Genomic DNA, 273,904 nt, shown 5'->3' with positions numbered 1-273,904 from the left:
TGAATGTTTGAATCTTTTTTTCTACAGTATAAAGCTCATAATATGCCATTAAACATTCATTAAAAATTTTTTTTGAGGGCTGGCTGGGGATATAGTTCAGTTGGTGGAGTGCTCACCTCAAATGCACAAGGCCCTGGGTTCAATCCCCAGCACCACAAAAAATAAATAAATATATATATATACACACACATACATTATATATATATATATATATATATACATACACACATTTTTTTAAAGAAATGACTGCATAATATTCTACCAACTAGGTGGAATAATTGATCTCTTCAATCAATCCCCTGTTGGGGTGTGGTTGTAATATGCATAGTGTTGGAGATTGAACCCAGGGCCAGACACTCTGCTACTGAGCTACACTTCCTGTCCTTTTAAAATATTTTTACTGGTCATGGTGATATATGCCTATAATCCCAGTGACTAGAGAGGCTGAGGCAGGAGGATTGCAAGTTCGAGGGCAGCCTCAGCAACTTAGACCCTGTATCAGAATAAAACATAAAAAGGGCTGGGGAATGTAGCTTAGTGGCAAAAATTCCTGCATTCAATCCCCAGTACCAAAAGGAAAAAAAGTTTGGTTCTGTCTTTTCCCACCTGCATTGAGGCTTGCTGCCTTCCAGAGATGTTTCCTGTTGTGTGCAAACTCTGCCCATCAGTGTGCCTTCCAAGGCCTTTTCTTAGGGAACTCAAGTTTGTGAAATTACCATAAAAGATTCAGCACCAGCCGGTTCAGTGGTGCACTCCTGTAATCCCAGCTACTCCCAGCTACTCAGGAGGCTGAGGCAGGAGAATTGCAAGTTCAAGGCCAGCCTCAGCAACTTAGACTCAAAATATAAAAAGAGCTTTGGGGTGTAGCTTAGTGGTTAAAAAAAAAAAAAAGATTCAGTATTGGTTGATGTCCCTCAGAAGAAAAGCATGTTTCGAGATAGCATATTACTAATTCTTTACATGAGTACTTATTTAGTGTTAGTTTCTTAAAATGAGCAAACACTAATGTTGTATGACAAAACAACTTTATCCCAGGAATTTTAGATCTTGATAGCTTTCTTTCCATTTATAGAGATACTGACCTGAAAAGAGTAAATTTATTCATTTTTCCTTCACAGCATAATCCGTTGTATTCGTTGCTTAATTGGAAGAAAGACTATTTCCAAAGCTTCCTTAATAGTGTTCATAGAGAAGAACTTAGGAAACAGCAGTGTTAAGTCCTTGCAGGTAATTTCAAGCACATACTCAGTGAGTCTTCATCCACTTGGAGAACTGCTGATGCTAGTACGTTGACCATTTCTGGTGTGATGTGCTTCACTAATTAAGGTGCAAGTTCCTAAAAATCCTTGCTTTAGCCCTGAGACTGTACAACCTGATGAGGTGGGCACTGCCCGATCAGTGTGTCCAGCTAGCAGTATGGGTGACATCACCTGACATCATGGCATGTCAGTAACCATGAGCACAGAGTAAGAGCAGAAAGAGGCAAGTCATTCTGATGCTGGATATCACACCCAGCAAGTTAAAGCGCAAGGTACATACAAAAAATACTCTGGACAGCTGGGTGCAGTAACACATGCCTGTAAGCCTGGTAGCTCAGGAGACTGAGGCAGGAGGATCACAAGTTCAAAGGCAGCCTCAGCAATTTATTGAGGCCCTGAGCAACTCGGTGAGACCCTGTCTCTAAATAAAATACAAAAAGGGCTGGGGATGTGGCTCAGTAGTTAAGTGCCCCTGGGTTCAATCCCTAATACCAAAAAAAAAAATTTTTTTTTTTTTTTGGACAAAAGGAGGGACTGGGATGGAATGTTTGTCTAGAATTGCCCTTCAGGGTAGGAGTTGCTTATTTCATATTTCAGTGGAATATGATTACTCCTCTACTGATAACTCCTCTGAATTTTATCAGCTCTCTGGCTAGTGACCTTCACTCCTAGTTACCCATGCGTACTCAAACCATGAAATCCAAGGTGATTCCAGGTCTCCCAGTGTCCCTGAACCCACCTCACGTATATCCTAAGCTTCATGTGGAGACTTGAACTCCCAAAGTGTTACCATTATCTAAAAGTCTACACAGAATATTTGGTGTAAAAATATTTTCAAGCTAGGAGAAGAAAGAATGTGGACCTTTTTGTGGGGATGGAGGAGAGTTTGGGAGAGCCAGTGTTTAAAGCAATGCAAACTCATAAAAGAAATATGAAGTATTCTAGATATTTCTACTGTATTTCTTAGCATGTTTCTTGTATTTCCAATGTACCTTGTGCTTTTTGGCTCATTTATTGAGTTTTTAAATTTTTTTCCTTTATTTTATTTATTTATTTATTTTATGTGGTGCTAAGGATTGAACCCAGTGCCTCACACATGCGAGGCGAGCCCTCTACCACTGAGCCACATCCCAGCCTGAGTTTTTAAAATTTTAATAGCCAAATTTTACTTCTAATATTTTTTTTTTTTTTTTTTTTTTTACTATCAGCAGTTCTAGGGATTGAACCCAGGATCTCACATGTGGGTAGGCAAACATTCTTCTACCCCTGAGCTACATCCCCATCCCCAATCCCTTTTTTTTTTTTTTTTTAATTATCTTTTTAGTTGTTGATGAACCTTTTATTCATTTATTTATATGCAGTGCCGAGAATCGAACCCAGGGCCTCACACATGCTAGGCAAGTGCTCTACCACTGAGCCACAACCCCAGCCCTCCAATCCCTTTTGATTAATTTTGAGACAGTGTCTCGTTGAGTTGCCCAGGTTGGCCTCAAGCTTGTGATCCTCCTGCTTATACCCTCCCTGGTAGCTGGGAGTTGTTTGCCACCACACCAGGCTCTCATTTTATTGTGAAACAATTTCAAGTTTCAGAAGAGTTGCAGAGATTGTATGAGGAAAGCCATTTGTTCTTCACCCAGATTCACAAAGTAACATTTTGCCCCAATTGCCTCATCATTCTGCATGATGTGCAGAAATTACAAAAGCACATCTCCTAATGATTGTATATACACATATGTGTGTATACATGTTTTTTTGTTTTGTTTTTTGTGGTGCTGAGGATTGAACCCAGGGCCTTGTGCTTTCAAGGCAAGCACTGTACCAGCTGAGCTATATCCCCAGCCCTGTATACACGTTTTTTCCTGAACTATTAGGAGTAATGAAGGGACTCATGCCCCTTTATTACCGAAATACCTCATGGATATGCTGTTACTTAATTATATACAATTGGCAAAACCAGGAAATTTAGCACTGATTCCATAACACTAATCAACAATATCATAAAATGTAGACCTTATTCAAGTTTTGCTGGTCGTTCTGATAGTCTTTGAGAGCACATTTTCCTGATGCAGAATCTGCTCCAAGATCATGCACTGCATTTAGCTTTCGAGCCTCCAATTCTTCAGTATGAAACAAGTACTGATAATTTTGAGAGTGAAAATCAGGAGGCCATAGCGTCAGGGGGTCCCATTACTGATGATGCTGGTGCCAAACACTTGTTTAAGGTGCTACTTCACTTCTGTAAAGTTGAAACTTTCCCTTTGTAATGAAGTTATGAGAGAGATTTTGACACTATGTGTTAGCATTCATTCATGGTTCTTGTGTGAATCTGGTTGGTGGTGATTTTCTCATGCCATTATTACATTACATATTTCATTGACATTCTAATGGGTCTACTAGGTCATCATTGGTTTTGATGTTTAAATTGACCCACCTGGCTACAAGCATTTCATCTAAGTGGCTCCTGAGTCCTTTTGACATATGCCCATCATTTTTTGAGCACATCTTTCTTTTGTCACATTGAGAGCTTCCAGGCTCCTCTAATACCTTCCTTGTACCAGTCTTCTGGTTCTGTCTACGCAGAATGGTGTTTGGAACCAGGCTCTGAGTAACAGCAATCCAGGTTTAAATTCCCAATTTCCTGGGACTGGGGTGTGATTCAGTGGTAGAGCACTTGCCTAGCATGCATGAGACCTTTGCCATACCAGCACTTAAAAAAAAAAAAATTCCCTCTATTCTTTCTACAAATACATACGTCCCTGCATCTTCAGTTTGTTGAATCTGGAAGCTTCTTGTTCATGACACTAGTTTTACACAAATGTTTGCCATTTGAGGATAGTTGCTCATCTTTGTATTAGTGAATCTGTTTGCCTCCCTTCTGTGTGCCTTGGCTTCCTAGTGTTTCTCTCTCTCTCTCTCTCTCTCTCTCTCTCTCTCTCTCTCTCTCTCTCTCTCTCTCTGTTTTGAGGTAATGGTCTCTCTGATGAGGCAAAAATAAAAGGCAATTCTTTCCCCTCTCCCCTGCTCAAGAAGAATCGGCTTTCCCCCCTATTTATTTACCGCCAACCCCAGAGGGTTGTCACTGTTAGGCCAAGTTTTGATCTTTCTCAAAGGAGAAGGATGGAAACCAGGCTCAGGCTAGAACTGAGGGCAGAGTTTTTATGTTTGGTTTGGTGTGGTTTGATACTGGGGATGGAACCCAGGGATGATTTGCCATTGAGCTACGCCTCTACTCCTTTTTATTTTTTGAGACAGCTAAGTTGCTAAAGCTGGTGTCAAACTTGTGCTTCTCCTGCCTCAGCCTCCCAAGTCTCTGGAATTATAGGTATGTGTCACCACTACCAGCAAAATTTTATGTTTTGACAAAGAGTAGAGAAGGAACTTCAAAGTGTGAGGAAAGGAGACCCTATAAAACCTGTTAGTCAAGGCTGGGGAGATAGCTCAGTTGGTAGAGTGCTTGCCTTTTAAGCGTAAGGCCCTGGGTTCGAGCCCCACCACCGCCAAAAAAAAAAAAAAAAAAAAAAAAAAACCTGTTAGTCAACTTTTCTTCTCTGTAAAACAAAATACCTCACAAGAACAACTTAAAGGAAGAAAAGTTTATTTGGGGCTTACGGTTTTGAAACTAGAGTTTGAGATGAAACTCAATTCTCTGCTTCTGCTGGTAGGTGGGATCTGTGTAAGTTGAGCTTACACGTTTTAGTGTTAGCAGCTAATCACAGCAGGGATGCTTGGATGTCAGTTCCAAGAGTCGCAGCTGGCAAAGCCAGATTCTTTTCCACTATCAAGTGGCACGTTGCAGCTCCTAATGGTAGGCTGTTCTTTCCAGTGTTGCAGCAGACTACAGCAGCCCACTGCCAATTTCTTCCTGGGTACTTGTCTCACAAATTCAAAGAATGAAATCCACAGACAATAATGGAGGGTAAAAGTGAAAGGAGTAGAATTTATTCAAGTGTGAAAAAAGGAAAGGACTCTCTCAGGGTGAGAAGGGACCTGATAGCAGGTTGCCATTTAAACTACTCTAGGGGCTTCTATAGCTACCGGGTGGGGGCACTGATTAATATCTGCATAGATAATCAGGTCTTGGAAAAGTACCAGTGATATTGGTCTGGCCCATGACCTTCTAATTGGCTGTGCCCTTTCAGCCCTTGGGTTTGAACTTTCCTATAACCTCCATTCAGGTCTCCCTAACTTCTGTTTTTCCACTGCTCTGGGACAAAGGCTTGACTGGAATGTTTCTACAGATTATTTTCATGGAGCAGTCTTTATATTTGGGGAAAAAGAAAAAAAAAATTGGGGCCCATTACCTATCTTATTCAGTTTCAGAGGTTCAGTCTGTGGTCAATGGGCTTCTTTGCTCTGGGTCTAAGATGAGGCAGAGCATCATGGCAAAAGGGCCTCGTAGAGGAAGCTACTTAGTTCTTAGCAACTTGGAAGCAGAAAGAGCAGGAAGGAGTCAGGGACAAGTACAGTCCCCAAGGACATGCCCCAGTGACCTACTTCTGCAGCCATGCCCGACCTGCCTACATTTATCACACTGTAGTCCATTCAAATTGTTAATCCAGCAAATGGATTAATCCACTGATGAGGTTATAGCTCTCATTATATAATCATTTCCTAAAACCTTGCTGCATTAGGAGCCATGTTTTCAAATAATTTCCTTTTGGGGGACATTCCAGATATAAATCATAACAAAATCTTTGTGTGTGTGTGTGCATGTGTGTGGTACTCGGGATGGAACCCAGGGAGGGCCTTGTGCATGTTAGGCAAGTACTGCAGCACTAAGCTATACACCCAGCCTAAAAAACACTTCTCATAGACTATATCCTCCTTGCAGTGTTCCTGAAATAAAAGTAAAGGACAGAAGTTATTTTAACATGAAATGGTGGGGAGACAATATCTGCATTGGCCCCTGTAGGTCCTGATTCCAGTGTGGTCACACTTGTCTGGGGCAGCAGCTCCCTGCCTCCAGAGGGTCTGAAGTCCTGTTCTGGGTTTAGGACTGGCTATGTGGTCTTGTTCTGCCCCATGATCCCAAGAGTATAGAGACTCTGAGTTTGAGACTCCTGAAATCATTCCCATCTTTCTATCAATCTCAAGTGTTTGGGATTTTGTATCTGATCCTTTCTGTCCCCCCTCCCCCAGAAATTACTAAAATGTCCTTATGTGCTTATGAATATTTTTTGAATATTTTTATGATTTCCCCCTGCTCTAGGTTTGGGGAAGTGCCACTTTGTGCTTGACCCTTGTGTTGTTCTGGGGCCTCAAGTAAGGAGTTTTTAACACTAGCCTGGATCACAGGGGTCTCTCTGGAAGGTCACTGAGAAAGTCTCCACCCAGAGTTAGGTACCTCAGCAGAAGTAAGAAATCTCAGAGGAAGTATAGAATTCTTGCTGACCTAGGGTTCTAATCATAGAACTGTGTAAATCACAATGTGTACTTGGGCTGGGGATGTATCTCAGTTGGTAGAGTGCCTGCCTTGCCTGGGTTCAACCCCAGGACTCCCCTGCCTGACACACACACACACACCATGTGTACTTAAGGTTTTGTGAGGTGCAGTCACATATGTTTTATTGTATAGAAGGCAGCCTGGCTAAAAGAGCCGTGACTCCTGTAATCATCATCCTAGAAATGTTAGGAGTGCCTGATACAGTGCTGCTGGCAGAGTTTTATTTACAACCTTCCTGTCGAAGAGCACCGATCCTCTGAAGGTTGGAGGACAAGTACCCTTTATGGTGGGGACTAATTCACTCTGCTTACAATGTGCAATGGATTCCAAATGGAAGTCTTAAAGAATAAGAGCACACTGCCCTACTGTTTCAGCTTTAGTCATCAGCGAGGCCTGCTCAATAGCAGCAAGAAGATCCAAGACAGGTTGGTTTGGCTGGCAGCAGGAGTGACATCCTTCAGGGTCTTGGACCTGCCATGACCCAAATACATATACCTAGGTTTGGGAATGGCCGTGGCAACTGAGGCCTGCACTGGGGATAAGCGAGATTCAAACCTGTGGTCAAGGTCAAGAATACTTAATGAGAGAGCCATTAAATTACCCACCTCACACTATGGATGAACAAAGTTTTGGAGATTTGTGATTTACCCCAAAGTCAAACCATCAGTGGCAGAGTGGCCTGGAAAATTGTCCATTTTAACATTGACATTTTAGCAATTAAATGCACAAAGTTTTCTGGCAAATAAAATTCAGAGTGAAATTTGAATGAATGACTCCAAGAAAATAACAAGATGTAATAGAAACCTTGCTAACACAACCACCAACTCATTACCCAGTCCAATCTGATTTTCTTGTAAAGAGTATATTCCACAAATAATGAATATTATCCCCCCAAATCCCACTTTATTTTCTGACAACTGATGACTACCTTCTCAAGGCCGTTTCTTCTAGGATCTTAAAAATTTTGAAAACCACACGTTCATAATTGCTATTCCTTGCTGTTCTGTCTGGTATCAATGGCATGGCCCAGTGTGGAAGCAACTGTCTATTTCACGTAAAATTAACCAAAATTGTTGAAGTCAAACATGGCCTAGAATAATGAGAATCACATTTATCCCAAACAGTTTCATTTTATCTCATATTTCCACGTATTTTACCAAATGTTGTTGTTCTCCAAAAGTAAATAAGGCAGAGATTTGAAGGGCATCACTTTATTCCAAAGTTGATCACCAAGGAGGGAGATTTCATTCCTTTGCTTCCTCCCTCAGCACCCTTCCTGGTTAGAGATGCTAAGAAGAAGGACAGTCATAAGATACTGCATGAAGGAAAAAACAGTGAAGGCTACACACATTTTAGTTCCTATTTGGCCTGTCTTGGCCTTTACCCTGAATAAGTCTAGGAGAAAAGGATGTGAAAATAAAATTATAGGTACAGATAAAGGCAAGGAATGGCTGAAGCTGAAGATGCTGATTTTGTTGCCCTTGGTTAACTCAACAGGATTTTGCTCCATTTCTAACTGATAGAGATCAAAAGGACTGGTTTTATCTTGTCCTGTAGTGGCTGGAGACTGGTTTCCAATTTTGGCTAAAATTTCACCTCTGCTTTTTTGTTTGTGTTTGTTTTGTTTTGCAATTCTGAGGACTGAACCCAGGTCCTCCTGCATGCTAGGCAAGCAGTCTGCCACTGAGATATATCCTTCCTATCACCTCCATTTTCAATATTCCTTCTGGGGGAAAAACTTTCTAGCATATAATTAGGGAGAAGAGGAAGCAGAGAGAGGTTTAAAGTATATAAAAGTTCCAAGCAACAGGAAGAACAAAACACCAAAGAAGTCTGTAGAATTCAGGGTGTGGCCAAGAGCCAGAGTCCTAGCCATGCTATCTGAGAAGGCAACTGGAGCTGAGGTTCACACTTTCAGGACCAGGTCCTGCCCAGGGAGAAGCGTTCCAGCTCTCCTCTTCATTGAGGAATACCACAATCCAGTGCACCTGGAGGGAACCACAGAACTAGGTAGCATGTGGTCTTCTGTAGAGAGTTTCCAGAAAAGAGCTAGGCCAACTGGATAGTTTCCAGACCGTTGCCAGGTAGAGCCCCAGGTCAAGAAGATCAGGCAGGTCCCTGATGTCTGATGAGAGCCATCTCAGGGTTCAGGTCTTGAACATCAGGAAGCCCCCAAATGCAGTGCCTGGTGGGCTTCTCTTTGTTATGGACCCCTGAGTTAACTCAAACCACACTCTCTCACCCTTTTGCAGCTCAACCATGGCAAAGGTTGTGGCTGTGCTTCCACCCCTCTGCTCCATAGTACAAACTGGGGTCCGATGGTGACCTCCAAATACTAGCTGCCCAGTGCCTGGGCCTGGGCCAAATTCAACGCTCACTGCAAATAAGTAGACACCACGTTCCGGAGCTCGGAAGTGGCCGTGTTCAGGGAAGTAGCTGTTGCCAACATTGATGAACATGGTGTCGAACTTCACCGTCTGCACGGCAGCTGTGCCTTGTGAAAAGCTGGCATAGAAGGCCACAGGGGAACCTGAAATGAAGGAGAGGAAAAGTGCTCTGAATTGGTCTTTTTCTCCCTTGGGTGAAAAATTAAAAACTGAGACCTGCCTTCCTCACCTTATTAGCGTTAAAAATAGGTCACTATTTCTAGACAACCTAAATATTCCCAATAGCAATATGATCTCAGAGAATGAGGGAGAAGGGGGAAATACAAATCCATTGTCTGACTAATGTACATTTCAAAAAAGCACTTTTGTTGTTGTACTGGGGATTGAACACAAGGGTGGTCTACCACTGAACTACATCCCCAACCTTTTAAATTTTCTTTTTTTAATTGAGGATCTCACTAAGTTGTCAAGATGGACTCGAAAGTTTGTGATCCTCTTGCCTCAACCTCCAAGTTCCTGGGATTACAGACCTGAGCCACCATGCCCAGCTTAACAAAGCACTTTCTGGTTTGAGCCCTTTTCTTACAACTCTTGAGAGAAAAGGGTCCCTGATTAAGGAAACCGGGTCTTAATGTTTAGCTGGCTGCCCAAGGAGATATGATTAGGAAATGGCAGCCTGAGACAGGAATGACTCCCAGATGACAGCTACCTCTGAGGAATCTTGAGACTCCCAGGGAAAAGAGAATAATTTAGTTTCCTCAAGAAAATAATGCTAACACTGGGAGATAACTGAGGAGCAGGGAAGGTGGTTCCTATTAGACGTGGGCACAGGACCTTAAAGCAAGAAGGAAACAGAAGCCCCCTCCAACTGGCCTCCTCAATGTGGTTTCCAAAGTGTTGCACAGAGATCTGGGATTAGAGATGGGGAAACGGAGGCCCAGAAAGGGACAGCTTGTTGCTCCAGATTGCACAACTAATAAATTACCAAGCTGTGAGCAGACTTGGATCTCTTAGTTTTGTGTCTGCCTTCCCCATTTGCAGAAACAATGTATCCGGGCTTAGGAGGATAGTCCTGCTGGAACAGAAGTCAGACACCAGGCCCACACATAAACCTGGAGACAGAGGAAGTCGTGTGCAGGGAGGAAGGAGCCTGCTGGCTGCCTGACCAGGGAGGTGGAGCAATGGGAGGACAGGGTCACAAGATGGGACTGGAGGGCTGAGGTTGTAGCTCAGTAGTAGAGCGCTTGCCATGTGAGGCACTGGGTTCCATCCTCAGCACCACATAAAAATAAATAAATAAAAGTATTGTGTTCATCCACAACTTAAAAAAAAAAGAGAGAGATGGGATTGGGTGGTAAGTTCCACTTGAGACCCAGCTGTGAGTGATACTGACCTTGGCACCAACAGGGACATGTTTCTTGTGTGTGTGTGTTTTTGTTTTGTTTTGTTTTGTTTTTTGTTTTTATTTATTTATTTTTTTATTTTCTTGTGGTTTTTCTCAACTTGATTTCTCCGGGAAGAAATAGGATTTGAGACTTAAGTTCCCCGTTTCTCAGGCAAGAAACCAAGTCCTCACATAGCGGTTAGTGACTTAGGCCCAAGAACTAGAGTTCAGATATTTGGCTTCCAGTTTTGCAATAATAAAATTATGCTTTTATCTAGGTCTGGAAGATTTTTCTAATAATTAGCTTAGAATAGTTTTCCTGTTTGTGCCAAGGAAAGGCAGGTGGCTTGCACTGCAGTTCTGCAAGTACCCAGAAGGTGGGGCTCTTGCCCAGTTGATGAAAAGCTGGTTTATAGCGCCCTCTGCCGGTAATGAGTCCTCTCTCACCCTGCTGTGTGTGCCTGGCAGTTGCCTTAAAAGGAAAACACCACCCCGCCAGTACGTCCAACAGAAGGTGGAAGTGTGTCAACTGAGAATGCATTTCCCTGCAGGGCGAAAATCCAAGCCATAAGGCCTTTCTGTAAGATAAATAAGGGGGATTTTTAAAGGAAAAATATGTTTTGAAATAACAAAATACTGCAATGGTAAACACAGATCCCTAAATCATTAAGCAAAATCAGAATGTCATTGGTATATTTAAAGACCTTGAGCCACTCACAAGAGGAAAACAATATGGAAGAAGTAGTGTAAGTGGACACAGCCTCAGCTGTGAAAATACTGTGGAAAAAGACACTGGTCCTTCCATGTGTTAGGTCTTGTGCTAGGTATTTCGAAGATGTAACTGTCAGTCTTCATAACAACCCTTTGATGCAGATAGTGATTGTCCCATTGTACAGAGGAGGAAACTGAGACAAGTAACGTGAGAACCCAAGCTCTTCCCACTACTCCACACTGCCTTCTGGCCTATAACGGAGGGGAGCAGGGTTTATTAGCATGGCTGAGATGCGCCTTCAGCAAGGTTCACACTTCCCACTCGCCAGTCTATGCCAGGGTATAGCAGCCAAGATAGTGGCTTTATACTTAGCCCTGTCACTGGATGAGGAAGGGGCCCCAATGCCAAGGCTAGCCTTTCTGGCAGAGATAATCACTTGAAGCATAGATTCACCCTCAGGGAAAGGTTGGAAGGTTGGCTACAGATTGTTTCAAACCCCAAACAAAATTGTAGAGCTAGGGCCTGGGATTCTACAGAAACCAACCTTCAATGGTCCTAGAAGGGGAAAGCCAGGACCCTAGAGACAGCTTCTCTGTGCTGTTCACCAGCTGTGTGAGCTGGTCACTTCCTGGGTTTAAGCCTCAGTTTCAGGTAGATGGTAATGACAATGAATGAATTGTTCAACGGCTGTGACGATTCATCATGATAAAGCCCAAGAAGGAGCTGGGCATGGTGATATACATCTGTAATCCCAGATACCCAGGAGACTGGAGCAGGAGGATTGCAGGTTCCAAGCCAGCCTGAGCAGCTTAGCAAGACATTGTCTCAAAATATAAAAAGGACTTAAAAAAAAAACAAGAAAGAAAGAAAAAACAAAACAAAACAAAACAGAAAAGGACTGAGAATATACCCCTGGGCAGAGTACCCCCAGGTTCAATCCCCAGTACTGGGGGGAGAGGGAGTCCAAGAAGGACATTGCAGGGGGCCTGGTGCAGAGTGATGAAACAGCCCAAGTGTATTTGCTGAATATGTGCTGCTTTCAGGGCCCAGGGCTTCTTCCTCCATTCACCTCTTGTGGGGTGCTGCCATTAGCAGGCCCCATCCACAATTCCTATGCTGGGGTAAGCTGGTTGGTGGGGGATGGCAGGGTTGTAAAGAGCTGAAATAAGGGAATGCCATGGAAGAAAGGGAGGCACTCCTCCTCTACTCTGTAGTCAGGTAGCCAACCATGTGTAGAGCCTCAGGTGGTTTAACTGTCGCCAGATCATGGGCTCTGGCACCAACAGCTGATTCTCATGTCTTTTACCTCCTGTACTCCAAGTAGCTTAAGAGGAAAGAAGACCAGACAAGGAGAAGATGAACCAGCAGAAGATGAACCCCGAGAAGGGGTGACGTGCCCATGCCGGTTTCTTTCACCCTGCCCCTCTCCAGGACGGATCTGCGGCTGGGCTGGCAGACAGCACGGTCCTGTAGACCTACTCAGACTCCCCGCCCCAGGCACTCACCTGCCTCCCAGAGCTCTGTGCCCAGGGCACCTTGCTCCAGTCCTCTGGCATGTGCATCCAGCAAAAATGCCACTTGCTTCTTGTCCCTCTTCCTGGGAGTTTCCCCACCTTTCTGCTCCTTCTTCCCTTTTCTGCTCAGTATGGCCTGCAGCTTTCCCAGGTCTAGGCTGGTGTTGGTTGCCATCAGCCCTTGGAAGTTCCCAAAGAGGCTGTGGAAGAGCCTCCGGTGCTGCTCCAAGCCGTGCTCAGTGGCGGAGAGGGCGTCGTGGAGGCCCTCGAGGGAGCCGTTGAGGGAGGCAGCCCCGGAGGCCTCGCAGCACTGCCCCATGCGCTTGACCTCGGCGCTCAGCTGCTGGAGCTCTTGCTCCAGCCCAGCCAGGGCGGTGGTTCCCGCCTCCTCCCGCCCGGCGTCGTGGCTGGGCTCCAGGTGCTCTGTTCGCCTTGGAGGCTCTGAGCGGTGACTTGTGTCCTGCTCCAGCGCAGCCACCCGGGCAGCCAGCGCGTCCCAGCCGAGCGCCTGCTCCTGCAGCCCACTGGCAGCCTCCTGCAGGGCGACACGGATCTGGTCGTAACGCAGGGGCAGCGGGCCAGGCGCTTCTTCTGACATGTCCTCCATCACCTCCTCCCCAAAGAGCGCGGCCAGCACAGCCTCGTGCCTCAGTGCGTCTTCCAGCAGGGCCGCGAAGGAGCTGTGGAGCTGGCCTATCTCTCGGTGCGTCTCCTCCGCACCTGTCTTCAGCGCGCCCACCTCACCGTCCAACGCCTGCAGGTGGCTCCGGAGCCGGGCCCTGTCAGCCCGCGCCCGCTCGCCCTCCTCTTTGTGCGCACCCACCGCCAGCGTCACAGCATCCACTGCGCTTCTCAGGGCCTGCAGCGAGGAGCCGTCCAGCTGGCGCCGCTCATCCAGGCTCACCTGGGTTTCCTCCAGGGCCCGCGTGGCATCCTTCTGACCCTCCCGGATGACATCCAGGTCAAAGTAGAGCTTCTGGCAGTTGCAGTCCTTGATGTACTTGATGAGGTCAGCGTGGGCGCCCTGCAGGTGCTGGAGGGTAAGATTGAGCTCCAGGAGCTGTCGCTCCATGTCTTCCTTGTTCTCCTCCATGATCAGAGACTTCTCCATCAGGATCACTCTCAGTTCTCGCAGAGACGTGTGGTTCACCTGTAGCTCCTCCACCTGCCGCTCCACCTTGCTGATCTGATCGAAGGTTTCATCGGATTCAGAGTACAGCTCCTTGATTTCTTCCACATGCTGGGCCAGGGTGGCCCTCATGTCCCTGAGGGTGCTCTGCAATTCTTCTTCCCTGCGGCTGGTGTCCACATGCAGGGCTGAGAGGTTTCTCTGCAGCTGACCCAGTCTGGCCTGCAGGCTCTCTGGCTCTGGCCTTGCTGCCGCCCCTGCCGCTGCCATCACCAGGCTGCCATTGGCCCCTGGGAGCTCCTGGACCTTGAGCAGGCGCTTTAGCTTGGTGTCCACATCAGCCTGGACCTGGGACAGGGAGTGGTGCAGGGAGAGGCGCTGGGTGTGCAGGCGGTCCTCCACATCCTGGCGTAGTTGGCCCACTCTTTGGGCATTCTCCTGAACTTTGGCTTCAAATTTGGCACCAAGCTCCTGAAAGTCAGCTCTGCCCACAGCACTCTCCTGGACCCTCTTGATGGCCTGGCGGTTGGCCTCTACGTCAAGAGACAGGTTTCTTACGGCCTGGGAGAGGTCATGCAGACTCTGGTTGAAGCTCTTCCAGATAGGGCTGAAATGTGCTTGCAGGAAGGTGTCCATGTGAGGCAGCAGCACTTGCTCCAAGGACCTGCCAGGAAATTCTGCAACAGACACACATGTTTACATAAGGCCGCAGCAACAGACATCCCTCCCCATGTGGGGACTAGCAGGGCCTCTGAAATCTGGCCCTTCTCTAAAACCTGCTACTCACCCAACTCTGTTTGATTTGTCTCTGTTGTTGCAGATGTGAGGTTCCTGGCCAGGGCCTTCCACAGCGCTGGGAGGCTGTCTGCTGCCTGGTCAACATCATTCTGGAGATCTCCCGGCAGGTGATCCTGCTGCTCCTCCACCTCATTGAGCTCTGCAGTGGGGTGGCCTGAACACACAGCAGACACAGGTGTCGAAGGCTAACTCGCCAGGCTTGGGCAGATCATGAGGTCCAGAGAAGATTTGGGAGCCGAGAGCAGGGGGAGATGCATGCTAACAAACACTCTCTGAGCTGGAACTTAGAAGACTTCAGCCCCAGAAAGGCAAATGCACAGCAACTGAGCTCTCACCTTCCCTCCCACACCCACAACAGACATGACTAATCGATCACAGCATATTTCCCTCTCTAGCTACAATGACATTCTCTGCACCTTTGTCCATAGACAGGAGTTCATCACATGATGAAACTCATTGCCCATCCCACTCTTGGGCCCAGCCTTGAAAGACACCAGAAATGATATCTCTTGGTGGCTCTCCTGTGTTGACTGCACAGACCAGGGATGGCGTAACTTCTGGCCCTGGCTGAGAGTAGGGGAGAGGGTGAGGAGGTGTCTTCCAGGCCTGGGAGCTTATGCAGGTCAGAGGTCAAGGAAGATGCCAGATAAAACTGTCTCCTAGAGAAGGGGGTCAAGGAAAAGGAGATGTGTGCTCAGGTCCAGTCTCCTGGAGAAGAGTGTGCAAGGCCACAAGGAGCCTTTCTGATTCCAGGCGCAAAGTTTTCCTGAAATGGCACTGTCTAGCAGAGGAGAAAGGACCAGGCACATCAACTCTGCCCATCCTGCACCTTCCAGGAAAGCAACACACCAAGTTCAAGGTTGACCAACTGGTCCCAGGGCTCCTGAGGGCCATTCCTTGGTTCTGCAGGCTCCGGGGTTGCTGTGGGATCTGCAGAAGGAAAAGAGGAATGTTGACCCTGAAGGTCAGAGGAGCTGCGTGACCTCTGGAGTCAAGGACGTCTGGGAGCCCTACCATGATGCCGACAGTCGGGGCCCTCAAAGCCCGGACAGCACCTCCAGGCCACGGACATCAGAACCTTCTGCTTCACCTGGTACACCGGCTTGTGGGCCATGCGGTACCTGGGGGAGGAGGGTGGCTCAGCAACTCCAAAGTGAGCCCACAGGGACCATGCAAATGGCCCGCCTGCCCCCACTCACATGACTTTGACTCTCTGGCAGTCCGGAGCCCCCAGTGGACATGGCTGCTGTGAGTGGACCAGGAATTTCTCCGTTTTGCAAGCAGCAACATAAGTGACCAGTCTGGACTGCTGGTAAGGGCACCAGTTACTGGAAAATAAACCAGAGAAGAGGGCTGCTGAGTCATGCCCGGGTCCCCCAGCATTCCTCCCTAAGGGTCCGCAGAGACTGCTAGTGCAGGGCACCCAATACTGCCTCCTGACCCACCTGTACTGGGACTCTGGGATCCATTAGCCTAAGAAGGGAAAGTGTCTGCATTATGTATCCCTGGGGCTCTAAAGCAACATCACTCCACAAACCCCACCTGCAAGGGCACCTGCTCTACTGCCTTCTCAAAACCTCCTCCAGACCAGCACAGAGAGGTTAAGGAGCTCCTCCAGTATCACACAGCAAATTTACCTGCAGAGCCAGAGGACTCTTGCTGTTTCCCTGGTGCCAGGGAGGCAGCATGGAGAGTCCTCCATTCGAATGCTTTACACTTTCTGCTGTGTACCTCAAGCAAGGTAAAGAGGGAGTTTCTTTCTCCATGTTAACCATGGAGAGGGCAATGTCTTCCTGGAGTGGGTAGATAAGTACCAAATGCCTGACTGCAAACCAGTGCTCAGTGAATGCTGTCCTTGCAGCGTCTGAGAGCCCAACTCCACTTACCAGAGACCCCACCACAGTGAGGGCTCCTGCTCCCTGACCATGCCCATTGGAGTCTTGATGGAAATGGACTTTGCAGTGGTCATTATAGGAGAAGGCGGCAGCCGGGCAGAGCAGCCTCCTGCCTAGGAAAGGCCTCTGCATTGTGTTCCCACAGGATGGTTGGGAGGGTCAGACTCAGCATCCCAAACGCTTGGGGGTAGCACCTCCTTTGCTCTTCACAGAATGGGCTTTGGTGGTTCTGGAAGCAGCTGGATGTTCACACTGGTGGAGACCCAGCTCACGGACCCAATGGCTGGCACCATGGGGTCAGTGGGAAGGTCAAGCCCCACCCCTACCCTGCAGTTAGCAAAGCTCTCCAGAGATGCAAGAGGCAATGACCTCCGCAGCCCAGATCAGCTCAGCACCTCTCGGGTGCCAGGTGCCAGGCACTCCCAATGGCATTATGGAGGCAAAGACCTTCCCTTTGGTATCCCCAGGGAGAGCCAGCAATCAGACTGAGCCACAAGAGGCTCTCAAGAGGAGGTAATAAAGGGCTGTGTCTTAAAGGGAGAGGCGCTGGGATGGGTGTGGGGAAAGGAAGGACTGAGGGGGAGGGGGAGGAGTTAGGAAGCCAGACTGCAGAGGTGTGGGTGCTAGCGGAGGAGCTGGGCTGTCCCGAGGGCACGGGAAGTCACGGGGAGGGTGGAAGCAAGTAACATGAAAGAGCCATCCTGGTTCCTGGGTGCAGAAAAGACAGAAGTAAGAGGTAGGTGGTTGAATCGGGTCTAGTGGGAGGGGAAGGCAGCTTGGACTGGGTGAAGCTGGATATGGAAAAAGTGGCCACATGGGTGAGATGTTAGAAGGCAACGTTCAGGGGCCTCGGTGCTGCAGTTGCGGTTTGTGTTGGGATTTTATTTTCTGTGGCGGTCTTAGACTTGGAACCATTAGACATCATCAAGGATACTGTTGGGGAGGGAAGGGAAGTGGAAGGGACTGAGTGACCACATCCATTGTGGGCATAAGACTCCTAGCCTGCTTTCCCACTTGGCTCCCAGAAGCCTGGCAGCCAGCCTTTACCCTCTGTGAAGCAGGCTGGAAAAGCTTCTTAGGAAAATGACCCAACCCCAGGGGGAAAACCCCAAAATGTCATCAGGGTTGCCCCCAGTGAAGTAGCCCAGCCAGAGCATCCTGTAAAATAACAGATGACAAAGCCACATCTATATACCTCAGTTTTTCAGTCTGCTTACTCTTAAGTAGGCAGATATCCAAGGATTATCCCTGAGGGAAAAAAATTGTTAAAAAGAGAGGAGCGAACCGAGGGGCAATGTAGTTTAGTAATAGAGCATGTATGTAGCATGCAGGAGGCCCCAAGTTCAATCTCCAGCATTGAAAGCAAACAAATAAAAGCAGAAGGAGGTCAAAACGAGCTAATAGAAAAAAGTCAACTTGGAGTAAACCAAGAGTGTGTAGGGAGAAGAGAACTTCCCAAAATTTTGTATTAATATTTCCAGGTTAATGAGATAGAGACTGCATCCAAGAAACAAGAACAGTAAATTATGAAAAAGTCACTGGACAGGGTAAAGGGATTCCAAGAAGAAAAGGAACTCTTAAAAATTAAAAACTGAACATTAGAAATGAAAAAGAAATTTAATCATAATGACAAGGTTAGGGGGTAAAAATTAAAGAAATTTTCATAAGACAAGAGCAAACAGATAAAAAAGAGGAGAGAAAAGTTAAGAAAACTAGAGCACATTCCTGGAAATCCAACATCCAAATAATAAAAGTTCCAGAAAGAGAGGACAAAGGGAAGAAGTCATTGATGAAAAACAAAACAAACAAACAAACAAACAAAAAAAAATATATATATATATTCCAGAAATGAAGGACTTGCGTTTCCAGATTCAAAGGCCACCAGTTACCTGCAATAGGATGGAAACAGTCACATCAAAGCATATCCTCACCAAATCTTAGAATTCTGGAGACAAAGATGGTTCTATGTGCTTCCAGAGAAAAATAAGGAGACACACACACACACACACACTAGCAATTGGAATGACCTTGTCCCACCCCAGGCCAGTTAAAGGAGACCCTGAGGTTGGGGCCTGAACGTCAGCAATCTGGAGCTCCACTAAATGGTCATGCAAGGTGCAGCCCAGGGCCGAGTTCCACTGTGCCACTGGAAACGCTCCACCAACAAGAGAGAGAACCAAGACAGAGGAAAGCATGGGCTCGGGAAGCAGGTTCCCACACAGAACCAGGACGGCGGGAGCCCCCAGGAAGACAGTCTGTGGGGACACAGCAACGGTCTAGACTGGAACGCACCAAGTGGCTCTGGGGGAGACATCACCCAAAGGGCAGAGTTGGTCAAACACCTAGCATGAACAAGTGCTGAGAGCAGATGTGAACAAGTAGCTGAGGGATTGGGCTTGAGTTAATGCCAAAGACGCAGAAAAACAAGGAAAAAACAAGATAATTTTCTACTCCAGAGAAAGCTAAAAGTGTTCAAGGGGAAAAAAAGATGCATAGTTTATTTTAAGCCCCAACTCTCCAAATATATCCCTTTATAGTCATGTGGTTATGAATACTCAAACTGATAATATGAGAGACTAGCGGGTTGCGTGCATGTGTGATCATGCACAATTCACTCCTGGGTTGTGGTATGGGGTAGGAATGGGAGCTGAGTCACAGGTAATGCCACCTCCTGAGCATGGTATTTGAAGACACAGAGATAAATGCTAAAAGAATCACCTAAAGAACAGAAAGTCATTGCCTTTGGAAAGCAGAGGGGGTGGGGCTTCTATGAGGCTTAACAAACCTTGTAGAACAGGTTGACTCTAACCCAGGGGTCAACAAACTTCTCTAAAGGGACAGATATGTATTTACATAAGACCAGCTACAAGCCAGCTATATGCTGATAATCCCAGCAACTGGAGGCAACCGGAGGCTGAGGCAGGAGGATCACAAATTCAAAGTCAGCCTCAGCAATTTAGTAAGACCCTGTCTTGAAATAAAAATAAAAAGGAGTTGGGGATATAGCTCAGTAGTGAAATGCCCTGGGTTCAATCCCCAGTACCACAAAAAAAAAAAAAAAAAAAAAAAAAAAAAAAAGAAAAGAAAAAGAAAAGGGAGAAGGAAAAAAACAAGATGATGTACTCTAAACCACAGACATGTGACACACACCTATAATCTCAGTGACTCAGGAGGCTGAGGCAGGAGGATCACCAGTTGAAGGCCAGCCTCCACAATTTAGCAAGACCCTGTCACAAAATAAAATAAAAAAGGACTGGGAGGTGTAGCATCCCTGGGTTCATGCCAGTACCACTGAAAAAAAACAAAAAACCACCCGGCTCTAAAGCCAAGTAATGAAAACAGTGGAACATTGTCACATGTTCAACCAGTCAGTAGTACAGAGACCAGAAAGGGACGTGTGCATCCCTGAGGGATGAGCAAATGGTAAAATGCAAGCACATCAAAATCAGGATGAGAGGAGGGAATGTTCCCTCAATGCTGCAGGTCTGTGGGAGTGCTGGACCTGGAGCCCAGGAGATGAGTAAGGTACTGCCTGCCACAGACACATCACCCTGGGCCCCCTGGAAATTTCTAGAACATGGGCTCTGTATCTCTCTAAACCAGTGGTTTTCAGTAGGGTACAGGGGACATTCTTCAGTTGCATTTGGCAAGGGTCTGGGGACATTCGTGTTGTAACTGGGTGGTGGGTGCTGCTGGTATCTAGTGGCCAGAGGTCAAGAATGCTGTTGACATCCCACGATGCACAGGGCAGCCCCCGACAGCCAGGAAGTATCCAGTGTGAAATGCCAAGAGCGCCGAGGCTGAGAAATACGCTGCCCAAACAAGTCACATTCTTCACACACCCTCCGACCTACTGCAGAGGGCCCGGGCCTGTGCCCCGGGCGCGCCTGGCCTGATCCCGCCTGCCGGGAGTGAGCGGTGGTTTCCACCTCTAACTAACTCCTAAAGCAGTGCTGCCCACCCTTCCTGCCCGGGAACTTTCTCTTCTGACCTGTTCAAACCCTGGGCTCTGGCGGCCACTATTCCCCTACTCACGCTCCCCCGCCCTTGGCACTCCCTCCCTTGGCACAGTGCAGGCTGCTGGCCCAGAAGCCCTGGGAACATTCCTAACCTTTGCTTTGGTTTCCTCTGGCTCTTGGCAGCTCCTGGCTGGCTTTGGCACGCAGGCCCCAGGCCCCACATGTTCAAGTGCCCCATTGTTTCCACGGCCCTCTGTCTCAGGCCTGCTGCCTCTTTGCAACCTCCCCCGGGAAGCCCTGCACCAGCCTTCATCTTCCACCTGAGAAGCAGGTGCCAGCACACAGAGTGAGCGTGGGGTCCTCTGGCCTGGTTTGGACCTGCCTATGACCCCAACCCGATGATGCCCTTCCCAGACAGCAGGGGCTGCCAACCCCTGACGGGAGCTGGGAGGTGTGCAGCTCTCCTCCCCTTCCTTCCCCGGACTGGGTGACCTTGAGCAAGGCCTTCCCCTCCTCCTGGAAATGTGCAGAAGCTGCATCCCTGGGGACACACAGAGTGTGCGAAAGGCAGAGAGCCTGTAGCAGGGAGCCAGAGCTTCCTGCATAATGGATCTGCTAATGGATGTGCCGCCCAGCAAGCAGAGCACTTAAGTGCCTCTTAACCAGCCAGGAACCCCACCTGACCAAGCCTCAAGTCTTCCTGGGGAAGGAGGGCGTGTTCTTTCTTTCTGAGGATCTGAGTCCACCATTAGCATGAACATCCCAGGGCAGACACTCACAGGGCTTTGTCCCTGAGCCAGAGAGGGGCCTTGGTAGAGAAGTGTGAGGCCAACTGGGCTGCTAGCCTGGATCTGGGGTTCCCTAAGTGTGGGCCTGGGAACCTCAGCTCTGACCAGTGGGGGCGCTCTCCAGGTCCCACCCAGGGCCTTGTGCCCAGGAACAGGAACAGACCACTGCCCCGGCTCTCACCTTACTTCTGTGACCTCCAGCAACAGGTTGGACTTTTCTGGGTCTCCAGCTCCCACTGTAAAATTCCCAAACACTCTTTCCATCGGCAGAAGCCTGAGGCTGGTGACAGGCCAGCCGGGCTGCATCCCCTGCACTCCCACTCTTGTGAGGGACAGAATAGAGGACACCTGGGGTCTGCAGCCCAGCTGATGTGGAGCCTGATTCTGACCCACCACTTAGGAGCCCTGAGGCCCTGAGTGGTGTCCCTATGCCTCTGAGCTGTGATGATTAATGTGGGAGATGGGAGACTTTGTCCAGGCTCAGCAGTCCCTACTGCGGACTAGGGCACACCCACTAGGGCGGCGAGATGGGGGTCCAAGGAGTCCCCATTCTTGAACACCCCACCCAAGCCAAAGAGCTGGAAGGAGCCTTCTTATCATGGAGTCCAAATATCCACATTGCTGGGTCCCCTATCCTGGACCTGTGGAGTCCCCAGAGACCTAAGAACCAGCTAAGCACGTCCCTCCTCTACCCCGGGACCTGGCAATCTGGGGAGACGGGGTGTCAGGCATAGAGTGGTTCTGGTCAAGCTTGTCCTTCCAAAGCATTTTATCCAGGTCTGTGTCTGGGACCTGCCCTGTTTCTGGGGTTCTGGAAACGGGCATGAGAGGTGAAATCAGCAGGAGGCCTGGCTCTGGCACCCAGGGGCTTATGGCTGATGGTGTCTCCCCCTTGCTGCAGGACTGATGGAGTGCAGTGCCACCTCCCCTTCCCTGCTGCAGGAGCGGGCTGGAGTGACGTGACGTTTCCGCCTCCCCAGTCACAGGAGCATGGGACGCAATCAGCCCAGGAAGATGCACATTTCCTTCCCTTCCCAGCTCCCCTCCGGATGCTTCAACACTCGAGTTGGGCCTGTGGGGTCTGCAGCTTCTGGAGGTGTGGGAAGGTGACTCTGGCATACACGGGTCCCAGGGTTGGGAAGCCTGGGCTTGGCTGAACCAGGTACACAGGTCCTAGGCAGATTGCACACCCTCCCCCAACTGCTGAGACCACCAAGGGAAAGGTTGAAGGCCCCTTGCTACCTGGGTCTTAGGGAATGCACTGTCCCTCTCCACAACCAAGGGGGTGGAGGAAAGAAGAATGGCTTCCTTCTCTCTCCTCTCCCCTCCTGCTCCCCTCGCCCTCCTTTTCATCAAAGGGAGAGGGAGGCAGCCCAGACACTGGGGCCTGAAGCCTTAGGAGAGAACGCTTGGTCCTTGGTCCTGAAACGGGAATTGGGAGGCTGGACTCCCCACACCAAGAATCACCTTTGTCTCCCAGCCTCAGTGGAACTGGGGGTGGGGCAGGAATGGGGCCTCTGCTCCCTACTCCCCACAGCCTTTTCTTCACGAAGGGTCAGTCTGTACTGCTTCCTCTTGCCCTCCTGTTTCTCCCTGGTCAAACCAGCTGTCGGAAAAGTGCCCAACAAACATTTACCCAGAAATGTGAGAAGCTGAATGAGACCCGTCCCAGGCAGACTGTCCATGAGGACGCGTGGCGGTTCCTTCCACACATGCAGACCAAAGGCTGCGGGTGGGTGTGAGTTGGGTCCTCACCTGCAGACCTCAGTGCCCCTCAGGAGGCTGGCTGGGAGGTAGAGTCAACTCAGAATCTGCTCCAGCTCTCCTGAGCTGTTTTATCTGGGACTCCTCCTCTGTAAATGGGGCTGTCAGGTTAATGGAGATGACACTTGGCAATGTGCCTGGCCCAGAGGCTGGCCCAGCACTGGTACCTGTTGCTCTGGAGGCATTGGAGATGAGGCTCCAAGGCCACCTCAGACCCGAAAGGGGAACCCGCAGGCCCAGAACCTATCTACAGGAGGGTCTCCGGTCCTGTACAAATAGAATGAGAGAAGATGGTGTCTGGGGTGCCATTGTAACCCCATCCACTCATTTCCAGAGGGATCCTGCTGCAGAGTTCTCAGGATGGCCCTGCCTCCTGGTGCTCTGGCATCAGGAGCCTTCTCCGTTCACTGCTTGGCAAACAGGGCCAGGCTTCTTAGGCACTCAGATCAAAACCCTATCCCCAGGTGTGGCCACACCCTAGGGCTTAGGCTGGATCAGCCTTGCTGGGCTCAGTTGTCTAAACTGATTTCCTTCCACAAACAGGAACCGTGGCCTCACTGGATGGAAACATGGAGAACCACAATCCCTCAGTGCCCCATGCTGGATGATTGATGTTAGGGGCTGCTCCTCCCACCCCCAAAATCCCAGCTCAGATCCCCTGCTATGGCACAGGCAGGTCTCCATCATTCTTAGATGAGAGCCTGGAATGCCCAATGCAGGCTTTCTGGGGACAGATCCTTGAAGGAGGCCTAGCCACACGGCTAGTCCAGCAGATAAACAGTATTAGCCCATTTCACAGATGGCTTCAGAGAAGCCCTGCTCTGACTGAACTGGGACTCAGATGCTGTCCAATGACCTCTGCCAAGGTCCAGGCCCTCCTTACCGTCTGACAGGGTCCCTGCTGGTGTCCTCAGCCTCTGCACCCCAGACCCCAGGCAGCCTGGGGTAGTGTGGATCAGAGAACCTGGTACCAGGGGCCTGGGCCCAGGCCCCCAGCAGCCCCCAGCCCAGGGGCCCTCCAAGACCGATCAGCAGAGTCAGGATCATCTTGCTGCTGGGACAGGCTTGGGCTAGTTTGGCAAATTACTGCAGAAACTGCCAGTGACGTGGTCTTCAAGTTAAATCTCAGAAGGAAAAGAAAACACAGGACAACAAAGAGAGGAAGTGGCCTGGGCCGGCCCACCCCATTGGTCTCATCCGCCCCCACAGCTCCCTGCCTGGCCCCCACAGAGGCAGCCAACCACGCAGGCCAGTTCCTGTGCTCCAGGAGGACTTGACTCAGGGACAGTAGAGGTGTGGGAGACTCAGAGGGTGGCCCTACAAACCCATCCCACTCCCTGGGAGTCAGGAGAAGTGCACAGGCTTCCAGGTGGGGCTGTAGGAAGCGGTTCATCAGTCTCAGGGGACCTGCTGCCCACCCATGCTGCCGGTCAGGAAGTGGGGGCACTCCATGCCTCCTCAGCACCTTTGGCCACTGGGCTGTGGAAGAAGGCTCAGAGAAGGAAAGGAGCTATCCTGGGGTCACACAGCACAGCCAAAGCCCAGGGCATGGGAAAACCTTGGTGTGCCCCACCCAGCTCCTCCAACTGGTTTGGCAGGAGCTCCAGGCTTTGGGGCATCCAGGGTGCTGTGGGTAGCTGGGCAGTTCAGACTGACCTTAGAGGTGGGTCATTCTCACCTGACAGGCCAGTGGCTCTGACCCCTGCCCTATCTAGGACACTGTGGCACTGACTAAGGTGCCCACCCTCTTTGTGCACAAAAAATAGCCTCAGGCCTGAGAGCACCCAGCCAGGGCAGCCTGCAGGTGGGCAGGGCAGTCAATGAATGAGGGTCAGTGATGAATTAGGACATGTCCAGCCCCCACGGCCCCTCCTGGAGGACAAGGGTCAGCAGGGCAGGGTTGAGCCAGCAGGGGCCCAGGAACCTGCTCCCTGCTGTCCTCCCTGGGGAAGGCCTCCCTCCCTTCCCCCTCCCCACCCCCACGGCCGCCTGGGCTGGCTGGGCTCCCGCCAGCCAACACGGCATCAATATTTCATCCACGTCAATAAGAGGCAGCGGCGGGGACAGCGGCTGCGGCAGCTCTCGCGCCAGCTCCAGCCCGAAGCTCGCAGGGAGTCAGGTTCTGTTCTTGCTCAATCATGGATGTCTTCAAGAAGGGCTTCTCCATCGCCAAGGAGGGCGTGGTGGGCGCAGTGGAGAAAACCAAGCAGGGGGTGACGGAGGCTGCAGAGAAGACCAAGGAGGGGGTCATGTATGTGGGTGAGTGACGCAGGGCGGGGCAGGGCGGGGCACAGGAGGGCAGTGTGGGGCTGGGGTGGGATGTCTGGTACCTTTGGCCTGACCTTCCTCCCTGGCTCCAGGGGAGAGGGCAAGGACCTGGCTGTTGAGGCGGGGTCTCCAGGTCCTGCAGAGTGTACCGCCCCTTGCAACACCAGTGTTTGTCTGCCCCTGCTTCCTTGGAGCCCCTGGGTCTCCAGGACAGGATCAGAGTGCACTCAGACCTCTGACACAGCTGACCACCTCTCTCTATGTATTCACAAAGGCACGCACACACACATCCTAGGGCCCCCTGAACTTGGAGACCCTGAAGCTGTGAGCAGTCGATGACTAGGCGGGCACTCTGCCCTCTTCACATGGGAGCTGCAGCCTGGCCAGGCCACAGGTTCCTCCCTGCCCAGGGGGGAAGAGGTGCACCGGGGAGAGGGGACTCTGGTTCAGTGCCTAACCCACTCCAATCCCCCTCTGCTCCCTCTGAAGAGGAGGCAGGGGAGGCTGAGACAATGACTCAGCTCTCATCTACCCTGTCCAGAGTGCTGCTCTGAAGCCCAGGCCACACCCAGGCAGAGTCTGGATCCACCAGTGTCCCTACCTCAGGCCTGATCTCTTTTGTCACTCCATCCTGTCCTGTCTCCTTCCCATCCGTCCCCTTGCTCCAGACACAGCAGGAAGCAGTCCTTTGAAGGGGCAGCTGGCCCCCAGACACCAGGTTCACCCCCCTACTGACCCCCAGCTTGTCCAGCTGTTCTGTGGCGTGTTTGTCCTAACTGCCTCCAACACCAAGAGGTGGGCCTGGGCTGACGCCTCCATTTCCTCCTCAGGAGCCAAGACCAAGGAAAATGTGGTGCAGAGCGTGACCTCAGGTGAGCAGCCCCAGGACCAGGGACACGAGGGCTGGGGCTTCAGCACACCTACACTCTAGTACTAAAGGCCCAAGTCCAGAATCCTCCTTCCATCAACTGGGGTCCCATCCCTACACGAATCAGATCCCTGCAGACCTGAGCTAGACCAGGGTGGGCCTGCCATTCCCACCCATCAGTGCCAAAGCTGTCCTAAAGTCAAAAGCAGGGGAACGAACGGAGGGTCCCAAAGAGCCGGAGTCCCAGTGCCCTGGGAAAGGGCTACTCTGCCTGACTTGGTGGGGAGGGTCAGGGTCCAGGCCAGCCTGATTCTTCCCACAGTGGCTGAGAAAACCAAGGAGCAGGCCAATGCCGTGAGTGATGCTGTGGTCACCAGCGTCAACACTGTGGCCACCAAGACTGTGGAGGAGGCGGAGAACATCGTGGTCACCACCGGGGTGGTGCGCAAGGTGAGCCCAGCGGAGGCGGGGGTGAGGGACAGTACTCTGCCTCTTGACATAGAGGCCAACACAGACCTGGGCAATGAATCCCTTTCCGGTCCATTTCCCTCTGTGTGTCCGTGCGGGAGCTGGGCTCGGTGTCCTCACATTCATTCGTATCCAGAATCCTCACAAATCCCCCTGAATTGGGGAGTTTGGGAAGGTGAGGCTCCGAACCATGCCAGCCCCATGGCTTTCAGCATATAGGAGACACCACATTTTGTAAGTGAAAACAGGGCTCCCTATGGTGACAAGCAGCCTCCCAGGCAGTGGATATCAGGCTGGTGCTGCAGAGTCACCACCCATTGTCCAGCTGACCTCCCAGACCTGGCTGCTGCCTCCTCCCAGGAGCAGCAGGGAATCAGCGCCCCCTGGTGGTGGAAAAGTACTGACAGTTCTGACCCCACCCTGCGCTGGGGCCTTTGTGTGTTGTGAGCAGGTGTGGGGATGTGTTGAGTGTGTGTGCCAGGATGCGGGTGCATGCATGTGTGTGTGCATGTGTGTGCACGATGTGTGAGCGTGTACGGGAAGGACGGCTGCCACAGAGGGCACTGCAGAAGGTAGATGCCGGCTGCATGGGCTGTCCTAGCAGCTGCCACGGAGCAAGTTCTGTTGAGTTTTTTATACTTATTAACTCATTTAATGGGTACAAATATCCTAAAACTAAAAAGAACAAATAATGCCAAATTTAAAAGTTAAAAAACGGGTACAAATATCCCATGAGACAGGGCGTGGAAACCAAGGCCCAAAGAGATGAGGTAAAATGCCCGCGGTGTCATGACTAGTCCATCTGAGTTCCTATGGGTGGCCTGGCTCCTGAGCCCTGCTCTGAGAGACCATGTGAGTGTGTTATGACAGGAACCAGGATCCCACCCTGAAAGTTGATTCCTTAGACGTGCTGTCTTCATCTCCCATTCCTGACACAGGCCAGCCCAGCCAGTGGTCACAGTCCACACTGGGGATCCCTGCTCTGGGAGGGGTAGAAAGGTACAGGCCATTCTTCCCCTGGCTTTGGGAGCAGCATCCAGGTGTGCGCTTCTAGGGCTCGTTCAGGATCTCATTATCCTTGGAGTAGGCATCTGCTCCCGCTCCTAGTCAACAGCTCTTCCCCTTCCTAGCTGTGTGACTTTGGGAAGCTGTGTAACCCCTCTGGATCTCCATTTCCTCATCTGTGAAATGGCAGTGAGTGCCTTTCTCACTGAGCCGTGGGGTATGACGGAGAAATGATCTTCAGAAAGCAGGACTGCCTGGTTCGTGGTTAACACCCACTGAATGAACATCACTGTCATATCATCACCAGTGCCTTGGGCTGAACCCACTTGTGCCCAGGGTGGCCCCCCTCCACACTCTGCAGCACAAAAGGCCCCAGGGGAGGTGTCAGGCTGGGTTTGGCCTCTGGGAGTTTACCCAGGCACTCCTCACTGATCCTAGAGGAGCTGCCCCAAGGGAGACTCATTTTCTGGTGACACCCCAAAACCAGAATCCACTTGCCTCCCCAGTGAACCATAGAGGCATGCAGTGCTGTGTGACTTCTCATGCCACAGGCTTCGTGTACCCACTTGGGGTAGTAGGACTAGGCAGGTGGCTACCTGCCTTTCACCTAGAGAGCCTGGCCCACCCTGGCCAACAGAGTTCTGAGCTCTTTTATGCTCCACTCTGCCAAGGCGCAGGATGCAGTAGCACAGAAGTGGCTAGACCCTCCAGAGGCAGGAGCTGAGAGCAGGGTTCCAGCCAGTCACCAGTCTGTCCTGACCACTCAGCTGTCATGACCACTTAGGCAAGAGTCTGACTGGCTTGGTGTTTAGGGGACGGAAGAAGACAGACCTAATTCCAGAGCCTATTCAGGAGGCAGAGAGACCAATGCTCCTGTGGACAGAAAGAGGCCTGACGGACAGCAAGTTGAACCTGCTGCTGACAAGCCCCGCGGCTTTGGGCTTTGAGGCCTTGACCTGGATACCTAGTCTTCCTAGTCTCAGGGTCCCTGTGAACAGTGATGGCACAACCCTCCTCCTAGGGCTCCGTGGGGACTCAGGAGTGCAAAGGTGTGTGCCAATGTGATTCAGGAGCCTCTGTCCACCCTTGCCCCGTCTTCATGCCCCCAGGCTTCTTCATCATGGAACCACTCCAGAGGGTACCCAGGACTTGGGATCAGCTTGGGTGGGGGGTGAAGCTGGGTTCCAGAAGGCCTTGGCATCATCAGACAGATCTCCAGCTGTGGAAGCCCACTCCTCCCACCCCTCCAGGCCCTCCAGTAGGGACCTCTGCTCATCTTTGAAGCTGGAGTAGATGAGACTCTAGTGCAGGTAGATGGGGATCCCTGTGTGTTCCTCATGGCCTCATAGCCTCTTTGCTTCCATGCAGGAGGACTTGAAGCAACCCGTCTCCAAACAGGAGGACCAGGCACCTGAAGAGGAAGAAGTGGCTGAGGAGGTAGGAACTGGGCTCCAGGGGCACACCAGGGGGGTTCCTGGGTAGGGACTCCAGCTCCCACAGACTCCTCCTTCCCTCCTGGGGTCCCAGAACCTGTCAGGGAGTGTTGGAGACCTAGAGCAGGTGTGAGAGTCACTCTCTCTTCCAGGCCAAGAGTGGAGGAAACTAGAAGGTTGCCAGTTGGCTGCAGATGCCCCAAGGGACACCCCTCTGCCTTGGAACCCATTCCCTCCTGGCACAAGGAGTGCCCCACCCTGGAGCGTGCCCAGCGGGCTGCCCACGCTCCCTGCACCCAAGCCCAGCTGCCATAGGCTTGTCCTCCATGCTGCTGCCACCGACTTCACCTCCCACCCTCACCCTCTCTGGCCCTCTGAGCCTTCTGACCCCACAGAACTGATGCTGCTGTGAATTTTTTTTCTTTTTTTAAATGATTTCGAATAAAACTTGAGCCTCACCCCACCATGCTTCTGTTCTGTTATTGTTCATGAAACCCCTGAGACTTCCCAGGGACAGGAACTCTGTTGATGGGACCAGGTACACTATGGTGACACACAGAGTGCTTTTGGAACCGGTGCCTTTTGGAACCACCCCCAAAACACATACACAGCCATGCCCTAGACAATGGCAGCAGCCCTGACTTCGGCTCCTCCACCATGTGCACCTCACACTGCCCAAGAATGCAGGCTTGGATGTCCCCAGGCTCTAGCTGCAGCTCCTCCTTCGAGTAGACACTGCCCACCTGCCTGGCCAGTGTCTCTGAAGAACCTGAGGTCAGCTGGAGTTGAGGATGCCATGTACCATGTATGTCTTTAGCACCAACTGTCCTGAAGGAATAGGGACACCTGACACCCTCCCTGGAGCAGACGGTAACTTTCAAAGTTTAACCCCTAGTGAAGATGGACAGTTCCTACCCCAGCAGAGCCAGGAGGTGACCCCAAAGCACCTTCCACCTGAACCCAGCCAGTCTCAAGCTCCACACCAGAACTGGGAATGGGCTTCCTTTTTCTACACCCAGAAACTTGTCAGGTGTCATTAAACAACACGGCAGCGGAGGTGCACCAGACTGAGCCACACCTCAAGAGGAAAGTAGTGAAAGCTACATTGAAACTGGGCACAAACCAGGGGCCTTTCCCAGGGTCACCCAGTTGATTCCATGCTCTGCTATGAACAGTAAGACTGCCTGGGCTCTGGGGTACTCTTGGCACAGTCCCCACCCACTAAGTTTTCAAAGCAACTCAGGCACCAGACTGGTCAGTGTCCCACTCTCCCCTTATGCCCAGCGTCTTGTTCCTTGGGGACCTGGCTCTCTCCTTTGATAGCCAATTTGAGCCGTGAGCTTTGAAGTGACTTGCCCTAAGCCTCTGGTCCTGGGTTTCAGAGTCAGAGCTGGAGGCCACACATCATTGCAGATACTACCCTGTCCACACTGCCTCTTCAACAGGGATCAGGGTCAAGGGCAGCCCAGAGGGATGGCAGTCAGTCAAATACAGCTGAGCTAAGCTGAATCCTGGTCAGCTGGTCATGGGTGTCCACTGCTGAAGAGGCAGAAAGGAGCAGGACTGCTGGTCCCATGGGCAGTAGTGAAGGTCTGGGGGAGGCTCGGGGCAATCGGTGGTGTTCCTGCTGTCTGGTCCAGACACAGGCACATCGGCAGGCCTGGGCATGCCCCAGGAGGAGGCTACGGGGCCAGGGTGTGCTTGAGAGTTCTCTGGACTGTAAGAGAAAGCAAGGAGGAGCAAGTTGAGCTCAGGTGACTGGGTGTGAGGAGAGAGGGTACCTAGACCTGATCCCTGGGCACAGCCTCCACGGGGCTCCCCGTGCCGCCCTCTATATCTGCTGAAGTAGCCTGGAAGGGTCCTTGCTGATGCTACACACACACACACACACACACACACACACACACACACACACACGGAGGTTCTGTCCTGGACTCAAGGGCTAAACATCAAGCCCCTTCCCCACCCCAGGGACACCTGCAGTATTCTTTACCTTTAAACCTCCTGTCATGTGCTCTGGGCCCTTGGAGGCTGCTTCTGACCTTCTCCAGGAAAGCACTACTCTTGCATTATGCCTCTCTTAGTCTGAGAAGCCCTCCTACGCTGCCCTCTCTTGCAAGGCCCTCCACTGGGAGTTGGGCACGTAACTGAAGGAAAATCTAAATAAACCCCCGAGATTCATTTGTCTTCAGTTGAATTTAAAAATCATTAACTTTGGGAAAAAAAATCAAAATTTGTTGGCTCACCCAGCTGAGCAGCCTATTAGTTCCCCAGTAGCTTTGCTGTAGATGACATCTCTGACATGAGGCTTATGATAATGACAGTTGCCTAGGCTACTTTTCATGGACTTGAAGAGCTTCTGCTGAAACCTTGCCAGTGTCGGATGGGTGACGAAAGCAGGGTGAAAAGGCTTGACATCTCTGCCTCTATATTGTGTGTCTCCTTTCCACCTTCAGCTTTGGGTCAGACTTTAACTCTGCATACACATATTAGTCACTTAAGGAATGTCTGGGATTCATAATGAAGATTGATTTTGCCCTAAATTTACCTAATCTCTCTTCCCCCCTTTCAGGTCTGAAAACACCAAGATAAGAGTAATATTCTCGAGATTAACGGGCACCATGACCTTGTGATTATGTGCAACAAGCTGGTGTGTGGGAACAACCACAGGTTTCACAATAACCCCTTTCAGATCACTGGAGAGGTATTTAGAAGTCTTCAGTCATCAATCTTAACCTAAGATCCCATTCTGTACCCCTGTCTAAGGAAAAGGGGAGTTTGAAACCTATGCTAAGATGTTTTTTTCTAGGGCACTAGACTACCACCTTCTCATTTTGCTGGCAATTCAAATAAGTCTTAGCCAAAAATTTGCCCTCCATTCATTGGGCCCCTCTGTTGACAAGTAGATGGACTTGGGCTTGGTAACAGGTACATTTCAACCCATTTAATCCTCACAAAAATACTTTGGGAAGATTGTATTAGTGTTCTCTCATCAAGGTTGGGGACACTGAGGCTCAAAGATGTACAGACTTGTCCTGGGGGTTTCTGAACCTAAGAGGACTGACTCTCTAGTGCCTGATATTACACGGCCACACTGAGCTGTCTCTATCACTCCTGGAGGCTGGCTGTCCCTCCCCATGGCAGCTGCTGCCTTCCTGTTTTGCTTGCTACTCACTGGGGCTGGGGCTGGGTATCAAATAACATCCACCCCCATGTGATGACCAGCCCAGTGGCAACAGCCTTCCGGTTAAAGACGTGGTGCTGTGGGAGGGGTTCAGGAGGGCTGGAAGGGCCGAAGCAGAGGCTGGGCTGGGCTCCCAGGAGTCCCCTCAGTTGTCTAAGCTGCCTCCCTGCAGCACCTATGTGTGTGTATATGGGGGCGGGTATGCACGGGACATTATGGCTTTTCTCCTGTGCTCCTCCCTTCTCCCACCTTATCTCTTCACCTGACTCTTTTGCCTAAGATTGACCTCATGTCATTAATACACACTCAGTGTATATGTGTGTGTGCACACATGTGCCCATGAACAAGCCCAGCCCACATGCATGGGTGTATGTGCACATGCATATGCACATTTGGGTTTCCAGACACTCCAGTCCAGGGGTTGACTCTCTGCTACTTCGAGCTGGACATGAGACATCAGAGTGGGCCTGGGTAGGCAGGGGATCCCCAGAACTCTAGAAACTCCAATAGAGTGCAGAGAAGTTGGAGAGGGTCACAACACTAGACATGAAGAGGGGGCAGTGGAGTATATGTGACCAGGTGAGCGCTGGGCAGGATGGGGGCTTCACCATGCATCCAGAGTGGGAGGTAGGTATGTGTTACTGTTCCTGGAATCCTGTCGTGACCTATGGCAATCTCCTTTCCAGCTGACACAAGGAGGGAGCTTCCTCCCTCTCCACTTGGGGCTTCATCATTTGCAAGTGTTCATGCCAGTGGCTCCTCTTCCTGGTGATCTTTATCCAACCCTCCCCAGTCTGTACCCACTGGGTCCCAGAAGCCCCAGAGAAGACAGCCAGTCTGCAGCAACAAGCTGGTGTGTGGGAACAAAAGATTCCATGATTGTCAGGGTCCTGGGGTTCATAGCATACCAACTCAGTCTGAGTCCTGCCATAGGGTTTTGGATAAAACCTATTTGCTCTCTATCTGCCTCAGTTTTCCCCATAAACTGATGCTATTAATAACACTTATTTTACCAGGTGATTGTAAAAATTATACAAGAGACTGTAAAACATTAAGGGAGCGCCTGGCACAAGATAAACGCTCAATAAAAGCTAGCTGCTATTATTAATGTCAGCTTCAGCCTTGAGCTCCCATTTTGACACTGACTTCAGGTTCACCAGGTGGAGGATCCCCAGGGTTGAAGAGGGAAGGGTCAGATGGACTGGGTGAGGGGAGATGCGTGTACCCCTCTCCTGCCTACAGTCACCGGATCTCTAACCTAGTCCCTCTTCTTACTCTGGTTCTAGTGGTAACCTTCCTACTGCAGGTACCCCAAGGGCCAGCGTGTCCTCTGTTCCCTCTCCCAACACCCCCTCCCCCCCCCCCCAACACACACCGCCCGGGGAAGCTTGGCACAGGGCCTGGTCACTCCCCCGATTCTGCCTGCCGGGAACCGCCCGGCTCTGGGTCCCTCCCGCGCACCCCGCGCGAGGTGGGCCGGCCCTGGGACGCTTTAAAAACCCAAGCTTGCGCTCCAGTCTTCACAGTGGTGAGCAAGCTGCAGCGGTCTGTCTCTGACGGTCTTGACTATCCCGCATACCACTGGAAGCTATGGCCAGCAAGGGTTTTAAGGACCTGAAGCAGCAGGCGGAAGGGACCGCCCAGGACGCAGGTGAGGACAGTGCTCTACCGGGGAACCAGCGGGGACACCCGCCTGGATGCACACGTCAGAAGCCGCGGGTCTGCGCAGCCCTCTTGTCTGCGGACTCCCTCTCCCTGAGATGCAAGGGCCTCGGCCACCCACCTGCACCCGCAAAGGAACGATGCCCTGAGGGATGTTGGGACAGTGGTGCTCCAGGGGTCCCAGGCTGCGCTTTGGGCATTGTCGTCCCTCCGAGGAGGAGCAGGCAGGCAACGCGGTCCTACCCGCGTCCTAAGCGGCCCCACCCAAGCCCTCAGGAGTGGGTAAAGTTCCACAGAGAAAGGGCGTGGCTCACCTCCCCATCTGCCAGGTTCTCAGAGCACAGGGATGGGGGAGGCTGCAACAACCCCTACTGGGCTTGATATTAAACCTCTCGGGAAAAAAAAATCCTTACTTTCCTTACTTTGAAGTTCTCTCCTTGTTCTAGAGGCTTCACAGCTGGAGACCCCTGGCTCACTGGGGCTTCCTCTTTCCAGCACCTAGTTCAGGTTTCGTGGGAGGCAGAAACTCTGGTCCAGAGGCCAAAGCTCTACCTTGGAAGTTCCACGTCCTTTCTGCATTTCCTCTCCTAATGCCTTAAGCTGCCTGCCAACCTAGGCACTGGCATCCGTGTCTGTGTGCTCTTTGAGGGAAGTCACAGGGGAAGGAGGTAGTAATGGGTCTTGATGAAAGTAATGTCCCAGGGTCCAGTGCACTAAAGGTGGGGAGTCAGGCATTTTCTAGAGGAGACATTGTTATAGGGAGCGAGGTCATCCTGGACCATGCCCAGCAGCAGCTACAGCTCAGGTGCCATCTCCAGCCTGGTTCTGTGCTGCCTTCCTTCCTGAAACATTTTCTCAGCAACTCTGGAGATTGGATGGGAAGTGGGCTAGAGGGGAGGGCCAAGAGTTATAAATAAAAAAACAAGAACACCCCAGTGTCCAACCCCAGCACTGAAGAAAAAAAAAAAAAAAAAAGAAAAGAAAAGAAAAAGAAAAAGAACACCCCAGTGACATGGTTGGGTGACCTTGGGCAAGGGACTTCATTTCAACAGGCATCAGTCCCTTGGGCCTGTAGGGCAGAATAGAGAACACAGGGAGGTGGTGGTGGGGTGACTCCCTGTGGTCAGTGGTGACTCAACAGGGGGATAAAGTTCCTGTCTCTCTGTTCCAGTGACAGCCGCCGGTGCAGCAGGGCAGCATGTGCTGAATCAGGCCACAGAGGCTGGACAGAAAGGTTTGGCAGGGCTGGAGGGGAGGGAGGATGGGCAGCCCCAGCCACTTCTCACCTGCCCCAAGCCTAGAGCAGCCTCTCTCCTCTGCAGAATTCTCTGCCCAAAATGACCAAAGGCGGACTTCCTGGGGAGGGAGACTCTAACCAGGTTAACTCTGCTTGGAGTGGTTCCTCGGGGGCTTCCCTTACTCACAGGCTTCTTTCTTTCCCCAGCCATGGACAATCTCGGCAAGTCTACCCAGGAAGCCATCGACAAAGCTGCTAACCAGGCCTCTGACAGCGTCTCTGGTCTAGGGAAGAAATTTGGCCTTCAGAAATGACTGAAGACATGGGCACTTCCCTCCAGGACCTGTTCAGCAGAAGTTGTCCCTAAGCTCTGTTCAGCAGCTACCTCCTTGGTCTGCCCTTCATTAAAGCTCGTATGATTCTACACTGTGTCTACTTCGTGCTTACCGCCAAGTGGGACCCAGATTTCCCCAGCCAGGGCAACCTCAAAACTAAGAACCGGACCCCGAAATCCAGTGTTGGCCTTCCCAGACCGAAGGTTCAGAGCACTGTTTTCCATCCTCTCATCTGTGTATTCACTGGCTCTCTTTCCCGCCCACCTCCCCGCCCCCCCCGCCCCAATTCAAAGCCGCTGACCCTGTTCTGGGAACCCGGCCCTCCTAGGACAGGAGGTAATCGGTTCCCATATCTAGAGGGACTCAGTTCTGGAGGTGGACAAGGGGCTGCAAGAGCTGGGGCGGGGGTACTCGGGAGTTTCTCCCCTCCGGTTGCACCAGGAGGCCGGGAGCAAGGGGGCGACCCAGGACAGGCGCACTAGAGGACCTCAGGCAGCAGGAGGCTGTGGAGGCGACACGGAGATGCAGGAGCCGAGCTTCCGGCCCCACCTCGCGAGCCAAGTGTCTGAACCCGGGCCACACCCCGGGTGAGTCACCGGGTGGGGCCGCGGGGTTGTTTTGAAGCTCTGGACGCAGCCTCCGGGCGGAGCCCGCCCCACCACGCCCCCTAGGGCGGGGCCTCCGGGGCACGTGGCTGAGCGCGTGGGCTTGGAGCTCCCGGACCCGCGGTGCCGGTGCTCCAGCGGTACGCACCAGATCTCCCTTAAGTCCCCATCATCTTGAACAAACCAGTAATTTCTGGCGCTGGACGAAACCAGACATTTTCGTCCAGCGCGTACCTCATGGGACTCGGTTTCCAGCAGACCCAGTGCCTTCTCATCCTCCTGCACGTGTCCATGCACGCGACCTCGGCCCTGGGTGCGCCCTGCTAATGGGTGACTCACAGTTGCCACAGGATAAGGCCCGGCCCTGGCCCAGAGCTCGGGCTATGGCTACCCACTTCATCCGACCCCCGTCACACCTCGGCATGCCACTCCGAGTTACCCTTTCCCCATCTCCACTACTTTGCACCGTATTTCCCTACACCCACCATTTATTCTCTCTTGACGCGCGCACATCACGACTTTCCGGTTTAATTAAACAAAACAAGTGACTATCCGACACTTCCCAGTTTGGGGAAGATGTGGAGGAAAACGGAGTCCTTGTTTTGCCGGGGAACCCGAGGCGGCCCCACCCACATCTTCCCCTTGGCCTTCCCTGGCCTGCCAGCAGATGGCAGTGTCCCCACAGCGAGACCAAGATGAGAGTCAGTAAGTGGACACTGATCTCTCCCAGCCTCACTCCAGGGTCGCGCCCAATTCCACGCTTAGGTTCCTGTGGCTGACTGTTTCCAGAAGACCTCTCCAAGTCTGCAAAATGTGCCAAGGCTGGTTTCCTCCAGCTCAAAGGAAAGGTCCTTTTTTCTTTTTTTGCGGTACTGGGGATCGAACTCAGGGCTTGCGAGGCAAGCACTCTACCAACTGAGCTATCTCCCCAGCCCAGGAAAGGTCCTTGAAGAGACATCTGGGGGAGTCTGAAGACAACTCCAGCAGCACAAAAAGACCCCCGCGTGCAGGAAGCAGTGCCTGATCAGGAGAGATGGCAGAGAGATAAACCCAGAGGCTGGGGCGGGGGGCGGACCCAGGGAACCCCGGAATCTTTCTGGTGCGCATCCTTGCCCTGTGTGACTCAAGGATAAATCCCAGCAGGCTTCACATTGGCTGATCACCTGTTCTTGCCAGTGGCTTGGGCTTGATGCTCTGGCCTAGGAGAGGAGAGATCGGATCAGAGGGAGCTAGGAGGTTTCTATCAAGATTTTTGGTGATTGTAAGTAAATAAATAAGAAATACAAGGAAAGAAGCAGCTCCTCTTCTTCACCCGGAGAGAATATGTATGTGTGTTCCACTTGTTACCTGCACTCCAATCTGCTTTTTTTTGGAGGGCGGGGGGCAGGGAAGTGGTCAGGGGGTTGAACCCAGTGGCACTCTACCACTGAGCTACAGCCCCAGCCCTTTTTACTTTTTATTTTGATACAAGGTCTTGCCAAGTTCTCCAGACTCACATTGAACTTTTGATCCTCCTGCCTCAGTTTCCCGAGTTGCTGGGGTTCCAGCTGCTTTTTGTTCTTTTTGCTGCTTCCTTCGAGGTCTGTTCTGTCTGTAAAAACCAAACTCCTTTGCTTCAATCATTGGAACACTTACTCTATTTTATCGAATAAAGCATTGCCTCATTCTAGTATAAAAAATCAAGCCACGGCTGGGGATGTGGCTCCGTGGTAGAGCGCTTGCCTAGCATGCACAAAACCCTGGGTTCAATCCCCAGCACTGCAAAATAAATAAATAAATAAATAAGGCCAATTAAGATCTTCAAACTAAGTTGTAATTCTACCATTTGGCATTATTAATGGTAGGGTAGCTGGCCCAAATATCCATGAGAGACACATCTCTGAGTTCAAGCAAAGGTTTATTGATAGAGAAAGTCTGCCAGACTGCCCCTCTGCAAGGTGCAGCAGCCTGCTGGAAAAAAATTTCTGAACTCTATTGTCATGTACAGTGGAGTAGTTAAAAAATAACCCATCTGGTCCTGTGATTGTTACTTGGTGTCTTTGTTGTGGTTTGGGTAGTTAGGGACTCTTCCCGGTTGGGCCTAGCTGGAAGGTCATGCCTGGGTGGGCAGGTACTGATTTTCAAAATGGAGTTACTTTGGCCTAATGACCCAACAATTAAGTGCTGCATTTGAGGGTAAAAACAGTTCCCTTAAATCTTTGGCCTGCATTTCTTCCTCCTTCTTCTTCACAGCAATTAAATAAAAAGAAGACTGAGCCTTCTTTTTATTTATCTCTGCACTCCTACCTAAGCCAAAACCTCGACCACTTGGCTTTTCAGTTTAATTCTCATTAGATTATGGATGGGCAAGGAACAGAGTTTTCTACTTTCACCTTCTCTTCCTTTCTCCCTCTCCCTCCCCCTTTCTTTCTTTTAATTGTCTTCTACTTTGTGAAAACATGTAGTATTTACATTTCATTCCCCAGCCCTCAGCCACACCTTTGTCTTCACTTTAGATTTGCAAATGAAGATACTAAAAGCTCTGGGCCATTCCTGTGGTTGAAATATTTTCTAATATTCATTGATTGGTTTGAGTTGATTTTTCTCAACTTTCTCTTGAGAAGTTTTCTCAAGAATTAAATGTTGGGCGCGAGGTGACGCCGCGTAGGGGCCGGAAGGAGCGCAGCGGCGGCCTCGGCTGCGGCGACGGAACTGTCGGCGGCCGCTCGAGGTGACTGAACGCCGCGGTGCGGAGGCCACCTAGCCCGCCTCGCGAGCCGGCTGGTTGAGTGGCGAACACTTCGGAACAGGTGGTTGGCATGTTTAGATACTAGCAATCACATATGTTTAAGTCTGCATTTGAAAATGGCAGAGGGAAACAACAACGAAGAAGTAATTCACTTGAACAACTTTCATTGCCACCCGGGACAAGACTGGATCAGTCTCAGAGATGGGCCCATCACCATATCTGATTCCTCTGATGAGGAAGGGATTCCAATGCTGGTCACCCCAGCTCCTCAGCAACATGAGGAAGAAGACCTAGATGATGATGTCATCCTGACAGAAATAAACCTCAAACATCACGACCCAATCTCATCAAACCAGCTGCCCAGTGGCAAGATCTGAAAAGATTGGGAGAAGAAAGACCTAAAAACTCTAGAGCAGCATTTGAATCAGATAAGCACAGCTATTTTTCAATGTGTAACAACTCGTTGTTTGATTCTGGGGCACAGGATGATTCTGAGGATGACTACGGTGAATTTCTGGATCTTGGGCCTCCTTGTATCTCTGAATTCACTAAGCAAAGTGGCCAAACAGTAAGAGAACCCAAACCTGGACCAAGTCATAACCAAGGAGCAAATGACCTTGTCAACCCTAGATCTGAACCAAAAATCATTATCTTGGGAAAAAGTGGCCTTCTTTTCCCAGAAAGTGATCCTTTGGAAGCTCAGAACCAATCATCTGAAGACTCAGAGACAGAGCTTTTATCAAATCTTGGAGAATCAGCTGCTTTAGTAGATGATCAGGCCATTGAAGAAGACTGCTGGCTAGACCATCCTTACTTCCAGTCTCTAAACCAACAGCCCCGTGAGAAGGAACGGCAGCCTGAAGCAGAACTGGGGCCCTTGTTGTTTCAACATGAACTCCCCGGGCCAGCTTTTCCAAGACCAGAAGGCCAACAGGATGGGATTCCAGGCTCTGCTTCTCCTCAGCCTGCCCATCCTCTAGGGGAGCTTGAAGACCAACAATTAGCAACCAATGATGAAGAGCCAGGGCCAGCCTTTCCCCTGCCAGGATCTCAGGAGGCCAATTTGGAAAACCTCTGGGGGCAAGAAGCTGCTGAGGTAGATCAAGAACTTGTTGCACTATTAGTGAAAGAAACAGAAGCAAGATTTCCAGATGTAGCAAATGGATATATTGAGGAAATAATTCACTTGAAGAATTATTATGATTTGAATGTACTTTGTAATTTTCTTCTGGAAAATCCAGATTATCCAAAGAGGGAAGATAGAATCATTATCAACCCCAGCAGCAGCCTGCTTGCCAGCCAAGATGATACAAAGTTGCCTAAGATAGACTTTTTTGACTATTCCAAATTGACTCCTCTTGACCAGCGCTGCTTCATCCAAGCTGCGGACCTCCTGATGGCCGACTTCAAAATGCTCAGCAGTCAGGACATCAAATGGGCCCTGCATGAGCTCAAAGGACACTATGCAATCACCCGAAAGGCCTTGTCTGATGCCATTAAAAAGTGGCAGGAACTATCACCAGAAACCAGTGGAAAAAGGAAAAAAAAGAAAAGAAATGAATCAGTATTCTTACATAGATTTCAAATTTGAACAAGGTGACATAAAAATAGAAAAGAGAATGTTCTTTCTGGAAAATAAGCGGCGACATTGTAGGTCTTATGATCGGCGTGCCCTCCTTCCAGCTGTGCAGCAAGAGCAAGAGTTCTAACCCTAACACTAACCCTTCCCTCCCCCCCATTATGTGTCATCCGTTTACAATAAAAAAAAAAAAAGAAAAAAAAAAAACTTAAAAAAAAAAAAAAAAGAGTTCTATGAGCAGAAAATCAAAGAGATGGCAGAGCATGAAGACTTTTTGCTTGCCCTACAGATGAATGAAGAACAATATCAGAAGGACGGCCAACTAATTGAGTGCCGCTGCTGCTATGGGGAGTTTCCATTTGAGGAGCTGACACAGTGTGCTGATGCTCACTTGTTCTGCAAAGAATGTCTCATCAGATACGCCCAAGAAGCTGTCTTTGGATCTGGAAAGTCAGAGCTCAGCTGCATGGAAGGCAGCTGCACATGTTCATTCCCAACCAGTGAACTAGAGAAGGTGCTTCCCCAGACCATCCTGTATAAATACTATGAGCGAAAAGCGGAAGAGGAAGTTGCTGCAGCCTATGCTGATGAGCTTGTCAGGTGCCCCTCCTGCAGCTTTCCTGCTTTGTTGGACAGTGATGTGAAGAGGTTCAGCTGTCCTAATCCTCACTGCCGAAAGGAGACCTGTAGGAAGTGTCAGGGACTCTGGAAAGAACACAATGGCCTCACCTGTGAAGAGCTGGCTGAAAAGGATGACATCAAGTACCGAACATCTATTGAAGAAAAAATGACTGCCGCCCGCATTAGAAAATGCCACAAGTGTGGAACTGGCCTTATAAAATCAGAAGGCTGCAATCGCATGTCTTGCCGCTGTGGCGCCCAAATGTGCTACCTCTGTCGAGTGTCTATCAATGGATATGACCATTTCTGCCAGCATCCTCGTTCACCAGGAGCCCCTTGCCAGGAATGTTCAAGATGCTCCCTCTGGACCGACCCCACTGTGAGTAGATGCACAGCTGCCTATTTCCACATGAGGGAATAGAACCACACATCCTATAATGAAAACTATTTTGTATATACATGACAAATTCTTACTCATGAGAAGATACAGGAAGTTACATAGACCAGTAACCACAGGAAAAAACAAATGAGAAAGTAATCAAGAGCTGCTCATCAGAAAGTAAGCCAAGAGTGGTCACACAGGCCTGTGGTCACAACTACTCAGGAGATGAGATAGCAGGATCACTTGAACTCACAAGTTCAAGATCAGTGTGGGCAACACAGCAATAACCCCATCTCAAAAAAAATGAATAAATAAAAGAGTAAGTAGCATGTCCAAACAGTAAAAAAAAAAAAAAAAAGAATTAAATGTTTACAGGTGAACAATAATTCACTATGGGATCTGGCTTGATGATTTTGATAGCTGGATAATGGGCTATGGAGGGTGTATAATATTCTATTTTTATGCATGACAGTATTGGGGTTCAATATCAACCGATCCCCAGAAAGTGAAAGTGCACACACGGTAATGCAAATCACACAACGAGGTTTTATTGCAAGTTCGAGCCTGGACAGTAACCACCCTCTCAGACCACTACCATGGCTGAGTGGGGAGCGGCCCTGAGGGATGAGAAAGCACTCTACTTAAGAAATTTCCAATCATTCACATACAAAGAGCTGTACATTATTGATTAACATTGGAACAGCTAAACATTTGTTCTCTTTTGGTTGGATCCTGCCAATTTATTTGAATCTCATTGGGTCCCGCCAAAACGGAATGGTCCTGGAGAAAGAAGGGAGGAGGGAGGGGGTGAACTATGCAGAAGATGAGTCAGGGCTAGACCCCCTCCCCTGTCCTTGATAGATATCTCTTAGCAGCCTTGATAAACCCTGGGGACCCAGTACATCCTGTTTGTCCTATATTGGCTCTTGAGGGTAGTACCTGTGTGCCCTTTCCTGGGGGAAGTTTTATGGGCCAGTTCCCAAAATTCATACAACATGGCTGCACAGATCACCTTGTTCTCAACAACAGTTCCTATTTTTAAAAAGGTGAAAAAGTTAAAATTCAAAATTAAAAAAAAGATTATGTGAACAATATTCTGAGCTCTTAGATATTTGCATGATGCTATTGGTCTTGTTAAATAAAAATTAGAAGAGCCCATTGTTTTGAATTGAGCTCCTATATAGACCATGTTGAAGATCAAAATGGAGTTGTTGGTGAAGGGTTATGGAAAATAATATTCCTATAAGACAGATTCCCAAGAAAAATGGAGAATGGTGTGGCTTAGAAGGCGAGAGGAGAAAATTGGGCAAAACATTAAACCTCTCCCAGTGCATTCTTTCCTGATAACAATGGGCCCTGGGGAAAGGGATGGATACTAAATGCTGGGTCGTAAAGCTTGACCTGCCTGCATGGCAAATTAGCCCTAGATGACAGTGTGCAAGATTTGAGCACTCGTACCTCGGGGTCTAATTTTTTTTTTTTTTTTTTCTTTTCTTTGGTAGTGCTAGGAATTGAACCTGTGGTCTTATGTTTGCAAGACAAGCACTTTACCAACCGAGCTATCTCCCCAGCCCTCAGCACAGCTAGCCCTGATGGTCAAAACTGCACCTTCCAATGATTACATCATCCTCATTGTACTCTGTAAAACCAAAATCCCTTCTGTAACTGAGGGCCATTTTCTAATCCGGAAAATAAGTCCCAACGGCTTGAGTCCGCAACGGAATAAAGGCTTCTCTGAATTGGATGAGATCTGCTTCCCGTCCTTTTAAAGCCAGAATTGGGGACAGGCAGTTAGTGTAGAAATAGGGGATCAGGTCAATCGAGGAAATGAAGGCCATGAAAGCCATCTGCCTCTGGAAGTTAGAAACTGCCCCTGGGAGAATGGAATGTCAAGGATCTGCGGAGCCCATTGATTACCAAATTTACCTGCCCTTCTCAGGAACTACAGCAGGGAACTGCTAATTAATGCCCCCTGGGCCTTTACCTGGCTGAACTACTTCGGCCCTCCCCTCTGCCCCATCTGCTTCTCACTTCTTGCATCTCACCTGCAAAACTGGGCCTAGTCACATAGGCAGGAAGGAGAGATAGGCAGGGAGAAAACTTGAGAACAAAAGAGACCTTAACCTATGAAAGAAGTAAGGTGCACTCACTTCTGGGGATTTTAGAACATCAGCCATGGCCCCCTTCTCCCTCCCAGGAGAAGTCTGTATTATTACCTTTAAATAAAACCTGCTTAATATGCTTGCCTTGGCGTGCTTCTCTGATGTTATACTTCAACACCTGCGGAAGCAGAACTCATCACCGGTAAATGGCAGTATCACTTTTGTGCTTACAATTAGTTGCTAACATGAGCAGTGAAATGCATGGTAAGGTCATAAAGTGTTTTTTAAATTACTTTAGGGTCCTTCTTTAAACTATCTTAAGAAGTAAAACGGTGGCAGTTAATCTGTAGAACAAGGGAGCTGTTTGTCAAACGCATCAAAAGAAAAGGATTAGTGGGACTAACTCTTGACAGGGCCCACTGAGGTTGATGAAGAATTACAGCTATTGGTGTCTCCACTTGTCTGGGAAGTAAGATTCCTTCAGTTACGCAGGAGCACTGAGGTAACTTCTAACTAGTTACTGACCCCAGTGCCCAAATTAACATAGGATTGGCTTGGAGATGAAGCCCCTCTAAGTAGGATGGCCACTGTGTCAGTTCTGGCAAGGACCAACTAATGTCAAAAACTCCACCACCTGATGTGAAGGAGAAGTTGAACACCTGATTGGCAAAGAGTACAGCAAGTAGTCCCCAGTTCTCCTGGTAAACACCAAACTAATAAATTTGGAGACAGCGTTGTCTCTGTCGTTCTCTGAGACAGCCCACTCTCTCTCTTGAGAGTACTCTCTAGGATTGGGGATATAGCTCAGTTGGTACAGTACTTGCCTTGTAAGCACAAGGCTCTGGGTTCAATCCTCAGCATTGCCAAAAAGAAAAAAAAGAGAAAGAGAATGCTCTCTGCTTGAGCTTTACTTTGCTTTTACTTTCACCTCACTTTCTCTTTATTTTCACTTAATCAAGTTCTCTTGTGTGACTTTTGGTGTCTGACTTTATATTTTCTTTCATCAGAACACAAGAACTGAGGTTTGGAGTTTCAGCTCCCTGCTTTCCTCTGACAGTCATTCATGCTGAAGTTCCAAGTCACCAAACTGACACTCGGTTGATTATCTGACCTGACCAGAAATCAGGATTAGAGACAGCCAAATTACCACACAGGCCAGTTTCAATTGGCATGGTAATTAAAGTTCCTCTGCCTTAATCCCTTCACAGAAAGGCAATCTGAAGTAACCTGATGTTAACCAATTATTTTTGTATCGTTCTATATCCCTGTTCAATGCTAGCAAGGAAAGTGAACTTTGAAATGGTCACTCTGTTTTTTGCTTTGTTTCTTCCTTCAAGTCCTCTGTAAGATAAACCTCCTGTGCTCAGCTCATCAGAACATTCATATTTTATGAAATAGTGTTACTCTATTCTAGAATAGAAAATAAAGTCAATTAAGATCATTAAATTGAGTTGTAATTTTGTTCTTGACCATTTATAGCTTTTATATTTTATCCCTGAGTAGGTTTGAAATCTGTGGCTCAGTTTTGTTCTCCAGTCTTCCAAGTGTTGGAACTCTGCCTTCTGGCACAGAAGTGTTAGAGTAGGTAGCTAAATAGAGCAAAGAAGGTAGGGGAAGGAAGTTCAGGCTGTGTCCCTGGGTAGCACCCAACTGGCCATTACATTGCCCACGGGCTGCTTTCCTGTGGTCAGACAGCTTTCTGTCAATCTGGTGAAAATAGATAACAGTCTATGCTGGAGAAACTGCCAAACTGTGAAATTGGCAGAGGTACACTTAACTTAGGCGGGAAATGGCTGTAACCACCCCAAATGAATAATCCATGGGTTGGGAAGATGCCAAGCAGGTCATAAAAGCCCACAAGGAAGAAACAAGAGCCTGCCTCCTCTCTTGGGACAGTGGGTTACACATTCTCTGAAGCATGCTTTCATTTCACTAAATAAGTCCTTCATGCCTATTCTCTCTGCGTCTCAACTGAAACCTTTCTTTTGGGAAGGCAAGAACTGAGTAACATCATCTGGTAACATACAGTCCAGCAGTTCCAAGATGCCTGACACCCCTTGGAATTTTTAAGTGACATGATCTTCCTGTCTGGACATCTTTTTTCATCTTTGAAATCTGATAACTTTTTTAGAGTTGATTTTAGTGACACTTGTTCTGGTTCAGTGTTCCCCGGTGTACAGTTTGCCCTTTCACTATTGATTCTAGATTTATTTCAGGACGTTATTTTTAATTGTAATTTTCTTTCTCTATTTAGTATAACCACTGCTTATATTCATTTCTACATCTGTTCTTTCTTTCTTTCTTTCTTTCTTTCTTTCTTTCTTTCTTTTTTTTTTTTTTGCATATTAACCTAAAATTTTCTTCAAAAGTTGAAATTGTATATAGGTATATATTGTGATGTTGTTTCAGTACTGAGGAGTGAAGCCTGGGGTGCTCTACCACTGAGCTATATCCCCATCCCTTTTTATGTTTTAATAGACTCTTGCTAAATTGCCAGGGCTGGCCTCCAACTTGCAATCCTACCGCCTCAGCCTCCTGAGTGCCTGGGATTATAGGTGTGAACCAGCATGCCTGGTTTGTTGTTGTTTTGCAGTGCTGGGGATCAAATCCAGGGCCTCATGCATGCTAAGCAAGTGCTATACCACAGAGCTACAACCCCCAGCCTACTGTGATGTTTTGATGTATAAATACATAGTGGATTGTCTATGACAGTTGAGCTAATTAACATATCCATCTCTTGACATAAAATTTTCTCTGTGTTATAAAATTTAAAATGTATGCTTTTTAGCTGGGCATGGTGGACCATTCCTGTAATCCCAGTTATTTGGCCAGACTGGGCAACTTAGTGTAGATCCTATCTCAAAATAAAAAGTAAAAAGTGGTGAGGATGCAACTCAGAGGTAGAAAGACCCTGGGTTTAATCCTTAGCACCACAAAAATAAATAAATAGCAGGGCACGGTGTCATATGCCTGTCATCCCAGACTCCGGAGGCTGAGACAGGAGGACTACAAGTTCAAGACCAGCCTCAGCAACTTAGTAAGACCCTCAGCAAGTTAGTGAGACCCTATCTTAAAATAAAAATTATAAAGGGCTGGGAAATGTAGCTTACTTATAAAGCACCTCTGGGTTAGATAAATAAATAATAAATAAATATATAGTGAATATTTTTCATTGTGTGTGCTACCACACTATGGTTACCTGCTCCTTTGTTGATGGATATTTGTTTTCAAATCCTGGCAATTGGGACTAACGCTGCAATGAACACAGGAGTACAGATATTCCTTTCAGGAGCTGATTTCCTTTCCTTTAGGTATATGCCCAGAAGAAGGATTGCTGGCCATGTAATAGTCCTAGTCTTAATTTTTCAAGGATTCTCCATAGTGTTTTCATAATGGCAGCGTGTTCCTCCCCACAGTGCACAAGTTCTCCCTTTTCTTCATATTCTTTTTATTTTATTTTATTTTATTTATTTATTTTTTTTTTACTGTAAACAAATGGGATACATGTTGTTTCTCTGCTTGTACATGGCGTAAAGGCATACCATTTGTGTAATCATAAATTTACATAGAGTAACGTTGTTTGATTCATTCTGTTATTTTTTCCCTTCCTTTTCTTCATATTCTCACCAAGACTTGTTCTCTTTTGATTTTTAAAACATAATGCCCATTATTTTTTTTAATGCCCATTATTTTTAATGGGTGATGTGTGACGTGATCTCATCGGGGTGTTGTTTTGCATTTCTCTGATGCTTAGTGATTTTTAGCCTCTTTTCATATATATATTTAACTCTATTTTAAAATATTCACTCTCTTCCATTGCCTGGCTTTCCACTTTAGGAATTCCAACTTTGGGTATGAGGTTCTTTCCTACTTTGTTTCCACGTGTACCATTGTCTCCCAAGTACTCTATATTTCCTTAATATGATTCCTTTTTTCCTTTGATTTTTTAAACTTTTGCTCCATAAGTACCTACTGTGGAATCTATTTTCTTGTGCTTCTTATCTGACAAGGTTTTTCTTTCTTTCTTTTTTTTTTTTCCTGCCTTGCTTGCATGCTTTATTTTATTTTATTTTATTTTATTTTATTTATTTATTTATCTATTTATTTATTTATTTATTTATTTATTTATTGTGGTACTGGGGATTGAACCTGGGGTGCCCTACTACTGAACCACATTCCCAGCCCTTCTATTTTTATTTATTTATTTTTTAAAGTTTAAATGTTGGTTGGATTTTTCTTTTTTGTTTTTATTAAAATATTTTTTATTTTTACAGACACATTTTGATTCATTGTACACAAATGGAATACAGATTTTCATATCTCTGATTGTACATAATGTATATTCACACTATTCATGTAATCATACATATACGTAGGGTAATACTCTCTGTTTCATTCCACTGTTTTTCCATTCCCACCCCCTCCCACCCCTTTTTCCTCTACACCATCCAAAGTTCCTTTGTAAGACCCCCAAAATGGAGACCCCAACTCTGTCCCACGGATCGACGGCAACTCCAGTCGACCGCAGGAGGCGTCACTTGATGCAAACCGCAAGAGGCTTTTATTCCAGCGCGCTGGGACCCAACTTGTGACTCATGCAGGAGTCGAGGAGTGGAGTCCCTAGCAGAAAATCTTACAAGTTTATAAAGGCAGAAGCCACACATCGGGAGGGGTCGCACATGGAAGGGAAAAGGGGAACAAAGCCGCCGGGAAATTTCAAAGGGAGTCTGGGTTTGCTGATAACATACAACATGTTTCACAATGTTTTACAACAGGGCGTAGATTCTGGTCAACAGTTTCTGGTAATCTTATATCCTATATATCTTAACTGTCTGAGCACTATCTTGCTCAATTTACCCTTTTACTCTCTGTTTGGGGCTGTTTCCTGGAACAGCTTTAAGGGCTTTGTTCCCATCACTGGGAGGGAGACCTTATGGAGTTGAGATAAAACAGACAGCTTAAAAAAAATGTCCATTCTTTCACCTTCATTCTTCTCTTCCCCCCGCAACCCCCCATCGTTATATATTGTCATGCGCTTATCAGAGAAAACATTTGGCCTTTGGTTTTTTGGGCTTGGCCTATTTCACTTAGCATGATATTTTCCAACTTCATCCATTTACCAGTAAATGCCATAATTTTACTATTCTTTATGGCTGAGTAATATTCCATTATGTATATATACCACAGTTTCTTTATCCATTCATCAGTTGAAGGACATCTAGGTTGGTTCCACAATATAACTATTGTGAATTGAGCTGCTATGAACATTGATGTGGCTGCATCACCGTAGTATGCTGATTTTAAGTCCTTTGGCTATAAACAGAGGAGTGAGATAGCTGGGTCAAATGGTGGGTCTATTCTACTCACCATTTCTGAGGAATCTCCACATTGCTTTCCAGAGTAGTTCTACCAGTTTGCAATTCCACCAGCAATGTATGAGTGTGTCTTTTTCCCCACAACCACGCCAACACTTATTATTGCTTGTATTCTTTTTTTTTTTTAATTTATTTTTATTGTAAACAAATGGGATACATCTTGTTTCTCTGTTTGTACATGAAGTAGAGGCGTACCATTTGGGTAATCATACATTTACATAGGGTAATGGTGTTTGATTCATTCTGTTATTTTTTCCATCCCCCCACTCCTCCCAACTGCTTATGTTCTTGATAACAGCCATTCTAATTGGAGTGAGATGAAATCTTAGGGTAGTTTTGATTTACATTTCTCTTATTACTAGAGATGTTGAACACTTTTTCATATATTTGTTGATTGCTTGTATATCATCTGTGAAGTGTCTGCTCATTTCCTTAGCCGATTTATTGATTGGGTTCTTTGTATTTTGGTGTAAAATTTTTAAAGTTCTTCATAATTTTTGGAGATTAGTGCTTTATCTGAAGTGCATGTGGAAAAGATTTTCTCCCACTCTGTAGGCTCTCTTTTCACATTATTAATTGTTTCCTTTGCTGAGAAAAATCTTTTTATTTGAATTAATCCCATTTATTGATTCTTGCTTTCATTTCTTGTCCTTTAGGAGTCATGTTAAGGAAATCTGGCCCTAAGCTGACATGATGAAGATTTGGGCCTACTTTTTCTTCTATTTGGTGCAGGGTCTTTGGTCTAATGTCTAATTCCTTGATCCACTTTGAGTTGAGTTTTGTGCAGGGTGAGAGGTAGAGGTTTAATTTCATTTCACACGGGTTTCCAATTTTCCTAGCACCATTTGTTGAAGAGACTATCTTTTCTCCATTGTAAGTTTTTGGCACCCTTGTCTAGTATGAGGTCACTGTACTTATGTGGATATGTCTCTGTGTCTTCTATCCTGTACCATTGGTCTACCATGCCATTTTTGTTACTATTACTCTATAGTAGAGTTTAAGGTCTGGTATAGTGATATCTTCTGCATCACTCTTCCTGCCCAGGATTGCTTTGGCTATTCTGGGTCTTTTGTTCTTCCAGATGAATTTCATGATTGCTTTTTCTGTTTCTATGAGAAATGTCACAGGGATTTTAGTTGGAATTGCATTAAATCTGAATAGTGCCTTTGGAAGTATGACCATTTTGATAATATTAATTTGGCCTATCCAAGAACATGGGAGATCTTTCCATCTTCTAAAGTCTTCCTCAATTTCTTTCTTCAATGTTTTGTAGTTTTCATTGTAGAGATCTTTTACCTCTTCGGTTAGATTGATTCCCAAGTATTTTATTTTTTTGAGGCTATTGCGAATGGAGTTGTTTTCCTCATTTCCCTTTCAGATGTTTCATCGCTTATGTATAAAAATGCTTTAGATTTATGTGTGCTGATTTTATAACCTGCTTTTTTGCTGAATTCATTGATGAGGTCTAGAAGTTTTCTGGAGAAGTTTTTTGGATCCTCTGAATAGAGAATCATGTCAGCAGCAAATAGTGACAGCTTAAGTTCCTCTTTTCCTATTCATATCCTTTTAATTTCTTTAGTCTGCCTAATTGCTCTGGCTAGAGTTTCGAGGACAATGTTGAACAGAAGTGGTGAAAGAGGGCATTCCTGTCTTATTCCCATTTTTAAAGGAGCATTCCCCTTTAAAATCATTTTTCAGTTTTTCTCCATTAATAATGATGTTGGCCATGGGGTTAGCATAAATAGCCTTTACAATGTTCAGGTATGTCCTACTGTCCCTATTTTTTCTAGTGTTTTGAACATGAAGCCGTGTTGTATTTTGTCAAATGTTTTTTCTGCGTCAGTTGAAATAACCATGATTCTTATCCTTATGTCTATTGACATGCTGGACCATGTTTATTGATTTATGGATGTTGAACCAACCTTACATTCCAGGGATGAGCCCCACATGATTGTGGTGCACAATTTTCTTAATATTTTTTTGGGTACGGTGTGCCAATACTTGGTTAAGGATCTTTGCATCTATATTTATCAAGGATATTGGTCTAAAATTTTTTTCCTTGATGTGTCTTTGCCTGGTTTGGGTATGAGGGTGATATTAGCTTCATAGAATGAGTTTGGTAGGGTTCCCTCCTTTTCTATTTCCTGGAATACTTTGAGAAGTATTGGAATGAATTCTTCCTTGAAGGTCTTATAGAACTCGGCTGATAATCCATCTGGTCCTGGGCTTTTCTTAGATGGTAGGCTTTTGATGGCTTCTTATATTTCATTGCTTGATATTGATTTGCTTAAATTGTGTATGTCCTCCTGGTTCATTTTGGGAGGAGCATATGTCTCTAGACATTTGTCAATGTCTTGATATTTTCTATTTTGTTGAAATATAGATTTTCAAAGTAGCTACTCATTATGTTATGTATTTCAGTGGTGTCTATATTAATATTTCCTTTTTCATCATGAATTTTAGTAATTTGAGTTTTCCCTCTCCTTCTCTTTGTTAGTGTGGCTAAGGGTTTGTCTACTTTGTTTACTTTTTTAAAGAACCAACTTTTTGTTTTGTCAATTTTTTGAATTGTTTCTTTTGTTTCAATTTCATTGATTTCAGCTCTGATTTTGATTATTTCCTGTCTTCTACAACTTTTGATGTTGTTCTGTTCTTTTTCTAGGGCTTTGAGCTGTAATGTTAGGTCATTTAGTTGTTGACTTTTTATTCTTTTCTTCAATGTGCTCCATGCAATAATTTTCCTCTTAGTACTGCTTTCATAGTGTCCCAGAGATTTTGATATGTTGTATCTTCGTTCTCATTTACCTCGAAGAGGTTTTATTTATTTATTTATTTATTTTTATTTATTTATTTTTTATTGTAAACAAATGGGATACATGTTGTTTCAGTTTGTACAAGGAGTAACAGCATACCATTTGCACATTCATACATTTACATAGAGTAATGATGTTTGATTCATTCCGTTATTTTTTTCCTTCCCCCCACCCCTCCCACCTCTCTTTTCCCTCTATACAGTCCCTCCTTCCTCCATTCTTGCCCCCCTTCCACCCCCCATTATGTGTCATCATCCACTTATCAGTGAGATCATTCGTCTTTTGGATTTTTTAGATTGGCTTATCTCACTTAGCATGATATTCTCCAATTTCATCCATTTGCCAGCAAATGCCATAATTTTATTATTTTTTATGGCTGAGTAATATTCCATTGTATATATATATATACCACAGTTTCTTTATCCATTCATCAATTGAAGGGCATCTAGGTTGGTTCCATAGTCTGGCTATTGTGAATTGAAGAGCTATGAACATTGATGTGGCTCTATCTCTGTAGTATGCTGATTTTAAGTCTTTTGGGTATAGGCCGAGGAGTGGGATAGCTGGGTCAAATGGTAGGTCCATTCCAAGTTTTCTAAGGAATCTCCACACTGCTTTCCAGAGAGGCTGCACTAATTTGCAGCCCCACCAGCAATGTATGAGTGTACCTTTTTCCCCACATTCTCTCCAAAACTTATTGTTGCTTGTATTCTTGATAATCACCATTCTAATTGGGCTGAGATGGAATCTTAGTTTTGATTTGCATTTCTCTTATTACTAAAGATGGTGAACATTTTTTTCATATGTTTGTTGATTGCTTGTAGATCTTCTTACCTCGAAGAGGTTTTTTTTTTTATCTCTTCCCTGATGTTTTCTGTTATCCATGTTTCATTCAACAGCATATTATTTAGTCTCCAAGTGTTGGAGTAATTTCTGTTTTTTAATTCATCATTGATGTCTAATTTCATTCCATTATGGTCTGATAGAACACAAGGCAGTATCTCTATTTTTTTGCACTTACTAAGGGCTGCTTTGTGGCATAACATATGGTCTATTTTTGAGAAGGTTCCATGTGCTGCTGAGAAGAAAGTGAATTTGCTCATTGATGGATGGAATATTTCTATATATGTTTGTTAAGTCTAGGTTATTGATTGTGTTATTGAGTTCTGTGGTTTCTTTGTTTAGTTTTTGTTTGGAAGATCTATCCAGTGGTGACAGCAGTGTGTTAAAGTCACCCAGAATTATTGTTGTGGTCTATTTGATTCCTGGAAATGAGAAGGATTTGTTTGATGTACGGGGATGCACCATTGATTGAGGCATAATTATTTACTATAGTTATGTCTTCCTGATTTATGGTTCCCTTAAGTAGTATGAAATGTCCTTCTTTATCCCTTCTAACTTTGGCTTGAAGTCCACTTTTTCTGAAATAAGGATGGAAACCCCCACTTTTTTACTGAGTCTGTGTGCATGGCAGGTTTTTTCCCATCCTTTCACCTTTAGTCTGTGGATGTCTTTTTCTATGAGATGAGTCTCTTGAAGGCAGCATATTGTTGGGTCTTGCTTTTTAATCCATTCTGACAGTCTATGTCTTTTGATTGATGAGTTTAGGCCATTAATGTTCAGGGTTATTATTGAATATGATTTGTATTCCCAGTCATTTCGGCTTATTTTTGGTTTTTAATTTGACTTGGTTTCTACTTTGAATGGATGTCCTTTAAGGTCGTTCTTCCCTTTGTTGACCTACATTGTTATTTTTCATTTCTTCCTCATGGAATATTTTGTTGAGAATATTCTGTAGTGCAGGTGTAAGGCCCCCCAAAAGGAAACCCCAACTCTGTCCCATGGATCGACGCAACCCCAATCAACCGCAGGAGGCGTCACTTGATGCAAACCGCAAGAGGCTTTTATTCCAGTGTGCTGGGACCCAACTCGTGACTCACGCAGGAGTCGAGGAGTCGAGTCCCGAGCAAAAAATCTTGTAGGTTTATAAAGGCAGAGACCACACATCGGGAGGGGTCACACATGAAAGGGAAAAGGGGAACAAAGCTGCCGGGAAATTTCAAAGGGGGTCTGGGTTTGCTGATAACATACAACATGTTTCACAATGTTTTACAACAGGGTGTAGATTCTGGTGTCTTAACTGCCTGAATACTATCTTGCTCCAATTACTCTTTTACTCTCTGTTTGGGGCTGTTTCCTCGAACAGCTTTAAGGGCTTTGTTCCCGTCACTGGGAGGGAGACCTTAGGGAGTTGAGATAAAACAGACAGCTTAAAAAAATGTCCATTCTTTCACAGGCTTTCTATTTGTAAACCCTTTTAACTTTTATTTATCATGGAAGGATTTTATTTCATCTTCAAATCTGAAGGTTAGTTTTGCTGGGTATAGGATTCTTGGTTAGTAACCATGTTCTTTTGTAAGGCCCCCAAAAAGGAAACCCCAACTCTGTCCCATGGATGGATGGCAACCCCAATCAACTGCAGGAGGCGTCACTTGATGCAAACCGCAAGAGGTGTTTATTCCAGCGCGCTGGGACCCAACTCGAGGAGTCGAGTCCCTAGCAGAAAATCTTGTAGGTTTATAAAGGCAGAAACCACACATCGGGAGGGGTCGCACATGAAAGGGAAAAGGGGGACAAAGCTGCCGGGAAATTTCAAAGGGGGTCTGGGTTTGCTGATAACATACAACATGTTTCACAATGTTTTACAACAGGGCGTAGATTCTGGTCAATAGTTTCTGGTAATCATTCTGCTTGATCACTATCTGGCTATCTTGCTCAATTTACCCTTTTATTCTCTGTTTGGGGCTGTTTCTTGGAACAGCTTTAAGGGCTTTGTTCCCATTCCTGGGAGGGTGACCTTAGGGAGTTGAGATGACTGGGAGGGTGACCTTAGGGAGTTAAGATAACTGGGAGGGTGACCTCAGACAGCTTAAAAAAATGTCCATTCTTTCACTTTCAGAGATTGAAATATGTTGTTCCAGGCCCTTCTAGCTTTTAGAGTCTGGGCTGAGAAATCTGCTGATATCCCTATATATAATCTGATGCTTTTCTCTTGCAGTCTTCAAAATCCTATCTTTATTTTGTATGTTAGGCATTTTCATTATAATGTGCCTTGGTGTTTTATTTAAGTGTGAAAGTTCATATCTACTGTGGGCTATCATTTTTGCAAGAGAGAAATAGTACCACCGTGTGCCTGTGAGGAGTTCTGCTCCCTCTAATGTTGAAGTTTGAACACTAGAGAAGCACGCCAAGGTGTAAGGCCCCCAAAAAAGGGCCCCCAACTCTGTCCCATGGATGGACGGCAACCCCAATCAACCGCAGGAGGCGTCACTTGATGCAAACCGCAAGAGGTGTTTATTCCAGCGCGCTGGGACCCAACTCGAGGAGTCGAGTCCCTAGCAGAAAATCTTGTAGGTTTATAAAGGCAGAAACCACACATCGGGAGGAGTCACACATGAAAGGGGGAAAAGGGGGGACAAAGCTGCCGGGAAATTTCAAAGGGGGGTCTGGGTTTGCTGATAACATACAACATGTTTCACAATGTTTTACAATAGGGCGTAGATTCTGGTCAATAGTTTCTGGTAATCATTCTGTTTGATCACTATCTGGCTATCTGGCTCAATTTATCCTTTTATTCTCTGTTTGGGGCTGTTTCTTGGAACAGCTTTAAGGGCTTTGTTTCCATTCCTGGGAGGGTGACCTTAGGGAGTTGAGATGACTGGGAGGGTGACCTTAGGGAGTTAAGATAACTGGGAGGGTAACCTCAGACAGCTTAAAAAAATGTCCATTCTTTCATTTCCCCATTTTCTTTTCTGGTAAGTTCTAATCATGGAACTTCTGTCTCTATATACTCTTCTCCAAAGCTATTTCCTTGGCGGAGGGACTGGTATTGTTGCCTAAGCATTAGTACCTGTACAGCACTTATTCTTTCCCTGATGAAGGTGACTAGGCGATTTCAGGCAGGCAAGAGCCGAGGGGGCGGGCAACCAATTAGCAGCCCCTTGTTTGCAGTCCTTGATAAACAGTCCTTGATAAAGGCAGGTAAATTTGGTAATCAATGGCCTCCGGAGATCCTTGACATTCCATTCTTCCAGGGGCAGTCTCCAACTTGCAGAGGCAAATGACCTCATGGTTTCATTTCCTCGATTTGACCCGATCCCCTATTTCTACACTAACTACCTATTCCCAATTCTGGCTTCATTCCCCCCTTTAGCTTTAGGAACCCATAACTGCTTGTTAAGAAAATGAAAAGGGGCATCGGTCATTCTGGCTGCTTCGAAGCTGAATGGGGGCAGCGAGGGGCAAGCAGTTTGGAGTTCCTTCTTTTTAAAAAATCGGGTCAATCGAGGGGTCCCAGGAAGAAGCCTGGTTGGAGAAGAGCAGGTTGTAAAGTCGTCTGGGGGTGGCTGCTTCTATGATAGAAGAACAAAAAGACATGAGTACTGAAATGAGATTAGCACAAAGTAAATGTTGCAGCATCTGAAATATGCCACTGAGTATCATGAAAATGACAGAAGTTAATCTCTCACCAGGAGGTGGAAGAACTGAGAAATTGTTCCCATAACTAGGCCTAGCAAAGGCTGGAGAGAACAAGGCCTTTATTTGGGGACTTTAACATTGCCATAGATGTCCCCAAAAAATATAGTTAAGCTACTTAATGTCATCTGATTTTGTAAAATATCCCTTTATTGGTATAACCTGTGTTTAGTAGAGATCTCTATACTTCTGTTACTTAGAAATAGATAATCATACTGGCAAACATAGATTAAGTCTACCTGTGTAGCTTAGGAAGGTCTGCAGGCCTTAAACTGACTAAAAACTTCTGACTCTGGCAGTTTCTCTGATAGTTATCAGGCTACATCTAAAGTTACATTTAACTATTATTTCCTTTAAATGCCCAAGAATGGCTATACTTTGGTTTTAACTGTTTTGCTGGGTGTCTAAGATCAAGCTGGTCAAATTGACCTGGTTCCTGTCTTGTTAAAGAGTCAGCTGAGTCCCACAGGGGTCACTCGTACAGAACTTAAGAGCGGCTCCTTAGCTCCACCAGTGACTTTGGTTAGGCAGGGTCTCTTGATGGGGTGACTTCCTTTAGAAACATCAAGGGATGTTTCCCCTTTTCCATGACCCTCCTCTGCAGCAGATGCACTGGATGATTTTTCATCCTCTAGTCAACAATCTCCTTGATCAGGAGGTTGTGTGACCCAGAGTTGCAACGCTCCTTAGAGAAGTTCTCTTATTCCCTGGGTTCAGGCTAATGTTGAGGGCAAGACCCAAATATGGACTTTTCTTGACCTCTGTATTTAACTCCAATTTCTAAGTTTGATCTTAATTATCCAGCAAGCCAGTCTCACCAGTCATAAATTAAGAGTAATGGGCTTTAACTTTAATGTCCATAACTTTACAGTTATTTACCCTTTTATCTAACTGGAGTCTGCATTAGTACTGGAAGTTACCACTATCTATTCTATAGGTGATGGCTTATTATCACAAGTTACCTAGGTTGTATATTCTTGAAGCAGCTACTTCTGCAAAACATTAACAGGTAACAGTTTTACAAAATGAAATTAGCAAGAGTAAAAATATATTCAGCTTGTATAATAGCTATCTTGAATTTTGATTGAGAACTATATTCTATCCCCTATTTGAGATCACAGTACTTTTACAACAAGAACCAATCTTTTGACTATAACTTTAAATAAGCTGAAGTCTGGCTTATTTTGGAGTCACTCTAACATGCAGTAAGGTGGGAGGCAGAGCCTTATCTCAGGTAAGGCAGGGCTCTTTACAGATCTTAAGTGTTCTAATTCTGATGTTGATCTTTGCTTCTTCCTTAAATATCATTAAGTAGTTTACATATACTGTTTCCTGAGTCTATATAAACTTTATAATTAACACAATTTAACATAGTATCTAAAACATGAATCAAAGAAAGGCTGAAAGAACTTTTGTTATTTCCACAATCCGAGAGTGCTGGGACTCGAACCCAGGCCTCCCGCTTGAGAGTCAGGAACTCTACGTACGAGATGAGCTAAATGGCCTGCACTGAGAGAGCTTTTAACTTTCCTTTTGTGATTAAATGGCAAAATGTTTTCATGTTTCTTTCATGTTTCACAATATTAACCTTTAAACAATCAGACTCTAATGTTTAGAAATACATTTACATTTGAAATTCTTTATCCCAGTGTAAAAAGTAACAAATTTTACACATACCCTATTGATAGCAGGTCCTATAATAGAACATTAAATGATAGAAATAAATCCCCAATAAAATTTACTCTTTATAAGATTAAGATTACCATTACAGACAAGTTTAATCTGGAGGATAGCAGAGCTTAATAAATTAGTTGCTTTAAAAACTTGTGGTCCTGAAAAATATGAACACATTTAATATACAACTAGTGACCATTTCACAAATACCTTGACACTTTTATCTTACCAAATTGAGTTTTTAAAGAGAAATGTATACTCTGTAACAAAGTACAATACTCTATAATAGTTGTTTAATCATAATTGTATACACCCCAATTTTTAAGACTAATTGTTCTAAAGAATAAAACTTAATAGACACAAAGTTAAGAGTAAATTAGTGTTTCAAATCCTTGTCATTTTACCATGTCATTCTACCATATAGATTAAACTTTGGTTTATATCAGAACGTTAGTATTTCACCTTAGGAAAAACCTTCAATAGTTTTAGCTGTCTCACATACATATAACCAACTTAGTTACACACAAACTTGTTGAAACTTGCCCTTTACTTACATAGACTTTCTTAGCACTTACTTAGACCCTCATGTATTTCATCACACAAGCACTTTCTTACCCAGAAACATTTCCTTTTTCCTTTTACTAAATATATTTCCATACCCAGAACCTTTTATTTTCTCTTTCCTACTCGTTGACCCCTTTTTGTTCACATTCTGAAACAACTCTTATGAAATTTCTGAATTTAGATAAATTACTCTATTTTAATAAGATTAAATATTCTGTTGTTTATAGTACTCTAATTGAAACACAGTTGAAACTTTTGGGACCCTTTGTATATAGAATTGCACTTGTTAGGACATACTCTTAGTAACCTTGTTTTTAGTTTAGTGATGACACAAAGCAAGTTTAAACCCTTTTATTTACCAACCTATGAAAACACCAATAATGTTTAAGTATGATACCCCATGGAATTCAAGGAGTTAAAAGTACTCGATGTTATTTAACAATTAGCATTTTAACTTTGTAAATTAATCAGATGTCTCTACAAACACATTAGAGTAATCCCATACATGTTAACTCTAATTCACTTATTCTGTAAAAACCAAGATATCAGACAAGTGTCCTGAACAGTATTTGCTGTCTCTTCCCTGTTGAAGAAAAGTCCTAGAAACAATTGATATTAGACATTTTATTAACATCAATATTTTATTAGCTTGACCACCTAGAGACTTGCAAGTTATTTTCAAAGACATTTTACTCTTATTAGTTTACCCAATTTGAACCTTTTTAAATCACGTGAATTAAAAGTATCTGGATCCATTTTTAAATCTTAATTTTAGGAGCGCTCAGTTTTGATACAGACAAAACATGACATCAGACAGCACAACATACAAATAACACAAAATCAAGCCCTTGTAACTTCATAGGTGAATCTCCATTGCAGTGTAACAGATGTTCAAAAACTCTAGTTGAATAAAAAATAGAACTGGTCAAAAAAATCATGAGCTCAAAAAAACATATAATTAAAAAAAACCAAGAGTCCTGGAAAAAAATCATACGGCCGTTAATTACTTTAGTAAAGTACCATAAAATTTACTTTGCTGGAGTTTTAAAGACTCTTTTTACCTTTTCTTTCCCTGGGTTTGAGACCGGTCTCCTACTGAGCCTTTAGGCTTCTTTTATTTATATTTCAATGTAAGCCTTGACTGAGATCTGGAAGGATCTAACAGGTTTTAACAGAAACTCTGTGTCTAAGGCATTTTAGCCATCTCATCAGGACAGGTTGGATGTTAAAATTATGAGACCTTATTTTTCATTACTTTTGAGACTGAAGCTACTTTGCTAAGTTACCCTTTAGGGCTGTTGGGAGGGGGAGTCCAGAGAAGGAACCTTTGGGGTCCACCCGAGAGTAGCCCGGGCCCAGAACCCCCCAGTTGTTCCAACCCTTCCTCCACCTCCGCCACAAACACACAACAGAACCAGATACAGACGGGCGCCAATCTCTGATCCACCAATTGAACCCCATCAGCGCCCTTACCGACGGAGACTACCAGGCGTCCCTGGCTCTCCTTCCACCCTTAGGGCGTCCCCCAGGGCTGCAACCTGTGGCCCCCCAGGCACGTCTACCGGCCACTGTCCGGCCCCTCTCACGAGTCACCGAACGGCTGCCACCGAAACCGAAAGCGCGCTCACAGAACCAGACCAACTAACAAAACACAAGACAAAGACAGACAACTTCGGGGTACCCCTTCTTACCTCCAAGGTCGACTCCGCGGATGAGGGGGGGCCGTCTTATCCCGGACGAGCCCCCAAATGTAAGGCCCCCAAAAAAGGGCCCCCAACTCTGTCCCATGGATGGACGGCAACCCCAATCAACCGCAGGAGGCGTCACTTGATGCAAACCGCAAGAGGTGTTTATTCCAGCGCGCTGGGACCCAACTCGAGGAGTCGAGTCCCTAGCAGAAAATCTTGTAGGTTTATAAAGGCAGAAACCACACATCGGGAGGAGTCACACATGAAAGGGGGAAAAGGGGGGACAAAGCTGCCGGGAAATTTCAAAGGGGGGTCTGGGTTTGCTGATAACATACAACATGTTTCACAATGTTTTACAATAGGGCGTAGATTCTGGTCAATAGTTTCTGGTAATCATTCTGTTTGATCACTATCTGGCTATCTGGCTCAATTTATCCTTTTATTCTCTGTTTGGGGCTGTTTCTTGGAACAGCTTTAAGGGCTTTGTTTCCATTCCTGGGAGGGTGACCTTAGGGAGTTGAGATGACTGGGAGGGTGACCTTAGGGAGTTAAGATAACTGGGAGGGTAACCTCAGACAGCTTAAAAAAATGTCCATTCTTTCAAAGGCAAGCATATTAAATAGGTTTTATTTAAAGGTAGTAGTACAGACTTCTCCAGGGAGGGAGAAGGCGGCCATGGCTGATGTTCTAAAGTCCCCAGAAGCAAGCGCACCCTCCATCTTTTATATGTTAAGGTCTCTTGTTCTCCAGTTCTCTCCCGGGTTATCTCTCCTTTCTGCCTGTGTGACAAGGCCCAGTTTTGCAGGTGAGATGTAAAAAGTAAGAAGTGGATGGGGCAGGGGGAGGTGCCAAAGTGATTCAGCCAGGTAAAGGCCCAGGGGCATCAATTAGCATCTCTTTGTCTGTAGTCCTGACAGGGGCAGGTAAATTTGGTAATCAATGGGCTCCACAGATCCTTGACATTCCATTCTCCCAGGGGCAGTTTCCAACTGCCAGAGGCAGATGGCTTTCATGGCCTTCATTTCCTCGATTTGACCTGATCCCCTATTTCTACACCAACTGCCTGTTCCCAATTCTGGCTTCAAGAGGATATAAGAGAAAATACAAGTCTCTGCTTAATTCAGAAACTAAAAAGGTTGGTGACCTCTCTTCGTGTTCCAGTTTAAGATTTCATACAGTACATCTTGTGGTCAGATGAAGTGTTTCAGTTCTAAAGGGCAGTTGGTGACTTCCCTGTCTTTTCAGTATTGCACACTGGTGATATTTATGCAAGCACCATCACAGCACTCTTTGATCTGGTCCTAATAATCCAACCCCCAGTTTTGTAGCCCACTCCACATTTTGCTTCCCAATAAGAAATATTTGTGGTGTGTTTGTGGGTTGTTTAACTGCTGGCATATTTGGCTCAGACTTTCCGTAAAGAAAGGGGACACATCTGTGGTCCCTAAGTTAAATGTTACTGGATGGAGTTTCATGGAAAGCATAGAGATTTTTTTTTTTTTTTTTTTTTTTTTGTGAAAAGACAAAGGTTCAGCGACAGCTGATGAAGACTAAACTGGGATAGCTATTGAAGGGACAATTCTTCAAAACAATTGGAGGAAGAATTTTTCTTCTCCACCCACTCCTTTCTCTATTTGAGGGTCCCAAATGCTTAAGCATTAGTGGATTCTCAGATAAACAGGAAATAGAGAAGACAATGGAAGGGAGAGATTTTCTTTGCACATATGCAAGTTCTCCAGATGCCCCAATTTCTGAACTTCTTCAGCAGATTTAACCACTTGGGAGCTCACATTGATAAGGACTGTTTATTCATCTCAATACCTTCCTTTTTCCAGGATTAGGGGCTGTCAAAAACAAAGACATCAGCAAATCCATGCTGTCTGTCTTGTTTCACTTAATTCTCTTTGTTTGCTGTCACAATAAGCATGTTATTTATTTAGTTGTAAGGACATACCAAAGCAGGGATGTGTTCACATTAATCCTTTAACAAGAACACATACTTTAGGAAGCCAAAGTCTTTATAGCAAGATTAGAATAAAGAGTTCTGTTTCCTCTTAGATAGAACTGAATACATATCCTGAATATTTGATTTGTGGTTTATCATTATGTGTGCTATTTAGGTGTTTTCTTGCTGAGTTCTAAATTAGTATGTTTATTAAATTCCCTCTAAGTGGCATTTTACCCACTGTGTTTACATTTTAAATCATCTTTCATGATAAAGTCTGTCATAAAATGGGAAAACTGAAAAGAGAGAGTGTGAGAGCTGGAGAGAGAGATTGGTGACCTACAGGGAGCAGGTGGAGAAAAGGAGGAAAGAAGGGGCAAATGGGAACAGGGTACCAGAGATAAGAGGTGACGCTTCTCTTAGCATATCTTTTTTTTTTTTTTTTTGTACTTCTGACTTACATAACCATAGTAATGTTCACGTACCCCTAAAGTAAACAGAACCAACTAGAATGTGGGGTGGGGGATCCCTAAATAGAGTAGAAATACTAATACAAATCAAAATAGTACTTAGAAATACTAAATACAAATCAACCTAACTGTATTACAAATGAAGAGAATGGGCAAGAAAATGCAAGTAACCACAGAAAATAGCATATTGGCTGAATTCTGTAGGGCTAAAGGCAAAAAGAACTATGCATGAATTTTGTAATGTAGTCAGAAAAAACGGACATTTCTCACAGGACAGTGTGTAAGCAATTCTGGAACAACTTACAGGTATTTCCTCTGTTTGCTGAGGGTGCCTAGATGGTACTCCTAGGAATAATGAATATGTTTAGCACTCTGATACTGGTGGCCAAGTACTACTTTCCAATAAAAGAGACCAGGACTCTAAGAAGAAGTGTTTTTGTTTTGTTTTCTGCTGGGATTGAACCCAGGGCCTCCTGCATATTAAGCATGTTCAAAGAGAAGTAGTTGATTGTAGGGTCTGGGGCAGTGGAAATACAAGAAGATCCTGTAGCACCTGCTAGTGCCATTAAGGCAGGAAACAGAAAACAAACAAACGAATCATATTTATTTATTATTATTTTTAAAAACTTTTTTTTTTTTTCAGAGTTGGGGATTGAACCCAGGGTCTTGCACATGCTAGGTAAGCTACATTCTCAGCCAAATAATTTTTGAAAGAAGGATACTTGTTGCAAGAACATGAGCAAACCTTTAGGACCAGAGTTGGAATACTTTGGGCAACAAAACAAATATTGACAGTATTTGTTTTAGTCAGTTTTCCATCACTGTAACAAATATTTGAGATAATTAACTTATAAGGAGAAAAAGTTTACTTTGACTTGCAGTTTTAGAGGTTGTAGTCCATGATTGCTTTCAGGCCTCTGGTGGGAATTCTGGGTGGCAATGGCGGAGAGCACGTGGCAGATCAAAACCACTCACCCAAGGCCAGGAAGCAAAAGTGAGAGAGAGAAAGGGGCCAGTATCCCACAATCCCCTTTAGGGCCATGCCTCCAATGTCTTAAAGACCTCTTATAAGGCCCAACTTCCCAATAGTGCTACCCTGGGGATAAGTTCCACTACCTCCCAATAGTGCTACCCTGGGGATAAAGGCCACGTGTCCTTTGGGGGACATTCATCCAAACCACAGCAGTACTGGATTATAATTCACAAAATGAAATAAATATTCACAAGTCCATACTAGTATAAATAACTAACAAGTTAAATAAATATGGAGAAGGAGAAGCTCTTACAGCAAAATCCAATTTGTTAACGTAGAAGGGAAGAGGGCAATAGTGAATCAGCATTACAAAAACAACAGAAATAATTATGGCAAATTAAGATTCACTGATGGTTTCTAAAATTAGTGTACAAAATTTGAGGTACAGCATATGGGTTTTAAGGAGGGTGTCAAGAATGTTCAATGGAGAAGACAATCTTTAATAAATAGTAATGAGAAAACTGAAAATCCACATATAAAACAATGAAGTTGAATTCTGACCATATCCTATTACAAACATTAATTCAAAAGATACACAAAACTAAGTATAAGAGTTAGAAGGCCAGACACAGCTACTTGAGAGGCTGAGGCAGGAGGATTACTTGAGTCCAGGAGTTTGAGACCAGCATGGGCAATATAAGGCGACCTTGGGTCAAAAAAACAAACAAAAAAGCCAGATGTGGAGATGCGTGCTTGTAATCTCAGCAACTCAAAGACCAAGGCAGGAGGCCTGCAAGTTCAAGGGCAGACTGGGTAACTTACTGAAACCCTGTCACAAAATTAAAAATTTTAAAAGGGCTAGGAGTGTAGCTCAGTGGTAGAATGTTTATCAAGCATGTGTGAGGCCCTGGGTTCGATCCCTGGCATGGAAATAAAATAAAATAAAAAGAAGACAAAAACAAAATCTAGGACTATAAAGCTCTTAGAAGAAAACATAGTGGAAAACTTCATGATGCTTGATTTGACAGTCATTTCTTGGCTATGACACCAAAAGCACAGGCAATGAAAGTGAGAACAGATAAACTGGACTGTGTCAAATTTAAAACTGCATCAAAGAACACAATCAACAACGTGAAAACAAAACCTACACAAGGCGAGAAAATATTTGCAAATTATGTGTTCGATAAAAAGTTAGTATTCATAATATATAAAGAGGGCCTACAATTCAACAATAAAGTAACCCGATTAAAAACAAGAAAAGTAGTCGGGTATGGTGGTGCACACCTGTAATCCCAGTGACTCAGCAAGCTACAATAGGAGGATTGCAAGTTTGAGACCAGACTCAGCGAAGCTCTAAGCAGCTCAGTGAAACCCTATAACCAAATAAAAATAAAAAAGGCTGTGGATGTGGCTCAGTAGTTAAGTGCCCCTGAGTTAAATTCCTAGTACCAAAACACCACCAATACCAACACCACCAACCGACAAATAAGTAAAGTGATACACAAGTAGTCAAATAACTGACACATATATAAAAAAAAAAGTTCAACATCGTTAATCATTAGGAAAATGCAAATCACAACTACTATGAAATAAGTTCCAACTGCTCAGAAGGCTGAGGTAGGAAGATTAACTGGGCCTAGGGCTCAAGGTCAACCTGGTCAACATAGCAAGACCCATCTCTGAAAAAAAAAAAAAAAAAAAAAAAAACAATGAAAAAAAAAAACCAGATGGACAGACAAAAATTGCAATCAGATATCTCTTCACATTCATTAGAATGGCTGCTACTAAAAAAAAATATCTATTACGATAACAAGTGTTGGCAAGAATGTGTAGAAATTGGAACCCTTATTGGTGGGAATGTAAGAGGGTGTAGCTGTTGTGGAAATATAATGGCTGTTTCTGAAAAAAAAAAAAAAAATTTAATAGACTTACCAAATGATCCAGCAATATCACTTCTGGCTATATATCTAAAAAAAAAAAAAAATTGAAAGTAGGGCCTCAAAGATATGTTTGTACACCCATAATTCCATTATTCACAATAGCCAAAATATTGGAAGCAACCTAACTGTCCATTAACAGATGAATGAGTAAACAAAATGTGATATATCCATACAATGAAATATTGTTCAGGCTTAAAAAAAAAAAAAGGAAAAAAAAAATTGGAGATACTGGGGATAGATGCCAGGGGTACTCTAACACTGAGCCACATCCCCAACACTTAATTTTTTTATTTATTTATTTTTTTTGTGACAGAATCTTAGTAAGTTGCCCAGGCTGGCCTCAAACTTGTGATCCTGCTGTGTCAGCCTCCCAAGTTGCTGGGGTTACTGGTGTGTGCCGCTGCATCCAGCTAAAAAGAAAGAAAATTCCGATATATGCTAGAACATGGATAAACCTTAAGGATAGCATACTAAGTTAAATAAGCCAGGTGCAGAAAAAATGAATGCTAAGTGGTTTGTCTTACAAGCAGTATCTGGAGTAAACAAATTCATAGAAGTAGAAAATGGAGTGGCAGTTGTCTCAGATTTTGGCAAAAGGAAAATGGGAAATTTAATGGGCATAGAGTTTCAGTTTTGCGATATGAAAAAGTTTCTAGAGATTGGTTGCATAACAACGTGAATATATCCAACTGTATAATTAATGATGGTTAATATGGAAGCCCAGCATTGTGGTGTGCTCCTGAAATCCCAGAGACTCATGAGGCTGAAGGGGGAGGATTGAAAGTTGGAGGCCAGCCTCAACAAGTTAATGAGGCCCTAAGTAATTTAGCAAAACCCTGTCTCAAAAGTAAAAAGGGCTGAGAATTTGGCTCGGTGGTAAAGTGCCCCTGGGTTCAATTCCTGGAACCCCCCTAAAATGGTTAAGATGGTAATGTTTATTATGTGTATTGTACAATTAAAAATAGAAAAACAATTTTAAAAGTTTGAGGAGAAACAGAACTTGCATAGTCCCAAAATCTTTCTCAAGATGTGTATTATAAACAAGGAGGAAAAAAAAATTAACATTATAATGAAGATATGCAGCGGAAATCACTTTAACCAAATGATCAAGTTCAACGTTGGCAGTAATAGACATAACAACATGAACTCTTTTTGATAAGACGCACTGGGAAGGACACAGCATCATTTCTGAGGTATTCTTGCCAAACATGCTTAATCTTGGTCCAATTATAAGAAAACGTCAGCTGATATGGTGGTGCATGCCTATCATCCTTGCAACTTGGGCGGCGAAGGCAGGAGGAACACAAGTTCGAGGCCAGCCTCAGCAGCTTAGCAAGTCCCTGTCTCAAAATAAAAAAGGGCTACAGATCTGGTTCAGTGGTAAAGTGCTGTAGGTTCAATCCCCAGTACCACAAACAAATAACAATAACGAAATGAAGTCTATTTTCCCAGACACCAGTGGGGGGATGCTCTGAAGGGGTAGAGCAGGCAAGTGCCTTCCCTCCACGAGGATGTTGGATTCAAGACTCCGCTGCCTCTTGGAAACCATATGAGTTTCAGGAAGATTCCGGCACCATCCTTCTGTCCCCAGTTGCAGGCTTCAGGGACTAAGCCCCTGTCTCCCTAGTCTCCCTTTCTCTCTGACAGCCCCCACCTCTGGACTTCCTTGGGCACCATCTTCTCCATCTTTCTTCACTTCCTCAGACCTTAGTTCTGTTCTTGGGAGTTTTCAGAGGGTCCTTTTCTCCTTGGAGGATGTTGCTGGCAACAGTGAAGAGCCTCCCTATGGTCCCTCCCCATTCCCTGTTCTTCCACACTTCTCTGGCTTCCTGCACATGGGCTGCTCATCTCACCTGCCTGTGGGCTTTTCAAGCTTCCTCTCTCCTAGTTCTCTAAAGTTAAGTGTGATGGATGCTGGCCTATCTTCTTCTTGTGCTTCTTGTTGCTCCCTAAGGTGAGATGGGACCATTTAGAGTTAAGCCTCTGCCATGTTCCTACCTGACCTGGAAGTCTGGCAGGCTGAGCTGGTCTTGTTTGTCCCTCCACACCCTCTCTCCACCCTGCTTCTCCCTGCCTGACTCCCTCACTCTGTCCCTGACTGGGATCAGCCAAGGGGCAACATCGTAGGAAACTAGAAAGAGGGAGAAGTAATGATTCCCCCAGGTACCTCCTTGCTGAGCATGGTGGTTTGGCAGTGGCCATGTTCCTCTTATAATGGCCTTGGTTCCTGTCTGCTGACCCTTTCTGATAGCCATGCTTTTGTTGAAGACTGCGTATGCCTCTCCTGCTCCTCTAGACCCAGGAGATAAAACTGCCACTACTGCTGCTCATGGGGTGCTTCACCTTTCCTCACTGGTCCCTTAAGCCTTTCCCTACCTCACATGCTCTTTCAATGGGTCCTCTGATTTCCACCAGGAGCCTGCTTGATACTCATGGGTGTATGAAGGTCGTTCGGCTGGGCACGTCCTCCCTTGGTGACTGAAGAGTCAAGTTTCCAGCGTCTGGATGAGAGCGGCTCCTTCCTGGGGCAGGGAGGGGTCAGTGTGTGCAGGATCTGTGGGCAAGATATATAGTATGAGCTCAAATTCATAAAGCAGAAATAGGAGGAAGCCTAGGCAGCATGAACCATCACAAAACTTTTGATGTTTGTGACAGCCGTGGCCCAAACCACACAAGAAAATGTCATGCTTAGCCAGGCTCCGTGTCGTACGCCTGTAGTCCCAGAGACTCAGGTGGCTGAGGCAAGAGGATCGAAAGCCAGCCTCAGCAATTTAGCAAGCCCCTTTCTCAAAATAAAAAAGAAGAAGGTGTAGGGGATGTGGCTTAGTGGTTAAGTGTCCTCGGGTTCAATCCTGGTTCAAAAAAAAAAAAAAAAGAAAGAAAGAAAATGTCATACTTCAGACATTTGAGGCAGTCTTAAATATTTGAATACTTTAAACATTAAAAATAAAAGAATTACTAATTGTTAAGTTGGCAAATTGCTATTAGAAAAATTGAGTCTCTTTGACTTGATGATTCAGCCTGCTGGTCCTGTGCCAGACTGTTATTGAGCAAACTCCCCTGGGAGAATTAGTCTACTCCTGTCAAAGCCAGATTCTCCCTGTCCGAGGGAAGGGGACTTGACCTTCTGATTCAGGATATGCTGGCATGGGTGCCTGTGCTCAAGGCCTTTCTGTTGGGGCCCTCTCCCAAGATGAGGTGGTGGAGGGTGGGCCCCGCCTGAGTCACCTTCAGCTTCATCCAGACAAATGAAGTTGTTCTGTGCAGGAGTCGCTTGGGCCCAGCTTCTCAGACCAGAATCCAATCCTGGTTAGGAGGGTCTTTGGCGAGGGATCCAGCCTCTGGGGGAATGTCAAGGGTCTCTGGGCACTGGGGGCTGGGCTGGGAGGACGGGGGCTGGTCACAGCTGACGCTGGGAAACCAAGTGGGACTAGACTGGGGTCAGAGCAGAAGGGTCTGGAGCCCACGTCCAGTCCTGGAAGTCTGGTCTCTTGCCTGTTCTCCACCAGGCATTTGGAACCTGTATCTCGGCAAAGGCCATACAGCATCCTCACCAGTCACAGTGCTCCCCTCCAGGCAGTGTACTAAGGAGGGACAGGGTCTCCGGGGCAGGAGGCAAATGTGGAGGGGCAGCAGTATCTGACAGGGAGGGGAAAGGGCAGTTGTCCAAAGGGGCCGCCATGGGCAGGGCTGCAGGGAGACTACTGTGGACAGAGCCCTGCTGAGGGGCTGAGCTCCGACGAGGGTCTGTCGGGGCCCGTGGGCTCCTGAGAGGGGCACTCTGACAAGCACACGAGGTGGGGCTCGTGGGCTGGGGTCTGGAAGCTGGTGGGTACGACTTCTCAGGGGAAGGGGCAGAGAGGACCACGGTGGAGGTGAGGGAAGGAAACAGAAAAGGGGCTTTGACGGGTCCAGGGAGCATCCTCTGTGTCCCTCTGCCCCATCAGCTTCCCCTGCTCCCTGACCCCGGGACACTGGAACTGGGCTGTAACAAGGCGCGGACAGCGTCACCTGGACCGGCGTAAGCTCCCCAGTCCCCACTTCAAGGCTCTTCCCAGGCCCACAGGGTCAGAGGTAGCTACTTGCCTGACTTGCAAGGGTAGAATCATTGTACTCTTTTTCGTAAAGAGGCCTCCTCCAAATTGTTTAAGCCTCGGTCCACCTCTGCCCAAGGGAGGTGGCAGTGATGCCTGTGGGACTGTGGCCTCGTGATCCCGAGGTCCTGTTGCCCACAGCGTACTCTGCCCACCCCAGGGAGGCTGGCCTTAGCTCTGAGCCCTACCAGCATCTCAAGAGCTGGCAGAGGGCCTCGGCTCTGTAGGGCACAGGCTGTGAGGGCTCACAGTCTGGTAAACACTAATTAGGCTCCACCACACCCAGGGCTCTGAGGGATAAGGGAGCTGGTATGGGGGAGGCAGGCTCAGACTCCTGCCCTAGGCCTGGACCACAGGAGCAGGAACGCGGAAAATCTCATCTCAACTCCCTTGACCCTCTGTCTCCAAGGAGACTTACACCCCAGCCACTCCTTAGCCCACCCTGCTACTTGGTCAGGGCTCAATGCCCAGGGGCGCTTCCCTAGAACATCGGTGATGAGAGGGAGGAAACAGGTATTTATCGAGGGCTTGCATACTTTGTCCCACTGACTGTCAGTGACACACAACCAGGAAGGCATTGTTGTCCCCATTTTATAGATGAGGAAACTGAGGCTTAGATTGGGCTAGTGACTAAGGGAAGCAGCATGTAGCATGTGGCTTGAGGCATCTCTGTCTATCCTGAGTAACCAGGGAGGAAGTCTGGGCCTGTTCCATGTGTGATGTGTAAGGGGCCAGTAGAGCTGCTTTCTGGGGAATTCTAGCTAGGGCCAGAAGACCTCCTTTGTCCATTCCAGGACCTGAAAGGAAGCCCTGCTGACCTCACAGAGCCTCCCCTAGAGACTGAGCCCCAAAGTGCAGAGAGGCCAGGATTCTTCCACAAGCTGGCTGCCCCAGCACTGGGCCACTCAGGAGCACGAGTGAATGATAATCAACTGACTGTAAAGTCAGGGTGACTACATAGCTCATGGCTGTGACCTCCTCTCTGAAGGAACAGGAAGGAGAGTGGTGCCCACTACTTTTGTATGCTTAACCTCAGGGGATGCCCGAGTCCCTAGACCCCTAGAACCTCTAAGGCCACACTGGGAACCTTGATTAGCAGGCTGGGAATCCTGGGCATTTTCACCGGCTACATACCAGCGACCAAGCCTAGGGAGTTTGGACCCCAGGGCTGGCAGGATTGTGGTCTCTGACTGCTGTCATCTCCTAGAGCACTCAGGTCCCCTGCCTCAGCTGACGTCTTCTGCCCAGCTTCAGCCCTGTTCTCTGTCCTTCTGCTTCACAGGGTTCCTAGGACATGGGCAGGGGTGTGATGGGATGTCTCACTGCAAGAGGGACAGTGCACATACTGATATGCCCCACCCAGCCTCTTCCTCCTGCTGCCACCTTCAGTGACTCATCTGCCCGGCTTCCTACAGGTCAGGTGAGGGTTGGTGCTTAGCAAGGCATCAGAGGCACCTATAAAAACACGTTGGTCCAGTCCCCAGCATCCTGCCTGTTACTGCCTGCTCTTGCAAGATGCTGGGAGGACTGGGGAAGCTGGCGGCCGAGGGCCTGGCCCATCGCACTGAGAAGGCCACTGAGGGAGCCGGTAAGGACCCAGGGCTTCTCTCCAACTATGTGGGGTCAGGGCAGATTTGACTGGGCCTGTCGCAAGCTGATCCCAGGAGGCAGGCAAGGCCTTGAAGCACACTCAGGCCCCACTGGGAACCCTGGTCTATCAGTCTCAATAGGAGAGACAGAGCTATGGGGTGCAGAAGCTGGGGAGGGTGGTTGAGGGGGGATCCATGACAGCTCCACTGACCCAAGCAGCCCTCTCCACTGGTGGGGCCTAATCCAGGGTCTGTGGTAGGAGGGAGGCCAGCTCAGATGAGGCTCCTGGGGACAGGGAAGGAACACAGGGGCCGGGTGAGCTGCTCACAGTTTGGATCCTTTCCTCTGAAAACCTAGGGAGCCCTTCTGTGTCAAAACTGCCTGTTCTCACAGTCTGTTGAAAAAGGAAGATGGATTATTTTAATTTGTTTTATAACTTTAAAGCTTCAAAGATTCCTGTGTTATGAAACGAATGAGTCTGGTTCTGCTCAAAGTTCAGGAGGACAGTTTCCCATTTCTTTCAAGATCTTAGGAACCAGTTTTATGTGCAAAGGTCGGCAGTTACCTGGGGAGGCTTATCCATGTCCCACCTCTGGGACATCATAGTGAAAAGCTCGTGCCCTGGCCTGCTGTTCTCTCTGTCAGCAGCTGCCCATCCATGGGCATTTCATGTTTACCTTCCCGGCTGGTGCGGACCACTCACTTTAGCCTTTCACTCGACTTGTGCGTTGGGTATGATTTCCATTTGACCAACGATGAGGGGATCTGGCAGTGCAAGTCGGAGTTAGAACTAGAACCAGTTCTGACTCCAAAATCTTTTGGTTCTAGCTTGCTACTGCCCGAACTATAAAGAACGTCTTAGGTAAACAGAGAAGCCCCTCTTCCTGGGGGAACTGCTGTGAGGGACTTGGTTACCCTGGAGGAGGCTTAGGGACTGTGCCGAGGCAGGACAGCCAGATCATCCTGAGAGGTATGGTGACCTGGCAAAGGTGCCCAACCTTGGCTCCTGGTCCCCAGCTGGCAGGCTTGATCCTCAGCATTTCAAGTCCCGCCCGACTGAGGAGCATGGAGGGCCCTGCGCCCGTGTTGGGCTCACTCAGCTCACTTTCAGTAGCCAGGCCCTTCTGTGCCACCCTATATGGGCTGCAGATGGCATCCTGGAGTTCCACCCTGGGTGTCCAGAGGTGCTGGAAGGGAAGCAGGCTTGCATTGTGCCCTCACTGAATTCATCTTCTTTTTCAGTGCATGCTGTGGAGGAAGTGGTGAAGGAAGTGGTGGAGCATGCCACGGAGACTGGACAGAAAGGTACTGAGGGCTGAGGTTGGGCGGGGGCAGAGGAAAAGAAGAGGAGAGGAGGAAGGAAAGGGAAAGAAGGAGAAAAGGTGGGGAGGAGAGAAGGAGAGAGGTAAGGGCTGGGGAATGTAGCTCAGTGGCAGAGTGCTTGCCTAGCATGCAGGAGGTCTGGGGTTCAATTTTCAGCAGTCAGAATAAAAATAAATAGATAAATAAAAGAAGAAGATGGGCATATAGTGGCATATGCCTGTAATCCCAGCTGCTGAGGAGGCTGAAGTAAGAAGATTGTAAGTTTGAGGCTAGTCTAGGCAATTTAGGGAGATCCTATCTCAAAATAAAAATTAAAAAGGGTTGAGGATGGGCTGGGGAGATAGCTCAGTTGCTAGAGTGCTTGCCTTGCAAGCACAAGGCCCTGGGTTCGGTCCCCAGTACCACAAAAAAATAAAAAAATAAAAAAGGGTTGAGGATGTAGCTCAGTGGTAGAGCACCCCTGGTTCAATTCCCAATACTGCAAGGAAAAAAAAAAAAAAAAAAAAAAAAAAAAGAACAGAAACAGAAGTTGGGAGACATGCAGGATGGCAGGATGGGAGGAAGAAAGGAAAGCTAGGTGGGGCCAAACCCTTCTTTGCCCAACCAGGTCAGCCCTGCTCCCATGTTGCATCTTTCCATTGGTATGCAATTATCTGTGCATGCAATTATCAGTTCAGACTAAACCGGTGTTAGGGTTCCATCCAGGGAGTCCTCTATGTGGAATGTTAACACAAGATCACAAAAGACTATTTGGCAGCACACTGGGACAAACATTTCAAATATAAACTTATAAGCCAGGTGTGGTGGTGGTGCTCACCTGTCTCAGTTACTTGGGAGGCTGAGGCAGGAAGATTGCAAATTCAAGGCCAGCCTGGGAAACTTAGTGAGACTGTCTCAAAATAAAAAGGGCTGGGGGTGTAGTTCAGTGGTAGAGCACTTGCCTAGTGTGCATTAAGCCCTGGGTACAATCCATAGTACCATACACACACAAAAGCAACAGACCAAGGGAAAATACTTATAATAGAAATGATAATCTGATGTAACAACCCAGTATAAAAAAGACTGAAAGATACAAACAGGCAGTTTTGAGAAAAATGAAGTATAAATAGCCAGTACACTCATGAGTAGAAGCTCAGTCTCATTCATAACTGAAGAAAGGCAAGTTGTTGGGGAAATAAAACCAAATTTGTCTTGTGATACTGAGGACAGTATCCAGGGCTTTGTGCATGCTGGGTAAGCACTCTACCCCTGAGCTACATCCCCAGCCCCAGCAGAACCAAGTTTGAATGTCTTCTGCCAGGAGTCCCCTGCCTCCGTTCCATGGCATCTGTCCAGGGTTTGTTCCTGTTAGACTGCCACAGCTACCTGCCTCTCAGGGTGACATGCAGAGACAGCCAGGGGTTCACCCTTACCTTTTCTCTTTTTTTATTCCTGCTAGCCATTGCTGAAGCCTTGCAGAAAGCCCAAGAGTCAGGAGCCAAAGTGGTGAAGGATGTCACTGAGAAGGTGACCAACACAGTCACAGATGCTGTCACCCACACTGTGGAGAACCTGGGCAAACTGGGACAATGAGCTGCTGGCCACCACAGCAGACCCTCTCTGAATCTCGATAAAAAGTTGTGAAATATATACACTGAGTCCTTGATTTATTCCTAGTTCTATGGAAACACTAGGCCAAGATTTTTGTTTTGGTGCTGGGACCTGAACCAGGGCCTTACACATGCTAAGCATGCACTCTAGCGCTGAAGTACATTGCTAGTCCGATAAGGTATTTTTTAAGCTCAGTTTCACTTTGACTGGAGAACATACCAGAATGGTGGGCACCTGCCAGTGGGTCAGACAGTTTTCTATGAGTCAGATGATGAATCAGATGCTTCTGTGATTTCTCATGTCAGTAGGCAGCTTCCCTTCCCCTTGCCTTGGTACTGGGTGTTGAACCCAGTGGCACTTTACTATTGAGCTGCATCCCTAACTGTTTAAATCTTTTATTTTGAAAAAGAGTCTAAGTTGTCAGGCTTGAACTTGCGAGCCTCCTTGTGCCAGTAGCTTCACTAGTAACTAGGATTTAGAGTGCCATCACTGTGCCCAAGCAGCAAGCTATTAAATTGTGTCTGCTTCTCTCCCTCCTTTTCTTCTTATTGCAACCACCTCACTCATAATAAACCTGTTTTACGCTGAGCTATACTTTCAGCCTGTATTCTGTGAAAAGACTGTTTCCCCAGAAACTGGTTTTCAGATAACTCAATGCTTCAAGGATACCTACAGAAAGGACCTGAATTTGTTTTGCTTGTTCTCTGGGTCTTCCTTGAAATGTTCTTGCAGGACTCAGGGAAGATAACACACCAATCTGATTAAAAGTTTGGCAGAGCAGGCTCCCACTAAGCTGCTTCACGTTCTGCCAGAGGCTCAGACAAGCATTTCTTCTGTATAGTTGTGGAAACTGCTCAAGGAGAACCTGAGTTCATTGCTTATTGGCCCTAGAAGTTGGTCTTGAATCTCCACTCGGGGCCTTGTCAGGTCTATTTGTTGATAGCAAGTCAGTACAGTACAGGTTAAACATATGTAAATAGCATTTAGCTTAAAAGTTTTGGAATAAAAAAAGAGATGTGTAAAAATAGAGTTGGGAGCTATTTGTTCTCACAAATTAGAAGGGTGCTTTGATTAAAGAGAGTTAGTTGCTTACTATATTTGTTTTTTTCTAGAATTGGCCTCAAAATTTCTAAACATTTCTGGAATATCTAGTCTCAGCTTTGGAACATCTCCACTGTCCAGCTGGAGTTGGACATTATATCTCAATTTGGTTCCTGATCACTTTTGAATTTCCCCAATCTAAAACCCAAGCTCAGAGGGCTAAATATTGTGGGTGGCAGAGTAAACTGGAACACCTACTTTGAATAGCAAGTCCTTTTTTAGGACTTTCTTCTTCAGGCGTGCACAGGGACATATAGGTGCCCAAAGGGCAAAAACAGATTTATTATAGCATGTTTGTGAGAGTGAGAGGTTGTTAATACTCTAATGCTGGTTGGATGTCACATGGATGGCAAGTTCTGCTGTTTATTAGGTGTGTCACACACAACATGGAGTTAACACCTGTTATTCTACTACATTGTAAATTCCTTAGCTTAAAAAATGGGACCCAGCTCTAGATGGCCATCAACAGGGATTGGTCAACAAAAATTGCATATATTTGAAATGAATACGCCATGGCTGTTAAAGATGAGGGGAAATGTACATGTATCATATGAGGATATGTCCAAGTATCAGTAAGTTGTAAAATACGTATGTAGAACAAGTTCATTTTTATATAGCAAAAATAATTGTATAAAGAAAAAACTTGTAGCATACATAGAACAAACATTTTTCACCTGTTTCCCTCATGTTTAAGAGAAAACCAATACAGATTTCTTTTCTTCTTCTTTTTTTTTTTTTGGCTGTGGTGGGGATGGAATACAGAGCCCCTCTACTACTGGGCTGCTTCCCCAGCCTTTTTTATTTTTTCATTTTGAGACAGGGTGTTGCTGAGTTGCTGAGGCTGGCCTCAAACTTGGGATCCTCCCATTTCAGTCTCCCGAGTAGCTGGGATTACAGGAATGCATCACTACGCCCAGAAAACAGATTTTTTTTTTTTTTAAGATGTGATTTTGGAGGACAGAACCACTTTATTCAAGATTGTTTCTTAATGAAGTGCTACGCAAAGTTTGCTGGTTTGCAAACTTTTACTTGGCAACAAGCTGAGAGCCTTTGGAAACTTACAGTAATTTGACCACTGCCTGGACCTTCAGGGGTGATTCTTGCTGAATGGGATGAAGAACAGCTTGGGTTGTTGAACTTGCCTGGCAAGTTGCATGTAAACTAGTCACTGTAACAGGACCACATACCATAGTAAAACAGATTCTTCCTTTTCAGAGCTGGATAAACACTGCCCACACCTCCTTAACTTTACCTTGCAGGTTGTCTCCAGTAAGCACTTCCATCTCATTTTCTACTGGTCTTTATGCAGAGGTCAGCAACACCAATGTCCAAACCAGACTGATGGCCAGGACCCCAACATTCTTGACTTCTTGGAAGAGTCTGCTAAAACATATACTTCCATCTGCTTGAAAACCCCTAGGAAATCTTATACCCTAAGTTTCTCCAGACAAATTGAAACTGGTATGGGGAAATTAAGAACATCTTTGGTGGAGCTGGGGATGTGGCTCAGTGGTAGAACACTTGCCTGGCATGTGCCTGGGTTTGATCCTCAGTACTGCAAAAATGAAACACCAAAAACGAAAAAAAAAAAAACCCTCTGATATTATGGGAGGTGGTCACTTGACATGATTGTTCTCCTTTATTCTACTTCAGAACTTATGGATTGAACTCTTTGTCTGTCTGTCTTGTAAATACCTGATTTTAAAAGGTGGAAGTCACATAAACACTATTTTTTTTTTTTTTTGTAGCTACCTGTGCGTAAAATTTTAGTGTATAAGCCTCCAGAGGTCTTCATCTTCCTATTTTGTTATCATGGTTTGATAACATGTTTTAGGGTTACATGAACTCGGTATTCATTGTGCTGATGATAAAGGACGAAGGTGCAGTTTGCTGTCATCATACCCAAACACCTGAGATAATGAACTTATAAGGAGGAAAATCTGTTTTGACTCATGATTTCAGTTCATAACTTGCTCCAGTGCCTTTGGGCCTGTGGCAAGGCAGTATGCCGTGGTGAGTGCTGGCAGTGGAAGAAACTGCCACTGCAATGCAGCCCGGAGGTAAAGGGCTGGAGTCTATTGCTCCCCAGTGACCTAACTTCCTTCTACTAGGCCCCACCTCCTAAAGGTCCCACCATCTCCAAATAACACCATAGACTGGGCACCAAGACTTCACCCTATAGGCCTTTGGGGACATTCAACATCCCAAATCTAGCACACACTCAAGTTCAGATCCAGTTTGGTGGAGCTCTAAAGTTCTTCTGTCATTTGGCTTTTAATGTTGCTTTATTGTGGTGGATCTATATTTATCTAAGATAGACTTCTGAAATCTGTGGAAAATCAATAAATAAAAAATAAAAAAGAATTCCCTGAGAACTGACCTGCTCTATGGGAAATAATTAACAGCCCTTCAGGTTGAAATGTAAGGATACTAGTTACTAACTCAAATCTATAGAGAAAACAAAAGGGGGGGGGGCATCAGGTAAAGGTAACTGAATAGGTAAATATAAAAGAGTAAAAATGTACTTCCTAGTTTTTTTTTTGGAGGGGGTACTGGGGATTTAACTGAGGGGTGCTTAACCATTCCCAGTCCTCTTTATTTTTTGAGACAGGGTCTCTCAAATTGCTCAGAGCCTTGCCAAGTTGCTGAGGGTATTTGAACTTGACATCCTCCGTCTTAACCTCCCAAGCTGCTGGGATTACATGCCACCATGCCTGGCTCAAATGTACTTTTGTTTGTACTTTTTTCTCCTTTATGATTTAAGACAATTGCATAAAGCAATAATTTAGGTCTTTGTTGACTGGCATATGATGTACAGATGTAATTTGTAGGACAATAACAGCAAACAGGGGCAAAGGGAACAGAGTTACATGAGTAAAATCTTCGTATCCCATTGAAATTATTTACTTTTTATGGAACTGGGGATTGAACCCAGGGCTTAATGCATGCTAGGCAAGCACTCTGCTACTGAGCTACATCCCCCCAGCCCTTTTTATTTTTTTGAGACAGGGTTTTGCCAAGTTGCCCAGGTTGGTCTCAGACTTACAATCTTCCCAACTTAGCCTTCTAAGTAGCTGGGATTATAGGTGTGTGCCACCATCCCCAGCATTAATTAGGTGGTATATTAAGATGTTGGTTATAATCCTCAGGGCAACCACTGAGAAAATAACTCAAAAGCACAGACATTGAGCTGCATGCTGCTGAAAGAATGTCTTTAGCAGACAGCGTTATGGCAAAGGACATTAAGAAAAAAATCAAGCTGGGAATAGTGTCACATGCCTGTAATCCCAGTGACCAGGAGGCTGAGGCAGAAAAATCATTGAGTTCAAAGTCAGCCTCAGCAACTTAGTGAGGCCCTAAGCAACTCGGCAAGACCCTGTCTCTTAATTAAAAAAAAAAAAAAAAAAAAAAAAAAAAAGAGAGTGAAATCAAGAACCTTAAGACTGGCCTCTTTGACAGCCATTTAATTGGCGTACCCCTGCATGGAAGAATTTCCCATTTTCTGCGTTAATTCACTTATTTAGTGATCTTAGCATGGAAACATAATTTTTTTCTTTTGAGTCAGGAATTCTTTTACTCAATAAAGAATTATGAATAAATAAGGAAATTTCAGTTACAGAGTTATTTCAGTTAAAGAATAATTGGCCTTAGTGAGGCACTTAGCAACTCAGTGAGACTGTGTCTCTAAATAAAATATAAAAAAAGGCTGGGGATGTGACTAAGTGGTTAAATGGTGGCGGGGGCGGGGGAGGGAAGGTAACTGACCAGAATTTACCCAAAACTTGAGGAATCAAAGTCATTAACACTAGTGCCAGGTCATCTGTATAGACTCCACTCCTGAGACAACACAGTTTAATATCAATAAATAGTACCCCTCAACATTAATCTTTAAAAAAATAAAACCACTATCAGGGCCAGGTATGGTGATGCACACCTATAATCCCAGAGACTGGGGAGGCTGAGGCAGGAGAATTGATTCCAAGTTCAAGGCTGGCCTCAGCAATTTAGTGAGGTCCTAAGCTACTTAGGGAGACACTGTCTCAAAATAAAAATCACAAACAAAAAAACCACTATAACACCATCAGGGGTTAGGGGCTGTAGCTCAGTGGTAGAGCACTTGCTTAGCATACGGGAAGCCTTGGGTTCAATCCCCAGTACTGCAAAAAACCAAACCAACCAATTAAAGTCATCACTATTGGTATTCCTGATGTTCAGTCAAAGGTCATGACTAAGACTTATCTTACTTTTATCTGAATGTACTGCCCCACCCAACATCATTCCAAACATTCTAGAATTTGTTTACACATCCCTCTCTCCACTCCGACATACTTCAGTACTACATCTAGAGTGCAGGCTGACACCAGGTGTTGCAGAGGACTAACTGTGTCCACATGTCACAGAGTTTGTCCATCTGACTGATTTCATGATCATAAGCAACAAGACAGAGCTGTGAAAGACACATAAAGAGAACAAGTGGCAGCTAAATAATTGGTGGAACCTGGTCGAGAATCCAGTTCTGTTGATTATAGTTCATATTGTTTTAAATAGCAGTTACATTCTGTGGCTAAATTATTCCAAACAAAACTTCCCTTCATTTAAAAAGGCACTAAAAATTACTTTAGTTATCAGTTTTAATCATTAAAGCCTCCTCCCCAAGAACAGTCATTGATATTGCTTAATAAAATGAAATTCAAAAGAATTCAGGAATAAAATTTGGGCAGCTCACGACATAGCAGAAGGAAATATTACATAGGCAGCTGTTACAAAAAATTTTGAAATCCAGTTGTAGGTTTATCCTTTACTAAAAAGAAAGACAAATATAAAAACACAGAAAAGAAACAAATTTTGGAAAAGGTAGACTTTTAATAACTGCTTTTATCATCAGGTTAAGTCAGGCAGTTACAAAGTAGTTAGAAATCTGTGAAAGGGCATTATTGTTTAAAAAAAAAAAAAAAAAAAAAAAAAAGCGCTCATTCTTACATAAATATCTAGTACTTTATTGGGACACTACTGCTCAAAAGGCCCTGGCCAAAAAACTCTATAAACACTAGAACCTATGTTGTTTTCAGCCTGCTGTTAATGAAGCTGGGTGCAGAATGCAAAGTCTCCAGAAGGAGAGGACACAGTCTGAGTTGTGGCCACCAGCAATGCTCAGAGTCAGCTGGACTTCAAACGGGGAGCCCAGTGGTTTTTCTTGGGACACTACTTGAATTAGGGTTCAGTTAGTCAACACAATATATCTTCAAAAGGGAAGAACAATTAACTAACATGATAAAGAGGTCACCAAACTCTTTGGACTATGTATCCTAATGGTAGTTAGCAAATTCTGATAGTTTTAACAAAAATAGCCTCCAATGTTTCTGGGTATGAAGACAGACCTCCATCAAGCTTTTTATTTTTGCCAGACAATACATAACTGATAAGCTATAAATGATACTGTTTTATGATATAAAAATACTAGTTTCTTCATTTACTATGTTTATAGGCATTCACTGCTTGAGTCAGGTTAGGCTTATTAAGTGATTCAAGGCAATTTTATTACAGCAGCATGTACTTATTTTATTCTATGAGAATAAAATGCATACGAGACAGCTTTTATTTTTGTTTGCAGCTTGTAAAACTGAGTTATTATGCAGATGTAATATCAATAACTCATTTGAGGACCATGCTACTTTCTGAAAACAGTATCTCTAATTCTCACATGTGTCCAAGTTATAGTACGTCCCAGATTTGTCCAGAGCAAAACTGAGTGACTGTTCTTGACTGCTTTCCCTGGTAATAGCACTGACTATGTTGGAAGAGCCCTGGAGCAAGGCAGCACAGTCAGGCAAAAGACTTTTTATTTAAAAGCAAAGTGCCTAAATGGCTCTCTGGAATAGGTGATTTCTACTTTCATACTCATCAGATTGTACAGATCCCCTAAACTTAATTTCTTTCTTCTTAAGGGGCTGAACAGATTGACTTGTTGAGAACAGTGTCCATTGTTTAATGAGTCATGAGAGAAAGATTTCTGCAGTTACATGTAAACTTGTGATAGGTCAGCAGAAGTTATAGGTGAAGAGGGTGATGAGGAAGTTAACCAAGATCCACCTATGTGAAGGTCACGCCAGCTTCGTTGTACACTTTGAAGACTTTCTCAATGGCATTGACATAGGCAGCTGTTCTCAGGTCCAAGCCCAGGTTATACTTCATGGCTGTACGCATAATTTGCTGCAATGAAGGAGAAAAGGCAGTGAAGACTACCTAAGTCAAGCAGTTGGGCCATGAACACACAAGGTATGTGATGGCCCTGCTGTGGGATTTGGGCGAACAAAGACAAAACAACAACCTCTAGGAGGGAAGGACTAATTCTCTGGAATTACTATCAATGATTATTGTCCAGGAAGTAATAAAAAGTTACCCATCACAACTGCAGATATGAATGTCTCTCTGACCATAAGAAACTGTTAATCTGTGCATATCATATACTTTTGTGATTGTTTCAAAAAACCTAGAATGAGGTGGTGAAAATGTTCTAGAATTTCATAGTAGTAACGGCAATACAACTATGTGAATATACTAAAGGCAGCTGAGCTATACACTTTAAAAGGATGAATTTATAGCATTTTAGTTATATCACAACAAAAACAATTCTAAAAAGCACCACCTTCATCAGTATGTTTCTTATGCTGCTTCAACTTGGAAATTCAAGTGGACAGAATCTGAGCTTCAGAAGAAATTTGGAAATCTGGATTCAAACTGCATTTAAGACCTTACTTGAAACAAAGGATCAAGTAGTCAAAAAACTCTTAAACCAAATTTTATAGAAAGGTAGCTTCCTGAAGCTGAAATGTAGTGACACCCCGAGTTGTATTCCAATTTGGCTCACTACTCAATATTTAGCCAACTACTGCCAATCATTCCTTCCTATTTCAGTATTATTATTTATTTCCAGAGCTTGGTAAACACTGAAGATTGGTAACATTACTCATCGTTTGAGAATAAAAAAGCATGTTTTTTGCTGCACACAAATGAGAACAGATTGATATTTTCTAATGCCATATATATAATCTGGCCACTGAGATGATTCGGTTGAGCTGTGCTGATTCATGTCACTAGCAGAAAGTTAGAGAGCATCTATATGCATACCCTGGCTGAACGCTCCATGGTGTAGGCTAACCCAGAATGCACAATGTCTTTCTCTGATGCACCCTGTAGGAAAAAGAACACAAGTTTAACAAAATCACATGAAGATGTGTTTTGTGACTCCAGAAGAGTACAAAGGATTCTTAAGTTAATGTACAGACAGAACTGTTTTGTTTTTCAGCAAAGATAGATGGAATTTCTGTATCCTATCAAGGAACAGTATGTTTTTGTTTTTCCATTGGTTTGCAGTACTGGGGATGGAACTTAAAGCCTCACACATGTTAGACAAGGGCTCTACCACTGAGTCACATCCCTAGCCCAAGGAACAGTATCTTTTTTTGGGTGGTGCTGGGGATTGAACCCAGGGATGCTTTACCACTGAAATACATCTCCAGCCTTTTTTATTTTGAGATAGGATCTTTTTAAGTTGCCAAGGCTGGCCTGAAACTTGTGATCTTTCTGCCTTAGTCTCCCAAATTGCTGGGATTACAGGTGTATGCCACCATACATGGCAAAAGGTAGAGTATCTTGATACTGAAGTAGCTGCATTTTAACCACAATTTAGTTTTAAATATAATTAACAGCAACAAATACTCATGAAATAAGATTATGGTAAAACAAGACAGAAAAGTATGGACAGAAACCTGAGGAAAAGTAGAGAGATAAGTGTTCTCCACTCGGTGTCAACAGGGATACCATATAAGACACAGAAAGAAAACTGGTTAAAGCCAACAGCAGCTCTGGAGTAGAACCCTGTCTGTGTATTCAGTAATACCACTAATTTGAGGCTGGATAGATCTTAGCAGCTCTTTAATTTTACTTAGGAGGAAACCCAGGACCAAAAGGTTGGACAAGGTTTCTGATAATTATATTTAAGACATGGAATGACCCAGGGCCTCCCATCATTAAGTCAGCTTATCTCTTTCCTGTCAGTTATCTCTGAAACATAGGTATTAAAAAAGAAACATCTGGCCCGGCACAGTGGCACACACCTATAATCTCAGCAATTCAGGAGGATGAGACAGAACTCCCAAGTACAAAGCCAGCTGCAGAAATTTAGTGAGGCCCTAAGACACTGAGTGAGACCCTGTCACAAAATAAAAAAAGCTGGGGATGTGTCTTAGGGTTTAAGCACCCGTGGGTTCAATCCATAAACAAATGGACACATTAGAGAACAAAACAATCAAAATTGTCTGTTCTCATGGAGTCTCTATTTTAGTGGGGCAGTGAAATGCATGTGTGGACTTGAAACCATGAGGCCAAATACATGATCAGTATTTTAAATTTAGATTTAGAAGTGGTCTGGGGGCCGAGGGCTTCTATTATTAAAAGGATGGAGAGAGGAAGAGGCAAAAGCCTAGTGAGGTAGGAAGAAAACAGTCCCAGTAACAGCCATTAATAGTGAGAATAGCTGCTGATAAGTCAAGATGAGGACTGAAAAGTGACCACTGGCCTGGGCATTGCTGTCATTGGTTCTCTTGACAAGTACAGTTTTGGTGGAGTAGGTTCAAGTAGAGAAGAAATGAAGATGGAGTCATGTAACTTTTTCAAGAAGGTCTGGTGTATGAGAAAATCGGCAGTAACTGAAGTGGGATTAAGACATATCTTCTTCAAACATCACTTGGTGTACTGAGAGAATACAGCAGAGGGAAAACTGATGATGCAAGAGAGGGCAAGACTTGTTAGTATAGTGTATCAGAGAAGCTGGGGACAGGCCATTGAATGTTCTGAACAAGAGCTGGGTGTAGGTGGAAGCACAGAGAGTTAATCTACCCATCTGAGGGGAAATGGCACAGGACAGGAGTTGACTAGTTGTGCAGGTTCTCTGACTGCTTCGACTTTCTTTGACCAGGTACCAGCTCAAGAGCTGAAATGTATGTGAGTAGAAGAGGAGAAAATGACACAACCACTCAGGGGAGGGAGAATATGAACACAACAGGGAAAAGTAGTCAGACTGGTAGTTAGCCCTGAGTGTCACCTGAGGTTAGAGGTCAGAATAGGAACTGCCAGCAGAGCCACTACCTACATGGGCATAGGCACGGAAAAAGGAGAAAGCTGGGATTTTATCAGAGGTTGTTTAATTGTTAATGAGAGGTGGGTATGATGAAGCAAAACAAGACCAAGGAGTTATTGTAATGATGGACAGTGGGCCTTTCATTAGATAGACGAGAAAGGAGAAAATTAGGTGGGGAATGATGAACAGAGAAAAGATGGGAGGCTTACTGAGGGACCTGGAAGGGCTACAGCAGGGCTAGGGCGGGGGAACAAAAGGGAGAGAGCTGGGGAAAACTGGGTTTTCAACTGCACTTATTGTAAGACTTTTTTTTTTTTTTTTTCAGTACTGGGGACTGAACCCAGGGCCTTATGCTTGCAAGGCAAGCACTCTACCAACTGAGCTATATCCCCAGCTCCGTAAGACTTCTTGAAGTAACTAACACAGTGAGAGCGAGAAACAGCAAAATTAAACTTAGCAGCATGAAAACTATTTAAAAAGTAGGAAGCCAGGTGCAGCATTGTCCCCCTATAATCCTGGTGACTTGGGAGGCTGAGGCAGGAAGACCACAGGTTCAAGGCCAACCTCAGCAATTTAGAGAGACTGTCTCAATATAAAAAATAAAAAGTAAAGGCTGGGGATATAGCTCAGTTGGTAGAGTGCTTGCCTTGCAAGCACAAGGCCCTGGGTTCAAATCCCCAGTACCACAGAAACAAAACAAAACAAAAATAAAAAGTACAAAGGGCTGGGGGTATGGCTCAGTGGTTAAGTACCCTTAGATTCAACCCACAGTATCTGCCCCCTCAAACAAATTGTGTTAAATAGTCACTCATAACTCTGTCTTCAAAACCAGATGGTTGTTCTCTTTCTGTGCTCTTCCAGAAGTACGATCTAAGTGATCACCATGTGCCAGGCATGTGCCAGACATATGTAAGGTAAGGGGACCAATCAGAGAAGTGAGCCCTTCAAGACCTCTCTTAATGTGCTGCAAGTCACTCTGACAGAAAGAGTAACAAACAAAAAAGATACACTGTTTTTGATAACAGCGAGGTTAAACTTGTATTCTGGTGTACGTGCTGTGACTTTGTTGTGCATCCTGCTGTCATGTAGTGGTAAAGAAGTTCTTTTTGAAATATGTATACACTATTAATATATCCTGTTAATAGAAAATACCTTTTCTAATCTGTTTTCTTTAACTCTTGTGTCTACTCAGCAATTTCCATTTTTCATATAGCTCAGTCTAATGCTTACCTTTTAATTATATTTCTCTGAGGCTTAAAAAAGTTAAAATAGATTAGCAATCCTTCATGATTATGTGGAATCACTGTTAAGTCGTTTGTATTGAAAAAAGAAACAAAAGCAAAAGAGTAATTATCTATTGAAAGTTGTTATTAGTGACTAGGATTCTTCATTTTTATAGCAGATTGAAAGGAGAAAGTACAAAACATACACAAAGCATACAGTTACTGTCATGCTGATCACCACCCCTCAACTCCAGTCAACCTGAATGTATGGAGGTCAAGGTAGGGAGCACAAGGTGCCACTTTAGTGTCACCACACTCACTGATATCCTGTCCTGGAACTCTGCAGTGGGTACGACAGGAATTGTTCCACCATGCTTTCCAAATTTTCTTTCTAAACTCTCTTGAACAGACACTATAAAAAAGCAAAAGATCAAGATAAAGTGTTGCTAAGTAGGGCAGAGAAACAAACAAAAACACCAACCCCTCCCCAAGAGCCCCAAACTATATCCATACCCCTTCAAAATAGTTTTAGAAATCTTCAGTGCTAAAGATATAAAAGGAGTGATCTCTAAAAACTCAGTTAAAAAGGAACAGAAGACTTTGCCAAATTCCTATATAAATGTGAATTCAGGTCATTGCTCTGTTTCCATAACACCCATTACCAGGGTTTTTCCTTGGCTCTATTAAAAAGAAAATGCTGAGCGAAAAAGAAAAGGAAATAGATGAACACTTCACCCAGATTCTCAGAGTGGCTGAGTATAGGAGCTCAGTTGAAGGTCTTGGTCTTATTTCAACCTAATGAGAAATTCTGCTATTAACTGTGTAGCTTCCTCTAGTTAAACAAAAAACAAGTATTCTCATCAGAACACTCAAAAAAATTTGACACTAGATAGGCCTTTACTAAGAGCAACCAGATACAGAATGGATGCAAGTCAAACAATGGAACTCATATAATTTAAGATAATACTTTTTGTAACATTACTAACATAGATTATGTTCTGAGAAAATAAAAAATCAAAGAATAAAAACTTGAATATAAATACATTTGAGAGTAAATACATTGAATGCCTAAAGAAACTGGTATTTTTGGTCTAAGCTTCAAGAGACAGAAATACATATAGTTTTCTGCTCTGAGATGGAAGTCTTTAGGATTACCAAAGGAAAAAGACCTCTTGAGTGTAGGTATGCTTTCTCCAGCCTTTTGGCTGGCCCAGAGGGTTATTTTTTGGAGAATGAGATCACAGGGACTCACTGAGCAAGTGGTAGTTAGAATCCCTTTCGTATTTGAAGGTTAATCGGCCATAGCTGACATGATTCAGATTCTTCAGCCACTCAAAGTAAGATACTGTCACTCCACCAGCATTTAAGTAGAGATCCTATGCACAAAATGTGACAGGAAGACACCAAAGAAATTAAAAGATGATGACTTTAGCAAAAGCTTAAAATGACATAAGAATTCAATTTCAATACCAAGGTGGACTAAGGTTTAAACTTCCCAAATGTATTTTAGATAGTATCAGCAATTTCATAATTTAACAAATCCCCCTTCCCAATGCAAATAAGATTTTTTTTTTTTTTTTTTTTCATTTAGGAAATTTTTTTGGGTCATTAATGAGTATTTGGTCAACTTAGGCAAGAGTCTCTTCTCACCAAATTCTCGGGCTGAAATCAACAGGCAGTTTACCAGATTAGCATTCCCACTACTTAAGAGCAGCCTATTTCAGTTAAAGTATTTTCAGCAAAGAGGGCTGGTTTTTCAAAGTTCCGCCTCCAGACCTGAGCACATGTTCCTTATAATAGCTTTCTAAAATAAAGTAGGAAGGAACCCTTGAAATGTATAAAGTTGGGAACTGTATAGAAGATCTTAAGGGTTCAAATTGGAATAATATTTCTAGCTATGCAATTAATTATATATGAATATACTCTCAGACTACTACACATACTAAAGAAAGAGTCAGGAGCTGAGAAAGTATGCAGGTCAAAATGAAAAAAGTAGTATGTGTTTTATTAACCATGCTTCCATTCTATTCCCCACTCCTGCTCTATTTTCTTAAGAGCAAAATAAAGACAAAAAATTCACCAACTGAGGAAACAAGTAACTCCTCTCTTTCCCCCAAAATCAAAAAGGAATTATGATTCCAAGTATATATAATCTCCAATAAACATAGGTGACTTACTGGAATAACCATGATGTTCCTCTCCAGAAAAATCTTATCAGCTTCTGGAGTGGTTGGTCCATTGGCACCTTCAGCAATGATCTGCAAAAGTCAGGAACACATAAATGCCAGGAACATGTGTATGGATAGGGGCAACAGAAGTGCGTATATGGATAGGGGAGTGAATGGAAGATTATAAACCTACACTTGAGGAGGTACATGACTGTAATACCAGGTACTCAAGATGCTGAGGCAAGACCACAAGTTTGAGGCCAGCCTCGGCAACTTAGTGAGATTGTTTCAAAATAAAAACAATGCTGGGAAGTAGCTCAGTAGTATAGTGCTTGCCTAGAATGCATGAGGTCCTGGGTTCAATCTCTAGTACTGCAAAAATAAATGAATAATAAAGGTTATTTTGCTTTACAAAAGATATAGGTATCTTTCACTTTTTCCATTTCCCTATTTTTTTAAAACTAGTTTGGTGATGGTTACGTAAATTTGTGAATGTGCTAAAAAGATAGTAAATTATACCCTTCAAATATGTAAAATTTATGAGACATGAATGATATGCCAATAAAATTAAAGGGAAAACCCGAACAACAATTTGACTTTCTTATGATCTCTCTAATGTCATTTCACATTTATAAAGCTGATTCTGGTTTCTATAATGCTTTTTACCTTGGCTTTGACTCTGGGTGCATTGGATTTGGTCAACTGCTTCTCACTGGCAGCAGGGATCAGTATATCACAGTCAGCCTCCAAGATACTTCCTTCATATACCTTTGCCTTGGGGAAGCCCAGAATTGATCCATGTTGCTGTAATTGGTTGAAAATTGGAATGAATAGCTGCACCAGACTTTCTAAAAAAGCAACAGATTTAAGCAAGATTTATTTCAACTTTATAAGGTTCAGAGTAGTAAAACTGTTCAGATTACCAATTTGAAATCTTCCAGTTCCTTTGGGTCAATACCATCTGGATTCCATATACTCCCATCAGATTCACCAACACCAACACATTTAGCACCAAAACGATGTAAATACCTCATAGAATGCAGGCCCACGTTACCAAACCCCTGTGGAGAACAATTACACATGGCACAAAAATTAAAGTCTTGGTACAGATAGGAAGAGTCATACCTTAACCCATGTATATCTACAATATTAATTGTCCTAACACACTTACAGGGAAAATTTCGAAATCCTTTTGCCAGAAGAACCAATGTACTAAATGCCTTTTCTTAAACAATAAATCCCCATGTTTTAAGAATGTGGAACCCAACCCTTTGCTGTTGATGAGAATGCGTCCTGAAGAGGTTTAGTTAGGTGGAAGCGTCTTGGCTCATAAAGAAATGGCAGCAATGCCAACACACCAGTGTGGTCAGTTCCCAATGACCAAAGGTCCTATGGTTGTATAAATGTATGTCATTAGTTTAGAGGAATATAAACTCTAAAAGTAACGTTCAACATAATTTAATTTAGATTTCCCTAGATAAAACACATGTTATCATATCATATAAGTTTGGGCCAATGTGCAAACTTTTGGGCATAGAAAATGAGACCTTTCCCTTTTTCTGGATATAATTTCAGGTTTAAATAAGAATCAAAAGAAGTTGATTATAGTCTTATATGTATCTGAGAGATATTAAATCAGTTTTAGTCACATGAATCATAAATATTCAAAAGAGGATATATTACTTTTCTGAAAGAGATCACTCTAAAACCCAAGAGGTTCAAAATAATAAAAATTTAAAGTTGCAAATCTACAAACATTAAAAACATTGTATATCAGTTATACAATTAAGAAAATTAATTTTTTTAAAAAACCTGAACCACAAATGTTTTATCTCCAAATCCTGGTGTCATTCCTAAAATGCTCATGTAAGAAGCTTCATTGATAAAGTTTTCAATTCCATGGAAAACACCACGGCCAGTAGCAGAGATGCGTCCATGGATGCCTCCTTGACTGATGGGTTTACCAGTAACACAGGCATGTGCATTAATATCCTGTAAGACAAGAAAAAACAATGTCAGCCCAATTTAAATGATGAACCAATATAATGAATACAAGTCAAAGCACATTCTAACTAAAAATATTCTCAGAAGTGTGTGTGCCAAGTGTGTGTGTATGTAAGAGTGAATGTATTTAAGGCATACTTTTTGACCAATAGGGATAAATTTCACTTTTTAAACTTTGTTACTAGAAATTATATTTCTAAATTATATTTCCCAGTGGGAGAAACTATTGGAATTTACCATCAAGTACAAGTAACATCATAAAAGTAGAGACAGTTCAGCTTAAAGCTATTATTTCTTCAAGCCCAACGTCAGAGTACACATCCTATCCACCACAATCTACCACAATCCTTGCACATGTCACCAAAACTATCTGAGATAGGAAGAGATATTACAATTTTCTTGCTGGGAAGGCTCAATTTCAAAAATAGGAACATACAGGCAAGACACAGTGGCCCATGCACAGAACACCCTACCTTTTTTTAGTGATATGGGAATCCTAGGGGTGCTTTACCACTAACCTACATCATCACCCTCCCACCCCCCAGTACTGGGGACTGAACCCAGGGGTGGCTTAATCACTGAGCCACATCCCCACCCAGTTCTTTTTATATTTTACTATTTTGAGATAGAGTCTTGCTAAATTACTTAGGACCTTGTTAAGTTGCTGAGTCTGGCTTTGAACTCATGATCCTCCCAACTTTCCCACTTGTTCCTGGGATTATAGATGTGTCCCACCACACCCAGCTCCCAGATCTTTTAATCTTTCATTTTGAGACACAGTCTCACTAACTTGCTGGGCTGACATTGAATTTGCAATCCTCCAGAGTTGCTGGGATTATAGATGTGCACCATAGTGCCTGGCTTAAAGAACACCTTTGGTAGCAGTGCTAGCTCTGTAAGTATAAAGGGGGTTAATGATCTTCATCACTCCACTTTCTTTTGCCTTCCTTATTTATTTATTTTTGGTACTGGGTATCTAACCAGGGGTGCTTTACTATGGAGCTACATCCTCAGCCCTTTTTATTTTGAGATAGGATCTCAATAAGTTGCTGAGGCTGGCCTCAAACTTGTGATCTTCTGGCTCAGTGTCCTGCATCACTGGGATTACAGGCATACACCACCATGCCCGGCCTTCTGCCCTCTTTGAATTGAGGATGTGTATGCATTCTTGTTGAGAAATAAGCATAACTAGAAAAAAGGGGTTTGGAAGGGTTTCCCTTCCAAGGTATCAGATATACTATAAACATGACAACTGCAACCCTGTGGAACAGGTATGTTGATCAATAAACAGGAGATACAGGAAATAAACAGAAAATGAAGAACTTTAAATCAGAGTTTACAAAAGCATGCCCTGTTGAGGCAATCTGTAACCTATGTGAACAAAATGAGATGCTTTACCTCATATCATGTCCCTTTCCCCAATACTGTATTGTAGCTGAGAGTGTTAAAAATTGACCTGGTCTTTATCCAAATTTAAATATTTTTACAGAAAGAACTCAGAATTGTATTTCTTGGATAATTAACAACAACAACAAAGAAAAAGAAAGAAGTTTTAAAAAAAAAGCAGTCTAGTAAAGCACTACAGAATTAGTAGTTTTCCCACAGTATTCTTTCATGAATAATTAATATTATGAATACAGAATTGCAAACCTGGTGCCAAATGCTTCTAAACAGTGAAAATGCAAATGCTGAAGCTGAGGTCAGGCCTGGTGCCAACTGTCAGGCTCCCCAGAATACCTAATGGTCCTGCAGTCCAGGGGAAAGAATATGGAGAATATTCTCTCCCAACACAGCACTGCCAGATGGGGCTAGACAAAGTTTCCTGGTTCACATCTGGAAACAAGTTAACAAAAACTATGGCTTCCTCACCTAGGCCTGAATTATGGATTTCCTAGCAACTGAAGGAAGATAACATTTACCAATATAGTCCAAGGCTTAGCTGGCAGTGCCTCACAAAACTTGCTTTTGCTGCTACCACTAATGATGAGCTATGAATAATAATATCCTGCTGACTAGTTTGCACTATTCAGTGGAGTGCCCTGCTCAAAATGAACAAGAGATCATACTCAGAGCTCATTTAAAATTAACAGGTGACATAGGGAAAAGTGTTCCTTTTGGGAATGGCAGTCCAAACCAAAATTCTTTGAAGTGTCTAATGCAGTTTCTGTTTATTTCAAGAGATATGCACAATTTACGTGATGTAATATTTACTTTTATGACTACTACTAAGGGCTGTGGACTGTTTTAAGTACATTAGACTATTCTTTGTCTAATCCTCATAACAGTCCTATGAAACATACAATTAAATAATAATAATAAAAAATATATATATAGAAATCAAGACATAGACACTCAGGCCATAGAGCTGGTGGGAGAGAGACAAGACTGAAATCCAGGTGTCTGCCCATGCTCCCAGTCACAGTGCAACCACACCTTAGGAAAGGGGTCTGAGCTCTCTATTCCTCTTCTCTAAGGCCTATTTTACTTCTAGGGGCCTTGAATGACACGCCGGCCCCTGCCTTTATTTCCTTGAGGGATTTTTTTTTTAAAACATGTTTTTATATGTTGACTGATGTTTATTTTATTCATTTATTTACATGTGGTGCTGAGAACCGAACCTAGTGCCTCACATATGCTAGGCAAGTGCTCTACCACCAAGACACAATTCCCGCTCACTCCATCTACTATTATGGGTTTCTTCTGCATGATCTGCCTCTTGCACCAATGGTACATTAACCAATAAACACATCAGACAACATAAACCCTTTTATTAGGCATTAGTGACCCTTCATGCTGTCTTCTCTAGGGCCATTTTTCTTAGGTGGAGGCCACACTTCATGCCCTACTTTCCTCTCTTCACAATCCCCTGAAGTCTGGGTGCCTCGACTAGTTTCCTGTCCTTAACCATCTCATCTCCTCTGCACACTGAGATAGGCTTCAGTGCACTCTCAGCTGTGCCATATACTTCATAATTAGCTCTTCCTCACTTCCCTGTGTTCAGGACAAAGACCGAAGTCTGTATAGTTTCTTATTAAGGCAATAACCTAGCCCAATCTCCTCTACTGGCTTTTAAAAATCTCCTTTCCTTTCTCAACTCTGGTTACAACAGCTGCCCCCAACCTCTAATTTGCTTCTCTTCTGCACTTCATTCAAATGCTGGTTTCTTCCCCAAGCACTTATCCCACCCTTTTGGCCAGATACACAGGCAGAAGGTTTCAACTCCAAGTACAGCTTTATTGACATTACCTCCAAAGGCTTGGTCCAGTCCCTTTATTCTTTTCCATAGCTTTGAAAGATGATTAGCACCTGACCTGCACTTAGCTGTGCATGTAAGAGGCTAGAATGTCTTCTAAAAATCTTCTCTTCCTACTCCTTATATGTTTGGATTTCAAGGTTTCACTGCTTTCAGGGACAGGGAGTTCTTTTCCTCTTCTGTTCTGCTCAGTGACTCTCTCTCTAGACTCAGATTCTCCTGGATATCAACTCAACCTCATCCCTTTCCTTGATTCCACACATATAGTCTAGGCTCACAGAGTCTTTGTGGAATTTCTCACAGGTGCCAATGCTTCTCCCTAACCCAATGGCTCCTAGGCTATGTGACCGGTGCTGGCACCATGTGGGAAGTTACTCTTCCTGAAGAAAGGGTTGCAGCAAAGTCTCACCACTGACTATCAAGTAAAACCAATATCAGGACTAGGTATTTTTGTTGTAGTTCACTTACCTCTTCAATTGTATATTCTGCTACCTTTATAAATATACCTATCTTTCAATTTCCCCAAATTTCCAGATGTTCAAATTCAACACACTTTCAAGTTGGGCCCAGATCTCTCTTTCAGAAAGCCTATTTTGAGAAATTATAATTCTCTTCCTTTGTATTACACTATTTCCATACTTTACCTGCTCATGTGTCCTAGCCTCTATAAATGAAAGCTCTTTGACACAGAATGCTTTTTTATTTACCTTCTAGTGTCTCAGCAGAATGGGCTACCCTGGTTGGAGAGGGTCCTGCCCAGTACGTAGTACAGGGTAGCATGTAAGTAAAAGCTCAATCCATGTTCACTGCATTTACAGTTCAAGAGTAGAAGGGCTGGGGAGATACAGTTGATAGAGTGCTTGCCTTGTAAGCACAAGGCCCTGGGTTCGATCCCCAGCACCCGCCCCCCCCCAAAAAAAAGAGTAGAGAAAAAGAAGCAAAATAACATGCATATCTAGTTTATGATTTAAAGGAAGAAAAATCCAGTGATTCTCAATTTCTCATATAATTAGCTGAATTGTTTCTTCTTGTGGACAGCAAATGCAGGAAGCCTTGGAGCTTCTGGAGAATACTCACATAGTGCCCTATGGTGCTGGCATAGGTATCAGCGATCCAGGACATCTCCCGCTCGCCTGTGCTCATGTCCGGGGCAGGCACATCAATGCCAGGACCTGGGAGCACAGGAAAAGGACAGTACACCAGTTTTTAAGACAAACTCATCCCAAACACAAAGATCCTTATAATTCTCTAAGAGAACAAAGTCACTAAGGCAAGAAAACTTTAAATCTCATCAGGCAACTAATGGAAGCCATAGAAATACTCAAATGAGTATGTCTCACTACAAAACTTAGACACATAATATTTATGTAGCAATTTCTCCCAGTGGCATGTACTTCTACGTAAATGGAAGTCAGCAATGCAAACAGATATGAACCACTCAATGGACTTTCCTATGTGACCAAAGGAAACTGCAGTTCCCTAAACTGCAATTACAGATAACAGCACCATCTTGCCTGACATAAACAGGATTATTATGGTTAGGGAATAGATGTGTATGAAATAGTACAGCAACATGCTATTTACTGGTTTAGGTTTTCTCATCAAGTAGAAAAAGATGGGGAAAAGTCATCTGGCTGAAGCAACAGTGTTAAAGCCTGTAGTACTTATATTTATGGAAGAATGCTGCTCTTCCTACTATTCAATGCTTAGTGTACATAAAATTTTAGGTCTTGATTTTTTGTTGTTGCTGCTGCTGCAGTACTGGGGACTAAACCCAGAGGCGCTCTACCAGAGTTACACTCCCAGTCCTTTTTATTTTGTGACATGGTCAAGTTAAGTTGTGAAGGCTGGCCTCAAAGTTGAAATCCTCCTTCTGTAGTCTCCCAAGTTGTTGATATTATAGGCATGTGCCACTGCACCTGGCAAGGCCTTAATATTTAATTCCTCAGATCATGGCACATTAAAAAGTTTGAGAATAACAAGATGTTGGCTCACAACCAGGTAACACTGAAGGTTCTAATACTGATGGCCATTGAGGTCATTGAAAAATTGTGTTCAGTGATGCTCACTCCTATCTGTAAATGCAGAAATACATAGAAATATTCTTCTCAAAAACAGTAAAAATAAAAACTTTATAATGGATATAGCACTGGCATGAGACAATTTGAAATAATCAAGGTGTGCTTTTTACATCCCCATCCAATCTGTCACTCATGTCCTAGTCCCCTTTCCTTAGGCGCTTTTTTTTTTAATTGTAAACAAATGGGATACATGTTGTTTCTCTGTTTGTACATGGAGTAAAGGCGTACCATTTGTGTAATCATAAATTTACATAGGGTAATGTTGTTTGATTCATTCTGTTATTTTTTCCCTACCCCCCAACCCCACCCCTCTTTTCCCTCTATATAGTCCTTCCTCCATTCTTGCCCCCCTCTCTAACCCTAACACTAACCCCTCCCACCCCCCATTATGTGTCATCATCTACTTATCAGCGAGATCATTCGTCCTTTGGTTTTTTGAGATTGGCTTATCTCACTTAGCATGATATTCTCCAATTTCATCCATTTGCCTGCAAACGCCATAATTTTATCATTCTTTATGGCTGAGTAATATTCCATTGTATACGTATACCACAGTTTCTTTATCCATTCATCAACTGAAGGGCATCTAGGTTGGTTCCACAGTCTGGCTATTGTGAATTGAGCAGCTATGAACATTGATGTGGCTGTATCTCTGTAGTATGCTGATTTTAAGTCCTTTGGGTATAGGCCAAGGAGTGGGATAGCTGGGTCAAAGGGTGGTTCCATTCCAAGCTTTCTGAGGAATCTCCATACTGCTTTCCAGAGTGGCTGCACTAATTTGCAGCCCCACCAGCAATGTATGAGTGTACCTTTCTCCCCACATCCTCGTCCTTAGGCGCTTTCTTATGAATTTCCTCAACCCTACTTTCCCTCCATATAGCACCCCTACTTGAAGGATTAATGCCAAGTTCTAGTCTCATTCATGGACAAAGGGCATTAACTGCTTCTATTTGCTCACTTTCCATTTCTTGGGAGTGATATACATTAGTTGCAGGTCAGTACAAAATTTGTTTAACCACATTCCTTTTCTAAGGTACAAATGATGAATTGCTATTGAATCCTTTAGAGGTATCTAACAAGTGTTATTCTTGTTTAGCAACATTGAGTTTAATAATCTTGCTGTCTTGAATAAAAATTCCAACTGGCAAGTTGGAATTATACCGTTTGTAATAGTTGGAGGTATACTGTTTGTAAATCAGAAATGTATATTGATGAATTGTTTTAGTCTAGACAGGCTGAGATGAGATAGTTTCTCCCACCTCAAAAAACAAGTACAAAGTACTGCTAGGTTTATGAGTTTTCTACTCTATACAAGAGTCAACATACAGGCACGTGTAGATTACAAGTAACATCTGAATTACAGATAAATTCTCAAATATTTAATAGTGAAACTCTAGTATTTTTGACAAAGCAATTGCTCTAACAGAACATGAACACTAGGTAAAGGCTAAGAGTTAATTTTGGCATATGGAGATATATAGGAGGATGAGAAAAATGGAAATATCAGGGATATTCTGGGGAATTTTATAGCTTACACAAGTGCTATCTGAACTCACACAAGAAAATCAACATCAACCTTTCACCAGTTTTTCCAAAAATTAGAAGAGGAAGGAACACTTCCCAACTCATTCTGTGAGGTGGGTATTACCTTGATCACAAGATTTGATAAAGATATCACAAAAAAATTACAGACCAGTATCTCCTAAAATAGAATCAAAAGGAATAAAAGAACAGTTAAGAATCCTATGGGGAAATCTACAATATCATTGAAAGAAATTAGAGATGAAAACATGGAAAGATATCCCATATTCATGAACTGGAAGACTAAACATAGTTAAAAAAGGCAAATTTACACAAATTGGGTCGCAGATAAAATGAAATAGCTATCAAAGTTCTAGCTGCCTTTTTTGCAGAATTTGACAAGTTGATTCTAAATTCATAATAAAATATAACAGGGTCAGGATGCAGATTCCGGGTCTGAGTCACAGTCTGAAAAGCAGTAGAAAGGAAGTAAGAAAAACTACAGATAAACAACATCAATTCTGGAGGTGTGCCCAGGAGTGAGACAAAAAAACTCCCTTTGCCTATTTACAAGGCTTTCTGGGTTCAAATGTTAGTTCAGCTGCATCATGGATTAATGAGATTTTTGTACAAAAGCAAAGAAACCAAATAACTAATATTGTGGCTTTGCTTTCTTTTAGTGTTCCAATGAACTTTTGAAACTATAAGACACTTGTCAAGATTCATAAAATTAAATTAAAAACACTAGATATGGGTAATGAATATGACTAAATAATGTTTAAAACCATAAAAAGGACAATATTAAAATAAAATTGAGATATATGCTAAGAAGAAATATGATATAAAAAATTGTGATAACTATCATTGGGGTGAGCATGATTTTAATTATACTTTGTGTAAGTGTGAAAGAGGTAGTTGTCTTCTGTTAGCATGCTTCTCCTATAATAACGCACAAGTTCATGGTAGTGCTGGTATAAGGTATGTCAAAATCCCTTTAAATTATGAAATTTGTGCCAAATCTTATAAAGTTCTAGCATTACCTATATATTTTATTTCTACATTAGTTTATTGCATGCAGTTTTTTCCCCTAAAAATGGGGTAAATTTCAAAATATGGGTAATATCATAGGAACTTATCATTGGTTAGGGGAACACGGGGAAAGAAAAACCTCAAGGAAAGGAATGTAGAGAAAAAAGCAGGTTTCTCCCCCTGTTTTAGTCAGTCTTATTTTGTTTATACTAAAAGGGCAAAGATTCTTTTTAGCAATTTTATTTTATTCCAACAAACTAGAAGCCTTCTAGACTAAAAGAAACAAAGACTTAAATTGCTTAAAATATCAAAGAGTAAATGACTAATATTTATACATTACAAAGAAAAAATAATATTTCACACAAAAGAACATAAACACACACAAAAGGCAGTAAGACTAAAAAAAACTTTAAGCAGATAAAAATTAGTATCCTCAGAAACTTAGGGCCTGGGGATATAGCTCAGTTGGCAGAGTGTAAAATAAAGGCATTGTATCCTTCTACAGTTAAAAAAAAAAAAAAAAAAATCCTCAAAGACAGTGATGGTGACTGGCTATCCTCACTGCTTTAAAGGGGATAGTTACGCTTATTTATAAGCTCCGGCTCCAAAAGGCACTAGATTTCTCCTAGCTTAGGAACAAAAGGATGACCATTTTAAAAACTGCATTTTATTTTTTAAAAAAACGTTTAATTATATATGGACACAAAGCCTTTATTTTATTTATTTATGTGGTGCTGAGGATTGAACCCAGTGCACCATACATGTGAGGCAAGCGTTTTACCAGTGAGCCACAATCCCAGCCCCCAAAACTGCATTTTACATATTTAAAAATATTTCAATATTATTCAGTGCCTCAAACTATGGCCATTTTGAATGTTTCAATAGAGAAGGTACAATATGACTATATTGAACCAATGCTATGATATCTGAAAACATCAGAGCTCTCTCCTTGTTGTCCTCATTTGCATACTGAGAACCAGGATGTTCCTAATAGAGATGTGTCATAAATAGGCTGATGTATGTCCAGGAGAACTACCGTAAAACCTGGTTTCTTGAGGAAAAAGGGCAAGTATATTTAGTCATGTATAAAGGTAGAAATGTCAGTTTTTATATGTTCCATTTTATACAGAAACCTACATGGCAATACATACCAATAAAACCTTTTTTGGCGAGCTCCATAGTGAACCTTCTTGTGATCTTCTCCAATTCATTATCCTATAAAGAAGAAGAAGAAGAAGAAGAAGAAGAAGAAGAAGAAGAAGAAGAAGAAGAAGAAAACCACAACAGAATACAGTAATGAAAAACATTTTTACATTTTTGAAATAAAAATCAGCTGGGGCATGTCATATTTTCTATGTGTAGGACATTTTTATACATTTTTTACTGTAATTGTTAGTACAATCCATAAAGTAGGCATTTCTATTTTAAAAAATGAAAATTAGGTTATAGGGGCAGGGGACACAGCTCAGTGGTTGAGTATGTGCTTAGCATGCGCGCGCGCGCACACACACACACACACACACACACACACACAAATACAAAGATAAAAGAAGTAGGGCTCTTCAAATCCTAGCTTCCTTTTGTATTAGTTCCTCATTTTAAAAATAACTAAATCTTAAGTAAGACTAATAGAAAATGATGTAATTGATTAATATGAATCCTATAGGCCATCCCTTGTATATTTTCATTTAAATGGTGAACTTTTAAAGAGAACAGAATCGTAAATATTTATTATGTTACATACAGATCATTAATTTAGTACTATGTAGAGAGCACTGTAATTAGTTTTAATTAACTTGATACTGATAGGATAAACAATGATTTTTTGCTGGATTATCTAAGGTATTTGTCATTAGAACAAGATCCCTACATTAAAACTTCAGATTATAGTAACTTTTAAAAATTGATTTAAGTGCCTAACAATATCAAGTATTAATTACTTTTTAACCAAGTAAGAAAATGAAAAGAGACACTGATGTCAAGCTGATGACCTTTTTATATGGCAACATGCTCAATGAAGTATTTACATATCTCACTATTTTGAAAAGCAGTGAAGACCATTATTCTCACTGGTATGAGGGATACACAGAAGCCTGGAAATTTCAAGTCCTTCGGTAAAAGCATTTTTCTTACAAATATCACTTTGACACTTACTGTATAGTTCTTGGGATTGATCTTAACACCTGCTTTAGCACCCCCAAATGGAACATCTGAAAGGGAAGATTGAAAGTTGTTACTTGATATAAAAATTTAAAAATAAACATATAGAAAGCACTATCCAACACAGGTTGAGTATTTCTTATCTGAATACTTTATTTCAGAAACATTGTTTGCGTTTCAGATTTTTTTGGATTTTGAAATATTTGTATATACATGAGATATCTTGGGGACAAGATCCAAGTCTAAACATGAAATTCATTTATGTTTTATTTCCACATGTACTCAGGGTAATTTTGTACAATATTTTTAGTGTGTCTGCATTTTGACTGAGACCTGTCTCATGAGGTCAAGTATGGAATTTCCTACTTGTGGCCCCATGTTCAAATTCAGAAAGTTTCAGATTTTATAGGATTTCAGATGTCAGATTTTTAAATCTGGAATGTTCAAATTGCTTTAAAAAAATGCTTTACATTTTAATTTTGGAACACTAAAGAAATATACCCACATTGATCTCTTCTAAAAATATTGTACTTTATTTATTATTTTCTAAAAATATATTTTTAGTTGTAGATGGACATAGTACCTTTATTTTATTTATTCTATTCATCTTTATGTGGTGCTGGGGATCGAATCCAGTGCTTCATGCATACCACGCAAGCGTACTACCACACAACCTCAGCTCAAAATATTGTATTTTAAATAAAACTTTATTAAACAAAAATTAGGTGGTTAGTCAAGTTATAGTGTATATTTAATCATTATTCTTTACTATTGCTAAAACAACACTGTATTTCCTTTTACAATGTCTGGTCTTATTTATTTGTATGTTACAGACAAGTATTTAAAACAAAGATCTATATTTAGATGAAGTCCCACAAGTTCCTATTAAAAAATACCCCACTTAAAAAAAAGACTAAACCAATAAAACTGAAAAATGATGTAAAACTTAAAGAGGTTAACTTAAAAAAATAAGTTCTGATAAGGTGTACTTCCATAGTATCTTAAAAGTAACAATGTAGACCTATTTCCCTAGTTATTAGATAGCAACAAAGGCAATCACTTACCAACCACTGCACACTTGTAAGTCATCAGAGAAGCCAATGCTTTTACTTCATCTACACTCACATCAGTGCTGTAACGGATACCTGGTGATATTTTAAAAAATAACAAAATAAGTAAAAATAAAAAACTGGGGGGAATGTATTTAGAACAAATTTCCAGGAAGTTTCAAAACAAAAAGAGGACTATAAATTAAAAATGATCACACTATTTACATTTTATGCTTAGACTATTTCCAAGCATGTTTTACGTGTCAGAACATCGTAAGAAGCGAAAAGGAAAAGCTTATTAGACACATCCAGAAAGAACTATAGAATTAACACTGAATTTGCTTTTAAGTACTCTGATCACAAAGATAAAGGATGGTGTTGAAGCTCAGTTTTTGATTTCTGGTATGAGTATGACAAGAAAGAGTAAGAACAAGAGTTCCTGGGAACTTAAAGATGTGAAATGCAGTCCCTGCCCTTAAGGAAGTTATACCCAGTGGGGAAATAACTGATTATATAAGACAAAAATGCTCTTCAAAGCAATGTTTTTTATACTTTTCAGAAGGCAACTACATTATCAATCTTTTAAAATTTTCCTTTACTGCCTGGTTTGGGTAATTTGGAAGCAATAATTTCAAGCATTCTGCTTTAGGAAAACAAACATGAGAAAGTGGATTGTACCAGGTTTGACAGATTCAATACCAGATGTTTATACAGAGATTTGAGCTTCAAAAGGATATATACAAAGAATTTTCTTTTTTTTTTGGGTGCTGGGGATCGCACCCAGGGCTTTGTGCTTACAAGGCAAGCACTCTACCGACTGAGCTATCTCCCCAGCCCCCGAAGAATTTCTTATGCCTGTTCTTTCCCTTACCTAACTGCCAGACTCTCCAAACTGGGAGATGAGAAAGCCTTCTCCCCTTCCTGGGGATGAATATTTCCCTTCACTATTTCTGCAAGGAGGGGAGGGGGCCAAGTGGACAGTAACTCCAAGTCCTAATGCCCCTGCATCTAGAAGTCATTCACCTTTCCAAGAGAGGTGGCAGTGTTAAGCCACCTCTTTTTATGTTCCACTGTTCTCAATCTGAAGGAAGACAGCCTGGGTGGTGATATCTAGTTGCACACTGAGGGGGGGACCCTGATACTCTGAAGACACCCAGATGAAGCTGTAGCACCTTTTCTACCCTCCCTCTGCCTGCTCCTCTTAAGGTGCTATGTATAATCCTCACTGAGAGTCACAGGTAAGTAACAGGAGCCCCAGGTACATCTCTTTTAAAGAACAATCCTGGGACTAATAATTTTTCAGATAAACATGTTAAATATCTGGTGGGCAGTTTGAGAAAATTCTAGTCAATTTTCAAAGCAGGTTTTTGATGTGTTTCAGAAAATGCCAACTTAAATATTATGGCTTTAAGAGAAATTTTCTCTGTAGTATACATGACCATAAAGAGCAAATTCATATATTCTTTGGTTTATCATAAAAATAGGAAGATGAATCAGGTAGAGTGAAGCATGTCTGCAATTGCAGCTATTTAGAAAGCTGAGGCAGGATTGCTTGAGCCTAAGAGTTTAAGGCCAGTGTAGGCAAAATAGTGAGATCCTAGCTTAAAAAACAAAACACAAAAACCAACCAAACAACAACAAAAAATAAAAAAGTTACATTTAGAAGAGTGGCTTAGAATTTATCTTTTAAGCCCAGTTTGGTGGTGTACACCTATAATCCCTGTGACTCATGAGGCCAAGGCAGGAAGATTGTAAATTCACCAATTACTAAGAAGAACTTCAGCAATTTATCAAGACCCTGTCCAGAAATAAAAAGAGCTGGGAATGTAGTTCAATGGTAAAGTGCCGCTGGGTTCAAAACAACAATAAACAAATAAAACACCCAAAATCAAAAACAGAATTATATTTTGTAATGTGTTCTCAAATTACTTGTGAAATTAATGTACTAATTTTTAAAATTTTAGAATGTGAGATGACAGATTAATTTTTCTAGCATACAACAGATGAAGAGCTTTTCCATTTCATTCAGGTCCCTATTTAAAACTATTCTGAGAGATCTTCCTTCACTATCCTACCTGAAATAGAACCTCTTCCACATATCCACTCTCTAGCCCTCCCTAACTTATTTGTTTCTTTGTAGCATTTATATCACAACAGATCTATTTCGTCTGGTTTCCCCATCCAGGAAGTTAGCACCAGGAAAACAGACTTCCGATTTCTGCTTTTATTCCCCATGCCTAACACAGAAACTGGCACGTACTAGGCAGTCAAGTACATTTGAATAAATGTATGAATATATGGTATCTTAAAAATTTAAGGCAGAAAGAAAAGCCATGGCCACTAAAATATTTGACATACATGTTAGTTTTAAACAATTCTCCATGAACACACTTACATACCATGGAAGAACTAAACAATATTATAAAGTCCAAGGACCAAAAAAATTCAAAATAAAATATGTCAGTAATATTAGGATGAAATGTTTTTATCTTAAAACAAAAATTTTTAAACACTAAACTTTTCTAATTAATAAAAAAGTAATGACATGTTAACTTAGTGAAAACTATGCTAAACCAGGGACATAAATATAGTGCCTTGTCCAGATGATCCCAGGCAACAGTACTTGCTCACCTGGAGAGGCAAAATATTGTTCTCCTTTGCTTGTGGCCAAGACTGTGAGATGTCTATGTGAGTCATCTGGCTCAGAGACTTGCACTGTCAATACTTAAATTTCAACTATTATCACTGCTACGGTTCAAAGTAGTATAACATAAGAAAGCAATTTATTAAAAAATAAAGGGTTTAAAGTGATAGGAAATTGAATAAACAGCTTTATAAACCTTGATTTCATTATTTCTCAAGATAAATTCATAGAGGGTGGTAAAGTTAGAAAGTATAAAAGATTACTCTTTTCATTGCTCTTTAAAAGTCTATGGAAGTAGCCACACTAATTTACTTATTGATCAAGTCTAGGGTCTCTCAAAGGCACTGAGTTGTACACCTAGCCCTGCCTAGCCTGTCCTCAACCTTGCCATCCTCCTGCCTTAGCCTCTTGATCAGCTGGGATTGCAAGTACCCAAAACTGTGCCTGCCCCCAACTGTTATTTTAAGTTTATGGGGAAAAAGTTATTTTCCCTTAATTAGAATCTTAAAAGTACCTGTAATGTAATGCAATTATAGTGAAGAACTAAAAAACTGATTTAACTATAATCTTCATAAATCAAACAGCAGAAGCATCCAAATGGCAAGTCTAATATTCCAAAGATGCTAATAAGAAACCAGAACCCTTCTACCAAAGTGGAAAAGAATTGTCATTTTTATTACTAAAGTCTGGAATGATGAGTCAGACACTGTATAACAAAACACATGTTACCCCTGGATGGAACCCAGGAATTCTTTTTTTGTGAAACAAAATTTTCTTTCTCACCACACGCATTTTCTGCAGGCTATGAATTAACAAGAATTTTTACTGAAATGACACAGGGAGAAGCTATAAAGGAAGTAGAAGCTTAGTGGATTATATAAGCTCTAAAGAAGATAAAGGTAGGGGCAAGAAGGGGACAGAAGTTTCTGCAGGTACTGCCTGGGCTAAAGAAAGTTTCTTTAACATTCTAATTAATCAATAATACATTAATGTTTTTACTTCTGGAAATTAGCAGGTATATTAGTATATGGTTACTTAAAGTATTAAAATGAAAAATAAAAATTCTCAAAGTGTACCTATAAATAAAATACTCTGCAGCAATACTTGAGACAAACTACAGTAAAACAAAAGATAGCCACACTCCTAGAGAGTTAGTTATGCTTCCCCTTCCGGAATTGGAAACCAAAGACAATCACTAAAAATATACTGTTGCCTGGAAACTCTTAATCATATTTTTATGGACATTAAGAGATTTAAACAATACAACTGCCAAAAAGAAGGCACTTTTTGTTTACAAGTTTAGCAGTTTGGGAGACATTAGCTCAATTAGATTATGTGAAATATAAATGATGTGACATACTTCAAAGTTCTAAAAAAAGGAGAAATCTAGAATTTCTGAATGGCTACTCTTTTCCAAGAATCCCTAATTTGAAGATAAATTTGTTCAAGAAAGTAAAAAATAGGTAATAAGTGCACGTGTGCACACATATACACACACACACACAAACCTGAAAACTTTAAATAATCAAAAGGAAGAATAATCTTATTTGCAGATTGAACATTCTTTTTATAAAACCAAGCCTTTCCTATTTTTCTCTGGGATAGGCTATGTGACAGAGAAGGCTAAATATAAAGAGGACCAGCAGGGACTGAATGGCAGCACAGGGACAGAAAGGAAAAGAGCCTAATGTTTTATTCTAGAAATGGAGGAAGGTAAATTTTTTCTCTCAACTTCCTAAAGTCTGACAGCACTATCTGTTAGCCTCTGTTGATACTGAGAAAAGATCACCTAGGTTTTGGGCAACCAATGCTAGCAGGTATAATACATTGTCACTCCAAGAGGAATGGAGGTAGAAGATTTTTAACAAAGAGCAGAAGTCCATAGCTAGCTAAACTAGAAAGTGAATGGGTTAATTAAAAAGGTGTGGACCCACAGAATGGATATCATTAGAAACGGGATCTAAAATCAAGGACCACATTCTACTTGATGACAAAATAATCTGTGTCTCAGTCCACCAGTGGAAAACTAGAAAAACAACATTCATGAAAATGATTTATCAACTTTGGTAAAGTTGGAGGAAGGGCAGGGACAGAAAAATGAAGTACTTAACAATATAAACTCTGAAATCGTACTTTTTATTCTTAAGAGAAACCAGTTATTTTTGGTTAACTGTTATTCAGATGTTTCAAAGGAACACGAATGAATACAGACATCTGCAAACTATAGGCAAGCACAAAGCACTGTTCTGCCTTTTTACTTTATTACCACAGATATGCCTTAGTATGTTCAATAGTCTAATGGTTGGTGAACACTAAGTTTCTCTAGGAGAAATAAACTAGCTGGGGTTGCCATAGTGATAGAGAAAACAAACCAGCTCATTACTTTAAAAAGATTCAGTGAAAACCACAACTATCTTGAAATTTTCCTTTTCCTAGATGACTCAAAACCAAACATACACATACAACCCCCTAGCTACCATTATTTTACATGATGAATCATTAAACATTTATGAAAATTCAGATGGTTTTTAAAATTACTTAAACTTTATCTCTTAAAGGGTATGGTTTATTCATCAGAATCCAATTTCTAACAGTATTCTAAATTATTTATTAAATAAGAATTCTATACCAAGCACAGAATCCCAAGAAAAGCAAAAAAGTCTTAGAACAACTCTCAAAATTAATGTACTAACACTTTCACCATGTATTCACCAGAATTTATTTTCTCAGTTAATATTGATAAACTTTTCTAACTCACAATAGAATAGCAACTGAATTAAAAACAAAGAGTAGAGGGAAAGAAGCAGTAAAGAACTAATGCCAATCAGTAAGTAACAAATACCTGGAATCCTAGAAGCATCAGATACAAACTCAAATATTCCGCCCTGGGAAGGAACATTTTGCATAGGAACAAAGAAAAACCATACACTTATTATTATTATTATCATTATTTAGTACTGGAGTTTGAATTCAGGGTGCTTAACCATGGGGCCAAATCCCCAAACCTTTTTATTTTTTGAAACAAAGTCTCCCTAAGTTGCTTAGGGCCTTGCTTAGTTGCTGAGGCTGGCCTCAAACTTGTCATTCTCCTGTCTTAGCCTCCTGAGTCACTGGGATTACAAATGTGAACCACCATGCTCTGCAAAATCATATACTTTGGTTTCACAATATCAAAGTACTATTCTATGTAAGAAGTCAGGGAACCTTGTCCTGTTATCCATGTCTTTTATTATTTTAATCATTTTGAAGTGATAAAAGTTTCCTGGGAGGCAAATGTTTAGCTGCTAGTGGAAATACATTTCTTCATTTCATTAAAAATTTAAAATTATGTAATAATACGGTTATGTTTTCATTAAAATTTGATTCTCCCTTGACTATCTCACTTGTGCCTAAAGTCTTTCCCTTAGGAGTGACCATTCTTAGCCATATAAAATGCATATACTTTGAAATCACTTCCCTGAATTTATTAAACATATAGTTTTGTTTTGTGCTTAAATGTTTAACTTACTGCCCTACAGGTGCAGCTTATACATTAGAAGGAAGATCTTGTTAATTTTTTTTTTTTTTTTTTGCACTGGGGATAGAACCCAGACCTCCATTCATACTAAACAAACATTACCACTGAGCTAAGCCCCAATCCCCTGATTTTCTTTACATTACAGATTCCTTATTCCAACCATAACAGTTTAGCCACAGACCTTCATTTCAAATAGGTTGGAAATGATGCTAAACTACTGCATAAAGTTGGATAACATTTAGCAAAAGATAGTAGTAACCTGTTATAAAGAGGTTCAAAGAGATAAAGGCTTGGAACTTCAGATATCATTTCATATAAATTATTTACAAGTCAAGGTGATATTTGAGATGGGTCTTCAGAGAGGAAGAATTATTGGTAGAAGGGAGGCAATGCATGGATGGGTACTGTAGACAGAGGGACTGCACTATGCAAAGACATGAATGAGAAAAGGTGCCTGTATTTCTTTCTTTTTATAGTACTGGGGGATTTGAGCCCAGGAATTCCAGCATGAAAAGCCAGAAGCTACATCCCTAGGCCTCTTTTTAAAAAACTGAGGCAGAGTCTTGCTAACTGTTCAGGACAGCCTTGAACTTGAGATCCTTCTTCTTCAGATTCCTGAGTAGCTAGGATTACAGGTGTGCTCCACCATGGCCAGTATAAGCCTATTTTTCCAAAGATCATTTTATATCAGATTTCCTTAATTTTCAAAATCCACTCCTTTTTTCTAATACCTTCTTATCTGCAAGAGAGTCTTTCCAAGACTCCCAGTGGATGACAGACGTTATGGATAATACTGAATCCTTTACGTACTATGTTTTATACATACCCATGATAAACTTTCACTTTTCACTTAAAGGAAACACTTTATGGCTTCTCTTTGGCATATCTGAATCACCAGCATTACTTTTTTGTGCTTTGGGGTCATTAATAAATAAGTAACATTAATAATAAATAAATAAATAAATAAATAAATAAATAATTATTTGACATAAGCACTGCCATTACCAAGATAGCTACTGACTAATGGGGCAGGCAGCAAACACAGTATGGATGTGCTAGACAAAAGGATAATTTGTGCCAGGTGTGGGATTTCATCCCACTACTCAGAACAGTGCAAAAATTATAACCATTTATTGTTTCTGGAATTTTCCATTTAATATTTTCAGACTGAGGCCGACTGTGGGTAACTGAAAGTAAAAACAGAAAACGGGGGGGGGGGGGGGGGGGAGACAGGGGACACTATAATCTTTTTCTATTCTTGGTACTACCATTTTTTCTTTTATAAGTACAAGTTTTGTAGTTATCTTTGACTCTTTCCTTCATCCCATCTGTACCTGGGAGGGGAACACCTTCTTTTCTTCAAAATGTTTTGTCTTTTCTTTTTCATTCCCTATCATTTACCATGACCTTTAACCAAATGGGTATTTTACAATTCTGACACTGACCACCCAGCATTAGTGCAAACCCTATAGGTTAAGGACTCAGTCTCACAAGATTGTCCCTCACTTCAGACACTAGTTGCACACTTCAGTCAACTGGGCTACAAGCCAGGGGTTCCCATGACCCCCTCCACAGGTTCAATAATTTGCTATCACACCTCATAGATCTCAGGGTATCGACACAGGTGCTTCTATTGCCAAAGAGCTACAGGTATGCTACTCTCCTGACACACGGATGCATTTATCAACTTGGAAGCTCTCTGAACCTCCCATCATCATTTAGGTTCACCCTCCCTCCACTATTTTGAGGTCCTATTACACAGGCATGATTGTTTATATCATTAGCTACTGGGGATTAAAATTAAAATACCAAAGGTTTTAAGGGCTTTATGTCAGAAGCCAAATATATTTATTATGCAACAAATTCTTACTCCTATTTAAAAATAGTTCCACTTGGATAATAAATGAAATAAAATAAACAATAAATGAAAAAAAAAATTCAGTCTTGGGTTTTTTAAAAAACTCTTTTTCTTGTGCCAGGGATTAAACCCAGGGGTTTTCAATCATTGAGCCACATCCTCAGTCCATTTTTAATTTATTTTGAGACAGGGTTTTGTTAAGTTTTACTTAGGGCCTTGCTAAGTTGCTGAGCCAGGGTTTGAAAATGTGATCCTCCTGCCTCAGGCTCCTGAGCTACTCTCATTATAGGTGCCTGTTGTGCCCAGGTTTAAAAACTCTTTATAAACAGTTCCCTCAACAGAGCATGGTACTTGATGAACATGAAGCAACAAAACAAGCCGGAGATGGTGGCACATACCTGTAATCCCAGCAGTTTTGGAGGCTGAGGCAGGAGATGAGTTCAAAGCCAGCCTCAGCAACTTAGCAAGGTCTTAAGCAACTCAGTGAGACCCTGTCTCTAAATAAAATTACAAAAAGGGGCTGGAGATGTGACTTAGTGGTTAAGTGTCCCTGGGTTCAATCCTGGTATCAAAATCAAACAAAAAACCACAGTCCTTTCGTTGCAGCGCTGGGGACTGAACCCAGGTAAGCAATGGACAAAACATCTTAATGAATGGTCCTTATTCAGTAAACCCCTAATATGGGTACCATCACCCTTGGTCATTCCTGTAAGTACTTACGATAAATGGCAAAATAAACCACACTACTGACAACCTTTACAATTTTCATTTGTACTGTTTTTCATACTTTCCTCTAACCTAGAAGCAATGCAGAAAAATCAGGTCTGGTAGACTTTCCCCAAGAACAATCAAAAGAAATGACAATGACTCACGATAAACAGAATTTTCTTAGGTTTTAATGGAGACATGAAGAAAGAACTCACTTTAAAATTATTTAAGTGAAATCCCTTAAAGAGAAATGATAAATTAGTTATTCTAACACATTAACCTGTTAAATAGAAAAGGTTTGCACACCTCTTCCAATGGAAAAAACTCTTTTAAAAATGTTATTTCACTGCCTTAGCAATTAAAATACATACACTAAAGACAGAATTTATGATGAAGTTCATGTGCAAAGTTGTCTGAACATACATTATTTCCTAGGAAGAATGTAGGTTATAACACCTGCTAACAAATTTCCAAAGATAGGCATGATCCAATGTTATTAGGAATCATCTTGTCCTGGGATAACATGGTTCTCAATCAGTGCTTACCACAAGATACAATTTGTAACTTTTTAATGAACAAGTCCCAGACAATATAATGATTAAGAAGGTGGGTGCTGGAATCAAAGGACCGGAGTCTGAGCTTCAATTCCAATATGTACTAGCTGTGTCACCTTGTCAAAGGACAGACACATCACTCTTTAGTTTTAGCTGCATTTAGCTGCAAGACAACCATTTATCTCATCAAGCATAAAAGAAACAATGCATTAAAAATTCTTAGCTATTGTCATTCCTTACTGTGCCAACCAGTCTCTGTAAAGGCAGAATGAAAGTGGCTTCAAAAGTACCCAGGTACAGCCTCTTTTTTAATAAAATTAGTTAAAAAGGTCTTAAGTAGACCTTTTTAGTTTGTCTTCTTGTCCTTCATAAACCCTTTCCTCCTGTCTTTATCAGTAGTTTTTGATATATGAATACTTCCACTTGATTAGTGAGTACTTCAATTTGCATTAATTTTTGCTTTTAGAAGGGGGATTTATCTGACTAGCTAGATTAGGTTTAGATAACAGCTTTGGATTTAGAGCCTTCAATGATATCTTGCAGGATACAGGAATTATGGGCCATTTATGAATTGATGTACTTTATTAGAGCAATACTAGAGATTTTTCTCCTTACCTGTGTTATAAAAACTATTGTGCAAAATAAATAAAAAACAAAAAGATGCATGTCAAAATAGTGCCTAAATTTCTGAACACCAACAATTAGTGTTTTAGTCTTTATTGGTTCTAGGCAGAATCCTCAATCTCTTTAACATTAGGGGCTAAAAACTGATTTTCCTAGCTGGGCACAGTGGCACCCTCCTATAATCCCAGCGACTCAGTGGCTGAGCAGGAGGAGCATAAGTTTGAGGCCAGCCTTAGCAATTTAGTGAGACTCTATCTTAAGATAAAAAAAATTATAAAGGGCTAGGAATAGCTCAGTGTACAGTACTCCAGGGTTCAATCCCCCAGTGCTACAAAGAACTAAACCTGATTTTCCTAAGCAATCTAAATCATTACAAGTGTGGTAAATCCAATTTTTCCCCATGGCAAGCCAGAGGGCTCAATTTTTTCATTTCTTGGACTCAAAAGTTATAAACTACCAGTTTTATTAGAGTTTAATAATCCTGATGCTTAGCCTCTAATGTGTGATGTCCCAATTCTTGCAAAGCATTATTTTGCTTGAGTGAGCAGTGTTTGTCTTCCTGCACGTGGGATTTTTTATTGCCAGAGCAAACTTGCTAAATGGATTCACATACACAAATGATGGGAAGACTAAGTGACAATATGATGCACACACCTTTCCTGTTATCATAGGTTTTTATTTTCTAACATACTTGGTTCTTAAAGCAAGTTCTGGGTTTAAATTTACAATTAAATAAAATATTTTTATCAGAGAATTCCATTTACAGTCTATTAACTTATTACAATGATGGTTTTAGAAAGTTCTAAGATGGGAGGAATCATTATGGAAGAATTTTGACTTAAGAGTTTTAAAATCAAGACAATGAGGGACAGGCTTAAAAACTGACTCCTACACCAATGGATTGCTATTAATTTGTACTCTTCCCCAAACTGACTTTATATTTATGGAGGGCAGAATGGGGAGGGTGGGGTTTGAACCCAGGGTTGCGTTACCATTGAGTTCTGTCTCAGGTCCTTTTTATTTTTTATTTCAAGACAGGTCTCACTAAATTGCTGAGGGCCTTGCAAAATTGAGGAGGTTAGCTTTGAACTTGCAATTTCATTATCCTCCTGGTTTAGCCTGCAGAATTGCTGGGATTAAGTTACCCTGCCTGACCCCAAATAAGTGATAAACTTTCTACTAAAAAGGTAGATTGGTCTCAGGTATTGGTCACATGGTCAATTAAATATAGAACTTACTCTGAGAAAGTTCATAGGAATGATCTTTAATATTTTTAACATATTAGAAACATTGCACGAGTCTTCTTAATCACTCATTCTCACAATACTGATGATTGCTGATTTTTTTTGGTACTGGGGATTAAACTCTGGGCCTCACACATGCTAGGCAAATGCCTACCTCTGAGCATTTCTCCAGTCTTCTTTGTTTTGAGACAGGGCCTTGCTAAGTTGCCCAGGCTGGCTTTAAATTTACAATTCTCTTGCCTCAACCTGCCGAATAGGATTAGCTGGGATTATAGACATGTGCCACCATTCCTGGTGCTGACAATATTTTTAAGGCCTCACTCAAAACATCCCTTTGTAGCCTATAGCACACCTTTCTGCAAATTTTTAACAGAGGGCATCTAATGACCTCAGTCCTCAGTTAAATATGGTATTTGCAAAGAGAACAAAAGTAATGTACTATTAAATGTACACTTTGAATAAAGTATTCACTAGCCACTTCCTGGTATTTAAACCACCTCTTTGCTTTACAGATAACTAGTTTGTTGCTTTGCTTCAACCTTTGAGGATTCTATTTTAGGAAACTCAAGTACAAGGCTGATATACAGGAAAAGATTAGATACAGAAAGTTTAGGGTTGGGAAAAGGATGAAGAGGACCACATGAGGTTCTCCTTTTGTAAAGGATACTGGGAGAGAAGAAAGCTTAGTGGGGGATGGGGAGCACAGCTAAAATGTTTAAGAGGTAAAGATTTACTGAAATTCAGAGATTATCAAAAGCACTTAATCGTCTAACATATTCTGTAATTTTTTTTTTTTTTTTGCAGTGCCGGGGATCGAACTCAGGGCCTTGTGCTTGCAAGGCAAGCACTCTACCAACTGAGCTATCTCCCCAGCCCCGACATTCTATATTTTTAAGAGCCAAATAGGACCAAGACAATTAGCAACTTTTTTTTTTTTTTTTTTTTTTTTAAATTTAAAAGAGAGGGTCATCTGCAGTCCTTTTTGTCATTTTATATTGAGGCAGAGTCTCATTAACTTGCTGAGGCTGACCTGCCTTGCCTGCCCAGTTGCTGGGATTATTGTCCTGTGCTCAGCTTGATGTTCATTTTTCATTTTAGAGAAATACTGCAATTTAGTATTTGCTGTATATTATCTTTCTCCAATATCCTTGTTTGCTTTTCAGCAAGGAGTATGAATTTGAGTTTCTGGTTTGAAGAATAAGGGAGTGGTAGGAAGAAGGAAGGCAGTGTAGGAGAAAGACAGTATGCTCCTTTATTTAATTTTGGAGCTGAAAGGGAAATTAGAGGTCAAAGTGGTTCCAAAAGATTTTAACAGAGGAAACCACATAGCTAAAGGATAATTAAGCTTCAAAGGTAGAAATAGGTGGGGTCTATGCAAATTTAGTAAATCATTAAACCCTCAGAAGCAACCTTTGTTCCCCTGCTGAGAACAGGGTCACAGCTTAAGTTTTTCTGGTAGAGAGGGGATTCCTAAAAATTACCCTTAGAAGTCAGTTGTCAGTACAAGAGCAATGGAAAGGGTTGAGGCAGACAAAGGGTCTAGCCCAACCTATTCCATGTTTATTAGCCAATGACCTCTAGCAAGACTTCAACTCTCTGGGTCCTTTATTTTTTAACAATAGAAAAAAGGTGGTTTTGTCTTTTTCATTTTAGGATACTTTTAAACACATATTGGGAAATGTACTGGAAGTAGGGGGCGGGGGAGAAAGCTTTTGTTTGTTTTGAAGAAATCAATCTGACTACGTACACCAAACCCACAGACAGACAAAAATTGAAAACTACAGGAAACTTCGGTGACTACTACATTGTAACTGATTCTTCTCTCTTCTTCACCTAGTTATCTTTTCCTTAAGCTCAAATCTGGTACTAGCCAGGTCCAGTACACACCCCTGGGCCTATTTCATTTCATTGGCTGGCAGACTATTCTGCAGTCTACACCCTTTAATGTCAGGACACCCGGTGTTAATTTGTCTGAGACGTTATACTGCCCTATTTTTTGGGGGGTCGGGGGGAGCGGTACAAAACAAGTTGTCAAAGAATAAAAATAATTTACAAGATTAACAAGCGTAATTTCCTTTCGTTAATAAAACTGTCTAGATTTCGAACCTTGAAGACTAGTCATTTTCTATTTTCTTAAATCATCTGTCACTATTGCAAAAAAAAAAAAAAAAAGTGAAAATAATCCCATAGTTTGTATTGGGGGAAGAGTCAGAAACCTACAAAAACTCGCACAGCAGCATCGGATGGACTAGCAATCAGTTACTGACTTCTCCAGAAGTGCATTTTGTAGGAATGGGATCAAAAGACCGGTGCTGTATCGGCTCTGCATACAGCAATAGCATATAATGGGGTGATGGCTAGCGGGCAGACTACACTGTGGTTTTAGGGCGGAAAAATCAGTTATCTTCCAAATCTGCCACACCCGAGGCAGGCTGGACGGGGCGGGGAGCTTGGGAGGGGTACACCGCCCGCCCAAGCTGGGCTCGGCTGAGCAACCGCCCCGCGCAGGAGGACGGGCGGGACGGGGCCCGGCGAGCGCTCACCTCCCTTGCACGGCGTGCGGTGCTGGCTGTGCTGGGCCCGGTAACCCTCGATGACCTCCCAGGAACCGTCGTCGCGCCGAATGGGGAAGGAGAGGCTCAGCACATGGTTGCAGGGCTTGATGATTCGCAGGATGCCTCGCACCCGGTTCCGCTTCTGCTCCTCGCTCTCCCGGGTCTTCAGGTCCTCCACCAGCTTGTCCTCCACGATGCTGGCGCCACGGTCGAAGAAGCCCTCCACCATCTTGAAGAAGTTGGGGTCGTCTTCGCGGTCGGCCGCCGCCTCACTGTAGTGGCGCCGGGCGGGCGGCGTGAACCCGGGTTGCGGGGAGGCGGCGGGCTGCCCGCGGGCCCAGCCCAGCAACGCGGCCGAGTCCGCTGCCGCCGAGCCCAGCACAGCGGGTCCGGCGCGCGACAGCAGCAGCGCTTCGCCCAAGCGGCAGTACATGGCGGAGAGTAGAAGCCAGGGGCCAGCGGGCCGCAGGAGAGGTGCGCTCGGAGGCCTGGGACTGAGGGAGGAGGGACTCAGCGCGGGCAGCCCTTTTAAGCTGTAGCTTCCTGCCTGCCTGGCTGTCCCCTCCCCTCGACCGCTTGTCGTCTAACGGGGAGGACGGACTTCTGGGGCCGCGCGCCGCCCAGGGCGACCGGCCTCCGCCTCCGCCGCGGCCTCGCCCGGCCTCCCAGGCGGCGGCGCGTGCCGGCCTGGCGTCGGGGACGCGCAAGCACCCGCGGTCTTGATGCGCATGCTCACCGGCGCGCGTAGGGAAGGGGCGGGCACTGGGGCGACCGCCCCCTGCCTCCTCTGGGGCTCTCAGGTGTGTGCGGCTGGGGGAGAAGGGGGCTGGGTGAGGGTGGGGACCCTGGCCTCTTGAGAGTGCTGAGAGGCGTAGTTGCGGGGTTTGGGCGTGGGCGAAGCCTGGAGGTTTGGCTGTGGGCCGGGGCGCGTGAGTCATGTTTCCGCCGGCCTTCAGGAGGGGCGGCCTCGGGCCGGAACCAAGTGTGCGGGGCCCAGGCGCTTGGGGCCGGAAAGCGATGCGGAGCAGTGGGGGTTGAGGACGGGCCCAGGCCGGGGCTCCACCCGGGGAGAGGAAAGTTTTCATCACTAGTCAGATTGATGAGGAGCTGGAAAGGAGAAAGTCGCGGGGCTGGGGAATCTGACCAACTGATTTTTACTTCGCAGATTTTTAATTTACCTCCCTTTACTACGTAGCGATATTGAGATAAAAGTTACGCAAAGCACTGTTGTCTTCTACCATTCGTTGTCTGTACTTCCTATTTTCTAGTATTATGGCCATGAAATAGTCTAAAACAAGGCAAATGTAGAAATGCGATTATGCTCAGAAATAAATTCTCAGGTATTCTCAGGAGTATATTATGTATTCGTTTAATGGTCCAGGATATGGTCCAGGATATGATCCGTAAACTTTAAAACTCAGGAAAGATCAGTTATGTACAGTTAAGTACTTAAATGCTTGATAGGAAATACTAAATCTAATGCACTTCTTTGAATAAGTTGGCTTAAAAAGTCGAATGACTCAGTCATTAAGGAAAGCTACCAAATGCCACATGACCAGCGTTTGTGATCCCATAGTACTTTGTTGGTTTTCAAATGGCATTTTTCTGTATTTCCTGACATTCATCTATTAGATGTCTTTATTCATCTGTTAGAATATGGAAGAAAAATTTCATAATTCTCACAACATTCTTTAAAATATAAGGTGACACCCTAGATCAATTACATCCACTTATCTCAGTGTACTCTGAAAGCAAAAGTTTTTTAAGAGGTAAAACATTTTACTGTATTTGCTAAACAAATGCTAACCATTCATAATATTTTTATGTTTTTCAGCAGAAAAGGTTCTCTAATTTGTATCCTGAATTTGTCTTGCCTGGGCAAAAGGTGAAGGTACTAACTTTTGTTTTCACTTGATAGTATTATTTTACCAGTTTGTATTATAGAAAACAGACACCCCAAAATCTGAAGTTTCAGAGTAACAAAACCCCCAAACCTGAAGTTTCAGCAAAACCTAAGGTTAGCATTAGTTAGCTAATGGAAATGTTTTTCTTTTCAGGCTAATTCTCTGGTATGTTTTGAGGAAAGTGGTTTAAGAGATTAGTTTTATCTCTTTTGTGATAACTGCAGCCTTCAGAAAATGTTTAACTTTGCTTTTTCTGTGGCTTGTTCACCTGAATTCAAGAAGATGGAACTTAAGAAGTTTTGGAAGGGATGAGGAATAGAGCTGTGGGAATTCTTTTTTATTGAGTATCTACTGTGTGTAGTTGTCTTACAAAGTGACTGCCAAATCTATAAAAATAGGTGTTTTACTTTTTTTTAAAGAAAGTGAATTATACAATCTCACCCCTCTTCCCCCATTTAGTACATAGTTGGAGTTATTCCTTTTTAACCTTCAAAGAAGATATTATAATCACTTATTTAATAGAAGAGGGAACTGAGGCTCAGAAACAAAGCAAATTGTTGATGGTCACTCGGATAGTAAATAGGCTAAGATTCAAACTCATGTGTCTGATCCCAAAGTTTTCATTATTTCTACTATTCCAAGAAGTATCTTAAGCATTTGTTTCATTTAGTTTAAAATTACTGTGACATAGTCTATAAGTTTCAGCTTTACATTTATGATCTCTTTCATAAAATGTACAAATACTTTGCAAATTAAAGTTTAGTTATTTATAGTAATTTCTGGTTCTCAGGGGATCAGAATTTAACTTGAAGGGAATTTTGGTCATTAGATGGCATTGAGCAAAAACAAATTGTTTTTCTGCCTTTGAAATTTATGAGTTTTCCTTAATTTATGAGTTTTAAAATTCTAGGTTTTCCTTGATCAGTAATGTGCTTTTGTACTTTCAAATGCTTCAAAAAACATTTTAGAAGACTATTAGAATAGCATATAAATAACATAGCATATAAATACATGAACAACAATCATTTGAAAAATAACTTAGTTTGAAAAGGTATACATTCTCTCTGTAGATATATCTATTCTGGGTATTTCATTTAAATGGAATAATTATGTGGTCCTTACTGATTGCCTTCTTTCACTTAGCATAATGTTTTAAAGTTTTACCCATGTAGCATGTTATCTGTACTTCATTTCTTTTTTTGCCTAGGCAGTTGTCATTGTATGGCTCTATCACTTATTTTTTTTTGTAGTGCTCTTCCACTGTAGTGCATCTACACTACTTAGTTTGACTATGAATAATAATGCTGTTATGAACATTCTTGTCCGTGTTTTTGTGTGGACATATTTTTTCAGTGCTCCTGAGTATGTACCTAGGAGTAGAATTACTGGGTCATATGGTAACTTTGTTTTACCTTTTGAGGAACTGCTGAATTGTTTTACACAGTGAGTTCACCATTTTAATTACTGCTAGAAGTGTTTAACAGTTCCAGTTTCTCTGTATTCTTTTAATTATTTGTTGTCTTTTTGATCATAATCATCCTAGTGGCTATGAAGTGCATTTTTTTTTGCATTTTTTGCATTTTTTTTTGTATTTTCTTGAGAGCTATAGATGTTGAGTTTGTGTATGTATTCATGTGCTTATTGTGTTAGACATCTTTTTTTCAGCTGTGACTGTGACAGATAACCTGAGAAAAACAACTTAATGGAGGAAAGATTTATTTGGCTCATGGCCTCAGAGGTTTCAGTATAAGGTCCACTGGTTACATTGCTTTTAGGCCTGTAATTAGTTAGAGACATTATGGTACAAGGATGTGGTAGAGTAAAGCTGCTCAGGAGAAAGGAAGAGAAAAGGGGTGGAGGAAAAAATATATCCTTTCAGGGAACACTCTCAGTTTTCTACTTCCTCCAACTGATCCCAGGCCCTACCTTCTACAGTTCTACCACCTCCCAATAATACAAATAATGCCATCAAATTGTGAATCCTTCAATGTATTAATCCTCTGATGAGGTCTCTAGAGCCCTCATGATTCATCATTGCCCAATAGCCCCACCTCTGAACATAGCTGCCTATGGGAACAAGTTTCAACACATGAGCCTTTGGGGGACATTCCAGATCCAAAGTATAATACTTATCTCTTTTCTTTGTAGAAATGTCAGATCCTTTTCCCATTTTTTAAGTTGGGCTATTTGTTTTATTGTTGAGTTGTAGGAGTTCTTTATATATTCTAGATATAAGTTCCTTGTCAGCTATATGATTTGCTAGTGTTTTCTTCAATATTGAGGATTGTCTTCACATTTTTTATGGTGTCTTTGAAGCACCAAAGTTTTAATTTTGACCAAGTCCAATTTATAAATATTTTCTTTTGTTGTTTATGCTTTATGTTATCTCATGTAAGAAACTCTCGTCTAATTGGAGGTTATAAAGAGTTTTACCCATGTTTTCTTCTATAAGTTTTATAGTTTTAGATTTTACATTCAGGTCTTGGATCCATTTTTGAGTTTATTTTTGTATATGTTGTATAGAAAAGGTCTAACTTTATTCTTTCCATAAGGGTATCTAGTTGTCTTAGCACTAATTTGTTTAAAAGACTATTTCCTTTCCATTGAATTGTGCTCACATACTCTATGGAAAATAAATGGGCCTAAATAGGGTAAGCATGTATCCATATCCGTTTCACTTATCCATGTGTTTATCCTTATGCCAGTCCCATGCATTTAATTACTATACCTTTGTAGCACATTTTAAAGTTGGTAAGCATGAGCCTTGCAGTTTTGTTCTTTTCAAGATCATTTGCTCCTTCTGTGTCACTTGAATTTCCGTATGAATTTTAGGATCATGTCAATTTCTGCAAAGAAGTCAGCTGGAATTTTTATGGGGTTTATATAGACTCTATAGATCAATGTGGGAATTAGTACCACTTTAACAGTATTGCATCTTTTAGTTCGTAAACATGAGATGACTTTCCATTTATGTAGTACTTTAAAAATTTCTCTCGGTAGTGTTTTATTACTTTTAGAAGTTAAATTTTGTACTTGTTGAGATATAGCAAACTGAGACAGCATTTTCCAAGAATTTTTATGAGAAAGTAACCCTTCAAATTTTGTTAAATAACAATCATTGCTTGAGTGGTGAATGTATGTCAAGCCCAGAACAATTTAGAATCAAGTATAGAATTCAAGCAAATCAAGGCTGGAGCAGTAGTATTTTAGGTACATAAACTTATGAATGTTCATTTTAAGTGTTTTAGGAGAGTTGAGCTTTAAAATTTCAGGGATCAGACTGTGATTCTGAAATAAAGTGTGTAATAAATTAAAAAAAATTGTATTAGTCAAATTTATTACAAAGTATTCTTTTAATGCTATAAGTGGGATTATTTTCATTTTCATGTTCATTGCAAGTGTATAGAAATTCAGTTGTTTATTGGATATTGATCTTGTATACTTCAACTTTACTGAGTTTTTAATTAGTTGTTAGTTTAGTTGATTCCTTAGGATTTTCTGTATATAGGATCCTGTCATCTGCAAATAGAGAGTTTTACTTCTTTTTCAATCTGATGCTCCCCTCTTTAATTCTTATTTATTTATTTTTCTTTCTTATTTTTTTGGGGGGGGGGTTATTATTAGGGATTGAACCCAGTGTTTTTTTTTTTTTTGGAATAGGGTCTCACTGAGTTGCCCAGGCTGACCTGGAACTTGTGAATCTACTGCCTCAGTCTCCTGAGTCTCTGGGATTATAGGCGTGTGCCACTGTACCTGACATTGTAATTTTATTTGGTGCATTCACAGATGAGTACTAATTTAAGATGTAAGGATTTCAGTTTTCTGCCACATAAGCACAGTAAACATCTGTGTGGAGAAAGTTTTGTTTTGTTTCTCAACTACCAGAAATGATGTTTACTAATAAGCACAGCTCAGCAGAAAAGGCAGACATTGTCTACAAATAATCATTCAACAAAATTATAAAAAACTTAAAACTTAAAACCTGATTGAAGTAACTTTTCCCATGAGAAATAGTAATCATGATAATAACAGTAGTAGTAATAGCTATGGTCTATTGAGCTTTACTATATTTTGGCAATCCGATGACATTTTATTCCATTTTCTTGCTTAATATTTCCTCATTCTTCTTTACTATTTCATAGTATTTCATTGTATGAATGCATTATACTTATTTTTCCAGTCTCTCATTGAGTGACATATTGGTTACTTCCAATATTTTGAGGTTGTAATAATGCTATAATAACCTACATAGATCAGCAGTTCTCTTTTTGATCTGTTTACCTTCTTATGTGTAAGTTATAACTTAGGAAGAATTTAGTAAATATCTAAAATTTGTTTTCCTATAAAGTTGCTTAGTTCACATTTGACCTTAATTATTATCCTGTCTAGGATTTCAAAGGTGATGTCATAAAACCAAATGATATCACAATCAAATATGTAACTTTTTCAACAGACTTTTAAAACAAGCAACTAAAAATATTGAAATTTTTATCAGGCCCCATATTCCATATTTTTATGGATTTTAGTTCACATCAGTCTTTAATCTGCTGAAGAAAGTGTGAACAAGAGGGAAGCCTTTGCTAAAGAAACAACATAATGCAGAGTTTGCAGATAAATGAGATCATAGATTACAAACATAGAGAAGAGTACATTTGGTTAAAAGCAATTTGATCAACACAATAATTTGGCTTAAACAGCAGTTGGGTTGAAAATTAATATCCTCTAGTTATGATTTTTTTAGATATTGGTAATTGTGGTGAATCATGGGTTGTTTTCAAACTATTGTGCTGAAACTTTGAGAATAACTTTTTTCTAGTATTTGCTTTTGTATTTCTAATTGATTTTTCTGAAAAGTTTTTCATTGTGACTTTTTTTTTTTCTCTTTAGTGAGCAAGTTTTTGTAATAAGCCAAAATAATAGTAAAAGAAATCGTATCAAAGAAAAGGATCTGAAGTTTTCAAGGTTTGTAATCTTTCCTTCAAAACCCTCTGTTTCCTAATAAATCAAATGTTAGTTATATCTGTTTGGTTAGTTTTCATTTTGCTGCATTTCTGAATAACTTTCAACAAAAGTTTTATCAACTCTGGTTTAAGGATTCTTTCTGTATTATAAGCAAACATAAAAAATCATAGTATGATCTTTATCCCTTCAAATTTAGCATTCAAGAAACACATGAGGTCTCTTAAAAATTAACTGTGTTAAGGTTGAATTGTGCTTTCATCTACATGTTAACCACTTTGTCTTTTTCATTGTTTTAAAATTTAGGTTAAATTTTTTGTTAGGTTCAAAGGATAACAGACTCCATTATTTATCATTCAGCAGTATTTATTAAGGTTTGTGGTGACCCTCTATAAAAATAATCTTTATCCTGTTTTTAGCATTTTGTCTTTAAAAATTTTAAGTCAATTGTGATTTCAATATGTGACTGCACTTTGGATAATAGGAGAGTAAGTGTAAGCTAAATATTGGGGCATGTTTGTAAAGCTGTTAAAAGCAGACATAACTGAAAAATGTATCAGAAAAGCAAAAAGTACCTTCCACTTGACCATCAGGGAAAATATTGTGGAAGAAAGACATGTGAAACAGATGTGAATATAATTACATTAAGCTTTTAGAATTTTAAAAAGATAAAGAGGGCTGGGGAGATGGCTCAGTGGGTAGAGTGCTTACCTTGCAAGCACAAGGACCTGGTTTGATCCCCCGCACTGCAAAAAGAAAAAAGCAGAGAAGATATATGGCAGTGAAGCAGTAGGGATTAAGGTTAGAGAGGGTGTTAGTGTTGAGTCAGCTAAATATCTGAGACCTAATTTCCTGATCTGATAGTATGAAGTGAACAGTTATTTGCTAGCTAGATTAGTTAGTGTGCTTTGGCTGTCAGGTACCAACAATATCCAAATAAAATGGCTTAAGCTTAACCATAAACTAAGATAACTGTTATCTATCAAGAATGTAAGGTCAGGACTTTTCCATTGTTGGTACTAAGGGTCTGGGAGACTATCCAATGCTCAAGTACTATTCTGTTATATTCAGCATATTAGTGATATTTGTCCTAATGGTTGTAAGATGACTTTAGCAGCTCTGGAAAGAGGGGGTTCACATGGAGGCACAACCAAGTGCTATAGAGAAACAGCAGTTTCCTCCTGCATATACCCCTTTATTATTATTATTATTATTATTATTTTTTTTTTTTTTTTTGCGGTACTGGGGATTGAACCCAGGGCCTTGTGCTTGCGAGGCAAACACTCTACCAACTGAGCTATATCCCCAGCCCACCCCTTTATTATTGATGATAACCTTCTCCAAAGGCTTGCTATTGAGCTTCAGCTCTCTTAGGCCCCAGAGATAGGATTGGGTTATATGCACATGCTCTTCATTGTGAGGGAGGTAAGAAAGAGGACTTTATAGAGGAGGCACTTTTAACCTCTGAAGTATAGGCAGGCTTTGCCAGTAGGGGGGAAGGGTGGAAGAAGTGATCGTTAGATAGGCAGTCGAGTGTTTGACATTTTGCCACAGAAAATCACTAAGCTACTCTTTGCTATCTTTATTGTGATAAATATTCCTTAAAATATAACTTAGATTTAAGGGTGGGGTATAATTCTTACATAATGACACTGGGAATTATGATGCTTGCAGTTTCCTGTTCTCTGCATTAAGAAATCTGCAAATTCTAGTTCTCTTTGCAATCTTACATAATGATGATTGTTTTTAGATTATGCCTCCTGATTTTGAACATTGACTGCTTATAAAGGAATAGTTTCACACTATGGTGTTTATTCTGTTGCTAGAATGGAGGATAGAACAGAAACCCATCCTCAGCTTCTGGGGTTTATAATGAAATATCAAGGCTTAAATGATTCAACAGACTTTCTGATGACATTTCCATGAGAGATTTGCTACTGTCATTGGAGTATGTAGGCAATTGGCATAAAATAATAAGAGGGTTAATCTGGCCTTTTTGTTGAAGTTAGAAGTTATTCATGCATTTCTTTGTCATAAGGGCAGAAATGATAGACTTATTCAATTCTCTGTGTTATAATAATACAGTAATAGAAGCATAGCTTGGGTTAAGACTACTTTGAAGATAAATGAAGTAGATATTCACAGAGGCCTTTACATAGTTATTGTCCTCCATGGTCTTTCCTTTAAATGTGGAATCTTTATGATTGTATTCATAGAGAGCTATTGAAAACTACATCTTGATTCTAGAAACTGACATCTGTCAGCCATCCACAATGAAAGTTCAGGCCAACTATTCAAAACAAAACAAAAAGCAGGAATGATTTATCAGTGAACACATATACATCAGTATGTCAGTGGGAAGGTACTGATACAGATAACAGGATTCCTCAAAGAATAAGAGAAGTTTGTGATGAGAGGCTCAAATTAAAGTGTTTATCCCCTACCTTCATGTGTTTTTTTCTAAGTCAGATATTATTAATAATCTGTAGTCAAAAAAGAAGTTATTTCTGAATAACACTCTTTTTTTGGTATATTCTTATAAGTTGGCTCTAATGAGTTATAGACTTTGGCTATCTTAATTTCATATTCTTTTCTCTTTTTTATGATAAATGACACAAAAATGTGAACTAGCTCACATTAGAGGAAGAATCCCAGTTGATTTTGAATTAAATAGAACAAACTAAAAAACTCAAGTGTTGAGAACTTCTGTTTCCTTACCTTCTGTGGTTTTCATTTAATACTTTCTTGGGGGGAAATTTTAAAAAATGTACAAGTGAAAATAACAGAAAGATGATCCCATAAGTCCATGATAACTCTTCATTTTTATCTACAGATTTCTTTAGTAACACAACTCTAGATATCTGAATTAAGAAGAATAGATGGATCAGCAAGGAATACTTAATATTTTATTCCTAACCTATATTTATAGATTGATAAAATTTCTAATCTGTATCACTATCTTCATATTTTTACATGTCACTGCTATGTTCTCATGGAACTTTTTAAGTTTTTCTGATTTTCCTCTGGTTATTAATCTAAAGCAGTAGAAACTAGCAAAAAAAAAATGAATTAGAATTTAAAAAGTAGGATAAAACTGAAATATTCTGAAAAATGAAAGATACTTAAAAATTGCTTCAAATAATCAGTCACTGATATAATTAAGGTACTAATAAGTGAAAAAACAATAACTAGGTATATTCAATTTTTCTACTTTCTAAAATTGATGTTTTGATTTAAAGTAATTTTATTCATCATAATTTGGCAGTAATTTTTTATTAGAAATAATTTTAGATTTGGACTGGAGTTGTGGCTCAGTGGTAGAGTGTTTGCCTAGCATGTGTGAGGCACTGGGTTTGAATCTCAGCATCACATAAATAAATAAAGGTATTGTGTCCATCTACAACTAAAAATACTTTAAAAGAAAGAAAGAAAGAAAGAGTTTTAATTTTAGACAAGAGTTGCAGAGATTCTATAGAGTTCCTTCCCATAAACTCTTTACCAAGCTTTCTCTAATGATAACCTCTCCTCCCTGCCTCTTCCCACCCAGTGGTACTAAGGATTGAACCCAAGTTGCCTAGCTGGCCTAGAATCTGTTTTCCTTCTGCCTTAGCCTCTAGGTTGCTGGGATTACAGGCATGCACTTCCACATCCATTTTCTAGTGATAACATCTTAAATCGCCATGGTATATCCATAAAACCAAAAAATTAATTTTAGTATAGGTATATCCATTTTTGATGGCTGTTTCAGCCAAAATTTCCTGATGAACAACCTGCCCTTTTAGGTGAACAGGTATAGTACTCTGTGATATTATTTTTCTGTTCTTAGGCTACAGGTGACTGATTGCTTTTTGGGCAGATGCTCCACTTGTTTAGTCTGAATGCTGGCCAGAAATCTGTGATGTGACTTTAACAGAAAAATGGCTTTCCTGTTGTATTTCATTTTTAATCTATATATATCTTTATGATATCATTGCTTCACTTTATAAAGAGATCCAAGTGTCCAATTTTTTTTTTAACCCAAACATTAATGGTACACAGTAGGCAACAGCAGCATAGTTCACTGACACTGGAGTTTGTGTTTATGTCTTTGAGGAAGGGGAGGGATCCTATAGGAGAAGAAATGGTGAGCGATCAGGAGGCATCTTACCAGAGATTATGTTTCTACATAGGGCCAATTTATTGGCTTTCCCAATAACCCTGTATTTTATGCTTGTTCTTTGTAGTGTTTGAATCTGTAGATGGGGACTTTCATAGGTTCTAGAATATTTTCATCTGCTACCACCTCAAATAGTTTCTCTGCCCCCTTCTGTCTTCTTTATCTTCTGTGTCTGTCTACTCTTATAAAATACTAAAAGTATTTTCCAACTTTTAATTTTTCTGTGCTTCATTCTATAGGTGCCTTTGGAGAGAGAGAGTGCTTCCTTAACCCAAGTTTGCAATTCCCTGAACCACGACACTGTGCAAATCTTGGTTACAGAACCGCAGGGACTGGTTGACTTTTAGATGACTATTACTCTGAAAATGTTGCCCTTTGGGGCCACAGGTCATTGTGGGGGAAATTCTCTTATTAGACTCATCATTTTATGTGGGTTCTGTGCTTTAAATTCTGTTCCCCTTAACCTAGGAGGCCCTCAAACAAAAATATTTTTCTGATGACCAGATGCCCTCAGATCAAAAGCAGCTCCAGTGCTAATTTTCCCTAGATTCCTAGTTTTCCTTTACAGTTTTGGCTGAGTAACTCCTTACTATCTTGTTATCTCTTTGTGACTTTTAAGAATTTGTTTTTCATACTTCACCCAGTATTTTTAGTTGTTTTAACGGGAAGAATTGTTTGAAAACTAGGTCACCATTTTGGAAAACTAGAACTTAGGATGTTATTTATTTATATATTTCTAATATCGATCATGATTAAATTAAAAACATTCTACTTGAAGTTGCATTATATCTGTAGATTCATAAGAGGAGCCTTAACCTCTTACTGTTTAAAAAGAGTGTGGAACATCTTTTTATTATATTCAGTGTTTGTTTTCTTCAGTAAAGTTTTTATGGGCTAGATTTTATGCCTTTTTACTTCAAACTCATATTTAAAAAAAAAAAATTGTTTTTGCGATCTGGGGATTGAACCCAGGGCCTAGTGCATACTAAGCATGCACTCTACCATTGAGATGCATTCTAAGTCAATATTTTGAATTTAAAGAAACTTGTCTTTATGATTTGTTTGTTTCCATTTTAAATGGCTTTAACCTGGAGAAGATACTCTATGATTTTAGGTGTCATATTTCTAGGGCTCTATAATTGCATTCTTTTAAAAACAGAAATAGAAACTTATTTTTGGTCTTTTATTTGACTTTAATATCCAAATTAAAAAATAGTGGTTGTCTACTTTTAATGTGTGTGTGTGTGTGTGTGTGTGTGTGTGTGTGTGTGTGTGTGTGGTGCTGCGATTTGAATGTAGGACGTAGTACATGCTAGGCAAGCACTCTACGACTGAGCTATGCCCCGCTATCCACTAATTATTTTTAACTCTTTAATGTTTGAATTGATGATATAATTTTGGGTTTATTTTATGTATCACACTTTTATTCTGTCTTATTCATTCATGTAGGAACCATTTGTCAAGACTTATTATCAGCCAGACATTGGGGTAGATGGTAAATAAGAAATATTTCTAACAATGGAACTTTCATTACATTGAGGAGGCTACTGATTGCAAGAGTGTTAGGAAGAAAATAATAGGGTATTGCATTACAGGATAATAGATAATACTTAACATTATATAGGGTGCTCAGAGAAGGCCTCTTCATGGAAGAAACATTTAAACTGAAATAAAAGGTTTGAGTCGAAGCAACTTAAATAGCAAGCTACGGGTAAAGCATTCCAGGTGAAGGAAACAGCATGTGAAAAACCATGGTACAGAAAAGACCTTGACTCTTTTAGGAAATGGTCAGAAACCCAGTCTGAGTGGAGAATGGAAATTTTTGTTTTTTTTGAGAGACAGATAAGGGTCAGATTATGGAGGTAAGAGCTTTGCATTTTACTTTTTGTTAAGCAGGAAATCTAGTTGGAAGTATAGCAGGCATAAATTTTGTATACTACACATTTAAACTTAAAAAGATAATACTTTCCTTATTTCTCTATAGTAAAATTTTCTTAGCTATAGATATTCTATTTCTACTGAGTAGAAGATGATGATCCTGCTAAACCATCTTGCCAATTTAGGATAAATTGCTTCAGTAGCTTCAAGTTTAGCTAAGTTAATTCCAGATTAATTCAAACCTTTGGGTAAATAGTTGGTCCTTTGGGTAAATGCTCAGTTTTCCCGCATATTCCCCCCACACCCCACAGGACAGGCATCAAGGAGGAGACATCTCATCTTTGTGTTATCCTCTGTCCTTCTGGGTCATTGCTAATGACTGGCTTGTTCTTGAATGGTGCTTTCTGCCTCTGCCACATCTGAGGCTGTTGTCCTTGCTGCCTCTGGTCATTAATCTGTACATGCTGGGTCCTCCTGAATCTCAGACTCTTCTGGGCTTGCTGGTTCAAAGGAAGTTCCTCAGTGTTTTTCTGCATCATGCTGGTCTGTGTGGGACTCTGAGCTGCTTTTCAAGAATATAGTTTGGGAATGTCATTGACTTTGCACTGCTGCCAACTGTGATCTAGTGTTAGATGCAAGGTTTTGCTGAATGTAGTTCCCTGGATCACAACATGGGAAAGGAAAATATAATTATCTTTTATTCTGGTCCTTCCCCACTGACATATTGGAGATTTTTTTCACCTTTCCTCACAATAAGACCTCCAGATGGGATAGGAGGTAAAAATCTGAACTTATACCTAATATACCTTCTCTCTCGTTTCTTTCTGAACTTTAAGTTTTTATGTTGTCTTGATCATTTTGGGAGAACTACAGTTGTTAATACCCCCCTCTTCCTCTAGCTCTAGTTTACATTATGAACTATGTCATCAAAATATTCCTACTTTGGTTAGTGATATTTAGAGCCGTATTTTTAGAATTTTAAAAAGCTCTCTTTTAAGTTCTTAGATCTTACTATTGACATCCTTATTAGCTTTCAAGAATTACAATTAATGGATCAAAGACCTACGTATAAGCTAAATATAAGAAAAACTGTAAAACTCTTATGAGAAAATGTAGGTGTTAATCTTTATGACCTTAGATTAGGCAACATCTTCTCAAATATGATACCGAAAGTATAAGCAGCTGGGCTGGGGATGTAGTTCACTGGTAGAGTGCTTGGCTAGTATATGTGAGACCCAGGATTTGGTCTCCAATACTGTAAAGGGGGGGGAGAAAGAAAGAAAGAAAGAAAAAACATAGATAAATTGGACTTTGTCAAAATTTAACTTTTGTGTTTCAAAGAAAAGCAGGCAAAAAGAAAAAGAATTTGGGTGGGGTGGTGTATACTTGTAAGCCCAGTAATTTGGGAGAATGAGGCAGGAGGATTGCAAGTTTGAGGCCAGCCTGGGCAACTTAGTGAGAGTCTATCAAAATGAAAAGGGCTGGGGATATAGCTCAGTGATAGAGCTCCCCTGGGTTCAATCCCCATCCCTTGAACAACTTTTTGTTTTGAAGTAATATTAGGCTTCTATAGAATAGCTTTGATGAGATTTTCATGGTCGAGATAAATGCTAGATTGCTCATAGAGTGAAGGCAATAGTTGGTCAAAGAGAGCAGATAATTCTTTTCAAAAAGCTTTGCTATGGCCAGATGGGGTGGTGCATGCTCCAGCAGCTCAGAAGGCTGAAGTAGGAGGATCGCAAGTTGAAAGTCAGCCTTGGCAACTTAGTGAGGCCCTAAGTGACTTAATGAGACCCTATCTCAAAAAAAAAAAAAAAAAAAAAAATGGACTGGGGATATGGCTCAGTGGTTAAGCTCCTCTGGGTTCAATCCCCCCCCAAATTAAATAAAAAATAAAAAGTTTTGCTGTGAAAAATTATAGGGATACAGGATAGTAGATAGAGGGGCATGTTGAATCTAGATGAGAGAGACTTCAGCATATTTATAGCTAAATGGAAAAGGTCATTAGAATTTGAAGATGTAATAAAAAGGAAGTGTTAGTGGACATTGTCCTTAAGATTAGCAGGGGACTGGGGTTGTGGCTTAGTGGTAACATGCTCACTTAGCACGAGTGAGGGCCTGGGTTTGATCCTCAGCACCACATAAAAATAAAGGTATTGTGTCCACCTACAACTAAACTTATATATTAAAAAAAAGACTAGCAGGAATGGGGTGAAGATACTGGGTTCTAGGAAGAATAAGAATACAGTTTCTGCTGAAGTAGAAATAAGAAGGGATGTTACAGATGGGGAAGTGTATGGGTGGTATGTGAAGAATTTGGAGAATCATCATTTGATGTATTTTTTTCAGTGAGGTAAGAATAATACCAGCTGAGATTATAGGGGAGCAAGATAGTGTTTGCAGGGGAGGCATTGAAAAGAAAGGGAGTATTTCAAGGAGGCCATTATAGGAAATGAGAGGGTGAACTGAATGAGAGTACAGAGAAGAACTGGAATAATGCATTTTTCACCATATATATAGTTATGTGAAAGATTTTTCCCTTTTCTCAGGGATCAGCAGCTTGAGTGCGCAGACAAGTTAAACAATTGGGTTGTTCTTGGTTTGAATTTTATGGGCTAGTGTGACAGAATGGTTAAGGAGACAAGAGGTTAAAATAATGAGAGTGAAGTGATGGACCTTTGGGTCTAGGCTGGATAGGGAACAAATGAAACCAGAAGCTGTGGCATATTAAGTGGTTGGTAGTATTGAATAGTGGAACTTAAAAACAGGAGGAGCAGTTGCTGGTTATAACAAGATACAGGATACAGATCTGACTGTGGAGTGGGTTTCTGAAGTGCAAACAAAGTGAAGTTTATGGGATTTGAGATAAGGGGACTGTAAAGCTAGATTGTTAGAGGAGTTAGCTGCACAGACAGTGAGTTGCTCATAAAAGTAGCAGATCAAGGGGTGGGAAGGTTCTGAACCAGGTTTCAAAGTCGTAGTGAATATGAGAGTGGCCGTGTTTGTAGATTAAACAGAAGAAGGGAGAGAAAGGTCAAGAGATGACATAAACTGGGGTGTGGTGGGGTTGGTAATTCTTGCCTATAATCCCTGTGATTCCAGAGGCTCAAACAGGAGGGGCATAAGTTTGGGGCCAACCTCAGCAATTTTGTGAGACCCTGTCTCACAACAAAACAAAACCCCAAAACTGGGGCTGTAACTCAGTGGTAAAGTACCCCTGGGGTCAATTCCCAGTACGGGGGAGGGTGGGAGAGAGAGAGAGAGAGAGAGAGAGAGAGACACACACACACACACACACACACACACACACACACACGAGGGTAATGAACTATGATGATAGATGACTTCTCAACTGTGTTAGTAAACAAAGAATGACTTCCATGGGCTGCATTTGTTGAGTGGAAGAGTAGTTGGCACTCAGGTTTTAGTTTAGACAAAAAGACTTCCAGAGTGTTGGTGAAATTAGTTTGGAATATAGGGTATTTGTTTACTGTGGAACAGTGTAAAGGGCTTTCAGTGAGTACTGTTATTGGAGGATATGTGAGGGTAGAGGAGAGGGAGAGTACATACAGAGCAAGAATGAGATGAGAGTGCAATGGGAGAGGGGAATTACTTGTAGGGACTTAAATTTTGGATGATTGCGACAATGATGAAAAATATAGTGGTCTTAGCTGATCTCAAAATGTTGATTAAGTTTGTGAGAAAATGTGTTTATGCTAACAGATTGAGATACTTAATTATGCACAAAGCTTTGCACAGAGCTTAATTTTAATTATGCACAGAGCTTTGTTGTTTTCAAGTCTACTTAGTAAGATTTAGCATTCTGTAACCTTTATTCAGTGTACCATAAAATAGCCTAGCAAAAAAATGTTTTATTTTTTGGCAAAGCTCAGCCCCGGATAGAAAGGAAACAATCATTGCGTGTTTGATTTTTTGATTTTGGCGTTCTGATCTCTTAAGAGGAGGGTGAGAGACTAGAGATAACCCTAAATTCAAATTATGGTGAGAAATACTGGATCTTTAAGCCTTTGCAAAGCTTGATGCCAGGTCAAGAGAGAATACAAAAAAGTTGAGTTCCAATATTAATAGCAGCATGACTGACTAATGAGTTCTTTTAAGACCTGTAGAATTAATGATATTATAACAATATTTAAGTCATTTAAGTTCTAAAGTATAACCTGAAATGCTACATATTAAACATGCATTTTTCAGAATTAGAAAATGTGTCATTTTGTGAAGTTTTAAAATTGTACTCTGAAAGTTTTGCCTTTCCTGAAATGCCTATCTTAAAACACTGCATTAATCTTTGGTATGTTTAAAATATGCTTCAGACTTTCTCAGGTCCTGCAATATTTAAAATCAAGAAGCATGATATTATTTCAGAGCCCTAAGAAATATTGATGTGTATAATTCTGCTATTTAAACCAAGAACAGTTTTGCTAATAGGAAATATAATTTCAGCACGTTTAACTGCCTCTTGTGTCTCACAAAACAACAGATAATATTACAAAGAAATAATAATTCACAATCTTCCTATCTTTTCAACTGATGGACCAAGTTGCCTCATGTTTCTTTTGTCAACTATTAGAACTTTATCTCAAAAACAGGAGGTAGCAGGTAAGTTAAGAAAAATTTGGGAGGGAAAAATTCCATCTCATTTTTAAAAGTTATTTTAATATTGGCATTCTTCATTGTTTCTTAGAGTTTATTTCTTTTTCTTTTTAAAGCATCCAGACTTATTGGGAGCTGTTCTGTGAAGAAGTGGTTTCCATCATCAGTTAAGTTTGGGAAACTGAACACTGTCCCCTCCCTGCTTGGTGATTCACAATGAACATCAATTTACATCACATTGATAAAGACTCCAGGAAATGGTATTACTACTAATTAACATTTATCAAGCACATTCTAATGCTCTGTTCTAAGACTTGCTCATGTATTAATCTTTCTAATTTTTTTTTTTTTTTTTTTTGGTAACTGGAATTGCACCCAGGGCCACTTAACCACTGAGCCACATTAAATAAAAAATAAAAAAGTATCCTTTATTTTTTAGTTTGAGACAGTCTCACTAAATTGCTTAGGGCCTGGCTAAGTTGCTGAGACTGGCTTTGAACTTGTGATCCTCCTGCCTCAGCCTCTCAAATCATTGGGATTACTGGCATGGGCCACTACGTCCCCAGTCTTTCTAATTTTTACAACAACTCTATCTTCTGTAAATCACATGGGGGAGCTGAAATGGAAGAGCTGGGATTCAAATCCAGGAAGAATAACTCCATAAGTCTTTCAAGTCCAATGTACTGTTTGCAACCAGTAAGGAAACAGGACTAATGTTAAATCCGGCATTTCTCAAACTTGTTCGACTCTGGAACCTCATGATCTTTCAATATTTATTCAGGGGTTAGTCGAATGGACCCTAGGTGTTGTTGCCTGAGCCGGCTTACACTGGTGATTTCAGACTTTTAAACAGCATTGTCTTAAGAAGGAGATAGTTTTTTCTAACTAGGTTCTCTGTTGATAATATTAAATGTTATGTTTATGTGTGAAGTTTTCTACTTGAAACACTTCACAGTGACCTTCCCAGGATTTTTTAAAAAGGTTGTTATCACTGTCCAGTATACTTAAGGTGCTATAATATTTTTTAGTCCAAATTGCTATTTCACTTTGCTTTTCCTGCCTGAAGATTATATTCTCATGAATTTTTTAATGTTTGGGGATCTTAGAGATGATTCAATTCATCTCCTTTATTACTTATTTTTTTTTGCAGGTTAAGAAAGTGACAGCCATTTAGTGCTGTGGAACATTATAATAATTCACATCTGAATTTGAAAATGATGCTTCTTACTAGTTATGTGACTTTAGAAAAGTTACTTTGTTTCTCAAAACTTCTGTCTCTTCCTCTGATAGACCACAATAATATCTTAGAAGATGGCTATGAGAATTAAATAAGAAAATTCATGTAGTATCTGGCATGTCAAAAGTTCTATGTTAATTGTCTCCCCTTTTTTCCTGTAAGGAGATAATCTGAAGTCTGTACATGAATGAATTATGAAAGTGCTTGGAAAGGAAGGAACAGTTTTTTAATGTGAACTGTTTCAGTTTTATGTTGGCATCAGCCGATTTTGTGGTAAAGTAATGTTGTCATGATACAGGTTGTATGGGAGTTAAAACCAGTTTCCTTCTGGTTTTCCAAATGACATAATAAGCAAAACCTGATGGGGGTAAACATAGACCTATTTATTAGTTTACTTATTATTAATGTTAAACTAGCTTTGTGCTGACTACTTCTGCTCTTTTTGAAATTTCACTGATGTCATTTAAAATCTCACACATCTTTGAAAGCTTCATAGAATGCTTAATGATTTAAATCATCCTCCAAAACATATGAAATGTCTTTTCTAATTTGACATCATCTGGTAGTATGTTAAAAATCCCACATGTAGGACAGAATTTACCACTGGATGGTTGTTTTTTTATGGCACTCTATATTTGGGCAGTACCAATGTATATAACTAAACATTGAAACAGTCATTTAAAATAGAGTTATTCAAAGAGAAATCTATGGGGATTTTTCAGTTTTACAACTTACTTCCTGAGCCAAAAGAAAATGGGTTGGAGAGCCAGTTGTGATGGCATGCATATGTAGTTCCAGCTAATAAAAATCAGGAGGCAGGAGGATCACTTGAGTTCAGGAGTTTAGGCTAGAGCCTAGGCCTAAAAAATAAAAATAAGAAAAAGAAAGGAAAGGGATTTTGATTTGAGTTCTCTAAGGGGGATTTCTTTTTTTTTTCTCTTTTTTTTTTGCGGTGCTGGGGATTGAACCCAGGGCAAGCACTATACCAACTGAGCTATATCCCCAGCCCTCTGAGGGGAATTTCTAATATTCTGTTTTAAGTGCCTTTTACAGCCCTAGTACATAAGCATTCAGTAAATATTTAATGATGAACTAAATTTGATTTTTAATTCTACCTCTGTCCCTTGCAACTTAAATGAAATTGATAGGTTTCTCTACACTTCAGTTTCCTCATATGAAAATTTCTACGTCCTAGGGTTTTAGGCTTTAAGATAGCCAGCACAGCATATGGCACATAGTAGGTACATAGTGTATTGAATGTTTCTCCTGGACACTTCACTGCTTTCTTCAGCAATGTTCTTTTTTTAAGTTGTCAGTAGACCTTTATTTAATTTATTTATATGTGGTACTCAGAGTCAAACCCAGTGCCTCACACATGCTAAGCAAGTGCTCTACTACTGAGCTACAATCCCAGCTCTACCAATGTTCTTTTTAAGCATATTTTTCTTTTATCATTTCCTAAACATTTAGAAACTAAACATTATTCAAGAGAGAAAATGATTGACAAACTGGAAATATGTTCCTTTGCAGCCCACCCTTAGAATGTCTTAGTAGAAATGATTTTATATTTGATAAACCTTGGTTTGAATCCTTGCTTTGTAATGTACTGATGTTGTGCCCTTATGCAAGCTACTTATCTGCAAAGTATTGTGAGACTTAAATGAATAAAAATTAGTAATAATATGCAAAATGCATATAGTTCATTGTCTGATTTGGATATGCCTAAAATTAAAGTTATTACTTTTGATTGAAACTTTTTTTCCCCTGGTGGTACTGGGGATTTAAACCAGAGGCATTATACCACTGAGCTACAGGAACTTAGTGAGATCCTGCCTCAAAATAAAAAATAAATAAAGGACTGGAGTTGTAGTAAAATTCTGTTTTATTTTGGGGCAGAGTCTCACTAAATTTCTGAGGCTGACCTTGAATTTGTGATCCTTCTGCCTCAGCCTCCCAAATTGCTGGGATTATAGGTGTGTGTTACCCTGCCTGGTTTGAAACTCTTAATTTAATCTACAGATTACATTAGTAACATGGACATACTCTACTCTACTCAAATCACATTAAGAGTAGGCAGAACACTGAGTGAATAGTGGGCATATATTTGTTTAAGTAGCTGAATTTGGTCTTGCCTAGAATCAGGTTTCACAAAAGTGATATTTCCTATTGTACTTGAGGTGAAAAGAAATTGACTCTGCATTTGGCATGATTTTTTAAAATGTTGCCTTTTTCTGTTGAATATCAAACAAATATTATCACAGAGGTTTATGAGTGGTATGGCATTAAATAGTTTACTATTTAAAATGCTTTTCTTCTTTTGCTGATCTCATTTATTAGAAATAAACATGTTTCTCTCCTGCACTAAAGCTGAACACAGTATTGGCAAGCCAAATTTAATCAAATTTTATCTCCAATTTAAAATTTATTTGAATTGTTTAGGCATTATATGAAATTGATTTCTACACTGGTAGACTAAACATTGCAAAGTAGGAACTAAGAGGTTTATGAAAATTCCTAGTAAACAGAAAAGCTTAAGGATGGCATTGTAGAAAAGGTTTAATTTTGAAATATTTATAATATATTTATTGAATTAAGAACAGGGTTTTAAATGGGTACCAAAGCAATCAAGATCCATTTCAGAAGTTAACTTTCTTTGATGAGACGGCAACATCAATTTTGTTTTATGTAGGGTTTCTTTTATTAAGATACGTAGTTAACATGACATAGATCTATCAGTGGCATTAAGTACATTCCCAGTATTGTGCAGCTATCACCATTATCTAGTTCCAGAACTTTTCATCGTTCTAAAAGGAAACTGCTTACTTTATCAAATACTCCCTCTTCATTCCTGCCTCCCCCAGGTGCCTGATAGCCACTCATCTGCTTTTATGTCTCTGTAGATTTGTCTACTGTTTCATATAAATGGAATCATACAACATGCTGCCTTCTGTGTCTGACTTCTTTCATTTAGCTGAATGTTTTCAAGGTTTATTCCCACTGTAGCATATATCAATACTTCATTCCTTTTCATTACATGAGTAATATTTTATTGTGTGCCCATACCATATTAGTTTTACCTATTTGTCACTTTATGGATGTTTGAATTGTTTCCATTTTGGGATATTATGAATAGTACTGTTATAAATGCTTATGACGTGTGTTTTCACTTCTCCTTAGTATGTGCTTAGGATGGAATTACTGAGTCATATGCCTAACACTATGTCTAACTTTTGAAGAACTACCAAAAATTTTCAAAGAAGCTACATTCTTTATTTTTGAAGTGTAGTGAATGGAACTCAGGGTTTTGTGTATGCTATGGAAGTATTCAACCACTGCACTAGACCCCCAGCCCTGTTACATTAATTTTAATGCTTTTAAACTTTGGAAGAAATGAGGAAAAATGAATAGTAAAATGTTGATTTGAGACTGTTCATATCCAAGACAGCCCTTCTTTAAGCCAGAATGATCATAGGAAAAATCTCAATTTGCTTCATTTGCTTTTCAGAATGGAAACATTAAAATGTAAACATAACATCATAGGAATATGTCAATTTTTGTGCTTCACTGTTACTGAACCCACCCACTTCTAGAAGTTTGGAGTATGCTTGGAATTGATGGTATTTACTTTCATATGAGAATAGTTATCTAAAAGTGACATTATTAGACTTCCTGGCTTTCTTTGGTTTCATATTTTGTTGCATAGTTTACTAAAGCAGAGAATTGAATATTGCTTTTACTATGGAAAATATTTTTGAATCAAAATTTAATGAGATTTATAGTTCATCAGGGATGTAGTCTTAAAATATGAGTCTTGGATTTGAAAATGGACTTAAAGGCAAGTGAAAATTACTCTGTTGATTGTAATATCTGAGATAATGCTTGAAAATTTTTTATGAATTAAAAATTGATGAAAAGCCAAAGACTTCAGGAGTAGAGTTAATTAATTGTAATTAAATTTTCTTGAATGTAAAATAATATTTCTCAAACATCGTATATAGACATCACTTAAAAATCTTTACCTGAGGGTAGGGAGGGAAGTGCAGTGGTTGCTTGTGTTTAGCATGTGTAATACACATACACACACAAATATCTTATGTGAAATATATTGTGTTAATGTGTTAATGTCTTAGGTGGTTTAGAGACATTTCTGTCTCTACTGATGACCTTGTCTGTCTCTCTTACCATCCTTCACTAGTCATTGTCAATTTTCTCTTCCATTTGTATAAATAAATGCTTGTTGATACAAGCATTTTTAATGCTTTTATTAATTAGTATAAAATGAAGTCATTGTAGAGAGGTGAGATAAATTGGTTACATTGGAAGTAGAGAATTTTAAAGTAGAGCCAGGGGTGGTGGTACACACCTGTAATGCCAGAGACTTGGGTGTCAGAGGGAGGATTTCAAGTTCAGCCTTAGCAATTCAGAGAGACCTTCAAGAACTTAGTGAGACCCTGGCTCAAAATAAAAAATAAACAAAGGATTGGAGTTGTAACTCAGTAGTGAAGTGCCCCTGGGCTCAATTTCCAGTACCCCCCACAGCACTCCCAAAACAATTTTAAAGCAGAAAGGACACTCAAGAGAAATAACCCTTACAGAGTAATTTCTAATGCTAGATTAGGTGCCTTATCTCATTTAAGTTGTCAATCCATATGAATTTTATATTTGGAGGAAGAAGTGTGATTATCAATCATTCCATAGAGTTTGAAGGGAACTCTGCATATCTAGCATAAATTATCCTATTCCTTTGTAGGTATATTACAGAGATTGAATTGTTTGCTTTCTAAGGTAAAATTTTTTTGGTTTTTATAATATGAAGGTCAGTAATCATTTTAGACATTGAACAGGTCGCCTACTAAATTCTGTAATTTTAACTCACAATCTTCAGTAATTTTTGTAATTATTTCAATGCCTAAAATAATTTGTTATTATCATTGAATAACTTTGTGTTTCATACCTTTGTGTACTTCATTTTGGGAATGCTGAACTATAGATAGTTGCACTTGAGTTAGAGAAATATTGGGTTTACTCACAATTTTTGTTTGAATATTCATTCTTTTAATTCCTTTTTTTGGGATAATTTTTGGCCATAGTATTAAGTGTATAATTGATAATCTTCTGTACTAACTATAATAATTGACCCAGATAAAATGTGGATGTCTATTTTTATTTAAAACATGGGTAAAGGGAAAGAAGTCAGGGAAATTTTGGAGGTCAAGTTCTATATTATGAAATCCCAATTTAATGATTTATACATATTTAGAAACAGTATGAGTCATCTATGACCAAAATGTGATTTTTAGGAAATTTCTGGGAGTACCTGCATATACTTTATAATTTTTGTTACTCAACTCTGATCTTGCTGCCAAGATCAAGGAAAATATTCATTTAGTTGGAAATCATAGTGCATTTCTTTATAAAAACAGTGTGATTTGAATAGTACTCTGAATTCTTTCATTAAATGAATATTTTAAATATAGAAGACAAGTACTGTGTTATATACTGTTTGTGTTTACCAGGATATTGCACTAATCTGAGAAAATTCCCCCCACCACCCTCCACTGCCTTTGCTAGCTGTGGGGAGTACAAAAGTGGTTCTTAGGTACTTTCTGGATTAAATTAATCTTTTTTTTTTTATTGTCCAGAATCTAAACTTAGTTTCATAATTTGGTCTCTTGGAAAAATGTTTCTCAAGTTTTAATAAAGTTTAACAACACAGAGAACCCAAGCTATGTATAAGTTGGAAACTTTACCTGTTGTGAAATGAAACACTATTTACCTCAGCATTACTGAATTAATTAATTTGTGCAAAGTTTTCAATTTTAATTGATAACTCGCTTAGTGAGATTGAATGATTGACAAAAAGTATAAAATAAAGCATGAGCAATTTTTAAGATACGCTTGGTTCTTCAGTGTGACGAGAATTTTTTTTATTTTTATTTTTTTGGTGGTGGTACTGGGGGTTGAACTACGGGCACTCTACCACTGAGCTATATCCCCAGACCTTTTTTTATTTAGAGAAAGGATCTTGCTGAATTGCCGAAGCTGGCCTGGAATTTATGATACTCCTGCCTCAGCCTCCCCTCTCTTGGGTAATGAGTAATTGCGATTATAGGAATGTGCCACCATGCCTGGGTAATTTCAGTTATTTAAAAAGATGTGTGGTGCACCCCATTTGTTTACAATAAAAAAAATATGTGTAGCACACAATGAAGTATTACTCAGACGTAAAGAATGAAATTATGGCATTTGCTGGTAAATGAATGGAACTGGAGGCCATCATAAGTGAAATAAACCAGTCCCAAAAGGCCAAAGGCCAAATGTTCTCTTTGATATGTGGATACGAACACACAATAAGGGAGGGAGGAGAATAGAAGTTCATTGGATTAGCCAAAGGGATATGAAAGGAAGGGAGGGGGAACGGAACTAGGAAAGACAGAAGAATGAATTGGAGAGAACTTTCCTATGTTCATATATGAATACATGATCAGTGCAACTCCACATCATGTACAACTACAAGAATGGAAAGTTATACTCCATGTATATATGATATGTCAAAATACATTCTACTGTCATATACATGAAAAAGAACAAATAGAAATAAAAAGTGTGATAAAATATTAACCATTTAAATAATATTTATAGCCAACATTGCAAGCAATGAATAATGTTTGCTTTTGATTGAGAAATTTTGTAATTCTCTAGGCTATTGTGAAGAGTATCTATAATAAATACTTTTAAAAAGTGTAACAATAATTTTATATTTAAATAGTTTCAAGACAAACAAAAATTATAATTTATGAGCAACTGTATTTGCTCCTAGGAATATACTGACAAATATGAAAAATAAGATTCATGTTGTTATGGAACGTAACTTCTAGTAGAGGAGACAATTGAAGTGAGATAAGTACATTTCCAAAAGAGATGAGGTCCGTGAAAGAAAAGTAAAGTAGGATATGGCAATAAAAGGTGACTGGGGTCTGAGACTTTTTAAGTGGAGTCAGGAAAGTGTCTTTGTAAAGGTGATATTTGAACACAGAGACCTGAGTATGCTAGGGAAGTGAACCATCCAAAATGGGGCCAAAAGCCTGCTTTCTTTTCAGATGTACAAAGTTTCATGATATTGTCATTCTTTCCCTGAAAACCCTTAGAAGCCAAATTAGAATTGAAGTTTTTACAAACTCATCAGAAAATCGAGGACATATGGAAACCTAAATGAACCAAACTGATGATTCAGAAAATAATTCAACCTTCATAATAGAAAAAACCCATGACTGCTCTGGGATAAAACAGCCCAAGGAAAAGTATCTGCTGTAGATGGGATGAAAGAAATCAGCAAACTGTCTTCTTTCTTTTTTCCTCCCATTTCTTCTTCCTTATTCTACCTCTTTCCCTTCTTCCTCTTCCCTACCCCACCTTTTTTTCCTGGTTCTGGGTATTGAACCTAAGGCCTAGAACATGCTCAGCAGGCACTCTCCCACTAGCCACATCCCTGGCCCCAAACTGTACTTTCTATTAGACTTTTAATTACCGTATGTGAACTGATGGGGCAGGTTAGAATCCTGAGGAACATCTTGTACTGCAGAACCCACCTCCTGTGCTTACACGTAGGTCTTCACTGAAAGCTCAGAGGTAGTAAGAAAAGCCTGGGCCAGAAGAGTAGAACAGAAATCCTATCTGAGGCATGTGGAACCTCTCCCAAGGTTAAGGCAGCACTGAGAGAAACCAGCAGATGCACTTCAGACTTTTAGTTCTTAGAAGGCTGAAGACAGGCAAAGATGTAGGGTTGAGCCCCCTATCTTGTACACTGGAACTCCCTGTATTCAACCAGTAATGATGGGACAAGGCAGGAGAGGTGAGACAATTGAAGCCATCACCTACTATAAGGAAACTGATCTCCAAAAGGAAGGCAAGGGCTGGGGATGTGGCTCAGTGGTAGAGCACTTGCCTGGCATGTGTGAGGCCCTGGGTTCTATCTCCAGCACTGCAACCAGTCAGTCAATAAGGAAGGCCAATGAAGAGGAATAGGGATGAAAGAAAGCATCTACCTGAATTGTGAAAAAACAAGGTGTGGCACCCAGAGATCAAAGGGAACACTCTAGCAAACCAAAAGCGTGGCAATGGTGTTTTAAAAAAGAGAGCTCCCACCAGGCACTATGGCACATACCTATAATCCCAGCGACTCAGGAGGCTGAGGCTAAAGGTTCAAAAGTTCAAAGCCAGCCTCAGCAATTTAGCAAGACTCTAGGTAACTTAGTGAGACCCTGTCTCCAAATAAAAATAAAGAGGTCGGGGATGTGGTTCCAGTGGTAGAGGGCCCCTGGGTTTAATCCCAGTTACCAAAAAGTAAATAAAAAAAGAGAGCTCCCAGCAGCATATAGTGACACATGCCTGTAATCCCAGTAGCTGGGGAGCCTAGACTGGAAGAGAGAGAGTTTGAGGTCATCTGTGGCAATTTAGCAAAGTACTGCTTCAAAATTTAAAAAGGACTAGGGGTATAACTCAAGGTAAAGAGCTTGCCTACCATGCATGAGGCCCTGGGTTCAATCACTAGTGCCAAAACAAACCAGAGAGCTCCCATAGTTTTTTTTTAATAATTTTATATTTATCAAATAATTTCACAGATGCCTATATGCCTTGTACCCTTTCTCCCTGTTATTAATTGACAGCTGACTTTAGTAAGGTATGTTTATTAAAATTGATAAGCTAGGGTTGGGGATGTAGCTCAGTGGTTGATGTTTTTGTAGCATATGCAAGGCCCTGGGTTCAATCCTTAGTGTATTGCAAAGGAAAAAATAATTAAAATTGATGAACTAATGTTGATATGTTATTATCTAAGCCCATTTTACCTAATGTCCTTTTTCTGCTTCAGAATCCCATCCTAGGTACCACATTATGTTTAGTTGTCATGTCTCCTTAGGCTTTTCTGATATGGCAATTTCTCTAACTTCTTGTTTTGGATGCCCATCATGTACTGGAAATCAAACTGAGGACTTCACACATCCTACTCAAGCTCTCCACCACTGAGCCACACCCCTAGACTGCTTTGAAAGTTTTGAGTATTATTATTCAGGTATTTGTAAAATATCCCTCTATTTTGGTATATGTCTGGAGTTTTTCTCATGATTAGAATGGTGTCTGGGGTTTTGGGTTTTGGGTAGGAAGGCCTAGGTCTAAGTACCCTTTTAATTATACAATATGAAGCAGACATGCTGTCGACATGACTTTTTTTTTTTTTTTGGATACTGGGATTGAATTCAGGGACACTTATTCACTGATCCACATCCCCAGCCCTTTTTTATTTTGAGAGTGTGGCTAAGTTTCTTAGGCCCTCACTAAGTTGCTTAGGGCCTCAATAAGTTGCTGAGTTTGGCCTCAAACTTGAAACCCTCTTGTCTCAGCCTCCCAAGCCATTGTGCCCTGCTTAAATGACTTTTTAATGTTGATGATGACCCTGATCATCTGGTTGAAGTAATATTTGTCAGTTTTCTATAAAGTTATTCTGTTTTTCCTCTCTTTGTATCTGTACTTTTTGGAAGTATTGACATAAGGAGTGGGGATCTCCATCTCTCTCTCTCTCTGTCTCTGCTTTTGTGGTAGGAACCCCAGAGATTTCTCTTGTGTTCTTTTCCACCTGCTGAGATCACAAAGGAGTCTAACCTGGAAGAGAGCCTTCAGTGGAACCAGACTGTGCTAGCACCCTGTCTCAGACTTTTAGTCTCTGGAACCGTGAGGAATAAATCTCCAGTTTGGTAAGCCACCCAGTCCATGGTATTTTGTTTCAGCAGCCCTAACTGATTAAGACAATAAGATTATGTTTTGGGGGGCCCTGAGTTTGATCCCCAGCAACACACACACACACACACAGACACACAGACAATAAGATTGATTATAAGGTATGCAAGCTAGAAGACATTGTAGTATCCTTTTCAAAGTACCCAGAGAAAAGTAAATCCTGCCCATCTAGACTTCCATAATCTTTAAAATATCTTTAAAAAATATTTTTTTCAGACTAACAAAAGATGTTAGGATTTATTATCAGCAGATCTGAGCTATTAAAATGTTAAAACTTTTAGGCAGAAACAAACTCATACCAGAAAGGAAGCTGAATGTGTAGATAGATCCAGAAATAGTAGTTAATGTGGTTTCCTCATTTTTAATCTCTAAAGGATAATTGTTTATATAAAGGAAGAATAATAGTACCATATTTGGGGAGTTTATTATATTTCATATATTTATCATATACTAATGGTCCCTGACATGATTTTTTGACTTTATGATGGTGGGAAAGCAATAAGCGTTAAGTAGAACCCATACTTTGAATTTTGAATTTGATCCTTTCTAGGCTAACGATACATAGTAGAATCCTCTGGTGAAGCTGGGCAGCAGCAGCTCCTAATCAACCACATGATCATGAAGATAAACAACCGATCTTCTACAGTGTACTGTGTTGCTAAGCTAGGATGTTCAGTAGGTTGCCTGTTGAATTCATTTTTATGTGTAACAAAATACTCCTTAATGTTATCCAAGTCCATGTTATATTTGTCCTGATTCTCAACGATACCTTTTTTCACTGATTCAGATGTGGTCTAAACATGACATTTGGTTGATCTCTTAGCCCTCCTTTACCTAAAGCAACCTCCTATTTTGGTTCTTTGCCACTTATTTATTGATGAAACCAGGTCATTTTTCTTATAGAAGGTCCCACATTCTCGTTTTGCTTCTATGTGATGTTAATTGTTCTTTTATTCCCCATATTTCCTGTAAACTGATTTGATGAGATTTGCTTTTATTTTAAATAAACACATATCCCTAATCAATGGTAGTTTTGGAGTTAATATTTAAGAATATGGTTTAGGTTGCACCTTTTCTATTAGATAGTTAATGGACAATTTCTTTTTGACTGTGATTGTTGGCTATTTTCTAGGTTTTAGAGAGCTTGAAATTAGTTTTCTAAGTACACAGTAATTCTTCCTAAATAATCAGGAATTTTTTTGTGTGTAATAATCTTTTCCTAATTATAATTAAACTCGTATTTCAAGAGACCTGAAAGCATCCAGTCTATAGTTTCTTATCTCCCAAAGTCCTGAATATATATAAATGTTCTTCTGAAATAGTTTGCTAAGGCTGCTATGACAAAGTACCACACATTGGGTGATTTAAACATCAGAGATATATTGTCTCACAGTTCTAGGGGCTGGAAATCTGAAATCAAGGTGTTGGCAGGGTTGGTTTCTTTCAGTATTAAATCCTTTTTTTTTTTTTTGGTACAAGGTATCGAACCCAGGGAACTACTGAGTCACAACCCCAGACCTTTTATTTTATTTTTTTTTATGTTTTATTTTGAGATAGGGTCTTGTTAAGTTGCTTAGGGCCTTATTAAGTTACTGGCTTTGAACCTGCAATCCTCCTGCCGCAGCTTCCTGAGTTGTTGGAATTGCAGGCATGTGCTACTGCATGCAGCTTAAATCCATTTTTGACATGATATTTTCAACTTAGGATCAATTTATCAGGATATAACCTGTCGTAAGTCAAGGACCATCTGTATCATGTATATATATCATGTACATAGTGCATATCATACATTTTATATGTGAACATTTATTTTATATACTTAAATATATATGAAAATAGCATACATATAGCATAAATGTATATTTAAATATATATGAAATAGCATAAAGAATAGAAGGAAGAATGCAATTTTAAGGTTCTTACACTAGGTTAAGTAGCATAGTGTTATTTGAAGATTAATTGTTAAATTTGAAATCCTATAGCAGTGGCTAAAAACATAGAACTAATAATGCAGTGAAAGTGTTTAGAAGGAAATTTACTGTATATGTTAGAAAAGAAGAAAAGTGTCAAATCAATGATCTGAACAAGGGTTCAGTGATCTTTGGCCTTTAGGCCAAATTCAGCACAATAATCTGTTCTTGTGTGACTTGTGACTTAAAATTTCTTATATATTAAAATGGTTCATTGAAAATCAAAGGGAACTTTATAACGTGAAAATAATAGGAAATTCAAATTTTGTTGGCTGTAAGTAAAGTTTTATTGGAACATAGCTATGCTCATTTGTGTAAGTATTGTCTCTGTCTGCTTTTGCACTATATCAGCAGCATAGAATTGTTGGAATATACTGTATGGACTTCATGGAAAGTACTTGTCAAACGTAGTTATTCACTTTACAGGTACTAAAATAATATGGTTTGTGTTTCGCTTTTACTACTTCTACTTAACATTGAACCAGTGGTCCTAGACAGTATAAGAAGTCAAAAGAAGGAAAAAAGGCATAAAAAACTAACGAGGAAGTAAAATTATCATTTACATATGACATGATTGTATACATAGAAAACCCTGTGAGACCTACAAAAAACAATTCTAGTAAGTGAATTTAGCAGTCAATACATAGAAATCATTTGTAGTTCTCTGTAACAGCAGTGAACAAAACAATTAATAAACTGAAAAATTGTTTCCAATGACATGAAAGTATGCCAAGTACCTATGAATAAATCTAAGAATATGCTCTTAACCTCAAATGTAAAACACTGCTAAAGTAAGTTGAGAGAGAGAGAGAAAAATGGTGACATAGGCATGAACTAGAAGACTGCATTGTTAAAATGCAGGTCTTTCTAAAGTGATCTACAGGTTTAAATGCACTTTTCATTAACATCTTGGTAGTCTTTGAAGAAATAAACAATGATTCAATAAATTACTAAAATGCAAAGGACTAAGGATGGTCAAAACAATTTTGATAAAACACAAAGTCAGTGACCTTTTATTCCCTGTTATCAGGATTTCTTTTGAAGCTGCAGTAAACAAGGCAGTGTAATCTTGGTGTAAGGTTGTACATATCAATAGAACGTAATAGAGAACTCAGAAATATACTGGCACTTATTCCCACCAAGTGCCAAGTCAGTCCAGCAGGAAAAACAAGTGGTCATTCTACCTTCCTATCTATTTGGGAAACAATGAACTACTACTACGCACACCATACACAGAAACTAATGGAATTGCATTTCATCATATAGTATATTCATCATAGAGTGTAAAATTTCTGTATGGTCTTTTGCTGAATAATAAATTTCCCACTACTTAGTGGCTTAAAGAAACAGATATTTATTACTTTACAGTTATTTTGTGTCAGGAACTCAGGGGGACCTTAGCTAGGTAACTCTGGCTTAGGTCTCTTATAAGGTTGCAGTCAAGATGTTAACAAGTGTGGTCATCTGAAGGCTGGATTGGAGTTGGAGAATCACTCAAGTGCCGCTAGCACCTGGCAGCTATCTTCCTCAGAGTGGGTGCTACAAGAGAGAGAGAGCAAGGAGGAAGCTGCAGTACCTTTTATGTCTGTCTTGAAAGTCACACTTTGTCATTTTACTGTATTCTGTTCATTATTCCAGCCCATATTCAGGGGTAGAGGAATTAAGTTTGTCATTTTTTTCCTTTCCTTTTAGAAATGGGGTCTCTCGTGTTGCCCAAGCTGGACTGTAATTCCTGAGCTCAAGTGATACTCTTGCCTCAGATTCTTGAGTATCTGGGACTACTGGTATGTGCCACTGCACCTGGCAGTAGCACTCTAACACAGTAACTCTTAAGTGTTACTGAAATTAAAGATGTCATGCTACTCATTGCTCATCTGAAGACAAGTTAGTTAGAGGAAATCAGTTTAAAATAGCCAGTCCTGAGGAAAGAAAGAGGAGACAGTTTGCTTCTCAGATCTCTATCTTTGGGGATTTCGGCAAGCAGAGAGTTTTTCTAGTAGAAAAGGAGGTACAGTGAAACAATAGGCCTTTTTTTTTTTTTTTTTTTTTTTTTTTTAGTTTTGAGACAGGGTCTTCCTGAATTGTTCAGGCTGACTTGAACCTATGATCCTCTTTCCTCAGCCTCTGAGTCTCTGGGCATTGTGCCCAACTTGTGAACATATTTTTAAACTGCCATATCTTCTAGAAATTTCAAAAGGAGAATAATCTTATGGCCCGGGAATATTTCTTGGATAACAAGCTAAGAGAAAAAAAAAAAAAAGATTGGAATAAGAAAAAATATTGATAAATTAGAATTTACTTAAGTTAAAGTTGCAGTCTTTAAAATATGTCATTAATAAAATGAATAGGACTGGATATAAAGTTCAGTGGTACAGTACCCCTGGGTTCAATCTACAGTACCACAAACCCTTAAAAAAAGAAAATAGAATGGTTAGGGCTGGGAATATAGCTCAGTGGTAGAGCATTTCCCTAGAATGCACCTAGGGTTTGATCCGCAGCTCTCCAAACAAAACAACACACACGAGTAGATAAGCACAGAGTGGGGAGAAATATTTCCAGCTCATTTATCTGTTCTAGCATTTGTATCTAAAATGCATAAAGTGTTGAGTGCAGTGGTGCACACCTGTAATCCCAGAGACTTGGGAGACTGAGGCAAGAGGATTGCAAGTTGGAGGCCAGCCTCAACAACAAGTTGCAAGGCCCTAAGCAATTCATTGAGACCCTATCTTAAAATAATTAAGAGCTGGAGATGTAGCTCAGCGGTAAAGTACCTCTGTACATAAATCAATCAATTAAATACATATGAAAATTCAGTAACCCAATAGCAAAATGAAGAAATAAACAGACTCTCCAAAAGAGGTTTTATTAATGACAATTAAACATTTGCAAAGGTACTTTACATTACTTAGTTACCAGAGAAATTTAACTCATAAAGAAACGCCATTTCACTCTTTAGCAAGAGAAGAGACAATTGCCAATAGTCATCCAACAGAATTCTTAAGACCTATACATATTATTGAATATTTAATTATGCTTTAAACAAATTTTTTTTTAAAAAAGTAAAGGATAGTGTGGAGGAAGAATGTTTAGGTAGGAAGGGAAGTGCTGAGGTATTGAGGTATACTTCAAGATATTAAAGGGGGAAGGAGAAAAAAGTGGTAAGAGTTTTAGTTCAGAAGGGAAGCTGTCATTTATCATTTGTTGTGTTTGTCTCTGTTTTAACTTGCTAAGCAACAGGTTTTAAAATTTGAACTTTAATTTTTTGGAAGTTAGCATTCCATTGCCATATCATTAAAAATGAAGAGGGGCTGAGGATGTAGCTCAGTGGTAGTGATTTGGTTAGCATGCCTGGATTCAGTCCCCAGTACCAAACCCACATAGTAATAAGGATAATGATAATAACAACCATAATAAAATAAGTGAGTGAGAGAGAATGACTGTTAATTTTAAGGGAAGCAGGGGAGTAAGAAAGAGAGATTTTTTTCTTTCTTTCCTTTCTGTCCTTTTTAAGACAGAGTCTTGCCAGGTTGCCCAGGCTAGTACCAAACTCCTATGCTCAAGGGAATCCTGCCCCAGCCTCCAAAGTAGCTGGGGCTACAGGCTTGAGAGGGATGTCTTAAAGGCATTACTATTCACCCCATTATTAAATTTATAGTGAACTTTCTCCGTGGAACTTCTTTGATATTGAAGCTCTTTTTGAAGTTTTGTTCTTCTCATACCTCTCTAGATAAATTACCACTTTCTGAGTATATTTCATGTGATTCATTGGCAGGGTTCTAACTTTAATTCTAGCCTCAGAGTTTTGCAAAGACAAAGAACCAGAAAGCTTGGTGGTTAAGAATTTAGGCTCTATATTGATTTCCTGGGTTCTGGTCTTGGTTCCACTGTCTACAGGCTTCCTTGCCTGGGACAGGTTCCTTAACTCCCGTTAACTCGGCGTCTTATCTAGCGGGGCTGGGCGGAAGAATGGAGACCGGTTTGGAGGCTAGTGCAAATAATCCTGATGATGATGTGGACTAGGGAATGGGAGGTGAAGGAGGAGAAAAGTAGTCAAATCCTGAATGAGTTTTAAACGTAGTACTAAACAGATGAGATGAGAAATTGGAAATAGAGTATGAGAAAAAGAAGACTCTTCAGTGGCATCAAGGACTTTGGCTTCAGGAACTGTAGAATGGAGGTGCAATCTGCTGAGATGAGAATGAGTTTTTATAAAGGAATATCAGTAGGAAAGCTTTTTTGTTTATTTTGCTCTTTGTTATTTTGTGTTTTACTGTGCTGGGGATCAAACCTAGGGCCTTGCACCTGCTAGGCAGGCACTCTGAGATTTTAGAAATTGTCTGCTTGCATGTTTATTTTTGTAGCTATGATTTTGTGTCTAGCCCTGTTTTGCTTCTTATCTTTCATGGAAGTGAGTGAAAACGAGAGCAAGCAAAGGGATTGGCATGCAGACTCCTGGTGTCTACTTTATAAGATCATGATTATAATCATGAACCACATCCCCAATTCCTTTTATTTTATTTTGGAACAGGGTCTCATTAGTTGTTTAGGGTCTCTCAATTGCTGAGATTGACCACAAATTTGCCATCCTCTTGACTCAGTCTCCCAAATTTCTGGGACTACAGGTGTGTGCCACAGTACCCAGTTCATGATTATTAGTCTTAAAGTCTTTACTGTTGCATGGCATGAAGGAGAATGAAGTGTGATATTTTAGGATTTTCCCTTGACCTTTCTTAGGAAAGGTGACATTGGACAAGTTGACCCTTAGACATTGTCTCACCTGGCAGTCTAAAACTTTTTTTAGTAAAGTTGGATGCAAAAAGGTTTATTCCATTGTCTGCAACCTCATTACACAGGCCTGACAATATGCCCTCCTTTTTGTCCCCTTAATTGCCAAACTCATTTAATTCTTATTTGTCTCCGGATTCTCAAATATATGTAATTTTTACATGATTCAACCTTATTTCAAGTAGCATTTCTTTCTTACATAAACATTTTAATAGGAAAACTGACATTATTTCCACCTATTGCTTAAGTTTTCCTATTTGTCATAATATTTCTAAGAAAATGTATCAAGAGGCACACACTTCGGTAATAGAATATTTGTTCATGTATACATATAGTTCTTAAACAGGGTGACTGTATCTCCAAACGGAGACACCATTGAGAGTGAACAAACAGGATACCAGGATAGTGTGATTAGACTGGGACTGTTTTGGGCAAGTCAGAATGTGTGGTCAACCTATTTGTAAAGTGTGGAGCAAATTTGGCTAGATTAAGGTTCACTTTCTGTTTAAATCCTTGGACTTTACTGGAAGAAGGCAAGTTCCCTGGAATGGAGAGTTGAAAGGGAGAAAGTCCCATTGTATTGCAAGCAGGGATAAGAGGCTCACCTGCACTGTACTCACCTGAGGTGGTGGTGATAAGAGGTGATGATAAGAATGTGATTATAGATGTTTTATATGAATACCAAAGACAACTGCAAAGGAAATCAGGAAAGAAGATTTAAGAAATTAATGATCTGCTCAGAGGTTTGTTTTTGTAGCTGTTAACTTTTACTCAGGAACAAGTAAAAGCTTTAAATTCAATGACTTTTGTTTTTGAAGTACAAATAACATATATGGGTATCTTATAACCTTTCACAAGTAATATAAAATTTGGGAAAAATCAGATACTAGTATCTAATAGCTATTAGTAATTCTTAAGAGAAGTCAGCATAAATGTATTAGTGTATGAATTACTAGTACTCAGTGTTATTTGTTAGTACAAATGGATTAAGATAACAAATTGGAGGTTAAATGAGGTTAAATAATAAAAGAACTCTTTCTTCCTCTTTTTGTTTTTGTTTTTGGTCCCAGGGTATGAAACCAGGGACATTTTACCACTAAGCTACATTCCCTACCCTTTTTAAATTTTTTATTTTGAAACAGGGTCTTGCTAAATTGCTGAGGCTGCCTCAACCTGGCAGTCCTCCTGCCTCAGCCTCCTGAGTGGCTGGGATTATAGTTGTGTGCCACCATGTTTGGCAAGAATTATTTATTTATTTTTACCACCATTATGTAAGTCATCAGAGAGAACACATAAATATTTTAACCTCAAGGTAAACAGTAGTAAAGTGGATGTTGATGTTTTTAAAATACATATGTGTAAAATGAAATCTTTCTGTATCTAATTTTCTACAGTTTTCTTGTTTTACCTTTCACTGTATTGAGAACAAGTTTTTGTATGCCAGTATATTCTTCATTATTTTAGATGGCTGTATAGTTTGCCTTTGTTTGGATCTGCCATAGTTTATATAACCAGACCTCAACCTATGCGTATTTTCTTAACATCATAAAGAACAGTGATGAAAATCTTGTAGCTGAATCTATGAGAATGTTTATAATGTGTTTCCTTAAGTTAAATTCCTAGAAGTATAATTGTGAGGCCAAAAGGGATGCAGAATTTTAAGACCTTTGACATACATTGCCATATTGCCCTCCAGAAATGTTTTACTAGTTTAAACTCCTACCAGTATAAACCATTGCCCTGTACCCTGTACTCTTTTAATGAACCTTTGCTAGTTTGATAGGTAGAAAATGTTTTCTTATTAATTTATAAAACTTTTGCTCTACAAAGAAGGACGGGTGTCTTCAGTGTTTTAAACCATGTACTTTTCCCCCGATACTTGCTATCTCCCTAACCTATTTTTGTTGCTTTGTGCGTCTCTGTGTACACATGCTTATATATTCCTCATATATTAAAGATATTAATCCAAGTGTAATTTAAAATTCACTCTTTTTAGTTTTGCAGATAACTAGGGAAATGCAAATAAAATAATAGTGAAGTACCTCTATATTCTTACTAGCAAATTTACTTTTTTTTCTGGTACTGGGGATTGAATCCAGGATCATTTTGCCAGTCAGCTACATACTCAGTCCTTTTTATTTTTTATTTTGAGACAGGGTCTTACTAAGTTGTGGAGGGTCTCACTAAATTGCTGAGGCTGACCTTGAACTTTTGACCTTCCCGCCTCAGCTTGCTGAGTTGCTGGGATTACAGGTGTGTGCCACCATGCCTGGCTTCACAAAATCACTTTTTAAGATACTAACAGTGAGCTGGGTGCAGTGGTGCACTCATGTAATCCCAGCAGCTCGGGAGGCCGAAGCAGGAGGATCACAAGTTCAAAGCCAGCAAAAGCAAGGTGGCAAGCAACTCGGTGAGACCCTGTCTCTAAATAAAACACAAAATAGGGCTGGGGATGTGGCTCAGAGGTTGAGTGCCTCTGAGTTCAATCCCTGGCACCCCCCCTCCCCTCCTGGTATTGTTGGTGGCATTATAAGCCATCCAGTTCTTTAGCAAACAACAATATAATAAATATTAATAGTCATAAAATGTACATATCTAGTAATTCCATACCTAGGAGTTTATCAAAAGAAAATAATTGAAAAGTGATACTAAATGTACTAAATAGTTTATTGCAGCATTATCATAATGATGAGTTAGTAACAAGTTAATGAATTAGAAATAATGGTTAGCCGAATTAGATCATCCTTAAGATACCAAACTAGCATTAAAAATTATTAGGAAGATTATAAATTGACATAGAAGGGTAGGCATGAATGGGTTGAAGCAAAGTACAAAATTATTTCAATTTTATCATTACCACTGCGTAAAAATGCACATTAAAAACCAACACATGAAGGAAATCCAGTGGATTTGTTACCAAGTATGTGTGTATAGAGTTTCCTAGGAATAAGGCTATAAAAAGCTAGTATTTATTGAGTAATTATTGTATGCCATCTTCTTATAGCACTCTCATGAAGCAATTGATGTTATTTTTCAATTAACAAACTGAATTTTCATTTGACAGAAAAATTTGATTTATTATTATGGATTTTTCAAATATTTATGGATATATAAAGAATAGTATAATGAATTTCATGTAATGATCACCTGACTTCTGTGCTTTCTAGTTTATAGTTCTGGTGAGTTGCAGAATAGGAATTTGAACTCAACATCTGTGTTGTTTCAAAATCATGTTTTTAATTATCCCATGCTATTGCTTCTTCATTTTGTTAATTGTTACTATTGAATAATCTTACAGTTGTTTGGTATGTTGGTAAAATAGACACAAAAAGTGTTCATTGTAGTTACAATCCATTATAATAGTGCAGTTTTGGAGTTGGTTATAAGATGGAAAAAGCACTCTCTTTTAATGCCATGTATTTTGTAAAAAGCATTTTTTGGTTGCCCTGTTCCACAAAGACAAAACCTGCTGATACAGTTCATCCTGTTTTATGAATCTTTGACCCATTCATCAGACTCTGACCACTCTAAAGATAAAGAATTATGGTTGTATTGGTCTTTCCAACTGAAGTGGCCTCTGCAGATTGAGAAATTGTGTAATTATTAACTGTGGTAATGGATAAGTACTTTCAAGTTTCATCTGGTATCTTAATGAGCTTTAACCCTCTGCATACACCCAAAATGAATCCTAGAATCTTTGAAACTCATTGGTTATGTATGACTTAACTCTTACATTTAATTTTGCTATGATAAATATGTTGTTTCCCCTGCCCTCATCACTCTCCATCCCCTTACTTACACACTCATAACTCCTATTCACTGTAGTATTTTAGTAGCAGCAGCCTTTGCTATAAATAGATTTTAAAAGTACACATATTTAAATGGGACTTCATAGTTAATTTTTGGAAGAGTGGGAATCCCACATTTGTAGGGGTATTTATTCAGAAAAATAAGTGAAGGTACACCAAAGCAATTATTATATATAAATAATGTGCTGTATAGAATTTTTATTCACCTCAAACATCTTTTGCTTTGGGTGATTTCTCTGAACTCTCAAGACCACTTTGTTTTTAACCACTGTGTGCTCTACCATCTTTCCCTACAGGAAAAGGCAAGTACACAGGTTTGAATCTTGCCTTTGATTTTTCTATGATCCTGTCAGATGTGATGCTAGAAATATAGACCTGGGGGTGGAGGGAGGGAGAGAGAGAAGAGGAGGGGAGCAGAGGGAAGGGGGGGAGGGAAGGAAAGGAGAGAGAGAGGGAGGAGAGCAGAGAGAGAGAGAGAGAGAGAGAGAGAGAGAGAGAGAGATGGTTGAATATAGATTGGTAAGGCACAGTTGAATATTTGGTAGGATTGGATAAAGTTCTCCAGAAATATGTGAAATGAAGAGATGGCTCTAGGAAGAAGTAGAGAAAGAAAAAATCAAAGCAGTGAAAGAACTAGTTAGAAAAGAGCAGTGATCTAGAAACAAAGAAAAGAAAGAATTTTACAGTTGATGTGGTGAAGTATTATGAGTAGTTGGCAATTTGGACTTCACTATTGTCTTAATAGAGATAAGAAATGAAAGTCAGGCATTTTGGAGATAGTGGTAAGTGAGGACACAGAAGCAGTAGGTTTCATATAATCTTTAAATGTCCTGGAGGTTACCAACAATAGGCCTATCCCTTGGGTGATCAAATTCGAGTAGCTTTCTTGGGCCCTGGGTTGGGATGGGGACTAGGAATGACTCCTGGGCTGTGGGGTACTTTTTTCTGAAGATTTAATAATGTTGATAATGACTTTAGCAAATTAAGTAACAGAATTTTATGTTTAACCATAGTCATAAGAACTGCAAAATGCAGATAATGGATAGTTATGTGTCGGTCGTGCTGTCCCAGGCTGCTCTGTTCTGAGGACACCCTTGCTTTTAATTCTGTAGTAGCTGATATCACTGTTTTATAATTGTCACTTTAAAGCTCCTTGATTTGGTGCGTTTCTGATACCCAGCATAATGCCTGACAAATAGTTTTATGTGAATGATTGAACAGATAAACCAATAATTTTTTCTTTTAAAGCACAAAATAATTCTAATTTGGTGGTCTTAAGGGATTAAAAATGCAGGATGTTTGAGGAAAGAAGAACTGATAAACAGTTTCATAGGCAGTAAGAAAAGGTTTGAAAACTGACCTTTCTATTTGACTGTTAGAAGACCATTGGTTTCCAAGTATTATATCAAAATTATTGGAATAGAAGTCAAATTAAGTGGCTTGAAAAATAAATGAGAAGAAGTGAGAACAAGAAACCAGATAGAATTTTTTTTTTTTTTTGGTTTTATTTAAAAATATTGAAACTAAAAGGAAGAAACCATTGGAGAAGAAAGTAAAAATTCTAAAGTGGAGAGTTCTTTGTCATTGGCAACTTTATGAACTTGATTTGCATATATCAAAGTATTCCCACCAATACATCTAGATAATATATTCTTGGTTTCTGTATATTTTTTGAAGGATTTTGCTATACTATTTGGAGCCTCCTAGTGGCAAATCTAATCACGGCACATAATAGTAAAAAAAATTGAGATCTTATATACCAGTTATTCCGTATGCAAATTAATTTTTTCCATGAGGATTAAATTCGGTGGAATATGTGATAATTATAGTGATGCTTAGTTCTTTGATTTTCAGTGTGTCAAAACTTGACACCTAAATTACTGTAATTTTATCTCCTTAGCAATAATTCACTATGAAAAACTGAAAATTGTAGTACATTTATTTTAGTTGCTAGTACCTTAATAGTGGCTATCATTGTTCTCAACTCATACTGAAATGCTAGCTATAGGACCATTGTTATGAAACTGTTGGAACGTTATATTCTGTTGAAAGATTGTGAAAGAAAAGTCCGACTTATCAAAAATTGATATGAAAATAATATGCATTAATTATTCATCACAGTAAAACTTTTAAAATGTAAAAATCTTTAAAAATCATCCATAAACTTTCTTCTTAGTGTTTTTTTATAGGATTTAAAAATCATATTTCTGAACAATATAAAGAATACTTATGTAAACATACACAGTTAAAAAAATAAAATGTGATCAGTAGTTGAAGCCTTCTGTGTACCTTTTATCATATCCCTTTTATTCTATCCTAAAGGTAACCACAATCCTTGTTTTAAAACTCAATGTATTGATATCACATACACACACACACACACACACACACACACACACACACACACACTCACTGGGGAATGAACCCAAGGACCCTGTAGCACCAAGCTGCACCCCAACCCTTTATTTATTTTTATTTTTATTATTATTTTTCTTTAGTACTGGATATTGAACTCAGGGTTGTTTTACCACTAAGCTACATTTCCACCCCCTTTTATTTTTTATTTTGGCTAAATTACTGAGGCTGACCTCAAACTTGCAATATGCTTCAGCCTCCTAAATAGCTGGGATTCCAGGCATATGCCCCTGCATCTATCTGTTTATTGTATTCTTTTTTTTTAAATTAAATTTTAAAAAATTTTTACAGACTGCATTTTGATTCATTGTACACAAATGGGGTACAACTTTTCATTTCTGTAGTTGTACACAATGTAGATTCACACCATTCATGTAATCATATATATACATAGGGTAATACTGTCTATTTCATTCTACTATTTCCTTCTCCCACCACCTCTCACCCCATTTTCTTCTACACCATCCAAAGTTCCTTCATTCTTCTCTCCCCACCCCCCCGCTCCCCCTGTATATCGTATTCTTAAAATTACGTTTTTTTGGTACTATGGAGTTAACCCAGGGGTGTTAACTACTTAGCTACATCCCCAATCATTTTTATTTTTTATTTTGAGATAGGGTCTCACGAAGGTGCTTAACTGAGACTGATTTTGAACTTGCAATCCTCCTATCTCAGCCTCCTGAATTATTGGGATTACAGGTGTGCACCACTGAACCTGGCTTAAAATTGCATTTTTATTTAAAATTCTATTTGTAAAATGGATCTGTGTTAACATGTAGCTCTTCTTCATTTATTTTTGCTGCCATGTAGTATATCTCTGAATATTCTATACTTTATCCATTCTCCTCTTCATGGAGTTTTAGGTTGTTTTTAATTTATTGCTTATGGTCTCCCATGATCACTCTTTTACATGTTTTCTTATGTATATGTGGGTAAGAATTTGCCAGAGCAGAAACTTGGAAGTACAGTTGTTCTGTTGAATGGTATTTGTGCCCTCCGTTTTACTGTATTTTGCCAAATTGTTCTTCAAAGTATTATGCCAATTTACCCTTCCAGTATAAAAGTTCTCCAATCTTGGGTATTGTCAGACTATTTAAAATTTTATTCAGTTCTGTGGATGTGAAACAGTGGTTTCTTGAAAACAGACTTTTATCATAGGGTATTTCAAACGTACAAAAATAGATCAGGGCAGTGAACTGTGATGTGTTTCATCACCCTCGTCTCATCAGTTATTGACACATGGCCAGTGTTGTTTTGTTTATACGCTCTGCTCCTCCCCTCTCCATGTTGTTATGAAGAAATCTGAGATAGAATACTATTCTATCTGAAAACACACACACACACACACACACACACACACACACACGCACGCACACACATATATATCTTCAGCACATAATGCTTTTAAACATAGCCATAAGAGCCTTATTCTACTATAAAATGACAGTAGTCCTTTCATTTATCAAATGTTAATCAATGTTTCAGTTTTTCCAATTGTTTTATAATATTTTCACATTTGTTTGTTCAAGTCAGGATCTAAATAAGGTCCATACATTGTAATTGGCCTCAATCTGTAGGTTTCTTCCACTCTTTCTTGCAACATCTACTTTTCTGAAGTTAGTTGCCATTAATGATCATTGCCTAAAAGATCCATTAATTCACTAGGAGTTGCAAAATGATGATAATATATCATTCTTTTTTTTTGGTTACTAGCAGCATATCTCTAAAGATTTCTAGCTGGCATGGTGGCTCATTCCTGTAATTATAGCTCCTTGGGAGGCTGAGGCAGGAGGATTGCAAGTTCAAGACTGTCCTGGGCAATTTGATCTTATTTATCTGCTTTAAAAAAGTCCCTTATGATTTTCTAAAGATGACCATTGAGAGAGTTTGCTGTAGTTATCTTTATTTTCTTGTGGATATAAGCTCGTTTAATTTGATCTAATTCATTACACTATTTGTCTTGTTGATGCTCAGTGGGAACTTCTTCAAGTTAATTTTGATTTCTTTTTTTTAAATAACCCTAATAGTCTCTTATAGTTCTTTTTTGGGGGGCAGGGCTTCTGGTACAGTATATTTCAGATTTATCTTGTAATTTCCTGTCCTAGACCTGGAATTATTTCTTTAAATTAGACCTAGTCACATAGCCATTCTCTGTCTAGCAATACCAAAATGCCCAGTTTCCAGAAAGAAAGCAAGTGTTCAGCCTTGATTGCATTGTTTACATAAATATTCTTATGAAGGAATGACTGGAAACCTGATATTTAAATTCACAGTTGCCAGCCAGCCCATGTCCATTTCATATGCAATCTTTTTAAAGGATATAGTCTCAGACTATACCTCAGACATTACTTTTTTTTTTTTTTTTTGCAGGGGCAGGGTACTAACTCAGGGGCATTCGGCCACTGAACCCTATTTTGTGTTTTATTTAGAGACAGGGTCTCACTGAGTTGCTTAGTACCTTGCTTTTCCTGAAGTTTTCTTAGAACTCATGATCCTCCTGCCTCAGCCTCCTGAGCTGCTGCGATTATGGGTACATTACTTTTTTTATGTATGGATGCCTGTTAGATGTCTTGTGGTGGTGAGGAGTAAGTAGAAAATTGGATAAGGAGTCAGGAGTCTCTTCAGAGGAGAGGTTTCAATAGATACATATGTGATTATTAGCCTGTAGAAGCTATTTAAAGCCTTAAGACTGAACAAAATCATGTAGGTAGTGAGCTCTGAGAAAGATTCAAATACTGGGACCTTGCATAAGAAATTGAGGATCTGAAAAGCAGCTGGCAAAGGAGATTGAGAAAGAGCAATTGGTAAGAGTTTGAGGTAGGTCAAAATTCAAGGGGATATGATATCCTTAAAGTCAAATGAAAAGAAGGAGTGAGTGCTGCTGATAGGCCAATTAAACTAAAAATAGAGAATGGATAGATGGCAATGTGGAAGTCAGTGGAGACCTTGAAATAAGCTATTGTTTCTGTGTAGAGATTTGGACAAAAACTTAGTGCACTGGGTTTAAGAATAAACAGGAGCAGAGGGAATATAGATGATTCTTTTATGACTGTATATAGAAGTAGAAAACGTGGTGTAATAAGTGGAGGGGGACAGGAGATGCTGAATAACAGCATGGGAAAAACTAACAGCATGTTAATGGAGTTGCTTTAGTACAGAGAAAAATCCATGACAGAGGGTAGCAGGGGAAAATTATTAGAGCCTGAGCAGGAAAGTGGGACCAAGATGGTGAGTAAGTGTTTAAGAGATGGTCTTCATTGAAGCATGATAATTAGTCCATGTAACAGAAGGGTAGGCAGAGTGTATAAGACCCAATAAGACCCATAGAACTGGGTTGGTGGATGTGTTGTTGAGAGTTTGTGAATTGGAAATAGGTAGCTGTAAGTGGGGGTTGTGGAGAAGATGCTGGAGAATGAAAAAAATGCGTAAAAAAATTATCTTGAAGAGTGAATGGATAGGAAAGGACTGGATTGCTAGATACTGCCTTGAGATTAGTGGTAATAAATTTAAAATGAGATCAGTTTTCAGATGATTGTGTATTTTTTTCTCTAGTCACTTCTGACCAGCATAGGTGATGATTCAGTATTTGTGTTTAGCTGCATTAAGTACCTTGGAGATCAAAGCAGAAAAGTTAGAAAAGCATGATAGGGAGTGATAATAGTAAACTCTAGAATTTAAGATGATTAAGGATGCAAATGAAGAAAGAGTCTGTGAAATAGATGGTAAGATAAGTGCTTTCATTTTAGATCCCATGTGGTCAAAGAACTGTTGAAGTTGTCCATATAGAGGGAAAAAAATTGGAAAATAGAAAATATAGAGTTGAAAACAATATTGAAATTAGGAAAAAGATCTGCAGTTATTGATCATTATTGTGTATGATTATACAAGTAGATGACTGAGGTAAGGGAGAAAATAAAGTCAACAGAGGAGAGGAGGTCAAGGAATCATGAGGTGAGACCAGTGTATAGGAAGGAGCAACCATACTGATATTGAAAATCATGAGTTTTGATCAGATTTGGAAGAGGTGCCAGTGAGCAAATCTTGGAGATATTAAGTGTGACTGGGGATTATAGCTGGCATTTCTTGGCTTAGACCTCATTTCCTATATACTTCCACATGGTCTTTTCATGATTTCAGGCATCTTATGTTTTTACAGTGGACCCTATACTCAAATCAAAGTCAGTCCTACCATGTCTTTCATAATTTTGCCCTTTTAAATCCTGTTTTTTGTTTGAAATGCTTGTATCCACCTTCCGTAGGAGCCCTCTTCCCTGGTAGATCATTATCAATTCCTATTTATAGGTTCTAGTATTGATTATATTATTTTGAAACTACAAGTTTATGTTCACTGTTTTCTCGCCAGTTTTTTTAACCAGGTCAACAGTTCCCTCATGTCAATAATCTTTTCTGTCTTTTGCCCATACAACACTGTAAAAATGTTTTCAATGAATTCTAGGAATAGATCTAATTAATAAGTGCTTATTTAAAGTCTGTCATGAACAAGCAAACATTGATGTGATTCTTTTATGTGTATCTCAGTAAGTACTTTAGATTTGCTTATTTCAAGTTATCACAGTTTGAAAGTTTAAATGATAGAGTTTTTCTTTAATCTAAATGTCACAAAATAATTATAATCAATCTGATTTTGGAAAAGGTGAAAAAATACAAAAGCAGTTTTTTATTGATTTTGCTAACAGATTGAAGTGAAAATAGATAATATGTTGCTTGTACATTTTGAAGAAAGTCTTACTTTTTTATATTCTCTGCCTTCCAGTTTGAGCCTTCTGATTTGGTTTTGATAATGGAGTTCACAGTTGAAGGAAGAAGACCCAAAACTTATTGAGATAATCTATCGAGTAAAGAAAACAGGTAATGTAGAAGTGACTGTAATACATTAGTTAAACAAATGCTGTCTTCTCCCTTTCACTAACTTATTATTTAAATGAGGCAAGTTTTTACAAGACAAGAAATGAACATAGTAAAGATTTCTTTACCTGTTTGATGCTAGTTTTATTCTTAATTTTCTTTAACTGAAAGAATCTTTAGGTGAAGTTTTTTTGTGACTAATTGATTTTTCTTATGACTTTTGGTGTATATATGAATTTTATAATTAAGTGGCATATGAAATAAATGATCGATTAATTATTCATAGTTTATATTTTATTTTGATGCATTAATTAAGTTAATATTGATATATAAAAGTCTATCAAAAATTAATTTGGTGTTTTTCATTTTTATCAGAAATTATGAGTGGAGGATCTCAAGTTCACATATTTTGGGGTGCTCCAGCTGGTCCACTAAAAATGACAGTATCACAGAGAACAACCTTAATATCCACTGCAAATCCCTGGAAAAAAATTCAGTTTTTGTACAATCAGCATTCTTTGTATCTGAAGGATGAAAACCAGGAGCCCAACAATCTCAAAGACTGTCAAACCTCAGAAGCTATTACTGGCCCTCCAGCTGTTCTAAGTGGTTGTTGTTTAGTGAACTCTGTGAGTAGATGTGTTCAGGTGAAAGATGACTTTACATATTCGACTTCAGAAACACAGAATATAAAATTCCAGAAGATTCACCCCTCAGGGCTGAGTGATGTAACCAACTCTAATGTGCAAATATATGGATTTAAGGGCACAATTCAGCATTTACCTGAAGAAGAAAAGTATGAAAAGATTCAATGTGAAAATAATAAAATTACAGATGAACATCCTAGAAATGAGTCAAACATATGTGGTCACAACTTTCAAACAAATTCCTTTCAGTTAGATCATAAATGTGCAGTTGTGTTGGATTTGGTTGATAGTACTGACCAAACTAATGTAGATCTAGAAGCTATAGAAACAAAGTACAAGCCAGCAGAACACCATGACATGCAAAACCAGTGTCTGGAATTCTTTTCCTCTAATGCAGTGGATGAGCCAAGGTCTGATGGAGCAGTTAGGAAGGTCTCAAACCTTAAAACATCTACTGACACTGAATTTCTGAGTATAATGACCTCTAGTCAGGTTGCTTTTTTAGCTCAAAGGGAGGATAAAGCTCTGAATTCTATAAATAAAGGGATCGTATCCATGGAGACTAAACCAAAGGCAAGTCATGGGGAAGTAAGAATAACTGAAGATAATTTGATTCAGTTTAAGGATGATTTTACAGAAGGACATGAAAGTGGACAAAAAGAAACATATTCCTTAGACCTTTTTAGTCCTATTTGTCCTGAAAAAAAGAGTATTCACATAAACCCTGAAAAAGATGTTGAAGAAAATACAGGATCTCAAGAACTTTTCAGTTCCGAAGATAAACTGCCACCAAATGAGATTTGTATTGAGTTGTGTCGCTCAGGAATACTGTGTTCCCAACTAAACACCTTTCAGAAAAGTGCTGTTAAAAGAAGTTGGAGCTCTGAAGAGAAATCAGGCCATTCTAAAGCTCTGTCTAAAGTCTTTAAAGTGTCTAAGAAAATGGAGTTGAGTTCTAATGCAAGAGATTCTACCATAGCAATGGGCCAGAGAAATTTGTCTGAATTTAAGGGTATTAAAAAAATATCACTAATAAAAAATTGTGATTCTAAAAGTCAGAAGTATAATTGTTTAGCTCTGGTGCTAACTCCATGTCATGTGAAAGAAATAAACATAAAATCTGGAGCCAATTCTGGCTCTAAAGTGCCCTTAGCAACAATTATAGTAATTGATCAATCGGAAATTAAGAAGAAGGTTTTTCTTTGGAGAACCGCAGCATTTTGGGCACTTACAGTATTTCTCGGAGATATAATTTTACTCACAGGTGAGGTCATCAAAGTTTAGTGGTGGCTTATGGTGGCTTATTTTTTCTTATATATTTTTTAAGTATTGTTTTTAGTTGTTGATGGACCTTTATTTTATTCATTTTATGTGTGGTGCTGAGAATTGAACCAGTGCCTCACACATCAGGCAATCAATCACTCCACCACTGAGCCATGACCCCAGCCCCTTGGTGGCTTATTTTATAAAGCCATGGTTTTTGTGTGTTTGTTTTGTTCTACTTTAAGTCTTTGAAGATTCTTCCTTTACCTTTTGCCTCCTAGGGACCCAACCTAATTGCCCTCTTGTAGCATTGCATTGGTCTGCTTATGCTGCCCAGTTTCCTGTACATTGCCATTTCTGGGCCTCTGTCCTATCCTTAGTTTTGTACTGCCATTCTATTCATCTTCTTTAAGAAGCTGGCCCTGGTTGCTACCTCTTATTCATTCACTATATAACTGTTTCAGTCATACCATTGGGCCCCTTTTCATTTTTCTATGATTTTGGCTATGCTTTTAATTTTCTTATGATTTTTTTGATAATGTCTGTCTTATTTTTAACCCTCTTCACTCCTTTTCTTTAGTAGTAGTAGGATGAAAGGATAGCATTTCTGCTACTTTATCCCTCATAATGCTCTGCACTTTATATTCTTACTCAAGGAAAAGGTACAGATTTCTACTGTATTATTATTAAAATTAAATGTTAATCACATTAGGAAATAAAAAGAAAAAAACAGGTATTATATAAATTTCATATAACTACTTATAAAGTTTTAGAGTGTTACTTTCTATTTTGTTTATCCTCTTTAAAATGTGTGTTGCACACTTGTGCATGTGCACACACACACTGATATATTTATTGGGAGCTTACTGTGTATCAAACTTTGTTTTAGATGTCACATGTTTATCTCATTACAACTATATGAGGAAGAAAATGTTATCATCATTTTTCTGTTGAAGCAGGCCCCAAAATATAAAATAACTTGCACAATGTCACACATGTACGAAATGGCAAAGTCATAGACGCCAGAGTTGCATACTCCTACTATATAGTTTTGATCATAAAGAACATATAATTTTTACCCTTTTTCACTGAACATAAGAAATCTAACATTTTGTTACATTTTCTTTGTTGATTTAAAATTAATGCATAATATATGAGAGCCAGGAGGGAATTAATAACTAAATATACATAGGAAACTATGTGATAGGGAAGAGGAAGGTAGGTACAGGTTATACTTAGAAACTTAGAAAAAGAAAACATTAGGGGCTGGGGAAATAGCTCAGCTGGTAGAGTGCTTGCCTTGCAAGCACAAGGCCCTGAGTTCAATCCCCAGTACCGCAAAAAAAAAAAAAAAAAAAAAAAGAAAACATTAGTGTATTTCGTAGCAGTAGTTTTACAAATGGTTTGTAGGGGGAATGATAAACTTAGTTAATATATTCTGGTGTACTTCTAGAATTATCAGGGATAATCTAATAAAGAGGTAGACACAAGTTTGTAACAAACAGCCTTACTATAGTCCCATACCACTATGTGTTGTTATTGGAGAGTCCGTGTAACTCCTATTCTAAGTCAGTGCTGAATACCCCTTTACCTGTGATTTGATTTTGTAGTAGAACTGTTCACAAGGTGAGGGGATTGAAGACATTTTCTTTAGCTATTAATACTTCATTGTAAATGAAAAAATTGTATTCTGATTTTCTTGTCTCATTAACCTATTTAATGTAAGCTTATGTTACAGAGTTGAAATCCACTTTTGGAATATTGATGAAATTAGCTTTCCCGACTGAAGAGGGCTAGAGTCTGGATCATAGTCATTTTATCATGGTCCTTTGCCATAGCCATTCACTTTGTGAAATTTCCTGGAGGCCTTTTCCTAGTAGATGGAAACTTGACCTTGCTATTTCTATATTCCCCCCCTAGTGTTTTATATAGTTGTTAATGACTAGGTAACATTCTATCAAGTGACTATTAGATTTTACTAAACTATTTTTCTATTATAGGATATTTAGGTTATATCTATGAACATTTTTTAAAAATACCAGTTTTTAATTTTATATTCTTAGAAAAATATATTTAGTTTACTGTTTTCTGAGTGAGTTTTATTTTGTGTGGAGTGGATGGAAACTTAGAAAAAAATCAGTCTTTTTCCATAGTCCTAATTAAGTTGTGAATTATATTTGCATGGACATGTATGAGTGACATTCCATTTTAGTCAATAGCATCCAATAGTATATTATATCTCTGTCTTGGATAGCTCATACTCTCTGTTGATATACATCCCCAAACTGAAACATTTTATGTAATAGCATGTCTCAGAACACTCATACTCTCTGTTGATATACCCAAACTGAAACATTTTATATAATAGCATGTCCCAGAACATGTCCCTTTTAGTATATAGATTTTTTTTTATTACAGTAGAACTAAGAAATGCTATAAATGTGGCTTGTCTATGGGAGACTATTGATTAAAGTTAAAAAAAGAAAAGGAACCGCTTAATCTGGGGAAATCACAATTTTAAGTAACAGACCAAAGAAGAGGAGTTTAGGAACTAGGGCATAGCAATGAGCAGGCAAAATGGAAACCAGGAGGCAAGGACTGGGCTGGCTACAACTCCCTACCCCCTCTATCACCACTAATCTAACATTAGGTTTTGCAATCCTAGTCTTCAGAGGGCTCTTACGGAAATTTCTCATTTGTTGCTTTTTGCTGAAGAGTAGGCAATCTGAGTGTCAGAACATGAAAAGTCTTTTGTTGTTATTGTTGTTTTGCAGTGGTAGGACTTGAATTCCTACATGCTAGGCAAGTACTCTTACCGAGCTACATCAGTAGTGCAATGAAAAGCCTTGGAAGCTTTGCTAACTCTTCCTGATTAGCCACTGGGGATTCTCTGAGTGTTCCTTAAGCAAGTCACTTGATCCCATTAATGTGCTTGATAATCACTTGTTAGCATTGTGGGGCTTGGATTGAAAGGGGTACTGGGAACTATTAAGAGAACAATGTGTGATGTAAAGCAGCAGGATTGTAAAGGCAGTGGCAGATCCAAGAGGCAGAGTCAGCTGGTTGTGGGTAGGGGGACAAAGGTTGTGAAGAAAGAGGCAGGATAACCTCAAACTGGTTTACCTGACTAACAGCATAGAACCCACAAATGCAATGGGTAATATGAAGGGAAAGCAGGTTTGGACAATGCTGAGTTTGGGGAGCATGTAAAATCCAGTTGCTAAATCCATATGGGAATATCCATTAAGACAGTTGTAGATAAAAGAACTTGAAGTTGAGGACAGGGTTTAGAATGTAAATTTGGAAGTAATGATTTGTAATTTTTGCCTCCTTGTTTTTCTTATTTACCAAATTCTTTTGCTATTATTAATATTTTATGCTCCTAACACTTAGTACATGGATTATATCCTATGTGGTAGTTATTCCACTTAGTACATGGATTATATCCTATGTGGTAGTTATCCCTCTTTCTCTATTTAGAACTTATAGTTTTTGCTTTGACTAGAACTGTTTCTGTTGATATGTTTACTTCCACTAAATGATTTTTCTCTCTCTGTCCTAGATCATATTGCTCTTTTTTTCTCAAAGAAAAATGTTCTCTACCTCCCAAATATTTCACTTTTGATATCATAGAAGATAATTACCAAGCTGTTCAGGGAAAAATAATTAAGTTCTTTCAAATCTGCCTTATATTCAGATATATTTAATACAGAAGGGACCAGTGCACACTGAGTATTACTATACTTCTAGGCACTAAGGATTTTTTAAAAACTTTATGATGGTGCAAAAGCAATACACACATACTTGGATTTTGAACGACTACTTTGCTTCCAGATCCTAAAATATTTATTTTTTAGTTTATCAGAAATATACATTATAATATTTGCCTTATTTAAATGGAAACCATTAAATCTTTCTCTGTAGAGCAGTGAGTTTCCATATTGACATAAATTGAATGTACAGAAACAAGTGGTTCTTTTACTTCTGTACAGTCATACCTATAAGATTTTAGATGTGCTATTTTATTATTTTCTGCCATTAGGCAGATCATTTAATGTATTTGAACTTTAGTTGCCTGGCATGTGGGAATTTTGCATGATATTTTGCTATGGTTAATTAACCAGAATGTGAAGGAATTTATGGCATAATCAGAATTTTTTTTTTTCCTCTTCAGATGTTGTTATTCATGATGATCAGTGGATTGGTGAGATAATACTCCAATCAACATTCACCAGTCAGTTATTAAATCTCGGGAGTTATTCATCTGTCCAGCCAGAAGAATGTAAGACATATTTTAAATGTAATAATTTCTTAGTATTTCATACAGACAGTCCCCAAATTATGTTTCACCTTACGATTTTTTTTAAACTTTATGATGGTGCAAAAGCAATACACACATACTTTGAATTTTGAATTTTGATCTTTTCCTTGACTGGTGTGTGCACTATGGTATTCTCTTGAGAAGCCCGGCAGTAGCAATGAGCTATAGCTCTCGGTCAACCCCAAGGGATCAGGAGGGGAAACAACAGAGACTGTAATGTGTGTTGTATTGATATGTGGTAGGTTAACTGTTAATATATTTCCAACTTAGTGTTTTCAGCTTATAGCATTATCAAGACATAGCTCCATAGTAAGTTGAGGAGCATTTCTGTATAAACATACTAGGAAAGATTAGAGTTAAAATGGTTGTTTTTAAACAGTTATTTTTGTTAGAATAAAAATAGAATTTAAAAAATGAACTTGAACATTTTAAATCAACAATTATTTTAAAAAGCATTGTGGTTCATGTTTCATCTTATTCTTAGAGAGTCTGTACAGTGGTAGTTTTTCATCATTTAGATAGTCATAGACCTCTTTGACTAGCTGTGGGCTCTTTCTGCAGAAAAATGGACTTGCATAGATAGACAAACAATTGTTTATAATTCTGAGCCATTCCATAGACTTCTGAAGTTCTGTGCAATTTCTGAGTGCCTGATTAAGAATCCTTGAGGTAGTTAGCTGTGGCTAGAATTCCTATTTCCAATCTACCATTGCTAGGAAAAACTGCCTGCCTTCTCTGATGATGGTTTTCTCCTCTTTGAAATAAGCTGTTGAATAAAGAAAATTGCAGCTATCTTTTTTTCCAGGAAATAAAAAAAAAAAAAAGGAAAGAAAGTAGAGAAACAGTGTAAACAGACAGGTTTTTGGAGTTAAAAAGACCAGAATTTGAATCCAGACCCTAATGCTTCCAAAGTCTTTTTCTTTATCCAAGGTATTTAACCTCACTATTCACTTGTTGTGAAGATTGAGATAAAAAATACAAGATATTAAAACTGCCTGTGATAACAAGATCAGCAGAAGTAATAAGTTAGCAAAATATATCAGATAGTAGTGTAATAGAAAAATAGCTAGGAAAGTCTACTGGATATACCAGAGTTTAACTAGAATGATAGGAAGTTATGGAGGGTAGAGCATAGAATTCTGATTAGAATTCCAGCAATTAATTCTGCAATTAGAATACTCACACCTGTGCTGGGCAAAGGTAAGGTTTCGCTGTGTCTTTGGAGCTCTTCAGCAGATAATCAATACTGACATGTTTTCATAAACTGTACCCTTGGACATTTATGCCAGAGAAATAAAATTTTATGTTCACACAAAAACCTGTACTCAAATTTCATATATCTGCTTTATTCTTAATATCCCACATTGGGAAACAACTCAAATGTTCTTCAGCAAAGAATGATTAAGCAAATGTTGATAGCTCCACATAGCGGATTGCTATTCAGCACTAAAAAAGAAGTAATTAGTGATGCATCCAACAACATGGTATGGATCTCAGGGTATTGTATTGAGTGAGAAATGCCAATCTCAAAAGGTTATATTTATGCAACATGATTCCATGTATACAAGGGGCCTTACACATGTTAGGCAAGTGCTCTACCACCAAGCTACATCCTCTGCCCATGTTAAGAATTTTAAATGAAGCCGGTCACAGTGGTGCACACCTATAATCCCGCAGCTCAGGAGGCTGAGGCAGGAGAATTGAGAGTTCAAAGACAGCCTCAGCAAAAACGAGATGCTGAGCAACTCAGTGAGACCCTGTCTCTAAGCAAAATACAAAATAGGGTTGGGGATGTGGCTCAGTGGTTGAGTGCCCCTGAGTTCAATCCCCAGTACCCGCTCCCCCCAAAAAAGAATTTTAAATGGTATAGCCACAATGGAGAAGAGTTTGTAGTTTCCCCCTTTTAACTCTGTTCTCACCAATTTGTCCTCCGTCTCAATAGTTTTGTCATTTTAGAAGGTTGTATACATGACTAAAATGAGGTACTGGTATGTGAATAAAGTAGATTAGGGGAAAAGAATAGGAAGATCAGATTTAGACCCACGTCCGTGAAGCAGTTTAGTATATGTCAGAGGTCATATAGGAAATCATTGAATTAAGGGTAACTGTTTAGTAAATAGTGCTAAGGCAACTGGATAACCATTTGGCAAAAAATAAAATTAGGCACATGTCTCAACAAAAGAAATAATAAATACCAAACAACTTAAGAGCCTAAATGTAAAAAATAAAACCATCTACTAGAAGGAAACATGGTTTAATTCCTTAATCTTGGTATAGGGAAAGGCTTTCTTAATATTATTCAAAATTTAGAGGCAGTAAGGCAAGACTGGTGAATTTGACTACAGAGAAATAAGTCTTTTCATGACCAAAAGCACTGTAAATAAAGCCAAATTACACTGGCAAACTTGAAGAAAATATTTGCAACATGTACTCTAAATGAAAGGCTAATATCTCAATACATAAAGAACTTTAAAAAAATTCAGTGACAAAGGACCTGAGAGGAAATGAGAAAACAGGGAGAGGAAATGAATGGTCATTTTTCAAAATATAATTTAAAAGTGACCCTCAAACATAATTCACTCAGCTTTAATTAGAGAAATTCAAATTAAAACTACAGAACGATATAATTTCTCACCTATGAAGTTGGTGAAATTTAAAAAAAATATGGCAACATAGTTCATTGGTGAGGCTGTGGGTATGTAGGTATTCTCACATATTGGTGGTGGGAACAAAAATTGTTAAACCCTTTTGGAGGTAGTTGGCAGTACTTAATGAAATTACATATGTACTTCGCTTTCAAAGGAGCAATTAGAATGGGAGGGGAGCTTGTATCCCAAATGGAATACAAACACTAAACAATAAATCTGTCAGTGTTGTAAAGAAATAAAATAACTACTGAGAAGCAGATGGGGAAGAAAAAACAAACCTAAGTAACTGGAAAACAGTATGTTGACTGGATTCTGTAAGGTTAAATAGTGCTGTACATAAACCCTGTAATATAGTAAAGTATGATTCTCAAAATTGAGCAAATAAGAGAATAGACTGTGGGTAATTAGTTGGATTTTTCACTTTAGAGGAAGAAATTATAAGCCAGGAAAGGATAATGGTTAAAATGAACTTTTTGGATTGGATTCAGGCATTATTATAAGCTCTTTTTTGAATATATAAAGAGATACAGAAATATTGATATGCACGTATGAGTGGGCTAGTACGCACACACACATATATATTTATTTTCCAGTCCTGTCTGCTGAGAGGGCATATAAACAGTGATACTGTATTAACAACAGGCATACCTAGTGTCCAGATGTTGGTCTATAGATATTATTCTTTAATAAAATGAAATGGTTTTGGTAGAAGTGGTCCATTGCAGAACTGCTAGGTCAGGGAAAATACAATATGATCTTGGAACTTTAAGGTACCAGAAAAGGCTTGTTAAAAGAGTGCAGGAGCCAACCTGAAGGATCAACTTGAAACTGGAAAACTTGGCACAAGAAAATAAATAATGAGCTTGGCATTATGGCACATGCAACTGTGATCCCAGTTACTTGGGAGGCTGAGGCAGGAGGATTGCAAGGTCCAGGCCAGCCAAGGTTACTTAGTGAGACCCTGTCTCAAAATAGAATAAAAAGAACTGGGGGTGTAGCTTAGTGGTAGAGTGCTTGCTTAGGCATGTGCACGGCCCTGGGTTTAATCCCTACTGTTGTAAAATAAATAGACAAATAATATAAGTAAATTATGATTCATGGAATACAATAAATATTTATGAGTCTATGTTGATATTAACATGTATTCAACTAAGGGAGGAGAGGGAGATCTTTGTTACAATGGAATTCTGATTAAGAAATGTGAGAGAAAAGTGGAAAATAGAGCATTATCACCAGGTAAACCCCACAGTAATAAGTATTGCAGACAGGGGTTCACTGATAGATGCTCAAATGTAGTAACTGGAAATTTAAGGACAGATAGCATTGCATAGTCTCAAAGTATCCCCTCAGCAGAGTGTCCAGCTTATAGGAGGAAAGATAATAATTTTATAGTGAAGAAACTTGTCATACACCAATTTAACTGAGTGGTTAAGGTAAATCAGGAAAAAGACATGATATCAAGTATTCTTTTTGTGGTATTTCCAAAAGTGCATAACTTCATTATAATCACTGGAGAAGCCTAAGTGAAGGGATATTCTATAAAATATTGACAAATACTCTTCATAAGAGTCAAGGTCATCAAAGACAAGAAAAAGTAGGGACCTCTTACAGATTGGAGGAGACTAAAGAGAAGTAACAATTAAGTGTAATGTAGAATCCTGAATAGGGACCTATATATAAAAAAGATATTAGCAGAAAATTGGTAAAATTTTAAAGAGATCTATGTTTAGTAATATTTAACCAATTAATGTATTGTTTAATGTAAATATTCTATCATGTGAACTATTCATGTTAGAGGGTGTAGAGTGAAGAATATAAGGAACTACTATTTTTGTCACTTTTTTGTGAGTCTAACATTAATTCAAAAAACAAGTTTTTTTAGGGAGGTGGGAATTGAAACCCAGGGGAGCTCTACCACTGAACTACATCACCAGCCCTTTTTAATTTTTGACACAGGGCCTCCTTAAATTGTCCAACCTGGCCTCAGACATGCAATCCTTCTGTCTCAGTCTCCTGAGTCACTGGGATTGCAGATGTGTGCCATGGTGCCTTACTTCAAAAGGTTTTTAAAAGCCATAGATGGTTATGTTAAAAAGTACAAAGAAGGCTTTTGATGAAATTCAATACCTATTCAGGTCACAAAGTGAGTCTTTAAAAAATACCCAGAAAAATTATCCTAGTTGGAATAATAGTAGAAATTTTGCTTTTAAAATTCAGACATGAGAGGCAGCTTCAGGGACCAGGACAGGGCAGCCAGGGACTTCCCCAAGCAGCTCGGCTCCCTCCGGCGGGAGGCACCTTTCAAGACTACATTCTCAGAGCAGACCGCCCAGTCAGAGCCTTTCTATATAGACCCAGCCACAAGTCCCCCAGCCAGCGGAGAGCTCCGACCCCAAAGCAGCCTCTGAGACCAGGGCAGGGTAGCCAGAGACTTCTCCAGGCGGCCCTGCCCCTTCCAGCCGCAGGCTCTTTCCACGGGGCCGATCCAAGATGGCGGACTAGAGGGTGACTGCATCTCCAGTCACTCCAGAACCCAGGATTCAAGAAGGGGAGGCATTGAGAGACTTGGGCTAAAATAGAGCCACGGGGTGATTCTCCCCCACTGGGTGAAGCTCGGCCTGGGCCACAGGCCCGGATAGGGGCGGCTCATCAGAGTAGGGAAGGGCTTCCCCAGGCAGCCCTGCGCACTCTGGTGGTGGGCTCCTCCCACACGGCCAGCATCTCCGAGCAGGCTCCCCAGTGAGAGCCTTTCAACACACAGTCAACTCCAAGCCCTGGAACCAGTAGCGGGCTAGGGGCAGCTTTCTTCAGAAGCACTGCATTATCAAGTTACTCCAAGACTGCAGGCTACTGAAGGCTGGTAGGTGATACACTGGAAATCTACAGGGACACTATAAGCCAATAGAGGAAATCCACAATATCTCAGAGTCCCACTGACATCTGACCAATATGAGAAAACAAGGGAAGAAACCTAGATACTATATCAATAAAACCCAAAGATAGGACAGCAGAAGAAATGTCAGAAAGGGAGTTCAGAATGTACATAATTAAAACAATCAGGGAAGCAAACGAGGAGATGAAAGAGCAAATGCAGGCCTTAAATGATCGCACCAATCAACAGTTAAAAGAGCAAATAAGTGAAGCAAGAGATCATTTCAATAAAGAGTTAGAGATACTAAAAAAAAAAAAAAAAAAAAAAAAAAAAAAAAAACAACAAAAAAACAGAAATCCTTGAAATGAAGGAAACAATAAACCAAGTTAAAAACTCCACAAAAAGCATAACCAATAGAATAGAACACCTGGAAGATAGAACCTCCGATATTAAAGACAAAATATTTAGTCTTTTTTTTTATTGTAAACAAATGGGATACATGTTGTTTATCTGTACATGGCGTAAAGGCATACCATTTGTGTAATCATAAATTGACATAGGGTAATGTTGTTTGGTTCATTCTGTTATTTTTTTCCCTTCCCCCCCACCCCTCCCACCCCTCTTTTCCCTCTATACAGTCCTTCCTTCCTCCATTCTTGCCCCCCTCCCTAATCCTAACTCTAACCCTAACACTAACTCCTCCCTACCCCATTATGTGTCCTCATCCACTTATTAGCGATATCATTCGTCCTTTGGTTTTTTGAGATTGGCTTATCTCACTTAGCATATTCTCCAATTTCATCCATTTGCCTGCAAATGCCATAATTTTATCATTCTTTATGGCTGAGTAATACTCCATTGTATATGTATACCACAGTTTCTTTATCCATTCATCAGTTGAAGGACATCTAGGTTCCACAATCTGGCTATTGTGAATTGAGCAGCTATGAACATTGATGTGGCTGTATCTCTGTAGTATGCTGATTTTAAGTCCTTTGGGTATAGGCCAAGGAGTGGGATAGCTGGGTCAAATGGTGGTTCTATTCCAAGCTTTCTGAGGAATCTCCACACTGCTTTCCAGAGTGGCTGCACTAATTTGGAGCCCCACCAACAATGTATGAGTGTACCTTTCTCCCCACATCATTGCCAACCCCTGTTGTTGCTTGTATTCTTGATAATTGCCATTCTAATTGGGGTGAGATGGAATCTTAGGGTGGTTTTGATTTGCATCTCTCTTATTACTAGAGATGTTGAACATTTTTCCACACATTTGTTGATTGCTTGTAGATCTTCTTCTGTGAAGTATCTATTCATTTCCTTAGCCCATTTGTCAATTGGATTATTTGTATTCTTGGTGTAGAGTTTTTTGAGTTCTTTATAGATTCTGGAGATTAGTGCTCTATCTGAAGTATGATTGGCAAAGATTTTCTCCCACTCTGTAGGCTCTTTCTTCGCATTGCTGATAGTTTCCTTTGCTGAGAGAAAGCTTTTTAGTTTGAATCTATTCCAGTTATTGATTCTTGCTTTTATTTCTTGTGCTATGGAAGTCCTGTTGAGGAAGTCTGGTCCTAAGCCAACATGTTGAAGATCCGGACCTACTTTTTCTTCTATAATCTGCAGGGTCTCTGCTCTGATTTCGAGGTTCTTAATCCATTTTGAGTTTAGTTTCGTGCATGGTGAGAGATATGGGTTTAGTTTCATTCTGTTGCATATGGATTTCCAATTCTCCTAGCACCATTTGTTGAAGAAGCTATCTTTTCTCCATTGCATATTTTTGGCCCCTTTGTCTAGTATGAGAAAATTGTATTTATTTGGGTTTGTGTCCTTGTCCTCTATTCTGTTTGTTTTTTTGGTGCTGGGGATTGAACCCAGGGCAGTGTGCTTACAAAGCCAAGCACTCTACTGACTGAGCTATCTCCCAAGCCCTCCTCTATTCTGTACCATTGATATACCTTTCTATTTTGGTACCAATACCATGCTGTTTTTGTTACTATTTCTTTGTAGTAGAGTTGAAGATCTGGTATTGTGATACCCCCTGTTTCACTCTTCCTGCCTAGGATTGCTTTAGCTATTCTGGGTTTCTTACTCTTCCAGATGAATTTCATAAATGCTTGCTCTATTTCTGTAAGGTACGTCATTGGGATTTTAATTGGAATTGCATTTAATCTGTATAGCACTTTAGGTAGTATGGCCATTTTGACAATATTAATTCTTCCTATCCAAGAACATGGGAGATCTTTCCATCTTCTAAGGTTTTCTTTAATTTCTTTCTTTAGTGTTCTGTAGTTCTCATTGTAGAGGTCTTTCACCTCTTTTGTGAGATTGATTCCCAAGTATTTTATTTTTTTTTTTTTTTGAGGCTATTGTGAATGGGGTAGTTTTCCTAATTATTCTTTCCAAAGATTCATCACTTATATATAAAAATGCATTAGATTTATGTGCATTGATCTTATATCCCGCTACTTTACTGAATTCACTTATGAGTTCTAAAAGTTTTCTGGTGGAATTTCCTGGTTCCTCTAAGTATATAATTGTATCATCAGCAAATAGGGATAGTTTGAGTTCTTCTTTTCCTATTCGTATCCCTTTAATTTCTTTGGTTTGTCTAATTGCTCTGGCTAGAGTTTCAAGGACGATATTGAATAGAAGTGGTGAAAGAGGGCATCCCTGCCTTGTTCCAGTTTTTAGGGGGAATGCTTTCAGTTTTTCACCATTTAGAATGATATTAGCCATGGGCTTATTGTAGATGGCCTTTACAATGTTAAGAAATGTTCCCACTATCCCTATTTTTTCTAGTGTTTTGAGCATGAAGGGATGCTGTATTTTATCAAATGCTTTTTCTGCATCTATTGAAATAATCATGTGATTCTTGACTTTAAGTCTGTTGATATGGTGAATGACATTTATTGATTGCCTGATGTTGAACCAACCTTGCATCCCTGGGATGAAACCCACTTGATCATGGTGCACTATCTTTTTAATATGTTTTTGTATGCGATTTGCTAAAATTTTGTTGAGAATTTTTGCGTCAATGTTCATTAAGGATATTGGTCTGAAATTTTCTTTCCTCGATGTGTCTCTGTCTGGTTTAGGTATCAGGGTGATATTGGCTTCATAGAATGAGTTTGGGAGGGTTCCCTCCTCTTCTATTTTATGGAATACTTTGAGAAGTATTGGAATGAGCTCTTCTTTAAATGTTTTGTAGAACTTGGCTGAGAACCCATCTGGTCCTGGACTTTTCTTTGTTGGTAGGCTTTTGATGACCTCTTCTATTTCATTACTTGAAATTGGTCTATTTAAATTGTGTATGTCCTCCTCATTCAGTTTAGGCAGTTCATATGTTTCTAGAAACCTATTGATGTCTTCAAAATTTTCTATTTTGTTGGAGTATAGATTTTCAAAATAGCTTCTAATTATGTTTTATATTTCACTCATGTCTGTTGTGATATTTCCTTGTTCATTCCGAATTTTAGCAATTTGAGTTTTCTCCCTCTTTTTTTTTGTTAGTGTGGCTAAGGGTTTACCAATTTTGTTTATTTTTTCAAAGAACCAACTATTTATTTTTTGAATTTTTTGTATTGTTTCTTTTGTTTCAATTTCGTTGATTTCAGCTCTGAGTTTAACTATTTCCTATCTTTTACTACTTTTGGTGCTGGTCTGTTCTTCTTTTTCTAGGGCTTTGAGCTGTAGTGTTAAGTCGTTTATTTGTTGAGTTTTACTTCTTTTATTAAATGTGCTTCATGAAATAAATTTTCCTCTAAGTACTGCTTTCATAGTGTCCCAGAGATTTTGATATGTTGTTTCTTTGTTCTCATTTAGCTCTAAGAATTTTTTAATTTCCTTCCTAATATATTCTGTTATCCATTCATCATATAATAGCATATTGATTAATCTCCAGATGTTTGAGTAGTTTGTGTTTTTTACTCTTTCATTTATTTCTAACTTCAATCTCTTATGATCTGATAGAATACAAGGTAGTATCTCTATCTTCTTGTATTTGCTAACATTAGCTTTGTGGCATAATATATGGTCTATTTTAGAGAAGGATCCATGTGCTGCTGAGAAGAAAGTATATTCGCTCTTGGTTGGATGGTATACTCTATAAATGTCCGTTAAGTCTAAATTATTGATTGTGTTATTGAGATCTATGGTTTCTTTGTTCAATTTTTGTCTGGAAGATCTGTCCAGTGGTGAGAGAGGCATGTTAAAATCACCTAGTATTATTGTGTTATGGTCTATTTGGTTTCTGAAATTGAGAAGGATTTGTTTGACATACATGGATAAGCCACTGTTTGGGGCATAGATGTTTATGATTGTCATATCTTGCTGATTTATGCTTCCCTTAAGCAGTATGAAATGTCCTTCTTTATTCCTTCTGACTAGTTTTGACTTGAAGTCCACATTATCTGAAATGAGGATGGATACTCCAGCTTTTTTGCTGAGTCCATGTGCATGGTATGTTTTTCTCCATCCTTTCATCTTTAGTCTATGGGTATGTTTTTCTATGAGGTCAGTCTCTTGCAGGCAACATATTGTTGGATCTTTCTTTTTAATTCAATCTGCCAGTCTATGTCTTTTGATTGATGAATTCAGGCCATTAACATTCAGGGTTATTATAGAGATATGATTTGTATTCCAGTCATTTGGTTCATTGTTTATTTTATTTATTTATTTATTTATTTATTTATTTATTTATTTATTTATTTGACACGACTTGGTTTCTCCTTTATTTGACAATTCCTTTAGGATAATTCGTCCCTTTGCTGATTTGCTTCTTTGTTTTTCATCTCTTCCTCATGGAATATTTTGCTGAGAGTATTCTGTAATGCTGGCTTTCTTTTTGTATTCTTTTAGCTTTTGTTTATCATGGAAGTATTTTATTTCATCATCAAATTTGAACGTAAGTTTTGCTGGGTATAAGATTCTTGGTTGGCATCCATTTTCTTTCAGGGTTTGAAAAATATTGTTCCAGACCCTTCTAGCTTTTAGGGTCTGGATTGAAAAATCTGCTGATATCCATATTGGTTTCCCCCTGAATGTAATTTGGTTCTTTTCTCTCACAGCCTTTAAAATTCTGTCTTTATTTTGTATGTTAGGTATTTTCATTATAATGTGCCTTGGTGTGGGTCTGTTGTAATTTTGTGTATTTGGAGTCCTATAAGCCTCTTGAACTTGGTTTTCCATTTCATTCTTCAGATTTGGGAAATTTTCTGATATTATTTCATTGAATAGATTGTTCATTCCTTTGGTTTGTTTCTCTAAGCCTTCCTCAATCCCAATAATTCTTAAATTTGGCCTTTTCATGATATCCCATAATTCTTGTAGATTCTGTTCATGATTTCTTACCATCTTCGCTGTTTGTTCAACTTTGTTTTCAAGGTTAAATATTTTGTCTTCAATGTCTGAGGTTCTGTCTTCCAGGTGTTCTATCCTATTGGATATGCTTTCTATGGAGTTCTTAATTTGGTTTATTGTTTCCTTCATGTCAAGAATTTGTTTGTTTTTTTTTTTCAGTATCTCTAACTCTTTATTGAAATGATCTTTTGCTTCCTGTATTTGCTCTTTTAACTGTCGATTGGTGCGATCATTCAGTGCCTGCATTTGCTCTTTCATCTCCTCATTCAGTGCCTGCATTTGCTCTTTCATCTCATCGTTTGCTTCCCTGATCATTTTAATTATGTACATTCTGAACTCCTTTTCTGTCATTTCTTCTGCCATGCTGTCATTGGGTTTTATTGATGTAACATCTAGATTTGTTTGGGGCATTTTCTTCCCTTGTTTTCTCATATTGTTCAGATATCAGTGGACCGCTGAGATATTGCAGATTTCCTCTATTGACTTATAATGTCCCTGAAGATTTCTAGTATATCCCCTCTTAGCCTTCAGTGGGCTGAAGTCTTGGAGGAAGTTGATAGTGCGGTGCTCCACAAGGAACCTGCCTCTCTAGGGGTGGTGGCCTTCAGGTGAGGAATATTCCCTGCTAATGGAAAAGAGGTGCCTCCATGAGTTGACCAATGGTCATCCAAAGGGGAACTAGGCTGCGGGCTGAGGCAAGGCCTGTTTGGGCCTGTGTCTCAGGTTTTACCGTCTTTGTGGGAAAACCTCACCCGGCAGGGAAGACTCACCCGTGGGGAGGTCTCGCTGGTCAGTTCCCCTCCTAGAGGTTCCCCTCAATCCACAACTGCTGCCTGGGCTGGGCTGCCTTCCTCTGCAACATTCCCAGAGACCCGGACCTACCTCCTGGGCCTGGGAGCCTCACCCTTTGCAGATGAGTCTCCTTAGGCTGCCTCTCCTCAGAGAATCTGCCCGGAGTCCTGGAACCTTTGCTCCGCCCCTAAGCGTGTCTCTGTGCGGCTCTTCCACCAAGAAGCCTCCTAGATCCTGGGACCCTGCTCTGCACCTAATCGCCTGGCTATGCAGCTCCTCCTCTGAGCAGCCATCTGGAGCCCCGTTCAATCGCTCCGAGTCCCAGAGACCTGCCGCATGCCTCTTCCTCCGGACAGCCGCCTGGTGTTCCGGAGCGGTCACTAGGAGTCCAAGCAACTCACTGCGTGCCTTCTCTTCCCGCCAACCACCTGTAGCCGTGGGCAGTCACTCCAAGTGACCCTCCCCATTTCTCCTCCTCCGTGTAGCCCCCCAGGTGTTCAGGAGCGGTCACTCTGAGTCTCTCCAAGTCCAAGCGACCCGCTGCACACACCTCCTCCGGCAGCTGCCTGGAGCTCTGGTGTGGACTCTCCGAGTCCAAGCGACCTGCCACACTCCTCCTCCTCCTCCTCCAGGCAGGCCCCGGTGTTCAGTAGTGGTCGCCACAAGTCCAAACAGCTCTCCTCTCAGCTCCTCCCCTGGGCAGCTGCCCGGAGCCCCAGTGGTTGCTCCGAGTCCAAGCGCTGTGCTGAGCGGCCTCCTCTACTATGCTCCCAGTGGTCCGAGTTCACTGCTCCAGCGGGGGGAGGGGTGTCTCCTTGGGCAGCTTTACTTCACAACGTTCCCTGCGTTCCAGGACTACCACCCCATCCGAGACGCCTCTCCAATGGGAGAGACTTACCCGGCTGCTTTGAGTTGATCCCAAGTCTCTCAATATCTCCTCTTTTGAATCCTGAGTTCTGGAGCAACATGACATGCAGCCACCCTCTAGTCCACCATCTTGAAAACCCCAAAATATTTAATCTTGAAAACAATGTTGACCAAACAGAGAAGATGATAAGAAATCATGAACAGAATCTACAAGAATTATGGGATATCATGAAAAGGCCAAATTTAAAAATTATTGAGATTAAGGAAGGCTTAGAGAAACAAACCAAAGGAATGAACAATCTATTCAATGAAATAATATCAGAAAATTTCCCAAATCTGAAGAATGAAATGGAAAACCAAGTTCAAGAGGCTTGTAGGACTCCAAATACACAAAATTACAACAGACCCACACCAAGGTACATTATAATGAAAATACCTAACATACAAAATAAAGACAGAATTTTAAAGGCTGTGAGAGAAAAGAACCAAATTACATTCAGGGGGAAACCAATAAGAATATCAGGAGATTTTTCAATCCAGACCCTAAAAGCTAGAAGGGTCTGGAACAAAATTAACCAAGCCCTGAAAGAAAATGGATGCCAAGCAAGAATCTTATACCCAGTAAAACTTACTTTCAGATTTGACGACGAAATAAGATCCTTCCATGACAAACAAAAGCTAAAGGAATTTACAAAAAGAAAGGCGGCATTATAGAACATTCTCAGCAAAATATTCCATGAGGAAGAGATGAAAAACAACGATCCAAATCAGCAACAGGAGGAACTAGCCTAAAGGAATTGCCACATAAAGGAGAAACCAAATCATGTCAAAAAACTAAAATGAATCAAAATCCTGGGAATACAAACCATATCACAATAATTACCCTGAATGTTAATGGCCTGAACTCATCAATCAAAAGACATAGACTGAAGATTGGATTAAAAAGAAAAATACAACAATATGCTGCCGGCAAGAGACTCACGTCATAGAAAAGGATACCCATAGACTAAAGATGAAAGGATGGGAAAAAAACATACCATGCACATGGACTCAGCAAAAAAGCTGGAGTATCCATCCTCATTTCAGATAATGTGGACCTCAAGCTGAAACTAGTCAGAAGGGATAAAGAAGGACATTACATACTGCTTAAGGGAAGCATAAATCAGCAAGATATAACAATCATAAATATACCTTGAACATTGGCTCATCCATGTACGTCAAACAAATCCTTGTCAATTCCAGAAATCAAATATGGAACACAATAATACTAGGCGATTTTAACACGCCTCTCTCACCACTGGATAGACAAAAATTGAATAAAGAAACCATAGATCTCAATAATACAATCAACAATTTAGACTTAACTGACATATATAGAATATACCATCCAACAAAGAACGAATACACTTTTTTCTCAGCAGCACATGGATCCTTCTCTAAAATAGACCGTGTCTCATGCCACAAAGCTACTGTTAGCAAATACAAGAAGATAGAGATACTACCTTGTACTCTATCAGATCATAATGGATTGAAATTAGAAATAAATGACAGAATAAAAAACAGAAACTTCTCCAATACCTGGTGATTAAATAATGCGCTATTGTATGATGAATGGATAACAGAAGACATCACGAGGGAAATAAAAAAATTCTTAGAAGTAAACGAGAACACAGGCAAATCATATCAAAATCTCTGGGACACTATGAATGCAGTACTTAGAGGAAGATTTATTTCATAGGGCGCATTCAACAAAAGAAGTAGAAATCAACAAATAAATGACTTAACACTACAGCTCAAAGTCCTAGAAAAAGACGAGCAGACCAACACCAAAAGTAGTAGAAGACAGGAAATAGTTAAACTCAGAGCTGAAATCAATGAAATTGAAACAAAAGAAACAATACAAAAAATTGACAAAATAAATAGTTTGTTCTTTGAAAAAATAAAATTGGTAAACCCTTAGCCACACTAACAAAAAGAAAGAGGGAGAAAACTCAAATTACTAAAATTTGGAATGAACAAGGAAATATCACAAAAGACACGAGTGAAATACAAAACGTTATTAGAAGCTATTTTGAAAATCTATACTCCAACAAAGCAGAAAACCTCGAAGACATCAACATGTTTCTAGAGACATATGAATTACATAAACTGAATGAGGAGGACATACACAAATAAATCAATTTCAAGCAATGAAATAGAAGAGGTCATCAAAAGCCTACCAACAAAGAAAAGTCCGGGACCAGATGGGTTCTCAGCCGAGTTCTACAAAACATTTAAAGAAGAGCTCATTCCAATATTCCTCAAAGTATTCCATAAAATAGAAGAGGAGGGAACCCTCCCAAACTCATTCTATGAAGCCAATATCACCCTGATACCTAAACCAGACAGAGACACATCGAGGAAAGAAAATTTCAGACCAATATCCTCAATGAACATCGATGCAAAAATTCTCAACAAAATTTTAGCAAATCGCATACAAAAACATATTAAATAGATATTGCACCATGATCAAGTGGGTTTTATCCCAGGGATGCAAGGTTATTTCAATATCCAGAAATCAATAAATGTCATTCACCATATCAACAGACTTAAAGTCAAGAATCACATGATTATTTCAATAGATGCAGAAAAAGCATTCGATAAAATACAGCATCCCTTCTTGCTCAAAACACTAGAAAAAATTGGGGTAGTGGGATCATTCCGTAACATTGTAAAGGCCATCTACACTATGCCCATGGCCAATATAATTGTAAATGGTGAAAAACTGAAAGCATTCCCCCTAAAAACTGGAACAAGGCAGGGATGCCGTCTTTCACCACTTTTATTCAACATTGTCCTTGAGACTCTAGCGAGAGCAATTAGAAAAACCAAAGAAATTAAAGGGATACGAATTGGAACAGAAGAACTCAAACTATCCCTGTTCGCTGATGACATGATTATATATTCCTGTAAATTCCACCAGAAAACTCTTAGAACTCATAAGTGAATTCTGTAAAGTAGCAGGTTACAAGATCAATGCTCATAAATCCAATGCATTTTTATACATAAGTGATGAATCTTCAGAAAGAGAAATTAGGAAAACTACCCCATTCACAATAGCATCGAAAAAAATAAAATACTTGGGAATCAATCTCACAAAAGAGGTGAAAGACCTCTACAATGAGAACTACAGAACACTAAAGAAAGAAATGAAAGAAAACCTTAGAAGATGGAAAGATCTCCCATGTTCTTGGATAGGAAGAATTAATATTCTCGAAATGGCCATACTACCAAAAGTGCTATACAGATTCAATGCAATTCCAATGAAAATCCTAATGATGTACCTTACAGAAATAGAGCAAGCAATTATGAAATTCATCTGGAAGAATAAGAAACCCAGAATAGCTAAAGCAATCCTCAGTAGAAAGAGGGAAGCAGGGGTTATTGCAATACCAGATCTTCAACTCTACTACAAAGCAATAGTAACAAAAATGGCATGGTATTGGTACCAAAATAGAAAGGTAGATCAATGGTACAGAATAGAGGACACGGACACAAACCCAAACAAATACAATTTTCTCATACTAGACAAAGGGACTAAAAATATGGGAGAAAAAAATGGAGAAAAGATAGCCTCTTCAACAAATGGTGCTGGAAAACTGGAAAACCATATGCAACAGAATGAAATTAAACCCCTATCTCTCACCCTGCACAAAACTCAACTCAAAGTGGATCTAGGACCTCGGAATCAGACCAGAGACCCTGCATCTTATAGAAGAAAAAGTAGATCCAAACCTTCAACTTGTAGGCTTAGGATCAGACTTCCTTAATGGGTCTCCCATAGCATAAGAAATAAAAGCAAGAATCAACAACTGGGATAGATTCAAACTAAAAAGCTTTCTCTCAGCAAAGGAAACTATCAGTAATGTGAAGAGAGAGCCTACAGAGTGGGAGAATATCTTTGCCACTCATAATTCAGATAGAGCACTAATTTCCAGAATATATAAAGAACTCAAAAAGCTCTACACCAAGAATACAAATAATCCAATCAACAAATGGGCTAAGGAAATGAACAGACTTCACAGAAGCTGTACAAGCAATCAACAAATATATGAAAAATTGTTCAACATCTTTAGTAATAAGAGAAATGCAAATCAAAACTACCCTAAGATTTCATCTCACCCCAATTAGAATGGTGATTATCAAGAACACAAGCATCAATAGGTGTTGGCGAGGATGTGGGGAAAAAGGTACACTCATACATTGCTGGTGGGGTTGCAAATTAGTGCAGCCACTCTGGAAAGCAGTATGGAAACTCCTTAGAAAACTTGGAATGGAACCACCATTTGACTCAACTGTCCCACTTCTTTGCCTATACCCAAAGGACTTGACTTAAAATCAGCATACTACAGAGATACAGCCACATCAATGTTCATAGCTGCTCAATTCACCATAGCCAGATTGTGGAACCAACCTAGATGCCCTTCAGTTGATGAATGGATAGAGAAACTGTGGCATATATATACACAATGGAATATTACTCCGTCATGAAGAATGATAAAATTATGGCATTTGCAGGCAAATGGATGAAATTGGAGAATATCATGCTAAGTGAGATAAGCCAATCTCAAACTAAAGGACGAATGATCTCTCTGATAAGCGGATGAGGACATATAATGGGGGGTAGGAGGGGTTTGCGTTAGGGTTAGGGTTAGGGTTAGGGATAAGGAGGGTGGTAAGAATGGAGGAAGGAAGGACTGTATAGAGGAAAAAGAGGGGTGGGAGGGGTGGGGGGGAAGGGAAAAAATTACAGAATGAAACAACATTGCCCTATGATTATGATTATAGAAATGGTATGCCTTGACTCCATGTGGAAATAGAGAAACAACATGTATCCCATTTGTTTAAATAATAAGAAAAAAAATTGAGACATGACACAAGGATACTTCTATTACTACTTTCATTTAATATTGTATTAGGGATATTAAATAGTGTGGTAAAACATGGAAAAAGATATATAAAGTTTAGAAGGATGAAATAAAACTTATAGATACTATGCTGGGTTACATAGGATCTTTCCCCTTTAAAACTATAAGCTAATTATTAGAAATAATGGGAAAGTTTCGCAGGGGTGCCCAGCTACGAGATTCATGTAGAAAAGTAAATTGCATCTCCAGTATGGAAACAACTAATAACTAGTAACACTTAAATAGAGAGAAGGCACTATTTGCATGATTATCACATGTATTAAGTATATAGTAATAAATCTAACTCTGTGTAAGACAGACTTCAGAAGGAATAGTTATGTTATATTAGGTAGAGGGGAGTGAAAGAAGGGGAAAGGGGTATGGGGGTAAGAAGGATAGTAGAGTAAAACACATTATTACGTCATGTACACATATGACCACATGACCAATGTGATCCTACAATATCAGAAAAATGAAAAATTATGCTCCATTTATGTATGATATATCAAAATGTATAAATGCATCCTACTGTCATGTACAACTAATTAGAACAAATAAAAAAGGAAAAGTTTTAAATTAAGAGAAATTAAAGATGAATTAAATAAGAATATGCCTTATTTGTTGATTGGAAGATTTAACATTGTGAAGATTTCTGTTTTCCCCAAGTTGGTGTATAAATTCAGTATCTAATGAAAATCCCAATATGATTTTCATGAAGTTCGATAGATTATCTGATATTTATGTAGAAGAATAAATGTCCCAAATCAGACAGGGCATTTTATAAAGAAGAGTAGGCAGGATGATTTGCCCTCTCAGTTATCAGGACTAAGTGTGAACTATGGTGATTAAGACAGGATGGTTTTGGTCAGTTGTAAGTCAGTCACTTTTTTTAATTTTGTGATTTCTTAAGATTGAAATTTAATCTTTTACTGAACTTGAAGTTACCACAACTAAGAAAATATGTTTATGTGAATGATAGCTAATGGGCATAAATATTATTCAAGAGATTTGGGAGACAGATATCTCTCATCTTAAGTTTTATCTAGATTCAGGAATGGTTTAGTAATTTCATAAAAGTATACCTTCATTTTATTTATTTATTAACAGGCAAATAAATAAATCCAGAGTGCTGAGGATCTAACCCAGTGCTTCGCACGTGCTAGGCAAGCGCTCTACCACTGAGCCACAACCCCAGCCCCATAAAAATCTTTGAACCTAATTCTGCAGGAAGAGTATCCCATGGAGCTTCAGGTTTTTGTAAAGCAACGTGAAAAACCTTAAACTAATGAAATAACCTTTAGAAGTTACTTCAAATTCTTTGTTTTTATATTTATGTAGGAATTTATGTTGCTTTATTTTTCACAGATTAGTAGCTAAATAAAGTATATTCTAAAGTATTTTTGTTTGATTTAGGGAAATGGTTATCAGTTGATGGTTTGAGAATACTGCAATTATTTTTCTTAAAGAACAACTTAGTTTGGTTAGTTTGAGTTTGCAAGTAGTTACATTAAAGAAAACAATTTTACTTTTCAAAATGTATTGCACTTTTGTAAAAGAATTCTGTTCTTTCTCATTACAATTGTTACATGTTTTACAAACTAGTTCTGAAAATGTGATGGGATATAAATTTATCTTGACTCTTACTAAGTTAAACATATAATTCAAAGGCTAACACAATGTTTCCATGAGGTAGTCTGTTTGTTTGGAGTCTTAATAATTTGATATTTCCATGTTGATTTTTATGAAACAAGGACTAATATATAATTTGATGTTAGAGATCATTTTTCTCACTAATGGCCCAGAGATTTATAGATTCACAGAGCTCGTTATTGACAAAGTCAAAATTTGAACCTGTCTCTTCTGAGTCCAGATGTGCTAGAAATAACTATGGAAAAATTCAGTCTGATTAATAAATTGGAGCTATGGAAGGAGATATTTGGAGTTGAGTGGAGGTATAACCCAATTGACCTCCTACTATTGTTTCCCTTATTTAGTTTTCATGCTGTCCTTTTTCTTATGTATGTTATCTCTGTTAGTGAGATCAGCATTGTTTCATAGAATTCACTTGGGTATTGAGTAATCCTAATTAGAGTATGTTCCTTTTATCTGTCTGAAAACTTTAAAACATTTATCTAATCTATCCACTTAGCTGTGCGAGAAATCTTTTCTTTACTCTTCCCTTACATTTAACATTTCATTCCACTGCAAATAAGGCAATGATACACAGTGATATTAGCAGTATAATTTTACAGTACAATTATTGAAGATAACTTGAATGCCATTTATATCATTACTTTAAAATTACAATAGTAGATAAGCTGCTGTATATTGTACAGTAAAATTGTTATAATAAATATTATTTAGATATGACTTTGTATGCTTCAGCAGACTACCAAAAGCAGATTTCTAACTCCTTCTCTTTATCTTGAAATGAAAGCAAATCTTGACCTAAAAAAACTCAGACATTTTCCCAAAACCCAGCTCAAGAATTCCCTCAAAAAAGCCTCTCCCAGCTTTCCCAGGCAGTTCTTTTTCTCTGTGTTCTTAGGAATGCTTGCCTATATGTGGCCAGTGTTTGTTATTGTCCCTTTCTAGGTTGATGACTCCTTCAGTGTTGAGATTGTGATGCGGTTTGTTTTTGTATCTTTGGTACTGATATAGTGCCTGGCACATAACAGATAATGTCCTGAAGAGTGAATAATGAGGGTTTAATCTAGCTGAGGGAGTACACAAGGATGAGCATATTAATAGAAGAAAAGAAGAATCATAAATCAACTTATAAACTGTTCTTTCTAAAAAATAACAAGTACTTTTTTGCCAACATCTTATTTTTTGTCAACAGTCAAGCAAGTATTCAAACATAACTCCTTTTCCTTCAGGGAAATTAAAATTTATACATCAAAATTCATCAATCAGGGGCTGGGGTTGTGGCTCAGTGGTAGAGCACTTGCCTATCATGTGTGAGGCACTGGGTTCAAATCTTGGCACTGCATATAAATAAATAAATAGAGGTCCATCAACAATTAAAAAAATCATCTGTGTATTTCAAAAGCACATTTTATTGTATGTAAAGTACAACTCCAAAAACAAGAAAAAACTGAGATAAGAAAATAATTTAAATATTACTGAAGAATTAAATAACCAATCTTACAATTGAGCATTATTACAACGTGGCACATGTTTAAATGCCAGACGAGAGAGAAAAAAAAAAAAAAAATTCTTGAGTTCAGGAGGAAGAATTCCTGGGGGCCTAGAATGGTTGTTAAAATGTGTGGTATTTGGATGGTGAAAGAAGAGCATGACAGCATTGCAGCCTAATAAAAGCAACAGCATTACAGCTGCTCATCATCGGCTGCATAAACATGGGAAAAATTAAGGCATGTTCAGTAGAGTATTTCTGATGGGAAGTGCTAAGGGGCTTGTAGAAGAATGGCAGTGGTCAGGATAGGTGGGAAAGACAACAAATATTTTCATGGTGGTGGAGGGGTTAAAAAATGGAATTTCAAACTGGCTAATTAGTAGAAAAGTGGTATTTTCAACCAAATAAGAAGGGGAAAGAGCAAAGTTTTTTGAGATGGTAAATAATTCTGTTTCTATTGCAGAAAAATATCAACTATATTTTTGCATTTAAGCTGATTCAAGAATATGTTTATGTACAAATGAAGTCACGTTTTATGTCTAATCACACTTTATGACATACAGTTTAGTTCAAAGAAAATATTATGCATTATTAAGCAAACATGATGTTGCCATTCTTTGTCCATGTTTGTGTGTTTTTTCCTTCCTTAGATTCCGGTATAGTTAGCGATGTTGCACTTAAGGATTTACTGGCATATGTGTCTTCAAACCATTTCTATCTCAAAGATCTTCCACAGAGGCAGCCTCAGAGAGGGAACAGTATAGAGTTTGTAGAATTGGAGCGACTTCAACCTGATATATTAGTCCATGCAGTACTCAGAGTTGTGGATATCACTGTACTGACAGGTAAACATTTTGAGTGCCTCTTTAATTTTAGATTATAAAAAGATTAAGATACAGGACTGTCTTAGTTTATCGCCTAGTTATCACTATTTATCATGAGACATTATAATGTCACCTGTGATAAACTAAGGCCAATCAAGATCTTTTCCTTTTCCAGAGTCATTATACAGTTACAGAGGACAGAAGCAAAGGAAAGTTATGTTAACAGTGGAACAGGCCCAAGGTCAACACTATGTGCTTGTATTATGGGGTCCTGGAGCAGCCTGGTACCCTCAACTTCAAAGGAAAAAAGGTAAATACACCAAAAAAGCATTTAACCTATTTATATTTTGGTAAATGATTAATGCTTATCAGCCTAAAATGAAGAGAATCTGAAGAGATGATGATTGAATAATATTCTGCAAATTTCTTAGAGTTTTAGACCTCTTAGCAATTAAGTAGTTATTATCTCTAATTATCTAAATAGTTATTATCTATAATTAATACTGACAAAGTAAAGGCTTATATTTATCTTCAGATATACTACTTTACCTTTCTTAGCGAAGATCTTATCTCCTTCAGATAATGTTCTTTACAAATTTAATTCTGGAGAAACTTCTATGTTTTTATTTTTTCCTGCCAAAGTGCTCTGATAAATAAACTCCTCTTTGGTTAGAAGGCAGATGTTAGGGCAGTTACATTAACTCTTTCAAGTCACAATTACTATTCAATAAATTACCATGTTCCAGGTGTTTATTCCAGTTGTTTTAAAACTGAAGCCACAATAGGATGCTCATTTTTAAAAGATAACCTGTTGTTACATTTTTCTCTAAAGCATAAGTTAATAATTTATGGTGCATTGCATTAAATGGTATTGATGTATCAATAAAATAATATATCTTCCTTTTGCTTTTGGGAGATCCATTAGTTGTAATAATTATTTGCTTTCCTGAGATCCTTTAGTTGAATAGTTTAATAGTAGTTTATGAATTGTTTTGCTCTGCAAAGTTAATAGAGATTGCTTAAGCATATGAACCATTATTTTTACCCAAAGGAGTTAATGTCTCTTTCTAAACTTCTTCCAACCAAATAGTTACCTGAAGATAGGATCTGTCACATTGTGTCTCTTAATCATTAATAGCCTATAACTAGAATTTGAGATAAGTCTGACTTTTGACTTTTATGCTAGGATCAAACAGTGACAGATGTTTGTTTAGTTGAGAAATCTGACAAACATTCGTTAGTAGACTAAGTGTGATCATTGACCACCATGTCACAGCTTGGAACATGAGTCTAGTGCATGCTGAACAAAAATGTAGGTCAGGGGTATAATGGAGCTGTAGCAAAGTGGCTCAGTGTGTGTATCATTTTAATGTTAATAGTTATTTAGTAACAGAAGAGAAATTATAGTTGTTTCTAGATAATTCTATGGTATTTAGGTTAATATTGAAAACTTACAAATTGAGGAGTTAAGATGTAGTTCTTTATTCATTTGTTAATTCAACTTACTTTTGTTTATACCATTGTTATAAAGTTTTAACATCCATTTCAATACCTCAAGACAATTGTTTTTAATAGGAAATGCCAATGTTGAAGGACACTTAAGTGGTTCTGGTTTAAGAAATTATTAACATTCTATTTATTCATTTAATATTTCTTGAGGCCTTCTCTGTATTTACCTCTGTATGGAGCACTGGATTTACTTGGTCGTAAGGATAACAAACTGACATTTAGATGATATAATCAGAAATGATCACCAATAGTTATTATTGAAGATAATAGAGTTGATGTTTTTGGAATGAATCATAAGAAAATTCACATTCCTTTGAAACATGCATTTCTAGTAGGAATTTGACGTGCTTCATCTGTAGCAAGCATTGGTCACAGTTTAGGTCCTGACAAGGGTAAACTAGGGCGTAAAGTACACTTTAAAAAAAATTTTTTTTTAGTTGTAAATGGACACATTTTATTTTATTTATATTTATGTGGTGCTCAGGTTTGAACCCAGTGCCTCTTGCATGCTAGGCAAGTCCTCTACCACTGAGCCACAATCACAGCCCTAAAGTATACTTCTTTATATTTTTTATTTATTTTTAAAATTTTTACAGATTGCATTTTGATTCATTATACACAAATGGGGTCCAATTTTTCATTTCTCTGGTTGTACATGTTGTAGAATCACACCATTCATGTCATCATACATATACATAGGGTAATGATGTTTATCTCATTCCACCATCTTTCCTTCTCCCAACTCCCTCCCTTCCCCTCATTTCCCTCTATATAATCCAATGTTCCTCCTTTCTTCTCTTACCCTGACCCCCCTCCTCTGTTATGTATCAGCATCCATTTATCAGAGAAAACATGCGGCCTTTGGTGTTTTGGGATTGGCTTATTTAAAGTACACTTCTTAAGAGTAAACTAAAATATCCAGAAATAAATGCTTTTTCAGTGCAATGTTTTTCTGAAATTATTTAATAGAAGTCATAATATTTCAATTATCAAATATATAACAAATCATAATAAGATACTCTCAAGAAATAACTAATTAAGCACAGAGCATATACAGATAGTCCCAACACTTAAGACTGTATGTTTAAAAAAAGCCGAGGACTGGGGATGTGGCTCAGTGTGACTCAGTGGTAGAGTGCTTGCCTAGCATGCACAAGGCCTGAGGTTCAGTCCCCAGCATCACCAAAAAAAAAAAAAAAAAAAAAAAAAAAAAAAAAGACTATATGTTATATCAAGTCACAGTTATGTCTGCATGGAGGTTTGAAATCCACTAACCTCCTTAGTTCATGATTCAAATGTAAAAATATATCAGAGTTTATCTCATACAACTCTCCCTCAGATTTCACTAACTTAACTGACACACAGTTCCTTTCTGTTACTTTAACATGCCAACCTTCTCCTGTTTCAGGGTCTTAAATGTATCTTAGATTTATTCTCAGGTACACTATTAGTCGCTTCTCCCTAGAGCACTTTTTGCTCCAATTTTATATCCTCAGAGGCCTCACACATGTATGACATAATCACTCTCTGTCAGATCACCCTTTGTACTCCATTCTAGCTCATTGTCTTGTTGATTAATTTTCTTACTACAGTAGAATGTAAGTTCTATGAATACAAGCACCTTGTCTAACTAGTTCACCCATTGTATTTTCACTACACTGCACTGCCTACACTAGTAGTTATTTTCTTTATGAACGAAGATTAAAATACAGGTTATTCAACCATTCAAATTCCTCACTGTCTTTAAAGAGTAAAAGAGTCAAATTTGAGGCTGAAATAAAGTTGCTGGTTTTAAAAACAATAAGGAAAAAAATCACAAGGATAAAAATAAATAGGTATGCATTTGAAGATTTTTTAATCCATGGGATGTGTTAAAAAAATTATGGGTAGAGATGTGGGTGTAGCTCAGTGGTAGAACTCATGCTTAACTTGCACCAGACCCAAACAAACAAAAAACTAATTGCTAAACTTGGGTTCTGATGGCTTGTATTAGAGCTAGAACTCCATTCTGCTGGCTAGCTTAAACAATTCCAAGTATGTGGGTGTCTCATAGTAGCCAAGGGCAAGAGTGCTGGTGGATTCTAGGGACCCTTAGAACCAGGAACCTAAAAGCTATAGCAGGAGCTTTTCTGTGTATTTGCTTTATCTGAAATTATTTAATAGAAGTCAGATTTTCTCTGCTTTTCCATAATATAAAAAACAGAGGATGGTTGCTCCCTAGCTCCTGATTTTACTTTTCCTTTTAAGAGACTAGTCCTACCAGGCATGGTGGCACATGCCTGTAATCCCAGCAACTCAGGAAGCTGAGGCAGGAGGATCACAGGTTCAAAACCAGCCTCAGCTACTAATCCCTAAGCAACTTAGTGTGACCCTGTCTCAAAATAAAAAGGACTAGGGATGTGATTCAGTGGTTAAGCGCTTCTGGGTTCAATCCCCAGTACCAAAAAAAAAAAAAAAAAAAAAAAAGAGAGAGAGAAGAAGGGTTGGGGAGAGACACCAGTCCCATTTCCAAATTCCCAGCAAAGAGAATCTGATCGCCCAGACTAAATCTGATTCAACAAGTTGTGACCAGGAAGACAGAGTTATATAAAATATAATAGTCATATGAGCGCTTAAACTTAATTCAGTGGCAGGAAATAGTTAAGGGAGTTGTTTATGGTCTGGGTGGACACGTAATGGTATTTACTATCCAATATATATATATATATATATATATATATGTGTGTGTGTGTGTGTGTATTCACTAGCTTAGAAAGATGTGTATGATGTATTACTTAGTTTTTAAAAGGACTTCATAAAACTTAGTGTATGATAGGATCCCATTCTTATAAAAGTATAAGTATCAATGTACATTTAAAGATCTGAAAATATATATAACAAAATGCTGTCAGTGGTTATTCTGTATAATGGTCTTATGTTTGGTTTTTATTTTTTATTTATACCTTTAGTTTGAATTTTATCTGAATTTGTGTGTGTGTCTACATTTATTTTTTTAACTTTTGTAAAAGCCTTCAAACATAGGAGAGTAGTGAGAATAATAAGTATGAATAAGGAACTTAACTATCCATTAGTCAGCTTATTAAAAATGACCAATTAACCTATTACCTCCCTTTTATTTTACTAAGTGTTTTACAATAAATTTATTATTTTAAAAATCAAACTAAAACATTTTCCTTTTGAAAAAAAGAATATTTGACGTTTAGAACATTTAACAGTGATTTGAGGAAAAAATAGAATGCAATTTCTATTTCATGTCTGTGCCAAAATAATCCCAGATGCATTAGAGGTTCAAATATGAAAAAAAGAAACAAGTAGAAGAAAATAGAAATGAATTCTCTTGGAATGCAAAGATTGGATAATTAAATAAAATGTCGCAACAAAATCTACTAAACAAAAACAACCATATGCAAAATGTGACAAACCAGAAAAAATTGCATTGTGCCCGAAAATAATGAAATAAGAAAAATCTGTAAAGATAAATTGAAAAGAATATAAAGAGGCAAGGCTGTAAAGAGGGAATAAAAATGGTTAATAAATATATGAAAAATTACTCTGCAAGTAATTAAAGATACACAAATAAAATAATGATAGATGATTTTTCTTGGAAGAAATTGATAGAAAAAATTGGGAAAACAGCTTATAAACAGTTGGGAATGTAAATTGGCAGAACCATTTTGAGGATAGTTGTAGATGCCTTATAAAAGAATTTGAGGTACCTTTGACTCATTACACCTTGAGCAGGACATCAATTACAATTGAGCAGGAATATCTGTAAAGATGTAGCTGTAAATGTTTTTATCATGTATTGTTTATAATAGTGAAAAATAAAAAGCAAAGTGTATCAAAATAGAGAATTGCTATAATAATTTTAAAGATTTTGGTGTGTCTGTACAATGGTATATTATGCAATTTAATAATGTAGTATAATATTTAATGATATGAAATATATATTTGATACATTAAGCAAAAAATTTAAAAAATTGCAAAGAACCGGTTGTCTAAAAAATTGTTAATTGTGTTTGTTTTAGGGTGTTGAGATCATGAAGCTACTGTTTAGTTATTTACTTAGCTTATCTGTGATTTCAAAGTGTGTATTTTTTAGTAAGACAAGAAAGCTAAAAGTAGCAATTTTTTGTTTGTTTTGTTTTGTGGTGCTGGGATACAACCCAGGGCATGCTAGGCAAGTGCTGTACCACTGATTTACATACCCAACCCATACCACCAGCTGGTAGTGATTGGTTTTAAGCAACACTTTGGAATATTTATACTTTAGTTCTGTCTAATGATGCTGTCTGTACAGATTAACTGACATGTTTACTTATTATCTACCAAAAAAAAAAAAAGTGAAAAAACCTAAGAAAGTGAGTGGGTGGGAATGAATTAGATTTATGACCTGAAGTGGGAAACTAAACAGGCAGCTGTTATTATTTGAAAAATTAGTGCTGAGAAATTTCCTTTTGTTTATTATCATTTTAAAGTTGAATTTACTAATATATAATGATTATTTGGCAAGAAGATCTATTCTACTGTGTTTTAAAAATTAGAATTATTACTGGGATAATTACATAATACTTTTTCATTAAGTTCTAGAAAAGTTAACTAAGTATGATGACTAAGCTATTGAAATACCAGTAAAACATTGCTTATGTAAACCTGTGTCCATTTCAATGTCCTTAAAAAATACCTTCTAAAAAAAAAAATCTTTGGGCTGGGGATATAGCTCAGTTGGTAGAGTGCTTGCCTTGCAAGCACAAGACCCTGAGTTCAATCCCCAGCACGGCAAAAAAAAAAAAAAAAACAAAAAAAACTTTGCCTGCAGATATCAAAATGAGAATTTGCTATTCAATAAAGCAGTTGGTTATAATAAATTAAGACTTTAGGAGACCAAGCAGTCTTTAGAAAATCTTTATTAAAATTATTTCTAATGCTTGCTTTGGCAGCATATATACTAAAATTGGAACAATACAGAGAAGATTAGCATGACCCCTGCGCAAGGATAACACTCAAATTCGTGGAGCATTCCATATTTTTAAGTGGATAATGATATATAATTGGGGGGGGGGGGTGGGGAGGAGAGAAGAATGGAGGAACTTTAGATTACTGTAGAGGGAAATGAGAGGGAGGAGGGTATGAAAAATAGTGGGATGAGGCAGACATCATTACCTTATGTACATATATGATTACACAAATGGTATGAATCTACATTGTGCACAACCATAGAAACGAAATGATGTGCCCCATTTGTGTACAATGAATCAAAATGCAGTCTGTAAAATAAATAAATAAATAAAAAGAAAACATTCAATACAAAAAAAAAATCTCATTTGCAAGGTCTCCTCTATATCAGGAGGATGATGATTCTAACTCATTAGAAGCTCTTATTAATAAAAATGTCATCGATTTAAAAAAATTATTTCTAAGTGAGGCATGGTGGTGCATGCCTGTAATCCCAGCAATTTGGGAGGCTGAGGCAGGAGGATGGCAAGTTCAAAGCCAGCTTCAGCAACTTAGTGAGACCGTGTCTCAAAATAAAAAAAATTTTTTAAAAGGGCTGAGGATGTGACCCAGTGGTTAAGCATCCTTGGGTTTAATACCCAATACCTAAAATAAAACAAACAAAATTATCTCTAACGTAATTATACTATGGCTTTAAAACAGCATTTATATTTTGTCTCTTTATGCCCAAATTCTTTAGTCATAAAAGTTGTATTTAAGTGTTTCAGTTAGGCTAACCTGTTTAATCTGATTCTGAACCTATACCTTTTCTCTTTGGGTAACTTTTTGTTTTTGTTTTTGTTTAAGATTATATCTGGGAATTTAAATATCTTTTGGTTCAGCGCAACTGCACACTAGAAAACCTAGAATTGCATACAACACCATGGTCATCCTGTGAATGTCTGTTTGATGATGATATAAGGGCAATTACATTTAAAACAAAATTTCAAAATAGTGCACCCACTTTGGTCAAGATGTCCGACTTAGCAACCCATCTAAAGGATAAGTATTCAGGTAAGATCTTTATACACATAAAATGTTGATAGAGATAATATGAGCCATTTGTGAGAAAAAGTATAATTGAATATAAAAGTAAACTTGCAAATAACTAAACCAGATATTGACAACCTCTTAGCTTTCTATCTCTAATCCTTTGAGGTAAATTTGTATTAGGGATCACTTAAAAATATTTTTCATGCATAGTTACCAGCAGCTCATAATTTGATAAATTAGAAATAGGCAAATGACCTTAACCAGAGTTAGTGTTGAGATAAACATCTTATGAAGTAACTCAACTGTCATCTAGACATGCTTGCTAAGATTTAAAATTGATAAAGGACCTATGAAATGTATATATTGCTTTGTAAAATGAAATAACATGTACTTCCTGCTATGGTTTTGGATGTTGTTTGTCTCCCAAGGTTCATGTGTTGGAGACTTGATTTCCACTGTGGGACATGCTAGAATTTTAAGAGATGGAACCCACTGGGAAGTCTTTGAATTAATAGAGGTATGCCCTCAAAAGGGATTATGGGACCCCAGTCTCTGGCTTCCTGTTCAGCAGTGTGATCTCTCATATGCATTCCTGCCAGTCATCATGGGGTTCTCATTAGAGCCACACTAATGCCAGTGCCATACTCTTGAATTTCCAGAACTGTGAGCTAAATAAACATTTTTTCTTTATAAAGTTAACCTGCCTCAAGTATTTCATTATAATAATGAAGTGTAATCTTCTAACCTTGCAGAACTCAGAAGCATGGCACATAGAATTCCTTTGATCATGAATTACATACACATATTCATATTTTCCATTAACTAAGTATAATTAAAGCGATCTGTTTGGAGTGCAGAAGGAAAGGAATACATTTAAATTCAAAAGGCCAAGAATTTTGGAATGAAGAGAGGGTACAGTAGTGAAAATAATTAGATAATACTTGTAATTTCAATGGGAAATAGGTTTCACTAGTTTGCATTGGCTTCCCACTGACAAAGGTAATGCTAAAAGATGCTAACTTCTAGTTGAAGGTATAACAAATTAAATAGCATTTTAGCTATAAGGATTGCTAAATTCCACTAATTAATAAGTGACAGTGATTTTCAACTTTGGAAAGTAATGGAAAGGTTTCCATTGACTGATAGTAAATACATTTTGGAGAAGAAGTAAGAATTGAAGAGAATGGAGTGTATATATAAGTTAATTTTGTTCCATAGTTCAAATTTTTTAATGAAGAAGAAAGTAGTTGGTCAAAAAATTTCTAAGAATTTTTATAAGCTTTATATAATACCATTTTCGATGCTTTTATAGGTTAAGTTATTGAGAATAACCGAGGAACTTTGGATCCTGATACAGAATTTTAACTTCATTTTTCCATTTGCATGAATAATTTTCTGAATTCTTAAATGCTTTTAGATTTTATAAAATACTACATGTAGCTTAAGTGAAACAATAAGATTTCTTTTGTAATTTTTCAATAAAAAGAGTCTGGTCCAAAATGAAATGTTACAATTCTTAAGAGATCACTTGCTAAGAATCTGAAGTATGTTTCTGGGGCTTTTAAACTGACATTGTATGCTTCCCTTTTGGTATTTTCACAGTAATTTGAAAGTTGTTTCACATTTTAGAGTTAATGCCTTTCAAGTGTGGTTCAAAAACCAAGTGGTAGATTAAAAAACAAAACCTTAACAGAGTTTTTGGGTGTAGTTTTCATACAGTAATCATTATCCATTTATGTGGGTTTTTATATGAAACCCATGAAACTTATCACAGTCAAAGTAGTATTCCTTTTGCTTTTTTGTAGTCTCTTCCTCCCACTCATCCCTGCTTCTGACCCTTCTAGGCAACCATGAACTGCTATCACTTGATTTTAGTTTGAATTTTCTATGATTTTCAAAAATAAATGGAATCTTATAGTATGTATATTGTTTTGTCTGTCATCATTCAGGAGGCAAATTCTTCTAAGATGCATCTATGTTGTTGTGTGTATCAGTAGTTCATATCTTTTCTTATGTTGATACATATTGGGGTTTTTTTCCAGATCATGATTATTACGAATAAAGCTTTTATAAATTTTCATGTACATGACTTTATATGGACGTAATTGTTCTTTTGAGTGAAACACCTATAAAATAGATGACTTACATAGTGTATTTAACATTTAAAGAAACTGCCAAACTGTTTTCCAGAGTGGTTGTACCATTTTATATTCTCACCAGCAGTATATGAAAGTCGATTTCTATACATTCTGGTCAACATTAGATAGGGACCTTCTTTTTAATTTTAGTCATTCTAATAGATATGTAGCGAGAGCTCATTACTGTTTTAATTTGTATTTCTCTACTGGTCAATAATGTTGAGCATCTTTCTTGTGTACTCAGTTATTATCCATGTATCTTTTTTTTTTCTTTCTTGTTTTTGGTGGTGTCGGGGAATCGAATTCCTGGCCTTGTGCATGCTAGGCAGGCACTCTACCAACTGAGCTATATCCCCAGCCCTATCTGTCGCTGGCTCTTTGCGGTTCCAAAATCCGTGGATATTTGTCACCGCCTGCAGCAACAACTTGCACGGGTCTTATGGGTGGTGGAGTGGAAATTGAGGCACTTCTATCTTTCTCTTTGGTGCACTGCTTTCTTGCTTGTTTATAGAGGATAGAGGAAATGAGGTTTACTTGCTTTGAGAGGAGAGAGAAAGAGACCCCGCTTATCAAAGAGAAAGAAACTTTGCTTAAGAGAGAAACTTTGAAAGAAAGACAGGCTTTTCTTAGAGCTTAGAAGGAGAAAGGCCTGCCACGCCTTAAAGTCCTGCATCCTGTGAACTAAGGGTGTGTCTACCTAAGGTCCCCTAGTGATGCGTCTCAATTCTCCGTTCTGCAATCTGCCTTCCACAGCTGCCCCTACTCGCTGCTGTGTTTTTCCCTCTGGCTGCTTCTAATGGCTGCTGTGGCGTGTCTTCTTCTCTGGCTACTGCTGCGCCGCGTGTCTTTTCCTCTGGCTGCTTCTAATGGCTGCTATATCATGTCTTCTTCTCCTAGCTTTTCTGGTAATGGCTGCTGCTTGCCTGTCTAGCTCCGCCTACGCTTATATCACCTCCAGGACGCGGAGAGCAGGGCCACGCCTCTTACGCAAAGATTAGGCGAGACACTCAAGCAGGCAATTAGAGCTCTAGAACACATGCGCATACATTGTGTGCCTGGACGAGAAAATCACCTGAGTGTGCTTATGTCAATTAACCTCCTCGCTGGGATGTGATGATGTGATCTGGCGCCATTCTGGCGCCGCCAACATGGCACAGCCCCCAACACTATCCATGTATCTTTTATTGGTGGAATATCAGTTGAAATCTTTTGCCCATTTTATTTTATTTTATTTTTTTTATTTATCTATGATCTTTATTTAAAACTCATTAGTAAATACACATATGCTTATAATTTATTTTTTAAATTTATTTTTACTTTTACAGAATGCATTTTGATTCATTGTACACAAATGGGGTACAGCTTTTCATTTCTATGATTGCACTTGCTGTAGATTCACACCATTCATGCACTCATACACGTACATAGGGTAATAACGTTTGTCTCATTCCACTATCTTTCCTTCCCCTGTCCTCTCCTCTCCCCTCATTTCCCTCTACACAATCCAGTGTTCCTCCATTCTTCCCTTACTGCCTCCCGCTGTTATGTATCAGCATCCACTTCTCAGAAAAAACATTCAGCCTTTGGTTTTTTTAGGATTGACTTATTTCACTTAGCATGATATTCTCCAACTCCATCCATTTACCTGCAAATGCCGTAATTTTATTCTTCTTTATGGCTGAATAATATTCCATTGTGTATATATGCCACGTTTCTTTATTCATTCATCTATTGAAGGACATCTAGGTTGGTTCCACAATCTAGCTATTGTGAACTGAGCTGCTATGAACATCGATGTGACTGAATTACTGTAGTATGCTGATTTTAAGTCCTTTGGGTATAAACCAAGGAGTGGGATAACTGTTTAAATGGTGGCTCCATTCCAAGTTTTCTGAGGAATCTCCATAGTGCTTTCCAGAGTGGTAGCACTAATTTGCAACTCCACTAGCAATGTATGAGTGTGCCTTTTCCCCTACATCCTCGTCAACACCTATTGTTGCTTGTATTCTTGTTAATAGCCATTCTAATTGGAGTGAGATGAAGTCTTAGGGTAGTTTTGATTTGCATTTCTCTTATTACTAGAGATGTTGAACACTTTTTCATATATTTGTTGATTGCTTGTGTATCTTCTGTGAAGTGTCTGCTCATTTCTTAGCCCATTTATTTATTGGGTTCTTTGTATTTTTGGTGTAAAATTTTTTAAGTTCTTCATAATTTTTGGAGATTAGTGCTTTATCTGAAGTGCATGTGGAAATGATTTTCTCCCACTCTGCAGGCGCTTTTTTCACATTATTGGTTGTTTCCTTTTCTGAGGAAAAACTTTTTAGTCTGAATCCATCCCATTTATTGATTCTTGCTTTCATTTCTTGCGCTTTAGGAGTCATGTTAAGGAAGTCTGGCCAAAGCTGACATGATGAAGATTCCGGCCTACTTTTTCTTCTCTGTGGTGCAGGGTCTCTGGTCTAATTTCCAGGTCCTTGATCCATTCGAGTTGAGTTTTGTGCAGGGTGAGAGATAGGGGTTTAATTTCATTTTACTGCACATGAATTTCCAATTTTCCCAGCACCATTTATTGAAGAGGCTATCTTTTCTCCATTTTAAGTTTTTGGCACCTTTGTCTAGTATGAGATAACTGTACTTATGTGGGTTTGTCTCTGTGTCTTCTATTCTGTACTATCAGTCTACGTGTCTATTTTTTGGTGCCAACATGGTGCTATTTTGTTACTGTTGCCTTGTAGTATGGTTTAAGGTCTGGTATTGTGATACCTTCTGCCGCTCTCTTCCTGCTAAGAATTGCTTTGGCTATTCTGGGTCTCTTATTCTTCCAAATGAATTTCACGATTGCTTTCTCTCTTTCTATGAGGTATGTCATTGAGATTTTAATTGGAATTGCACTGAATCTGTATAGCACTTTGGTAGTATGGCCATTTGGACAGTATTAATTCTGCCTATCCAAGAACACAGGAGATCTTTCCATCTTCTAAGGTTTTCTTTAATTTCTTTCTTTAGTGTTCTGTAGTTCTCATTGTAGAGGTCTTTGACATCTTTTATTATATTGATTCTCAAGTATTTTATTTTTTTTTTGAGGCTATTGTGAATAGAATAGTTTTCCTAATTTCTCTTTCTGTTCATCACTTATGAATAGAAATGCATTAGATTTATGTGTGTTGATTTTATATCCTGCTACTTTGCTGAATTCATTTATTAGTTCTAGAAGTTTTCTTTTTTTTTGCGGTACTGGGGATCAAACTCAGGGCCTTGTGCTTGTGAGGCAAGCACTCTACCAGCTGAGCTATCTCCCCAGCCCTTTCTAGAAGTTTTCTAGTAGAGTTTTTTGGATCCTCTAAATATATAATCATGTCAGCAAATAGTGATAGTTTGAGTTCTTCATTTCCTATTTGTATCCCTTTAATCTCTAAAAAAAAAAAAAAATCAGGTTGATTGTTTAGTGTTGAATTTTGAGAGTCTTTATATATTTTTGGTATAAATCCATCGTCAGGTATATGCTTTGCAAATATATTCTCCCAATTTGTTGCCTTTTTATATTTTTGACTGGATCTTTTGAAGAGCACAGGTTTAAAATTTTAACAAAGGTAAATTAACCATTTGTTTTTACATGAATAGTATTTTTGGTTTTGTGTCTTAGAAATATTTGCCTATCGCAGGGTCAAATGATTTTTCTCTTGTGTTTTCTTCAGGAGTTTTAAATTTTTTATTTAGATCTATGGTTTGAGTTAATTATATTTGTATATATGAGGTATGGCTTGAATCTCAGTCTCTCTTTCTGACTTTTTGTTGTATGACTAACCATTCATGTAAACACCATTTGTTGAACAGATTCTTATTTTCCCAGGTATTAGCTTTGCACCTTTGTAAAATATCTGTTGTCCACATATATGTAGTCTATTTCTTGACTTTCTTTTTTGTTCTATTAATCTATTTGTCTGTCTTCTTTTTTTTTTTTTTTGCGGTGCTGGGGATTGAACCCAGGGCCTTGTGCTTGCGTTGCAAGCACTCTACCAACTGAGCTATATCCCTAGCCCTTATTTGTCTGTCTTATACCAATAGTACCCTGTTTTGATTGTAGCTTTACAAGTCTCAAAATCAGGCCTTTGTTCTTTTCCAAAGTTGTTTTGGCTATTCTAGAACACTTGCATTTTCATATTAATTTTAGAAACAATTTGTCAGTTTCTAGAAAAAAAGCCTCTCTTGGAATTTTGATTGGGGCTGTGTTGAAGCTACAAATCAATTTCTAGAATTGACACCTCAATACTGAGTTTCTAATTCATGAATAAGGTCTGTCTCTTCACTTGTTTAAGTCTTCCTTAACTTCTTTCAGGCATATTTTGTGTTTTCAGAATATAAGACTTTCACATTTTGTCAGACATGTTTATTTTTCTATTTTTGTGCTATTGTAAATGATATTTTTTAAAAATACGATTGCAATTGTTGCTAATATATGGAAATGCAATTGATTTTTACATATTGATCTTGTATTTTGTAATCATGCTAAATTTACCAAGCCCAATAGTTACTCTTGGATTTTCTAACAAAGACAATTATTTTGTCTGTGAGTAAATACAATTTTGCTACATCCTTTCCTGTCTGATGCTTTTTATTTATTTTTCTTCCTCACTGCACTTGGTATCTCCTCCAGTATAATATTGAAAATAAATTGTGAGAGTTGATGTTTTCATTCATAATCTTCATTATTAGTATGATGTTGACTATAGGTTTTTTATAGATTCCTTTTATCAGCTTGATCGAAGTTATCATGTATCATTGCTAAAAATTTTAATCAGAAATGGGTGTTAGATTTTGTCAAATGCTTTTTCTCCATTTTTGAAATAATCATATAGTTTTTCTTTTTAATCTTTAATTAATTACATTGATTTTTGAATATTAAGACAACTTTGCATTTATAGGAAAACCCAACTTGGTCATGAATATATATCCTAAGTTGTTGAGGTTGTTTTTGAACTTTCGATCCTCTTGCCTCAGCCTCCCAAATAACTGGGATTACAAGCCTATGGCACTGTGCCTGGACTGAGATTTTCTTTATTGAAAGATTTTAACTGCACATTCAGGTTCTTTAACAAATATAGAGCTATTTAGGTTTATCTACTTCTTGAGAGTGTTTTGGTAGTTTGTAGTTTTCAAGAAATTTGTTCATTTAAGTTGTTTGCATAGCAATAAAAATTTATTGACATAAAATTATAATATTGTCTTACTACTTTTTTTTTTCCTGTGTTTGTGTGTGTGTGTGTGAGAGAGAGAGAGAGAGAGAGAGAGAGAGAGAGAGAGAGAGAGAGAGAGAGATATACTGGGATTGAACTCAGGGCCTTGCACATGCTAGGTAAGCACTCTACCACTGAGCAACACCCCCAGTCCTTTTTTTTTTTTTTTTTTTTTTTGAGATAGGGTCTCAATAAGTTGCTCAGACTGGCCTTGAACTTGTGATCCTACTGCCTCATCCTCTTGAGTAGCTGTAATTAAAGTCATGTGCCACCACACCCAGCCTCTTACTGTCCTTTTTAATATTGCCACAATATGTAACAATATCGATCTTATCCGATATTAGGTAATTTATATGTTCTCTTTTTTTTCCTGGTCAGTTGGACTGGAGGTTCATTAATTTTATTGATCTTCTCAAATAACCACCTTTTGGTTTCACTGATTTGTCTGTTTTCTTGATTTCTGCTCTGATCTATATTATTTCCTTTCTTCTCTGACGTGGGTTTCTCTTTTTATTAAAGGTGAAAATTGAGGGCACTGATATGAAACTTCTTTTTTTTCCAATATGGATTTTCAGTGCCATAAATATCCAAGTGAAGCTTCTGATTTCTCTATCCAATGCCATGTGCATTGTGAGATTTTTCCACTGTAGCTTATGGAAAAGGCACTGTTCCCAACTCTGTGAGCCCTAGGGATTGTTCCATCCTTTTGGGTGGTAGTTTTCTTGGTCACATGAACTGGTTCAGTACATACTCAACTAAATTCTTCAGGGGTATACCATACAGTTTTTCCAGAGTTACCTCTTTGTAGGTCCCATCTGTCCTCTTCCCTGCCTGAGAACTCTATCCACTTTAGTCATCTGGTCTACAACTCCATTTGCTCTCACCTCAAAGAAACTATCAGGCTCTCCCTGAGGTCCCTTTTTCTGTACCACTGTCAGAAAACTCTTGTTTGTAAGCTGGGTCAGTCACAGGGCTCATATCTTTTGTTTCTTGTCTCTTTAAGATTACTGTCTGGTTTTGAGGGTTATTGTTTCATACATTTTATTTGATTTATTCATTATTTCAGGAGTGTGAACTGTTTTTACTCATAGTTCTTCTGATACCAAATGTATAAGTTTCCTGTCACCCCCCCTTACCCCCATATTAGCCAGTTCTTTCAACTCTTCAGACACCAAGTAGGTGTCCTACAATTCAATTCAGTTCCAACACTCTTTACCTGGAGTTAGTGCAGGCTCCTCAGGTTTAAGGGTTAGTCCCACAGTACTGCCCTCACTTCGGACACCAGTCACAGGAGTTGAGCAAGTGATTGTCTAGGGTACCAACACCTGCTTGGCTACAAAGTTAGGTATTCCCACAAAACCCCCTTTCAGGGTTAATTTGTTAGAACAAATTAGAGAACTCAGGAAAACTTTTTACTTATATTTTCTGACTTATTATAAAAATATAACTCAGGAACAGCTAAATGGAAGAGATGCGTAGAGCAAGCTATAGGGAAAGAGGTGCAGAACCTTCCAAGCCCTCTCAAGGTGCACGACCCTATCGGCACCTTGTTGTGTTCACTAGCCCAGAAGCTCTGTAAATCCTGTTGTTCAGGGGGTCTGGTAAGCATGACTGATGAAATCATTAGTCATCTGTGATCAACTCAATCTCCAGCACCTCTCCCTGAAGCTATGAATGAACCACCAGACAATAGTAATTTCATTAGAATACCAAAGATATTCTTTTTGTGTGTGTGTGCGGTGCTGGGGATTGAACCCAGGGCCTTGTGCTTGCGAGGCAGGCACTCTACCAACTGAGCTGTAGTCCCAGCCCAACTTTTTTTTTTTTTTTTTTTTTTTTTTAATTAATGTGGTGCTGAGAATCGAACCCAGTGCCTCACACAGGCTAGTCAAGCGCTGTACCACTGAGCCACAACCCCAGCCTCCAAAGATATTCTTAACCATTCTAGGGATTCCAAGCGCCTTAGGAATCCTGTGCCAGAGACCAGGGACAAAGACCAAATACTTATTATATCACAGGATGGGAGTATAGATCTAGTCCTTTACTCCACTTTGCCCAAATGCCAGATTAAAATTTTACTAGTCAAATTTTGCTAGGTGTGATTTTAACTCTGCTGTAGTTTATTAGGTACATGACTACTACCCATTCATGCTAACTCATGTAGAGATACTTCTATGATTGAAAGAGATGGTGAAACTCCTGGGGCACTGAAAGACTAAAGCAAATGGAAGAACTTAAGAATGGGAGAATCAGAATTAAGTGGACTAAAAGAGAAAACTGGGAAAGAGAAGGACACCAGAGTGATGAACTCTTGACTTGGAATGTTCTAAACTCTTAAGAGGATGAATACAAACTTGAAGGCTTAATAAAGCCTTTAAATTTATAGAACTTTATTAGTATACTGAAAGGCAAAAATAAATTAAGAAAAAAGAATGTCTGATAAATAGTAGATATTCAATATTTGTTCAACAGGTGAATGAGTCATTAGTAGTCATTGAGCGTGCTTGAGGTTCCATTGAGCCACATGAGAAACCATTAGTAAATGAGGACTGTCAGTGCTCAGGTGGCTCTATAACCCACACCCAGAGCATGGATGAATGGGCAAGAAGTTAGGGGGAAAAAAGTGAAAAAGGGAAGGGCTATTGTTATGTTACTTTTGGATAGGGCAGCGAATAGAATAATTCACCTTCTGTTGACTTTAGACTAAGATCAATTAAAAAGTTGACAGGACAGTGAAAGAGGGCATATTAGCTAGCTTCAAGTATTTGAAGGACTTTCTCCTAAAAGGAGGATTAAATTTATTTTGCATGATTCCAGAGGCTGGGGAGGAAGAGCCAAATAAATCTTTATTCAGTTGCATGCAGATACCCCATTAGAGTCTAGAGTCAATACTGAAGCTGTGAGACTCTTTAGGAAGAGTGAAGACCAAAAACAAAAAAAAAAAAAACCAAAAGCTTGGTGTAATCTTTCTTCTAAGTGGCTAAATCAGCCATATCACAAGCCATATTCATAATTAAAGTTATAATTTGGGTCAATAATTTATAATATTTTTGTTTGTTTTTGTAGGAGTGGTTCTAATTAAAGCTCAAATTTTAGAGCTAGTATTTCCTGTTGCAGCAGCTCAGAAGATAGCTCTAAATGCTCACAGTTCCCTGAAGAGTATCTTCTCCTTTCTTCCCAACATTATATATACTGGCTGTGCAAAATGTGGATTGGAACTAGAAACAGATGAAAACAAAATCTACAGACAGTGTCTTAGCTGCTTGCCATTTGCTAGGAAGAAAACATATTATAGGTAAGTCAACTAAGCAAGCCAATGTAATCGAAAGTATTTATTATTTTAGGACTGGAAGTGACTAAAAAATTACATATATTAATCCTTACTTTCTAACAAAAACTAGGGCTAATCAAAGAGAATGAAATACTCACCTTGAGTGACAAATAGCTATTTATAAAGGCAAATATTGTCCATAAATCATATAGGATTTTTTTTTTTCTTTTTTGTGGTTCTTGGAATTGAATCCAGGTCTCTCTACCACCAAGCAACACCACCCCCAGCTCTTATTTTTCATCTTGGGACAGGCTCCCACTAAGTTGCTGAGACTGGCACCAACCTATGATCGTACTGCTTCAGCCTCCTGACTCACTGGAAATCCAGGTGTGCACCACCACACCCAACTCGTATTGTTTTTCAAACAAATGTTGAAAGCCTTATATAAACTTTTTTTAAGACTATATAAATTACATACCTTTATAAAATAGCACTCAGTATTTTATGCTCTTTTCATATTATTTCTTTTTTTTGTACTAGGGATTGAACCCAGGGGCACTTAACCACTAAGCCACATCCTCAGCTCTTTTTTATTTTGAGACAGGGTCTCACTAAGTTGCTTAGGGCCTCATTAAGTTGATGAGGCTGGCTTTGAACTTGTCATCCTCCTGCCTCAGTCTCCTGAGTCACTGGGATTACAGGTGTGTGCTACTGCACGAGACTTTTTCATATTATTTCTAAATGCTGCAGTATTTAAAACTAAATGCAGATATGTTAGCATTTTATCATGAAATACTTAAAATTTGCAGTATCTACTCCATAAGCATTATTTACCTTCACAAATACTTAAATGTTTGTTATAAATAAGTGAATGCATTTTGCTGTTACTTTATAAGTTGTTTTTGCAGAAAAGAAGATTGAATTAAGATGCCTGGTATATAACAAACAGAATTGACTTCTCAACAGTTAAGACTATCAAAATATGTATAGGTGACTTATTTTAATATCATTTCAGATGTTCCTATTCAATATAATTATATATTATTTATAGTATACTTTCTTAAAGCTATAATAGAACTTGAACACTGTCTTTAACAATGTTTCCATAAAATATGTACTCAGAATTACATTTTTTGGAACACAAGAAATACATTACTTTTTTCTGTATAGAAGCCAAGAAATCAACAGGTCAAACCACAAACCAAGCTCCAGAGAGGCAGTTGTGTGGGTGCTTGGGTCTCTCTAAAGGTTGTAGGGAATGTGTGAAGGACTGGGGCTGCAGCCATCTGAAGGCTTGACTGGGGCTAGAGGATCTGTTTCTAAGGCACTTCACATATGTCTGACGAGTTGAGTTGCTCTCACGTGTGTATCTATGCAGGTTTCCTTAATGTGACAGCTCATTTCCCTAGTGCAGACCAACCAAGAGAGTTCCAGGTGAAAGCCATCCTTTTTGTGTCCTAGCTTCAGAAGGCACATAGCATCACCTCTGCTACATTCTGTTCATTAGATGCTAGTTTAGCTGCACATTGTAGGTGGATTAGACATTATGAGGCTAAGTGCAGAGAAGAATTAGGAGGTCTTAAGTTTGGGGGAGAGAAGATGGTGACTTGACTACACTGTCAGTGGTGGGAATGGAAAGAAGTGGGCAGATTTAAGAGTGTTTAGAAAATAGAATTGGCAAACTTTAGTGATTGAGTAGAGGTAAAGGGAGATCCCGAATATATTACAGATCATTAACATAATAAGGTGCATAATAAGGATACGTACTAAAACTAGTAACAATGGGGAAAGTGCTAGTTCATATTGAGTATGAGTTGCTGAGAAGCAAAAAGCTGGAAAGTAGTTAGTTATATGGATATGCAATTCCTAAAAGAGGTCTGGGCTAGGTTTTTAGGAATGATAATTACCTGTGGTGATCAAACCCTTCATCAGTATCTGCATCTTGTTTTGTTTTTCCTTCTCAATCTATAGTCACTGCTTCTCCCAATAACACTACTGTTACTCTAGACACACATTCCACTATTTCTCATATTAAAAACACTTAAACAGAGTCATCCCCTCTACCTACCTCTTATCACCCAATTTTTCTGCTTCGCTTTGTACCAACCAAATGTAGAGTTGTAAATTTAGTCTCTTTGCCCTTTTTCATCTTCAGATTCACTTCAGTTTACTCCCACCATGTTGCTTAAACTGCTTTTGTCAAGATTGAATGGCCAGCAATTCAAAGTCACCTCATCTGAGGGATACTTCTTTTCCTCTTCTGATTTATACTCCCAGCTACACTCAACACACTGGACCACTTCCCTCTCCATGAAACAGCCTCAGTGACACTGCCTTCACCTGGTTTCTAGCCTGCCTCTTAGGTCCTTCTTTCTCAGCTGCTTCTTTAAATACTGGGATCAATTCTGAGTCCTTGTTTTTGTCCTTCTTTTGTTCTTTCTATATATTCTGCCTGAATGGTCACAACCATTTCCATGTTTTAAAATATCTACACATCCTTCAGGCTTTTCCCATTGCATCGTTGCCTTTGCTGTCTCCTCTTCCACTTTATGCTTGCTCACTATGCTTCAGCCACATGGGCCTTCTTTTGATTATTTAGACATTCTGACTTTTCCTCTCCTTAGGATTTTCTCATATGTTCTTCCCTCTGCTGGATTCCACAAGGCTGGCTTTTTCTTGTCTTAGCTGAAATGACACTTCATCAGAAAGGCCTTCCCTAACCATTCTCTTGTTTCCTTTTAGTAGCTTGTGTGTACTTATTGCAATTTGTAGTTGTTTAAATGCATAGTGTCTTTTCTAAAAAAACATTCTTACTGATTTATAATTTATATGCAATCAAATTAACCCATCTAAAATGTACAATTCAGTGGTTTAATATATTCATAGGATTGTTATGCATCTATCACCATGACCAATTTCAGAACTAACTCCTATTATATCCCCCGACCAAAGCCCCTGTCCATTAGTAATGACTTTCCTTTCCTCATCCTTTGAACACATGGAAATTACCAGTCTACTTTCTGTCTCTGTGGTTTTACTTATCCTGAACATGTCATATGAATAGTATAATAGAGTGTGTTTTCTTTTGTGACTAGTTTCTTTTACTTAGCATAATGTTTTTGAGATTAATCCATGTTGTAGCATGTACTGGTACCTTATTTCTTTTTATTGCAAAATAATATTCCATTGTACACATATACCACATTGTATTTATCCATTCATCAGTTGATGGACACTTGAGTTTTTCCAGTTTTGGGCTATTAATAATAATGTTGCCATAAATATATGTGTACATGTTTTTGGGTGGACATAAGTTTTTGTTTCCCTTGGATATATATCCAGGAATGGAATTTCTGGCTGGGTTGTATGGTTTAACCACTTGTGGAATTGCCATTATTTTCCATAGAAGTTCAGTTTCATTCTCATACATATGAATATCTAGTTGTCCCAGGTGACTTTTTGAAAAGACTATATAGTCTAACCCTATTGAATCATCTTGGCATCATTGTCAAAAATTTGATTTTCTTGGGGCTGGAGGTAGAACACTTGCATAGTATGTACAAGACCCTGGGTTTGACCCCCAGCACCACCAAAACCAAACCAAACCAAACAAAAAATACCCCAAACAAATAAACAAACAAACAAAAACTTATTTTCTTTTTTCTTACTAAATTTGTAAGTTCCTTGAAGAAGGAATCAGATTTGTCTTGCTGCTAGTGTATAGCCAATGTTTAGCACAGTCCATGGTACATAGTGGATATTCAGCTTCTATTTGTTGAAATAAAGAATGGAGGGAGAGAGTGAGCCTGGGGAAAAAGTATAGAATGAGAAGAGGATGTGACCTAGAATCACCATGTGAGTAAAGTAGGAAAATCCTTAGTCATATTTTGTCTCTGTTACACTAATTTCCCCTCTATTAGTGAGTCTTTTTCTAACTTCTGTTTTCAATGTATTTTTTGTAGGCCAGCTTTAATGACTCTAGCTGATGGAACACATAACATTTGCATCCATGTAGGATCAGAGCTGATAGAGAAGATTCTTCTCAACATTTCTCCAGACTGTCTCAACAGAGTGATAGGTAATATGTCAACACTCCATTAGGAGTACAGGTGGTATATTGGAACAGAAGGAACACTATTTTGTAAATTAACTTTTTTTCATCGGTATAAAAGCAGAAAGACAGTTTACCTTGGGTAAAATATAAACCTGTGTAAGTTGAAAGGTGAGACTTGCTCTATACCTATCTTGGGACATGAATAGGGGAAAGTACCTAATCTCTCTTTAAATTCCCCATTGGTCAGCAAAGCCCTATGGCCCAAGGTTTTTTTTTTGGGGGGGTACTGAAGATTGAACTCAGGGGCACTCGACCATTGAGCCACATCACCAGGCCTATTTTATATTTTATTTAGAGATAGGTCTCACTGAGTTGCTAGGTGCCTCGCTTTTGCTGAGGCTGGCTTTGAACTTGTAATTCTCCTGCCTCAGCCTCCAGAACTGCTGGGATTATAGGCATGGGCCACAGTGCCTGGCTCAAGTTTTATAATAAATAAATGAATGTGTAAAACCATGTATTTGAAGGTAGTCTGCTCTCAGTAGAATGAATTTTTTAAGATCTTCATCCAAAATGCCAGAGATAGTTGGTGGCTAAGAACAAAGCAAAGATATCCCACCTTTCAGATAATCAAACTCCATACCTGTCTTCATTAGCCTCAGACTCTTTGAGCAGATGAATTAATTTGGCTTTTTTCATTGCTTTGTCTCTTAATTGTTTATTGTTTTCCTTGCTTGTTGTGTGTGTAATAGTTTTAGTTTGAATGCTGATCATTGCATATAGCATGCCTCCTCTTTTAGATCTTTACTGGGGGTAAGGGTGGGCAGGGGTATGGCTGACTTTAGGCATGGGCCTCAGATTCCTTGACTATTATATTGTGAGTATGGTGGGCAGCATTTCCTTCTTCTCCTGCTCTGCTGTCAGCTTTAGCCCTTCACTTTGCACCTGGACCTTAGAGCTTCTCTCCATAATTGTACATATTTATGGGGTTCAGTGTGATATTTTGATATGTGTATACAATGTATAATGATCAAATCAGGGTAATTAGCATTTCCATAACTTCAAACTTTTATTGTTTCTTTTTGTTGAGAATATTCAAAATCCTCTTTTGAGCTACAGTTGTATGTTGGAATTTATTCTGAGAAACATGTTATTTGTGAGTTTCTTGGAGTATACTTATGCAAACCTGGTAGTACAGGTCAATCACTCCACGTGGCCTCTTTTTTAAAAAATATTTTTCAGTTGTAGATGGACACAATACCTTTATTTTATTTTATTTTAATTTTATTATTTTATTTTATTTTTTATTTTATTTTATTTTTACGTGGTGCTGAGGATTGAACCCAGTGCCTGACATGTGCTAGGCAAGTACTCTGCCACTGAACCAGCCCCTCCATATGGCCTCTTGATGCTATCAGGAAATCTGGTATGAGATGTGTGAGACTGCTGCCAGTGTATCACAGCATACTGTTTTACAGTAAATAATTTTTTTTTTAATAGGTAGGAGTACAGTGTAAAATAGCAATTTAAAAAATATGTTGTAGTAACTACTAATAGTTGTTTATGACCATCAAGTATTATGTAGTATAAAAAATTATAGTTATTATACTTTTATACACCTGGCAGCACAGTAGTTGGACCCTGGCTTCACCACAAAACACATGATAATACCTTACCCAAAAATGTTAGAAAGGGTGATAGGACTTTTTTAGGTCTATTGCAGTCTTATGGAACCAACATTGTGTATGCAGTCTTTCGCTGACTTCATGTGGTGCATGACTGTATTTTGAATCTTTCCATGTTCTTACATGTCCTCAAGCTGACCTGGCTTCTGTTGGTTGTTATTTGGTGCATCCTAGGTTGGTGGGGGAAGGGGAGCAGGATTGATTGTCTATGATTCTGGTCCAGTCTTACAGGATTTTGGGTGTGGCACTTCCTCTGTGGCCTTGTCCCTTCTTCCATGGCAACCAGACTCCACTGTGCCTTTGGTGGTTCTTGCTTATATGGCTCTGTCCCTCCTCAGCAGCAGTGTATCACTAAGGTCTTGATCCAGAGTGGTTTTCTGTCCCTTCTCCAGGGTTAGAAGGATTTTTTTTCTCTTACTTTTCTCTCATCTACACTGGATGCTCTTCTGGGGCCACAGGATTTACTGCCTTTCCTTCAGCAGTTAAGGCTTTTGTTTCTTACTCAGAGGCCCAGGCAGCTTTTCTCCCCTCCTTCAGGCCTTCCCAGCAGTTGGAAACCTTCTCTGATGTTTTGTACTGCCCCAGGCTTGTAAGTACCTGTTAGATGTGAAAAGAACCACATGGAAGGGCCACCACAGATGCAGAGTCCCCTCATGTCTGTGGTACTTACCTGTATTTGACTTTTAACCATTCATTAAAAATTTGAACATATTCTTTTCCTGTTTGTTGGTGGACCTGACTTCTTCCCAAGCCCTATCACGATTGGACCTGGCTCCTATTCCATCCCTCCTTGGACATATCTGTCCTTCCCCACACTTCTTGGCTGCTGTAAAACTTTGATTTTCCTGTGGGTTCAAGGAAACAATGGTTTTGTTGGTCAGCTTTTTCTGGTAACTTGGGGTGGGAGTCACACTCTTTCCAGCTTTCTACATCCTAATTTGAAGAATCTTCATTTGTTTGTTTTTATAATTTGTTTTTCTTTATGTTCATTCTTTTGGCTATCTTCATTCCTATTCTCAATGTTCTTCTTATATTTTCAATCTTATCTCTTTCATTTAAAAAATAATAAATTATTAAAATAATAATAGTTATAATAACTAGTAATTATTATTTTTATGATTTGTGGTGCTGGGAATTGAACTCAGAACCTCATGCATGCTAGGCAAGCACTGTACCATCAGGCTACATCCCAGCACTATCCACAGTGTAAATTAGTCCTTATTTCTTAGAGAAGCATCATTCTCATATCATATATGCTTCTGTGCTTTGTCCATTTTTGAGACAGTTATATTTCTTGGCATATATTAGATTGTCATTACTTATAAAGAGGTCATCAGATCATCCATATAATCACTAATGCAGATTATTTTTGTTTATCAAAGTGAAGATGCAAAAATTTTAAATTATTGTAGAAAATTCTCATACTTCTGAAAATGTGCCATTGACCCTCCAGGACAATAGTAGACCAATCCAAGAAAGACTGGTGGTATTGGTCAAGGAACTAGTATAGTCTGAGCATAGTCAATAGTGCCCTGTCTGTCTGGGATTAAACAACCTTTTAAGTAACTCATTAGATGCACCCCCCCCCCAAAAAAAAAAAAGAGGAATATATGACAAAAATAAAATGACACATCTGTGCATAATTATTTGTTATCAAAATTTGGCATTCATTAAATAACTGATTCAGATTCTTTCATGTTACAAATAAATACAAAAATCTGAAATCTGAAGTGCTCTAAAACCCAAAACTTTTTAAGGCCAATGTGAAGCCACAAGTAACAAATTCTACAGCTGTCTTTATGTAACAAGTTAAAACATAATCATGTTACAAATATTGTATAAAATTTCATTCAGGTAATGTGTATAAGAAACATAAATGAATTTTGGGTTTAGGATTGGGTCCTGTTCACATGATCTTCCATTCCCCCCCCCCCCCTATATAAATATTCCTCAGTTCCTCCCAAATCTAAAATCTAGACCACTTCTTCAACCTGTATCTGTGTAGGTAACTGTGATAAAAGCTCTAAATTGGGTACATATAAGTCTTTTTCTTGATACAGATACTCTCTTTTTGTTTTAGTCATAATTTAGGGAAACACTAGTCTTGGTTCTTTACTACATTAGGAAGCTGATAGCTGTGTGGTAACAGGACCTGCTGTCAGTTTGAACAGCTGATCTTCTGAGCAGCTTGCTTTTTCTGTCAGTAAGAATCACAGGCCATTGTACTAGACTGCCTTCAGCAACTTGAAACTAGAAAGAGAGGTATAGAATGAGAAATTTAAAGTGGGTAGGAGACTTGAGGAACCAAGTGAAACAATGAAACTCTGTGTGTGTGTGTGTGTGTGTGTGTGTGTGTGTGTGTATCTGTCAATCTGGAAGGGATATTGAACGCTTCATGTATGCTTTGTTCTTCTCAGTACCGTCCTCAGAGGTCACCTATGGGATGGTTGCAGCAGACCTGCTTCTCTCCTTGTTGGCAGATAGCACAGAGCCTTGTGTGTTGAAGATTCAGAGCCTTTTTGTCTTAGACGAAAACAGCTACCCATTGCAACAGGATTTCTACCTACTGGATTTCTGTCCTGACCCATGTAAAGCATGGAACCCTTCTCTGAGACCACACAAGGAAGTTGTAGACATTCCAAGGAAGAAGTACTGAAATGATTTGTCTTTTAAATGAATGATGGGGATTTTGTTTTGGGCTTCTTAAATATAAATATTTTATAAAGAAAATTGTGCTAAACATATAAATTAAATCTATTTTTTCTAAGAAAATTCTGTGAAGTTTTGTTTTTATTTGTTGGTTTCTTCCTTTCTTCTGGAGAAATAACCTAGCAATAAAGGTAATATGCAGTTCCCTAGGAATTAAAATGTTCCCTCATTTGTTCACTATTTAGTCCCTTCTGTGTTCACGGCCCTGTGCTACATACGGGGCATTCACACATCCAACATTTCCTCAGAAGTTGTTTTTCTGCTACAAACTCTGTATACTTTCTTTTATTTATACCTCAATAAACTATAAACATGAAATAATTTCCTTGATTATAAAAACTATGTAATACCTTGGTTTACATTAGCCTATGTTCAGACAAGTTCAAGACAAGCATGTCTTTCTATAAACAGCACAGAAAATGAAGGAAACAAGATCATGTTCCAACTCAGAAAGTGGGGAAGAGTTCTGTTGTTGGTTCCTACCTAGAATTTGAGTGCCTTTTTAAATTTATTTAACAACATTTAGTAATTTGTTCTCTCATGATTGTAGAAAAAACTCTTATAAAATGATAGTCACTAATGAGGAATTCTGGAGTGGCATCTAACCTGTAAGTCTAGAGCATGCTGAATGTTAATAGATTAATAATATAAATTAATAACATTACCTGAAAATAACTACATTCATGCTGAAACAAACAAGCTTGTTTTAGTGTATGTTTGTTTTAAAAAACTCGTTTGGTTCATTTAAATTTTTTTCTCTTTTTCAGGATTTTTAAACTTGACTTCCCTAAGAGTAAACTCCAGGAATTTTGTGATTCTTTTGAAATATAATATGCATATTATATATACACATGCGAGCTTGTACACACACAAATACATTCTTCTGTAGTGAAGGGTCCATAGCTTTCAACAATTCCTTAGAGGGATCTGTGACAGAAAAGAAGAGCAAGAGCAAAACTTTAACTCATGAATTTCTTCCTGGGGAAGATAAGGGAATTAGAGCAAATGATTTTCAAGTACTTGTCCAGCAGCTTGTAAGGTGGATAGAGAAAGAATTGCCCTCATTTAGTATCTAGACAGACTGGAATTCAAATAGTTTGGTCCCCTGGATAAACCATCTACTGGTGATGAAATGTGAGCCTGGAGTTAATATCTTCCAACCTGTGCTCTTTTACTCCACCCTAGGAGCAAATCCAGAATTCTGATAAAAAGTTTGTCCAGTCAACAAAAGCCTTCCAAGAGAGCTGTTCTTTTATGTGTGCTCTTCCCACTTCATCCTCAAGATGTGGTGAATCCCTGTGCCAAACTAAGCATCATCTCTTAGAGCAGATGGCTTCCCACCTCCATTTCTCATGGGGAGAAATCCTTAAACCCTTTCTAGTGAAACAACACTAGTCTTTGGTATATATTTCATGGGTTAACACAGATTTATAAGAACCCAATTAAGCTGGAAACTAGTCCTATTTGGGGAATCTGACTTATCCCCAGAAGTTATAATCTGTTTTTTTCTGGGATCAAGGGAGGCTAGCTACATCTAGCCTCTGGTCTAGATGTGGTCTGAATGTGTCCCCACAACCCCCAGATTTATATTTAGTAATTACTAATCTCCATGTGGTGGTATTTGGGAAGTGATTAGGTCATGAGGGTGGATCCCCTGTGAATGGATTGGTGTCATTATAAAAGAGGCCCCAGGGACTTATTTGTCCCCTTTTGCCATGTGAAGAACCAGCAAGAAGGTGCCATCTTTGAAGCAGAAAGCAAGCCCTCATGACATACCCAAACTGCTGTTACCTTGAGCCTGGACTTCCCAGTCTCTACAAATATGATTAATACATTTCTAATGTTTTAAAGAGGTTGGGAAGTCCTAAGATCAAAGTGCCAATAGATTTGATGTCCTTCATTGTGACGAGGAATAGGTGGGACCTCATAGGATGAAAAGGGTCCCTTCTTTAAAGGAAGCAGAATTCTAGACAGACATGTACATTGCAATGAAAAACGCAAGAAAATTTCATAGAGGAAATAGAACTTTTTCCTCTGTGACTAAATTCTCATCATCCTCAGAATTTTCCTAAACTACTATGATATGAGGTTGTAAGTTAAGATGAGTCTTACATTACTTTAGTTCAGCACAACTTGAATAGCTGACCAAGGGATATTATATGGTTTTCTTAGATGAAAACACTAATTTCTCTGAAAGAGAACTAACCATCCCTATGTCTTTGATCTTTAAATGATGCATTTGTATCTTGGTGGGTTTCCAGAAGGTGCAGCACAAGGTCATGAAGCATGGAACAGTTAAAGTGTTCATCTTGCTTTGCAGTTTAATGCTGGCTTCTGTTTTAAAGTCAATGGGTGAGAAATGAGAGAGAGGGAATGAAGTTTGCCAATTGTGACTTGCTCTTTGAAGGTCTTGAACCTGGTTTCGTATCAAGAAGTTAAGTCTACCTACTTAAGGAATGTGTTCGTTAAGAGTGACCTCTCTGCTTCTGTGTTGTGATGCAATCAAGCTACCTTGTGAACAACTGACTTGTGGAAACACCACTATTAGCTGCCATCTGAGAATCAGGATGCAACTGTTGGCATCCCTGAAACCGACTCTCAAGAACATGAAAGCCAGGAATTAGCTGCTGCACAAAATTCAGTCCCCTCTGCCACACTTTCCAGGGTCAATAGCTTCAGGAAGACAGTCTCTGCCTTTTCTCCACTTTCCATCTCTCACATGTGTCTCATTAGTGGAAGACAATTCACACAGTATTAGCTACAGGAATGTCTAGGAAATATGTCTTTTCTAAGGCATTTTCTCTCTCTAATTCAGGAAGAGTTAAAGGAAAAGTGACAAGGGCCTCTTCAGTCCTCTCAATTTTATGGTCTCTTCTTTTCTAGCCAGCGATGCCTGCTGATGCCTTTTGTGTGACTGGCATTCAGCGTTCTCCTTTCTGAGGTGCTAACCCTTCCTGGACAGAATGTGCGCAGTTCTTGTCATGAGCCATTATGTTTCTGCCTGGTTTCCTGCATCCTTCAACTCCCTCCAGCTGTCAACACCTCTCTGCAACCTGCCAGCTCTCTCTGATTCACTTCACTCCATGCTCAGATAAGCATAAGGTACCAGGTCAGCAAATTTAGTCAGCAGTCAGGTATTAGACAAACTAAGGGACTGTCTTGATTCGTATAGTATGTATGGTACAATTTATGCAACATTGTAATCATTCTGTTTGGAAGAATATTTCTAAAATGGTATGATTATTATCCTAGAGGGGGAATTGGTGCCTGCTTTTGATTTTATTTTTGATTAACATGCATTAATTTTACATATTAGTGGGGTTCAGCATATTTCAACTGAACAATTGAATATATTGAGCATAATGCAGCATGTATTGATCAAAGTCAGCCTCATTATTATTATCATTATTATCATTATTATTATTTTGCAATGCTGGGGATCACACCTAGGGCCTCACATATACTAGGCAAATGCTCTGCCACTGAGCTACATTCCCAGCCCTTCTTTATTATTATTTTTATCTGATCAAATCACTTGTGAATATTCCCTAACTTGTAAAGAATAAAAATTCCATAAAAGTATATGGGGGTATAGCTCAGTGGTAGAGTGCTTTTCTCACGTGTGATTTCCTGGGTTCAATCTCCAGGATCACAAGCATACACATGTTTTGATATACTAAAACAAACACTTCCCAAATATAGAAAAAGATGACACTCCATAATATATACTTACACTTTGTGGGGTGGCAGCTAAGCACACACTGATGCCCCTTCTTTGGGCCATGTCTCTACTATTTGGTTTGATTATTTGGCAAAAACTGATTATAGAAGGAAGGCAAAACATCTGACTTGAGATGGCCAATCGGATTCCTTTTCTTAAAAAGAAATTGAGTTAAAATTTATGCACAGTAAAATGCACAGGTCTTAAACGTACAACTTTCTGGATTTTGCCCAATATATACATTTATGTTATCAATAATACTCCAAGTTCTGGGACATTTCCATCACCATAGGGATTCCCTTATCTCTTCCAGCCACTCCCAGTCATAACAGGCAACTGTGGCCCTGATTTCTATCATAATAGACTAGTTTTATCTGTTCTTGAACTTCATGCAAATGAAACCATAATATACATTCCTTTGTGACTTTTTTTTCAATTCATATTTTCATGGATGAAAATTCAGCAATATTTTCTCTTTCTGAGAAATATACCTATATGTAAGAATATATTATCCATTCTCCTGCTGAAGGACATATGGGTTGTTTCCAGTTTGGGGATATCATGAATAAAGCTGCTGAAAGTATTTTTTAAACAAGTCTTGTGGAAATATGCTTTAATGGTGGGGAGGGACTATTTAGGAGTGAGATTGCTGGTTTATAAAATAGGTATATATTTAACTTTATAAGACACTGCCAAACAGTTCTTCAAAGTTGTGTAATTTTACACTTTTGCCAGCCAGTCTAAGGGTGACAGTTGTTCTACATCCTTGCCAACATTTGGCGTATCAGTCATGTTCGTTGTACCCATTCTAGTGGGTACAAAGTGGTGTCCTGTGGTTTGGGTTTGTATTTCCCAGATGAGTATTGTTGAGCAACTTCACTAGTGAATTCACTATCTGCTTATCTTCCCCAATAAAGTGTCCGCTCAAGTCATTTATACATTTACTTTATTAGGCTGTTTATCTTTTCACTGAGTACATATAAATTCTAGGTAAGAGGACTAAGTATGATTTATATTTTGAAAAATCTGTTCAGCACTAGAAATGCTGCATATGATTTGAGAAGAAAAAGAAATACATAGTTGCAACAAAGAGTCATGTTACAATATCTCTGTAATAATTAAAATCTATACCCAGAAAAATAATGTTGGGAAACCAACAAAAAATATACTAGTAATACACTACTCTTTAAACTTATATTACACATAATATAAATTTACAAAGTTCTGCTATATTATTGTGTTCCAGTAATATACAGTTCTAAATATAAAATAATAATGTTCACAGGTAACATAAAAGCACTCAGTTTTATTTATTCAAAGGAAATGACTGAAAAGCCACAAGGGAAATAAAAGGAAATAGAAATTAGTAGAACAGTGTATCATCATGCCTCTGCTGTTTAGAAAGATTTAATAAACAAAGTTGATTCAATAATAACCCAAATCCCTGAAGATGGCATACAGAAACTAATTTTAAAAATTGAGAATAAATAGGGATATGAATATTTTAAAACTATTGAATCATACATTTTAAATGGGTGAATTGTATGATATTTGAATTACATCTCAAGCTGTTAATAAGCAGGAAAAAAATTTTAAGTTAAAAGAAAAAATAAGGTAAACAAAATAGTGAAAAAAATCCATGACTTTGGTGTTTACAGTGTATTGAGAAATAATTATTGTTAGGAAATAGTATGAAATTTTTTCTTTTTCATTTTTGTTTTCCAGTGCTGGAGAATGAATCCAGGGCCTCATGCATTTTAGGCAAATGTTCTACCACTGAGCCACATTCCCAGCCCCAAATATTTAATTTTTGTCGAAAATTTTCATTTTTCTATTCTATTAAAAATTTTGGACAAACAAAATTTAAAGGAGTTTAAACAAAGAAAGATTCACAAATTGGGCAGTCCTCAGAACCAGGGCAGATTTAGGAAGAATCTCCTTTGCAATGTGATTGAAAGGTTTTATGAACAAAAAGGGGAAAGTAAGGTAGAGAAAACAAGTGAGGTCTAGAAAAAGCTGAATTGGGTCCAGCTTGGTGTTTGTCTTATTTGAACAGCTGGCCACCTGTGACTGCAGCTAGGTGCTCTGATTGACTGGAACCCAGTGACATGATACTAGGGCAACTTGCTAAAATAGGTTTAAGTTCTTTACATAGCAGTGTTTATTCTAGGGAGCTAATGTTTATAGTAAACATTTTACTTCACAATGAAATGTGGGAAGATTTCAAAGAACAGAAATAAGACAACTCTATCATCATTCTGTCATCACTTATATTCAATAGTTGTATGGTATTCTTAACCAGAGGAATAAAGTAAAAAAATAAAAAAGAAAAATAAAATAAGGATTGAATCTAAGATATATAACCATGATTATGTTTATTGAAAACTTAGAATAATCTAGAGATAAGTTATTAGAATAAGTGAGTTTAGCATGATTGCTGAGATCAGAATTTTTAAAAAACTTAATTTCTGCATACCAGCAAGAGTAAAAAGATAAAAAATTAACAATACTATTTACAATAACATAAAAAATCAAATGTCTATGAAAACTTGGTGAATTATGTACATGACTTCTACATATCATACTACAAACATTATTTAGAGAAGAGTTTAAAAAAATGGAAGAATATATCATATTGACCAATTAGAGGGCACAGAATATTAAAGAATATTAGTTATTACTTGAATTTGACTTATAAGCTCAATGCAATCTCAATCAAAATCACCATAGAATTTTGGGGGGAGAGGAGGGTCTTAGAAAACTGATTCTAAGATTTACATGGAAATGCAGTATTCAAATAACTAAGATATTCTTTTTTTTTATGTTAGGGATCCAACCCAGAGCTTCATAATGATCTGCCACTGAGCCATACCACCAGCTCAAGACACTCTTTTTTTTCTTTTTTTTGCGGTGCTGGGGATTGAATACCAACTGAGCTATATCCCCAGCCCTCAAGACACTCTTGAAGAACCAGATCCAGGACTATTTAACAAAATATTGACTTATTAAAATTAAGAAATGGTGGTGTTAGTATAAAGATTGGCAAATTGACCAAAGCATAGAAGGAACTCAGAAACAAACCCAAATGAACACAGACACTTGATTTATTCCTGAGGTGGTACAGTGAACCAATGGGTAAAGGATAGTCTTTTCAATAAATGGTGTTGGGATAACTGGATATTCTTATGGAAAAAAAGAAACATGAACCCTATGTCATAACTTACATAAACATCAATCCGAGTGAATTCCAGATCTAACCGTGGAAGGCAAAATAATAAAACTTGTAGAAAAGAACTGAGTATCTTCATGATCTAAAGGCATGGAAAAACAGTTAAAATAAGACACAAAAGCACTAATATAAAAGAAAACACTTCATTTAATAAAATTAAAATTAGAAACTTCTGTAGACAACCTGCCCAATGCAAGAACATATTTACACACTACTAATCCACCAAGGGATTAATTTTCAGAATGTATAAAGAACTCAACTCCATAGCAAAACAAAATAAAAAAAAAACTCAAAAACCAATCTGATTAAAAATGAGCAAATGATCTGAGTAGAACTTTCCCAGAAGTTAGACAAATGGCCAATAAGTACATGAAAAATGCTCAACGTAACCAATCATCAGGGAAATGCAAATCCAAATCACAATGAGATACTATCTCTACCCAGTTGAAATGGCTATAATCAAAAAGACCAAAAATAACAAAAGAGGGAAAGTATGTGGAGAAAGGGGGGCTCTCATACACTGTTGAGGATGTAAATTGTACAGCTATTATAGCAAAGAGTACTGTGGTCCCTCAAACACAAAAACAAAAACAACTAAAAATAGAACTACCGTATGATCCAGGTATCCCACTTCTGGGTATATATACAAGAAAATGAAATTGGAATATCAGAGATATCTGCACTCCCATGTTTACTGCAGCCAAGACAAGGAATCAATCTAGGTAACAGCCCCAATCGAAAAACAGCCTCAAAGTCCATAAGCAGCATGGATAAATAGCAAGTCATCATGCAGTATTATACAGCATTGAACATGAAGGAGCTATGCTTACACACATGAAGAATGAATCTCAAAACAATGTGCAATGAAGGAAGACAAAGACTATTTCCTTCCTGATTTCTTAGACTACATTTATGTTCCAGGGTTGGGTGGTAAAAGCAAAAGCAAAGAAGTGATTGCTAGAAAAGTCAGGGAAGACGAGGTATTGTTTTGGAAGGGCCGCACGGGAAGATTCTGGCAAGGGTGGTATACTAGGTATCAGTTTAAGTCCTCGCAGCTCCAAATTCATCCCTGAATAAACTATGCTGACAACCAAATCCCACTAAGCGGCTCTTTAACGTCAAGTAGGATGTTAAACAGTAGAGGGCGCCGGAGACCCCTGCAAAGGACGGCATTTTTGTTCTGGTGCAGGCGAGGAGCCACCAGGCGGTTCTCTGCCAGAACCCCACGCCCAGCCCAGCGAGTGGTCCCCTCCACCTCGCAATCCAGCCTGCCTTGTCAGTCATGTCCCTCCGCTCTCCTGCGGGGGGGCATCACGCACTCTAGGCTGCATCCCCGCAGTATTCCCCACTCCCTTTACTCACCCATCCCTGCCTGGAAGTTTGTCAATCAGCAAACTGGAAGCAGATGATCAGAAACGAAGGACCAACAGAGAGACTGATCATTTGCCACATTTTACTTCTTCATCAATGGAAATGAATAAATTATTTACACAGAAAGAAATGTGGAAGGAAGTGAGGAGGGAGAGAGGGAAGAAAGAAGGTAATGTTGAGTATGCATAACCTCACCAGCAATTAAAAATGCACAAATAGAAGAGGCTCCATCAGAGAGGTACTAAAGATCCTTTAACAGATCCCACCTCAGGCTGCAGGGATGTGAAAGCACTACAGGTTGTCTCTGTTATTTATTTATTTACAGCTCTTCCTGACCATAGCATTTCTGCATCTGGAATCTGATTCAAATTCTAGCTCCACTGTTTCCTAGCTCTAGGGCCCTGAGAAATGGCATACTCTTCCTGAGCCTCACTTTTCCTCTTGTCTGCATGTGGGGAGGTTCCCCTGGGCTGCATAGTAGATTCAACAAGTTGATGTACAGAACTTTCTTGCAGTTAATTGCCAAGGATTGGTTCCTTCCTCCTGGGTTTTACAGTCATTACACTTTGAGAAATGTAATTCCTCTTGAAACAAAGCTAAAGGGGAGAGGGGAAGTGATTTGAGTAAATAATTTTATATTAAATATTAGGGGAAAACACAATAGACATATTACAGTCTATCTCCATAATGGCATGCTAAATTCAAATAAGAAGTACATCCATTATGTTAAAAGAGTCAGGCTTATGGAATCTAATCAACAAACCACTTCATTCTTTTTTTCTACTTCACCTATTCAAACCTGCTTAGCAGGTAGCTTCTCCCTGCCCCTTGGGTAAAATCTAGGGCAAGTCTCATGACTTTTTTTTTTTTTTTTTTAATCTCATGACTGTTTTGATGACTGTTAGGTAACAAAAAATTTCTCCTGTAACTTCTTGTTCCAAAAACCAGACTCTGTACACACTTGGCATGTCCAGTTTTGTGTGGTTGTCTGTCTAAACTTCCAACTTCCAACTGGGCTCCATTGCCCAGAGCAATGGAGCTAGCTGACCATGGACTGAAATATCTGAAATCATGATCCCTCAATAAATTTTTCCTCCTTAAAGTTATTGGTGTCAGGTATTTTGGTCATGTTGAAAAAAACATGACCAAGTTTAAGCTTCCCCTTCATTCCTGTCCCCATGCTGGCCTATGGCTGGCATGTGACTGCAGCAGGTGATAAACTTGCAAGATTGTGTCCTGTTTTTGCTCCATTTTGTATTTTTGTCCCTCCTTCCCCAACTTGCTCACAGGGGTAGATTGATCATTCTGGCAGGCTCTAGGATGCTGTAAGGGAAAGAGGTCAGTTACCTAAGGGGACGGGAAGGGCTCTAGGTGAGTAGTGCTCAGTACTTCAGGAGCTCCTCTCACTCTGCAGATCACCTGCCTACCTCTCTGTGACCTTGGTTTGCCCCAGAGTGTGTACTGCCACACAGCACCATTCCATCCCCTTTATAAAGTTTTTATTACATTTTTCTGGAAATAGAAGTCTGGAAATTATATTTCCCAGACTCTATAATGAACAGAATTCCAGCTGACTCTCCCAAAGGCAAGGTGCTCAGGTGAGGTCAGAAAGCAGCAAGATGGTAAAAAATCATCTTTTCTTCCTTTGACTCTGGCAATTATGATAGTAGGATGCTCAGTGCTCTTGAAATAATTTGAGGAAAGAATTCTCCAGTGAAAAATAAGAAAACACATCTTTGGAAAATGACTGTGCAAATTACAGTCCATCATCATTATGGAATGTCAAGCTGGCCTCAATGGCATTTAGGCCCCCCACAGTGACTGCACAGCAGGGGGTTCCTCCTTGGTGATTACACCTGCATAACAAAGCACGGAAGTTCTTGTCTCTAGGGAATGTCATGGATATATGCATGAAATTATCCACCCTAGTTTTTCATTCCTCTTTGCAGCTGTGTCTATTGTTATGTGGCTTTGCAGTTACTCTCACAAAAAAGACATGATTAACTTCCCTGCCCCTTGATTTTCAGCTAGACTATGTGAACTTGCTTTGGCCAATGAGCTATCAGGTGATGCAACTTAAGAGCAGAGTGTAGAAATGTGTTTTCACATTGGAGCTCAGCTTTTGCCTTCACCATGGAAAGAGCTTTCCGTGGGTGGCTGCTACCCCTTCAGCTTGTGCTCAGAATGAACAAATGTGGAGCAGCCCATTGGCTCCTATTAGGAGTCAAGCCCAGTGTTATGGTTTGGATCTGAAATGTCCCCAAAAGTCTCATTCAATGAAGCTTGGTGCAGTTACGTCCAGAAGTAGGGTTTTTGGAAAGTGATTGGATCATGTAGGTTCTGACCACATCAGGGATTGATCTGGTTGATGGATTTAGGAAATTGTGGGCAGGTGGGGCAAGGTTGAAGTGAGGGGTCCTTGCGGGTATGCACTTGGGGACTATATCTTACCTCTGGCCCCTTCCTCTTTCTCTGCTTTATGCCTACCATGAGTTTTTCTCTGCTACATCTTTCAACCATGATGTTCTGCTTCACTTCGGGCCCAGAGCAATGGAGCTAGCTGACCATGGACTGAAATATCTGAAATCATGATCCCTCAATAAATTTTTTCTCCTTAAAGTTATTTATGTCAGGTATTTTGGTCATGTTGAAGAAAAGCTGAGTAATACACCCAGCCAGATCCAGACCTTGAAAGTGAGTTAGTTGCCTCCTCTAGGTAAGTCCATGCTCAGCTGACCCACTGAGGCAGGAGATATAAATGCTCATACTATGGGGGTTCAATATCCGCCAATTCCCAGAGAGTCAAAGTGCATACATGGCAATGCAAATCACACAACGAGGTTTTATTGCAAGCTCAAGCCTGGATCACAACCAGCCTCTCGGACCACTACCATGGCTGAGTGGGGAGCGGCCCCGAGGGATGAGAAAGCACTCTACTTAAGAAATTTCCAATCATTCACATACAAAGACCTGTACATTATTGGTTAACATTGGAACAGCTAAACATTTGTTCTCTTTTGGTTGGGTCCGCCAATTTATTTGAATCTCATTGGGTCCTGCCAAAACTGAATGGTCCTGGAGGAAGAAGGGAGGAGGGAGGGGATGCAGGAGATGAGTCGGGGCTAGGCCCCCTCCCCTGTCCTTGATAGGTAAGATTTCCTGGCAGCTGCCCATTTCTTGGACAGATATCTCTTAACAGCCTTGATAAACCCTGGGGGCCCAGTACATCCTGTTTGTCCTGTATTGGCTCTTGAGGGTAGTACCTGTGCGCCCTTTCCTGGGGGGAGGTTTTACGGGCCAGTTCCCGAAATGGCTTGTTCATACAACATGGCTGCATACATGTCACCTTGTTCTCAACAATACTACACTGGGAGGTGGTGATTGTCGTGTACCATCATTGCACACATCTCTACAAGCAACTTTCCCCTCTTTGGCTTCACCAGTCTTCCAAGAATTATGTGATTATTTCCTGTATGAAGTCATTCTCAGCTGAGAATTTGTTTTATGTTTGAAGCAGACTGATGTTCATGCTGAGACCAAGTTGGAAAACCAAATAAAATGCAGAAAATCTTTTTCTAAAGTTATTGGAGAGCTGCCAAGTTGACAAGCAGTTGAAGGACCATGAAGAAGAAGGAAGAGGCACAAGGAGGTGAGGTGACATTCTATGAACCACTTTCCCCTTCAGAGTATTTGTTGATTCTGGTTAAGAGGCTGAGCACTTGGGCAGAAGGTCACAGCTAAGGGCAGTAAAGGCAGCAGAGTCTCTGTGTAATATAATATAAATCTGCTCCCCTGCCCTTTACGCTGCAGTGATTTCCCAGTCTCCCAACTACTTGTCAGTCTGTGAACATCCTAGCTAGCTATTGGTTCATCAGTCAGCTTGCTAGTATCCTTCTCTGTCATTGGTTCCGTTAACCTGCAGAATTCAACTGCTTAAGGATAGCTCCCTGGTCATTTTCTCTCTCTCTTCTCACTTTCATGATCTTCTTCTCCTCACATTCATGCTTTCTCTCTCCTCCTCACTTTTTACACTCTCTCTTGCTTGTGCGCTCTCTCTTTTTCCTCTCATTTTCTCTCTTACCCTGCAGGGAGACACTCTGTTTGCTTTATAACCCTCTTATGTGAGTTCCCGTGTCCGGAGTGGTTTCTGGGTTCTTACACTCTGCAGCTGGGGAGAAAAGAAACTAGAGACTGAGGTTGCCAAGGCAGCCAGGACTGGAGGGGCCAAGATGTCAGAGAGAATGGAGACACAGGAAAGTCACTCTGATGCTTGGGAGTTTATCCCTGGACAAATTTGCTGAATTATTAAGCAGAAAGTCTATGAAAGTCAGCCGGTTTTGTCAATGTTATAATATTAAAGAAATACAAATCCAAGTTCAGGACCCACAGAAGAGAAGGCTACATACCAGAGTCTTGGTTGGGATTTTTGCAGGATTACATTCTAGAAATGGGGGCAAACCTGAGGTAGGATAGAGCCTTACGAAAACTGTAACCCAGACACTAGTCAGTCCAGTACCAGAGTAAAATAACCCCTCCGTACTGTCTACCACAGGATGTGGTAAACCATCTCTGGAGGAAGATATTATCTAGTTAATTTCACTGGAGCCGTTATAATTTTTCAGCATTCAACAATAAATCATAAAGCACACTTGGAAACATGACTAAAGAAGAAAGACATATAAAATTGGTTCACTAATGACCCAGATATTGATGTGATCAAACACACACTTGATAGAAAAAATGGAGATGTTTATCAAAGAACTGGAATCTATAAGAAAGAGTCAAATGAAAGTTCAGAACTGGAAGATGCAATAATTCAAGAACTTAATATAGATTCAACCACAATTAGACCTAGCAGAAGAAAGAATTATTTTTAAATTTTAAATTTGTTCTAAATAGTTGTACATGACAGTAGAATGTATTTATCCATTTTGATAGATCATACATAAATGGAGTGTAAGTTCTCATTTTTCTGATTATACATATTGTAGAATCACATCAGTCATGCAGTCATATATGTAAATGAGGCAATAATGTCTGTTTCACTCTACTGTCCTTTCTACCCCCACACCCCTTCCCCTCCCTCCACTCCCCTCTAATATAAACTAACTCTGTTCTTCCCTATCCCTTCCTCCCCATTGTGAACGAGCATTTACATATCAGAGAAAACATTTGGCCTTTGGTTCTTTGGGTTTGGCTTATTTTGCTTAGCACGATATTCTCTAACTCCATTCATTTACCGGCATGTCATAATTTCATTCTTCTTTAAAGCTAATAGTCCATCATATATATATTACATTTTCTTTATCCATTCATCTGTTGAAAGGCACCTAGGTTAGTTCTATAGTTTAGCTATTTTGAATTGAGCTGCTATAAGCATTGATGTGGCTGAGTTACCGCAGTATGTTGATTTTAAGTCTTTTGGGTATAAACCAAGGAGTGGGATAGCTGGGTCAAATAGTAGTTCCATTCCAAGTTTTCTGGGGGAATCTCCATACTGCTTTCCATAATGGCTACAGCAATTTGCATTCCTACCAGCAAAGTATGAGGGTACTTTTTTCCCCAGAAAAAAGAATTATTGAACTATAATATAGGATGGCATAAAAGCTGTAAGCAGAATCTTAGAGATAAAGAGGGTAGAAAATAGAGTAAAGAACATGAGAGATCTAACATGTTTAATTGAAATTTCAGAAGAAGAGGAGAGAAGGAAAAGGGCAGTAGCAATCATTAAAGGAAATTAATTAAGAGGCTGATAAGTCACAGGGCTCCCAGGCAGGGCAGGGCCAGCCACTTCTGAGCCAGGCTTCCCCCAGCCTTCCTCCGGCCCTGGCTGAGGGTTTGGCAGTCTGGTGAAGGAAGCGGGTGATGGAGAAGAGTGAGCTGCTGTCTCTTCACAACCCAAGAGGGTGTCTACTCCCATCCAGGGGCTTTTGAGAATTTTGATGCTGTCCTGGAAGCTGTATTTCAGCTGTCTAAAGACAACTTCACACCTATATAATGCAACAAAAAAGGTTGGAAAACATTAAGCAAATAGTGTGGAGCCTGTTAAGCAAGATGAACTGCTCTGGAAGATGTATATAATGACTTTAAGGAACTTTGGACAAAGCTAAAAGAATATCATGATAAAGAAGTACAAGGTTTACAAATAAAAGTAACTAAACTGAAAAAGGAATGAATTTTAGATGCACAAAGACTGAAAGAATTATTCACCAAAAAATCAGCATCTGAGAGAGCAACAGAAAGTCCATGACATCACTGAAGTTTTATAAGATTGGTTAAGGGCAGGATTATGTGATCCCTGTGCAGTAACTGAAGAACATATGTGGCAAAAGCAGCAAGAATTTGAAAATGTCTGACAACAGAATCTTAAACTTATTACAGAACTCATGAATGAAAAGAATTCTCTTCAGGAAGAAAATAAAAAGCTTTCTGAACAACTGCAGCAGAAAATCGAGAGGATCAACAGCATCAAGCAACTGAACTTGAATGTGAGGGAAATGTTATTCCAGATTCAGTCAATAACAGCCTTTTCATTTTCTGGCATTAACCAGCTCCAAAGAAAGGAGACTCTCCATGTCTGATACATGGAAGAAACACAGAGTAAACTGGAGTACTCGGTACAAATGAATTAAGAAAAATCTCCAGGGCTTCAACTCATCCTCAACATAAGCCTAATGAAAATGAAAGTCTAGTAGCTGACACTTGTCAAGGTCCAGTGACTAAAACACGTGGAACAAGCAGTTATCCCACTGATATGTTGTCCTTTAATTTTGCTACAGTTGTTGCTGAAACCCTTGCACTTAGTGTTCAAGAAGAATCTGAATCTCAATAGCTTGGTGATGAGCTGTACCACGTCCAGAAGGAGATCATAAGAAACAGCCTTTTGAGGAATCTAAGAAGTAGCGAAGAGAGTTTAAGATTTTCAGATCTACTTCAAAGACTCCTCAAGAAGAATTGGCTACTCAGGTGTGGTCTCGTGATTTGAAGCTACTTCTAATGTGAAAAGTAGTTTGCGTTTGAACACAAGTTTATCTCCTTCTCTTTTAGACATTGGGGGGAAAATCAGCTGTAAAAAGACCCTTTTAGCAACACTTCTATTTCTGGATCAGAGAAACCTAGATCAAAATCTGAAATAGTGCCCTTTTCACACATAGTCCTAGGTCTGAAGTGAACAAGGTCACGAGCCAGTCATCTTCTAAGAGTAGATACTTATAAATAAAAATAAAAGTGAATCTATAGATAAACAGGATAGCACTGATCACATTAAAGATATTATTGATAAACATTTGCTGCCCCTGACATTGTTGGAAGGTAGAACATCGGCAAGTAAGAAAACTGAGGGAAAAAATGAGCAGGAAGTAAGCTGCTCACAAGCCTCTTTTCATAAAGAAAACGCTTTTCCTTTTCCAGTGGATAGTCAGTTTCCATGAATGGAGACCGTGTGGTGGATAAACCTCTGGTTCTCTCTGATCAGTTTTCAGCTATTCAGCATCAAGAGAAAAGTCAAGCAAATGAGACCCTTAAAAACAGATTTAAGCAAGTGACGCTATGTGGCTTTTAAGCCCATTACAGAAGGCTTTTCCTCAGGCCATAAGACCTTGGATGGGAGCTGCATCTTACCAAAAGTTGCTCAGAGGAGCCCTGTTTTCAGGAGTGCATCTTCCAGTCCTTGAATAAATCCTCACCAGAAAAACAAAACACCATTACAGATAAAAGAAGAAAATCCTGTCTTCAGAATCCCTCTATGTCCATGTGAAAGTTTGGAGACAGAGAAGCTTTTTGATGACATGAAGCATGCTGGTTCTCATGAGCCAATAAAAATGAAAACCCAGTCAGTCCAAGGAGCTTGTGAACTTGCATCAGTCCTTCAGTTAAATCCCTATAGAATTGCTAAAACAAAGTCTCTTCAAAACCACCAAGAGGCATCCTTTGAAAATATCCAGTGGAGTATAGATCCAGGAGCAAACCTATCTCAGTATAAAATGGATGTTACCATAATAGATACAAAGGATGGTAATCAGTCAAGATTAGGAGGAGAAACAGTAGACATAGATTTTACATTGGTCAGAGAAATCACACTTTTAAAAATGAAGAAGTGCTCTTTCACCCCTTCTTTTCTCCCTGAGCGGACTGCATAAATAAAGTCCCTTGTGTGAGACCTCGTGTCTGCAGAGCGTTTTTCTGGGAGCTGTCGGTGAGCCACAACTGCCCCTAACATCTGGTGATGCATTTTGCATTTTTTATTTTTCCTAACATCTGCTGCCCAAACCTGGGATGGGTTTTTCCGCTGACTGAGCAAGCGGAATCACATCCGATAGCCCCAGTGCCCGCGGATACAGGATCACCTTCCATTTACCTGGACGCCCAGTTTTCTGCATGCAACACCAGACTCCAAAATTGAGGCCTGGAAGTTCACTGTTACAGTACCTGCAGGTTTGATTACACGTGGCTGCCGCCATTTTGAGACAACAGCCAGGCCCCGTAGGACCCCTGGCCAGACTGACTGAGCCCTGTCTCCAGGATCCCTCAGCCCGACCGATCACTCTCTGCCTCTGGGGCCCTCACATCAACTGACTGCTCCCTGCTGCCAGGACCCCCAGACGAACTGACTGCACCCTATCACCGGGAACCCAGACCAACTGATTGCGCCCGGCCTCCAGGATCCCACAACTACACCAAACACACTGGACCCCCAGGACTCCTGCCAGGCCAACTGCATCCCGTCTCCAGGACCTCCAGCTGATCATGTCCACCCCTGAGCTGCAGTTCCCCATTTGCCAACACATTTCAAAACCAGAGTGGCCATCTTAGATAATCCTGGAAGCCGGAGCTCCGATCTTTGGGTGGGGCAAATCCCATCCTGCGACACCTGCTGGAGGCTTGAAGCTCATTGTCAGGTACCTCTCATGCATCAGGCAACTGAAAACTGGGAGGTTTCATTAGTATATGACTGTTACACAGTAGATTTTCTTTTTTCTCCTTTTTAAAAAAATTTAAGTTTTTATTTCTTTACTTTTCTTGCTTTCTTTTCCTTTTGTTTACCTGTTCCCTCAGAGTTTCGTTCTCCCTTTTTGCATGCTAATATCCAATTTCTTTTGATTACACTCTCACCCTTTCTATTTTCTAGAACTTCTGTATATTCTTTTCTTATCCCATTAACAGCCACATTCTACATCCCTCTGCATCCTCTTTGTCCTCCATTAGAAACTGCAGACCTTATTGCAAACCTGTTTGTTTTACCGAAGATAACATTTGAACTCATTTTGTTTACTATGACAATTTTGTTATTGTCCCCATAGGGGCTATTTGGTCTAGGATTGCAGTGTCTGATTTGGGCACTGCTAATATTGATCTCCCCTTAAAGAAAGGGTTTTGGAAACCTATAGGGCCACTATAAATTTATAGGGGGAAATCTGCAATACCCCAGATCTGCACTGCTAGAGGGGAAGATACATGAACAACATGAAAAAACAAGGGAAGAAAATGATCCAAACAAATCTAGATTCTATAGTAATAGAATCCAATGACAGTATGTTAGAAGAAATGCCAGAAAAGGACTTCAGATTATACATGATTAAGATGATTTGCAAAGCAAAGGATGAGATAAGAGAGCAAATGCAGGCAATGAATGATAATACCAATAAGCTGAAAAAGCACCTGCAGGAAGCAAAAGATCATTTCAACAAAGAGATTGAGATTCTCAAAAAAAAAAACAAAACAAAAAAAACAAAACAAAAAAAAAGGAAATCCTTGAAATGAAGGAGACAATAAACCAAAAAAAAAAAAAAAAAAAAAAAAAAAAAACCTCAATGGAAAGCATCACCAACAGACTAGACCACTTGGGAGACAGAACCTCAGACAAGGAAGACAAAATATTTAGTCTTGAAAATAAAGTCGCCCAAACAGAGAAGATGGTAAGAAATCGTGAACAGAATCTCCAAGAACTATGGGACATCATGAAAAGGCCAAATTTAAGAATTATTGGGATTGAGGAAGGCACAGAGATACAAACCAAAGGAAAGAACAACCTATTCAATGAAATAATATCAGAAAATTTCCCAAACCTGAAGAATGAAATGGAAAATCAAATACATGAGGCTTACAGAACACCAAATGCACAGAATCACAACAGATCCACACCAAGGCACATTATAATGAAAATGCCTAACATTCAAAACAAAGATAGGATTTTGAAGGCCACGAGAGAAAAGCATCAGATTACATATAGGGGGAGAACAATACAGATAGCAGCTGACTTCTCAACCCAGACTCTAAAAGCTAGAAGGGCCTGGAACAACATGTTTCAAGCTCTGAAAGAACATGGTTGCCAACCAAGAATCCTATACCCAGCAAAACTAACCTTCAGATTTGAAGATGAAATAAAATCCTTGCATGATAAACAAAAGTTAAAAGAATTTACAAATAGAAAGCCTGCACTACAGAATGTTCTCAACAAAATATTCCATAAGGAGGAAATGAAAAACAACAATGTAGGTCAGCAAAGGAAAGAACTACCTTAAAGAAAAACCCACTAAGGAGAAACCAAGCCAAGTTAAAAACCAAAAATAAGCCCAAAATAAATGGGAATACAAATCATATTTCAATAATAACCCTGAACGTTAATGGCCTAAACTCATCAATCAAAAGACATAGACTGGCAGAATGGATTAAAAAGAAAGACCCAACAATATGCTGCCTGCAAGAGACTCATCTCAAAGAAAAAGAAATCCACAGACTAAAGGTGAAAGGATGGGAAAAAACCTACCATGCACATGGACTCAGTAAAAAAGCGGGGGTTTCCATCCTTATATCAGATAAAGTGGACTTCAAGCCAAAGATAGTCAGAAGGGATAAAGACATTTCATACTGCTTAAGGGAACCATAAATCAGGAAGACATAACTACAGTAAATATTTATGCCCCAAACAATGGTGCATCCCTGTACATCAAACAAATCCTTCTCAATTTCAAGAATCACATAGACCACAACACAATAATTCTGAGTGACTTTAATGCACTGCTGTCACCACTAGATAGAGCTTCCAAACAATATCCAACCAAAGAAACCATAGAACTCAATAACACAATCAATAACATAGACGTAATAGACATATATAGAATATTTCATCCATCAATGAGCGGATACACTTTCTTCTCAGCAGCACATGGAACCTTCTCGAAAATAGACCATGTGTTATGCCACAAAGCAGCCCTAAGGAAATGCAAAAAAAATAGAGATACTGCCTTGTGTTCTATCAGATCATAATGGACTGAGAGTAGAAATCAATGACAGAATAAAAAAAGGAAATTACTCCAAGACTTGGAGACTAAATAATATGCTATTGAATGAAACATGGATAACAAAAAAAAATCAGGGAGGAGATTAAAAAATTCTTAGAGGTCAATGAGAATGATGATACAACATACCAAAATCTCTGGGACACTATGAAAGCGATACTAAGAGGAAAATTCATTGCATGGAGCGCATTCCAGAAAAGAATGAAAAGTCAACAATTAAATGACCTAGCATTACAGCTCAAAGCCCTAGAAAAAGAAGAACAGAATAACAGCAAAAGTAGTAGAAGACAGGAAATAATTAAAATCAGAGCTGAAATCAATGAAATTGAAACAAAAGAAACAATTCAAAAAATTGACAAAACAAAAAGTTGGTTCTTTGAGAAAGTAAACAAAATAGATAAACCCTTAGCCACACTAACAAAGAGAAGGAGAGAGAAGACTCAAATTACTAAAATACAGATGCAAAAGGAAATATCATGACAGACACCACTGAGATACATAACATAATGAGAAGCTACTTTGAAAATCTGTATTCCAACAAAATAGAAAACATCGAAGACACTGACAAATTTCTAGAGACATATGCTCCTCCCAAACTGAACCAGGAGGACATACATGATTTAAACAGATCAATATCAAGCAATGAAATAGAAGAAGCCATTACAAATCTACCATCCAAGAAAAGCCCAGGACCAGACGGATTCTCAGCTGAGTTCTACAAGACCTTCAAAGAAGAACTCATTCCAATACTTCTCAAAGTATTCCAGGAAATAGAAAAGGAGGGTACCCTACTGAACTCATTCTATGAAGCTAATATCACCTTCATACCCAAACCAGGAAAAGACACATCAAGGAAAGAAAATTTTAGACCAATATCCTTGATGAATATAGATGCAAAGATCCTTAACAAAATATTGGCAAACCGTATCCAAAAACATATTAAGAAAATTGTGCACCACGATCAAGTGGGGTTCATTCCTGGAATGCAAGGCTGGTTCAACATTCGTAAATCAATAAACGTAATCCATCATGTCAAAAGACTTAAGGATAAGAATCATATAGTTATTTCAATTGATGCAGAAAAAGCATTTGACAAAATACAACACACCTTCATGCTCAAAACACTAGAAAAAATAGGGATAGTGGGAACATACCTGAACATTGTAAAGGCTATTTATGCTAAGCCCATGGCCAACATCATTCTTAATGGAGAAAAACTGAAACCATTCCCTTTAAAAAAGGGAACAAGACATGGATGTCCTCTTTCACCACTTCTATTCAACATTGTCCTCGAAACTCTAGCCAGAGCAATTAGGCAGACTAAAGAAATTAAGGGATATGAATAGGAAAAGAGGAACTTAAGCTGTCACTATTTGCGGATGACATGATTCTATATTTAGAGGATCCAAAAACCTCCTCCAGAAAACATCTAGACCTCATCAATGAATTCAGCAAAATAACAGGCTATAAAATCAACACACATAAATCTACAGCATTTTTATATGCAACAACGAAACAGCTGCAAGGGAAATGAGGAAAACAACTCCATTTGCAATAGCCTCAAAAAAAAAAATAAAATAAAACACTTGGGCATCAATCTAACCAAAGAGGTAAAAGATCTCTACAATGAAAACTACAAAACACTGAAGAAAGAAATTAAGGAAGACCTTAGAAGATGGAAAGATCTCACATGTTCTTGGATAGGCGGAATTAATAGTGTTGAAATGGCCATACTACCTAAAGTGCTATACAGATTCAATGCAATTCCAATTAAAATCCTAATGACATACCTCACAGAAATAGAGCAAGCAATCATGAAATTCATCTGGAAGAATAGGAAACCCAGAATAGCTAAAGCAATCCTTAGCAGGAAGAATGAAACTGGGGGTATTGCAATATCAGAACTTCAACTATACTACAAAGGAATAGTAACAAAAACAGCATGGTATTGGCACCAAAAGAGACAGGTAGATCAATGGTACAGAAGAGAGGACATGGACACAAACCGAAATAAATACAATTATCTAATACTAGACAAAGGTGCCAAAAATATGCAATGGAGAAAAGATAGCCTCTTCAACAAATGGTGCTGGGAAAACTGGAAATCCATATGCAATAAAATGAAACTAAACCCCTATCTCTCACCCTGCACAAAACTCAACTCACAATGGATCAAGGACCTTGAAATCAGACCAGAGACCCTGCATCTTATAGAAGAAAAAGTAGGTCCAAATCTTCACCTTGTTGGCTTAGGATCAGACTTCCTTAACAGGACTCTCACAGCAGAAGAAATAAAAGCAAGAATCAATACCTGGGATAGATTCAAACTAAATAGCTTTCTCTCAGCAAAGGAAACTATCAGTAATGGGAAGAGAAAGCCTACAGAGTGGGAGAATATCTTTGCCACTCATACTTCAGATAGAGCACTAATTTCCAGAATATATAAAGAACTCAAAAAACTCTACACCAAGAATACGAATAACCCAATCAACAAATGGGCTAAGGAAATGAACAGACTTCACAGAAGATGTACAAGCAATCACCAGATATATGAAAAAATGTTCAACATCTTTAGTAATAAGAGAAATGCAAATTGAAACCACCCTAAGATTCCTTCTCACCCCAATTAGAATGGTGATTATCAAGAATACAAGCAACAAAAGGTGTTGGAGAGGATGTGGGGAAAAAGGTACACTCATACATTGCTGGTGGGTCTGCAATTTAGTGCAGCCACTCTGGAAAGCAGTGTGGAGATTCCTTAGAAAACTCGAAATGGACCTACCATTTGACCCAGTTATCCCTCTCCTTGGCCTATACCCAAAGGACTTAAAATCAGCATACTGCAGAGATACAGCCACATCAATGTTCATAGCTGCTCAATTCACAATAGCCAGACTATGGAACCAACCTAGATGCCCTTCAATTGATGAATGGATAAAGAAACTGTGGTATATATATACAATGGAATATTACTCAGCTATAAAAAATAATAAAATTATGGCATTTGCAGTCAAATGGATGAAATTGGAGAATATCATGTTAAGTGAGATAAGCCAATCTCAAAAATCCAAAAGAGGAATGATCTCACTGATAAGCGGATGATGACACTTAATGGGGGGTGGGAGGGGGGCAAGAATGGAGGAAGGAGGGACTGTATAGAGGGAAAAGAGAGGTGGGAGGGGTGGGGGGAAGGAAAAAATAACAGAATGAATCAAACATCATTACTCTATGTAAATATATGAATATGCAAATGGTATGCTGTTACTTCATGTACAAACTGAAACAACATATATCCTATTTGTTTACAATAAAAATAAATTAAAAAAAATATTTTGCAGAAGTATTGCTTCAAGAGTGAACATCATAAATTAACTTGGAACAGTAAGCCATCACCTATAGAACAGATAATGTAAACCCCAATTTGATAAAAGGGGGTAAATAACTGTAAAGTTATAGACATTGAAGCTAAAGCCCAGTACTCTTACTTTATGACTGGTGAGACTGACTTGCTTGATGGTTAATGTCAAACTTAGAGATAGAGATTAAATACAGAGGTCAAGAAAAGTCCACATTTGGGTCTTGCCCTCAAATTCAGCCTGAACCCAGGGAACAAGAGGACTTCTCCAAGGAGCTTTGCAACTCTGGGTCACACAACCTCCTGACCAAGGAGATTGATGAGGCCGCTAGAGGAAAAGCCCCTCAGTGCATCTGCTGCAGAGGAAGGTCATGGAAAAAGGGAGACATCCCTGGTGCTTTCAAGGAAAGCCACCTCATCGAGAAGACCCTGCCTAACCAATGGCACTAATGGAGCTAAGAAGCTGCTCTTAAGTTCTCTATGAGTGACCCCTGTGGAAACTCAGTTGACTCTTTAACAGACAGGAACAGGTCACTTTGACCAGCTTGATTTTAAACCCCTAGCAAAATGGTTAAAACCAAATATAGTCATTCTTGGGCATTTAAAAATAATAATAACTATCAAGAGAAACTGCCAGAGTCAGAAGTTTTTAGTCAGTTTAAGGCCTACAGACACAGGTAGGCTTAATCTATGTTTGCTAGTATCTCTACTAAATGTTGTGTTTTACATTCCTGATAACCTAGACAATGTTAAAGTTCCCAAATAAAGGCCTTGTTCTCTCCAGCCTTTGCTAGGCCTTGTTATGGGAACAACTTCTCAGTTCTTCCACCCCCTGGTGAGGAATTATTGATTTCTGTCATGTTTATAATATGCATTAGCATGTTCCAGATCCTGCAACATTTATATTTTATCAATCCAAAAAAAAAAAAAAAAATGAAGAAGCAAGCCAGGCACAGTGGTGCACACCTATAATCCAGGGCCTTGGGAAGCTGAGGTAAGAGGATTTGAGAGTTCAAACCAGCCTCAGCATAAGTGAGGTGCTAAGCAAATCAGCAAGACCCTGTCTCTAAATGAATACAAAATAGGGCTGGGGATGAGGCTTAGTGGCCAAGTGTCCCTGAGTTAATACCCAGTACCAAAAAATACATAAATAATAAAAGAAGCAAGAAGAAAAAAGTCCAAATGGAGGAAAAAAATAAAAAGAATGAAAAGAATGATAGCTTGGAAGATATGTTTGATCAGACAACACATGAAGAATACAAATCTTATTTGGCAGGTAATTTTCCCCAGGTAGCAGATGAAGAGGAGGAATTGTCTGCTGTCACAAAGAAACCAAACACACATGTTGATAAACAAAATAAAGTCCAGCAGAAAGCATTTGTGAAGTCATATTTTAAAGATGATCAGAGAGAGAACAGCTTACAAAATTTTCCTTATATTGAGATAGTTTGGAAGAAAGAAGAGAGAAGAAATTTGCTTGGGCACACATGTAAAGAATGTGAAATTTAAGGGGCTGGGGCTGGGGCTCAGTGGTAGACCACTTGCCTAGCACATGTGAGGCACTGGGTTCGATCCTCAGCACCACATAAGAAGAAATAAAGGCATTGTGCTCATATGCAACTAAAAAAATGTTAAAAAAAAAAAAAAAGAATGTGAAATTTACTATGCAGAAATGCCAGCAGAAGAAAGAGAAGTGCGTTTCATGCTCAAGACCCCAGTTTACCTACATTCCACCCAACAGACCAGAGAATATCTGGGAAGTTGGTTTTCCTTCCACACAGACTTGTATGGAAAGAGGTTACATTAAGAAAGATCTTGATCTTTATTCTTATTCAAAATGACAGTGGCCTTACAACACAATGTTTTCTCCCAAAGGCAAGGAGTAGAAGGCATAATTTTGAAGTGAAAACAGGACAGAGGACAGTTTTTCCCCTTTGAGTTATTTATAGTTAAAGTTAGTGTTAAACGTTGATTTTTTAATCTTTTGTTAAATGATTTAGAAATCTTTTTTTTTCTGTTAAAAAATGTTTCTAAATGGCATTACCTTACAACTATTTAAAAGGTGGATGTGTTTATATTTCTTGCTTTTGCACCTTAAAAAAAATAAGGTACATTTTACTCTCTAACTTAAGAGTTGTGATTTACTTTATTTGGTAATTATAGTTTTGAAAATAATAAAAAAGAGGCTGGTAAATAGAAAAGTGAGCTGAGTATTTCCAGAACAGATAAAGCTTTATAACCCCCAAACAGGATAAATAAGAAAATTGCATCAGAGCACACACTGTTGAAAATGGAAGACAAAGGGAAGATACTAAAAGTAGCCAAAGAAGAGCGGAGGACACATCACTTTCACAGGAGAAACAACAGCACTGACAACCACTTGTCAACAGCAGTGATCAAAGTGAGCAGACGTTGAGATGCCATTTTTAATTGTGGAAAGAAAAGAACTTCAACCTAAAATTCTACATCCACAAAAATGCACTTTAAAAATGAATTTGCAATAGAAAATTCTACATAAAATCACAAAAAATGTGCTGCAAGCATATCTGCACTGAAAGAAATATGAAAGGGGGTTCTCAGGGTGGAAGGAAACTGACCTAAGATAGAATTCCAGGAATGCAGAAAAGAATAAAAAGCAACAGGAAGAATAAATATGTGCTTGAATATTAATGAATAGTGGTTGAACACAGTAATATCACTGGGTGTAAAAATATAAAAATGAATACTATCAGATAAATGAACATACACACAAAAAAAGGGAAATAGAGGTGGAGATTAGAGCATGTCTAACAAGTGATAAAAAGTCAAATGTGTATTGGACTATAACAGATAATACATACAAAATGTAATCTCTTTGGCAACCACTAAAGGAATAATTAAAGAATGTGTAAGTAGCAACTAAAAGATATGGGGAGATAAAATTTTTAAAAAACCTGAATTAATCCATAAGAAGTTAACAAAGGAAAGAGAGGGGAGGAGGGAGAGAAACCATAAAAGAAGTAGTACAAGTTAAAACAAATAGTAAGGTGGTACTATGAACACAAAGTTATCAGCAATTACATTAAATGTAAATGCACCAAGTACACAAAAGGTAGAGATTCATAGACTTGATTTAAAAACTGTATTTAATTAATAAATTATGAAAATTAATACACAATGAAATATTTGTGGCCTCTTTTCAAGTTTGTTGTGATGAATTTCTAAAAGTAGAAGATGTAATTATTCTCAGACTTATTTGTATGACTTGGATGATTGCCACGGAAAGATTTTTCCAATTTCCATTCCCTCTAGCTGACTATGAGACTGTCTGCTGTCCTGCATAGAAAGTAATGTTTCCTTATTATCTGTTACAGAAGCACACTTGTAGGCTGAAATAAACATGACACATTATTAAAGCCAATAATTTAAAAAAATAAATAAATAAAAAAATAAAAACTGTATTTAAGATAACATAACAATTATCAGAACAAATTCGAAAAAATAGGAGGAAGTGGAAAAAAGATATCATTGCAAATTGTAGAGTTTTTCACAATGATAAAGGTTTTAATCTGCCAGAGAGATATCAATTGTAAATGGGCATGATATAACACAGTCTCAAAATACTTAAGAGAAAAATTGATGAAACTAAAAGGATATATAAATAAATCCACGTTCATATTTATAACCTCTCTCAATAATAGCAAAATGGACAAAAATATCAATAAGGATATAGATGATATAACCAATATGATTAACAAATTTGACCCAATGGAAATGCATGGTACACCTGTACGCAATAGCTTTAGAATACATATGCAAGTGCAAGGACCACTGCAATACAAACATTATAGATAAGTCTCTCATGAACATAACTGTTAACTGTAAAAATTCCTCAAAATATAATTAAAAATAAATTCAGTTTAAAAAAACGCCATGTTTTTGTGTGTGACACTCTCACACCTTGCTGGTTTTCTGTTATAAGAATGTAAATTTGGTTGGAAATCCCAAAATCAATCACTATAATTCCTCATATTAAAATAACAAAGGAAAAATATGATTATCTTAAAGATAGAGAAAAGTATTTAATAAAATCTAACAATACTTGTGATAAAAAAGAATTTCAGACAAGTTGGGACTATATGATCATGACTACATTAAAAGTTGTATAACCATCATGATGGTTAATGATGAATATTAATTAATTAATTAATTCATGGTACTGGGGATGAACCCAGACCCTGCACATGCTAGGTACATGCTCTACCACTGAGCTATATCCCCACCCATTTAATGATGAATTTTGATAGTTTTACCCGCTGAGGTTAAAATTGAGACAAGGATGCTCACCTTCACTACTTGCAGTCACTATTCTGCTTTTTGTATATTGATCTTCTATCCTGCAACCTTGCTGAACTTGTTCACTAGCTTTAATATTGTGTGTATGTGCATGTGCACGTGCATACATGCACATTCTTTAGGATTTTCTATATACAAGAACACATTGTCTGCAAATATTGTTTTATTTCTCCCTTATCTTGTAGGCACTTTTATTTCTTTTCCCTGTCCAATTGCTCAAACCCTGTAAGAGATAAAAAAGGCATAAGTATTGGAAAAGGAAGAAATAAAACTGTTCTTCACAGAGGACATGAATATGTACAAAGAATCTGCAAGTTGGTACAATTTAAATAAATTTAGATAGTCCTCTAAACTAGATATAAAATCAACATACTTCTGTGTCACTAGAATCTCTTTTTATTAGCAACAGATAAATATAAAACACCTGAGAATAAACCTATGGGAAGATGTATAAGAACACTTTGCCCAAAAGTGTTCTAAGAAAACTTTTAAAACTTGCCAGGTATGGAGGCACATGCCTTTAATCCCAGTGACTCAAGAGGCTGAGGCAGGAGGATTGTAAGTTCAAACCCAACCTCAGCAACTTGGTGAGGCCTTAAGCAACTCAGTGAGATCCTGTATCTAATAAAATATAAGAAAGGGCTGGGGATGTGGTTAAGTGCCCCTGGGTTCAATCCCTGGTACCAAGAAACAAAAACAAACAAATGAAAAATCTTTTAAAAACTTAAAGAAATTGAGGGATATACCATATTAATAGAATGGAGGATTCAGTATTCTAAAGTCATCAAACAACCATCAAACTGGCCAATGGGTTTAATAAAATCCCATCAAATTATAGCAATGTTTTTGGTGGAAATTGGCTAGTTTATTCTGAAAAGGTTTTATGGAAATGCAAAGGACTTCTTTCTGCTGGAGTTGCATGCTGACAGGATTTGAGACAAACCAGGCCATGGGAAGCACTGACCCATGAGAAACACACATGTATTTTTTTTTTTTTTTTGCCCTGACCATGTCTGTATTCCAATATAGCAGTCCCTTCTTCCTCCCCATCAGAGCAGAGAGCCTGCTAGTCCCCGGCCATTTAGATTTCTTAGGGATGAATCAAAGACATTAGTTATACTCTGTCCTGCAAAGAGAACATTTATTAACTTTTCCAAGTGACCTTAGAAATGCCATTGCTGAGCATAAGCCTACCTTGGACTATGGGGGTGGCTGGTACCTACAGTCTCAGGACCCCTGACAAAACAGAAACAGTTCCACTTTAGTAGTCTGGTCTACAAACATATAGAGAACTCCTATTATGCCTCTGCTATGAAACTATTGGAAAAAACTACTGTGGTATGGATTATGTTGAAAATGTGCAAGGGAAATAAGTGAGATAAAGCAAACACAAGACAGTTTGTCCATATGGACTAGTGCCAGGCAAAGTTTGTATTTGTGTATCTCTGTCAATACAGAGATTGGAAGTGAAATCAAAGAGGCACAAATTTAGCACAATGGTCACCACCTTCTTTTGCTGAAGTTGCTTCACTGCATAAGAAAGACAGAGGTTCAAAGATCTGTTCAAGTTATACAATGACAATGCATTGACTGCAAGCTCTGCAATACGAGGAGCAAAAACTGTCAGAGTAACAGCGACAAGCACAATGACTGCTTATTAATTTAAATAAAACTTCTGGGGAATTGGTGACAGTGATTGTGGGATCTGCCACCTGAATGAATTTTATACCTGTCATAGCACAATAATCATACTAGAATTACTAGATTTATAAGAGAAGTTCTCAGTCTGACTACATTATGACCCCATGTGTTCACCATTTCCTGCCCAAAGTGACAGCCCCAGCAACTGAATGCTGTTAACCAAGGTGACCTAGAATCCAGCAGCAGATCATCTGTATGATCAGGGGTATGAGGTTTTGAACTCTGGGGAGGGTGCACCATGGGCAAGACATGGGTCCTGGGAGGGGACTTAACAGACAAGCAAAGCCCTCCTCACCTAGCTGCCTTTCTGACAGCTTGTCCACCATTTTGCACCTGGGTGGGCTGCTCACAGCATTCTCCCAGTTATGCCTCTCAGAGCAGTGTGTTTTCTTCTAGGCAGAAGGCAGAGAAACACATCTTAAATGCAGTGCAGGTATAGCACCAACACATTCTCAGCTTTTCAAGATGGTGGGAACCCAAGTCCACCCTGCACTTCCATTCAGATATGCCATCACTCAATAGAATATTTCTTCTGAACACCTGACACCTGACATCACATCATGACTATGATGACCAGGAGCCTGGATTCCAAGCCCATGAAGCTCTACAGGTAAAGAAGGGTGGAGTGAGTTGCAGGGAGCAGGGGCAGGCTGCACTCCTGGCCACAGCTGCTGACTGGGGGCAGAGCTTTCTTGTCCCCTCTTTTCTCCTGTCTATCAGCTCTCAGGTACTCCTGGCTCAGGATGGCCCTGTGAGATGTTGGATGAAATGTTCTTGCTTGTGGCTGTTGCATAAGACTGTGAGGACAGTGAGCTTCCAAAGTTGAACGGCAGTCCTAGGTGCTGGGTCAGGGCTCAGTGGGGCCACAGAGTGCATGCCAGCGCTTCACCAACTCCTTGGGCTTGCTGAGCATCTCGTCCCAGTGCTCCAGCTCTCTACCACGTGTGTACATGTAGGGGCCCACCACCACACGGCCCAGAAGGTGGCTCCCTGCAGGGAGAGAGAACTCCATTTGCTCTTGAGCACAGAAATCATGTCACCCACACCCCAACATCCCCGGTGACTTCTTTCTCTGTTTCTGTGTCTTACTCTCCCTTGAAGGAAGCAGCAAGTCCCTGCTCTCCAAGAACGAGCTGTCAGCCCCTGCCCTCACTTTGCTCTGGGGCTGAAGAGCTGCTTTTTCTCCCTTGGAAGCCCCCAAGGAGAGGAACCCAGGTAGAGAGTCTGCCGTGCAGGGCCATGCTAAGCCTACTTCAGTGCCAAAGAGTGAGGGAGAAAAGAGCCCCTCCAGAAAAAAGTCTTCCCCATCTTCCTCCTTAGATTCTCAGGGAGAACATTCAACAGTAATGTCTACCCACGAACGGCCATCAGTGATTTTTCACAGGAGTGGGTAGTAGAGACCATCCATTAGCCTCTTTCTAGGGTACCACAGACAGAGTTCAACTGGAACTCTGGAATCCCAGAACTCCTGATGACTAGCTGTGTATCCTTGGGCAAGCATCTCAGTGTCTACGTGCAAGTTTCTTTAACCAGAGATCAGAGGTTGGACACCTCCTCCTAAGACCAGGCATTCGTTCTGTCTTTGCCCCCTTGCCCCAGTAGCCTGAGGGGTAGGGCGGATATCCTTACTGTCCCCTTCAGTGCTCTGCAGCACTGTCAGGCTGAGGCTGGCGGTGTCCAGCTCGGTGACATCTGCCTTGAAGCTGAAGGTCTCATTGTACACAGGGTTGACAGAGCCCAGCACAGCTGAAGTCTTCTTGCACTTGACAAACTTGTTTTGGTTCATCAGGGACACTTTAACGAACACACCTGAGGAGCAGTGCACACCAGTGGCTGGGAGAGCAGGCAGGAGCCCGTCCTGCACCCGTGCGAGCCTGGCTAGGAGGGCATGAGCCCAACCCAGGTGCCAGGTTCTCATCACTCACAGGGCTGCTGAGGCCAGAGGGTGGGACAAGAGGAAATGGGGTTGATTGTGTCAAGCCTCATGGCCAAGGAAACACTTAGCTCCTTCCTTTTCCTCCCTCTTTGCTCAGGAGACATTCTTGAGCTGGTCCTTGTTCACCAGAGCCTGGCATCACATACCCATCCCTCTCCATCAGGGAGGGGGCTACCTGCTGGGTGCTCAGGCCCCTTGGGATCCCTTGAACACCTGCTTGTTCAGAAGGCTAAGGCTTAAAGGGAGGGAGCCCAGATGGTCTTTGAATCCTTTGAATATTTATAATACCGAGAAGCAAACTCTAACAGACTGCAGACAACCCCCATTTTGCTAGGGGCAGGACTTGTGGATGAAGGCCACTGCTCCTTAGCTCCTGGGGTTTGGAGGCTAGGAAAAGCAGGCGCACCATCAGCTGGGCATCAGTGCCCCAGGGAGTGCTCAAGCCCTTCCTCTGCCAGGAGAGAGGTGCAGGGCCTTGTCCTGAAGAGACTGGATCCGTTCAGCTGAGGAACAGGTAGAGGCAGAAAAAGGAGGGACAGTTAAGGAGCCAAGACACTGCCTTGGAAAATAGGAGGGGCAAGACATGGTCTTGGGTCAGATTAGAGCTCTTGGCAGGGTGTGAGGGAATACAGCCTTGGGTTCACCACAGGAAGACGTTTTTTGCACCAGAACTGTCCATGGATGGAGGACATGTTACAAGAGTCAGTGAGCACTCGGTGATGGGGTGATGCAGGCAGAAATTGGAATGTAAGGGTGAGGGTCAGACTCCAGCCCCAGCCCCAGGCTCACCAGATGGGACCTTCCCAGGAGGATAAGGGAGGTGACTCACTGACAACGCTTCTCTCCTCTTGGAGCCGGAGGCCTTTGGCCCGAAGCACGACAACGGTCAGGCGGCTCAGGTAGTCATTGTAGCTGAGGCAGAACTGGAGGTCACCAAACTCCGAGGGGGGCTGGGGAGGCCAAGATGGAAGCACCCACTCATCACAGATGTAAGAGGGGCTACAGAACCCCAGAGTGCCTCCTGCCTTCTCAGCAGTCAAGATGGGGGTACAAGTCATACACCCCCAATGGGCTCCTTTGAGTCCCGATCATTTTATAGATAGGGAAACTGAGGTCCAGAGAGTTTAAGGGACTTGTGCAGTATATGGGTTTGACATCCCAATTCAAAAATCTGAAATCTAAATATTCCAACATCCAAAACTTCTTGAGTGCTAAATGGAAAGTCCCATATCATGAATTTTTTTCATGAACAAAATTATTTAAAAACATATTAATTTTGTGTTAGACTTGGATCTTAACCCTAAGACATATCATTATGTACATACAAATACTCAAAAAAGGTTCTAAATCTGAAACACTTCTGGTCCTAAGCATTTTGGATAAGGGGTACTCAACCTGTAGTATGGACCGAGCTAAGAATTCACACCTAGGTCTGTGGGGGTTCCAAAGCCTATTTTGAGCTATGTGGTTCTGTCCTAGAGGATGGGAGAATGGAAGGTAAATATTTCCCTGGGCTGGTCCATTGTGCTGTAATTTTTCTTAGTGGTGGGAATCCAAATGAGCATTTTTCAGATTGCTCCAGATAATATGACAGCCAGTGTGGAAAGACCTCAGGTGACCCCTCCTCTCAGGGAGCTTATAGATTGGGTATGTTTTCCTGAGTCTTGGGGGGTGGTATGCAGTGTGCCGAGGGCTGATGTTGGCCAGCAGGTGCTGGGTGGCTTTGAGAATGTCTGTGGCTGCCCAGAGCAGTGCTGACTGTATGTTTGTTGACCTCCACCTTACCTCCAGGTTCTCAGCCTCTAGGTCTCTCCAGAAGATATGGTGGCAGTCACCTGCTAGGGTCTCGTTCTTCAGGGGGAACAACACCTGGCCTAGGAGCTGATGCTTCCTCTGTCTGTCCACATGGTACACTGAGAACTTCAGCACCCTCTGGGTAACACTTTTGCAGGATACCTGAGAAGAAGAAGATGCAGGCCAGGGTCAGGCATGGGGGCAGAGGATGGGATGCTTGTGACATGTTGGACACAGCATGGAGGGTTATCTAAACGAGGCACCTACACACCCCAAACCCAGATGTCCTGTGGGGACCCCGCTCCACAGCAAGGCCAAGACACTTGGGAAGCCCAAGTGTGTGCCAGAGCCTCGTCACACAGTGTGCTCTGAAGACATGCAGTGTCAACCATTGCCTGGGGCCTTGTTAGAAAGGCAGGATCTTGGGCCCCATCTTGGGCCCATGAATTAGAATCTACCCTTGAATGAGACTGCTAAGTGCTTTGCCTATACATAAAGTGTGCCAGGACATGACCTATCTACTATCTGAGTTGGATACAACATTCTCCCTTCCTAGAGACTTGGCCTCCTCACCTATAAAATGGGAATCATGGTTCTTCCTCTCTGATTTGTAAAATCCCAGTTACAGTCTGAACTACACAGATGGCCAATTAATACTGATTTCCTTCTCTGGCCCCTTCTCCTATCTTTTCCCACTCAAAGCACAAAGAGGCTAGGATCAAGTATGACTAGGGTTGGGCGGGGAAGGGATGAGTAAAATGAACAAACGAATGAATGAATGAATGGACAAGCACGATGCCTGACTGTGCATGTTAGCAAGGCTGCATTCCTTGGATCCTGATGTCCTAAGGTGGGGCAGATTCACCTGTGAATTCTCACAGCTTTGGGTTTAGCAGGACAGCCTGGGATAAGGCTGTCCCTCTTCCCAGTTCTCAGCCTTGGAGGAAATCATGAATCATAACTCTGGCCTCAGTAATCATACTCTTTCTGGAAGTGGGTTGGTCTCTCCTTACCTCTCAGGCCAGCATGCTGTACTGATCTTGAGAAAATGTTTGTCCAAAGCCTCTTGGCAAGTCTCAATTGCTGGCTTCCCCTAAGGGCCCCTGGTCACCTGCTGAGGCTCCCAGGCCCCTTCCAGCTAGATGCCCTTATGACCTCTCCGCCTCAAAACCCAGAGCCAGTCAGCCCAAGGTGCAGCAAAAACATAGTAACTGCCCCAGCATGGCTCTTGGTCCCTGTGCCGGCCTCTAAAAGCATAGGACAGTTTCTGCCCCACTCCAAGGGGCCTGAGATGTTTCTAAACAGAATATTTACCTTCCTTGGGTAACCTTTCCAGAAACCCCATAGAGTTTGGAATGCTTTCTCTGAGACCCATGGGCTAGGGCCTAGAATTGAGTAAGTGCTCCAAAATGTGTTTTCTTTCTCTCCTTTAGGCAACCAGGACAGGCTTCTGATCATCCCTTGCACCTTTCATTAGGGACCAGCTGCTATAGACCCTGACTTGGTCAGCTTGTTAAGCACATGTGGAGGCACCAATGGTCCCAGGGCCTGCACAGCTTTGGCTGTACTGTCCTGTGTAACACTCCTTTCCATAAGGCTGGAAGGCACAGGTCCCTGTCTACCCAGAGGCTGTACCTGGAAGATGAAGTGTTCATCAAACTGCGGGCTGGAGGTTTTGCGTTTGGTCTTAGACTGGAGGAAGCGCCGCTCGTCAGGCAGCAGGTAGAGCTTTACCAGGAGGCTGCAGGTCTCAGAGGGCGCTTGCAGCAACCGTGCCTTGATCAGGCCCACCAGCAGCCGCTCAGCCTCCTGCTGGTATTCCACAGAGAACCACAACCGGCCCAGGCAGCCATCAGGGAAATCAGTTTCACTTGTGTCCTCTGGGACCTTGTACAGCTCTGGGTTGATGGTCCCCATCACACATGCAGCTCCTACAACAGAATGGCTTGGAGGTCTGTCTGGCAAGAGGAAGACAGGGACATGGGAGAGAGGGGCAAGATATAGCCACCTTGCTACCCTGGCTCTTCTCCCTTCAGCTGAGCCTCAGCTAGTCTGACCACCTCCATCTCACTCCCTTCTCCAGAGCATGTGACCTCCCTCTGGTGCATGCAGGCATCACATTAGCCATTCAGTGCCTGTTCCACATACCTGTATCCTCTGGTCGACTCCCATCCCTGGAGATCAAGGACTGCTTTCTAGTACACTGTGTCTAGCACCTGCCCTGGTCCCTTTCCTTGGTGCCCAGAGAATGACTCAGTGATAAAATGTTGGCGTTTTCCTTCCTTTTCAAATTAGAAGTGCCAAGCTGATTACTGGGTGGTTCCTTGGAAGATCTCTTGGGAGATCTTCAGAGCAAAGAGGAAGTTGGAAAGCTATCTCTACTTCCTACCCTTCTACCCTCTCAGGTGGCCAGTATCTCCTGGAGCAGGATGCTGTATAAGTTTTGCACCCAGCTACACCTACTTTTTAATCCCAGACCTTTTGCTTACTGGTTCTGAGAGCTTGGGTAAGGCAATGCTAACCTTCCAAAGTATAAAGGGGTTACTTCCTCCCCCACCAAGATGTTAAAGTCTGGCTCCAAAACAGCACGGGAGGGCATATCTTAAGGCCCTGGGGTGCAGTCGGTACTCGGTAAGTTAAAGTACCCAGAAAGAGTGTTCACTGGGTAACTCTGGCATTCCTGGGCCAGAGGCTCCGTTTAGCAGCCTGGCTCAGGAAAGCAGGTGGATGCACCTAGCCCAAGAAGACCCTGACCTGTGGGAGTACTCACCAAGATTGCCGCTGGCGTTATGAGGCAGGAGCTTTGGGTCTAGGCAGGGGTCCTGTGGGGCCTGGGACAGCTCTTTGCTATGCAGGGGCACCCAGTCTCGGCCTTGGAAGGAAGGGGGCACCATGAATGGCACACCTGATGGCCTATTCAGAGGTAGAGAAACAAAATGTAGGTGGCAGTTGAAGAGTGTGGCCTCAGAGTGCTCAGTCCAGAGGGGTCAAGTGCCAGGGACTGGAGGGAGAAAAGTCACTGGGAGCCAGTAAGAGGCAAGAACATAATTTTCTGGGTCTACACCAGGATTGACAGACAGATGGACACACACACACACACACACACACACACACACACACACACACACTTACAGCCAGTCAGTGCTTCTGTCTGCCCACAGCAGTGGGATGTTGGAGAAATAACAGCCTCCAATGTCAGCCTATTCAGTTTCTAATTCCTGTTCTGTCTCTTGCTAATTTTGAAGCCTAGACCTGTTACTTATAGTCCCCGAGCCTCAGTTTACTCAGCAAGAAAATGGGTTTCACAATACCTGTCTCATGGCTCATGGTGAGGTTTCTGGGGTTTCTTTGTGGTAGCTCCTGGCATGCTGATGGCTTGGAGAAAGGGCTCTATAAATAGAACTTTTCTTTTTCACCCCATCCCAATGGCAACTCCACAGACAGGACCCTAGAGAAAGAACCACTTCACCCCCATCTTGCCTCACCTGCTCAGCTGGGTCCTGGTATGCAGCTGGCAGAGCCTGTCCCCCTGTCTACTGGAGGCAGCACTGGTGGCCATGGGTGGTGTCTCTGGCAGTTCCTCATAGGTGAAGGTGGCACAAAACTTCCTCCACAGACAGCAACTTACCCCGATCAACAGCAGTAGAAGCAGCCCTCCAACAATGCTCCCAATCACCAGGGCCAGCTGCTCTGGGGACAGAGACCACCAGGCAGACAGTGATGCCTGCCTGATGAAAGCCACTCCCCCTCACAGCTCTGACCTGTAGAGGCAAGATTGGGGTAGCAACCCCACATCCTAGGTTATCTTCCAGGAGTAACACTGAAGCAAGCAGCTGGCTGGGCTCTGCCAGCTCCCAGTGGGATAGGGCACTTCCATTGGCCCTCGTACCTGCCCCCAGCAAAGCCTTCTGGTTTCCCTTGGAAAGCAGCTGGCCCTGGATTTGGGACTGTGGCTGAAATGAAGTGTTTCTTGTGTTTTGAATAGAAATAAAACCTTCCCCTACCAGAGCCTTCGATTTGCCTGATATGCTGTTGAGGTTTGAGGGTGATCTTGAGAATAGGTGGTACACACCGTAAGGAAAGCCCAAGGAGGAACCGATGCCCTGATGTGCACCCAGGTTCCAGCAGGTTCTGGACGCTGCTGTGAGGCGCAACTCACGCTTGGGTTTGGAAACCTCCTCTAACGTCAGTTCCCTTCCCCAGCCCTCTAGCAAGATGACCCCATACTTAGGGGAGACGGTGGGAGGCAGTGGAGAGGGGTGTGGGGCGGCAGGTGTGGGAAACGGAGACACATGGATCTTATGCTGTGGCACTCACATTCCCATATTTGCGGGGACCTGGGAAGTTTCTCCAGGAGTCGCTGAGGACGCTTTGGCCTCACTCACTGGTCGTCACAGCAAGACATAAAAGATGCCTTTGGGGCACTTGAAGGTGCGGGGGCTTCCGGTGCTCCAGGCTCCGGGTTGTGGACCGGTTGGGGTGGGGAGAAGGTCGGACCCTCACACCTTCTAACTGCCAAGAGCTGGCCTCTCCACTCCATTCCCGCACCCTCTAGGAGTCGAGTCGAGGACGGACTGGGCAGGGGCTGTGGCCCAGCAAGGTCTCAGGGCGGAGGCAAGTGCTGGACCGGTCACCGGGAGTAGCCTCTCACCGCGTTAGGGCCCGGTGGGGAAGAAGCGAGGGCACTTACCCGCCATGAGGCTGCTTTCTCCGGTCCTGGGGCACAGATGGGGCTCAGTCTCGAGGGTCTCTGCACCTCCTTCTGGAGCCGCGGGGCAGGCACTTCAGGCGCAGCGCGGGGCGGTCGGTACGTCGCCGGGGCTAGGGGTTGGTGGCGCTGCTGCCTGCGGCGCCGCGGTCCGCAGCACAGTGGTGCGGGCAGGGACCCAGAGCCCCGAGGCCACAGCTCCGCCCCAGCCCGACCCTGGCCGAGGCCCAGGAGGGGCGCGGAGCCCGCGGCGCGCTCCCGGAAACCGCCGGGCTCCGGGCGGGGCGGGCCCGGGCGCCGGTGTCCGGAGCCCTCGAGGCTCCCTGCGGCTACGGGCTGGCTGGGCTGCGTCACCCAGGGCAAAGCCAAAGCCTTCTCGGCCAGGGCGTGACAGAGGTCCACATCTGCTCCCTCACACCTGTTGTCCTTGGCACGTGTCCTATCCGTGGCGGTGCGCTCAAGTTGACCCCGTGGATGTGGATCGTTGTTGTCTCAGTGGATAAAAATAGCTCGACCTCCTAGGGTTCCAGCTCGGGCTCCCCACCGCCAGCTGTGGGAGGCGGCACGACTTAGTTCACTGCGCTCCCTCCCCTCGATTGGGTAACAACAGCATTCCTACAGGGTTAAAGGATATAAGGGGTTCTCACGAGGGTAGTTGGCCCGACAGTGACTTACAATATATGTAAAGGGCATTTAAATTAAAACGATGGCGCGGCGCGTGCCAGCCACCGTTATGGTGACTCTGACTGAGGGGGTTGTCCCTGGTTCGCCTCCGCACTCACTTAATACTATGGCGATTACTATCAGAACGGTCCGCGGTCAAGTGAGTGAGGCTCTGGTCCTGCTGGACCACTCCAGGTGGAATGGGTGGTAAATTGGGGCCTCCCTCACCTCATGGGAACCTTCTGCGCCCATGCGCAGAAGCAGTGGTCACTCTCCTTTTGGAGTATGGATTTGGGGTGAGGTGATGAGAAAGCAGGATCCCCACACTTGGCTGGCCACACTGTCTATCCCACCCCGACACTTGCTAAGAACCAGGCAGAGGTCCCCCATTTAATCTCCTGCTATCCTCTGTCCTGGCACAAACTTCAGGCTCCAGTCAGATTGACTGGAGTGTCAGGAGGATCCCAGAACCCTGCCTTCTGTCTCCATGTGGGTGACCATGGGGTTCACAATGGGGACAGTGCCTTCAGACGGGGCCTGAGTTCCATCCAAGCATACCATCTTCATCTCAGGTGTGAGTTAGATATCTGTACTTTTTAGTTTCCTGTTGCACTGCCATAAATTACCACAGAGTTAGCAGTTTAAAACACAAGTTTTAGTGCACAGCAGCATTTGCCCAAATCCATCTAGCTATTTGTGTTTGGGGCAGAAACTGAACTGTTCCTGTACTCCCATGTTTTAACACTCATTTACATTTGAAAAATGAACTTACTCATTGCTGGGAGAAGAATGTTTTAATTTTTACTTATTAAAGTTGACTCATAATTTTTTTATTTTTCTTTTAATTTTTTACAAACTGTATTGTGATTTATTGTATACAAACAGCATTTCGTTTCTATGGTTGTACACGATGTAGATTCATACCATTCATGTAATCATACATGTACATAGGGTAATTTATGTCTGTCTCATTCCACAATTTTTATACCCCCCTCCCTCTCATTTCCTTCTACATAATCTAAAGTTTCCCCATTCTTCTCTCCCTCCCCACCCCCACCCCCATTATATATCATTCTCCACTTATCAGGGAAAACATTAGGCCTTTGGTTTTTTGGGATTGACTTATTTCACTTAGCATGATATTCTCCAATTCCATCCATTTATTTGCAAATGCCATAATATTATACTTCTTTATGGCTGAATAATATTCCATTGTGTATGTATACCATAGTTCTTTATCCATTCATCTGTTGAAAGGCATCTAGGTTGGTTCCACAATCTAGCTATTGTGAACTGAGTTGCTATAATTGATGTGGTTGCGTTACTGTAGTATGCTGATTTTAAGTCCTTTGGGTATAAACTGAGGAGTTGGATAACTGGGTCAAAAGGTGGGTCCATTCCAAGTTTTTTGAGATTCTCCACACTGCTTTCCAGAGTGGCTGCACCGATTTGCAATTCCACCAGCAATATGAAAGTGTGCCTTTTTCTCCACATCTACACCAACATCTATTATTGTTTGTGTTCTTGATAATAGCCATTCTAATTGGAGTAAGATGAAATCTTAGAGTTGTTTTAATTTGCATTTCTCTAATTACTAGAGAGGTTGAACACTTTTTCATATATTTATTAATTACTTGTATGTCTTCTGTAAAGTGTCTTTCCAGTTCCTTGGTCCATTTATTGATTGGGTTCTTTGTATTTTTGGTGTAAATTTTTGTAAGTTCTTTATAAATTTCTGAGATAAGTTCTCTATCTGAAGTGCGTGTGGAAAAGATTTTCTCCCACTTTGTAGGCTCTCTCTTCACATTCTTGATTGTATTCTTTGCTGAGAAAAAGCTTTTTAGTTTGAGTCCATCCAATTTATTGATTCTTGCTTTGATTTCTTGTGCTTTGGGAGTCTTGTTGAGGAAGTCTGCACCTAAGCCAACATGATGAAGATTTGGGCCTACTTTGTCTTTTATTAGGTGCAGGGTCTCTGGTCTAATTCCTATGTCACTGATCCATTTTGAGTTGAGTTTTGTACAGGGTGAGAGAGAGAGAGAGAGGTTTAATTTCCTTTTACTGCATATGGATTTCCAGTTTTGCCAGCACCATTTGTTGAACAGGCTAGCTTTTCTCCATTGTATGTTTTTTGTCCCTTTGTCTAGTATGAGGTGACTGTATTTATGTGGTTTTGTCTCTGTGTCTTCTATTCTTTACCATTAGTCTGCCTGTCTATTTTGGTGCCAATACCATGCTGTTTTTGTTACTATTGCTCTGTAGTATAGTTTAATGTCTGGTATTGTGATACCTCCTGTTTCACTTTTTCTACTCAGGATTGTTTTGGCTATTCAAGGTCTCTTGTTCTTCCAGCTGAAGTTCATGATTGCTTTCTCTATTTTTATGAGGAATGTCATTGGGATTTTAAATGGAATTGCATTGAGTCTGTATAGTGCCTTTGGTAGAATGGCCATTTTGACAATGTTAATTCTGCCTATCCAAGAACATGGGAGATCTTTCCATCTTAGAGGGTTTTCTTCAATTTCTTTCTTTAATGTTCTGTAGTTTTCATTGTAGAGGTCTTTCACCACTTTTGTTAGATTAATTCACAAGTATTTTATTTTATTTTTGAGGCTACTGTGAATGGAGTGGTTTTCCTAATTTCTCTTTCAGAGGATTCATCACTTATGAATAGAAATGAATTATATTTACACGTATTGATTTTATGTCCTGCTACTTTGCTGAATTCACTTATTAGTTCTAGAAGTTTTCTAGTGGAGTTTTTTAGATCTTCTAAATATAGGATCATGTCATTAGCAAATAGTGACAGCTTTAGTTTTTATTTTCCTATTTGTATCCCTTTAATTTCTTTGGTCTGTCTAATTGCTCTGGCAAGTGTTTGAAGAATGATGTTGAATAGAAGTGGTGAAAGAGGGCATCCCTATCTTGTTCCAGTTTTTAGAGGGAATGCTTTCAGTTTTTCTCCATTAAGAATGATGTTGGCCATGGGCTTAGCATAGATAGCCTTTATAATGTTGAGGTATGTTCCTACTATTCCTATTTTTTTCTAGTGTTTTAAGCATGAAGGGGTGCTGTATTTTATGAAATGCTTTCTCAGCATCTATTGAAATAATCATGTGATTCTTAACTTTAAGTCTATTGATGCGATGAATTACATTTATTGATTTCCGGATGTTGAACCAACCTTGCATCCCTGGGATAAACTCCACTTGATCATGGTGCACTCTTTAATATATTTTTGTATGTGATTTGCCAGTATTTTGCTAAGAATTTTTGCTTCTATGTTCAAAAGGGATATTGATCTAAAGTTTTGTTTCCTTGATGTGTCTTTGTCTGGTTTTGGTATCAGAGTGATACTAGCCTCATAGAATGAATTTGGAAGAGTTCTCTCCTTTTCTATTTCCTGGAATACTTTGAGGAGTATTGTATCAGTTCTTTATAGGTCTTGTAGAATTTGGCTGAGAATCCATCTGGTCCTGAGCTTTTCTTGGTTGGTAGGCTTTTGATGGCTTCTTCTATTTTGGTGCTTGAAATTGATCTGTTTAGATTGTGTATGTCTTTCTGATTCAGTTTGGGAGGATCATATGTCTCTAAAAATTTGTCAATGTCTTCAATGTTTTCTATTTTGTTGGAGTATAGATTTTCAAAGTAGCTTCTAATTATATTATGTATTTAAATGGTGTCTGTTGTGATCTTTCCTTTTTCATCACAAATTCTAGCAATTTGAGTTTTCTCTCTCCTTCTCTTTGTTAGTGTGGCTAGGGGTTTATCAATTTTGTTTACTTTTTCAAAGAACCAACTTTTTGTTTTGTCAATTTTTTGAATTATTTCTCTTGTTTCAATTTCATTGATTTCAGTTCTGATTTTAATGATTTCCTGTCTTCTACTATTTTTGGTGTTGATCTGTTCTTCTTTTTCTAGGGCTTTGAGATGTATTGTTAGATCACTTAGTTGTTGACTTTTTCTTTTTTTAATGTATGAGCTCAATGCAATGAACTTTCCTCTTAGTACTGCTTTCAGAGTGTCCCAGAGATTTTGATATGTTGTGTCATTGTTCTCATTTACCTCTAAGAATTTTTTAATTTCTTCCCTGACGTCTTCTGTTATTATTGCATCATTCAGTAGCATATTATTTAGTCTCCAGGTGTATGAGTAGTTTTTGTTTGTTATTTTATCATTCATTTCTTTCCATTCCATTATGGTCTGATAGGATACAGGATAGGATCTCCATTTTTTTGTATTATCTAATGGCTTCTTTGTGGCATAGCATATGGTCTATTTTGGAGAAGCATCCATGAGCTGCTGAGAAGAAAGTATATTCATTCGATGATGGATGAAATACTCTGTAAATATCCATTAAGTCTATATCATTGATTGTATTATTCAGTTCTATAGTTTCTTTGTTCGCTTTTTGTTAGGAGGATCTATTCAATGCTGACAGTGGTGTGTTAAAGTCCCCCACTATTAATGTGTTTTGGTCTTTGATTCTTAAAATTGAGAAGGGTTTGTTTGATATACATAGATGCTTCATTGTTTGGGGCATAAATATTTAAAATTGTTATGTCTTGCTGTTTTATGCTTCCCTTAAGCAGTATGAAATGTCCTTCTTTATCCCTTCTGACTAACTTAGGTTTGAAGTCCACTTTATCTGATATTAGGATGGAGACCCCTGCTTTTTTACTGGGTCCATGTGCATGGTATGTTTTTCTCCATCCTTTCACCTTTAGTCTGTAGATATCTTTTTCTATGAGATGAGTCTCTTGCAGGCAGCATATTGTTGGGTCCTTCTTTTTAATCCAATCTGCCAGTCTGTGTCTTTTGAGTTTAGGCCATTGACATTCAGGGTTATTATTGTGATATGATTTGTATTCCTGGTCATTTTGGCTTATTTTTTTATTATTTTTATTTAGCTTTTAATTTTTTACAGACTTCATTTTGATTCATTGTACACAAATGGGGTATATCATTTCGTTTCTATGGCTGTACACAATATAGATTCATACCATTTGTTTAATCATACACATACATGGGGCGATGATGTGTCTCGTTCCACCATTTTTCATACCCCCCTCCCTCTCATTTTCTTCTACATATTCTAAAGTTCCCCCTTTATTCTCTCATTCCCCACCCCCACCCCAATTATATATCATCCTCCACTTATCAGGGAAAACATTTGGCCTTTTATTTTTGGTTTTTAACTTGACTTGGTTTCTCCTTTGATTGGCTTTTCCTTTAGGGTAGTTCCTCCCTATGCTGACTTGTATTGTTGCTTTTCATTTCCTCCTCACGAAATATTTTGCTGAGAATGTTCTGTAGGGCACACTTTCTATTTGTAAATTCTTTTAACTTTTGTTTATTGTAGAAAGTTTTTATTTCATCGTCAAATCTGAAGGTTAGTTTTGCTGGGTATAGGATTCTTAGTTGGCATCCGTGTTCTTTCAGAGCTTGAGATATATCATTCCAGGCCCTTCTTGCTTTTAGAGTCTGGACTGAGAAATCTGCTGATATCCATATTGGTTTCCTCTTATATGTAATCTGATGCTTTTCTCTCATAGTCTTTAAAATCCTATCTTTATTTTGTATGTGAGGTATTTTCATTATAATGTTTCTTGGTGTGGATCTGTTGTAATTCTGTGCACCTGGTGTTCTGTAAGCCTCTTGTATTTGATTTTCCATTTCATTTTTTCAGGTTTGGGAAATTTTCTGATATTATTTCATTGAACAGGTTGTTCATGCCTTTGGTTTGTATCTCTGTGCCTTCCTCAATCCCAATAATTCTTAAATTTGGTCTTTTCATGATATCCCATAATTCTTGTAGGTTCCTTTCATGACTTCTTAACATCTTCTCAGTTTGTTCAACTTTATTTTCAAGAGTAAATATTTTGTCTTCATTGTCTGAGATTCTGTCTTCCATGAGGTCTATTCTGTTGGTGATGCTTTCTATTGAGTTTTAAATTTGGTTTATCATTTCTTTCATTTCAAGTATTTCTATTTTTTTTCAGAATCTCTATCTCTTTATTGAAGTGTTCTTTTGCTTCCTGCATTTGCTCTTTTAACTGTTTACTGGAATGGTCATGCATTGCCTGCATTTGCTCTCTTATCTCATCTTTTGCTTCACGAATCATTTTAAGTATGCAGATTCTAAACTCTTTTTCTGTCATTTCTACTGCCATGCTGTCAATAGCATCTTGGTTTGTTAGGGACACTTTCTTCCCCTGTTTTTTCATATTGTTTCTACATATTCCCCTCTAGCAGTGAAAAGCAGAGATACTGAAGTTCCCCCCTTGCAAGCTTATTATGACCCTCCTCTTTTCCACTACCTCTCCTTTGAAGGGGAGATCAATACCAGTAGCACCCAATACAGAGAAAATGCAGCCCTGAACCAGAGAGCCCCTATAAAGACTTTAACATTATTGTAATGAACAGGATCAGTTGGATTACTATTTACAGTATTTCTAGTTGTGAACAAGAGGATGGTGAAGGGTGTAGGATATAAGTGAGTAAATAGAGAGACCTGTCAAAGAGCCTCCAGTCTCCTGTAGGTGTCTCAGGAAGGGAGTCACCCTCCCAATGATGATGGCCATGCCCTCAGGAATAATTCAGAATGCCTGCACCAGCCTCCAAAGAAGCTGGAGAGCCCCAGCAAGGGTGTGCTGAGTCAGCACAGAGGCAGTGTCCCTCTGTGCAGTGTCCCTCAGCAGTAGTGGGGCAGGTGGGCAGGCAGGCTCAGCTACCGGCCTCCGACCTTGGTGTGGGGGTGGGCTGGGGGGTTTCAGTGCCAGTGGCCGACCTCGGTCGACTCACAATGTTTTTAAAGTAAAAAAGAAAATTAGAGTTCTGGGAGTCAGAGAGGTGTCTTCCTTCTGGAGGCTATAGCAGAGAAGCTGTTTCCTTGCATTTTCCAACTTCTGGAGGCTAACTGCTAGAGGCCCTCCCCTATCTTTAAATCCAGAAGCACAGCATTTTCTAATCTGACTCTGGGTCATTTTTATAACTGTTTGTGCCTCCCTCTTATAAGGACTCTCAAGATTATATGGGCCTTACCATACTATCTAGAATAATGTCTGCAAATCAGCATCATTAAGGGACTCACATTGGCAGTATTCTTTTTTGCTGTATAAGGGACTCGTAGGTTTTGCATACTCATGGGTTCTGGGGTATGGACATCTTTGGGGTCATTATTGTGTTGACCAGAGAGTGTCCATGCAGCACTCTGGAGCCATAGAGGTGGCTTACATTCTGCCTCCTGCTGCCTGGAGCTCTCAGTGTGTCCCATAGCTGGACTCAGGCGGTTAGCAAGGCTCTCATGATCCCTTCAAGGTAACTCTTCCGTGGTCTTGACCCCTCTACCCAGCTGACCTGCACCTGAGCCTGACTACCCCTAATGGGGTATGATACTCCATCTGCTGTCTCCATGGTGGGGCTTAAGCTATGCAGGGTCTGTTTTGAATGAGGGATGGAATAGTGAGTGCTCTTTGAAAAGGGAATGCCTGTTGGTCAATCAGGAAATATCAGGCCCAGATATGCCATTCTTTCCCACCAAGCCCATGTTATGTCTTTTCAGGGTGCCCGTTTTCCTCCCTGGTCTCCTTCTCTGACTGCTAGCACTCACCAAGCCCTGCCAGCTCTTTCTGTTCATCCATTATTACTAAACACTCATGGTGGGCCTCCACCAGCCCATACCTTCAGAACTGCATCCACTTTCTCTGTACTCCTCAGATTCGATCCTGTACCTTTCCCCAGTTATGTCATCTAGGCTCCCTCCCATCCCTCTATGATGCTCAGTGGCCAGTCTGGTGCAGCTATTCTGGAACCTCTGCCAATGAACTGGCACCTCTCAGCACTTCTGAAATAGTGTTCCTCCTGTCCTCCTTCCCTGTTGTTCATCTCAGGACCTCCTGGAGTTTTATCCTTCATGAAATCTTTTATCACCTACTCCTTGTCTTCAATGTTCCTACAGATACTATATTTATATTGAATTATGGGCTTTTGGCCACCACTGCACTGTACTCTCCTGGTAGACTAGCACGTCCATGTAGGCAGGGGCTACATTTTATTCAGCTGAACATTCCCATTGTTCACCCCCAGGGTCAAGAATGTGCTGAATGGTACAGGTCTTGTGCCTTCAGGATGAGCTACCCTGGTTTCTGTTAGCATTGTCCATATATCTAACACATTGGCAGATCACACATTTGTGCCTGACAAGAGTTCCTGGGCCTTGTCTTGAACACTTACCTGCTGGGTTTGCTTATGTTGCTAGCTGTTTGCAAGCACCTTCTACAGTTCCATCATGTTTTGGGTCTTCCTCTACTGGAAGACAGAGCAGCAGAGAACTCACCTATCTTGTGACACCTGATATCCTGGGCATGGTGATACACGCTGGATCTTTTGTCACTGAACCTTATGTCAGCCTGTAGGATTGGGATCATGCCCTTAGCTGAGGACATCAAAGAAGGTTCATGGCCAGCCCAGTAATTTGTGGAGTTTGACCTGGCCCCCTGGTCCCCTTATTCTTTCCTTTTCACTGACGGCCCATGCAAGACCCCAGGAGACTGTTTCCTATCTAGAGGCCCATGAATCTGGCCTAGAGTTGTGGGCATTATGGGTAATCTCCCTTCCGTCCACTGTCCCAGAGGGACTCTGAGATTGGTCTGGTCTGGCCTGGAGCCAACTCCACATAATAGAAGCACTTCCCAAGGTTGGCTGCAGTCCTAGCCCTGCTTCCTGTTTTCAGATCTTGCTCCTTACCAGGTTTCTGGAGCTGGGAATCTGAAGCAGACATGATTTCTCTTGTCTGTGGCCAAAAGGAAGTCATATTTCCATTGGCAAGAACATTTCCAAGGAGAGTAGCAGGAAGTCCAAGAGTTTAAAGGCCTGCAAATGCCTGCAGGTGATTAATAATTCAGTGCAGTAGATGATTCATGAGAAAGGCCACTTTTAATTAACCTTAAGAATCAGTCCCTGTTTAAGGAAGTGTCATCTCTCATCACTTAGGAACAGAGAGGCTGGAGCAGAATAAAGGCCATACTGAGAGATGTGTACAACACCGTGTTTCTCACATTTATGTAAATTCCACCCTGATCACCCCAGGTCCCTCTTTATGAGAAGGGGAAATGCTCCCCCTGCCAGCATTCTATCTCTTGTTTTCTAGGGTGGATTCAGGCTTAATTTCCTACAGACCTGTTGTAGTTTGGGTCTTAAATGTCCCTTAAAACCCAATGTGTCGAAGGCACAGTAACCAGCCTGGGGTAGTATTAGGAGACGGTGGAACTTTTTAGGATGTGGGGCCTAGTGGAAGGAAATTAGGTCATTGGGGGTGAGCTCCTGAAAGCATAGTGGGAACTTAACTGCTTCCTCTTTCTTTGCTTCCTGGATGCTATGAGGTGAGCAACTTTGCTCTATTATGTTCTCCCTGCCATGATGTTCGGCCTTATCACAGGCCCCCAAACAATGGAGACAACCATGGACTGAAACCTCTGAAATGGTGCCAAACAGTATTTCCTCCTTATAAGTTGTCTCTGGTGTTTTGTTAGAGTGGTGGAGAGTTGACTAATATAAACTCTTTATTTTGAGGAACTTAGAGGTGTGATCTCCTTGTTGGGTCAGAAGTCCTCCTTGTCCCCTCCTCTACCATGGTGACCCCAAATGCGTCCCATCCTGTGGAGAATCACCCAGAGTGTGAAGATATAGCCTCGGACTCACCCCTGGACTCGCTGCTGCACATCAAAAGTGTTGTCTGCTCCCCTGCCCTGTTCTCCCTTCTTCCTCCCCATGCCTGGTAGCCCTTTCCCTTCTCCAGAACCAGCATTCTGCCTTTTCTTTCTAGGGAACTACATCCCCAGCCTTCTTTCCATAGTCCTTATGAAGCTGATTCCATCCTTTTTCCTATAACACTTCCTCGCCTGGTTGAGTGTTGGCACATGACCAGGCCTGGCCATTCTGCCTATTTTACTCCTTGGCCAGAGTGGTAGGTTTAGTGATAGAACTGTGACCCCCGACAGGCTAGTTGGGATCAACCCTAGATTTTTGTGGGATTTATGGGGAAGAGATACTTGGTTTTGGGTGAGAGTTATTGAGCAGAAGGAGCTATCTGGCCTGTTGGGAGCACAGTGTGGAGGACCATGTGTAAGACAGCTGGTACAGAAGCACCAAGCAGAAGTGGAGGCCCTGAGAGACCCAATGTGCCATCTAAGCCCTTATTGTGCTGCAGTTGTCTATCCCTGGACTGTTCAATAAATTGTCTTTTGTGTCATCTTTAGCTGGAAAGGTGTGATTTCTGCCTCTTGCAACTTAAGAGTCTTATTTACAGTTTCACTTTTTGAGGTTTCAGTTACCTAAAGTTAATTGTGATCTGAAAATATTAAATGGAAAATTACAGAATAAACAATTTATGAATTTTCACTTAATATGATATTTTGAGCAATGTGATGAAATCTCATACCATTTATTCCTTCCCATCTGGAATGTGAGCTATACCCTTGATCAGTGTTTCCATGCAGTCTAGGTTACCCTGCAGTTAGTCGCAGTAACCCTCTTCATTATCAGACTGTCTGTTGTGGTTTTGCAGTGCTTGTATTCAAGAAACCCTTACACAGTGGCCTAACACTACAGTGTAGAGTTTATGTCAGTCACTTCACTTAATCTCATCACAAAGGCATTATGTCTTCTCACATCATCACAAGAAGAAAGGTGAGTAGTGTACAATATTTTGAGAGAGAGAACATTTACGTAACTTTTATTATAACATACTATTATAATTGTTCTATTATCAGTTATTGTTATCTCTTACTGTGCTTAATTTATAAGTTAAACCTTATAATAGATATGTATGAACCAGAAAAAAACATAGTATATTTAGGGTTTGATTCTATCTGTGATTTCAGGTATCTGGTTTGGGTCTTGGAATGTATCCCTGTGGACAAGTGTGAACTTGTGTAAGGTTAGCAAAGGCAGAGGATGAATGGGGGTCAGGACGGAGGTGGCAAGCTCTGTGATGCTCTTCTCCTATTTTACTCAGGTGGAAAGTGAGAATGGCTGGTGGAGGGTTGCCTGATGCAGGATGGGTGGGTTTGGCATTGGCTGTTCCAGCTCCAGTCTCTTGGCCACCAAAGCTGCCCCTCAGCACAGAACAGAAGTTAGGGACTGAGACAAGACTTGTCCTTCCTGAATCATGGCCTCTGATCTCACAGCTGTCCCAAGGCTGTTGACCCCCAGGGTGGGGGCGCTTATCAATCAGGGCTTTTGTTTCTTAGGTGATTTATTTCTGTGTCCTCTACCCACCCTGCCTCTTCATGGTTGCTCTGTTGCCAGGACTAGACCCAGATTTTTGTAGGGGCAGCAATGTGCTTAACTTCTAGGGATAGGCCCAGATTGGCCAAGCGATTAGGGGACTCACTCCCATCCCCCTTTCCAGAGAGGATGACCTGTGACAGTGTTTTGGCCTATGAGTCATGTGAATGAATCTTCTAAGGGGTTGTCCCTGGAAAATCTAGAGAGGTGGCTGTGGCGGCAGTGGAGACTGGGTAACAAATCAACTCTTGTTGGACCATACAGCCCTGGTTGTTAAGACCTCATTCCAAGGACTCAATAATTCTTGGGACAGCTGTTTGACTAGAATTGATGATTCAGAAAAGACTATAATTTTTGACATATTAAGATGTTACATTGACATTTTGCCTGAGAAATTGGCTAACATACTTTGAAGAGTGATGACAGATGGAGATATAGATTTTCAAAGATGGCCAGTTGGACCACTGGCCCATTGTGAGATAGGAAAGGTCAAGAGTTGGAGGAGGGAAAGGATTTGTCAGATTCATTTGGAGTCTGTGCTGCATACTCCTACCAGGAGGCAGATGGAGTAGCTACACTCTTCCCTTTAGCTCAGAGAACACTGACTTTAACTGGACTTTTCAGAGAACTTGTTTTCTGTTTTCTGAAGTTTGGGAGGGAGGTAGGCTGGTGAATGTGGTTTCTGATGGGATGATGGAGAGAGATCAAGGAGAGAGCAAGCTAGTGCTCCATAGAGAAGTAGCTGTACTTCCTTTAATAGTAGGTCAAAAGCTTATAGATCTTGGAGATCAGATATACCATTTGGAGCGAGAGTACCACTGGCCTTCATCTGGGAGATTTTTCAGGATGTGCATATTCTTCATGACCAGATAGGGGTTGCATGAATGAAAAAGCTGGTGTGTGATTGTCTTAGTATGTTTCACGTTGCTATAACAAAAAACTCAAGATCAGGAACTTTGTAAAGAAAAGAGACTTATTTGGCCTGCAACTCTGGTTGCTGGAAGGTCTGAACAGCATGACATCCCTGTTCTGGCAAGAGCTCCCTAGCCATGTGAAAGCATGGCAGGGCAAAGGAAAGGAAACCAACTGAGGGCAGAAGGGTCAAGTCATGGGGTGATCCTCCTCATAACAACCTGTTCTCTTGAGAACTAACCTAGTTACAAGAGACCTGACCCAATACCAAGAGACAACATGAATCCATTCACGAGGGTGGGGTTCCTGTGCTTAATTATCTTCCACTAGGCCCCCACCTCTTAAAGGGCCCACATCCTCATTACTGCCTCACTGGGGAACAAACTTCCAGTACGTGAACTTCATGGGTACAAAGCACTTCCAAACCATAGAAGTGATCATCTCACATCCTAATCAAAACATCTGATCAGAGAATGATGGGAAGGAAGTAAAACATGAGCTCTTGAGGGGCGGAGGAGGGAAGTGGCTTCTGATTCTTTCCATAAGATCAATAATCCCTGGAGTTTATTTCTCCCTCCCATGTGTGCAATTTGACTGGGCTTAGCTGGCATGAGGGAGAGTCTTTAAGAAATCTTTCAAAGTGTCCATAAGAATGTTAAACCTTTCCCAGATCCAGAGAGCATAAGGTCATCTTAGGAGACCATCAGGAAAGAACTTTCTATCTCCCCTTCCTTCCTCTGCTCAGGCTTTGACTTCAGGAATCTGCTCTAGGCACACTGAGGGAGGAGAGAGGATGCTGATCACAGCACATGCGCAGAGGACAGGGGTTGTCTGTGGCCGGCCCTACCTGTGGAAGGTGAGACTTCATTCAAACAAGTACACAGATTTGATCGTTACCTGGGCCAGTCTTTCTGACAATTGCATTGAGACTGTGAGGGTAGAACATACAAGGGAAAAAAATCTTTGAGAAACACTCTTCCATTCTAAGTATGATCTCTATAGGGAGCACCTCAAAGTTGTGGCCCAGGGGGGATGGTCTTACCACTTCTCTTTACTGGTTGACTTTAGACCTCTCTGGACCAGACTTTGTCGTTGTGTGAGTGATAACATGCTGATCTGAGTAGTGGTAGTAGTGACTAGGGCAGAGAGAGGAGACTCAGAGAGGACATCTGGGGTTATCCCACAGTGTCCTTTATCCTTCTGCTACAGAAGTATCTCATGTGTTTTCTGGGAAAGCCTCTTTCTCTTCCTCTTGGGTGTGGTTGACTCCATCCTCTGCTCCTTTCAGTCTTCAGTTCCTCCATAGCTCCCTTCTCCTGCCTGCAGTGATTGGTTCAGGGAAATGGAGGCATAGGAATGGACCAGGGCCAATGAGTTGCAATACCACTTTTCCTGACAGTGCTTGGTTAGAGGTCCATACCCCTCCTGAAGGGCTTGGATCTAATGAGGGATTCTAGAATGATGAGAAAAGGGTGAATCAGAGGAAAGGACCAGTTCAGAGTAGGGAGGGCCCAGAGGGAAGGAAACACTGGCCTGGTGACAGCGAATCATACTATACCTAAAACTGGAATATCGCTTGACTTTTGTGTGAGCAAACAATTCTCATTTGTATGTAAAGTGCAAAAAGCAGGTATCTGCCGTTTGCAGTCAAAAGCTTGCATGATATAAGATTACCCCATCTGCTTTGAACCTCAATAGTCCAGATTTGTAACTTAGTGTTTCTTTACCTGGCCTTGTTTTCCAGATATATAGTTCTCTTGGGTTCATGTGTGTATGTGTTTGTGTGTGTGTATGTTGTTTACATTTGGATGTGGTAGAAAAAAGAATATCAACATCTATATCTATCTATCATCTATCTATCTATCTATCTATCTATCTATCTATCTATCTATCTATCTATATCTGAACCCCTGTTAAAATAGTGTTCTTTTTTCCTTATTCTTAACTTTTTCTTTTTAGTTATTCATGAGAGTAGAATCCATTTTGATGTAATTATACAAGCATGGAATATATCTTATTCTACTTAGGACCCCATTCTTATGGATATACACAATGGGTGGGATTCACTGTGGTGTTTTCTCTCCTTTTATTCTTTATTTTTTGTTCTAATTAGTTAAACATGAGAGCAGAATGCATTTCAACTCATTATACTCTAATGGAGCAAAACTTTCCATTTCTCTGGTTATACACAATGCAAAGTCACACCATTTGTGCAATCATACATGTACATAGGGTAATAATGTCTGTCTCATTCCACTATCTTTCCTACTCCCATACCCTCTCCCCACCCCTCTACACAATCCATTCTTCCTACATTCTTCCCTTACTCCCCTCCCGGTTATGTATCATCATCTGCTCAGAGAAAACATTTGGCCTTTGGTTTTTTTGGGATTGGCTTATTTCACTTAGCATGATATTCTCCAATTTCATCCATTTACCTGCAAATGCCATAATTTTATTATTCTTTATGACTTAGTAGTATTCCATTGTGTGTGTGTGTGTGTGTGTGTGTGTGTGTGTGTGTGTGTATCACAGTTTCTTTATCCATTCATCAGTTGAAGGACATCTAGGTTGGTTCCACAATCTGGCTATTGTGAATTGAGCTGCTATAAACATTGATGTGGCTGTGTCCCTGTAGTATGCTGATTTTAAGTCCTTTGGGTATAAACCCAGGAGTGGGATAGCTAGGTCAAATGATGGGTCCATTCCAAGTTTCCTGAGGAATTTCCATACTGCCTTCCAGAGCAGTTATACCAATTTTCAGTCCCACCAGCAATGCAAATACTGTTCTTTAAAAGTAATCTTACTCTGTGCCAAATGCTGTACTTACATTCTTGTATCAATTCATTATTTTTTAAAAATTTCTTTATTATTTTTTAAAATTTGAGGTGTTGGGAATTAAACTCAGGGCCTTGAACATGCTAGGCAGGTGCTCAACCACTGAACTATACCTCCAGACTCTAAAACTCATTCATTCTCTATGAATAAGTGTATAGTGATATTTTTTTATCAGTTATGAATTCTTTTGGCCATAACTTATAGCAAACTGACTAAATATGGATTAAATCACAAGGAAATTTGTTACCGTGTTTCATTAGCTCTCAGATGCTATTGATTATGAAATGTACCACTATTCCTCATCATCTTTTTAACTTAAGAAAATAATGGTGTCCAACTATGAAGTACTTTTTTACTATCAAATCAGTTTTGAGAAGTACTTGACTTCACAAATGTTAAACTGTGATAAAAAGAATACACTTTTTTAGATTTGGGGAAATGTGATGTTACTTAAGAATTCTGTTATTGGATGACTTTATATTTGGTTTGGAAGTTCAAGAGAATCATCCAAGACTCAGGTTCCTTGGAAAAGATGAAAATATTGAAAACATGAACATATTTAGTGGGACACATTGTCATCCTGGACAAAACCAGGGCACTGTTAGGAAGGAGAAAGGCGAGAGATAAATGAGAGTGGTTGTCAGTGTGTGTTTGGTCAGTATATTTGCTTTCTTCCTTTCAAGCAGTTGGTATAAAACAGCCCTTGGAGTTAGGCCTCGACATGTGATTTATTTGGATCTGTGAAATGGGAACAGAAGTGACTCACTTTCTAGTGGAAGTTTTAAGAGTTGGTGCATAATTCCCCACATTATTTTCCACCAATATGGTGATCATAAAAGATGCCAAGAGGCCTACAGGAAGACACAGAATCTTCTTTTCAACCTATGATGGACATAAAGTAAAGGTGAGAAGTAGACTTTTATTTAGTTAATCCACTGATACCTTTCCAGTGTTTGCTATTACAGTATAACTTTGCCTATCCTGACATAGGCAATTAGCAGTGTTTGCACATGTGCCTCAAGAAAGATCATGACCAGACTAGTGAGGAAGAAAGACCTTGCTAGGATAGAATAGGCATGAACAGGGTCCAATTCCCTCAGAGTAAGGATTGGGCTAGTGGCCCCAAAAACAAGAACTGGGAGTTCGCAGCTCCGCGGGTATTAAAGAGACCTTCCTATTTGGAGCTGCTACTGATGCCATATATTTACCTGGAAATCTGACTCCTTACCCACCAATTAGCTCTTCAGCAGTGTTTCCTCCTGTTTATCAAGGCATAGAAAGACATGATGTGAGACTCCCCATGCTAGCCTAGCATACTTACGTCCTTCTTCTTCTTTTTTTTTTTCTTTTTTGTAATGGGGCTTGAACTCAGAAATGGATTACCACTGAGCCACATCCTCAGCCCTTTTTATTTTTTATTTTGAGGCAGGGTCTTGTTAAGTTGCTGAGTCTTGCTAAGTTTCTAAGCATGGCCTCAAAAAAATCCTCTGCTGGGATTACAGGCATGTTGGCCTTGCTTCCTTCTTACAGTGATGGAAACTATGTTTCCTCTTCCATCAGATGGACTCTGTATTTCCCTGGTCAGGGTATGGGTGCCAGATGCAAATTACGTCCCTCAGATGCTTTCATGCTGAAATTTGAAGGCTATAATCCAGACTAATTGGAGACTAGTTGAAATTTATATACCTCAGTGCGGGCACCTTGAAGAGATCACCCGTTAGGGCCTGCTCTCTAGGTCAACAGATCTTCACTTATAACACTTCTTTCTGGGTTCTCTGAAAGGGCCACACATCATCCAGAGATTCTGGACATGGATGTAGCAACTGGTTGAGAACGTAAGTCCGTGTTGTCTTCTGTTGCAGAGGTATGTGTAGGGTATTGGTGACATATGGTCTAATTGCATTATCTTGATCAACGATATTTTAACAGTTGTATTATAGCAAGATGAATATGTGTGCATGTTGGCAGATTACACATAATCATTGTTTTTGCCTTTCTATCCATTCTTGCTGCTTCTACTTACAAAACAGTCCTGGATGCTCCAGACTGCTCCCCTATTCTCAGGTCATGTCATTGGGTTGTCCCACTTCTCCCTAGCTCCATAGCTAAGCTTGATCTAGACCTGGCAAGTCAGAGCATCACATCCCTTAGGCTACATGAATGTGATTGTCTAAGAGCTGGAAATTGGCCCACCTTAGTTTACTGACTTGAACCTAGAATTTGCAGGCAACTATTGGGAGTGATAATAAAAACCATAACTAATGCAATAACTTGACATTGCTCTTAATTCCTTAAACTCTTTTCCACAGACTCAGAGCTGTGAAGACATAATCCAGAAGTCACTGAGAGAAACTATATAGGGAAAGCCTGGCTAAAAGAGATGGAGGGGTACAAGGTTCTGATAACAACATTTAAGCCTGTGGCTTCAGCCAAACATGGATGCCCTGGACTTTTGATTTACAAGAGAAAAAAAAAAATTCCTTTGGTGCTGAAGCCAATTTGAGTTGAGTTTGTGACTCCTGAAGACAAAAATAGAGTTTTGGCTAATATAATAATTATGTGTAAGTATATGAGCTGAGAATTGGGAAACACAACAGGTGAGACAGCTAGCTGCAAAGGGAAGTGTGAAGGATGTATTAAGAGATGACATCTGAGAAAGGGGCGTGGGGAAAGGGTAGAAGAAGGTAGGATGGGTATGATCAAGGCATGATATATGCATGTATGTAAATATCACAACAAATCCCATTAATTAGTATAATTATATGTATTAATAATTATTAATTTAATAAATAAAGATCTAAACAGGAAAAAAATGTCAGGAGAGTGTAGGGATTTCAGGTAGGTCAATGTACAGAGAAGTGAAAGTCCTTCAAATTGAGCACACTCCTTGGGATCAAAGGCACTCTGTTTGGCTTAGAGATGCTCTACAACTCCTCTGTCCTTGAGGCCTGGAGACATTATCTTGTTATAATAACATTTGGTAGTAGTGGACTTCGAGAAGCAAGCAAGTTATGTGATCTGCACATGCGCAAAGCTAACTGAACTATGTAACCTAGGTAACTTGATATGACCCTGGAATAGATAATAAATTGGACTGGTTTTCCCACAGGAGCTACTTCTTGCTCTTCGCCATCCTGTGTACTTGCCTCTTTATTAGCTCTCCCCTTAACCCTTAGAGCTGGACTCCAATTAACCTTTACAGGAGAGGGAGCTGGGCTGGTGGCAATTCCTGGTTTCAAAGCAACAGTAATTCTGTGTCAATAGAAGGCACTAGTTGGTTGAAAGGACAGGGCAGAGCAAAGACAGGAGGGAGACTGTCCAGGGAGCTTCCATGGAGCCATGGATTATTTCTGGAGCTGTTCTATCCTCACCCATCCTTACAACAAAACAAAAACAAAAACGAAACAAAAAACAAACATCGGTGGTCTCTGATATACCTTTTGAGACAACTCTGGCATTCCCCCTTCCACCGTGCTTCTGCAATCCTCTCAGGGTCTTCCGATAACTGTGTTACTGAGGCCACTTTTGATGGTAAAGGTCAGAAATCTAACCCAAACTAGTTTGAACCAAAAGGAAATGAAATTTATCAGTTTTCTCAATTGAAATAAGGGACAAGACTGGCTGTAGGCTTTACTGAATTCAAGACTCCAGTGATGGACTCAGAACATTTTTTGTGTCATTCTCTGGGCCTGTTCCAGTATTGAGCTTTGTGTAAGATGGTGGCAGCAGCTTCAGCTCCCATGTCCACTTGGGGGAAAGGGTAAATTTCTTTCTCAGAACCCCCAGAGTAGGTCTTTGTTGTGGATTATTTATTGGTTCTAAGTGGGACACATAGGAATCCAGATAAATCTCCACAGGCAATGTGATGCAGTGATTGGCTCAGGTCTAGTCACACATCCCTATGCTGAGACCCACCCAAAGCATATGGGTGGAGAGAGGGGAGGGTGAGTAATCTTTAGAATATAAATTGACCTGCTGGAAGAGAGAGACATCAAATACAATTGACTTAAGCAAGATAGAAGTTTCTTTCTCTCTCATCTGTCTTCAGGTAAACAGCCTGGGAGCCCAGGTTTTTTCCTGTTTTGCTGCAATCCCTAGGTATTGTTTATCTGTGTGGTGTAAGATGTTTCACCAATGTCTCCACTGCCCAACCAGGGGGAATGGAAAAGGGCAAAGAGAGAGGCTCACTGCTTCTGGTTAAAGGCATCAGCTTTCCTTGACTCAGCCCTGTTGGTTTTCGACTTGGCCAAATGTAACTTCTGAGAGATAGGAAAATACAGTTCGTTTTTGTTTTTGTTTTGATTTCCACATCCCAAGATGAAAAAGAGGGATCTCTAAACACAGGCAGTGAAGGTCATTCAGGGACAATTAGCAATCTCAGTCCCAGTCTGTCCTTTGGGCCAAATGTTTGCATCCTTTCTGATGCACACAGTGTCCTCTTCTTGGGGGAGACAACCCCAAAGTTCAATCCAGGGCTTGCATCCTGCTCCACACCTAGGATCTGGGTAGTGACAGCCTGTCCCATCAGGCCTGCATGTGGTTCTTCATGGTGAGCACCCTTAAAGTTGCACACAGGTTATATGACCCATAATACCCATATAAAATTGTAAGGAAGACTAGGATAACCACATTGGGAATCCCCACCCGGCTGGAAAATCAAGAGTTGTCAGATCCTGGTGGGCAGTAACTGTAGGTTCCAAGGGAATGGAGCAAACTCCTTGGATGACAGCTCTTCTCTCCAGAACTTTCCCTTGGGAGTAGACTTCCTTGTGCCTGGGGTCCCCTTTTTGTTCTGTCTCCCACAGCCACATCTGAAGTGGACATAAAAGTGAGTACCTTCCTTAGGGCTGCACAGCTTTTGCTCATACTGGCCAAACTCATAGTGACTTTGCTAACACATGTCCCTCAAAATCTCAGTTGACTTCCTGACATTTGCTCTAGTCATTACTATGGGCAAGTAGCAGTATTTAAGCCTAAAAATGGCAGCTATTTATTTATCAGCCTGTATGTTCTATGTATTCACCTCCCTCTCAACTTGAGATCAACCAAAATACTCACCTTGGATTGGAAGGTAACATCCTTAATCTGGTCTTTGCCACTGAACTGGCAGTCATAGTAGGCTAGAATCTTTAGTCAAAAGGGCTTGAGAAAGGACAGGGTCTACAGCCTTGTCTCCTGCTAATATGACTTCTCTAGAAACTTCTGCGTATCTGCCTCAGTTTATTGTACGTAAGAGGTAGACTTTTTTCCTATCCTAAAAACCTTTTCAACTTAGGTGTAGCCCATGGGTGGACAGTTTCTCTAAGTACCATTGTATTCTCTCCCATCCTGCCTGCTTATTGGTGGGCTTTGTCTACATTCTTCTGGCTTGTGCAGGACTTTGTAGAGAGTGGCAAGAAGCATCCAGCAAACACCACATTTTGAAATTTCCACCCATTTCTCTCATAGCTAAAGCTGACTTTCCAATGTGTTGCAGGAATTGGTTTATCATCTATGGTAATAAGGCATAACAGGGGTCTCCAAATTTCCAGCCTGCCATATGTATATAATAAAATATATTTTTAGTATCATTACCTATGGCAATTTTTATACAAC

At 40.2% G+C, this 273,904-nt stretch overlaps 9 protein-coding genes and 2 pseudogenes across 26 annotated transcripts in view; 8 read left to right on the top strand and 3 right to left on the bottom strand.

Moving 5' to 3' along the window:
* Window positions 1–8,317: 8,317 nt before the first annotated feature.
* On the bottom strand, window positions 8,318–24,166 carry MMRN2 (multimerin 2). The gene is made up of 7 exons (XM_079136059.1): window positions 23,916–24,166; window positions 15,826–15,954; window positions 15,641–15,747; window positions 15,476–15,556; window positions 14,616–14,780; window positions 12,691–14,505; window positions 8,318–9,232 (listed from the first exon to the last, which is right to left on the bottom strand). Exons 1-7 carry the CDS (start codon window positions 24,077–24,079, stop codon window positions 8,850–8,852), a joined length of 2,844 nt encoding a protein of 947 aa, XP_078992185.1. The 5' UTR covers window positions 24,080–24,166; the 3' UTR covers window positions 8,318–8,849.
* Window positions 24,167–25,055: 889 nt separating this feature from the next.
* SNCG (synuclein gamma) lies at window positions 25,056–29,537 on the top strand. The gene is made up of 5 exons (XM_079136060.1): window positions 25,056–25,291; window positions 26,131–26,172; window positions 26,491–26,618; window positions 29,010–29,078; window positions 29,227–29,537. The coding sequence occupies exons 1-5, from the start codon at window positions 25,171–25,173 to the stop codon at window positions 29,245–29,247; spliced, it is 381 nt and encodes a 126-aa protein (XP_078992186.1). The 5' UTR covers window positions 25,056–25,170; the 3' UTR covers window positions 29,248–29,537.
* A 4,211-nt stretch (window positions 29,538–33,748) lies between these two features.
* ADIRF (adipogenesis regulatory factor) lies at window positions 33,749–35,581 on the top strand. Its single transcript, XM_079136755.1, has 3 exons — window positions 33,749–33,909; window positions 35,092–35,154; window positions 35,365–35,581. The coding sequence occupies exons 1-3, from the start codon at window positions 33,849–33,851 to the stop codon at window positions 35,469–35,471; spliced, it is 231 nt and encodes a 76-aa protein (XP_078992881.1). The 5' UTR covers window positions 33,749–33,848; the 3' UTR covers window positions 35,472–35,581.
* A 3,235-nt stretch (window positions 35,582–38,816) lies between these two features.
* LOC306660064 (E3 ubiquitin-protein ligase RNF216-like) lies at window positions 38,817–41,669 on the top strand. Its single transcript, XM_079138137.1, is given in 4 exon segments — window positions 38,817–39,137; window positions 39,140–40,365; window positions 40,367–40,528; window positions 40,634–41,669. Coding segments are annotated over 4 exon segments (2,397 nt in total). The 5' UTR covers window positions 38,817–38,941; the 3' UTR covers window positions 41,447–41,669.
* Window positions 41,670–71,010: 29,341 nt separating this feature from the next.
* FAM25A (family with sequence similarity 25 member A) lies at window positions 71,011–74,140 on the top strand. Its single transcript, XM_079138542.1, has 3 exons — window positions 71,011–71,169; window positions 72,414–72,476; window positions 73,933–74,140. Exons 1-3 carry the CDS (start codon window positions 71,097–71,099, stop codon window positions 74,064–74,066), a joined length of 270 nt encoding a protein of 89 aa, XP_078994668.1. The 5' UTR covers window positions 71,011–71,096; the 3' UTR covers window positions 74,067–74,140.
* Window positions 74,141–80,028: 5,888 nt separating this feature from the next.
* GLUD1 (glutamate dehydrogenase 1) lies at window positions 80,029–115,106 on the bottom strand. 2 transcript variants are annotated; one of them, XM_079138240.1, is made up of 13 exons: window positions 114,505–115,106; window positions 100,828–100,908; window positions 99,758–99,813; window positions 98,755–98,818; window positions 94,050–94,144; window positions 89,534–89,707; window positions 88,639–88,776; window positions 88,382–88,519; window positions 87,725–87,805; window positions 86,800–86,923; window positions 85,868–85,959; window positions 82,314–82,376; window positions 80,029–81,395 (listed from the first exon to the last, which is right to left on the bottom strand). In XM_079138240.1, exons 1-13 carry the CDS (start codon window positions 114,947–114,949, stop codon window positions 81,276–81,278), a joined length of 1,671 nt encoding a protein of 556 aa, XP_078994366.1. In that variant the 5' UTR covers window positions 114,950–115,106; the 3' UTR covers window positions 80,029–81,275. The 2 variants fall into 2 exon arrangements, with proteins under 2 accessions (XP_078994366.1, XP_078994365.1); XM_079138239.1 differs by having other exon boundaries at window positions 89,528–89,707; window positions 114,505–115,105.
* Window positions 115,107–120,080: 4,974 nt separating this feature from the next.
* Window positions 120,081–215,223, top strand: SHLD2 (shieldin complex subunit 2). Of its 10 annotated transcripts, none has more exons than XR_013763540.1 (12): window positions 120,081–121,382; window positions 132,141–132,284; window positions 160,807–160,901; window positions 161,274–162,809; window positions 166,983–167,090; window positions 188,399–188,593; window positions 188,748–188,882; window positions 195,884–196,090; window positions 196,498–196,586; window positions 206,667–206,739; window positions 210,678–210,793; window positions 214,869–214,887. XR_013763540.1 is itself a non-coding variant. In XM_079138213.1 (12 exons), the coding sequence occupies exons 4-11, from the start codon at window positions 161,279–161,281 to the stop codon at window positions 207,668–207,670; spliced, it is 2,385 nt and encodes a 794-aa protein (XP_078994339.1). In that variant the 5' UTR covers window positions 120,081–121,382; window positions 132,141–132,284; window positions 160,807–160,901; window positions 161,274–161,278; the 3' UTR covers window positions 207,671–207,705; window positions 210,678–210,793. The 10 variants fall into 10 exon arrangements, 9 of the variants coding, with proteins under 9 accessions (XP_078994339.1, XP_078994335.1, XP_078994331.1 ...); XM_079138213.1 differs by lacking the exon at window positions 214,869–214,887 and adding an exon at window positions 207,624–207,705; XM_079138209.1 differs by lacking the exon at window positions 196,498–196,586 and having other exon boundaries at window positions 214,869–215,223.
* An 11,879-nt stretch (window positions 215,224–227,102) lies between these two features.
* Window positions 227,103–230,706, top strand: LOC306658896 (DNA endonuclease RBBP8-like; annotated as a pseudogene). The gene is made up of 2 exons: window positions 227,103–227,130; window positions 229,553–230,706. The product of its transcript is annotated as a DNA endonuclease RBBP8-like (transcript).
* On the top strand, window positions 230,705–231,619 carry LOC306658895 (DNA endonuclease RBBP8-like; annotated as a pseudogene). The gene has a single exon. The product of its transcript is annotated as a DNA endonuclease RBBP8-like (transcript).
* A 10,276-nt stretch (window positions 231,620–241,895) lies between these two features.
* Window positions 241,896–253,038, bottom strand: SYT15 (synaptotagmin 15). 6 transcript variants are annotated; one of them, XR_013763607.1, is made up of 10 exons: window positions 252,590–252,731; window positions 251,385–251,589; window positions 250,670–250,812; window positions 249,535–249,857; window positions 247,891–248,061; window positions 246,935–247,055; window positions 245,799–245,978; window positions 244,465–245,159; window positions 243,663–243,704; window positions 241,896–243,089 (listed from the first exon to the last, which is right to left on the bottom strand). XR_013763607.1 is itself a non-coding variant. In XM_079138540.1 (8 exons), the coding sequence occupies exons 2-8, from the start codon at window positions 251,456–251,458 to the stop codon at window positions 245,017–245,019; spliced, it is 1,155 nt and encodes a 384-aa protein (XP_078994666.1). In that variant the 5' UTR covers window positions 251,459–251,584; window positions 252,590–253,038; the 3' UTR covers window positions 243,721–245,016. The 6 variants fall into 6 exon arrangements, 3 of the variants coding, with proteins under 3 accessions (XP_078994666.1, XP_078994664.1, XP_078994665.1); XR_013763608.1 differs by having other exon boundaries at window positions 241,896–242,691; XR_013763606.1 differs by having other exon boundaries at window positions 241,896–243,704.
* Window positions 253,039–272,290: 19,252 nt separating this feature from the next.
* Window positions 272,291–273,904, top strand: part of GPRIN2 (G protein regulated inducer of neurite outgrowth 2) — a 13,623-nt gene continuing 12,009 nt past the window's right edge. The window contains exon 1 of the mRNA XM_079138697.1: window positions 272,291–272,357. The gene's annotated coding sequence lies outside the window, so the exon portion shown is untranslated. The remainder of the gene's footprint in view (window positions 272,358–273,904) is intronic.

This window comes from Sciurus vulgaris (genome assembly GCF_902686455.1).
Source record: "Sciurus vulgaris genome assembly, chromosome: 4".
NCBI lineage: Eukaryota > Metazoa > Chordata > Mammalia > Rodentia > Sciuridae > Sciurus > Sciurus vulgaris.
The sequence above is the reverse complement of the archived record's forward strand: the minus strand, read 5'-3'. Positions and strand labels throughout refer to the sequence as shown.

Coding starts and splice junctions, on each gene's coding strand:
- MMRN2 (XM_079136059.1), bottom strand. CDS start 24,079: ATGATCCTGACTCTGCTGATCGGTCTTGGAGGGCCCCTGGGCTGGGGG. Junction 15,748..15,825: donor TGCCAGAGAGTCAAAGTCAT/GTGAGTGGGGGC, acceptor CTCCTCCCCCAG/GTACCGCATGGCCCACAAGC. Junction 14,781..15,475: donor GTTGGTCAACCTTGAACTTG/GTGTGTTGCTTT, acceptor CTGTGTGTTCAG/GCCACCCCACTGCAGAGCTC.
- SNCG (XM_079136060.1), top strand. CDS start 25,171: ATGGATGTCTTCAAGAAGGGCTTCTCCATCGCCAAGGAGGGCGTGGTG. Junction 26,173..26,490: donor GGTGCAGAGCGTGACCTCAG/GTGAGCAGCCCC, acceptor TTCTTCCCACAG/TGGCTGAGAAAACCAAGGAG. Junction 26,619..29,009: donor CCACCGGGGTGGTGCGCAAG/GTGAGCCCAGCG, acceptor GCTTCCATGCAG/GAGGACTTGAAGCAACCCGT.
- ADIRF (XM_079136755.1), top strand. CDS start 33,849: ATGGCCAGCAAGGGTTTTAAGGACCTGAAGCAGCAGGCGGAAGGGACC. Junction 33,910..35,091: donor AGGGACCGCCCAGGACGCAG/GTGAGGACAGTG, acceptor TCTCTGTTCCAG/TGACAGCCGCCGGTGCAGCA. Junction 35,155..35,364: donor CACAGAGGCTGGACAGAAAG/GTTTGGCAGGGC, acceptor TTCTTTCCCCAG/CCATGGACAATCTCGGCAAG.
- FAM25A (XM_079138542.1), top strand. CDS start 71,097: ATGCTGGGAGGACTGGGGAAGCTGGCGGCCGAGGGCCTGGCCCATCGC. Junction 71,170..72,413: donor GAAGGCCACTGAGGGAGCCG/GTAAGGACCCAG, acceptor CTTCTTTTTCAG/TGCATGCTGTGGAGGAAGTG. Junction 72,477..73,932: donor CACGGAGACTGGACAGAAAG/GTACTGAGGGCT, acceptor TATTCCTGCTAG/CCATTGCTGAAGCCTTGCAG.
- GLUD1 (XM_079138239.1), bottom strand. CDS start 114,949: ATGTACTGCCGCTTGGGCGAAGCGCTGCTGCTGTCGCGCGCCGGACCC. Junction 100,909..114,504: donor CCGCACGCCGTGCAAGGGAG/GTGAGCGCTCGC, acceptor AAATATCACCAG/GTATCCGTTACAGCACTGAT. Junction 82,377..85,867: donor AGTTCCAGGACAGGATATCA/GTGAGTGTGGTG, acceptor TTTTTCCTACAG/GGTGCATCAGAGAAAGACAT.
- SHLD2 (XM_079138207.1), top strand. CDS start 161,279: ATGAGTGGAGGATCTCAAGTTCACATATTTTGGGGTGCTCCAGCTGGT. Junction 162,810..166,982: donor AGATATAATTTTACTCACAG/GTGAGGTCATCA, acceptor TTTCCTCTTCAG/ATGTTGTTATTCATGATGAT. Junction 188,594..188,747: donor GGATATCACTGTACTGACAG/GTAAACATTTTG, acceptor TTCCTTTTCCAG/AGTCATTATACAGTTACAGA.
- SYT15 (XM_079138538.1), bottom strand. Junction 250,813..251,384: donor ACCAGGACCCAGCTGAGCAG/GTGAGGCAAGAT, acceptor ACCTCTGAATAG/GCCATCAGGTGTGCCATTCA. Junction 245,979..246,934: donor AGAGGAGAGAAGCGTTGTCA/GTGAGTCACCTC, acceptor ACTGCTCCTCAG/GTGTGTTCGTTAAAGTGTCC.